This window comes from Scyliorhinus canicula, chromosome 12 (assembly GCF_902713615.1).
Source record: "Scyliorhinus canicula chromosome 12, sScyCan1.1, whole genome shotgun sequence".
NCBI lineage: Eukaryota > Metazoa > Chordata > Chondrichthyes > Carcharhiniformes > Scyliorhinidae > Scyliorhinus > Scyliorhinus canicula.
The window spans coordinates 71,517,404-71,728,382 of record NC_052157.1 but is presented as its reverse complement, the minus strand read 5'-3'; the positions used below and the strand labels follow the sequence as shown (position 1 = coordinate 71,728,382).

Below are 210,979 nucleotides of genomic sequence, written 5' to 3'. Positions count from 1 at the left end.
GGCGGGGGTGCCCAAGGCGGGGGGCCCGAGGCGGGAGGGGCCCGAGGCGGGGGGGGCCGGAGGCGGGACCGAGGCGGGGGGGGCCCGAGGCGGGGGGCCCCGAGGCGGGGGGGGCCCGAGGCGGGGGGGCCCGAGGTGGGGGGAGCCCGAGGCGGGGGGGGCCCGAGGCGGGGGGGCCCGAGGCGGTGGGGCCCTAGGCGGGGGGGGCCGAGGAGGGGGGGCCGAGGCGGGGGGGCCCGAGGCGGGGGGGCCCGAGGCGGGGGGGGGCCTGAGGCGGGCCCGAGGCGGGCGGGCCCGAGGCGGGGGGGGGCCCGAGGCCGAGTGGGGGTCCCGAGGCGGGGTGGGCGGGCCCGAGGCGGGGTGGGCGGGCCCGAGACGAGGGGGGCGGGGCCGAGGGGGGGGCCGAGGCGGGGGGGGGCCGAGGCGTGGGGGGGGGCCGAGGCGGGGGGGGGCGAGGCGGGGGGGGGGCGAGGCGGGAGGGGGGCCGAGGCGGGGGGGTGGTGGGGGGGGGGGCGAGGCGGGGGGGGCCGGAGGCGGGCCCGAGGCGGGGGCGGCCGGAGGCGGGCCCGAGGCGGGGGGGCCCGAGGCGGGTGGACCCCGAGGCGGGGGGGGCCCGAGGCGGGGGGGGGCCCGAGGCGGGAGGGGCCCGAGGCGGGGGGGGCCGGAGGCGGGCCCGAGGCGGGGTGGGTCCGAGGCGTGGGGGGGGGCCGAGGCGTGGGGGGGGCCGACGCGTGGGGGGGGGTGCCGAGGCGGGGGGGGCCGAGGCGGGGGGGGGGCCGAGGCGGGGGTGGGGCCGAGGCGGGGGGGCGGGTGGGGGTCCGAGGCGGGGGGGGGGGCGAGGCGGGGGGGGGGGCGGAGGCGGGCCCGAGGTGGGGGGGCCGGAGGCAGGCCCGAGGCGGGGGGGCCCGAGGCGGGGGGCCCCGAGGCGGGGGGGCCCGAGGCGGGGGGGGCCCAAGGCGGGGGGGCCCGAGGCGGGGGGGGGCCCGAGGCGAGGGGGCCCGAGGCGGGAGGGGCCCGAGGCGGGGTGGGACGGAGACGGGCCCGAGGCGGGGGGGGCCCGAGGCGGGGGACCCCGAGGCGGGGGGGGCCCGAGGCGGGGGGGCCCGAGGTGGGGGGGGCCCGAGGCGGGGGGGGCCCGAGGCGGGGGGGGCCCGAGGCGGTGGGGCCCGAGGCGGGGGGGCCCGAGGCGGGGGGGGCCCGAGGCGGGGGGGACCGAGGCGGGGGGGCCCGAGGCGGGCCCGAGGCGGGGGGGCCCGAGGCGGGCCCGAGGCGGGCGGGCCCGAGGCGGGGTGGGCCCGAGGCGGAGTGGGGGGGCCCGAGGCGGAGTGGGGGGGCCCGAGGCGGGGTGGGCGGGCCCGAGGCGGAGTGGGGGGGCCCGAGGCGGGGTGGGCGGGCCCGAGGCGAGGGGGGCGGGGCCGAGGGGGGGGGCAGGGCCGAGGGGGGGGGCCGAGGGGGGGGGGCGAGGGTGGGGGGCGGGGCCGAGGGGGGGCGGAGGGGGCCGCCCTGGTGGAGGGCGGCCACCGCGCATGCGCATTTGGCACCGGCCCAACTGCGCATGCGCGGGACCCGAGTCTGGCGCCCCCTAGCACATGGCGCCCCGGGCGACTGCCCGAGTTGCCGGTGCCTTGGGCCGGCCCTGCCAACTAACTTATTCCAATTTAGCATGTTTAATCCACCTACCCTGCACAACTTTGTGTTGTGGGGGCGAAACGAATGCAAACACAGGGAGAATGTGCAAACTCCACATGGATAGTGACCCAGAGCCATGGTCGAACCTGGGACCTTGGCGGCATATGACTACAGTGCTAACCACCACGCCACCGTGCCGCCCTTCTTTGAGAAATTTCTATTCAATTTGTGCCCACCAAGCTTTCATTTTGTCTTCTGATCCCAGCAACTCGTTGCCGAAAAATATTTTTTCGCATCCTGCAGTTGTGTTTTGTGACAAGTAAGTTGCATCTTTATCAAATACTATGATATTCCACAATTCCCTGGATTCTGGAAGGATTCGATTTGATTGGAAACATGCTAATTTGACGCCCCTATTCAAAAACGGAGAGGGGCAAAAAGTACGAATCTACAGACTGGTTAGCTTGGCCTCTGTAATGGGGAAGTTACTGGAATCAATCATTAAGGAGGAGATGACTGAACATTTGAAAAGGCAAAGCTCAATCCACCATTATCAGCATGATTTTATGAAGGGTACGTTATGCTTGACAAACGTACTTGAGTTCTTTGAGGTTGTAACCAGCAGGTTGGATAATGGGGAACCTGTTATGAGGTACATCGAGACTTCTGGAAGGCGATTGATAAGGTGATCCCTAAAAGACAGATCCAGAAGGTGAGATCGCAGGGGGTTGGAGGTGAGTACTAGATTGGATTGAGGATTGGCTGACTGACAGAAAGCAGAGGGTCAGGATAAATGGGTCCTTCTCTGGCTAGCGAACTATAACTTGTGGGGTGCCGCAGGGGTCTGTCCTCGGACCCGAACCCTTTATAATTTATATAAATGATCTGCAAGCAGAGTGTGACATAGAAACATTTGCAGGTGATACCAAGATTGGTTTGAAAGCAGGGGATAAAGATTTCACAGACGGATATAGATAGGCTAGGAGATTGGACCAAAATTTGGCAGATTTTAATGTATTTAAGTGTGAAGTTATCCATTTTGGCCCCAAAAAATTGAAAGACAAGTTATTATCTAAATGGAAAACCGATTCAAAATGTGTCTGTTCAGAGGGATCTGGGTGTCTTTGTTCATGAATCGCAGAAAGTCTGCAAGCAGGTACAGCATGTAATTAAAAAAGCAAATGGAATGTTAGCATTTATTGCAAAAGGACTGGAGTATAAAAGTAAAGAAGTGCTGTTGCAATTGTATAGGGTGTTGGGGAGACCACATCTGGAGTATGTGTCCAGTTTTCGTCTCCTTATTTGAGCAAGGATGTGGTGGCATTGAAGGCAGTTCAGACCAGGTTCACCAGATTGATTCCAGGGATGAAAGGGTTGACGTATGAGGAGAGATTAACGGAGATTAATGCTCGTCGAAGTTTAAAAGGATGAGAGGGAACTTATCAAGGTGTATAAAACACTAAAAGGGATTGATAAAGTAAACATAGACCAAATGTGCCCCCTTGTGGGGCAATCTCGAACAAGAAATCACAGATATAGTTTGACACGTGGTAGACTGAGAACTGAGATGAGGAGTAACTACTTCTCGCAGAGGGTGGTGACTTTCAGGAACTTATTGCTCCACAATGTGGTGGAATCTGAGTCATTAAATGGTTTCAAGAAGGAGATGGATATATTTCTGATTTAAAAAAAATGGTTTAAATGGATATGGGGAACAGGTAGTCAGGTGGATTTGAGACCAGGAAGAGATCAGCCAAGATCTGATTGAATAGCGGAGCAGGCTCGAAGGGCTGAATTGCCTACTTCTGCTCATAATTACTTTGTTCCTATGTTCTTATTTACTGAAGCTCTGTAGCTGGTAACATTTTCTCATCATTTCCCTTATCACAATATTTTGAAGCTTTGAACCTCTGTTAAATCTCCAATATGCTTCCATTTTTTAAGAAGAATAGGCCGGGAAACACTAGTTCCTCCATGGAACTGTAGTCTTATTTCTTTACTACTATCCCACTAAATCTTCAGCATACAGTTTTTTTTCAAGAATGTAACATTACCCCTAAATCAACAAACTATTCTAGATGCCAATACAGTAAGAAACTGTTTCTTCATGTTCGAAGAAATTGCAGTTTGTGTATCTCATTCTTGTTTCTGGCTTTCGACTGGATTCTATGTGTGCCAGTTTCAGGATTACTGGGCTTGTTAACTTAAATTTACAACAGGATGGAGCAGTCTTAATCAAGGAATGCAAAATGGATCAACCTGCAAATATTAAGAGTGATTCTGGCTTTGTGTGATGATGTGAAATGAGGGCTAGTGAATCGGAATCCCATTTTACATTTTTCAAGGTAAATCAGAAGTGGTACAAATGGGTTCCTGATTCACTTTTAGATTCAGACACATGTACGCAATATGTCATCATGCAACTGACTGATGTTACAAAAAGAGCATCCAATTAGTAGATAATTAAATGATTATCTTGAACAAAACCTCCATCTCAAGGTCTATACAAATCTATGAAGATTTGATCTTTCATAAGGAATGTGCAGCTCTCTGTAAAATGTGGTGATCTAATGCAATTAGGTGGAGACACATAGATTAGATTTTACAAATGTCAAGGGTTTCATTTAGATATATTTTGCATAATGGATTACTTCCTTTCATGATTCACAAATTAATGTATCATGTTCAAAACCTGTATTAAGCAGAGCATTCAGTGATACGTGCAGATGTCAACATCTTTTAAAGTAGATTTCAGCACGCTGGGCAATAATTTACATAGCACTCAACGGGAATTGTTGCATTAGGTTATCTGCATTGAAATGTCGAATTAAAGTTTAACAAATTTGCCAGATATATGCTTATTTAAATTAATTTCAAATCAGAAGCCAGAGTTGAAGCTTACATTGCTACAACAACATGGAAATACTGAAGTATTTCACTTACTGTTTACCATTGGAGGAATGTTCTTGGCATCCCGCCCTTGCGTTGAATCTTTCACCCTAAACAAATGTTGTGCAACGTGACAAAATGCAAACTATTTAAAAAAGAAAATGTATTGCCATTATGGTCTGCAACAAAAATTATGTTTGTTAATTTCTTATTATTACTGAAAATTGTTCTGCTAAATGGAAGGAGGAAATTTAATGGACAACATCCACATTTTAAAATTATTTCAAGGGACATGGGTGGCTCTGGCTGGGCCAGCATTTGTATTGCCCATCCCTAAAAGCATGAACCCTTGCAATTTATGGTGTGTGGGTACATCCAGAGTGAAGTTTGGGAGGGAGTTGCAGGACATTTAACCAGCGTCAGTGAAGTCACATCAGTCAAGACAAAATCGATTCACGTACTTTGGAACAGATAAAACACATTGGTCATAAACTGTACATATAACTTAGATTACCAGTGTAAAGCCATACATTTCTGTTTATTTTAAATTCATTATTTATATTACCACAAATAATCAAATAACAACATTTGGAGCGCATGAGGAGACAGCAAATCATTGGTGGGAAGCTAAAAGATTCACTGTATTAGAGTTGGAGTATTGGGCATGATGGCACAGTGATTAGCACTGCTGCCTCACAGCTCCAGGGTCCCGGGTTCAATTTTGGCTTTGGATGACTATCTGTGTGGAGTTTGCACTTTCTCCCCGTGTCTGTGTGGGTTTCGTCCAGGTGCTCCGGTTTTCTCCCACAGTCCAAGGATGTGCAGTTAGATGGATTGGCTCTGCTAAATTTCCCCTTAGTGTCCAGAAGGCTAGGTTGGGTTACTGGGTACGGGGATGGTGTGGAGGCGTGGGCTTAAGTAGGGCGCCCTTTCCAATGGCCGATGCAGACTCAATGGGCAGAATGGCCTCCTTCTATGAAAAATGCTATGAAGTCACTACATCAGCAACAGTATATGAATGTTATAATGCCAGTGTTCGGATCCAAGAAAGGGAGATTTCCATCAATCTAAATCATAACCCATTAATATAACCTGTGGGCACATGACTTTTAACTATACATATTTGAACAGTGATATAGAAGTATTTTGGAACAGCACTTCACACAGATTTTCTGTAATTTGATCTACTTGCCCAGGCCAAAAACTACAAAAGCTGCCTGTAGCATTTATACACAATATTTACCCGCATGCTTTCTTTTTGAGCAACCATGCACTTAATCCGCTGATTGATCCCAGAATAAGAACACCAATTACTATGCCTGCTATGGTGCCGCTGCTTAATTGGACGGGGATAGAGTTTTCTGAACATACAGTAAGAATAAATATTGAACTGATATCAAATTTCTAGAAACAATTGCACTTCAATAGCAACATTCATATATTTTAGCTTCAATTATCCTAGTGCTTTACTATTTTCAAGTTTCAATAATCCAAATAATAAAAAAAGGCCATGATTAAAATCTATACAGCTAATGGCCAGATGATTTAAATATACATCTCACTGAAACCAATGAAGTTGGGAAAATCAAACTATTGAAAAGAAAATACAAACAAACAACAGGCGAGAAACAAATTCCTGATTTTCAAGTCCAATAAATGAATGAGAGATCAAAACAGTAGACTCTTAATCAAATTTAATGCTGGAATTTTCCTAGAAAATCTACAGAATAAACAGTTATTACTTGAATTCTATACATTGAACAATATCGTATACTATATTCAAGGGAGTGATAATATGTTTGGAAGGTACATGCATTGTCATATATTCAGAGGCTATTGTACGCCAGTTTGGGTATAACTGGGAGTGAATGATGAAATGAAATAGATAAGATGAAGAAAGATTCGGGCCTATATTTTTCAGTTCAACTGTGAAGATTAACAGAGTATGTATTAGAAATTATCAAGATTTTGAAAGGAGTGTGAATGGATGAAGATGGTTACCACAGCTCAATAGTTACGGAAGGCTGCATGGACCTTAGCTTCATTACCGGAACACAAAAGGCTGGGTGATAATCTATTGTTCATACAAAGATGATTAAAATATAGAAGGTCAGTAGCTATGGATCTTCACTGAACTGCAACATCAAAGGTTGAGATTGATAAAAGTTGTCCATTCCACATATTAACTTAACAAAGGCTGTTTCAGAAAATGTCATGGGGCCAACCAGAACAGTTGATTGATGACTGAACCCTGATGAGTTTTTTCAATCTATTTAAGGATTTAATTGCTTAATACTAAGTAGGGACTAAAAGAATGAAGAGTGGATTAGTACTGTACAATTATAATAGACGTGTTTGGTAAGAAACAAAGGCCAGGATTCTCCGAGCCTCCGCAATGCAATCGCGCTCAGCGCGGGGTCGGAGAATGGGGCATCAGATCAGCGATCGGGTCCAACGTCACACTCGCGATTCTTTGGGGACCGGAGAATCGGCGCCAATTTTGTGCGCATGGTCCACGGGGCGCCGGTCGGGGGTCATTGAAACAGGCGCCCGCGGCGATTCTCCACCGACAACTGGCCGGGTTCCCGCTGGCGTGGTTCACTCATGGTTCCACCCAGCGGGAGTTCGGAGTGGCAGCTGCGGGCTCAGTCCGTGGCCTCCCAGGTGGTGGGTGGGGGATCCGTTACCGAGGGGGTCTCCAGGACTCCCAGGCTCGCGATCGGGGGCCACAGGCGAGTGTGATCTGGGGGGGGGGCCTATATTGTCAGGGCAGGCCTGTGGTGTTGGTCCGCCATGTTGCGCAGGGCCGCTGCCGCAGGTTGCCATCGCGTGCATGCGTAGACCAGCGGCCGGAAGTGCAGGGTCCCGTATCGGTAGCCAGTGCTGCCGGGAGCACTCCGGGGCCTGTTAACCCCCTGCAAAACAGAGCATCACTCTGGGCTTTCTCCAGGAAAGTCCAGAGTGATTCGTGCCTATTTTCTCGCGGCGTGGGGACATAACCCCATGATCAGCGAACTCCAGCCAAGGTTCCTAGCCAATGTAAATATGGCCCCTAGCTTACGTAATTGTTCTCAGGGGATAACTGGCTTAATCGAGAGGGACGTCATGGTGGGAAACCATGATATGCTTGTCCTGCATAATGTGGGAAATTAGCGAAGCTTCCAATGACCCTGATGGCCATTTGTGCAGAAGCTGTGTCTAATTGCAGATTCTAACTAGATGCATTTTGGAGCTGGAGCTGCCAGTGGACTCACTTTGGAGCATCCTCGATTCTCAGAAAGTTGTGGATCGCATGTTTTGTGAGTGGTCGTATCGCAGGTGATGATTGCACAGACAAAAAGGGAATGGGTGACCATCAGGGACAGTAAAACACTCGGGTAGGTAGTGCAGGAGTCCCCTATGGTCATCTCTCTCTCCAATAGATATTTCATTTTGGATACTGTTGGGTAGTGGTGGGGAGAGGGAGGTTGGCCTTTCAGTGGAAAGTATCAGCAAACATTTTCATGGCACCGTGGGTGGCTTTGTTGCTCAGAGGGGTGGGAGGAAATGAGTGGCAAGGCTATAGTGCTGGGGGATTTAATACTTGGGAGCACAGACAGATGCTTCTGTGGCCTCAAACGTGAATCAAGGATGGCATGTTGCCTCCCTGGTGCCTGGGATGTCGCAGAGCGCATGCAGGAAATTCTGGAGAAGGAAGGTGAACAGCCGCTGGTCATGGTACACATTGATACCAATGACATAACAGCACGGTAGCACAGTAATTAGTACTGTTGCTTTGCAGCTCCAAGGACCCAGGTTTAATTCCTGGCTTGGGGTACTGTCTGTGCGGAGTCTGCACATTCTCCCTGTGTCTGCGTGGGTTTCCTCCAGGTGCTCCGGTTTCCACCCACAAGTCCTGAAAGATATGCTGTTAGGTAATTTGGACATTCTGAATTCTCCATTCGTGTACCTGAACAGGCGCCGGAATGTGGCGACTCGGGGCTTTTAACAGTAATTTCATTGCAGTGTTAATGTCAGTCTACTTGTGACAATAAATATTATTATTATAGGTAACTAAGGGATGATGACCTGCAAGATGAGTACAGGAAGTTACGTGATAATTTAAAATGCAGGACCTCAAACATAGTATTCCCAGGATTACCCCCAGTTGCACGCGCTAGCGAGAGCAGAAATAAGCAGACAGACCAAATGAACATGTAGCTGGAGAGGAGGTGTAGCTGGGACGGATCCAGACTCTTGAGGCACTTGAACCTGTTCTGTGGAAGGTGGAAAATGAACAAACTGGATGGGTCGCACACAGGCAGAGCTGGGACCGATGTCCTTGGGGGGGACTTTTGCTAGTTCCTTTGGGGAGTATTGAAACTTTTGTAGCAGGGGGGCAGAATCCCAGGAGTAGCATCAATTAGGTCAGAATTAGATGGGGAAAATGGAAGAAGAACATCAACTAGTGATGTGGAAGATTTTGTGATAGACTTGGAATTACAGGAGAAGCAAGGGAAATTGACGGGGTTAAATGATTCATACTTCAATGCAAGGAGTATGGCAAACAAGGAAGATGAGTTAAGGACACAGGTAGACACGTGGCAGCAGAATCATTACTATTCTGGAAATCTGGCTAAAGATGGGGGGAAAAACTGTCAGTCCAGTATACCTGATTATAGAGTCTTTAGACATGATAGAATGGGAGATAAAAAGGAGGGGAAGTAGCACTATTGATTAAAGAATCAATTCCAGTTGTGAAAGGGGATGATATGCTGACAAACAAGGCTTTATGGAGTGGATCTGGAGGTACGAAAAGGGGCCACCACACTACTGGGAGTATACAACAGACCCCCAAATAGTGAAAGGGAGATAGGAGAACAGATAATCCAATCTAATCCAAGATATAGAGGTACATTTCACCTGTAAGAACAAAATGACAAAAGAGAAAGAAACCTTTACTATCCCAAATGATAGGATTCAAACAATATAAAGGGCGCTGGAGAAGAAAATTCATGCAGTGTCCAGGAAAATCTTTTCAACCAATTCATGACAAACATAATAAGAGCAGATTCCAGACCTAGTCCTGAGGAACAAAGAAGGGCAAGTGAGTGAACTAACTGTTGGTGACATACCGAAGATAGTGATCTCTATTCAGTTAGCGTTAGCATTGCAATGGAAAAGGACAGAGATAAAGAAGGAGGAAATATTTTGAACTGGATGAAGGAAAATTTTGCAGGAATAAGAAGGGACTTAGCTAAGATGGACTGCACAACACTGCTAGACGATAAATCAATGGAAAGCCAGTGGGAAGCATGGAATTCAAGATCCTAAATGCACAAAGTAGACATGTCCAATCCAAAACTAAGAGTGGCACTGCCAAATCTAGACCCCTTGGTTGTCTAGAGGAATATAGGGGACGATCAATCAGAAAAAGGAAGTGTATGACAGGCACGATGGCCTAAGCACTGCAGATAGCCTGGACAAGCCTAGGAAGTGCAGAGACAAAGTAAAAAATGAAATAGGCATATCAAAGAGAGGGCACAAAAGAAGTTCAGCAAGTAAAATTAAAGAAAACACAAAGATGTTTTACCAATATATTAATGTAAATGGTTAGTTGAGGAAAAAGTGTGACCTTTCAGAGATGAAGAAGGGAACTCCTGTGCAGTTGTAGAGGCCGTGGAAAGGATTTAAATGAACATTTTGTCTCCGTGCTTAAAATCGAAAGGGATAATGCAGATATAGTAGTCCAGGAGGAACACTGTGCGATATTGGATAGGATAATCATGGAGAGAGAGGAAGTACTCGAAGGGTTGGACTCCTTCTAAGCTGATAAGTCACCAGGCCTGATGGATTGTTTCTGAGGCTGCTGAAGGAGGACAGGGAGGAGATAGAAGTGGCTTTGAAGGTGATTATCCAATCCTCAGTCGATACAGGGGAGGTACCAGAGGACTGGAGAAATGAAAATGTAGTTCCATATTTTAAAGAGTGATCGAAGGAAATGCCAAACAATTATTGACCTCTTAGTCTTACATCATTAGTGGGCAAATGAGCCTCCCTATACACACAAACTGTGCAGCAAAATTTGGCTCCAACTACAACTACAAGTTTGCTGATGACACGACCGTAGTGGGTTGGATCTCCAACAACGATGAGTCAGAGTACAGAAGGAACATAGAGAACCTAGTGGAGTGGTGTAATGACAACAATCTCTCCCTCAATGTCAGTAAAACTAAAGAGCTAGTCATTGACTTCAGGAAGCAAAGTATCATACACACCCCTGTCTGCATCAATGGTGCTGTGGTGGAGATGGTTGACAGCTTCAAATTCCTAGGTGTGAACATCACCAACAATCTGTCCTGGTCCATCTACGTCGATGCTATGCCCGAAAAGCACAACAACGCTTTTACTTTCTCAAGAGACTAAGGAAATTTGGCATGTCCACATTGACTCTTACCAATCTTTACAGATGCACCGTAGAAAGCATCCTATTTGGCTGCATCATGGCCTGGTATGGCAACTGCTCAGCCCAAGACCGTAAGAAACTACAGAGAATTGTGGACACAGCCCAGTCCATCATACGAACCTGCCTCCCATCCATTGACTCTGTCTACATCTCCCGCTGCCTTGGAAAAGCGGGCAGCATGCTCAAAGGCCCCTCCCGGGGTATTCACCCTTTCAACTTCTTCCATCGGGCAAGAGATACAAAAATCTGGGAACACATATTAACAGATTCCTCCCCATTGTTCCCGGACCCCTGAATGACCCTCTTATGGACTGATCTCATCTCATCAAACATCTTCTCTCCTGAGTAATACTGCAATCCTGCATGCTTCACCTGATGCCTGTTTCTATGTATATATGTTGTGTATTTATGTATGCCCTATGTTTTTTTCATGTATGGAATGATCTGCCCGGATAGTACACAGAACAATACTTTTCACGGTACACGTGACAATAAAAAAATCCAATTCCAAATTAATAAAATCAATCCTGAGAGATAGGATTAACTGTTGCATAGAAAGGCATAGACTAGTCAGGGCTGGGCAGCATGGATTTGTTAAAGGAGCGGTCTTGACTCACAAATTTGATTCATTTTTTTGAGGAAATGATCAAGAAGGGTTGATGAAGGTAGTGCAGTGGATGTGGTGTACATGGATTTTAGTAGTGTTTGACAAAGTCCCACATGGAAAATTGGTCAAAAGAGTAAAAGCCCATGGGATACAGGGAAATGTGGCAAAGAGAATAAATCATTGGCTTGGTAACAGGAAACAAAGGGTAATGGTCGATGGATACCCTTGCGAATGGAAAGTTGTTTCAAGTGGTGTTCCACAGGTCCCGTTATTGGGATACTTATTGTTCGTTATATATTAGCAATTTGGACGTGAATCCGGGAGCACAATTGGGAAATTTGTAGATGGTACAAAGATTGGCCGAGTAGAGGATAGTGTAGAGGATAGCTATAATCTTTACAATGATTTAGAAGGTTGGTGGAGTGGGCAGTAAAGTGGCAGATGGATCTTTACCGTATAAAATTATGAAGTTATGCATTTAGGGAAGTCAGACAGTTGTTAGGCAACACACAATAAATGGGAATATACTAAGAGGGATAAGTGAAATGTGACATCTTGGTGTACAAGTACACAGGCCCCTAAAGGTAGCACTTCAGGTAGACAAGGTTCTAAAGAAGGCATGTGGAATACTCTCCTTCATTGGAAGAGATATAGAATATAACAATAAGAATGTAGTGTTAGAATTGTATAAAACACTGGTGTGGCCACTACTGTGTGCAGTTTCGCTCACCACATTACAGGAAGGATGTAATTTCTCTCTCTCTCTCTCGAGAGAGAGAGAGAGAGAGAGAGTGCAGAGGAAATTTACAAGAATGTTTCTGAGGCTAGAAAAGTGTAGTTGTGAGGAGAAACTACATTGGCATTGGTTATTTTCCATGGAACAAAGAAGGCGGAGGGGTGACTTGATTGACGTGCACAGAATTATGACGGGAAATGATAGAGTGGACAGGATAATATTGTTTCTCTTGGTGAAAAATGCTGAAATCTCGGGGTATAGATTCAAGATAAGTGGCAGAAGGTGTAGAGGGTACATGAAAAGTCTTTTACGCAGATGGTTATGGGTACCTGGAATTTGCTTTCCAAGTTGGCGGTGGAGGCAGCGCTCTAACATCTTTTAAAAAGTACATGGATCTTCACCTGAAGTGTTGTAAGCTACAGGGCTATGGGCCCGGTGCAGGTAGATGGGTTAGAAATGGCACCTGGTTGTCCTCAGTCTGGCATGGGCAATAAGAGCTGAATAGCCTGCTTCTTTGCTGTAACCATTCTATTGTTCTGTGGTTATAAGTAAGAGACTATTTGGCTTTCCACACCTTGAACAATGTGCCCTTATTGAAATCTTACTTGGAATTTTCCGATCACTAAAATCAGACTTTAAAATAAAAAAGCAACATTTTTTTATCTTTATCAGTTGTAACAAACTTTTTTGTTTCTTTTTTAAATTTAGAGTACCCAATTATTTTTTTTTCCAATTTAGGGGCAATTTATCATGGCCAATCCACCTATCCTGCACATCTTTGGATTGTGGGGGTGAAACCCACGCAAACACGGGGAGAATGTGCAAACTCCACACGGACAGTGACCCAGGGCCGGGATTCGAACCCGGGTCCTCAGTGCCATAGTCCCAGTGCTAACCACTGCGCCACATGCCTCCTTGGTTGCAACAAACTTGATTGCCGAAATAAATGAACAGATGCACATGAATGTTATATTTTACATCTTATATGTTCAATTATGAAAATCTTAATGACAATTCCTTTCTTACTAAGTACCAAAGAATACTGGTGACAAACATTTGGCAAATAAAGTGCATTAGTGTCACAAAGCTGTTTAAAATATATGGACGAAATATCTAATGAAGTATTAACTTAACTTGTACAGTTACCTTTATAGGTAGTGCTTCTGCTTTTCTCTGTTATGATGTTACTGACATGACAAGTATAATTCCCACCATGAATCGAGCTTATTGATTCGATGTTATACGTTTGTCCTGTCTTGAACAGCCTACTCCCATTGCACCATTCATATGTAGGAGCTGGCACTGAGAGAGCAGTACATTTTAATGTAAGAGTTTCCCCCAGTCCAACATGAATTGGCCCTGGCAGTCTAATATCGGCATTTTCACATTGCATCCACAAAGGAATCAAGGACATTTCTGAATGTTATATCACTAATATGTTCATCAATATTATATACAAATAAATGCTGTGTGATACCTGTGAACTTACAATTAACTTGCACTTTGGTATCCCCCGATTCACTGTTAAAATCATTGCTTGCCTTACATTTATATGATGTGGAGATCCGGCGTTGCACTCGGGTGAGCACAGTAAGAAGTCTTACAACACCAGGTTAAAGTCCAACAGATTTGTTTTGAATCACTATCTTTCGGAACACTGAGCTCCAAAACATTACATTTATATGTTCCTGAATCATATCTGTTAACACTGCTTATAGTCAGTGTAACATTATCAGGAGACGTTATTATTCTGTCATTATCCTTGATAACTCGATCATCCTTATACCGTGGGCGGGGTTCTCAGAGCCCGTGTTGGGTCGGAGAATTGGCAGGGGCGCGGGAAATTCCCGCCACGCCTCTCCGGCGACCGGAGAATCGGCGCCATTCGCACCCGCATGGTCACCGTGGTGCCAGTCGGGGGCCGCTGAAATAGGCCCCCACAGTAATTCTCCGCGTGCGACCGGCTGAACGAACTCTCGCTGAGTTCTGCCGAGTCCCGCCAGTGTGGTTCCAACCTGGTACAACCCGACGGGAGGTCGGACCCGTGGCCGCGTTGGGCGTCCTGGTGGGGGGGGGGGGATATGACTCCGGTGGAGGCCCTCCACAGGTTCCAGGCCCGTGATCGGGGACTTTCGAGCTGCGGTCTGCCGTGCTCTGGAGGGGGCCTACCCCCTTCCGCGCAGGCCTGCTGTAAAGTCCCCGACATGTTGCTCCACGCTGGTGCGGAGACGGCGACCACGCCGTTTTACGGTGCCGGAGCAGCGCACAGCACTCTGGCACCTTGCTAGCCCCCTGAAGACCGCTGAATTACTGGCCGTACACCACTCTGGTGTTTACGCAGGCGTCAACACTTGGCCAGGAGTTCAGAGAATCCCGGCCCATATCCGTGATAGTATAAAACTTGAGACATGACAAGTTCGGAAAATGGTATCCATGTTTTCCATTCGTTTTGAATTGCTGGTCAATACAGTGACATTTGAAAAGTATCTGTAAAAACAATGAAATGGGAATTTTCATTATGTTATTTCTGTACTCCACTCAGTGGTTGGTCTTCAATCCATCGCTCCTGTATAATCAATAATAGTGGCTTTCAACTCCAATTGAATCTGATATCAGTTTAAACCAGACATATTGGATCTGGTTTCTATCAAGGTAAAATCAATAGGTATTGCTGAAATCTGAAGTTATTAGTACCATACGCATTTTGGGCTAAAATCCTCTCAGGCCATTGCCGAGGTGCAGGCAGATTGGAGGACAGCTAAACTGGTGCCATTATTCAAGAAGCGAAGGAGGGAAAACAAGGCAATTAAAGGCAAGTGCACCTACAGAGGAATCCCTGCAGCCATTTGGCCCATCGAGTCTGCACTGACCCTCCAAAGGAGCAGTTTAACTTGGCTTATGCCCCCACCTTATCCTGGGCAAATTGAAGATGGCTAATCTACCTAACCTGCACATCTTTGGACTGTGGGAGGAATCCGCATAACCGCAAGGAAATGTATGCACAAACAAGGATAATGTGCAAAATCCACACAATCACCTAAGGTCGGGATCAAACCCTGATACTTGGAATTCTGAGGTGTTAATGATTCTGAGATACATATTAATCTCCACTTGGAGAGACAACAGTTAATCAAGGTTAATCAGCATGGCTTTTTTCAGGGAGTTATCATGTCAAACAAATGTGATTACATTTTTCGATGAGGTGATTAGGTGTGTGGGTGAGGGTAGTGCAAGTAACATTTTTGACAAGGTTTTAATGGGTGCTCCAGTTTGCTCCCACAGTCCCAAGATGTGCAGGTTAGGTGGATTGGCCATGCTAAATTGACCCTTAGTGTTCAGGGACGCGTAGGTTAGGTTAAGGGGTTATTGGGATAGGTTAGGGAATTGAGTTTGGGTGGAGTGCTCTCTCAGAGGGCCGGTGCAGACTCAATGGACTGAATGGCCTCCTTCTGCACTAGAGGAATTCTATGATTCTAAGGTCTTGCATGTGTGATTGATCAAGCAAGTAAGAGGCAATGTGATCCAGGGCAATTTTGCAAATTCGATCCAATTTGGCAGGAGGCAGATGATAATTGTCAAAGGTTGTTTTATGATAAGAAAACTGTGTCCATTGGTGTACCACTGTGATTGGTCTAGGTCCCTTTCTTTTTGCAGTGTACATTAATGATCAAGGTGTCAATGTGGGACACATGGCCAGTAAGTTCACAGATGACCTGAAAATTGCTGGTGTGTTAAATAGCAAAGAGGATTACAGGATAATACAGATGGTCTGGTCGAATTGGCAGAACAATGGCAACTGGAATTTAACCATGCAAAGTGCACACAGTACAGATGATATGAATACACTAGAAAGGTTGTAGAAGAGATTGACCAGGATGTTGCCTGGGCTGGAACGTTTTAGATATGAAGAGAGGCAGATTAGGCTGGTGTTCATTTTTCCTAAGAGCTGCAATTGCTGAGGTGGAACATGATGGTGCTGTACAAAATTATGAGGAACATAGATAGGATTGGTGTGAAGAAACCTTACCCATAGGGCAGCACGGTAGCATGGTGGTTAGCAGAAATGCTTCACAGCTCCAGGGTCCCAGGTTCGATTCCCGGCTGGGTCACTGTCTGCGCGGAGTCTGCACGTCCTCCCCGTGTGTGCGTGGGTTTCCTCCGGGTGCTCCGGTTTCCTCCCACAGTCCAAAGATGTGCGGGTTAGGTGGATTGGCCATGCTAAATTGCCGTAGTGTCCTAAAAAGTAAGGTTAAGAGGGGGGGGGGGGGGGGTTGTTGGGTTATGGGTATAGGGTGGATACGTGGGTTTGAGTAGGGTGATCATTGCTCGGCACAACATCGAGGGCCGAAGGGCCTGTACTGTTCTATGTTCTATGTTCTATTAGTAGAGGGGTCATAAATGGGGGTGTAGATTTTAGGTCAGGGCAGGAGACTTAGAGGGGATTTGGAGAAGAAATATTTCACTCAGAGGATGGTGGGAATCTGGAACTCACTGCCTTAAAGGGTAATAGAGGTGGGAGCCCTCACAACTTCTAAAAACTCTTTGAGATGAGCAGCTGAAATGCCGTCACATACAACACGATGGAGCAAGTATTGGAAAATGTGATTAGATTGGATAGCTGTGTGATGATGCTTCAATAGACGTTCAACACTATCCAGGACAAAGCAGCCATTGATTCCTACCCCATCCACAAATATTTATTCACTCCACCACCAAAGTACAGTGGCAGCTGTGTGTGCCATCTACAAGATGCATTGCAGCGACTCGCCAAGGTTCCTTAAGCAGTGTCTTCCAACCCAACACTACTACCATCTAGAAGGAGAGTGGGCTCAGATACCTGGGAACACCACCATCTGAGGGTTCCCCTCCAAGTCACCCACTATCATGTAAATACATAGACACAGGCATCAGGTGATGCATACTGGAGTATAATATTAATCAGATCAGTCCATAAGAGTGTCATGTGAGTGTACCTTTAAGAAATGGGTATTTATAAATGGGTGTGTATATAAATATCTAGTGAGAGTACCTTTAAGAAATGGGTGTTTATTACTGCAGTGATGTCAGAGAGTGGGTGGAGCTGGGCTGTCTGTCAGCTTTTTACTTTTGTTTTAGGCTGTTTGTTGCAGGGCGTGTTTTAGTTTTGTTTTCAGAGCTGAATAGCTGCACTCACAGCCAGAAGGTGTATGAGAAAATGGAGACCTTTACACATGCAGGCGGATGAAAAGTGGGCAGAAGTTCATCAAGTAGTATTGCCAGTCGGGTATAGAAATGAGGTGTTGCGAGTTGCACATGAGGTACCAGTGGGAGGTCATTTGGGAATAAGGAAAACTCAAGATAAAATCCAAAAAATTTTATTGGCCTGGATTACATAAAGATGTAGTTAAATTTTGTCAATCATGTCACACATGTCAAGTGATAGGGAAACCTCAAGCAATGATAAAACCAGCACCCTTAATACCCATTCCAGCATTTGAGAAACCTTTTACAAGGGTCCAAACTGATTGTGTGGGACCACTTCCGAAAACAAAAAGTGGGAATCAATATCTTTTGACTCTAACGGATGTGTCTACTAGGTTTCCGGAGGCCATTGCAGTACGTAATATTACAGCTAAAAAGATTGTGGAGGAGTTACTTAAATTCTTTACTGGATATGGTCTACCCACAGAAATACAATCAGATCAGGGATCTAATCTTACCTCAAGTAATTCAAAGAGTGTTATGGATAGCTGGGAAGAAAACAATTTAAATCAACTGCATACCATCCAAATTCGCATGGAGCATGAGAAAGGTAGCATCAGACATTAAAGACAATGTTAAGGGGTTATTGTCAAGATTATCCAGAGGATTGGGATAAAGGAATTCCGTTCATACTGTTTGCAATTAGGGATGCACCTAATGAGTCAACCAAATTTTGTCCTTTTGAATTAATTTTTGGTCATGAGGTAAGAGTACCACTTAAATTGATTAAGAAAAAATTGGTGAGTGAGAAATCGGAAATTACATTATTGAATTATGTGTCAAATTTTAGGGAACGATTAAATAGAGCAGGTGAATTGGCTAGACAACATTTAAAAGTTCCACAAAATGTGATGAAATGGGTAGCAGACAAGAAATCCAAAGTTTGTAGTTTTGCCAGTGGAGGTAAAGGTTTACTGTTGTTGCCAGTGGTAGGTGAGCCTTTAAAAGCTAGGTTTTGTGGACCGTATCAGATTGAAAGGAAATTAAATGAGGTGAATTATGTGGTAAAAACACCAGATAGAAGGAAGACTCACCGAGTGTGTCATGTGAATATGCTTAAAAGGTACTTTGAAAGGGAAGGAGAGAAAAAGGAGGAGGTTTTAATGATTCTAACTCAAAGTGACGAACCAAATCCAGATGACTGTGAATTTGACATACCTCAAATTAAATTGGAAGCGAGGATGTTCTTAAAAATTGGGATAAATTGTTGAGTTACCTTCCAGAGGAAAAACGGACTGACCTGAAAGAGTTATTGATATCACATGGGCACGTTTGTAGAGATAAACTAGGAGGTACTAAAATGGCTATACATGATGTAGATGTGGGAAATGCTGTTCCAATCAAACAATATCCATACAGACTTAACCCTTTAAAATTGACACAGGTTAACAAAGAGATTGAGTGTATGCTTAAAAATGGCATAATTGAAGTGGGTTGCAGCCAATGGAGCTCAGCCATAGTAATGGCACCAAAACCAGACGGTACCCGATGGTTGTGTGTGGACTATCGAAAGGTTACAAGAACGGACTCTTATCCTGTCCCACGTCTGGAGGATTGCATTGAGTAAGTGGGACAATCAGCTTTTATTTCCAAACTGGATTTACTTAAAGGTTACTGGCAGGTACGTTTATCCGAAAGGGCGAAGGAGATTTCAGCTTTTGTGACTCCAGATGGTATATACCAATTCAAAGTTATGCCATTTGGCATGAAAAACACCCGAGCCACATTTCAACAGTTAACTAGCATAGTCGTTTCAGGATTACCCAATTGTGTGGTACACATCGACAATCTGGTAATTTTAGCCAGACATGGAAAGAACATGTAAAACATCTGATGGAGTTGCTTGATCAACTTCAGGAGGCGGGCTTGGTAGTAAACCTAGGCAAAAGTGAATTTTGAAAAGCTTAAGTCACTTTCCTTGAGGAGTTTTCCATACCCTTGAGATGAAGGGAAATAATGCGATTTCTTGGCATGAGTGGATTTGATCGAACATTTGTGCTAAATATTTGTAGTGTGATGGCTCCATTGATGGACTTGCTGAAGAAACGTCAAAAATTTCAGCGGACAGCGGAGTTTCAACATGCATTTGACTGCCTGAAAGCTATGATAACCAATGCTCCTGTGTTGGAGAATTACAAGGGACTCTGTGATCAGATTGAACTAAAGTATGTGACTTTAATGAGAAATGCCGAGGCATAGAGAAATGGATGGATCATGCAGAGACTTTCTTGTTCAAAGAAACTGTCAATCAAGAAGGATTTCAGTTGGAGGAAGAAAGAAAATGGACTATATTATTATACCTGTTTGCGTGTGGTGTTTTTTTTAAACGATAAAGCTTTTTACTGTGTGCATTTTTTAAAGCATGGTGAAAAGGTGAAAAATGAAACTATCTTGAAGTTAATGGTTTATTTTTTTTCTTGGGGGGAGGTGTAATTTGAGAGTACCTTTAAGAAATGGGTGTTTATAAATGGGTGGAAATAAATATCTGTAGTGAGAGTGCCTTTAAGAAATGGGTGTTTATCACTGCAATGATGTCAGAGAGTGGTGGAGCTGGGCTGTCTGTCCGCTTTTTACATTTGTTTTAGGCTGTTTGCTGCAGGGTGTGTTTAAGTTTTGTTTTCAGAGCTGGATAGCTGCAGCCACAGCCAGAAGGTGTATTAGAGTCTCTCTCTGTAATCTAAAGACTGCAAATTGATCCTGGTGATTTAAAACTAATAACAGCAGTGTCTTTAACCTGATGTGTTTCTAGTAAAAGATGTTTTAAATCTTATGGATGTTAAAAGGAAAGCTTAAAGGATTACTTTGTGTTGTATTCTTTGGGGGTTGTTTTGCTTGAAAAAAAAGTTTTCCATTTCTGCTGCACCACACCTGTAAAGTGGGCCCGTGTGCTCCCCATACCACAATCTATTAAACGTTGTGGGTCAGGTGAACCCCATGATATACTTTGGGGTTCTCTAAACCCTGGCCCATAACAAGAGGGTCATTTAGGAGTCTGGCAACAGTGGGGAAGAAGCTGTTTTTGAACTTGTTAGTGCATGTTCTCAGACTTTTGCATCTCCTATCTGATGGAAGAAGTTGGAAGAGTGAGTGAGCCAGGTGGGAGGGATCTTTGATTCTGCTGCTCGATTTCCCCAGGCAGCGGGAGGTGCAGATGGAGTCAATGGATGGAAGGTGGGTTTGTGTGATGGACTGGGCAGTGTTCACGACTCTCTGTAATTTCTTACGGCCTTGGACTGAGCAGTTTCCATACCAGGCTGTGATGCAGCCAGATATGATGCTTTCTATGGTACATCTGTAAAAGTTGGTAAGAGTCAATGTCGACATGCCAAATTTCCTTTGTTTCCTGAGGAAGTATAGGTGCTGTTGTGTTTTCTTGGTTGTAACGTTGACGTGGGTGGACCAGGACAGATTTTTGGTGATGTGCGCACCTAGGAATTTGAAGCTGTCAACTATCTCATTCCTCCCACTCCTCTGCCTCTCCAGCGGCAACTGCTGCAATGCGGGCTGTGAATTTTTGTAAGCCACCTTTTTTCCAACAACAAATCATCCATGCGATCTCCTGAGCCAAGGCTGTGACACGAATGCCAAGCACCCACCCCACAAACAGGCACCCAGCCAATCCTACCCACACCACAGCAATGACACAGAATCTGAGTATTAAGAGGCTGAGAAACACACCCATTACCCCTACCAACGCTACCTCCAGTGGACACACTGCCAGCTGTGCAGCGTGGCGATATTCAGGGGCCACTCACCTCTCAACCAGGAGGTTGCCAGGAATGCCGCGCAGACCTTGGACGCATCAGATATGTGGGCAGCTAAACTGCCACAAAGCCAACAGGTTTTGAAATTCTCTGCAGCTGATTGTGTATAACTAAATTGACACCAAGACTGCAAAGTCTTTTTCGCCAGATAATCTTCCCAAGGTAATGCCCATCGTTTAGGTTTCCAGAAAGGGAAATGCTAAAAACCGGGACATTTGAACTAGTTGTTAGAAAATTGTCTGCTCAGGGGATTAAATTAACATTCAGGCGGTCACAGCAATACAAGGACTCATTTGGTCCCCCCAGACCAAAGATCAGGACAGGTCTGAGTGCACTGCCACCTCTCCTCCCCTCACACTCTTGAGTTAACTCGTAGTTAACAATTGATGAACAATATTAACCCATAGGGTGATCACAAATATTCCTTAATTGACGTGATATCCCTTGATTTGTGAAATGTCCTTTCCCTTTTTTTAATAAATGTTTTTTATTGGGTTTTTGAACAAGATATAATTACCGTTATGTACACAAGATAGGAAACATATATATATATTATACACACATATATAGAAGAGAAGGGCACACCCAAACATACCAAAGAGAGGAAAATAGTACATAGTAAAAAAAAATACAATAAAAAATGAAATAGAATAACTGGTAGCGTATTGTGCACCAGCTCGACAGCAGCAGCTCTGTACACCTGGCAAAAATTATTTACATCACGAAAGTAGGCGACTGTTTGCAGGGGGAAGGGAGGGGCGGGGATTGGGGAGGAAAATATACATTTGGGTGCCAAGGAGGTAATTACAGTGTGCGATACTTGGCTGTGTTTCGTGTTGTTGTCGCCTGCTTCTCCCAGACGGATCTTGCTGCCGTCTCGCGCTTGCCTCCGCTTCTGCTGCTCCTCCCATCCTCTGTCTTTATTTTCCTTGTCCCCCGCTCCTGGAGATGTCATGCACGTTTTGATATCCCATGCCTTCCTTCCAGCTCCCATTTCCCTGCCCCCCCCACCTCGCTGGTTCTCCTCTCTTGTCCCCCCTCCCCCCCCCCACGGTTCGCCTTCTTTCCTCAGGGTTAGCTGTCTCCCCCCCCCCCCATGGTACACCTTTCTTTCCTCAGGTTTAGCTGTTCCCCCCCCCCCCCCCCCCCCCCCTCCTCCCGGTCTATCTCTCCTTTTCATGCCTTGGCTACTTTCCCCTGAATCTTGACTACTTTCCCCTGATTTTTGGCTCCCTGGCTATTCTTTATCTTGCTCGTTGGCCACAAACAGGTCCCGGAACAGTCGCGTGAATGGCTCCCACGTTCTCTGGAAGCCGTCGTCTGACCCTCGGATGGCGAATTTGATTTTCTCCGTTTGGAGAGATTCCGAGAGGTCGGACAGCCAGTCTGCAGCTCTGGGCGGTGCTGCTGACCGCCAGCCAGACAGGATTCTACGGCGAGCGATCAGGAGGCAAAGGCAAGGGCGTCTTCCCTCCTCCCCAGGAATAGATCTGGCTGGTCCGAGACCCCGAAGACCTCCACTTTCGGGCATGGCTCCAACCTCACCCCCACCACTTTGGACATTGCCTCAAAGGCTGTCCAGTACTCCACAAGTCTGGGGCAAGACCAGAACATGTGGGCGTGGTTGGCCGGGTCTACTTGGCACCGTTCACATCTATCCTCCACCTCCGGGAAGAACCTACTCATACGGGTTCTTGTTAAGTGGGCTCTATGTACCACTTTTAGCTGCGTCAGGCTGAGCCTTGCGCACGTGGCGGTGGAGTTGACCCTATCCTATCCCCACCCTATCTCAATCCCCAGGTCATCCTCCCATTTCTTTCTTGCTGCGTCCAGTACGGTGTCGGCCCTTTCTATCAGTCGGTCATACATGCCACTACGGTTTCCCTTGTCTAGTATGCTTGCGTCCAGTAGTTCTTCCAGTAGTGTCTTTCGCGGCAGTTGTGGTTATGTCCTTGTCTCCTTTCGTAGGAAGTTTTCAAGCTGCAGGTACCTTAGCTCGTTCCCCCTGGCTAGCTGAAATTTCTCCGTCAGTTCGTCCAGTGTTGCGATCCTGCCGTCCGTGTATAGGTCCCTGACTGTCAGTGTCCCTCTGTCCTGCCTCCACCTTTTGAAGGTGGCGTCAGTCAGTGCTGGTGTGAACCTATGGTTGTTGCAGATGGGAGCTTTGTCCGACATTTTGGTCAGGCCAAATTGCTGCCGCAGTTGGTTCCAGGATTGGAGGGTGGCTATCACCACCGGGCTGCTGGAGTGTTTTTTGGGTGGGGTTGGGATTGCTGCCATGGCGAGGGCCCGGAGGGAGGTCCCCATGCAGGAGTCCTCCTCCGCACGCACCCACTCGGCTTCTGGCTCCTGGATCCATCCCCTTGTTCGCTCGGCTGTCGCTGCCCAGTGGTAGAATTGTAGGTTTGGGAGGGCTTGCCCCTCCCCTGGATTTTGTTTTTTGTAGGACCTTCTTTGGGATCCTAGCATTCCCCCCCCCCCCCCCCCCCCCCATGCGAATGCCATGCTTAGTTTGTTCAGCACTTTGAAAAAGGCCTTGGGGATGTAGATCGGAATGGATCTAAATAGGAAGAGGTACCTGGGCAGCACGTTCATTTTGATTGTCTGGACTCTCCCCGCGAGGGAGAGTGGGAGTGTGTTCCATATTTGCAGGTCCTTTTTTACTTCCTCCGTCAGACTGGTGAGGTTCCATTTGTGAATCCCTTTCCAGTCATGGGCTATCTGGATCCCCAGGTAGCAGAATTTGTGTCGGGCTTGTTTGAACGGCAGCCCCATTAGTGCTGTCCTCCCCACTTGCGGGTGTACTGGGAAGATCTCGCTTTTGCTCATGTTGAGTTTGTAGCCCGAGAAGGCTCCAAACTCTTTCAGGAGCGCAATGATTCCGTCCATGCTGCTCTGTGGGTCCGAAATGTAGAGGAGCAGGTCATCTGCATAGATTGAGACTCTGTGCTCTCTGCCTCCCCTTCAGATCAGCCTCCAGCTTTTTGCTGCTCTGAGCGCGATTGCTAGTGGTTAGATCGCTAGGGCGAACAGCAGCGGGGACAGTGGGCATCCTTGTCTGGTGCCCCTGTGCAGCTGGAAGTATTGGGAGTTGGTATTGTTGGTCCGTACACTCACCATGGGAGCGTTGTATAGGAGCTTTACCCAAGCGGTGAACTCTGTTCCAAGCCCGAACCGCTCCAGTACCTATATGAGGTATTTCCATTCGACTCTGTCGAAGGCCTTTTCTGCGTCTAGGGAGACGATCACCTCTTGTGTTCTCACCCCGGAGGGGGTCATTATCACATTCAGCAGGCGCCTGATGTTGGCGGTAAGCTGTCTACCTTTGACGAAGCCCGTCTGGTCCTCCGTGACCACCTCAGGTACACAGTCTTCTAGCCTTTTGGCTAGGATTTTGGCCAGTATTTTGGCGTCTGCGTTCAGCAGTGAGATGGGTCTGTATGACCCACATTCCGTTGGGTCCTTGTCTTTCTTAGGTATCAGCGGGATTGAGGCCTGTGCTAGCATGGGTGGCAGTGTGCCCCTAGCTAGCGGGTCTGTGAACATCTCCCGCAGGTGCGGGGCCAGCGCTATCGCAAATCCTTTGTCGAAGTCTGCCTGGAATCCGTCTGGTCCCGGCGCCTTCCCCGCCTGCATGGAGCTAATGCTCTCCATGATCTCTCCCAGTGTTAGTGGTGCTTCCAAGCCCCGTTTTCTGCCCTTCCCCACGACTGGAATGTCCAGTCCATCAAGGAACCGTTTCATCCCAGACTCGCCCCTTGGGGGCTCTGAGGTGTACAGCCTTTGGTAGAAGGCCTTGAAGGTTTTGTTAATCTTTTCTGGTTCCGTTTCTAATGTGCCTCTGGTACCCCTGATTTGTGCAATTTCTCTGGTGACTGCCTGCTTTCTCAGCTGGTGTGCCAACAGGCGGCTGGCTTTGTCTCCATGTTCGTACAGGGTCCCACGCGCCTGGCGGAGTTGGTGCACTGCTTTCCTGGTGGAGCAGGTCAAAGTTCCTTTGTAGCTCTTTCCTCTCTGCCAGGAGCTCTACGTTCGTAGCCTCGGAGTATTTACGGTCTACTTCCAGTATGGAGTCGACCAGCTGCTGCCTAGCCACCCTTTCCTCCCTATCTCTTCGCATATTGGAATATTAGATAAATGTCCCAAACCATAAGATAGAGTAGAATAGAACCTTGCCTTAACCAGGGTGACCGGTCCACCAAGGATGAATAGGGATCGATAGTGTGATCCACCAAACTTCGCATTTAGGATCATAAAGGACGGTATGTAGCCATCTAAGGTGGAAACCTGCAAAGGACCATGGGAATTATGGCCAACCCAAGACTCAGACAGATACACAGCCTATGTGTATCTAAAACACAGGTAACCAGACCTGACTGAAACCCCCGCTCGTTTACATTTTAATGGCCCATTTTCCCAGGACAATAGAACTCGAATCAAGCAACCGCTACAGCCACAGACTGATCGGCGCCACTTCCCTTACTCAGAAAGCACAACTGCCAAGGTCAATGGCCGCTAAGGACCTGTCCAGCTACCAAGGAACCCACCCCTTTATTGGCCGAAATCGAAGAGAGTGATCAGAGCCCTGTCGAACTATTGGGTCCAAGGTTAAGGACCATCCCAAAGAGAGTGAGATCCAGAGAGATACAAAAGAGCACAGCCATGTGTTCTGTCTCTTTTGGATCTGGCCTGTGCCACCCAATTGAAGCAGGAACAGCCAGCTAAGTTCAAGACCAACGATTGCTACCTGACGGATGAGCCCAGCAGAGAGACAGCCACTTACTTCGAACCAGCCAAGTGAAATCCAGAAAAAGGCCTTTATCCATTTGCACAGTGCCAGTCACCCTGAAGTTAAGTATAGGTTATTGTAGCTGATAGCTGTAGTTTAACTCGTAGTCGATATTGTGTTTGCATGTTGAGATAACTCTTGTGTATGTAAATAAACCACCTTTGAACTAATTAACTGTTTGTGTGGTCATTTGATCGATATAAGGGAAAAGGCTTGTGATTCACCGAGATAAATAAATAGAGCAACAGTGGATAAATGTGAGGTTATCTACTTTGGAAGCAAAAATAGAAATGCGGATTATTATTTGAATGGGTGTAAATTGAGAAAGGTAGATACCCAACGAGACCTTGGTGTCCTCGTGCACCAGTCACTGAAAGTAAGCATGCAGTTACAGTAGACAGTAAAGAAAGCAAATGGTGCATTGGCCTTCATTGCAACAATATTTGAGTGTAGGAATAGGGATGTTTTACTACAATTGTACAGGGCATTGGTAAGGCCACACCTGTAGCATTGTGTAAAATATTGATTGCTTGTCTGAGGAAGGATGTTCTTGCTATGGAGGGTGTGCAGAGAAGGTTTACCAGGCTGATTCTTGGGCTGGCGGGACTTTCATATGAGCAGAGTCTAAATCAGTTAGGATTACATTCATTGAAGATTAGAAGAGTGAGGAGGGATCACTTAGAAACTTATAACATTCTAACAGGATTGGACATGGTAGATTCAGGAAGAATTTTCCCGATAGTAAGGGAGTCCAGACTAGGGGTAATATTTTGAGGATAATGGGTAAACCATTTAAGACTGAGGAGAGGAGAAATTTTTTCACCCAGAGAGTGGTAGATCTGTGGAATTCACCCCCACAAAAGGTAGTTGAGGCGAAAACATTGTATAATTTTAAGAAGGAATTAGACAGCTCTTTGGGCTAAAAAGATCAAGGGATACTGAATCAGGGTATTGAACTTGATGATCAGCCATGCTCATAGTGAAGGGCCTTAGTGAAGGGCTCATAGTGAGGCTTTTTTCTGTGTACTTTGTTACAAAATTACATTCACTAGGCATGATGGAAATGAGATGAAGAATTTAAACAGGATGATGGAGGGTTCCTGGTTGGTGGTGTTGGGAACTCGGAGATGTAATGTTCAACAAACAGAAATATAATTGATGAACAAGGACACGTCATGGGCAGCACGGTAGCATGGTGGTTAGCATAAATGCTTCACAGCTCCAGGGACCCAGGTTCAGTTCCCGGCTGGGTCACTGTCTGTGCGGAGTCTGCACGTCCTCCCCGTGTGTGCGTGGGTTTCCTCCGGGTGCTCCGGTTTCCTCCCACAGTCCAAAGATGTGCGGGTTAGGTGGATTGGCCATGCTAAATTGCCCGTAGTGTCCTAAAAAGTAAGGTTAGGGGGGGGGGGGTTACGGGTATAGGGTGGATACGTGGGTTTGAGTAGGGTGATCATTGCTCGGCACAACATCGAGGGCCGAAGGGCCTGTTCTGTGCTGTACTGTTCTATGTTCTATGTGGGATAAGGCACAGGCAGCTGATTGTCATTGAGCTGAAGTTACAGAGGGTGGAGGGCATGAGGCTGTAGTGGTATAAATGGGAATGGACATGGAATTTGGCATCAAATTTTACATCCGTTCCATGAATTATTGCAACAATAGCTGCAAAAATATACATAACTGTCCACGAACGCCAAAGCAGGTGGACTTCAAGTTCATGCTGCTTCACTGGAGGAATCTCCATCAGATCCAGCATTTGTATTCAACAAGCAGGGTGATAAGACATTTGCAGTGGAGAGGTAAGAAAGGTGGCACAGAGGGAGAGACGGACTTGAGAGCGTCAATGTGGAAATGGATCTTACAACAAAGGATGTTGGTGGTGGATAGCATGTGATGAGGAAAATCCACCCAGGCATAGTTCAGTGGATTAATTGAGAGGCATCAGATGCAGCCGAGAAAAGAATCGGCATTCCTGAGATTTTTCTGCCTAAAATTGGATTGGGGCGAGTGAAATTAAGGGATAGCAGTCCCATTGTGTTCGACATTGTCCATGATGATTTTTTTGACTGTGTTGAAGAATATAGGGTGGTCGCAGAATGAGGAATGAGAACGCTCCATCTCAAGTCAAAGACACCATGCACTGCTTTTTTAAAATTCATTTACCGGTTGTGAGTGTCGCTCGACGTGGCAGAATTTATTGCCCATCCCTAATTGTTCTTGAGAAGGTGTTTTGAGTTGCCTTCCTGAACTGCTGCAGCCTATGTGGTACAGGTACACTCACAGCACTGTGAGGGAGGAAATTCCAAGATTTTGACCCAGTGACAGTGAAGGAATGGGGTTATATTTCCATGTCAGGATGGTGGGTGACTTGGAGGGGAACGTCCATTTGGTGGGGTTTGCCTTTGTCTTTCTCGAGGGTAACCATTGTGCATTTGGAAGCTGCTGCCTAAAGAGTTGGTGTAGTGCATCTTGTACATGGTACACACTGCTGCCAATGTGTGACAGTGGTGGCGGGAACTTGTGGAAGGAATGCCAATCGAGCGGGTCGCTGTGACCTCGATTGTGCGGAGCTTCTTGAAGTTTGTTGGTGCTGCAGTCGTTTGTAAAAGAGTATTCGATCACTCTCTTTTTTAAAATTTAGAGTGCCCAATTCATAATTTCCAATTAAGGGGCAATTTAGCGTGGCCAATCCACCTACGCTGCACATTTTTTGGGTTGTGGGATCGAAACTCACGCAAACATGGGGAGAATGTGCAAACTCTACACGGACAGTGACCCAGAGCCGGGATCAAACCTGGGACCTCAGCGCCGTGAGGCAGCAGTGCTAACCATTGCACCACTGTGCTGCCCGATCACACTCTTGACCTGTACATTGTAGACTGCGGACAGGTTTTGGAGAGTCAGGATGTGTTAACTGCCACCAGATTTCCAGCCTCTGCCTGCCCTTGTAGCCACAGTATGTATCTGGCTCATGATTTTCAGTTACTGGTCAATTTTAACCTCCAGGGAGTTGATAGTGGTGTATTCTGTGATAGTAATACCATTGAATATCAAGGGGTGATGGTTAGATTGTCCCTATTAGAGCTGGTCATTGGCTGACAGTTGTGCTGTGTGAAAGTTTACTTGCCACTTGTCAGCTCAAGCCTGGATCAGTAAACATCCCACTTCTGGCCTTATGAGGGATGGATTGCCATGATGAGGCATGTGAAGATGGTAAGGCCTAGGGCATTAACCTTGTGATCTCCTACAGTAATGTTCTGGAATGGAGATGCTGCAGCTACAACAACCATCTTACATAGTGCCACGTGTAACCCCAATCTGTGAATGTCTACAATAGCTAATGTGTTGCATTCAGGGGCTGGTTTAGCTCACTGAGCTAAATCGCTGGCTTTTAAAGCAGACCAAGCAGGCCAGCAGCATGGTTCGATTCCCGTACCAGCCTCCCTGAACAGGCGCCGGAATGTGGCGACTAGGGGCTTTTCACAGTAACTTCATTGAAGCCTACTCGTGACAATAAGCGATTTTCATTTCATTTCATTTCAGTGTGAAAGCTGAGGCGAAGAGACCCAAGGTGGAAGCTTGAGTGAAAGGTCAATGATGTGAGAGGTAAAATCATGCTCAATGTCGCTGGAAGGGAATGGGACTAACTATATAGGCACCTGATTGTTGGTACAATGAAGTGATATTAAAGTTTTCCTGTGGGAAGATGTTAACATCAGTTTTGAAAATTAGAATACCGAATCACAGCACCCATATGACTGACAGCCAGAATGGGGCAGACGAACAGGAAGGAAATAGAAGGTAGGCCTCATGGATATAATGACTAAGGAACAATCCAAAGTCAGACATAATCTTCAAGTAAGGATGAAGGTTAGGCATTGGGAATGTTTGGCTCCATCGGCAAAGGGAAGTGGGTGGGAAAACCGATGAGTGAAACCGAAGGACTTAAATTTGTGACCAAAATGAGCTGTCGCACTTGTAACTAAACAAAACGCGATAGCAATAATACATTGTTTTTTTCTCAGTTTCTGTGCTCTGCTGGGTTATGTTGTTGTTCCTCAATTCTGAACGAAGGAATCCTTTCTCAAACAAAGCACAGCTGATAGGTGCAGCAGGGTTAACATTCAATGAAAATTTCATCTGGCACCACCTTAACATTTTCATTTTGAAGTGGTGCTGTTGAAAACTCACCACTATTCTTAGAATTCCCCCTATACCAAAAAGGGCCGACATTTTAAATGGTAAACAGGGATTCTCAGTCCCTGACTCCGCCGAATGCAGGCTTTGGTGGGTGTAATTCAGGTCAAACTATATTTTCAAGTTATCCCCCAGTATAACCCATACCTTCACCGAAGATTTCATCTACTTACCTCTTAGTAGCCTCGATCCTGGGTCCCGCATTGCTAAGTAAGTAAAGTAGACTTGGGAATAACCACTATTTCGGGTTAAATTAAGTTATTTTATTATTATATGTTTTTCTTTTAAAAGCTGCAATCACTTTCTTTACAGAAAGGTAAAACGATCTTGCTTCTGGATCCTTCTGGTTGGTTGAAGGGACCTTCAGGCCCAACTTGACAATCGATCTTCTTTTTAAAATCTGGTCTTCTTTAGATGTATTCGCTGCTGAGCTTGGTTGCTGTGTCCTATCTTTCCCATGACCGAGCTGACTAAGCTGAATGTGCTTCTCTTGTTCTTTCTCTGCTTCTCTCCTCTCTCTGAGTTGTGGTTCTGGTTCTGGTCTCTGGGTTTATATTTTCTTTCTGACAGTTATTAAGTTTTTATTACCTTATTGTAAAGTAACTATTATTCCAGTTTGATTGTAAAAAGTATCTTTGATCTAAACATTCTAATACAACTAAGTATTCATTTTGGGCATGGCCTCAGCCCTCAGATCTGATTACATTGTCTCCTTTGTGATGGTCAAAGTTCCTTTGTGATATTCAAAAATGCTTTGATTTCAAGAGGTGTTACTTTTAATTCCTGTCATTTCTATGGTTTTATTTTCCAATTGTGTCCCCAGTTCATAATTTTGACTTTAAATTATGTTTCTCGCAGACTGATAATCTCCAGTTTTCTTTAATTTACTTGGTGTTAGCAGAATTTCACACCTAGAATTGTCACAAAATTCAACTGAACCTTTAGCTTAATACAAGAATCCTGTGTGTTTGCTAAGCCTGCCTGAGAGAAAGAATCTGCATTTTATAATCCTGCTCTTTGCAGCTGCTATTAACCCTTTGTGGGATTTTCCCTGTATCCTCTGATGTTTCTCTCAGACCAGATATTGCCAGACTTCCATGTTTCAAATGACACATCTTTCCATATTATGAATTACAGTGGATCTAAAAAGGTTAAAAAGAATGCCCATGAAATGTCCAGGTTTTCCTAATATATACAAAAATTACTTAATTTTGTTTTATTATCACCTGATTTTTATTGTTTCCATTTCTTCCTTTCATTCAGTTGGAAATTCTAATTTTCCCTAAAAAAATGTATTTTCTTAAGGGTGTTAACAATGTCGTTCATTTTCTATTTAATTTCCTTTTATTTTGTTTCACTGTTAACCCCTTCTGGACAGCTGACAGTTCCATGTTTATTCAAGCTGCATTAAAAATAAAAGCACCGCTCAGAAATTCTACTTCACTGCATGGTTACCATGCTTCCAAATTCTTCATGCTCCATTATCTCCTATTTTTCGCATACAAATGTGGTTCAGTAAAGCTCAATTTTGTTGACAATGACCTTAAAGTCTGATGTAACTCAGACGACTGGTGCAAACCACAAGCAAAATATAGGCAGCACGGTAGCATAGTAGGGGCAGCACGGTAGCATAGGTAGGGGCAGCACAGTAGCATAGCTAGGGGCAGCACTGTAGCATAGCTAGGGGCAGCACTGTAGCATGGTGGTTAGCACAATTGCTTCACAGCTCCAGGGTCCCCGGTACGATACCGGCTTGGGTCACTGTGTGGACTCTGTACGTACTCCCTGTGTGTGCATGGGTTTCCTCCCACAGTCCAAAGATGTGCAGCTTAGGTGGATTGGCCATGATAAATTGCCCCGAGTGTCCAAAATTGCCTTAGTGTTGGGTGGAGTTACAGGTTATGGGATAGGGTGGAGGTGTGAGGTTGGGTAGGGTGCTCTTTCCAAGAGCTAGTGCAGACTCGATGGGCCACATGGCCTCCTTCTGCACTGTAAATGTTATGATCTGTAAATGCTATGCTATGATCTATGATCTATAAAAAGTTTCCGGTATATTCTGAACGTTTTGTTTGATAATTTCCCTAAAAAAATGTATTTTCTTAAGGGTGGTGGGGGTACGTGGGGCAGGTGCAGAGGGCAGCGCAGATATAGGTTTTCAAATGGTACTCGGGCAGGATGCACAGTGATTACATTCGATGACAACAGTGACTTGAAAATAAATAGATGCATTTTAAGAGAGTCACCAGAATTATGGGATTATATAAAACATGGGGCAATGTGAGGCTTTTGGAAAGAACAAAGAAAGAAAAGGCAGTTTGAAGTTGCTCACAAAATTCGAGTAATATTGACAGCGTGTGCTTCAATTTCTTTCAACGTAAATTGATTCCGGATTCAGCTCAAGTATATTCCGGTGTCCAGAAATAATGACATCATCAAGCATGCTAAGCAGCCAATTACAACAAAGGATTAGCACAGACAGTAAAACAGGAAGTTAAAAGATAAATAATCTTTCACTTTGCAAGAGAGAGTGAAATTAATTAATGTCATTAATGTGAGATTAAGTGAGAAATGAAATTCATTTCCATATTTCAAAAAGATTTAATATTTTCAAAATGTCAAATGTTGTCAGAATAGAGAATTTGTACAAACAGAAATATATAATGAGTTTTGCAGAGCTCGAGAAGATATTGATCAAAATTTATATACTTATTATGCTCCTTGGAATTCACTGCCCAGCTACATATCATTCAGCAAGGCATAATGTTTCTAACTATTTTCTTATTTACAGCAAGTCAAACAGCTTGAAGGTGGAGCTTCAAAACATTTCAACTAATTTACAAAGAGGTCCTTTGTGAGGACTTCAAAAATGCGTCATGTTGAGGATTAGAGAATGTCAGACAATGTCCAAAATCTGCATTTAACACTGCATGTGGAATTTTACAATCATTGAATCTACAAAATAAAAATAAATGCAATTTTTGGGCCTGGTTCCAATAACTGTACACAGCAGTTCAAGGATGGTGTAAACCAGGATGTATGAAAGGAGAAATAAATTCAGCAATCCGACTGCACAAATCATTGAAAGGCAGGGTTGAACCATTAAAATGTCCAATGGGATGTTGGTGCTCATTAGAAGCAGCATGAAGTACAAAGAGGAGGTAACTTGGCTGTAGCACCCATTTATCAGAATTATGCCAATGAATAAATTGTTGAATGGTGGAGATAATATTGATTTTTATTGAATGAGTACCAGAAGCTAGTGTATGACCAGATTCAGATATTTATAGTATGAAGTATCCAGTTGATAGATAAAGACAGACTTTTGCTTCTGGATGGTGAATCAATAATAAGAAGATGTAATATTGATTTTGAATTCATTTTAGAGAAATGAGCCTCAGTCACAAGACCAGCATGTTTAAAGGCATTTTACCCTTTACTTGAAGAACTGTGTTGGACACAGAGGATAGGTGTTAGAGAAAGTTCAACTGTTATAGGCTGTAGGAAGGGTGAGAGAGAAAAGCCCTGTGACCAAAGTAGAAAAGAATAAAATTTGCGGATAATTTAGGGCAGTGCCATTGCTCAGTCACTGGGGAAAACTGACTTCAAACAAGGTGCTGCAGAGTGGTGGCATGTGGTGCAGTGGTTAGCACTTGGACTGCAGCACTGAGGACCTGGGTTCAAATCCCGGCCCTGGGACACAGTCCATGTACACATTCTCCCCATGTCTCCTTGGGTTTCACCCCCACAACGCAAAGATGTGCAGGTTAGGTGGATTGGCCACACTAAATTGCCTCTTAATTGGAAAAAAAATAATTGGGAACTCTAAATTTTTTTAAAAACAAGGTGCTGCAAGAAAGAACAGCACTAATGAGCGACATAAAAAAGACTGGCATGTGTCATTAATGTCCATAACGATCCCAGAACTATTTGGTATTTTTGGCATCGAAGTGTAATGCTGGATGTGGTCCACTGTGATCAGGGTAGGGATGGCTCCACCACTTGGGTGCACAAACATGTGTCCCGATTCATTACTGAAACAAAGATCAGTGTTGTTGCAAGAGGAAGAACCCAGTTGGGAAAGAGCAAAGTTGTCGCTGAGAACATGAGATTCAACCTCGGTTCAGAGGTGGAAATTGCTATCAGTAATAGAGTTTATATGAAGGGAAGTTTTACTGAGCTCAGAAGGGCATTGATAGCAGATGGGAAAAAACAATCTGTATTAAGGTGCAGGTTAAAATTATGAATATAAGGAGTCACTCATTAGAGGTTGGGAATTGATAGCTCATGGATTATTTTTAAGTCAGCAATAAGAGAATTATACAGAGGCAGAGAGCATCTCCATGAATTTGTTGTCCTTCTGTTGCACAGTGACTGAGGGTCATCAAGTAAGTTATTACCTGTGGAAGAAAAATGGAAATAACATTGATTTGAAGTACGTGCAAATAGTTTTGGTAAAATGTATAACTTTTGAGAAATAACTGCATTTCCTATTGCTTATGTGTTGCAAGAATCTATGTTTATGCAAAGATTAAGTGGATTGCTGGTGTGTAATATTGCATAAAGCTGGCAAATACAGTTGAAAACACAATGTGACATCGGCTGCTTGAAATTGGAAGCAATTAGCATTATATCTTCCGCCATGCACACTTCCAGTTCATGCCTGAAGGATGCTAAATTCAATGTTATTTTAATGTATGTGTATAAAATAATTTTTCTCCATTGGTGTTGTTCAGCTGTGGATTGATCGGCATTGTAGTGTCTTGACAGCACAAGACAGAATCTAACAATTTAATTTAGTAGTAATAATAGGACATCTGGAAAGTCGAAATGCAATCCATCAGGGTCAGCATGATTTTATGAAGGGTAAATCATGTTTGACTAATTTACGAGAGCTCTTCAGAGCTGTAACAAGCCAAGTGGATAATGGACATCCTGTTGATGTTGTATATCTGGACGTCCCGGAGGCACTTGATAAGGTGCTGCCCAAAAGGTTTACACAAACGGTAAGATCACATGGAATTAGGGGTAATTTATTAACTTGGAAGAAAGACTGGATGACCAAATTTGCAGATGGCACTAAAATAGGCAGGATAGTTAGTTGCAATGAAGAAATAAGAAATTTACAAATGGAGATAGATAGTTACATGAGTGGGACAAAATTTGGCAGATGGAGTTTAAAGTGGATCAGTGTGAGGTTATCCATTTTGGTCAGAAAATTAGAAAGGCAACTCACAATCTAAATGGAGATGAGATGAGCCATGATTGTATTGAATGGTGGAGCGGCTTGAGGGGCTGACTTGCCTACTTTTGTACCTAGTTCTTATTTTCTTAAGTTCTAATAGGCCAAAAAACAGAAACATTTTACAACAGGTTTTGCAGAGGTCAATTAGGAGCATTAACATTGAATTTTACACTCTCCGCATCTAATTCGCATGTAAGTTTGTTGGGAAATGGAAGTGCCTATATTTCATTTATTATATTTTAAATATGACAAGTGACATGTGAAATTTTCTGTCCACGAACCTCATCAGTTCACTGTAAACTGACCGATCCTGCAGTTGTAAGTCCTGTTAAAACAAGAAGATATTTGCTTTTAGTGAGTAGAAAGAGAGCAAGATAAAAGAGAACTACGGTGCAATATAGAATAATTTGTAAGTGAAAGATTTAAAGCAAAGCACAAACTTATGTCCTAACCATGTAAGTAGGGCTTTCATCAGATGGTTTTGTAGTTTCCTCCTGTACAAATGTATTTGAAAAACAAAAATATAATCAGGCACCGAAGACATCCATGTTATTATTTCAGAGCTTAAAACAATTAGCATGCCATATATCCTGCATAAAAGTCAGAACAACCTACTAAATTACCATATCAAATTTCAGGATGAATGTTCATTTTTAACGCGTGATGGAAGAGCACGGGCACTGAATATCCAATTTACATACAACCGATTATCATCCCTGTGGCAAAATTGAAAGTTCATCAAAACACTCCAGTCCGCCAGTCGCGTTTTTCTGCATGACGTGCCCTCATCGGCAGCAGGATCCTCTGTTCTGCCAGCCGGCCAATGGGATTTCCCATTGTGGTCACCGCATGTTGTCAGGATACCCGCGAGGGTGGGTGTGCTGTCGGTGGAGCGGAGGATAACACCGATGGAGAATTCCTCCATCTTTCACTGTAAAGATTTTTAATTTGTCTTAAAAACCAGCTGATCTTCTAATGGAGTAAGGCAAAGAAGACCAGAAAAGGATGAGTGCAGAAATGGCATGGAAATGTTTGGAGAGGTGTGGTCGGGTGGCTTTTCCCCCGACACTCAGGTGTGTAAGAGTGTGCGTGAACTGGCACTGAAGCCTGTGCTGCCAAAGCTGGGATGTCTGAATGTTTGACCTCAATGCATTGGAAGATGAAGTGTGCCATTCTAATATGCCGGGCAAGCTGGTTCTTGGTGGGGAGGGGGCAAGCTGGAATGATGGTTCAGGTAGAGAGATCACTGATTATATATTCTATTCTTTGCTTTCAGGAGAAGAGAGTCCATAGTGTGGCATAGTGCAGAAGACCGGGAGGTGGGGGTAACCAATCTGCATGTGCTGATCCACTGGAATTAGAATCCCACTGCAGAGCTCACTCTATGACCATGTTGAGGCAGGGGGCTTGGATGAAGGTACGACTGTACTGTACAGATACAAATTCTGTGGAGAGTGCCAAAATAATGGGGTCCTGTCATCTGCAATGAAGGTCGCGAAAAATATAAAAAAGGATAACAAAAGCTTCTATAAGTACATAAAACAGATGACAGTCGCTAAACTAAATGTTGGTTCATTGGAGGAATAAAACAGAGTTAATAGTGGGGAACACAGAAATAGTGGAGATGCTAAATCAATATTTTGCTTCAGTTTTCACTGTGGAGGACCCAAGTACCATCCCCATAGGAACGGGTAATTCAGAGGTAATAGAAAGGGTGGAACTTGGAACAATCAACATCAATCGGGAAACAGTACTCAACATTGGGATTGAAGGCAGACAAGTCCCTAGGACCCAACGACTTACATGTTAGGGTATTAAGGGATGTGGCAGCAGAGATCAATTGGTTAAAATATTATAAAATTCTCTGGATATGGGAAAGGTTCCAGTGGATTGGGAAAAATCCAAATAAAATCAAAAAGGGAGGAAGGTCGAGTATAGGAAATTACAGATAAGTGAGTTTAACATTTGTTATCGGGAAATTGTCAGAATCCATCGTTAAGGAAGTAATGTCTGGACATTTGGAAAGTAAAAATGCAATCCATCAAAGTCAGCATGGTTTTTTAAAGAGCAAATCATGTTTGATTAATTTTCTAGAGTTCTTTGAAGATGTAACAGGCCAAGTGAATATAATGGAGATTCTGTAGATGTATATCTGGACTTCCAGAAGGCGTTTGATAAGGTGCCACACAGAAGGTTAATACACAAGGTTAGATCACATGGGGTTAGGGGATAATTCATTAGATTGGATAAAAGACTGGCTGACGGACAGAAGACAGAGAGTTGGGATGAATGTGTCTTTTTCTGGATGGCAGGATGGGTGCCATAGAGTGTGGTCCTTGAGCCGCAACTATTTATATATTAACGAATTGGAAACAGGGATAGAAGGTGTTCAAGTGTTTTTTTTAAAGAATTTACAGTGCAGAAGGAGGCCATTCGGCATATTGAGTCTGCACCGGCCCTTGGAAAGAGCACCCTACCCAAGCCCACACCACCACCGTATCCCCGTAACCCCACCCAACCATTTTGGACACTATCGACAATATAGCATGGCCAATCCACCTAACCTGCACATCTTTGGACTGTGGGAGGAAACTGGAGCACCCGGAGGAAACCCACACAGACACGGGGAGAATGTGCAGACTCCGCACAATGACCCAAGCTGGGAATCTAACCTGGAGCTGTGCTAACCACTATGTTACAGTGCCGCCCGGTGGTGGGTGGCTGAAATGTGACAGATGAGTTTAACGTTGATAAGTTTGAGGTCACCCATTTTGGTTGAAAAATGAAAAGGCAACTTATTATCGAAATTGGCAGAGACTCTGGGGTGCTCAGGTGCAGAGGGATTTGCATGTCCTCGAGCATGGGTCACAGAAAGCTAGCACGCAGGTCAGCAGGAAATAAAGAAAGTAATTGGAATGTTGGCATTTACAGCTGAAGGAATAGAGAATAAAGGTAAGGAAGTGTTGTTTCAACTGTATAAGGCATTGTTGAGACTGCACCTGGAGTATTGTGCACAGTTTTGGTCCTCTTATTTGAAGAAAGACGTAGTGGTATTGGACGCAGTTCAGAGGAGGTTTACTAGACTGATTCCAGGTATTAAGGGTTTGTTTTATGAAGAGATATTGAGCAGTTTAGTCATATACTCTCTAGAGTTTATTAGAATTAGGGGAGATAAAATTGAGGTATTTAAGATGATGAAGTAGATGTGGAGTGGATGCTTCCTCTTTGATGCATTCTATAAAGAGAGGTCACAGTCTCAGGATAAAGTATAACAAATTTAAAACAGAAATGAGGAGAAACTACTTCTGCCAAAGGATCGTGGATTTGTGGCATTCGCTACTGCTAATTGTGGTGGATACTGGGATAATGAATAACTATGAGATTATACAATAATGTAGGAGCAATAGGGTGGTCGTGATGGGAGATTTTAACTTGAATGGGACTCATGTAGTGTTGGAGGCGTAGATGGAGCAGAATTTGTAAGGAGCATCCAGGAGAGTTTTTTTTAGAGCAGTATGTTAATAGTCCAACTTGGGAAGGGGCCATGCTGGACCTGGTATTGGGGAATGATCCTGGCCAGGTGGTTGAAGTTTCAGTCGGTGAATACTTTGGGAATAGCGATCACAATTCCATATGTTTTAGAATACTCAAGGCAAAGACGAGAGTGGTCCGAAAGGAAGAGGGCTAAATTGGGGAAAGGCCAAGTATAACAAAATTCGGCAGGAGCTAGGGAATGTGGATTGGGAGCAGCTGGTTAAGGGTAAATCCACATTTGAAATGTGGGAGTCTTTTAAGGAAAGGTTGATTAGAGTGCAGGACAGACATGTCCCTGTGAAAATGAGAGATAGAAATGGCAAGATTAGGGAACCATGGATGACGGAGGGAATTGTGAGACTAGCTAAGATGAAAAAGGAAGCATACATAAGATCGAGGTGACTCAATACTGATGAAGCTTTGGTGGAATGTCGGGAAAGTAGGACAAATCTCAAACGTGCATTAAGTAGGCTAAAAGGGGTCATGAAATATCTTTGGCTAACAGGGTTAAGGAAAATCCTGAAGCCTTTTATTCGTATTTCAGGAGCAATGATTGGCCCACTCAAAGACAAAAGAGGGAATTTATGCATGGAGTCAGAGGAAATGGGTGAGATTCTTAATGAGTACTTTGCATCGGTATTCACCAAGGAGAGGGACATGGCGGATGTTGAGGCTAGGGATGGATGTTTAAATACTCTAGGTCAAGTCAGCATAAGGAAGGGGGAAGTTTTGGGTATTCTAAAAGGTATTAAGGTGGACAAGTCCCCAGGTCCGGGTGGGATCTATCCCAGGTTATTGAGGGAAGCAAGGGACAAAATAGCTGGGGCCTTAACAGATGTTGCAGCATCCTTGAGCATGGGTGAGGTCAAGGAGGACTGGAGAATTGCTAATGTTGTCTCTTTGTTCATGAAGGGTAGCAGGGATAATCCAGTGAGTTATAGACCTGTGAGCTTCACGTCAGTGGTAGGCAAACTGTTGGAGAAGATACTAAGGGATAGGATCTATTCACATTTGGAGGAAAATAGACTTATCAGTGATAGGCAGCATGGTTTTGTGCAGGGAAGGCATTTTATAAAGTTTCCCATGGCAGGTTGATGGAAAAAGTAAAGTCATATGGGGTTCAGGATGTACTACCTAGATGGATAAAGAACTGGCTGGGCAACAGGAGGCAGAGTAGTGGTGGAAGGGAGTGTCTCAAAATGGAAAAAGGTGACTAGTTGAGTTCAACAAGGATCTGTGCTCCGACCACTGTGGTTTGTGATATACATAAATGATCTGGACGAAGGTATAGGTGGTCTGCTTAGCAAGTTTGCAGATGATACTAAGATTGGTGGAGTTGCAGATAGCGAAGAGGACTGTCAGAGATTACAGCAAAATATAGATAGATTGGAGAGTTGGGCAGAGAAATGGCAGATGGAATTCAATACAGGCAAATGCGAGGTGATGCATTTTGAAAGATCTAATTCAAGAGCGGACTATATGGTCAATGGAAGAGTCCTGGGGAAAATTGATGTACAGAAAGATCTGGGAGTTCAGGGGCGGTATTCTCCCATCGGGAGACAAACAGCTGAAGCAGGAGTGAAACCCGGAGTGTTTCACTCTGGCGTCGGAGGCCTCTCCTCGCCCCCTATTCTCTCCCCCCCCCCCCCCCCCCGGGGGGGGCTAGGAGCGGCGCGCTGGGAATGATGCGGCCGGCGGCGCCGAAGTGACGTCAGCAGCGCATGCACAGGTTGGCCGGTTCCAACCCGCGCATGCGCGGTTGCCGTCTTCTCCTCCGCTGCCCCGCAAGACATGGCGGCTTGATCTTGCGGGGCGGCAGAGGGAAAAGAGTGCGTCTTTTAGAGACGCCGGCCCGACGATCGGTGGGCACCGAACGCGGGCCAGACATCTGCTGAGCACGTCCATGGTGCTCGATCCTTCCTCTGCCCCCCACAGGCCCCACACTCACCGGTTGTGCGCTGTTCATGCCGGCAGCGACCAGGTGTGGTTGGCGCCGGTGTGAACTGGTCGGGTTCGGCAGGCCGCTCGGCCCATCCGGGCCAGAGAATCACCGGTCGCTGTGAGAAACGGCGAGCTGCGATTCTCCGTGCGGTTTGTCGCAAAATGATTCGCCCGGCCCTCCCGCGATTCTCCCCCCCCCCGGCGTGGGGTACGGAGAATCGCGCCCCAGGTCCATTGTACCCTGAAGGTGGCAACGCAGGTCAATAGAGTGGTCAAGAAGGCATACAGCATGCCTGCCTTCATTGGACGTGGTATTTAGTACAATAGTCTGCAGGTCACGTTACAGTTGTATAGGACTTTGATTAGGCCACGTTTGGAATACTGCGTGCAGTTCTGGTCGCCACATTACCAGAAGGATGCTTTAGAGAGAGTGCAGAGGAGGTTCACCAGGATGTTGCCTGGTATGGAGGGTGCTAGCTATAAAGAAACGTTGAGTAAATTAGGATTGTTTTCATTGGAAAGACGGAGGTTGAGGGGGGATCTGATTGAGGTCTACGAAATTATGAGAGGTATGGACAGGGTGGATAGCAACAAGCTTTTTCCAAGAGTGGGGGTGTCAATTACAAGGGGTCATGATTTCAACGTGAGAGGGGGAAAGTTTAAGGGAGATGTACGTGGAAAGTTTTTTACGCAGAGGGTGGTGGGTGCCTGGAACGCTTTGCCAGCAGAGGTAGTAGAGGTGGGCACGATAGCATCGTTTAAGATGCATCTAGACAGATATATGAATGGGCAGGGAACAGAGGAGAGTAGATCCTTGGAAAATAGGTGACAGGTTTAGATATAGGATCTGGATCGGCGCAGGCTGGGAGGGCCGAAGGGCCTGTTCCTGTGCTGTAACTTTCTTTGTTCTTTGTTCTATAAGGAGGAGCTAGACAGATTTTTAAATGGTAATGGGTAAAGGGCTGCGGAGAATTGGCAGGATGGGGAGATGAGGCCATGATTAGATCGGCCATGACCATGTTGAATGGTGGAGCAGGCACGAGAGGCTAAATTGCCTGCTCCTGCTCCTAGTTCTTATGCTCTAAAAAATAACTATTCTGTCTAATTCCACCTTCCAACTCTTCGTCTGTAGCCCTGTAGGTAACAGCACCTCAAGCACAAATTTGATGTTCTTGATGAAAAAGGGGATTTCTTGATTAATAAAGGGTCCAGGGATTATGGCGATAAAGCAGGAGAATGGAGACGAGGAACATATCAGCCATGATCAAATGATGGAGCAGACCCGATGGGCTGGATGGCCTAATTCTGCTCCCATAACTTATGGTCTTATCAAGAAAATCCATTGAACCTCCAATGCAAGTGGCAACAGGCTGCAGATCTCCATTGTCTCATCAACTTGTCCAGCATGCACAGTGACAATGCAAATACTGAATGTACTGATACGTGGACAAAACACTGAACAAGCTGCCTTTCAGTGAGGGCAAAGCACATGCAACTAGGTCTTTTCCCTCACCAGTTTAACTGAAACTGGTGTGGAAAATAACTTCAAAGCTGTCTTTCCCGATCGCATTGTAGAATAGGGCATGGTCTTGCAAACATGTCTGGTTGTGAAAGTCCTTCCTCAGTTACTGATGTCATTGAATTATTACTCAGATATAGATGGTTCAGAGTGCACATGGTGATGAAACAAGCATCTGGAGGGAAGAGTCCAACCGGGATCTGTTCTCACCTCAACCCTTTTCAATCTCTATATTACTGATCTGCCTTCCTTCAACCCTGTCTGGAAAGTTTATCTATGCTGGCAAATTCTGTTGCGCCTCTCAGGCGTGGACATTTTCTAGACCACAGCTAACAGCAGAGGCCCTGGGGCAGCCGGATTGGAGTCAACACACCAACAATAAAAAATACTTCCTCATCACAGATCCCAAAGCCCACCCACCTGACTTCAACCTACCATGCCAACAATGGTGCATTCCTCAACAGTTGAGAATATTATCCCCATCAAGATCAAATACACAAGGAAGTGTACATTGCATCTAAGGACCAACTGTGCTGCAATCCTCAAACAAATCTAGCAGAGAAGATCAAGTCCTCAAATACAGCTGGGCAGGCTTAAAATGCTACAGAAATCAAAAGGAAACCTGGCAGAACCGTGAACTAAGACAGCAGCAAACTCCTAAATACACTGAAAGTGCCTGTGTACCAGTGATCTTTGAACATACACTTGGATGCAAATGATAAAAATGTGCTGCTCATCTGCCTGTTTAGCCCATGTGAAGAACAAAAAAATGCAACCAATAATTCTTCTTAAAATACCCTAAATTTTTGGTCCATGACTATCAATAATTACAGTCACCAGTTTTCTAAGTTTAAACACATTACTGTTTATTTATAACTAGAAAAAGTATTAAATATGTAGTGAATACAGCTACTTTACATCAAGCTAATACCCAACTCCCCCTTCAACTGACCCAACCATTACCCAAACACACAGGACAGAGAAAGGCAGAGGAGTGAAAAGGGGTAAAATAATAAGGATTAAGGTCAAAAGATAAGAGTCCTTTGACAGTCCTTCAATGCACTTTTTTCATAGTATGAGCATGTTTATAAGTTCATAAGATATGGGAGCAGAATTAGACCATTCGGCCCAATTGGACTGCTCCACCATTCTATCATGGCTGACATGGTCCTCATCTGCTACCTACAATGTTACAGATCAAGAGCTGGATTGCAAAATCAACCAGAACATTTCCTCCCAAGAACGCGTGATCTAGGAGCGGGAGTAGACAATTTAGCCTCCCGAGCCTAACGTCTTCCATGTGATCATGGATGATCCCATCCTGGCCTCAACTCCACCATCCTGCCCGTTCTCCAGAACTCTTCAACCCATTACCAATTAAAAATCTGTCGGGAAGCACGGTGGCACAATGATGAGCACTGGGACTGTGGTGCTGAGGACCCAGCCCTGGGTCACTGTCCATGTGGAGTTTGCACATTTTCCCCGTGTCTGCGTGGGTTACACCCCGACAACCCAAAGATGTGCTGGTTAGATGGATTGACCACACAAAATTGCCCTTTAATTGGAAAAAAATAATTGGGTCTTCCACATGTATTAAAAAAAATTGTTTTCAAAATCTGTCACACTGCTCGGGCGGGATACTCCGACACCCCAACTGGAGAATCGCCGGGGGGGGGGGGGGGGGGGGGGGGGGGGGGGGGGGGCGTGAATCCCGCCACCCGCCGGCCTCCGAATTCTCTAACCCCCCAAAAGTCGCCGAGGTGTAAATCGTGCTGCCCACCTTGGAGAATGGCGGGGACCGGCGTGACGCAATGGACCCCGGGGCTGCCCGAATTCTCCCGGCCGGATGGGCCAAAGTCCCGCCGATGTGACCACGGGTCACGCTGGCGTAAATCGAACCATCTTATATAACGCCCGAGGAGGCCCCCTGTGTACCAGCCCCGCTCGTCGTACCAGGACCTCACGGACCAGGCATGCAGGAGGAGACTCTCGCAGACATCGGTGCACCCATGCAGTGACTGACGCCCTATATGCCATCTCACATCCCCGGCATGTTCGAGGGACGCGACCCCCCCCCCCCCCCCCCCCCCCCCCCCCCGAGCTGAGGGGCTGGTTACTGGGCTACAGGGGTTACCCGTTGCGGTCATAGCTGATGACACCTATACGGAGGCCACAGAGTGATGCGGAGAACAGCTACAACAATGCCCATACAGCGACCAGGGGTGTGATAGAGAGGTGCTTTGGGCTGCTAAAAATGCATTTCAGGTGTCTGCACCCCTCTGGAGGGGCCCCTCCAGTACCCGCTAGATAGGGTCGGCCGCATTATTGAGGTGTGGTGTGTCCTGCACAACATAGCCCAGCAGAGTGCCGCAGGCAGAGGAGGAGGAAGTGGAGGAGCAGCAGGACAATGCGCAGTCCCCCTGAATGAGGAGGATGGTGGCAATGGTCAGGACAGACGGGCTGTAGGTGTGAAATTGATTTTAATAACAAACTATCCATACACGTGCCCTAGCCCCTATAACTCGTCTGTGCCAACTCCCATGCCAACTTATTCAGTGTCTAATTGTTTGGCCTTACGGGCCCTTTGACTACGTCTAGGTGGTTCCCCAGACGGTACAGCAGAACTTGAAGTGGACTCCTGTGATTCCTGCCCTATGACACGGGATCCATTTTGCGGCCATTTCCTGGGGTGGCCCGGCCTAGAAGGGCCAGGCTCCGGCTCGGGCGACTGGGATGGTGAGCTGCCAGCCTGTCCTGCCCGTTGCCCACCAGATGCACCTGGGACGGAAGGGGACAGAGTCTGAGGTGTCGCGGTGTTTCGGGTCTCCCCTACTGGGGACCCAGAACGGGCCCCAGCACCTCCTCCTCTCTCGGGGTGCCCAATGGCTCCCGAGCCTCTACATGGGTCAGGGATGCGAACGGACCGACCATCCGACACCCCCCCCCCCCCCCCTCCTCCCCCCCCCCCAATATCTGGCGCTGCGAATCCTGGAGGCCTGTCCTGGTATTGCCAAGGGTCTGCAAGTTTGCAGACATGCAGCTCAGGAAGTTGGTCATCCCTGTCTGTGACACCGATCAGCACCCGGGCAATGGCGCCGATGCTCCCAGCAATGGCCTGCTGAGACTGTCCACTGCCTGCTGAGACTGGGCCACTGTCTGCAGAGACTGGGCCATGGCCTGCTGAGACTGGGCCACGGCATTAAGCGCCTCTGCGAACTGCCACTAGCTCTGGCTGATGGCTTCCTGTGAGAGGGCAGCCATGTCCTGGGCCACAGACACCGCCTGCACAGAACGCCCCAGACGTTGCATACTGCTCCCAATGTCTGACACCGTCGCACCCATTGCCTCCACTGCAGACGCCATCCAGGTTTCGGCCTGGGTGGCACGCATGACCAGCACCACTCACAGCTCCTGGACGCAGGTGCACTCCTCCACCTGCGTCTGCAGCCGCCGCAAGCCAGCCGTCACCCCCTTCGATTGTCCCTGGGTCCATAACTGCATCAGGGCTGTGGGTGGGGGTGGTAACTCCAGGAACCCAGGTCCCATCTGGGCGGCAGATGTTTGCCGGGGCCGGCCTGCCCTCTGACCGCTCCTACCTGCCTGCTCCTACCTCCATCTACTGTACTGGTATGGCTGTGTTGTGCGCACCAGTGAGTGTACCAGAAGCCTCATCGCTCAAGTGCCCAACCGAGGTGAGTGTCTCTGCGATGGTGTAGGGTGTTGGAGAAAGCAGTGGCGTTGTTGTGATCATTGTCCGACCCAGAGTCCATGGTCCCCTGGGGTGGCGGTTCCTGTTCACCCATCCACTGTGTGTCAGTGTCCTGTGTGTCGGTGTCATGTGTGTCGGTGTCCCGGGTAGGGCTGTCCTAGGTAGTGGTGTCCTGGGCAGGGGTGTCCTGGGTAGTGGGGTCCTGGGTAGGGCTGTCCTGCGTAGGGCTGTCCTGGGTAGGGCTTTCCTGGGTAGCGGGGTCCTGGGTAGGGCTGTCCTGCGTAGGGCTGTCCTGGGTAGGGGCGTCCTGGCTCAGCTGCGACGGGGCCATGTGGCTGCCCCCCTCATCACTGGGTGTCACACGCCTGCGTCACCGCACTCGCACGAGACGGGGGTGTCGTCTCCCTGTTGGTCCGGGCCTGTCCCTGTCTCATGGCCGCCCTGGGGCATCCTGGGGTACAGGGCCTCCCTCCAGTATCCGCGGGGACGGGTGCCTCGACGTTTGGTCCTGCAATACACAATATAGCCACATGGTTAGACACACAGGCGGTGATCGGGGATATGGGCGAAGGCGGATACAGGTGATATGGGGGAGGGGTATATGAAGGATATGGGGGAGGGGAGATAAGAGGGCTATGGGAAGGGGGATTATGGGGGAAGGGGGGTGGGGATATGGGGGGGATATGGGGGAAGGGGATGGGGATATGGGGGGGATATGGGGACATGGGGGAGGGTGAAATGGGGATATGGGGGAAGGGTGATATGGGGAAGAGGGATATGGGGAAGAGGGATATGGGGAAAGAGGGATATTGGGAAGGGATATGGGGAAAGGGGGATATGGGGGAGGGGGTTATGTGGATATGGGGGAAGAGGGATAAGGGGGAGGGGGAAGAGGAGACGGGGGATATGGGGGAAAGGGGATATCGGGGAGGGGGATATTTGGGTATGGGGAAGAGGGATAAGGGGAGGGTGAATATGGGGGAAGGGGAGACGGGGGATATGGGGGAAGGGGGATATCGGGGAGGGGGGATTTGGAGGATGGGGATATGGGGGAAGGGGGATATGGGGAAAGGGGGATATTGGGGAAAGGGGGATATGGGGAAGGTGGATTTGGGGGATGGGGATATGGGGGAAGGGGATATGGGGACGGGGGATATGGGGGAAGGGGGATATGGGGGGAAGGGGAATATGGGGGAAGGTGGATTTGGGGGATGGGGATGTGGGGGAAGGGGATATGGGGAAGGGGGATATGGGGAAGGGGGATATTGGGGGAAGGGGGATATTGGGGGAAGGGGAAGGGGGGACATGGGGGGGTCTCAATTGGTGGTGCGCCACCGACCTCTGCATCGGCAATCTCCTGGTCCTCAGGTCCACCTGCCAGTTCCAGGGCCCTCTCCTCATAAACAGTGACTGGTCTCTCATCAGTTGGGCCCCATCCAGTCCTCTCATGCTCCCGGTTGTTGTGTGCACACTTCCCCTGTGGGCGAGGGTGGGGGGGGTGGCAGGGATAAAGGGCAACAGTGTAAAGCAGAGATATACATGCAGGTCAGCGGTTGTGTGTATATTGGCAGAGGTGTGCAGCACATTAGGGTTAGGGTTTGTTGCACCTGGGGGTGTGCCGCACATCGGGGGGGGGGGGGGGGGCGGGGTACTCACCCGGCTGCCCTGACATAGTCAGTCACCTTCTTGTGGCACTGGGCACCTGTGCTTGGTGTCACAGCCACAGGGCTGATGGCCTCTGCCACCTCCCTCCACAGGTGCCAGCTGAGGTGTGGGTCAATCCTGTAGGCGTGTCCAGGGAACAGGGCCTCCCTCCTCCTTTGCTGTACTGTGTCCAGGAGTGCCTTGATGTCGCGCTCCTGGAACCTCGGTGCTGCGCGGCGGGCAGCCATTTTGTTGGGTCTCCGGGGGGGATGTGGCTCCATGTGTCCGCGGCGGGTGACACGCCGCTACTAACCCATTCTGGGCCAGAGAATTTGCGCCGTTTGGGGGTACCCGATGCTGGAGTGATCCGCATTGTTTTTAGCGCCGGGTTCCGGCGATCGCGCCGATAACAGGAGAATCCCGCGCCTCCTTAAATGTACTCCATGTCCCTGTATCCACCGCGCTCTGGGATAGCTAATTCCACAGATTCACCACCCTTTGGGAGATGTAGTTTTTCCTCAAATCTGTGTTGAATTTGCTACCTGTTATTGTAAGATTATGACCTCCTGTTTTAGAGTGCCCCACAAGAGGAAGTATCAGCTCCACATTTACTTTATCCATACCTTTTAGCTTCTTGTACACCTCAATTAGATCTAATTCTTCTAAACTCTGTAGAGTATAGGCCTAAACAGTTCAATCTCTCTTATACGACAAACTTCTCTGGAATCGATCTAGTGAACCTCCTCGGAACTGCCTCCAATGCCTCGATATCTTTCCTGAAATAAAAGGACCAAAACTGTGCACAATACTCCAGGCGCGATCTTACCAATGCCTTGTATAATTGCAGCAACACTTCTTTACCTTTATACTCTATTCCTTTTGCTATAAAAACTTCAACATTCCATTTGCTTTCCTTACCTGCTGCACCTGCGTGCTCATTTTCTCTGACTCAGGCATGAGGACACCCAGATCCCTCTGCATCAGAGCACCCGGAAGTATCTCCCCATTTAGATAATAAGTTTCCTTTCCATTTTCTCAACTAAAATGCATGACCTCACACTTATCCACGTTAAACTCCATGTGCCACATTTTCACGCACTCCCCAAATCTATCTATATCCATTTGTAAGGTTCTTATTTACTCATTGTAACTTACTGTCCCACCTATTTTTGTGTCAGCTGCAAATTTGGCTATAGATCCTTCTATCCCTGTATCCAAGTCATTAATATAGATTGTCAGTAGCTGGGGCCCAAGACCGAACCCTGTGGTATGCCACTAGTTACATCTTGCAAGCAGAAGAAGACCCATTCATCTCAACTCTCTGTCTTCTTTCCATCAGCCAGTCTTCTGTCCAAGTTAATAAATTACCTCTAATCCCATGTGATCTCACCCTGTGAATTAACCTTCTGTGCAGCACCGTATCAAACGTCTTCCGGAAGCCCAGATATACTACATCTACAGGATCCCCATTAACTACTTTGTTTGTTACATCCTCGAAGAACTCAAGCAAATTAATCAAACATGATTTGCCTTTCATAAAACATTGCTGACTCTGATGGATAACACTTTGGCGTTCCAAATGTCCTGATATTACGTCCTTGATAATTGATTCGAACAATTTTCCAACAACAGGTGTTAAATTAACTGGTCTATAATTTCCCACATTCTGCCCCCCACCCTTTTTGAATAAGGGCATTACATTAGCATTTTTCCAACCTCCTGGAACCTTTCCCGTGTCCATGGAATTTTGGAATATCATAACGAATGGACCCACTATCTCTGCTGCCACTTCCTTTGACACCCTAGGATGTAGGCCATCAGGCCCTGGGGACTTGTCTGTCCTCAATCCCAAGCGTTTATTGAGTACCATTTTCCTATTGATACAGATTGTCCCAAGTTCCATCCTTTCTATTACCTCTAAATTTCCCATTCCAGTAGAAATGGTACTCGTGTCCTCCATCGTGGAAACTGAGGCAAGGATTGATTTAGCACCTTCACCATTTCTGTATTCCCCACTATTAACTCACAAGTTTCATCTTCTTAGGGACCAACATTCACCATAGCGACTCTCTTCCCTTTTATGTACATGTGGAGGTTTTGCTAACCTTTTTGAACATTCTGTGCTAGTTTTCTTTGTAATTTACTTTAGCTTTTTAAAATTACTTTTTTTAGTGTCCCTTTGTTTATGTTTGAAAGTTTCCCAATCTTCCAATCTGCCATTGGCCTTTGCAATGTGATTTAACTTAGTTTTAGTCTTGATAATGTCTTGACCTCCTTGTTTAGCCATGGATGTTTTTACCCCTCTTCCCATCTTTGTTCCTCACTGGGATATATTTTATTTGATTGGAATTGAGCATCCTTAAACAACTGCCACTGCTCATCAGTTGTCCTGCCTTTTAGCCTCCCTGCCCAGTCTATACGGGCCAAATCTGACCTTAAGCCTATGTAATTTCCTTTGTTTAATTCCAGAACACTAGAGTGGGACTCCACTTTCTCGCCCCCAAATTGAATCTTGAATTCTACCATATTATGGTCACTGCTCCCTAGTGGATCCTAACTATGAGGTCATTAATTAATCCCTCCTCATTATAAAATGCCAAATCTAGAGTAGCCTCCTCCCTGGTTGGTTCCCCAACATACTGTTCAAGGAAACAGTCTCTAATGCATTCAATGAACTCTGCCTCCAGGTTACCCTTGCCAATTTGATTCCTCCAGTCTATGTGCATATTAAAATCACCCATTATTATTGCCGTACCTTTCTTGCAAGCCCCCAGTATTTCCTGGTTTATACTGTACCCCACTGTAGAACTACTGTTTTGGGACCAATAGATTATTCCTACCAAGGACTTCTTCCCTTTGTTATTTCTTATTTCTACCCAGACTGATTCGGCATCTTGATCTCTAGTGTTTATGTCATTTCTCATTACTCACTGATCCCTTTCCTCACCAGCAGGGCTGTGCCACCTCCTTGTCCTTTCATCCTATCTTTATCCTTGAATATACACAATTCCCAGACCTGGTCTCCCTGTAACCACGTTTCAATGATCCTCACCAAGTCATAACCTTGTTTCTATTTGCACTGTTAGTTCATTATGTTTGTTGCAAATGCTTCTTGCATTTAGATACAAAGTTTTTAAAATTTGTTTTTTACTGTGAGATTTCCCTACTTATCCATAATTCCTTGTTGCATAAAGACCTGGGTCGAGAGAATCGCCGGGGGCGGGGGGGGGGGGGGGGGGGGGTGGGGTGGCGTGAATCCCGCCTCCATCGGCTGCCGAATTCTCTTGCACCGGGGTTTTGGCAGAGGTGGGAATCACATTGTGCCGGTTGGAGGCCGCGAGCAGCGGTCCCCCCTCCCCCCGGCGATTCTCCGGCCTACGATGGGCCAAGTGGCCGCCCGTTTTCAGCCGGTCCTGCAGGCATAAATTACAGTAGGTACTTACCGGTGGGACCTGGCAGCACGGGGTCCTTTGGGGGGGGGGGGGGGGGGGGGGGGGGGAGGTGCCCCACAGTGGCCTGGCCCGTGATCGGGGCCCACTGATCCGCGGGCGGGCCTGTGCCGTGGGGGCCCTCTATTCCTCTGCGTCGGCTGAGGTGGTCCTCTGCGATGGCCAACGTGGCAATGAACCCCCCCGCACATGCGCACACTTACCTTCCCACGTTGCTTTCTAGATAACTCGCTGCAGATTACCAGTTACAAGGACAGAAGAAAGAAAACAAACCAAAAGGGAAAAATCACCTCCTCCCACTCTGCTCCAAATTACCACACTGCTCCAAATTATCAAGTTTCAAATCTCACAAGGGCTATCTCACTCAGACTGTCTGTGACTTTACGTGCACAAAGTTCAAAGTTGTTGGTTTGCAACCTATAATGATCTTTCTTGAAGTTAACAATATCTTAGTACAATTATTTCCAGGAGAAGCTCCTGGCTTCGTATCCGCTGGCTCTGCAGAGAGGGTGATCAGAATTTGGTTTCTGCTTGCATCAGCCTTTTCTACAGAGAGAATTGGTCCCCACAATTTCCTTTGGCGAGAATTAGCTGGTTATTTCTGGAGAAAACAGATGTCAAAAAAACAGCTTTTCTCCCAGTGCTGTTAAACACAAAACTGAAAGCTCTTTAGGTCCCAGAACTATTTCAGTGGGAACAGGACCTGTTACCAGGCAGAACTTCACCGTTTAGGCTCATTCATAGGTTACAAGCTGCGCCAATCAATCTGGGCCATCACTGATGTCAGTCTAAAACTGCATAGCCTTCTGGATCTTCCTCTTTGAATGAAAGATACAGGCTGCATTGCAAAAAGTTACGTGTCCAGTAAACATCCATGGATCAAAAATGTAAATGCAGATATAAAAGGGGAAATAATTGAATAAACATGTCTACAATACCTTCCTCGGACTCCTTGCAATCATGGGTGAAGCTCTGCCAAATCATTCCCAAAAGTAAGTCTACTGCTTCCACTGGGAATTCCTGAACCACTCTGACAACTACTGATGATACTAAATCACACTGCAATTGTACTTTATACAATGGAATAGGGATACAACCTCCATCTGTCCCATTCACTAAAATCACAGCTTTCATTGAGCTCTCTGGGGAGAAAGCTGAATGCTCCTCCAGTACAAGAGTTTGAATAGCACCTGCGTCCCTTAAATTAGTTATGATTTTGACTATATCAACTGAGGAAAATGGGGTGACCTTCCCCTTAGACACACACCCTGCTTATCGCTCATCCACTTAACACTACAGTCTTCCCTGTAGTGTTCTCCACTACTGTTCCCTTTTCAGAATCCTCCATCTGAACACCCACAAGTCCCATGGATTTCCCTCACAACTTCCAACACACTGAACGAACATGTCTCGCCTTGTTACAATGGTAACACCTAGGCTTTCGAGTCATATCTTCACCTTCAGTACCTTCATTCCTGGTCAGAGTAGGACATCTTGGAGCCTTCCCAGCTATCCATTCTTTACGTTGGCTACATGCCTTCCTTTCATTACCCCCTTTCTTGCTTCGGGCAGCACGGTCGCATAGTGGTTAGCATAAATGCTTCGCAGCTCCAGGGTCCCAGGTTTGAATCCTGGCTTGGGTCACTGTCTGTGTGGAGTCTGCACGTTCTCCCCGTGTGTGCATGGGTTTCCTCCGGGTGCTCCAGTTTCCTCCCACAGTCCAAAGATGTGCAGGTTAGGTGGATTGGCCAGGCTAAAATTGCCCTTGGTGTCCAAATTGCCCTTAGTGTTAGGTGGGTTTACTGGGTTATGGGGATAGGGTGGAGGTATGGGCTTGGGTAGGGTGCTCTTTCCAAGAGCCGGTGTAGACTCAATGGGCCGAATGTTCTCCTTCTAAGTGTACTTTACCTGAATGCTCGTAGTATTCGGAATAAAGTAAATGATTTGATGGCACAAATCATCGTAAATGACTATGATTTAGTGGCCATTACTGAAACATAGTTAAAGGATGGTCACGACTGGGAGTTAAATATCCGAGGTTATCAAACTATTCGGAAGGACAGAGTGGATGGTAAGGGAGGTGGTGTTGCTCTGTTATTTAAGGATGACATCCGGGCAATAGTAAGGGATAACATCGGTGCTATGGAGGATAAGGTTGAATCCATTTGGGTGGAAATCAGGAATAGTAAGGCGAAAAAGTCACTGATAGGAGTAGTCTATCGGCCACCAAATAGTAACGTTATGGTGGGGCAGGCAATAAATAAAGAAATAGCTGATGCATGTAGAAATGGTACAGCAGTTATCATGGGGGATTTTAATCTACATGTCGATTGGTTTAACCAGGTCGGTCAAGGCAACCTTGAGGAGGAGTTTATAGAATGTATCCGCGATAGTTTCCTAGAACAGTATGTAATGGAACCTACGAGGGAACAAGCGGTCCTAGATCTTGTCCTGTGTAATGAGACAGGATTGATTCATGATCTCATAGTTAGGGATCCTCTCGGAAGGAGCGATCACAATATGGTGGAATTTAAAATACAGATGGAGGGTGAGAAAGTAAAATCAAATACTAGTGTTTTGTGTTTAAACAAAGGAGATTACAAGGGGATGAGAGAAGAACTAGCTAAGGTAGACTGGGAGCAAAGAGTTTATGGTGGAACAGTTGAGGAACAGTGGAGAACCTTCCAAGCGGTTTTTCACAGTGCTCAGCAAAGGTTTATACCAACAAAAAGGAAGGACGGTAGAAAGAGGGAAAATCGACCGTGGATATCTAAGGAAATAAGGGAGAGTATCAAATTGAAGGAAAAAGCAAATAAAGTGGCAAAGATTGCTGGGAGATTAGAGGACTGGGAAATCTTTAGGGGGGCAACAGAAAGCTACTAAAAAAGCTATAAAGAAGAGTAAGATAGAGTATGAGAGTAAACTTGCTCAGAATATAAAAACAGACAATAAAAGTTTTTACAAATATATAAAACAAAAAAGAGTGGCTAAGGTAAATATTGGTCCTTTAGAGGATGAGAAGGGAGTTTTAATAATGAGAAATGAGGAAATGGCTGAGGAACTGAACAGGTTTTTTGGGTCGGTCTTCACAGTGGAAGACACAAATAACATGCCAGCGACTGATAGAAATGAGGCTATGACAGGTGAGGACCTTGAGAGGATTGTTATCACTAAGGAGGTAGTGATGGGCAAGCTAATGGGGCTAAAGGTAGACAAGTCTCCTGGCCCTGATGGAATGCATGCCAGAGTGCTAAAAGAGATGGCTAGGGAAATTGCAGATGTACTAGTGATAATTTACCGAAATTCACTAGACTCTGGTGTGGTCCCGGTGGATTGGAAATTAGCAAACGTGACACCACTGTTTAAAAAAGGAGGTAGGCAGAAAGCAGGAAATTATAGGCTAGTGAGCTTAACTTCGGTAGTAGGGAAGATGCTGGAATCTATCATCAAGGAAGAAATAGCGAGGTATCTGGATAGAAATTGTCCCATTGGGCAGACGCAGCATGGGTTCATAAAGGGCAGGTCATGCCAAACTAATTTAGTGGAATTTTTTGATGACATTACCAGTGCAGTAGATAACGGGGAGCCGATGGATGTGGTATATCTGGATTTCCAGAAAGCCTTTGACAAGGTGCCACACAAAAGGTTGCTGCATAAGATAAAGATGCATGGCATTAAGTAGCATGGATAGAGGATTGGTTAATAAATAGAAAGCAAAGAGTGGGGATAAATGGGTGTTTCTCTGGTTGGCAATCAGTAGCTAGTGGTGTCCCTCAGGGATCCATGTTGGGCCCACAATTGTTCACAATTTACATAGATGATTTGGAGTTGGGGACCAAGGGCAATGTGTCCAAGTTTGCAGATGACACGAAGATGAGTGGTAAAGCGAAAAGTGCAGAGGATACTGGAAGTCTGCAGAGGGATTTGGATAGGTTAAGTGAATGGGCTAGGGTCCGGCAGATGGAATACAATGTTGACAAATGTGAGGTTATCCATTTTGGTAGGAATAACAGCAAACGGGATTATTATTTAAACGATAAAATATTAAAGCATGCCGCTGTGCAGAGAGACTTGGGTGTGCTAGTGCATGAGTCACAGAAGGTTGGTTTACAGGTGCAACAGGTGATTAAGAAGGCAAATGGAATTTTGTCCTTCATTGCTAGAGGGATGGAGTTTAAGACTAGGGAAGTTATGTTGCAATTGTATAAGGTGTTAGTGAGGCCACACCTGGAGTATTGTGTTCAGTTTTGGTCTCCTAACTTGAGAAAGGACGTACTGACACTGGAGGGTGTGCAGAGGAGTTTCACTAGTTTAATCCCAGAGCTGAAGGGGTTGGATTATGAGGAGAGGTTGAGTAGACTGGGACTGTACTCGTTGGAATTTAGAAGGATGAGGGGGGATCTTATAGAAACATCTAAAATTATGAAGTGAATAGATAGGATAGATGTGGGCAGGTTGTTTCCACTGGCGGGTGAAAGCAGAACTAGGTGACATAGCCTCAAAATAAGGGGAAGTAGATTTAGGACTGAGTTTAGGAGGAGCTTCTTCACCCAAAGGGTTGTGAATCTATGGAATTCCTTGCCCAGTGAAGCAGTTGAGGCTCCTTCAGTACATGTTTTTAAGGTAAAGATAGATAGTTTTTTGAAGAATAAAGGGATTAAGGGGTATGGTGTTCGGGCCGGAAAGTGGAGCTGAGTCCACAAAAGATCAGACATGATCTCATTGAATGGCGGAGCAGGCTCGAGGGGCCAGATGGCCTACTCCTGCTCCTAGTTCTTATGTTCTTATGTTTATGTTCTTCTGCACTGTAAATTCTATGAAAAAATCTTTCCAAAATTATGGGATGTTAGAACAAAGATTTAAATTGATGGATTAGCTCCTAATCATCAGCCATATTTGCTGCCTGCACAGCAGTCCACCTCTGTTCTTTAACATGAGTTCTTACTATAGGAGGTAGGGTATTCTTAAATTGCTCTAACAGAATGACCTCTCTTAGAGCCTCATCGGTAGTTTCAAGTCCCAATTCTCGGATCCACCAATCAAAATTAACCTGCTTAATACTTTCAAATTCCACAGAAGTCTGACTGAGCTGTCTCCTTAAAGTCCAAAACGTTTGCCTAAATGCTTTAGGAACCATTCCATATGCATCCAGAATATGTCTTCTTACCACGTCATAATTCTTAGTTACCCGCTCAAACAGGGAAGCATAAATTTCCTGTGCCCCCCTCCAGAGTTACTCTGCATGGGTAATGTCCATTTTTCACACGGCCACTCCATTTGGGTTGCTATTTTCTCAAATGCCCTAAAAATAGTTTCTTCCTCCTATTCATTGAATTTTGGGAAGCCCTGCATAAATGCAAACACATTGCACTGGGTTCCATTCTAGGATTAAGCTCCCCTCTACATTCTGTCAGCTTCCCACTCATTTGCAGTGCCTTAAGCTTAAAGTCTCTCTCCTTTTTTCCTCCACCTCCCTTTCTTTTTCCTCCCTCTCACTTTCTTTTTCCTCCCTCTTCCTTTCTTTTTCCTCCCTCTCCCTTTCTTTTTCCTCTATCCTCATTTCCATCACAATTTCTTTTTGCTTCATCTCCATTTCTTTTGCTCTCTTTTTTGCTTCAGCTTCCTTTCTGTTTGCTGCATCTCCAATTCCTTTTGCATCAGCTCCATTTTATTCCTTTCCTTTTGCCTCAGCTCCATTTTCTTTTGCTTCAACCCCATTTATTTTCTTTTTAATTCCCTTTCATGCACTGACTGCAACTGATCCCTCTCCAGCTTAATGTCATCACCAGAAAATGTTTCTGATGCTGCACTTCCTCGTGGGCTCATCTGTGTTTCTAACATCTCTTCCAAATTTAAATGTTGAGGAATCTCTTCACTTATCTCTTCCTTCCCAACTCTAGCTGGAACCTCTATTTTTCATGCATCTACCAGTTCGACTAGCTTGTCTTTGCACAGTTCTGTTAAGTAAACCAGAGTCAAGTTGTTCACTTGAAGAAAACCCTCAGCAGCTTCCAAAGCCATCCTATTATACCACTACAAACCTGGTGTTTTTGAAAAAAATTTGTACGGAAACCAATTATTCACCATCTACCATTCCAAAAATCTAAGACCAGAATCCTTAATTTATGTTGCAATATGCTGGGCAAGTGCATGGTCACTTCCAGCCTCACTCATCCCAGAGTCACAACACAAATTAATTAACAAATAATTATTCGAGAAATACCCACAACTTTGGCTGTCCAGTAATTACAGTCACCAGGGGCGGGATTCTCCCCTAGCCGGCGGGACGGGCTGTACCGGCGCCGAGAAGTGGTGTGAACCACTCCGGCATCGTACCACCCGGAAGGTGCGGAATCGTCCACACCTTCAGGGGCTAGGCCGCACCAGCCGGCGGGGTTGGCGCCACGACAGCCGGCACAAAAGGGCCTCTGCAGGCCAGCGCGGGTTGGTGCATGCGCGGGAGCGTCAGCGTGGGGTGCTGGTGTCACCCCAGCACGTGCGCAGGGGGTTCTCCTCCATGCCGGCCATGGTGGAGGTTGACAGCAGCCGGCGCAAAGGGCAAGAGTGCCCCCACGGCACAGTCCCGCCCGTGGATCGGTGGGCACCGATCGCGGGCCAGGCCACCGTAGGGGCAGCCCCCGGACCAGATCCCCCCCCCCCCCCCCCCCCCCCGCCCCGAGGACTCTACAGGCCACCCGTAGAGCCAGGTCTCGCCGGTACGGACCTGGTTTGATTTACGCCGGCAGGACCGGCCGAAATCGGGCGGCTGCTCGGCCCATCATGCAGCGGAAATTCGCCGGAGGGGCCACTGCCAACGGCTCCCGACCGGCACGACGCGACTCCCGCCCCTGCCAGAACCCCAGCTCCGGAAAATTCATGCCGCCCCCCGGCGATTCTCTGACCCGGCGGGGGGGGTCAGAGAATCCCGCCCCAGGTTTCTAAGTTTAAACACAATTACCGTTTATTCATAACTAGAACAAATGCGATATATTCAATTAATACAGTTGCACAACGTCAGGCTTATACCCACCTTGTCCTTTAACTGCTCCACCCTTTACCCAGACACACAAGACAGACAAAAACAGAGTGTGGAAAGGGGTGAAAATAATAAGGATTAAGGTTATAGATAAAAGTCCTTGCTTCAGCTGATCAGTTCCTTAATGCACTTTGTTCACAGTATGAGCATGGTTTAAAATCTCTGGTTTGCAGCCTGTAATGATCTTCCTTGCAGTTAGCAATATCTTACATCTTTTTCAGGAGAGGCCTTTGGCTTCACATCAGCCCGCTCTGCAGAGAAGGTTATCTGGTCTGCTTGTATCAGCCTTTATTTTGAGAGACAATTGGTCCCCACAGTGACCTTTCAGTGAGAATTAGTTGGTTATTTCTGGAGAAAACAGAGTGGGAAAAGGAAAGCTTTTCTCCCTTAACTTCCAAAAGTGAAACTGAAAGCTCGTTAGGCCTCAGAACCCTTTCAGTGGGAACAGAATCTATCACCATCTGTACCGGATAGAACACCGCCTTTTGGGTCCAATTGGTCACTAGTAACATCAATAAACTCGGGTCATCAATGATGTCAGTCTAAACCTTCTGGATTTTCTGTTTGAATTAAAGGTGCAGGTGTTTTGCATTAAAATCACAGGTACATTAAACATCCATGGATCAAAACTTTTAACAGTAGAAATAATATAAAGGGAAATAAGGGAATAAACAGCAACTGAAATGACCCTTACATCCTACCAACCGTTTGATTATTTGAAATATTTTCATAGGTTCCTGCTGAATTCCCACCTATTACATCAGAAGGGTCTGTGAAAATACAAAATAATGAATCAGCCATCGTCATATCATAAAATGGCACAATAGAAGGATGTCTTTCAGTCCATCATCCCAGGAACAGAACTTTGAAAGTCATCTCCAGTTAATCCCATTCCCCATCTATTTATCCATATCCCTGTAAATAAGTGCCCCTCATGTATCAATCCAATTTCCTTGTGAAATTACTGTTCAGACTTTCATGCTATATCATCACAATAACTCAATGCCTAAAAAGAAATTAAAGCATCTCGCAGCTGCAGTTTTTGGTAATTAAATTGCACCTCGATGCAATATTAATGAATCCTCTGCGGCTGGCAACATTTTCTCATCATTTCCCCTATCACAATATCTTGCAGCTTTGAAACCAGTCAAGTCTCCCGATTAATGACACAGAGGAAGCTGATGGTAAATGTAAGATAGATTTGTTTACATGTATTTACAATAGGCTGCATAACGCAGAATCTCACTCCCAGTACAGTCTTGGCAGGGAGGTCTTATCTCACCAGGCCCTGATCTGGGCTTGCTTTTAACCTTTGCTCATAACGATCCCCAGGCGGCCTCTGCACCTTACCTGGGGAGCTCGTACTCTACGAGTCCCACGGGGAGATCAATGAAGGTTTCCCCGTGGTCCTCGTGGAGATTATGAGATGCCCGTTACCTTCCATGTTTTAAGAAGAATATGCCAAGGAACTCCAGTACCTCCATTGAACTGAAGTCCTACTTAACTGGTAGTATTCCAGTAAACCTTCAGCACACATTTTTCAAGAATGTAACATTACTCCTAAATCAGTGAACCGTTCTAGATGCCAGGAGAGTTAGAACAGCTGCTTTATATTCTAAGTAACTGCATTATTTGTATCTTACTACTGTTTCTTTTTAAAAAAAAGTTAAAGTATCAAATTCCTTTCTTTCCAATTAAGGGGCAATTTAACGTGGCCATTCCACCTAAGCTGCACATCTTTGGGTTGTGGGGGTGAGACACGGGGGAAATGTGCAAACTTCACACCAACAGTGACCGGGGAAGGGATCGATCCCGGGTCCACGGCCATGAGGCTCTCTTACCATTGATGCTAGCTTTCAAGTGGATTCTATGTCTGCTAACTTCAAGCTTATTGGTTGTTAGGTTAATTTTATGACACAATGGAGCAGTCATAATCAAGGCATGCAAAATAGATCAGCCTACCAAATACTAAGAGTGGTTCTGGCTTTGTGCAATTATGTGAAATCATAGAATAGAATCTCAATTGTGCAGATGGAGGCCATTCGGCCCATTGAGTCTGCACCGACTGAACGGGCACCCCACCTAGGCCCAATCCCCCACCCTGTCCCGTTAGCCCACCTGGGGCAATTTTGCATTTAAAAAAGTGCCAGTCCACCTAATGTGCACATCTTTGAACTGTGAGAGGAAACTGGAGAACCCGGAGGAAACCCATGCAGACATGGGAAGAATGTGTAAACTCCACACGGTCACCGGAGGTCGGAATCAAACCGGGATCCCCGGCGCTATGTGAGACAGCAGTGCTAACCAATGTGCTGCCTATGTGAAATGAGTGATTGTCATAATCCCATTTTACATTTCTCAAGATAAGTCAGGAGAGATATAAAATGGGTTCCTGATTTATTGTAATCCAGTTTTACATTCAGACACACGTCTGCACTATTGCATCATGTAGCTGACTGATGTTACAATTTGAGCACCAAATTAGTCGAAACAAAATGATTAGTTTCTGCAAAACCTCCACATCCAGGTCTATTCAAATCTATGAGATTTGGAGCTTCCATAAGAAATGCACAACTCTCAGATTAAATTACGTGTAGACAAATAGATTGAATGTGATAAATGTAATGATAGTGTAGGGAGTGGAAAGGGTTAACTATATGATGTTCATGTATCTCAACACTAGATGGTACCACAGAGTTGTCATACAAATATACTGGGCGAAATTCTCCGCCCCCCCGCGACGGGTGGGAGAATAGCGGGAGTGCCTTCCCGACACTTTTGCCGCCCTCCCGCTATTCTCCCCCCCCCCCCCCCCCCCCCCCCCGCCGAAGTCCCGACCCGAATCGCTGCCGCCGTTTTTTTACGGCCGACAGCGATTCTCAGCTGTTAGATGGGCCGAAGTCCCAGCCCTTTCCGCCGTTTTTACGAACGGCAAACACACCTGGTCTTGCCGTTCGTAAAAACGGCGTCACAAACTCGCTATTAATAACCATGGCACCGATTGGCACGGCCGTACCACGGCCGTGCCAAGGGTGCCATGGGCCCGCGATCGGTGGGCACCGATCGCGGGCAGCGGGCCCTATGCCCGCGCACTACTTGTCCTTCCGCCGCCCCGCAGTATCCATTCGCGGGGCGGCTGAGGGGCAACCCGGCCCGCGCATGCGCGGGTTTCGCGCAAAAACGCGATGACGTCACCCGCGCATGCGCGGGTTGGAGTGTTCCAAACTGCGCATGCGCGGCTGACGTCATATGACGCGTCAGCCGGCGCTAACTCCGGCAAGCGGGCTTAACGATTTTCGTTAAGCCCGTCTTGCCGGAGCCTACGGCGTCGGGCTGCTAGCCCCGACCGGGGACCAGAATCGGTCCCCGGTCGGGAAGGGGCGCGCTGCCGTAAAACCCGCCCGGGTTTTACGGCAGCTTTACGATTTCTCCCGTTTTGGGAGAATCGCGCCCACTGTGCCTCCTCGGGTTCTGGGAGAAGGTGTTGGAGAAGGGTTGAGATAGGGTGTTAGTTGTATTAGAGAAATAGTATAGATTTCTGTAGCATAGATTTAATATTGTTCTTTTCTTAGCTATTACTTAGTAAGGTGTTCGAATAATTTAAAGTAGTGTAAATAAACTAGATTTGTTTGAAAGACATAGCTTGATGTTCTTTGTCAGCACTGTGACTTTAAGCTATCTTGAGGGGCTCCACAAGGAACATCAAATGGTACCAGATAGTGCTTACTAAAGTATTGTAGCTAGAATTAGTCAGAATATTTTTAAAAAGTGCTCAGACTTCAACTGCAAGACAGTTTGCAAGCCTGTTCCATCTGCTCATCCAGACAAGTCAAGACCTCGTGGAGAAACTGCAGATTCCCAAACAGTTCCGGACTTCTGGTAATATTGATGTTAATTGGAAAACTTTCAAGTAGCACTTTGAGCTTTACCTATCTGCCTTTGACCTTGAAACAGCTGGCGATCAGTGGAAAATTGCATTATTTTTAACAATCCCAGGAGAGCAGGCAATTGAGCAATACAATACCTTCCATTTCTCCACTAATAATTAGAAAAAAAATCTAATGTGATGATTGAGAAATTCAATCTTCACTGCAAAGCCCTTCACTGCACTGCAATGAGAGATATGTGTTTAAAAAGAGGATTCAGAAAGATGGAAAGTCCATTGATTGTATTATCACTGATCGGAGACTAAAGGCGCAGACCTGCAACTTTTCAATCCTTACAGACTCTCTGCTGTGGGACCAAATCATTTTTGGCATTAAGAATGAAAAATTGAAGGGCAGCATGGTGGCACAGTGGTTAGCATTGCTGTCTACGGCGCTGAGGACCCGGGTTCGAATCCTGGCCCTGGGTCACTGTGTGGAGTTTGCACATTCTCCCCGTGTTTGCGTGGTTTCACCCCCACAACCCAAAAGATGTGCAGGATAGGTGGATTGGCTATGCTAAATTGCCCCTTAATTGGAACAAATTATTGGGTACTCTAAATTTATTTTTTTTTAAATGAAAAATTTTGAGAACGCCTAAACATGTAACACTGGAAGATGCAATTGAAATGTGTTGTGCAAGTGAACTTTCAAGAAATCAGTACTCCAATATACTGAATTGGGAAAGTGGTGCGAAAGTGCAAATCGGTGCTGACGCCTTTGGAACTGGCACAGTTGAAAAATCGGCGTGCTCCAGATGACAGCTGTTTTGCGCATGCACATAGCCATTTTGCGCATGCAGGCTTGGAAGTCAACCGTCCTGCGCATGTTCATTTTGCATATTACGCAAGCAGCGACAAGATGTGTAGACGTTGTGGACATGCCCACCCACAGAAAAAAATCCTTGGCTCTCGGAAAAACTTCTTCCAAATGCGGTAAATGGAATAATTTTGCAGTGCCGCTCAGCGACAAGAGGGCCACAGTTCAAAAATCTATTTCATTCAACAAAAATATGAATGTTTAGAGTATTAATACAAATGCAGATATAGCAAAAATGGTGACACCTGATACTGTTACAGATGGCCACTGTCTTGAAGATACATTCTTTGTTGGCATTGTTGAAAAGTATCAGAAAACTTTGAAGTGCTAATTTTCTCCACAGATATTGCATCCGATAAAATCAATCAGCTTGGAAGATGAATAGATCATTCCACTACAAGTTAATGGATCCGAGATTGTGTTTAAACTTGACACTGGTGCAAATGCTAATTTAATTAACAGCTTTTATTTATCCAAGCTACGTGGGCTTCCTAAGGTTCAAGACACTGACTGCCAGTCACGTGACTACAATGGTAACATGATTATTTTTTTGGGTTCATGCTATCTCTTGGTGACAAACAAAGACACAGTGGCGAATTGAAATTGTTGATGCTAGACGTTCGTCACTATTAGTTGTACAAGCGTGTCAATACTTAAATCTTGTGAAACAAATTCACAGCACCGACAAACTTCCTGCACCTGTGCAAGAAGATACTGAGGACATACTAGCAATGTTTCCAGCTGAGAAGCACAAAGAGCTCAATGATGAATCAAATAAAGCAAAAGGAACTGCCCTTGAGAAAACAAAGAGTAACTACAGAACAACAGAACTTGCACAAAGGTACGACTTTGAAACCAAAGAACAGCTAACTGACGCATTATCTTGTACTACTGAACCAGATGAGCAGCAGCCTGAGATAGTTCAACTTGTAAAAGTTCAAGCAAAACTTTTTGCTGAAACTCTTCCTGTCTCCAATGAAATAGCTTCAACTGATCAGAACAGAAACTGAAAACGATGCACTATTCCAACATGTAATCAGCCAAATGAAGAATGGTTGGCCAAAGGGAAGTTGTTCAAATTTCAGAAATATTAGATCTCATCTAAGTGTGACAGATGGATTTCTACTTCACCTTGATCGTATAGTAATTCCGACAAAGTTTCGACACATGATCCTGCATAAGATTCATGAAGGTCATTTAGGTGTAGAAAAATGTAAAGGTTGTGCAGCACAAGCAGTATACTGGCCTGAAATAAATGCTGACATAACCAATTTTGTGTTAGAGTGTGACACTGCCGGCGTAAGCCAATGCAGAGAAAAGAGAAATTCACAACTCACGATCTAGAAAAGATTCTTTGGTTAAAAGTTGGTATTGATCCTTTTCATTTTCATGATTGAAATTATGTATTGATCATGGACTGCTTTTCCAACTACCCAGAAGTTATGCAATTGTCTGATTCTACTTCCAAATCCGTGATTAAAGTGACTAAAGAAGTGTTTGCTCAACATGGAATACCTAGCAAAGCAAGACAGATAACGGGCCTTGCTTTGATAGTAATGATTGGACAGAATTTGCTCAAAAGTATAACTTTACTCATATCACGCCTAGTGCTCTTCATCGGCAATCCAATGGCAAGATAGAAAAAGGAGTTCACATTGGGAAACAACTTTTCAAGAAAGAACTTGACTCCTCTCACAACTGGTTTATCTCCTGCGCAATTGTTAACGTATAGTTCATTGCGTACAACCCTTCTATGTTTACAACTAGCTGATCCTGATCTTCAGCAAGTCATAGAGAAAATGCAGCATCAAACGTATCTTCAGGAGAAATACTACAACGAAAATGCAAAATTGCTGGAACCAATTGAACCAGGTGATCTAGTGAGAAGTCAGATTCCCACTGGAGGATGGTCTGACTTAGCTAAGGTCATATGTCAAGCAGCACCTCACTTGTATGTTGTTAAAATGACAGAAACAGAAGAAACAGACGTGCTCTTTTAAAAGTAAAGTCTTCGCAAACTTTATTTCCATGTATTGAGTTTTATAGTAACTTATTGAATCCTACAACCTCAATATCTGATGACAAACAAGATGACTCTCAGAAGAAATCAGAAACATCTGAATCTCAGTCGCCTGGATAGGGAAGATCATCCAGAATCAGAAAGAAACCTGAAAGACTTAATTTGTATAACTTCAACAAATTTTGACTCACTTGTTAACTTTTTGGTATACATATCAATGTACGATGTGATATCATTGCTTATACTCTAACTTTTGTTACTGTATAAACATTTTAAAGAATGGGGGATGCAATGACATGTACAATGTAGGGAGTGGAAAGAGTTAACAAGATGATGTTCATGTATCTCAACACTAGATGGCACCACAGTGTAGTCATAAAAATATACTGTGCCTCCTAGGGTTCTGGAAAAAGGTGTTGGAGAAGGCTTGAGATAGAGGGCTGGATTCTCCGTTTGCCGATGCAAAAATTATGAAACGCGTTTGGGCGGAGAATAGCTTCCAACACCGAAATCGCGGTAGACGCTGGTTTGACACCAAAGGACCACGGGCACCGACGGGGCCAGAGCGCGGGGGTGGAAGGGGCATGCGTGGGTGGGGCCCGCAGTACCAAATGGGGCCACTATGTGGCCCATGGTACCTGGTTGGGCACAAGAGTATGCGCCATGCTAACACATTGGCCTTTCACCCCCTGCAGATAATGGCATTCGGACACCAACCCGCCATGTTGGCTGCCGGGGCGATGGCCGCAGCTCTGCAAGATGCCCTGTGGCAACGTGAGCAGAGGCCGCTCAGAGAGGAGGCGGAGGCTGCAGTAGAGGAGCGGGCTGAAGAGGGGCTGGTGGCAGCCGCACGGTTGGATGGCGGGCCGCACAACAGGGCAAGGAGGAGAACGGGATGCCAAGGGTGCACTGGATAAGGCCTCGCATGTACCACAACCGCATGTCGTTTGAGGGCCTGATGGACCGGGAATGCAGACAGAGACTGCGGATGAGCAGAGAGACTGTCAGACACATCTACCAGATGATGCCACACCTGGCACCTCGGGGGTATGGGGGAGGACACCCACTCCCGGTGACCGTCAAGGTCATGATCACCCAAGGGGACAGCATGGTGGTGCAGTGGATAGCACTGCTGCCTCACGGACCCGAGGTCCCTAGTTCGATCCCGGCTCTGGGTCACTGTCTGTGTGGAGTTTGCACATTCTCCCCGTGTTTGCATGTCTTTTGCCCTCACAACCCAAAAAGATGTGCAAGGTAGGTGGATTGGCCATGCTAAAATTGCCCCTTAATTGGAAAAAAATTGGGTACTCTAAAATTTAAAAAAAAGGTCATGATTGCCCACAACGTTTATGCCACAGGGTCCTTCCAATCACTGAGTGGGGATCTGTCCGGGATTTCGCAGACATCGGTGCAAAGGTGGATCCATGCTGTTATCGTGGGCATCCTCCACAACATCGCGCAGCAGAGGGGCTATGTGCTCAAGGAGGATGTGGGGCAAGGGCAGGCCTCATCAGACGAGGAGGGGGAGGTGATGGACAATGAGCAGGACATGGGGCCTCAGCAGGCCTGGGAGGCCGCACAACACCATCACCAGAGCCAGCGAGCACGGGACGCCTTCGTCGCCCCATGTTTCACTGACTGGGGGGGGGGGGCAGGAACACCACCATCCCAGACCCACATCACCTCACCTCCCACACCACCAAACCCCCTCACCTCCCACACCACCAAACCACCCGCATGAGCTGGCCAGTCCTTCACATGGTTGCGTTGAATTCCTGGGGTGGGGGTGCCGGGGACAGTCGGGCCTGTGAGGGAGGGGGGAGGGGGGGGCAGGGACGGGCAGGGTCCACCCACGGGGCCTTCACTTGGCCCCCACCCCACCACTCCCACTAGCCATCCCTAACCGCCCCACCTCCACACCCATCAGATAGAGCACCGAGGCAGGGTTGAATGGTGTTAACAAGTGTTTGTTGTGAACAAATATATACAGTCTGTGCCGCAGCCCCAATAACTCAACTGTGCCCTGCGTCCATGTCAACTTAACTTGTACCTAACTTTCTGGCCTCACGAGCCCTAACACTATGCCGAGGTGGTTCCTCAGATGGTACAGCAGGAGTGGAGGCAGCCTGCTGCAACAAGGGTCCCCGTTGGCGTACATCTCCTGGGGCGAACCGGCCTGGATGGACCTGGCTGCTGGTCAGGCAACCTGGGTGGCATGCTGCTGCCCTGTTCTGCCTGCTGCCCACCAGATGCACCAGGGACAGGAGGGGGGGGGGTGTCCGAGGTGTTGCGGTGCTCTGGCACCTCCCCTGCGGGAGTCACTGGCGAGGGCCTCGTCACCTCCTCCTCCCTTGGTTTGCCCGATGGCGCCCAGGCTACTCCATGGGGCGAGGATGCGAGCAGAGCCACCCCTGAGGCACCGCCCCAGCCCCACCCCCCACCCCTGCCACCTAGTGCTGCCAGTCCTGGAGGCCGGCCCTGGTCTCGACAAGGGTCTGCACATTCACGGCTATGGAGCACAGGGAGGGCCATCTCCATCTGGGACTGTGCCACCCACTGAGGTCGCATGCCACATCAGCCAGTGACTGAGCCACAACCCTCTGAGTCTGGGCCACATTCCTCTGGGTCTGCACCACATCAGCCTGTGACTGGGCCACGTCCTTCTGGGTGTGTTTTACATTGGCCAGTGTCTGTGCCACGTCCCTCTGGGTGTTGGGCACCTCCTTCTGACTCTGCGCCACGCCAGCCAGCGTCTGGGCAAAGCTACCAACATCCTCAGCCATAGCCTGCTGTGACTGGGCCACGCTGAGGAGCGCCGCTGCAATGTACAGCTGGCTCTGGCACATGGCTGCCTATGAGAGGGCAGCCCTGTCCTGGGCCTTAGTCCCGCTTGCACAGAATGCCCCAGGCCTTGCACATGCTGACCCATATCCGACACCATCGCCCCCATTGCCCCCACCACAGATGCCACCTGTGCGGTGTCAGCCTGGTTGGCACGCATGACCGGCACTATCCCCTGCTACTGCACGCGGAAGGACTCCTCCACCTGCGGCTTCAGGTGTTGGAAGCCCGCCTTCATTCCATCCTGTAGACGCTGGGTCTCTGCCTGCATCTCGACTGTGGGTGGGACTGGATGTACCAGGAGCCCGGGACCCGTCTGGGCGGCAGCTGGTTCATGGGGCCGGCCTGCCCTCCAACCATCCAGCCCCTCGGCTGCTCCTACTTCCACCTGCTGCACTGGACTGACTGCGTGGTGCGCACCAGATAGTGTCCCAGGAGCCTCTTCACTAAAGTGCCCATCCGAGGTGATAGTCTCTGAGATGGTGGAGGGTGTTGCAGACAGCTGTGGCAGAACGCCCATGTTCTCCTCCGACCCGAACCCCAGGGCCTACTGAGTCTCGGTCAGAGGGCTGATGTTCATGCTGCTCCCACCGTCAGTGCTCGGCCACCTGGGGGCACCGGCCCTGGCACTGGCTGGGGGCGGGGGGCCCAGGATGGGCTGGGCCCATCTCCGACAGGTCCTGTAAGAAACAAGACAGCATGTATAGTTAGACAGCGGGATGGGGAAGGGGGGTGAGGGGGTTGTGGAATGAGGGGGTGCGTGGGGGTGAGGATGTGGGGGGTGGGGAGAGGGTTGGCCACTCATGTGTCATGGGGATGCGCAACTTGCTCACCCACTGCCAACCTCCACATCGGCGACCTCCCTTTCCTCCGGGCCACCGACCACACCCAGTGCCCTCTGCTCGGGCATGGTGAGGACCGCAGGTCTAGTGGTCTCCCTCCGGTTATCTCCCGCTCCCGGCGGGTGTGGGCGGCCTTCTCCTGGGGGGGGAGCAAACACAAACAACAACACTGTTAGGCATTCTGACACATGTAGTCCAGGGGTTGGGTAGATGATGGCGTTAGTGGCCAGGGCATCCGGCCACTGGCGCTGGTATGGTGCTGGCATGTGAGGCAGGGTTCATCCATCCCCTGTGGGCGGGGGGTTGGGTCCGGGTTACATGTGTGCGGGAGGGGGTGGGGGTTTTGGTGTCAGGGGCACAGCGTTGCCTACTCAACCTGGCCGCCCTGATGAGGTGGTGCAGTTTCTTCCTGCACTGGATGCCACTCCGGACGACATAGCCAATGGCGCTGACTGTGTCTGCCACCTGCGCCCAGGCACGCCGATGGTCATCCTTCTCTCCTCCTCGGCGTCCATGAAGGTGTCCAGCTCAGCGTCTCTGAACCATGGTGCTGCTCTCTTTCCAGCCATCTTGTTGACTGGGACGGTGTGTGTGGGGGAATGACCCACACACGAACAAGTTTGGTTGCGATGTCTGAGTCTCATGTGCGGCAATCACGAAACCGGCGAATCGGGCTCCATTTCACATGGAACCGATTGTGCTCCACGTACCGATGGTGCAAGCTCATTTAGAGTTGCTGAATCGGTGCACCTGTTGCACCGTTTTTGCTGTCGTAAAACACCACTGTTTCCACACCGATGTCAGCACTTCGTCTCAAAATCGGAGAATCCAGCCCAGGGTGTTACTTGTATTGGAGAGATATTATAGATTTCTGTGGCATAGATTTAATACTGTTCTTTTCTTAGCTATTACTCAGTAAGGTGAGCAAATAATTTGAAGTAGAGTAAATAAATCAGCTTTGTTTGAAATACATAGCTTGATGTTCTTTGTCAGCAGTACCATTTTAGCCACCTAAAGGGACTCCACAAGGAACATCACAATGCATGTTAAGGGTTTTCAGTAAGATCTACTTTGCATAAAAGATTGTTTCCTTCTACCATTCACCAGTTAGTATCTTGTTCAAAATCTGAATTAAGCAGAACATTGAGCGATACGTACTGACATCAATTTCTTCTAACGCAGGTTTCAGCTCGCTGGGCAATTATTTACAAAGCACTCAACAGGAATTGTTGCATTAGGTTGTCAACATTGAAATGCAAATATAAAGTTTCGAAAATCTGTCAGATATATGCTTAGTTAAATTAACTTCCATTCAAGAAACTCTACAGCAACATGAAATGCTGAAATATTTCACTTACTGTTTACTATTGGAGGAATGCTCGTAGCATATAGCCCTTGCGTTGGATCTTTGAACCTAAACAAATGTTGTGCAACATAACTAAATGTAATTTTTTTCAGCAGGAAACTGCATTGCCATTATTGTCTAAAACAGAAATTATGTTTATTAATGTCGTAGTATTAGTGAACCTGTTTTGCTAAATGAAAGGAAGAAATTTAACACATACTGGCAACGTGCACATTATTTTTACTATTTCATGGGATTAGGTGGCTCTGGCTGGGCCAGCATTTTTATTGCCCATCCCTAATTGCCCTGATGGTGGGAGGGCATTCCGGGACATTTATCCAGCGACAATGAAGTCACATCGGTGAAGACAACATCAATTCAGGTAAATTGGGGCAGAGCATTGGTCAAAAATAATACAATAATAATCTTTAATATTGTCACAAATCGGCTTACATATTCTTTTATAAATTTAGAGTACCCAATATTTTTCCAGTTAAGGGGCAATTTAGCTTGGCCAATCCACCTACCCTGCACATCTTTGGGTTGGGGGGTGGAACCCACGCAGACACGGGGAGAATGTGCAAACTCCACTCGGACAGTGACCCAGGGCCGGGATTCGAACCCGAGTCCTCAGAGCCGTAGTCCCAATGCTAACCACTGTACCACGTGCCGCCCCAATTGAGAAGGCAGGGCTTTCATGGATAACCTCAGCTGCTCCGAGAATTGATGATGCCCTGTTGACCTTGCTCTGAATCAAGAACCAGGTGTCCAGCCAACTGAGCTAAACCGGACCCTAGAACGCTTATATTAACACTCCAATGAAGTTACTGTGAAAAGCCCCTAGTCGCCACACTCCAGTGCTTGTTTAGGTACACTGAAGGAGAATTCAGAATGTTCAAATTACTTACGTCTTTTGGGACTTGTGGGAGGAAACCGGAGCACCCGCAGGAAACCCATACAGACATTGGGAGAATGTGCAGACTCCGCACAGACAGTGACCCATGCCAGGAATCGAATGTTGGACCCTGGAGCTGTGAAGCAACGATGCTTAACACTGTGCTAGCCACTAATCTACATGCCGCCCAAGTTGGAGATATAACGTAGATTACAAGTGCAAAGCCATACATTTCTGTTTTATTTTAATTTCATTATTTATATTATCATAAATAGTCAAATATCAAAATTTGGAGCCAAATGGGAAGCAGCGAAAAATTGGTGGTAAACTAAAGGATTCACTGTATTCGATTTGGAGTACCGGGAAATGAAATGCTAAGTCACTGCATCAGCAACAGTATAGGAATGTTATAATACCAGTGTATGGAGCTAAGAAAGGGATAGTTCCATCAATCCGAATCATAACCCATTAATTAATTGTGTCTATGTGAACATTCCTTATAACTGTATACATTTGAACAGTGATATAGAAATATTTGAAACAATATTTCACACACATTTACTGTAACTCAAAACTATGAAAGGTGCCAGTAACATTTGAATACAGTATTCACCCGCATGCTTTCTTTTTGATCAACCATGCACTTATCCCGCTGATTAATCCCAGAATAAGAAGAGCAACAATCACTATGGCAGCTATGACGCCTTTGCTTAATTTGATGGAGCTGGGTTGATCTGAAACTGCAATAAAACAAGTATTGAAACTAATCTCAAATTTCTAGGAACAACTGCACATCAGTAAAACATGTACACATCTAAGCTTCTACTATCTGATTGCTTGACTGTTACCAAGATTCAATAATCTAACGATTATTAAATGGTCATGACGGAATCCTCTCGAGCCAAAAGCAATCTCATTTAAACACTTTTTATTGAATTCAATAAAGTTGAGGAAAACTTTACTGTTATAAATACGATAAAATCAAACAACAGGGGAGTAACTAATTCCTAATTTTCCAAAAAATGAATGGAAAATTAAAAGTAAATGCAAGATTCTGAATGGAATTTAAAACTGGGATTTTCCTAGAAAATGCACAAAAGGAGCAGTTAATATTCTGATTTTATATCTTGAAAGGTATTCAATCCGAACGTCAAGACAGTGATAATAAGTTTGTAGGATCCATTCACCAGCCTATATTTAGTGCCAGTTTGGGTATAATGAGAATGTCAATGATGAAAAGATGTAGTCAAGATGAAGAAGGACTCCGACCTATATATTTTCCAGTTCACCGTGAAGATTAAGAGAGCTTGTGTTAGAAATTATTTTGATTTTGAAAGGAGTGTGAGGGGATGAAGATTGTTATTGCAGTTCAGGAAATCAGGAAAGGCTGCATGTGCCTTAGCTTCATTAGAGAAAAAGACAAGGCTGGGTGATAATATATTGTTTTTGCAATGATTACTAAAATATAGAAGATCAGTCGCTATAGCTCTTAATTCAAATGCAACATCATATGGTGAGCGAGATAAACTTCGTCCATCCCACATATTAAAATATGTAAGAGACCATTTCGCTTTCCATACCCATGGATAATGTGTCCTTATTAAAATCTTACTTGGAATTTCCTTATCACGAAAATCCTTATGAATAAGCAAAGTTTTTCTCAAAATTGATTTAACTGTTATCAGTTGCTATAGACTTGATCGTAGAAATAAATGAACATATCCATGCCTAATGTCATATTTATTGACAGTTTGAATTATGAAAATCTTAATGCCGATTGGTTTCTTATTTTGTTCCAAAGAACAGCATAGACAAAAATAGCTAAATAAAGCACATTAATGTTCGAGTTTTGTTTAAAATATATTGACGATATACTGAATCATTTACTTACCTTGTACAGTTATCTGTATGGTAGTGTTTGTGCTTTTATCGGTTATGCTGTTACTTGCGCGACAAGTATAACTCCCACCGGCATTCAAATTCATTGATTCAATGTTATAAGTTTGTTCTGTCTTTAACAGCCTACTCCCATTGTACCATTCATATGTAGCAGGTGGGACTGAGGAGGCAGCACAGCTTAATGTAAGAGTTTCTCCCTGTTCTATCTGAACTGGCCCTGGCGGTGTAATATTGATATCCTCTGGGCCATCTTCAAAGGAATCAAGAAAATGACTGAATTATATATAACCAATATATTCACCAATGTTAATTACAAAAAAATGTTTTGTGAGGTCTGTGAACTTACAATTAACTTGCAGTTTGGTGTCGCCAGATTTGTTGCTAAAATCATTGCTTGCCTTACATTTATATGTTCCTGAATCATATCTGTTAACACTGATTATAGTCAGTGTAACATTGTCAGGAGATGTTATTATTCTGTCATTATCCTTGATAACTCGATCATCCTTATACCATATCCGTGATAGTATAAAGCCTGAGGCATGGCAAGTCAGGAAAACGGTATCCATGTTTTCCATTGGTTTTGAATTGTTGGTCAATACACTGACATTTGAAACAGGTTCTGTAAAAACAACGAAATGGGAAATTGTAATTTTGTCTTCTCCAATCAGTGGTCGTTCTTAAAGCAATCAGTTTCCTCATTCATGGTTTTCAACTCCAATTCAATGTGAGGGCAGCAGAGGGCAGCAGAGCAGAGCTACTGATCAGCTGTTCTGGGGAAATTTGCATACGTGCAGTGCGGTCAGCCTAAGTTGAAGGTGAACCTGCGAAGGAGACCCAAGGAGTTTGAGTAAAGGCAAGCAACCAGCAGAGGGCAGCAGAGCAGAGCTACTGATCAGGTGTTCTGGGGAAATTTGCATACGTGCAGTGCGGTCAGCCTAAGTTGAAGGTGAACCTGCGAAGGAGACCCAAGGAGTTTGAGTAAAGGCAAGCAACCAGCAGAGGGCAGCAGAGCAGAGCTACTGATCAGCTGTTCTGGGGAAATTTGCATACGTGCAGTGCGGTCAGCCTAAGTTGAAGGTGAACCTGCGAAGGAGACCCAAGGAGTTTGAGTAAAGGCAAGCAACCAGCAGAGGGCAGCAGAGCAGAGCTACTGATCAGCTGTTCTGGGGAAATTTGCATACGTGCAGTGCGGTCAGCCTAAGTTGAAGGTGAACCTGCGAAGGAGACCCAAGGAGTTTGAGTAAAGGCAAGCAACCAGCAGAGGGCAGCAGAGCAGAGCTACTGATCAGCTGTTCTGGGGAAATTTGCATACGTGCAGTGCGGTCAGCCTAAGTTGAAGGTGAACCTGCGAAGGAGACCCAAGGAGTTTGAGTAAAGGCAAGCAACCAGCAGAGGGCAGCAGAGCAGAGCTACTGATCAGCTGTTCTGGGGAAATTTGCATACGTGCAGTGCGGTCAGCCTAAGTTGAAGGTGAACCTGCGAAGGAGACCCAAGGAGTTTGAGTAAAGGCAAGCAACCAGCAGAGGGCAGCAGAGCAGAGCTACTGATCAGCTGTTCTGGGGAAATTTGCATACGTGCAGTGCGGTCAGCCTAAGTTGAAGGTGAACCTGCGAAGGAGACCCAAGGAGTTTGAGTAAAGGCAAGCAACCAGCAGAGGGCAGCAGAGCAGAGCTACTGATCAGCTGTTCTGGGGAAATTTGCATACGTGCAGTGCGGTCAGCCTAAGTTGAAGGTGAACCTGCGAAGGAGACCCAAGGAGTTTGAGTAAAGGCAAGCAACCAGCAGAGGGCAGCAGAGCAGAGCTACTGATCAGCTGTTCTGGGGAAATTTGCATACGTGCAGTGCGGTCAGCCTAAGTTGAAGGTGAACCTGCGAAGGAGACCCAAGGAGTTTGAGTAAAGGCAAGCAACCAGCAGAGGGCAGCAGAGCAGAGCTACTGATCAGCTGTTCTGGGGAAATTTGCATACGTGCAGTGCGGTCAGCCTAAGTTGAAGGTGAACCTGCGAAGAAGACCCAAGGAGTTTGAGTAAAGGCAAGCAACCAGCAGAGGGCAGCAGAGCAGAGCTACTGATCAGCTGTTCTGGGGAAATTTGCATACGTGCAGTGCGGTCAGCCTAAGTTGAAGGTGAACCTGCGAAGGAGACCCAAGGAGTTTGAGTAAAGGCAAGCAACCAGCAGAGGGCAGCAGAGCAGAGCTACTGATCAGCTGTTCTGGGGAAATTTGCATACGTGCAGTGCGGTCAGCCTAAGTTGAAGGTGAACCTGCGAAGGAGACCCAAGGAGCTTGAGTAAAGGCAAGCAACCAGCAGAGGGCAGCAGAGCAGAGCTACTGATCAGCTGTTCTGGGGAAATTTGCATACGTGCAGTGCGGTCAGCCTAAGTTGAAGGTGAACCTGCGAAGGAGACCCAAGGAGTTTGAGTAAAGGCAAGCAACCAGCAGAGGGCAGCAGAGCAGAGCTACTGATCAGCTGTTCTGGGGAAATTTGCATACGTGCAGTGCGGTCAGCCTAAGTTGAAGGTGAACCTGCGAAGGAGACCCAAGGAGTTTGAGTAAAGGCAAGCAACCAGCAGAGGGCAGCAGAGCAGAGCTACTGATCAGCTGTTCTGGGGAAATTTGCATACGTGCAGTGCGGTCAGCCTAAGTTGAAGGTGAACCTGCGAAGGAGACCCAAGGAGTTTGAGTAAAGGCAAGCAACCAGCAGAGGGCAGCAGAGCAGAGCTACTGATCAGCTGTTCTGGGGAAATTTGCATACGTGCAGTGCGGTCAGCCTAAGTTGAAGGTGAACCTGCGAAGGAGACCCAAGGAGTTTGAGTAAAGGCAAGCAACCAGCAGAGGGCAGCAGAGCAGAGCTACTGATCAGCTGTTCTGGGGAAATTTGCATACGTGCAGTGCGGTCAGCCTAAGTTGAAGGTGAACCTGCGAAGGAGACCCAAGGAGTTTGAGTAAAGGCAAGCAACCAGCAGAGGGCAGCAGAGTAGAGCTACTGATCAGCTGTTCTGGGGAAATTTGCATACGTGCAGTGCGGTCAGCCTAAGTTGAAGGTGAACCTGCGAAGGAGACCCAAGGAGTTTGAGTAAAGGCAAGCAACCAGCAGAGGGCAGCAGAGCAGAGCTACTGATCAGCTGTTCTGGGGAAATTTGCATACGTGCAGTGCGGTCAGCCTAAGTTGAAGGTGAACCTGCGAAGGAGACCCAAGGAGTTTGAGTAAAGGCAAGCAACCAGCAGAGGGCAGCAGAGCAGAGCTACTGATCAGCTGTTCTGGGGAAATTTGCATACGTGCAGTGCGGTCAGCCTAAGTTGAAGGTGGTTTGTGGAGGGGCTGTTGGCAACTGACAGTTAAACCCGAAACACTTTGTGAGTGTTTCCCACCCTACCTCCTCCTCTAACCAACCCCCCCACCCCACGGTGGTTGGGAAGCGGGAGCAGGGGCCTGTCGTGAAGGTGAGTGAGTGCCTTTAAATTTGCTTAACTTTCAGCGGGATCAGGGTTTGAGGTAACATCAGGTAAGCTCTTCCTTTCTTTTTCTTTTTCTTGTTTTTTTTAAATCTAGAGGTGATGTCAGGGAAGGCAGTACAATGCTCCTCCTGCAGAATGTTTGAGGTGAGGGACTCCATCAGTGTCCCTGCTGATTTCATCTGTGGGAAGTGCACCCAACTCCAGCTCCTCAAAAACCGTGTTACGGACCTGGAGCTTGAGCTGGATGAACTTCGGATCATTCGGGAGGCAGAGGGGGTCATAGATAGGAGCTTCAGGGAAGTAGTTACACCAAAGACTGGAGATAGATGGGTAACTGTAAGAGGGACTGGGAAGAAGCAGTCAGTGCAGGGACCCCCTGCGGTCGTTCCCCTGAGTAACAAGTATACCGTTTTGGATACTTGTGGGGGGGGGGACTTACCAGGGGTAAGCCATGGGGTACGGGCCTCTGGCACGGAGTCTGTCCCTGTTGCTCAGAAGGGAAGGGGGGAAAGGAGTAGAACATTAGTAATTGGGGACTCAATAGTCAGGGGCACAGATAGGAGATTTTGTGGGAGCGAGAGAGACTCACGTTTGGTATGTTGCCTCCCAGGTGCAAGGGTACGTGATGTCTCGGATCGTGTTTTCCGGGTCCTTAAGGGGGAGGGGGAGCAGCCCCAAGTCATAGTCCACATTGGCACTAACGACATAGGTAGGAAAGGGGACAAGGATGTCAGGCTGGCCTTTAGGGAGCTAGGATGGAAGCTCAGAGCGAGAACAAACAGAGTTGTTATCTCTGGGTTGTTGCCCGTGCCACGTGATAGTGAGATGAGGAATAGGGAGAGAGAGCAATTAAACACGTGGCTACAGGGATGGTGCAGGCGGGAGGGATTCAGATTTCTGGATAACTGGGGCTCTTTCTGGGGAAGGTGGGACCTCTATAGACAGGATGGTCTACATCTGAACCTGAGGGGCACCAATATCCTGGGGGGGAGATTTGTTAGTACTCTTTGGGGGGGTTTAAACTAATTCAGCAGGGGCATGGGAATCTGGATTGTAGTTTTGGGGTGCGAGAGATTGAGAGTATAGAGGTCAGGAGCACAGATTTGACTTCGCAGGAGGGCGGCAGTGTTCAGGTCTGTGGTTTGAAGTGTGTCTATTTCAATGCCAGGAGTATACGAAATAAGGTAGGGGAACTGGCAGCATGGGTTGGTACCTGGGACTTCGATGTTGTGGCCATTTCAGAGACATGGATAGAGCAGGGACAGGAATGGTTGTTGCAGGTTCCGGGGTTTAGGTGCTTTAGTAAGGTCAGAGAAGGGGGCAAAAGAGGGGGAGGTGTGGCGCTGCTAGTCAAGGACAGTATTACGGTGGCAGAAAGGATACAAGATGGGGACTCTTCTTCCGAGGTAGTATGGGCTGAGGTTAGAAACAGGAAAGGAGAGGTCACACTGCTGGGAGTTTTCTATAGGCCACCTAATAGTTCTAGAGATGTAGAGGAAAGGATGGCGAAGATGATTCTGGAAAAGAGCGAAAGTAACAGGGTAGTTGTTATGGGAGACTTTAACTTTCCTAATATTGACTGGAAAAGATATAGTTCGAGTACATTGGATGGGTCGTTCTTTGTACAATGTGTGCAGGAGGGGTTTCTGACACAATATGTTGACAGGCCAACAAGAGGTGAGGCCACATTGGATTTGGTTTTGGGTAATGAACCAGGCCAGGTGTTAGATCTGGAGGTAGGTGAACACTTTGGAGACAGTGACCACAATTCGGTGACCTTTACGTTAGTAATGGAAAGGGATAATTATACCCCGCAGGGCAAGAGTTATAGCTGGGGGAAGGGCAATTATGATGTCATTAGACATGACTTAGGATGTGTTGGTTGGAGAAGTAGGCTGCAAGGGTTGGGCACACTGGATATGTGGAGCTTGTTCAAGGAACAGCTATTGCATGTTCTTGATAAGTACGTACCAGTCAGGCAGGGAGGAAGGGGTAGAGTGAGGGAACCGTGGTTTACCAAAGAAGTGGAGTCTCTTGTTAAGAGGAAGAAGGAGGCCTATGTGAAGATGAGGCATGAAGTTTCAGTTGGGGCGCTTGATAGTTACAAGGAAGCGAGGAAGGATCTAAAGAGAGAGCTGAGACGAGCAAGGAGGGGACATGAGAAGTCTTTGGCAGGTAGGATCAAGGAAAACCCAAAAGATTTCTATAGGTATGTCAGGAATAAAAGAATGACTAGGATAAGAGTAGGGCCAGTCAAGGACAGTGGTGGGAAGTTGTGTGTGCAGGCTGAGGAGATAAGCAAGATACTAAATGAATACTTTACGTCAGTATTCACTCAAGAAAAAGATAATATTGTGGAGGAGAATGCTGAGACCAGGCTATTAGAATAGATGGCATTGAGGTGCGTAGGGAAGAAGTGTTGGCAATTCTGGACAAGGTGAAAATAGATAAGTCCCCGGGGCCGGATGGGATTTATCCTAGGATTCTCTGGGAAGCCAGGGAAGAGATTGCTGAGCCTTTGGCTTTGATTTTTAGGTCATCATTGGCGACAGGAATAGTGCCAGAGGACTGGAGGATAGCAAATGTGGTCCCTTTGTTCAAGAAGGGGAGTAGAAATAACCCCGGTAACTATAGGCCGGTGAGCCTAACGTCTGTGGTGGGTAAAGTCTTGGAGAGGATTATAAAAAATACAATTTATAATCATCTAGAAAGGAATAATATGATTAGGGATAGTCAGCATGGTTTTGTGAAGGGTAGGTCATGCCTCACAAACCTTATCGAGTTCTTTGAGAAGGTGACTGAACAGGTAGACGAGGGTAGAGCAGTTGATGTGGTGTATATGGATTTCAGTAAAGCGTTTGATAAGGTTCCCCACGGTCGGCTATTGCAGAAAATACGGAGGCTGGGGATTGAGGGTGATTTAGAGATGTGGATCAGAAATTGGCTAGTTGAAAGAAGACAGAGAGTGGTAGTTGATGGGAAATGTTCAGAATGGAGTTCAGTTACGAGTGGCGTACCACAAGGATCTGTTCTGGGGCCGTTGCTGTTTGTCATTTTTATAAATGACCTAGAGGAGGGCGCAGAAGGATGGGTGAGTAAATTTGCAGACGACACTAAAGTCGGTGGAGTTGTAGACAGTGCGGAAGGATGTTGCAGGTTACAGAGGGACATAGATAAGCTGCAGAGCTGGGCTGAGAGGTGGCAAATGGAGTTTAATGTGGAGACGTGTGAGGTGATTCACTTTGGAAAGAATAACAGGAATGCGGAATATTTGGCTAATGGTAAAATTCTTGGTAGTGTGGATGAGCAGAGGGATCTCGGTGTCCATGTACATAGATCCCTGAAAGTTGCCACCCAGGTTGATAGGGTTTTTTATTTTTTATTTTATTTTTTTAAAATTTAGATTACCCAATTATTTTTTCCAATTAAGGGGCAATTTAACGTGGCCAATCCACCTACTCTGCACATTTTTGGGTTGTGGGGGCGAAACCCACGCAGACACGGGGAGAATGTGCAAACTCCACACAGACAGTGACCCAGAGCCGGGATCGAACCTGGTGACCTCAGCGCCGTGAGGCGGTTGTGCTAACCACTAGGCCACCGTGCTGCCCCAGGTTGATAGGGTTGTGAAGAAGGCCTATGGTGTGTTGGCCTTTATTGGTAGAGGGATTGAGTTCCGGAGCCATGAGGTCATGTTGCAGTTGTACAAAACTCTAGTACGGCCGCATTTGGAGTATTGCGTACAGTTCTGGTCGCCTCATTATAGGAAGGACGTGGAAGCTTTGGAACGGGTGCAGAGGAGATTTACTAGGATGTTGCCTGGTATGGAGGGAAAATCTTATGAGGAAAGGCTGATGGACTTGAGGTTGTTTTCGTTAGAGAGAAGAAGGTTAAGAGGTGACTTAATAGAGGCATACAAAATGATCAGAGGGTTAGATAGGGTGGACAGCGAGAGCCTTCTCCCGCGGATGGAGGTGGCTAGCACGAGGGGACATAGCCTTAAATTGAGGGGTAATAGATATAGGACAGAGGTCAGAGGTGGGTTTTTTACGCAAAGAGTGGTGAGGCCGTGGAATGCCCTACCTGCAACAGTAGTGAACTCGCCAACATTGAGGGCATTTAAAAATTTATTGGATAAGCATATGGATGATAAGGGCATAGTGTAGGTTAGATGGCCTTTAGTTTTTTTTTTCCATGTCGGTGCAACATCGAGGGCCGAAGGGCCTGTACTGCGCTGTATCGTTCTATGTTCTATGTTCTATACACTGGATCTGGTTTCACATCAAAGTAGAATTGAACCGAATCGATGACTTCTGTAGTTACTAGTGTCATTACTGATCCTTGGTTAGAAATAACATTAAAAAGCTCATGAAATCATGGGACAGCACCCACCTTCATTGCTCCTTGTCCATCCAATTGATGCAAAAAATGCAATGATTTCTCTTTCCAATCCTGCATCATTACGACTGTTTTTCACAAATATCTACCGTCATGTTGTACACCTACAGGCTGTCCCTTGGCAATCCCCCTTCTTTCTCATCTACATGCAGCCTCAGTCACATCAGTCGAAAATAGAGGGTGAGATTTTATAGAGCATTGGCGTCCCCACATCCACAAGTAGAGAAATCGGGACCTACATCCCCACCCTGGCACTTTGCTAGAAACAGATAATTCCCAGAGAACATCAATTTCTTTAAAGTGAAACTTTTGTCTCCTTTGGCACGGGCCTCCATGAGCATTTGCTGGCTGCCCTGCCCTCAGACCTGGTTCAGGAATCCTGCTGGCTGAGCCTTTTTTCCTCAAAAGTAAAACACAGCGGGCTGGAATCTGTGATCCTGAGGCAAAGTGTTGGCACCGTCAGAAATGCCGTTGCATTACTCAACGGGTCAACACGGCCTCAGGATCAGCAATTCTGGCCCCTACAGGGGGCCAGCACAGCACTGCAGCAGTTCACGCTACTCCAGCTGCCGATCCCAACGTCAACTGGGCGCTGCGCATGCACAGTGGCTCCCTTCAACCCGCCAGCCTGATGCAACATTGCACAGGGGCCGGCGCAGAAAAAAGGAGGCCCCCAGCCAGAGAGGCCGGCCCAGCCCACATAAACAGCCCCCCCCCCCCCCCCCCCCCCCGGGTCAGACCCCCCTTCCCCCCCACAGGTCGTCCCCCCGACCCTTCCACGTCGAGTTCCCACCGTCTGAGAGCAGGTGTGGATGGCGCCGGCGGGACTCGGGTTTTGCACGACAGCTACTCGGCCCATCCCGATCCAAAAATTGTCGGGAGAGGGGGGCCGCGTAGAGCAGCCCCCGAACGGCGCCGCGACAATAATATCTCTGCGGAGAATCGCGTGCTGGCGTCGGGGCACGATTCGCGCCAGTTGCAGGGATTCTTTGGCCTGGCCCCGGGCTGAGAGAATCCCATCCAGGATATTTTGCCGCTACATTTCTCCCTCCTCACCTCAGATTCTTTGCGTGCATGCACCTCAACGTTTGGACCAGTTTGTTATCCGGTCTAAGGGGACCCGACCAATCGGATTGGATTGGATTGGATTTGTTTATTGTCACGTGTACCGATCCACAACCAAGAGCATTATTTTGGAACACCAGGGGCGGTATTCTCCCCTACCCGGCGTGACGGGGGGTCCCGGCGTAGGGGAGTGGCGCCAACCACTCCGGGGTCGGGCCTCCCCAAAGGTGGGGAATTCTCCGCACCTTTGGGGGCTAGCTCCGCGCCGGAGGGGTTGGCAGCAGAAGACTGGTGCAAAAAACCGGCGCCAGCGGCCTTTCAGGCCCGCCGCCCGGCAGCGGGGCTGGCCGAAAGGCTTTCGCCGGTCGGCGCATGCGCCGGCGGTGACGTCAACGGCCAGCTGCCGCTGACGTCACCCCTGGCGCATGCACGATGTGGGTTTCTCTTCCGCTTCCGCCATGGCGGAGGCCGTGGCGGCGGCGGAGGAGAAAGGGTGCCCCCAGGGTACTGGCCCAGAGTCTGAGCAGGAAACCCCAATCGCGGGCCTGGCCACCGTGGGGGCACCCCCCGGGGTCCGATCGCCCCGCGCCCCCCCCCCCCCAGGACCCCGGGGGCCCGGTAGCAGCGCCGATCCCGCCGCCACCAGAGGTGGTTCAAACCTCGGCGGTGGGAGAGGCCTCCCAGCGGCGGGACTTCGGCCCATCCGGGCCGAAGAATCGCTGCAGGGGCCTCACCGATTGGAGTGGCGTGATTCCCGCCCCCTCCAATTCCCGGGTGGCGGAGAATCTCTGCCACGGCGGGGGCGGGATTTTCGGCGGCCCCAGGTGATTCTCAGACCCTGCTGGGGGTCGGAGAATTTCGCCCCAGAGGAGTGATGAAATGTTTGAGGGACAATTGACTGGCAGGAGAAGGAGGACATTGAACTGTGGAGGAGATATTAGGAGGTATTTGTTTTTCTTGTATTCTCTTTTGATGGTTATTGGAGAATAACCATCATTATTCAACCATCATTAGATCATTGAAAGGCATTGGCATTAAATTTAAGGATGTGTTTATAATATCCCAGGATTATTAGTTTAAAGTATCCAGGATTACCAGAGGTATATTACAACTGTATCACCTCACTTCTGTGTAATGTTTTTATTTATTTAAGGTGGAGCTCATTTCGATCCAGGCGCCCAGGTAAAAGGAGGAACGAGCAGAGATGGTAAGACTGGTGGACGAGATTTTGAGGGTGGACAGGAAGTACGTGGAAGTCCCCGGGCAGGATTGTTGAAGGAAAGGCAGAGGATCCAGATGGAGTTCAGGCTGGTGTTCACGGGGAAAGCAGTAGGGAAGTTGGAGAGAGCCCGAGGGACAGTGTATGAGTATATGGAGAAGGCAAGTAGGATGCTGGTCTACCAACCTAGGAGGCAAGAGGCAGAGAGGGAAATTGGAAGAGTGAAGGATGGTATGGGAAGGGAGGTACTGGAACCTGTGGGGCTGCATGGTGTATTCGAGGAGTTTTATCGGAAGTTATATGAATCGGAGCCCCATGCCGGGGGGGGGGTCTCTGCTTTTTGGACAGGTTGACGTTTCCCAGGGTGGAGGAGGACCTGGTGGAGGGGCTGGGGGGCCCCTATTGGGTTGGTGGAAGTGATGGAGAGTATGGGGGGGCATGCAGGCAGGGTAGGACCTGGGTCTGGATGGGTTCCCGGTGGAGTTTTGTGAGACGTTTGGTGGACCTGGGCCTCTGCTAGTGAAGACATATAAGGTGAGCACCCCACACCATGTCGCAGGCTTCTATTTCCCTGATACTGAAGAACGATAAAGATCCGGAACAGTGTGATTCTACCGTCCGATATCATTGCAAAATGTGGATGGCAAGTTGCTGGCGAAGGTGCTGGCTTCGCGTACTGAGGACTGTGTACCAGGGGTGATAGGTGAAGATCAGACAGGATTTGTGAAGGGGACGCAGTTGTTTGCGAATGTGAGAAGATTACTGATCTTGATTATGTTGCCCCTGGAGGGGCAGGAAGTTAAGGCGGCAGTCGAAATGGAGCAGAGAAGACTTTCTACTGGGTGGAGTGGGAGTATCTGTGAGAGGTGCTGGGATGGTTCAGGTTTGGGCAGGGGTTTGTGGATTGGGTCCGGCTGCTGTATAGGGTGGCGGTAGCAAGCGTGTGGATGAACCGGGTGCGCTCAGGGTATTTTGGGTTGCACTGTGGGACAAGGCAGGGTCTTGGGGGGGGGGGGGGGGGGGGGGGGGGGTCGAGCACAGAGTCTTGCTGTATGCAGACAACCTGTTTCTGTATATCTTGGACCCACTAGGGCATTTTGGAATCATGAGTATTTTGGCGAAATTTGGCCGGTGTTTCAGATACAAACCGTACATGGGGAAGAGCGAGGGGTGTTCCCGATTGACACCAGGGGGCAGGAGAGGTTGTTGAGAGAGCTACCGTTCACGGCAGTGGGGGCGATGTTTGGTTAGATTTGGTGGTGGGATGCTTGCGGAGCATGAAGGGTGTGTGCACCTTTTTTATGTTCCTTTGTTTGTTACATGGAGGTGTGCGCGTGGTTGAGAGGGGAATCAGCGGGGTGTCGGAGACTCAGTAGCCTTGGGCAAAGGCTCCCAGGCTAGCTGGTGGGCGACTTGAGCATCCAGGTGGCATGGGGGTAGGGGCAGCTGCATAAGCTGAATCTGGTTCGGTTGGTGGGGATTTTAAGAGGTGAGATGAGTGATTTTTAAGAAACGGCAGGAGAGGATTCTGGAACTCAGTCACCTCGACTGTACTATGGGTAGCTGAAGAACCCCTCCAGTTGCAAACAGGAGGACATTCATCCAATGGAGGCGACAGAAGAGGATTCTGGGAGAAGTCAACTCAGTCACCTCCACTGTACTGTGGTTATCTGAAGAATCCCTCCAGTGACAAACAGGAGGAAGTTCATCCAATAGAAGCAGTAGAAGCCTCCCGTACCAGCCTCTCCCAACAAGCCCCGCAAAGTGGCGACTAGGGGCTTTACACAGTAACTTCATTTGAAGCCTACTTGTGACAATAAGCGATTTTCATTTTTCATTTTCAGTTCAGAAGAGGATTCTGGGAAAAGTCATCTGAGACACGTCAACTGTAATGTGGTTAGCCAAAGAAAGCGTGTCAAGGAACGATTAAGCCCAAAATACTACATTATTATTTTCCTGCCTCCGTCCTCCTCTAAAGAAAAAGGCACTGTGAGGAGGACAGGCAAGGGTAAAGAACGTTATCACAGCCAGCAGGTAGGTGATTGGCTGGTGACTGGTAAGTAGTTATTAATTCTATTTTCTTTACTCTTATTTTCTCTTGGCGTTGTTGTAAAGTTAATTTAAGTGTTAAGTCATGGCAGAGAACTCAGACACGTGTCATGTTCCTCCTGTGCAAAGTGGGAATTCAGGGACCCTTCTGGTGTCCCTGACTCCTTCATGTGCAGGAAGTGTGTCCAACTGCAGCTCCTGTCAGACTGCTTCATAGCTCTTGAGCTGCAGATGGAATAACTTCAGAGCATCCACGATGCTGAGGAAATCGTGACCAGCACAGTCAGTAAGTTGGTCACACCACAGATCAAAATTACTGAGGGAAATAGGGAATGCGTGACCACCAAACAGAGGAAGAGTAGGAAGATCAGTGCAGGTGTCCCCTGCAGTCAGCTCCCTGCAAAACAGGTATACCGTTTTGGATACTGTTGGGGGGAGATGGCGAATCAGGGGAAGGTGGCAGCAACCAGGATCATGGTACCATGGCTGGCTGTGCTGCACAGGAGGGCAGGAAAAACTGTGACAGAGCTATAGTGATAGGGGATTCGATTATCAGGGGACTACATAGGCGTTTCTGTGGCTGCAAACGAGACTCCAGGATGGTGAGTTGCTCCCTGGTACGAAGATCAAAAATGTCTCAGAGCAGCTGCAGGGTATTCTGGAGGGGGAGGGTGAACAGCCAGCTGTCATGGTGCATATAGGTACAAAACGATATAGATAAAAACACATGATGAGGTTCTACAAGCTGAATTTAGGGAGTTAGGAGATAAACTAAAAAGTAGAATCTCAAAGGTAGTAATCTCAGGATTTCTACCTTTGCCACCTGCAGCTGGTCAGAATAGAAATGGCAGGATAGCTAAAATGAATGCGTGGCTTGGGAGATGGTGCATGAGGGAGGGATTCAACTTCCTGGGATATTGGAACCGGTTCTGAGGGAGGTGGCACCAGTAGAAACCAGACGGTCTGCACCTGGGCAAGACTGGAACCAATGTCCTAAGGGGAGTGTTTGCTAGTGCTGTGGGAGAAGGTTTAAACTAATATGGCGGGGATGGGAACCGACACGGGGAGTAAGGTGAGGACAGAAACAAAAGGCAGTAAAGGGAAAAGTGGAAGGCAGAGAAACAAAAGACAACATCAAAAAGGGCCACATTACATCATAATTCTACAAGGGCAATCAATGCAAAAAAAAAACAAGCTTGAAGTCTCTGTGTCTGAATGTGAGGGGCATTTGTAATAAGGTTGATGAATTAACTGCGCTGACAGTCATTAACGGATATGATGTACTTGGAATCATGGAGACCTGGCTCCAGGGTGACCAGGAATGGGAACTCAACATCCATGGGTATTCAATATTCAGAAAAGATAGATGGAAAGGAAAGGGAGGTGGGGTAACTTTGCTGGTTAAAGAGGAGATTAACACAATAGTAAGGAAGGACATAAACCTGGACTATGTGGAATCTGTATGGGTGGTGCTGCCAAACACTAAAGGGCAAAAAACGTCAGTGGGAGTTGTGTACAGACCACCAAACAGTGGTTGTGAGGATAAGGATGGCATCAAACAGGAAAGTAAAGATGTTTGCAGTAAGGGTACAGTTATTATGGGTGACTTCAATCTGAATATTGATAGGGCTAATCAAACTGGTAGCAATGGGATGGAGGAGAATTTCCTGGAATGATGAAGAACAAAGAACAATACAGCACAGGAACAGGCCCTTCCGCCCTCCAAGCCTGTACCGGTCATGATACCAACCTTGACCAAAACCCTCAGGACTTCTTTGTGCCGCATCCCTCTATACCTCCTATCCATGTATTTGTGAAGAAATCTTTTCAATGCCATTAATATATCTGCTTCCACAACCTCCCCTGGCAACATGTTCCAGGCACTCACCACCCTCTGCATAAAAAAAAACACGTTGAGGAACCAACTAGAGAGCAGGTCACCCTAGACTGCGTATTGTGCAATGAGAGAGGATTAATCAGCAACATTGTGGTGAGAGATCCTTTAGGGAAGAGTGACCATAATATGGTAGAATTCTTCATGAAGATGTAGAGTGACACAGTTAAGTCTGAGACTAGGGTCCTGAACTTAAAGAAAGCTAAGTCTGATGGTATGAGATGTGCATTGGCTAAAATAAGCTGGCTGTTGGATTTAACAATTATTGAGAGGGGTCCTTTAAAATATTAGCGAAAACATACTGGAAAATAAAATGATTCTTGAAGTGTATTGAAGTTGTAGAAATATGAGTAAGCTATAAAATTGGCTAATCTTTTAAACACTGTCCATGACTGTCTCACATGTTACGAATAATGTCCTGCAAGTAACTTACTGTTATGAGGTACATTCAATGAGTTTGAAACAATATTGTAACTGATTCCAGATGTGATGTAGGGAGTTTGAACATGGGACAAGAGTCGTGGAAATATAATTAATTTGGAATAATTGATTAATGTCTAATTAGCCAATCACCTGATAAGTGACTGACACTTTCCTGAACAAATCAAGGGGGCCTCAGCTGAGAATTAGAACCAATGAAACTAAGTAAGGGGCTAAACCCAGATAAGGACTCCCTTAAGAATGTGATCTGTTTGATTGATTAGAGAGAGGAATTTTAGCCGTCGGAGAATCCTTGAAGCATTCGTAAAAATTACTTTTAAGGCCTTTTGTTGAAATGGCGTTTAAGTCTTTCAAGTTAATTTTGTGGGAATGTACCAAAATGAGTTCTTAAAGAAATAAACAATGCTTTATATTAATTCAACCGGACTGAGAACTTATCCATGAGCGAAAGTAAGGGGAATCTTGCTGGCAAGCCTTCCCAAGCTGCCAAAGGATACTTAAGGGGTTTATAGTGGATAGGTAATGGCAAATATATAAAGAACACATGGATGAACTTCAATAATTGTACATCCCTGTCTGGGAGAGTAAAACAGGAAAGGGGCTCAACCATGGATAACAAGAGAAATCAGGATAGTGTTTAAGCCAAAGAGGAGGCTTATAAATTGGCCAGAAAAAGCAACAAGCCTGAGAACTGGGAGAAATTTATAATTCAGCAGAAGAGGACATAGGGTTTAATTCGGAAGGGGAAAATAGAATACGAGAGTAAGCTTGCAGAAAACATAAAAACTGACTGCAAAAGCTTCAATAGATTTGTGAATAGAAATAGACTGGTGAAGACAAAGACAGTTAGAATCAGGTGAATTCATAATGGGCAACTAAGAGATGGCAGACCAGCTGAACAATTACTTTGGTTTGTCTTCACTAAGACACAAATAATCTACCAGAAATACTTAGGGGACAGAAGGTCTAGTATGAAGGAGAAAATGAAGAAAATCCTTATTAGTCAGGAAATTGTATTGGGGAAATTGGTGGGATTAAAGCCCGATTAGTCCCCAGGGCCTGATGTTCTGCATCCCAGAGTACCTAAGGATGAGGCATTGGTGATCATTTTCAAACGTTCTATTGGCTCTGGAAGAGTTCCAATGGATTGGAGGGTAGCTAATGTAACCCCACTTTTTAAAAAAAGGAGGGAGAGAGAAAATAGGGAATTATAGACGGATTAGCCTGATATCGGTGGTGGTGAAAATTCTAGAGTCAATTATTAAGGATGATATAACTGAGCATTTAGAAAGTGGGGGCATGATTTGTTCAAGTTAGCATGGATTCATGCTTGACAAATCTCCTGTAACTTTTTGAGGATGCGATCAGTAGATTGGATGAGTGTGAACCAGTGGATGTTGTGTATCTGGACTTTCAAAAGGCTTTTGACAAGGTTCCCACACAAGAGATTAGTGAGCAAAGTTAAAGCTCATGGTTTTGGGGGCAATGTATTGATGTGGATAGAGAACTGCTTGGCAGACAGGAAGCATGGAGTGGGAATAAATGGGCCATGTTCAGAGTGGTAGGCAGTGACTAGTGGAGTACCGTAGGGTTCAGTGCTGGGTGCCCAGCTGTTCGCAATATGCATTAATGATATGGACGTGCAATATCTCCAAATTTGCAGACGACACTGAGCTGGGTGGCAGTATGTGCTGTGAGGAGGATGCAAAGAGGCTGCAGGGTGACTTGGACCGGCTGGCTGAGTGGTCAAATACTTGGCAAATGCGATATAATGTGGTTAAATGTGAGTTTATCGAGTTTGGTGGCAAAAACAGGAAGGCAAATTATTAACTTAATGGCGGCAGTTTAGGAAAAGGGGAAATGCAGCGAGACCTGGGTGTCATGATGGAACAGTCGCTGAAGGTTGGCAAGCAAGTACAGCAAAGGGGGAAGTGCAACGAAACCTGGGTGTCACGGTGGAACAGTCACTGAAGGTTGGCATGCAGGTATAGCAGGTGGTGAGGATAGCTAATAGCATGCTGGCTTTCAGAGCAAGAGGATTTGAGTATAGGAGCAGGGATGTCTTGCTGCAGTTATATAGGGCCTTGCGGAGACCACACCTTGAGTATTGTGTGCAGTTTTGGTCTCCAAGTTTGAGGAAGGATATTCTTGCTATTGACAGTGTCCAGTGAAGGTTCACCAGACTAATTCCTGTCCTGGCTGGACTGACATATGGATTCAACCTTATCCTCCATAGCACCGATGTCATCCCTTACTATTGCCCGGATGTCATCCTTAAATAACAGAGCAACACCACCTCCCCTACCATCCACTCTGTCCTTCCGAATAGTTTGATACCCTTGGATATTTAACTCCCAGTCGTGATCATCCTTTAACGATGTTTCAGTGATGGCCACAGTGATCAAGGGGTATGGAGAGAAAGCGGGAGTGGGATACTGAGTTTTCATGATCAGCCATGATCACATGGTGCAGGCTCGAAGGGACAAATGGCCTACTCCTGCACCTATTTTCAATGTTTCAATGGATCCTCATAATAATTGGGGTCTGGTCATCACACTATTGATAGGATGTGACTGCAATAGAGAGGTTGTAAATGAGATTGACCAGGATGTTGTGTAGATTGGATAGGTTCATTTGTGAAGAGACCTTGGCTAGTCTGGGGCTGTTTACATTAAAGCAGAGAAGGCTGGGGGGTAGGGGGATGCTGATCATTGGGTACACCATTATGAAGGACATGGATAGTGTTGATAGAAATGAATGTTTCCCCTTAGCAGGGGATCAATAACCAGGCGGCATGAGCTGCGGTAAGGGCAAGAGGATTTAGAGTGGATTTGGAGAGAAAGGTTTCCATCCAGAGGGTGATGGGAATCTGGAACTCACTACGTGAAAGGGTGGTAGAGGCAGGAACCCTGACAACATTTAAGAGGCATTGAGATGAGCACTTGAAACACAATAACATACAGTGCTACTGATCAAATGCTGGAAATTGTCATTAGAAAATATAAGTACTTGATTGCTGGTTTTTCTTTTTCTGCACTATAAAGCTCTGTGACTCCATGTTGGGAAGGCCTCCTATTTGGATCTGGTCCCACAGTACACTTACCTGTTCTATGTATGCCACTGTAGTTCCCTTGAGTTGACTTTATGGTATTTGATGCAGTTATTTTATGGTTTGGAACTGTGATTGGAATTTTAGTTGAAGCTGGGTTTGAGGTATTGTTTGTTTCTGTGGTCCATTTCCTGGTTACAGATGAGGTTGATGTGCTGGTTGTTGTTGGAGTTGTGTTGTTTGAAATCGGGGTGGGTGTGCTGGTTGCAATCGGTCTGGATGTTCTGGTTGCCATTGGGGTCGATGTGGTGGTTCCAATTGGTGTTGATGTGTTTGCAATTGGGGTCGATTTGCTCGTTACAATCAGGGTTGACATACTGCTTTCAATTGCTGTTGATGTGGCAATTGTTTTTGTGATCGATGTGCTGGTTGCTGCTGTGGTTGATGTCCATGGACCTACATGTCAGACAATGGGACAAACGGAGTGAGATTAATACAGGTCTTTAATTAGTTTTTGAGCAAGTACAGTGCCCGAAGGAACACAAATATAGAAATGACAAAATTATGCTTATGTAAGATATTATAAGAGGGGAGATAATTGCTGAACCTTTTAATAATTGGTTATATTTTAGTATGTTTTCATTTATGAAATAGCGAGTATGCATAGGAGCAGGGATGTCTTGCTGCAGTTATATAGGGCCTTGCGGAGGCCACACCTTGAGTATTGTGTGCAGTTTTGGTCTCCTAGTTTGAGGAAGGACATTCTTGCTATTGACAGTGTCCAGTGAAGATTCACCAGACTAATTCCTGGCCTGCTGGACTGACATATGGAGAATGACTGGATCGACTGGGCTTGTACACACTGGAGTTTAGAAGAATGAGAGGGGATCTCACAGAAACATATAAAATCCTGATGGGACTGGATAGGCGAGATGGGGAAAGAATGTTCCCGATATAGGGGATGTCCATAACTAGGGATCAGAGCCTAAGAGTAACGGGCAAACTTGTGGAATACTCTACCACAGAAAGCTGTTGGGGCCAGTTCATTGGATATATTCAAGAGGGAGATGGATATGACTGTTTTGGCTAAAGGGATCATAAGAACATAAGAACTAGGCGCAGGAGTAGGCCATATGGCCCCTCGAGCCTGCTCCGCAATTCAATGAGATCATGGCTGATCTTTTGTGGACTCAGCTCCACTTTCCGGCCTGAAATCCATAACCCTTAATCCCTTTATTCTTCAAAAAACTATCTATCTTTATCTTAAAGACATTTAATGAAGGAGCCTCAACTGCTTCACTGGGCAAGGAATTCCATAGATTCACAACCCTTTGGGTGAAGAAGTTCCTCCTAAACTCAGTCCTAAATCTACTTCTCCTTATTTTGAGGCTATGCCCCCAGTTCTGCTTTCACCCGCCAGTGGAAACAACCTGCCCGCATCTATCCTATCTATTCCCTTCATAATTTTATATGTTTCGATAAGATCCCCCCTCATCCTTCTAAATTCCAACAAGTACAGTCCCAGACTACTCAACCTCTCCTCGTAATCCAACCCCTTCAGCTCTGGGATTAATCTAGTGAATCTCCTCTGCACACCCTCCAGAACCAGTAGATCCTTTCTCATGTAAGGAGACCAAAACTAACTGAATACTCCAGGTGTGGCCTCACTAACACCTTATACAATTGTAGCATAACCTCCTTAGTCTTAAACTCCATCCCTCTAGCAATGAAGGACACAATTCCATTCGCTTTCCTAATCACCTGTTGCACCTGTAAACCAACGTTTTGCGACTCATGCACTAGCACACCCAGGTCTCTCTGCACAGCAGCATGTTTTAATATTTTATCATTTAAATAATAATCCTGTTTGCTGTTATTCCTACCAAAATGGATAACCTCACATTTGTCAACATGGTATTCCATCTGCCAGACCCCAGCCCATTCACTTAACCTATCAAAATCCCTCTGCAGACTTCCGGTATCCTCTGCACTTTGTGCTTTACCGCTCATCTTAGTGTCGTCTGCAAAGTTGGACAATTGCCCTTGGTCCCCAACTCCAAATCATCTATGTAAATTGTGAACAATTGTGGGCCCAACACTGATCCCTGAGGGACACCACTAGCTACTGATTGCCAACCACAGAAACACCCATTAATCCCCACTCTTTGCTTTCTATTAATTAACCAATCCTCTATCCATGCTACTGCTTTACCCTTAATGTCATGCATCTTTATTTTATGCAGCAACCTTTTGTGTGGCACCTTGTCAAAGGCTTTCTGGAAATCCAGATATACCACATCCATTGGCTCCCCGTTATCTACCGCTCTGGTAATGTCCTCAAACAATTCCACTAAATTTGTTCAGCACGACTTGCCTTTTATGAACCCATGCTGCGTCTGCCCAATGGGACAATTTCCATCCTGATGCCTCGCTATTTCTTCATTGATGATAGATTCCAGCATCTTCCTTACCACCGAAGTTAAGCTCACTGGCCTATAATTTCCTGCTCTCTGCCTACCTCCTTTTTTAAACAGTGGTGTCACGTTTGCTAATTTCCAATCCGCCGGGACCACACCAGAGTCTAGTGAATTTTGGTAAATTATCACTAGTGCATTTGCAATTTCCCTGGCCATCTCTTTTAGCACTCTGGGATGCAATCCATCAGGGCCAGGAGATTTGTCTACCTTTAGCCCCATTAGCTTACCCATCACTACCTCCTTAGTGATAACAATCATCTCAAGGTCCTCACCTGTCATCGCCTCATTTCTATCAGTCACTGGCATGTTATTTGTGTCTCCCACTGAGAAGACCGACCCAAAAAACCTGCTCAGTTGCTCAGCCATTTCCTCATCTCCCATTATTAAATCTCGCTTCTCATCCTCTAAAGGACCAATATTTACCTTAGCCACTCTTTTTTGTTTTATATATTTGTAGAAATGTTTAATATCTGTTTTTACATTCTGAGTAACTTTACTCTCATAATCTATCTTACTCTTCTTTATAGCTTTTTTAGTAGCTTTCTGTTGCCCCCTAAAGATTTCCCAGTCCTCTAGTCTCCCACTAATCTTTGTCCCTTTGTATGCTTTTTCCTTCAATTTGATACTCTCCCTTATTTCCTTCGATATGCATGGTCGATTTTCTTTCTTTCTACCATCCTTCCTTTTTGTTGGTATAAACCTTTGTTGAGCACTGTGAAAAATCGCTTGGAAGGTTCTCCACTGTTCCTCAACTGTTTCACCATAAAGTCTTTGCTCCCCGTCTACATTAGCTAGCTCTTCTCTCATCCCATTGGAATCCCCTTTGTTTAAGCACAAAACACTCGTGTTTGATTTTACCTTCTCACCCTCCATCTGTATTTTAAATTCCACCATATTGTGATCGCTCCTTCCGAGAGGATCCCTAACTATGAGATCATTAATAAATCCAGTCTCATTACACAGGGCCAGATCTAGGACCGCTTGTTCCCTTGTAGGTTCCATTACATACTGTTCCAGGAAACTATCGCGGATACATTCGATAAACTCCTCCTCAAGGCTGCCTTGACCGACCTGGTTAAACCAATCAACATGTAGATTAAAATCCCCCATGATAACTGCCGTACCATGTCTACATGCATCAGTTATTTCTTTGTTTCTTGCCTGCCCCACCATAATGTTACTAATTGGTGGCCTATAGACTACTCCTATCAATGACTTTTTCACCTTACTATTCCTGATTTCCACCCAAATGGATTCAACCTTATCCTCCATAGCACCGATGTCATCCCTTACTATTTCCCGGATATCATCCTTAAATAACAGAGCAACACCACCTCCCCTACCATCCACTCTGTCCTTCCGAATAGTTTGATACCCTTGGGTATTTAACTCCCAGTCGTGATCATCCGTTAACGATGTTTCAGTGATGGCCACAGTGATCAAGGGGTATGGAGAGAAAGCGGGAGTGGGATACTGAATTTTCATGATCAGCCATGATCACATGGTGCAGGCTTGAAGGGACAAATGGCCTACTCCTGCACCTATTTTCAATGTTTCAATGGATCCTCATAATAATTGGGGTCTGGTCATCACACTATTGATAGGATGTGACTGCAATAGAGAGGTTGCAAATGAGATTGACCAGGATGTTGTCTTGATTGGATAGGTTCATTTGTGAAGAGACCTTGGCAAGTCTGGGGTTGTTTACATTAAAGCAGAGAAGGCTGGGGTGTAGGGGTATGCTGATCATTGGGTACACCATTATGAAGGACATGGATAGTGTTGATAGAAATGAATGTTTCCCCTTAGCAGGGGATCAATAACCAGGAGGCATGAGCTGCGGTTAAGGGAAAGAGGATTTAGAGTGGATTTGGAGAGAAAGGTTTCCATCCAGAGGGTGATGGGAATCTGGAACTCACTATGTGAAAGGGTGGTAGAGGCAGGAACCCTGACAACATTTAAGAGGCATTGAGATGAGCACTTGAAACACAATAACATACAGTGCTACTGATCAAATGCTGGAAATTGTCATTAGAAAATATAGGTACTTGATTGCTGGTGCAAACAAACTGGGCCAAAGACATTTTCTGCACTATAAAGCTCTGTGACTCCATGTTGGGAAGGCCTCCTATTTGGATCTGGTCCCACAGTACACTTACCTGTTCTAAGTATGCCACTGTCGTTCCCTTGAGTTGACTTTATGGTATTTGCTGCAGTTATTTTATGGTTTGGAACTGTGATTGGAATTTTAGTTGAAGCTGGGTTTGAGGTATTGTTTGTTTCTGTGGTCCATTTCCTGGTTACAGATGAGGTTGATGTGCTGGTTGTTGTTGGAGTTGTGTTGTTTGAAATCGGGGTGGGTGTGCTGGTTGCAATCGGTCTGGATGTACTGGTTGCCATTGGGGTCGATGTGGTGGTTCCAATCGGTGTTGATGTGTTTGCAATTGGGGTCGATTTGCTCGTTGCAATCAGGGTCGACGTACTGCTTTCAATTGCTGTTGATGTGGCAATTGTTTTTGCGATCGATATGCTGGTTGATGCTGTGGTTGATGTCCATGGACCTACATGTCAGACAATGGGACAAACGGAGTGAGATTAATACAGGTATTTAATTAGTTTTTGAACAAGTACAGTGCCCGAAGGAACACAAATATAGAAATGACAACATTATGCTTATGTAAGATATTATGATAGGGGAGATAATTGCTGAACCTTTTAATAATTGGTTATATTTTAGTATGTTTTCATTTATGAAATAGCGAGCATGGATTTATAACAACAAAATAAACTACAAAGCTGTCAGTTTAACATTAGTTGTTGAAAATTACTGGTATCTATAATCGTGGACTGATTGCCTGAGCTCCAAAACAAATGCACACTTGATTGAAAGAGATTTTGTAAAGCAGTTCACGATGATGGAACATAGAATTATCTATGGTAGATAATAGGAACATATGAACAACAATTAGCAGGGGTAGTCCATTAGCCGCTCAAGCCTTCTCTGCCATTTAATAAGACTCTGCTTCAATGAGCGTTTCAATGAGGTCATAGAATACCTCCAGTCATAGAATCCCTCCAGTGCAGAAGGAGGCCATTAGGCCCGTCCAGTCTGCACTGACCCTCTGAAAGAGTACTTCATTCAAGCCCACTCTGTCGCCTTATCCCATTAACCCCTTATTCTTTTTTTTAAAAAATAATTTTTATTGAAAAATTTTGAATTTATACAACAACAAACCATAATAAAATACCAAAAATAACAATAATATTTAGCCATCATAAACATTCGCCCCCACCTCCATGAACAACACAGCATTTTAATAACAATGCAAATTAACACAATATTAAGTTACATAATAGAAACTACAATAACCCCCGGGTTGCTGCTGTTATGGAAATGGAAATGGCTTATTGTCACGAGTAGGCTTCAATGAAGTTACTGTGAAAAGCCCCTAGTCGCCACATTCCGGCGCCTGTCCGGGGAGGCTGGTACGGGAATCGAACCGTGCTGCTGGCCTGCTTGGTCTGCATTAAAAGCCAGCGATTTAGCTGAGTGAGCTAAACCAGCCCCTTGACCAAGATACCTATCTTTGAGCCAGGAAGTCCAGAAAAGGCTGCCATCGTCTCTAGAACCCTTGTATTGATCTTCTCAGGGCAAATTTGACCCTTTCCAATTTTATAAATCCCGCCATGTCACTGATCCAGGTCTCCACACTTGGGGGCCTCGCATCCTTCAACTGTAGCAAGATCCTTCGTCAGGCTACTAGGGACGCAAAGGCCAGGACATCGGCCTCTTTCGCCTCCTGCACTCCCGGCTCTACCGCAACTCCAAAAATCGCGATTCCCCACCCTGGTTTGACCCTGAATCCAACCACCCTTGACACCGTCCCCGCCACCCACTTCCAGAATTCTTCCAATGCCGGGCATGCCCAGAACATATGGGCGTGGTTTGCTGGACTCCCCGAACATCTGGTGCACCTGTCCTCACCCCCAAAGAACCTACTCATCCTAGTCCCGGACATGTGGGCCCGGTGCAGCACCTTAAATTGGATGAGACTAAGCCTCGCACATGAGGAGGAAGAGTTGACTCTCTCCAAGGCATCCGCCCAAGTTCCGTCCTCTATCTGCTCCCCGAGTTCCTCCTCCCATTTAGCCTTCAGCTCCTCCACTGACGATGCCTCCACCTCCTGCATTACCTTATAGATGTCAGACACGTTCCCCTCTCCGACCCACACACCCGAAAGCACTCTGCCCATCGTCCCCCGCGAGGGCAGCAAAGGGAATCCCTCTACCTGTCGCCTAGCAAACGCCTTTACCTGCAAGTATCTGAACATGTTCCCTTGGGGAAGCCCAAATTTATCTTCCAGTTCCCCCAGGCCCGCAAACCTCCCGCCGATAAACAGGTCCCTCAATTTACTGATGCCCACCCTTTGCATTAACCCCTTATTCTAACCTACACATCTTTTTAAACACTACGGGGCGATTTAGCATAGCCAGTCTATCTAACGTGCATATCTTTTGGACTGTGGGAGCACCCGGAGGAAACCCATGCAGACACAGGGAGAAACTGCAAACTCCGCACCCAAAGCTGGAATTGAACCCTAGTCCCTGGCGCTGTGAGGAAGCAGTGCTAACCACTGTGCCAGCTTGCAAATGCAGCTTCATGTGACCTCTATTTGTATTGTTGGATGTGACAGCTAAGTTCCAGTTTTAAATGAATTCATGAAGCCTGGATGGGTTTGAAGGGAGCAGACACGTGATGGGGGAATGAAGAGAAGGATATGTTGTTACAGGTGGACGAAATAGGAAGAGACGGAGATTATATGAAGAAAAAAGTATCAGCATTGTACAGTTGGGCCGAACAACCTGTTCCCCTTCATAAATTCTCTACAATTTCAGTGAACAATACAATGTATCGTGAAATTGTAGAAATACAATGAACAGTGAAAGAATAAAGGTGGTTTGTGTCACTGAGATCTCTGGAGAATCTGTCACAGGGAAGCAATGCTACCCTAGGATGAGATCTGATGGAGGACACAGATATGTGTCGAGAGTAGAGACGTTCATCTGCTCAGCTCAAGGCAGAAAATGAGATTTAGTGGAGTTGTTCAAAATCATGAATTGTTCTCACAGAATGAATAAGAAGAAACTGTCCTCACTGACAGGAGTGCATAGAATCCCTACATTGCTGAAGGAGGCTATTTGGCCCATCGTGTCTGCAACAACCTTCCGAAAGAGCATGCTAACGAAACCAACTCCTGTGCCCTATTCCTGTAACCCCACACATTGATCATGGCCAATCCACCTAACCTGCACATCTCTGGACACTGAGGGACAAATCAGCATGGCCAATCCACCTAACCTGCACATCTCTGGACTGTATGAGGAAAGCGGAGCACCTGGAGGAACCTCTTCAGAGAAGGGGAGAATGAGGTGGGCAGGAGCTGCCTGTGACACGTAGGTTGGGAATGTCAGAAAAACAACTTTATAATGGACACAGGATTCTAGTAAACAACAGGTGGCAGGATGGGGTTAAATCATGAACAGATCACAAGTCGTCATTTTGCTTAAAGTAAATTTTACTGGACAATATAAACTTGACAGCTCCAGGAGTGGGTCAAGTCCAACTGAGGTGGGCTATTGATTTTTGGGAATTTCTATAATTGGTGTGTTTATGCCAGTGTCAGACAGAGGGATTTTGGCATTTATCCATATCTCTCTCCCATGTACATGGACCAAACTTAGAATAATAAAGCCATCTTAACCAGGTTGATGTGTGTCTGTAGATCTGTGTGTTCAGATGAGCTGTAACTAAGAGGGAGGAACTCCACGTAAAAGCTAGCTCAATACTCAAGCCTTGAAAACGCTCCTACAGGAGGTTTCCAAAGGGAGCTCGATATATATTTGAAAGTGATTACTTTTGAGTGCAACAGAGATAGGGCTGGGGAATGGCACCTGCTGGGTAGCTCTTTTGAAAGCCGTTGCAGACACTATGGGTCATATGGCCATATTCTGTGCTGTAAATAACAAACAACACATAACAGTGAGATGGGAAACAACTTTGCTGAAACTCGCTTTTCCATGCTGAACATGGTCTTTGTAGGGAACAGAGTTCAGTGACTCAAGGACATTGTCTATTTCAATGTTGCCAAAACCTACAAGGGAAATAGCACTGATCTCCTCCACCGTGGCTGTGTGACCTTTACCTGTGGTAGTGCTCGCATCACCATTACACAGATCCCCCTGACAACACGTCACTTCATTCAGTATTATAGAAAAGTCGAGCAAACGTATTGGTCGGCATATGTTCTCAGAAACACATCCTCTGGTGGTAAGGTGCAGCCCAACTTTTACTAGAAAGAGAGACAAAAAATATTTAATCTCAGTGGAGTTACTCCTTATAAAGAAGTGATCCATTATCCAGATGTTGACGTTATTAAAGGACAGCGGCAAACTTGATTAAATTTGATGACAATTCAATACTTTGGTGGTCATTTTTACCACCACCAGCTTTTCATTCGTAGTTCCATTTTACTGCAATTCAAACGAGCCAGATACTCAGATTGCCTTAGTTTGGATTTGAGCTCGGTGTGGATTGGTCAACTTTTGGCTTGCTTGTAATTTACCTGGGATCATGGCCATGTCCATATTGTGATTTTGGGAAAGCAGACAGATATCAGAGACCCATCACTGCAGCCAATAATGATCAATTTCATCTGTGAGCATGAATAGGAGAGATGTAATCTATGATTGGAGGAGCTGTGAGCAACAGTGGGAATGGATGAGGGACTCGAGGAGGGGAATAACAGAGAATGAGGGGGAGAAGAATAAGGAGAAGGGAGAGATGCCAACAAGTGAACAAAGGGCAGGGTAGAGGACCAAATTCTAGAGCTGGATAAGGTCTTTGAGCTCCCGAATCTATAGAAATACAGGGGTGCTGAGTTATTTCCAAACATGAATCAGGCTTTGTCAGAAGGGGCAGAGACTAGGGAAGGTTCCCTGCTAGATGGAGTCTATGGGGGCATTGAAGGGCTCAGCTAGATCATATTGCTGAGAAGCGAGGAGTGTCTAGTTGGCTGGTTGGCAGCCCCATATTAGAGCGGGATTCAAGAGTGCTACCCAATCACCAGCTCTCAATGGTCATGGTCTTGCTTCAATAGACGCACAACAGCCCACATCAACTATAGATTATAAACACAGTGGAACAGCGAATCATGACTGGGTAAACTCTCCACTTGCCTGGGTGACTGCAGCTCCAACAACATTTTGGAAGCTCCACATCATCCAGACAAAGCAGCCAGTTTCATTTTACCATCCACAAACATTCACTCCGTCCACTAGCGACAGACAGTAGCAGCTTTGCGCAGGTGAAGGAGATACAGCCTGAGTGAGTGAGCACATCCAGAGTGGGAATTGGAACTTGGTACGAAAGGGAAAATGCTGGAAAATCTCAGCAAGTCTGGCAGCATCTGTAGGGAGAGAAAAAAGCTAACGTTTCAAGTCCGATGACTCTTTGTCAAAGCTAACAGACAGAGAGAGTGGGAAATATTTATACTGTGGAGTGAGATGAGTCACAGCCACAGAAACCCAGGGAAACTGGGTGCTAATGGCCACAGATACTAAGGATAAAGAGTGTTAATGGCAGTCCCCAGAGAGGGCAAAAGATGTGAAAGGTCAAACAGCAGGGAAACTAACATCAGAGGATGAACTGTAGGTGTGGGGGGAGGGGAAGGGGGAAGCAAAGAGGAGAAAGGTTACGGAAAGGTGGATAAGATTGGGGGGGGGGGGGGAGAATTAAATGTATATTAAGAAAGAAAGAAATGGTAAAAGACAGTTAAAATGAAATGAAAACAAATGGGTCGAGGTGGGGCTGATCATCTGAAGTTGTTGAATTCGACGTTTAGGCCGGAAGGCTGTAGCGTGCCTAACCGGAAGATGAGATGTTGTTCCTCCAGTTTGCGTTGCGCTTCACTGGAACATTGCAGCAGTCCAAGAACAGACATGTGGGCATGGGAGCAGGGTCTTTTGTCAAAATGGCAAGCAACAGGAAGGTCAGGATCCTGAATGCTGTGATTTGTTATCTGTTAAATTTGTTATCTGATAAATCTGTTAAATTTGAAAAACAAAAATTGCAAAAAAATCTAATTGATTAACTAAATAGTGGAGTAACTAAACTTGAGGGCAGAGATTGGTATTTAGCATTTAATTTTACAGTACAAATTATCCAGCGTCAGGGCCATATAGTTAATTGTAACTCAATCTAACAATAATTCAAGTGTTTACTTTTAATTAATTAATTAATGCTTAAATGTCACTCAGTGGGATGCAGTGCTCCAACTGTGAGATGTGGCAGATCTGTGACACTTCCAGCGTTCCATCGACTATATCTGCAGCAAGTGTAACCAATGGCAGCTCCTCACAGACCGCATTGTTCGGTTGGAGCAGCAATTGGATGCACTGAGGAGCATGCAGGTGGGAGAAAGCATCATAGATAGGAGTTATAGAAATGTGGTCACACTCAAGGTGCAGGCAGAGAGATTGGTGATCACCAGAAGGGGCAGGCAGCCAGTGCAGGAATACCCTGTGGTTGCCCCACTCTCGAACAGGTATACCACTTTGGATACTGTTGGGGGGAATAGCCTATCAGGGGAAAACAGCAGCAGCCAGAGCAATGGCACCACGGCTGGCTCTGATGTTCAGCAGGGAGGGTCGTAGCGCAGAAGAGCAATAGTCATAGGGGACTCTATAGTCAGGGACACAGGGGCGCTTCTGTGGACATGGAAGAGACTCCAGGATGGTATGTTGCCTTCCTGGTGCCAGGGTCCAGTTGTCTCCGAATGGGTAGTGGGCATACTGAAGGTGGAGGGCAAACAGGCAGAGGTTGTTATACATATTGGTACTAACGACAGAGGCAGCGAGAGGCATGAGGTCCTGCAGCAGGAGTTCAGGGAGCTAGGCAGAAAGTTAAAAGACAGGACCTCTAGGGCTGTAATCTCGGGATTACTCCCTGTGCCACGTGCCAGAGCAGCTAACCACAAGGCTAAACAGCTGGTGTGGGAGGGAGGGTTTCCATTATCTAGACCACTGGGAGCTCTTCCGGGGCAGGTGTGACCTGTATAAGAAGGACGGGTTGCATCTGAACTGGAGAGGCATAAATATCCTGGCCGTGAGGTTTGCTAGTGTCACACGGGAGGGTTAAAACTAGTATGGCAGGGGGATGGGTACCGGAGCAATAGGTCAGAAGGTGAAAAAATTGAGGGAGAACTAGGGAATAGGGCCAGTATGGCTCTGAGGAAGAGCAGCCAGGGAGATGTTGCTGAAAACAGTGGGACTGGTGGCCTGAAGTGCATATGTTATAATGCAAGAAGTATAACAGGTAAGGCAGATGAACTTAGAGCTTGGATTAGTACTTGGAACTATGCTGTTGTTGCCATTACAGAGACCTGGTTGAGGGAAGGACAGGATTGGCAGCTAAACGTTCAGGATTCAGATGTTTCAGGCAGGATAGAGGGAAATGTAAAATGGGTGGAGGCGTTGCGTTACTGGTTAGGGAGAATATCACAGCTGTGCTGTGGGAGGACACCTCAGAGGGCAGTGAGGCTATATGGGTAGAGATCAGGAATAAGAAGGGTGAAGTCTCAATGTTGGGGGTTTACTACAGACCTCCCAACAGCTAGCAGGAGATAGAGGAGCAGATAGGTAGGCAGATTTTGGAAAGGAGTAAAAGCAACGGGGCTGTTGTGATGGGAGACTTTAAATTCCCCAATATTGACTGGGACTCACTTAGTGCAAGGGGCTTGGACGGGGAAGGGTTTGTAAGGAGCAGCTAGGAGGGCTTCTGAAAACAATATGTCGATAGTCCAACTAGGAAAGGGGCTATACTGGACCTGGTATTGGGGAATGAGCCCAGCCAGGTGGTAGAAGTTTCAGTAGGGGAGCATTTCAGGAACAGTGACCACAATTCAGTAAGTTTTAAAGTGCTGCTGGACAAGGATAAGAGTGGTCCGAGGGTCAATGTGCTAAATTGAGGGAAGGCTAATTATAACAATATTAGACAGGAACTGGAGAACCTAGATTGGGGCGGATGTTTGAGGGTAAATCATCATCTGACATGTGGGAGGCTTTCAAATGTCAGTTGAAAGGAATTCAGGACCGCATGTTCCTGTGAGGAAGAAGGATAAATACAGCAAATTTCGGGAACCTTGGATAACAAGAGATATTGTAGGCCTCGTCAAAAAGAAAAAGGAAGCATTTGTCAGGCCTAGAATGCTGGGAACAGACGGAGCTTGTGTGAAATATAAGGAAAGTAGGAAGGAACTTAAGCAAGGAGTCAGGAGGGCTAAAAAGGGTCACGAAAAGTCATTGGCAAATAGGCTTAAGGACATTCCCAAGGCTTTTTACTCGTACATAAAAAGCAAGAGGGTAGCCAGGGAAAGAGTTGGTCCACTGAAGGACAGGCGAGGGAATCTATGTGTGGAGCCAGAGGAAATGGGCGAGCTACTAAATGAATAATTTGCATCAGTATTTACCAAAGAGAAGGAATTAGTGGATGTTGAGTCTGGAGAAGGGAATGTAGATAACCTGGGTCACATTGTGATCCAAAAAGACGAGGTGTTGGGCATCTTGAAAAATATGAAGGTAGATAAGTCCCAGGGCCTGATGGGATCTATCACAGAATACTGAAGGAGGCTCGAGAGGAAATTGCTGAGGCCTTGATGGAAATCTTTGGATCCTCACTGTCTTCAGGTGATGTCCCGGAGCATTGGAGAATAGCAAATGTTGTTCCTTTGTTTAAGAAGGGTAGCAAGGATAATCCAGGGAACTACAGGCCGGTGAGCCTAACACCAGTGATCGGGAAATTACTGGAGAGAATTCTTCGAGACAGGATCTACCTTCATTTGGAAGTAAATGGACGTATTAGCGAGAGGCAGCATGGTTTTGTGAAGGGGAGGTCATGTCTCACTAGTTTTTCGAGGAGGTCACAAAGATGATTGATGCAGGTAGGGCAGTGGATGTTGCCTATATGGACTTCAGTAAGGCCTTTCACAAGGTCCCTCATGGCAGACTGGTACAAAAGGTGAAGTCACACGGGATCAGGGGTGAGCTAGCAAGATGGATACAGAAGTGCCTAGGTCATAGAAGCCATGATGTGGAGATGCCGGCGTTGGACTGGGGTGAGCACAGTAAGAAGTCTTACAACACCAGGTTAAAGTCCAACAGGTTTGTTTCAAACACGAGCTTTCGGAGCACGGCTCCTTCTTCAGGTGAAGAAGGAGCCGTGCTCCGAAAGCTCGTGTTTGAAACAAACCTGTTGGACTTTAACCTGGTGTTGTAAGACTTCTTACTGTGCTCACCCCAGTCCAACGCCGGCATCTCCACATCATAGTAAGGGATGACATCGGTGCTATGGAGGATAAGGTTGAATCCATATGTCAGTCCAGCCAGGACAGGAATTAGTCTGGTGAACCTTCACTGGACACTGTCAATAGCAAGAATATCCTTCCTCAAACTTGGAGACCAAAACTGCACACAATACTCAAGGTGTGGTCTCCGCAAGGCCCTATATAACTGCAGCAAGACATCCCTGCTCCTATACTCAAATCCTCTTCCTCTGAAAGCCAGCATGCTATTAGCTATCCTCACCACCTGCTATACCTGCATGCCAACCTTCAGTGACACGGCCATGGTGCTCACTCCCCTCTCCGCCCCCCACAAGCCACAAACGAAGCTTTGGTGCCATGTTCACGACGGCAGCAACCAGGTGTGGTTGCCGCCGGCGTGAACAGGTCAGGAACGTCAGGCCGCTCGGCCCATCCGGGCCGGAGTATCGCCGGTCGCTGTGAAAAACGGCGAGCGGCGATTCTCCGAGCGGTGGGTGGGAGAATCACGGGGGGTGCCAGGGCGGCTTGTCGTGAGTCGGCCGGCCCTCCCGCGATTCTCCCACCCGGCGTGGGGAGCGGAGAATCGGGCCCAAGGTGATTGGGACTATTGGGATCTCTCTTCCAGATAGCCAGCATAAACACAACGGGCCGAATGGCATCCCTTGTTTTGTACGATCAATGTTTCTCTTTTTATTAAAAAAGCGCTCTTCAAACTGACGAGGTTGAGGCATGAATATCGAAGGCACTGTTAAATTGAGGATCGCAGCATTTGGGCAGCACAGTAACACAAGTGGCTAACACTGTTGCTTCAAAGCGCCAGGGTCCCAGGTTCGATTCCCTGCTGGGTCACTATCTGTGCGGAGTCTGCATGTTCTCCCCGTGTCTGCGTGGGTTTCCTCTGTGGACCCTGGTTTTCTCCCACAGTCCAAAGATGTGCAGGATGGGTGGATTGACCATGATAAGTTGCCCTTAGTGACCAAAAAGGTTAGGAGGGGTTATTGGGCTACGGGGATAGGGTGGAAGTGAGGGCTAAAGTGGGTCGGTGCAGACTCGATGAGCCGAATGGCCTCCTTCGGCACTGTATGTTCTATGTTCGATGTTCTATTCAGCGAGTATAATTAAACCTACCCAATGCCTCCTGTATTCCTGTCGCATTGAAACAGCGATTCTCTGCTCCCACACAATTCACTTTCCTCAGACTGTTAATGCAGGACTCGGAGGATGAGTTATAACATCCGAAACATTGCAATCCATTGACTGTGGTATTGGCAGGCTCTGAAATAGAAACACTCATTGGATAAAACCTTCAGAACCTCCTCAATACAATTTCACAGTAACACACCCAGGTTCATCTCGAAAGCTGGAAATCGGCCGTTTGTTTCCAACCCCGCCAGCTATTCGTTTCCAGATGACTGCAGTGCTACAGTGCAAAGTGTAAGGTGAGGATTCGGGGCTAAATCAGGCACCAACCCGCAATAGCCCATCTTTCCCGAAGGCCAAGGTTATTTGTTTTAGCCCCAACCATGTAAGGTCTCGCAATTCCTTAACCCGGGATGGGCAGGAAAAAGTGCAGGAAAACTTCACGATAGGACAATGAGACATAGGAGAAGTGGGCCATTTGACCCACCCATTCTCCTTCTTCACTGAATGAGATAATGACTGGTCTGATTTAGCGATCCTAAACTGCAGGTTCCTGCCTTATCCCTATAAACCTTGGGGCTTAAGTATGGTTCTATTTCCAAGGGCTGGTGCAGACATGATGGGCCAAATGGCCTCCTTCTGTCCTGTAAATTCTATGATTCTAAGAAATTCCTCCTGATCTCTGTCTTAAATTGGTGACCACTTACTCTGGGATTATGCCCTCTGGTCCTCGACTATCCCACAAGAGGAATCAAACTCTCAGCGGCTACCCTGTCAAGGACTCTGAGAATCGTATATGCCTCAATAAGTTCGCTTTTCATTCTTCTAAACTCCAATGAGTACAGGCCCTCCCCAGAAGAAAATCCCTCCATATTCGGGATCAATCTGGTGAACTTTCTCTGGACTGCCTCCAATGCCAATATATCTTTACTAGCCTAAACTGCTCACAGTATAACAGGTGCGGTCCAGCCAGTGTTAAAGTATAGTTTTAGCAAACTTTCCCTAATTTTGTACGCTATTCCCATATAAATAAAGGCCAATGTTCGATTTGATTTTCCTATTACGTGTTGACCTTGCATGTGAGCTTATTGTGATTTATGCATGAGGATTCCCAAATCCATCTGTATTGCAGTTTTCTGCAACCTTTCAAATTTAAGAAATATTCAGCTCCTTTATTCTTCCTACAGAAGTGTATAATTCCACATTTTATTCCATCTGTTAAGTTTTTGCCCACTCAATTTACTTGTCTATTTCCCTCTGTAGACTTTGTGGCCTCCTCACTCCTTGCCTTCACACCTATTTTTGTACGATCTGAAAATGTGGCAATAGTTCATTCACTTTCTACATCCAAGTCAGCAATATATAGTGTATCATGTTCATTACCAACTCAAAGGATTCTAAGAAATTTGTCAGGTATGATTTGTCCCTTCATGAAGCCATGATGACTGCATAATAATAATATATATTTCTAAATGCTGTGCTTTTCCACACTTTCCAATGGAATAACCAGGGTTCCATACGCATTGACCTCTTCAGAGTTTAAGGATTCTTAAAAGATAACTACCAATGCTTCTGCTATCTTTTTTAGCTACTTCCTGTACTAACCTAGGAGGCAACCCATCAGATCCAGGGAGCTTATCAGCCGTTGGCCCCATTAGTTTGCCTACTACATTTTCTCTAGTGACAGTTATTGTATTTATATTCCCTCTCTCCATTTTGTTGCTGGATTCTTAGAATTGTTGGAGTGTTACTGTTGACTTCAACTGTGAAGACTGGCACAAAATATTTTTTCAACTTCTCTGTCATTCCCAGGACCTCGATTATGAATGCTCCAGACTCATTCTCTAACAAGTCGATGTAAAGGGCCTATGTTCACCTTGGTCTCACTTTCCCTTTATATATTTAAAGAAGCTCTTACAGTCCGTGTTTGTTGTACTAGTTAGTCAAACCTCTTGTTTAACTTTTCCCTCTTTATTGTTTTCCAGAGATCCTTCAGTGTGATGTAGACAAGCTGAGCGAGTGGGCAAATTAATGGCAAATGCAGTTTAACGAGGACATCTACTTTGGCATAAAGAACAAGAAGGAACACTACTATGCGAATGACCAAAAATTAGGAGGGGAAAATGTGCAATGAGATCTGGGTGAACTTGTACACCAGTCACTGAAGGTAAGCATGCAGGTACAGCAGGCGGTAAAGAAGACAAATGGCATGCTGGCCTTCATTGCAAGAGATTCAATTACAGAAGAAATTTCTTCACCAGAGAGTGGTGAGCATGTGGAATTCGTTACCACAGGAAGGAGTTGAGGCCTAAACATTGTGTATTTCAACAAAGCTGGTACATATAGCACTTAGGGCGAAGGGAATCAAAGTGTTTGGGGGAAAAGCTGGTTTAGGTTATTTTGTTGGATTATCAGCCATGATCATATTGAATGGCTCAACAGAGGGTGGCATAGTGGCACAGTGGTTAGCACTGCTGCCTATGGCGCTGAGGACCCGGGTTCGATCCTGGCCCCGGGTCACTGTCTGTGTGAAGTTTGCGCGTTCTCCCCGTGTCTGTGTGGGTTTCACCCCACAACCCAAAGATGTGCAGGCTAGTTGGATTGGTCATGATAATTTGACCCTCAATTGGAAAAATAAAATTGGGTACTCAAGATTTATTCAAAAAATGAATGGCAGAGCAGGCTCACAGGGCCAAGTGGCCTCCTCCTGCTCCTATTTTCTGTGTTTCTATGTTTCTATATGCGTTCTGTATCTTCTGATCCAACATCATTTCTTGTGATCATACTTATTCCGTCTCTAAACTATCCAACATCCTTTCCTTCCTGACTCTCCTTATGGAAAGTCACATTCCCTGAATATTTAGTTCACAACTTTGATCTCCTCGTCAGGTTGTATCAGTAATGTAAGGCTATTCCCATTAACCTCAATCTTTGCCGTGAATTCAATTTGTGTCAAATACTCCATGCAGTTAAGCAATGCGCCAGTAATTTTGGTGTTTTGCTATTTTCCGCTTTGACCCTATATTGTGTTTTATTTGTGTGTACACTTCTTGTCACACTGTGAGTTCCATTAACTAAAGAGTTCCATTAACTAAAATGTTGCCTTGCAGTGCTCCCAAATTCTCTTTTAAGCTCATAGGTCCCCTCTCCAGAACCATCCCTCCCACCCTCCCACATTTAAGTAAAGCCCCCTCATCTTCCCTAGTTAAGTGGGTTGCAAGAACATTGGTTCAAGCACAGTTAAGACGTAAGCTGTCACAACGGTCCAGCCCTTCTTTTCCCAGTCTTGATGTCAGTGCCCCACGAACCAGTAACCACGTCTACTACCAGCAGTACAGCCACGTATTGATCTCCAATTGTGTGGACCCTGTACCAATTTATACAAGGCTCAGGGAATAATTCTAACCTCTGGTTCAGGGAAGGAGGGGTGAAAAACCTGTTGTGGGTCGGGCAGTATTGTTGGGCTGAGTTTATAATCAAATCAGCCATGGCCTTATTGAATTGCGGAGCAGTGTGGATGGGCCGAATAGCCTACTCCGGCTTCTGATTTGTATGTTCCGACATTTTGCTCAATTCTAACGTGGACCAAATGCCCTCTGTGGGGCCTGGAACAAGAATGAGTATTCGGTGGGGACTGGAGCTGAAGTCAGTGGAAGGGGGTTTTAAGAGGTGTCGCACTAACTCCCTCAGCTGGTAAATCCAGTTCATGATGTGTTGGGGCCTATGAGGACGGCCTATGAATTACAAGTTACACATAAATAAATAAAAAACAAGACCGTACATTTACTTCATGTCAGAATATTTTAAAAATATGCTAAATATTACGTTGGCGTGTTATTAAACATCAAGTAGCACCCAGCTTTCTAAGGAGACATTTGATCAAAAGCTTTGCAAAGATGTAGGTTCTTTGGGCAGTGTGCGAGTGCCAGGTGGTAATCCCCCGGTTTGATGCCAAGACAACTGATGAAAATCAACATGACACACATGCATGACACACATTCCTGAAATGTGTTCCTCAGATACCAATTGGAATATTACTCACTGTAAACTTACCTGAAACTATCTGATTATTGCAGCGGTCAGATTCACAGAAACTGTTGCTCTGGGAGATGGAAACCACTCCGCTGTTCAAAGAGAAGTCATTCGATGCAGTGAAACACTGTTGGCTAATTCGCCTGGTCGTTATTCCCTCTGGAAAGAAGCACAGACTGGAGTTGGAAGCTGACGCCGGTTATTTTCCCCAAGATTCCGGCTTTGATCAATGTGACTGTGTTGAGAGTAATTCAGCTCAGCTTATCCCAGACCATTATCAATTCCTGGTCATTGGCCAAGAAACAAACTCGACTATCTCTGCCCCGTGTCCAACTCTTGTCTCGCTCTGGGGAAATCAAAGAGCAGCGCAGGACAGAAGGAGACCATTCAGCCCATAGAGACTGTGCAGGTTCTTTCCTCCAACAATCTAGTAAATCACTGGGAGACCCAGTACTGTTCATTTTTTGTTCAAGGGAAATGGGCGTTGCTGGCTGAGCCAGCGTTTGTTGCCCATCCCTAACTGCCTTTGAGAAGGAGGTGGTGAGCTGCCTTCTTGAACCCCACAGTCCCCGTGGTGTAGGTAATCCCACCATGTTATTGGGGAGACAGTTCCAGGATTTTGATCCAGGGACAGCTGAGGTATGGCGACACATTCCCAAATCAGGATGGTGAAGGACTTGGAGGGAAACATGCATGTGGTTGTGTTCCGAATTATGAACCGCTCTTGTCCTTCAACATAATAGTGGTGGTGGGCTCAGAGGGTGTTGTCTGAAGAACTGAAGGCAGCATGCGTGCTATACACTGAAGTTAGTTGAGTGAGTGGGCAAATGAATGGCAGATGCAGTATAATTTGGAGAAATGCAAGGTTATCCACTTTGGTAGCAAAAACGAGAAGGCAGACTATTATCTGAATGGCCATAAATTAGGAGAGGGGAATCTGCAACAAGACCTGGGTGTCCTCGTACTTCGGTCACTGAAGGTAGGCATGCAGGTACAGCAGGCGGTAAAGAAGACAAATGGCCTTCACAGCAAGAGGATTCGATTACAGGAGCAGGGATGTCTTGCTACAATTATACAGGACCTTGGTGAGGCCACACCTGGAATATAGTGTGCAGTATGGTCTTCTTATCTGAGGAAGAGTGTTCTTATTGTAGAGGGAGTGCAGCAAAGGTTTGCCAGACTTATTCCTGGGATGGCGGGACTGACGCATGAGGAGAGATTGAATCGGTTAAAATTGTATTCGCTGGCATTCCGAAGAATGATGGGGGAATCTCATAGAAACCAATAAATCCGAACAGGAATAGGCAGGCTAGATGCAGGAAGGATATTCCCCATGGTGGGTGCGTCCACAATCAGAGGTCATAGTCTGAGCATACACGGTAGAGCATATTGGATAGAAAGTAGTTGAGGACAAAACATTGCATGTTTTCAAGAGGCCGTTGGTTATAGCACTTAGGGCGAAGGGGATCAAAGGATACGGGGGAAAGTGGGATTATGTTATTGAGTTGGAGGATCAGCCATGATAATAAAGAATGGCAGAGCAGACTCGAAGGGCCGAATGGCCTCCTCCTGCTTCTATTTTCTATGCTTCTATGTAAGTTATGAAGAGTGATGGCAAGGGACCCAAATCTCTTTCCATCATATAGCTGACCAATACTCCCACTGTTAGTCAAAGAATAGATAAACGCAAATTACTGTGGATGCTGTAATCTGAAACAAAAGAGAAAATGCTGGAAAATCTCAGCAGGTCTGGCAGCATCTGGGGGGAGATAGAAGAGCTAACGCTTCGAGTCCAGATGACCCGTTGTCAAAGCTAAAAGGCATCAAAACCATTTCTCTCTTAGTGTTGGAGCCCTTGGTTTCTGTGGCTATTAGCACTCTGTTTCCTTAGTTTCTGTGGCTATGACCCATCTTTCATTCTCTCACCCCACAGTATAAATATTTCCCACTTTCTATGTCTTTTTGCTTTGACAAAGGGTCATCTGGAATCGAAACGTTTGTTCTTTTCTCTCCCGACAGAAGCTGCCAGACCTGCTGAGATTTTCCAGCATTTTCTCTTTGCTCCCAATGTTAATGTCTGCCACTTCCATCTGGTGGAAGGATTTACAGGTTGTCACTCAAACCTGTTTGGTTACGTCATGCACACCCCTTCTTTGGTCATCCAATCCTGGAGCTGGACTGGAAACTAAGGGCAGTGAGGCTGCGCACTGCATCACCAGACCCCCTCAGCCCTCCCTCGAGTGACTGGAATCACCGGCCATGGGTTAGAAGCCAATGAAGAGAAACACCGCTACTGAATTCAATGTTTAAAAATGGGGATCTCCATTTTCATACAATCTGGAAAAGAATTGGATTGGAAAGAAACATTACCGATGATGCTTGTAGAGGAAACAGTCTGGCAGCTGGTGGTCCCAGCAGTGCAGGTTTCATCGTTAAAATTGCAGGTACCCGAAAATCCAGAACATTGCAAACAGGTCAGAGATCGCACTGGAAGATGAGAGATTGAGTCAAAGTCAGTGATTGGCTGAGTTTCAATGTGTGGCTCATTAATTGAGAAACATCATTCCTATTCGGGTCAGTTCTATCCTTTCTCAAACATCTGCTACTTTCATATTACAGACACGGGTGTGCTGATCACAATCTCAATTTACACATCATTCACCCTCATATCCCGGGGAGTTTGACAGATTGAATGAAGTTGACAGCGGTCTGTTTAGTTGGAGTTGTGATTGCATCTCTGTGGTGGTATGAATAGGAGCACTGCCATTGGTGCAGAGCACTGGTTTCCCATTGGCTCTGGCTGGTCATGTGCCTCTCGTCTGATTGGCTGGGACTAGTCATGTGACTGCTCATCAATTGGTCGTGAGACAAGTAGACCCCGCCTCCGAGGTGGGGTATAAGTACCCAGAATTTCCGGCGGTCGGCCTTTCACTGTAGTCGACCACCAGGCTAACATCTAGCTGATGAAAGCCTAAGTTTGGACCTTCATCGTGTCTCGCGTCCAATTGATGGTACATCAATCTCAACTGCAAACAGTCTGAATATAATGTAACATTGGGCTGAATTTATTATTGTGACTCATTTACCTGGCGAGTGGTAAATGATCAAACAAACAACAGCAGAGCCCTATTACATGGAAAATAGGACAGAGAGGCGGCCAATCGGCCGACCGTATTAATTCCAGGTTCTGATCCAGACAAGCCTCTCCCTCCCGTTATCATTTCAATCTGAGTTCACCTTTCGAGTCCATTTCCCTCAACTGTTAACCTGGGTTGCCTTTACCTGCAGCTGAAGTGGACCAATGAGGGAGGAAACTTGTGCAAAGGTCGATGAGGATCGATTTCCTCATGTTTTCCATTCAAAAACTTTGATTAAGGTTTAATCCTGCATTGTAGGACTCGATTACTAAATTGGATTAATTGACGTGGGACAGTGAGCAGCAGAGCAGGATTACCCTGAGTGTGATATTAGACAGACTGGAGAGTGAGCGGTGCAGCGGGATTACTCTGGGTGGGATATTAGACAGACTGGAGAGTGAGCGGTACAGCGGGATTACTCTGGGTGGGATATTAGACAGACTGAAGAGTGAGCGGTACAGCGGGATTACTCTGGGTGTGATATTAGACAGACTGGAGAGTGAGCGGTACAGCGGGATTACTCTGGTGGGATATTAAACAGTCTGGAGAGTGAGCGGTGCAGCGGGATTACTCTGGGTGGGATATTAGACAGACTAGAGAGTGAGCGGTGCAGCGGGATTACTCTGGGTGGGATATTAGACAGACTGGAGAGTGAGCGGTGCAGCGGGATTACTCTGGGTGGGATATTAAACAGTCTGGAGAGTGAGTGGTACAGTGGGATTACTCTGGATGGGATATTAGACAGACTGGAGGGTGAGTGGTACAGTGGGATGACTCTGGGTGGGATATTAGACAGACTGGAGAGTGAGCGGAACAGCGGGATTACTCTGGGTTGGATATCAAACAGTCTGGAGAGTGAGCGGTACAGCGGGATTACTCTGGGGTGGGACACTAAACAGTCTGGAGAGTGAGCGGTACAGCGGGATTACTCTGGGGTGGGACACTAAACAGTCTGGAGAGTGAGCAGTACAGCGGGATTACTCTGGGGTGGGACACTAAACAGTCTGGAGAGTGAGCGGTACAGCGGGATTACTCTGGGGTGGGACACTAAACAGTCTGGAGAGTGAGCGGTACAGCGGGATTACTCTGGGGTGGGACACTAAACAGTCTGGAGAGTGAGCAGTACAGCGGGATTACTCTGGGTGGGATTTTAAACAAATTGGAGAGTTAGCGGTACAGCGGGATTACTCTCGGTAGGATATTAGACTGGAGAGTGAGCGGTACAGCGGGATTACTCTGGGTGAGATATTAAACAGACTGGGGAGTGAGCGGTACAGCGGGATTAGTTTGGGTGGGATATTAGACTGGAGAGTGAGCGGTACAGCAGGATTATTCTGGGTGGGATATTAGACTGGAGAGGGAGTGGAACAGTGGGATTACTCTGAGTGGGACATGAAACAGACTGGAGAGTGAGCAGCACAGCGCGATTACTCTGGGTGGGATATTAGACTGGAGAGTGAGCGGTACAACGGGATTACTCTGGGTCGGATATTAGACTGGAGAGTGAGTGGAACAGTGGGATTAGTCTGGGTGGGATATTAAACAGACTGGAGAGTGAGCAGTACAGCGGGATTACTCTGGGTGGTATATTAAACAGACTGGAGAGTGAGCGGCACAGCGGGATTACTCTGGGTGGGATATTACACAGTCTGGAGAGTGAGCGGTACAGCGGAATTACTCTGGGTGAGATATTAAACAGACTGGAGAGTCAGCGGTACAGCGCGATTACTCTGGGTGGGATATTAAACAGACTGGAGAGTGAGCAGTACAGCGGGATTGCTCTGGGTGGGATATTAGACAGACTGGAGAGTGAGCGATACAGCGGGATTACTCTGGGTGGGATATTAGACTGTGTGTGACATTACAGTCTGGAGTGTGAGCAGGGCAGTAGGATTAGACTGTGATATTACACTCTGGTCAGTGAGCAGCACAGTAGCATTAGCCTGGGTGGGATACTAAAAAGCTAGGAGAGTGAACAGGAGAGTAGGGTTAGACTGAATGGGATATTACATTCTTGAGAGTGAGCAGGATGGTAGAGTTAGACTGTGTGTGATATTACAGTCTGGAGAGTGAGCAGGGCAAGAGAATTAAACAGTGTGTTATATTACAGTCTTGAGAGTGAGACGTACAGTAGGATAGCCCTGGATGTGATATTACAGTCTGGAGAGTGAACAGGGCAGTAGGATTAGACTGTGTCTGATATTACAGTCTGGAGAGTGAACAGGGCAGTAGGATTAGACTGTGTGTGATATTACAGTCTGGAAAGTGAGCAGGGCAAGAGAATTAAACTGTGTGTGGTATTACAGTCTGGGGAGTGAGCAGGGCAATAGGATTGGACCCGATGTGATTTTACAGTCTGAAGCGTGAGCCGGGCAGTCGGATTAGACTGTGTGGGATGTTACAGTCTGGAGAGTGAGCAGGGCAGTAGGATTAGACTGTGTGGGATATTACAGTCTGGGGAGTGAGCAGAGCAGTCGGGTTAGACTGTGTGGGATATTACAGTCTGGAGAGTGAGCAGAGCAGTCGGGTTAGACTGGATGTGATATTACAGTCTGAAGTGTGAGCCGGGCAGTTGGATTAGACTGTGTGTGATGTTACAGTCTGGGGAGTGAGCAGGGAAGTAGGATTAGACTGTGTGGGATATTACAGTCTGGGGAGTGAGCCGGGCAGTCGGATTAGACTGTGTGTGATGTTACAGTCTGGAGAGTGAGCAGGGCAGTAGGATTAGACTGTGTGGGATATTACAGTCTGGGGAGTGAGCAGGGCAATAGGATTAGACTGTGTGGGATATTACAGTCTGAAGCGTGAGCAGGGCAGTCGGATTAGACTGTGTGTGATGTTACAGTCTGGAGAGTGAGCAGAGCAGTCGGGTTAGACGGGATGTGATAATACAGTCTGGAAAGTGAGAGGTACAGTAGGATTAGACTGGATGTGATATTCAAGTCTTGAGAGTGAGCACAGCAGTAGGATTAGACTGGTTGCGATGTTACAGGCTGGAGCATGAACAGGACAGTAGGATTAGACTGTGTGTAACATTACATTTGGAGGGTGAGCAGGGCCATAGGATTAGACTCTGTGTGACATTACAGTCTGGAGAGTTAGCTGGGTAGGAGGGTTAGACTGAACCTGATATTAAACAGTATGGAGACTGAACAGGACAGTAGGTTTAGACTAGGTGGGGCATTGTATTCTGGAGAGTGAGCAGGGCAGTAGGATTAGACTGCATGTGATATTACAGTCTGGAGAGTCAGAAGTACAGCAGGATTAGACTGTATGCGAAATTGAACAGTCTGGAGAATGAGCAGGCAGTAGGATTAGATTGGGTGAGATATTACTGTCTGGAGTGTGAGCAGGGCAGTAGGTTTAGATTGGGTCGGATCATACAGTCTGGAGAGTGAGCAGCTCAATTGGACTAGAGTGGGTGGGTTTTTACAGTATGGAGCGTGAGATGGGCAGTAGGATTAAACTGGAGGTGATATTACAAACCGGAGAGTGAGCAGTGCAGTAGGATTAGACGGTGCGTGATATTACAGTCTTCAGAGTGAATAAGGAAATAGAATTAGACTGTGTAATATTACAGTCGGGAGAGTGAGCAGGGCAGTAGGATTAGATTGGGTGAGATATTACTGTCTGGAGTGTGAGCAGGGCAGTAGGTTTAGATTGGGTCGGATCATACAGTCTGGAGAGTGAGCAGCGCAATCGAACTAGACTGGGTGGGTTTTTACAGTGTGGAGAGTGAGATGGGCAGTAGGTTTAAACTGGAGGTGATATTACAAACTGGAAAGTGAGCAGTGCAGTAGGATTAGATGGTGCGTGATATTACTGTCTTCAGAGTGAACAGGGAAATAGAATTAGACTGTAATATTACAGTCGGGAGAGTGAGCAGGGCAATAGGATTAGACTAGATGTGGTATTACAGTCTGAAGCATGAGCAGGGCAGTAGGATTAGACTGAGTGGGATATTACGGTCTGGAGAGTCAGAAGGGCAGTAGGGTTAGACTGGATGCGATATTAAACAGTCTGGAGAGCGAACAGGGTAGTAGGATTAGATTGAGTGAGATATTACAGTCTGGAGATTGAGCAGGCCAATAGGATTAGATTGAGTGAGATATTACAGTCTGGAGATTGAGCAGGCCAATAGGATTAGATTGAGTGAGATATTACAGTCTGGAGATTGAGCAGGCCAATAGGATTAGATTGAGTGAGATATTACAGTCTGGAGATTGAGCAGGCCAATAGGATTAGATTGAGTGAGATATTACAGTCTGGAGATTGAGCAGGCCAATAGGATTAGACTGGGTCGGATGTTACAGTCTGTAAAATAATCAGAGCAGTAGAATTAGACTGGATGTGATATTACAATCTGGAGTGTGAGCAGGGCAGTAGGTTTAGATTGGGTGGGATATTACAGTCTGGAGAGAGAGCAGGGTAATATGATTAGACTGGGTGGGATATTACAGTCTGGAGATTGAGATAGGCAGTCGTTTTAGACTGGATGTGATATTACAATCTGGGGAGTAAGCAGTGCAGTAGGATTAGACTGGGTGGCATATTACAGTCTCGAGGGTGAGCAGGGCAGTACGATTAGACTATGTGTGATATTACAGTCTTGGGAGTGAGCAGGGCAGTAGGATTAGACTTGATATTACAGTCTGGAGAGTGTGCAGCGCAGCAGGATTAGACTTGATATTACAGTCTGGAGAGTAAGCAGGAAATTAGGATGAGATTGGGTGGGATATTACAGTCTGGAGAATGAGCCGGGCAGTAGGATTACACTGGTTGGGTATGAAACAGTCTGGAGGGAGCGCAGTGCAGTAGGATTAGATTGGGCGGGATATTAAACCGTCTGAAGAATGAGCAGGCAGCAGGATTACACTGGTTGGGTATGAACCAGTCTGGAGAGTGTGCAGTGCAGTAGGATTAGATTGGGTGGGATATTAAACAGTCTGGAGAGTGAGCGGTACAGCGGGATTACTCTGGGTGGGATATTAGACTGGAGAGTGAGCGGTACAGCGGGATTACTCTGGGTGGGATATTAGACTGGAGAGTGAGCGGTACAGTGGGATTACTCTAGATGAGATATTAAACAGACTGGAGAGTGAGCAGTACAGCGGGATTACTCTAGGTGGGATATTAAACAGTCTGGAGAGTGAGCAGTACAGCGGGATTACTCTGGGTGGGATATTAAACAGTCTGGAGAGTGTGTGGTACGGTGGGATTACTCTGGTGGGATATTAGACTGTGTGTGACATTACGGTCTGGAGTGTGAGCAGGGCAGTAGGATTAGACTGTGATATTACACTCTGGTCAGTGAGCAGCACAGTAGCATTAGCCTAGGTGGGATACTAAAAAGCTAGGAGAGTGAACAGGAGAGTAGGGTTAGACTGAATGGGATATTACGGGCAAAATTCTCCGCACCCGCGGAAAGTCGGCAAACCGTCGTAAAAATCATGACCGTTTTACGACGGTCGCGAAGGCTTCATTTCCCGACCGATTCACTTCCTGGAAATGGGCTAGCAGCGCGGCCGCGTCAATTACGTGCGTGATGACGACGGAACGCGACGACGACACGAACCCGCCCATGTGACGCCGCCCGACGCCGTAAAAAGGCGCGGGCGACCACAGAATCTGTCGGGCAGGATGTCGGAGCCTAGGCGAGCTGCTCCTCGCTTTATTGATGCAGACGTCGAGGCGCTGCTCGATGCCGTGGAGCAGAGGAGGGGCATCATCCGCCCGCGGAGAGGGCATCGCTAACCTGCCAGCACGGTACGCCAGGCCTGGCGTGACGTGGCTGCTGCCGTCAGTGCTGTGGGGCAGACCCCTCGCTCAGCAGGGCAGTGCCGAAAGAAGCTACACGACCTCACCAGGTCTGCCAGGGTAAGTGCCATGAGGGTGCCCCTAGTCACAACCATCCCTCCCCCTTAACTGCCCGGGGGGGGGGGGGGGGGGGGGGGGGGGGAGAGGGATTGGGGCAGAGTTATTTGAGGGTGGTTCACAAAGTTGTCACAGACCCAGCGCTCTGGCCCCGAGGAGAGATGCAATCATCTGATGACAACTTGCCCCCCCCAAACTGTGCCAGTATCAGAACGGACTGCTGATACCTACCGTTTTGTAATGATCTACCTATGTTTCCTCCCCCAACAGGCCAAGGCCGGTCATAACCACCGTGAGCGGCACAAGACTGGAGGGGTTCGCCCAACATGCACCCCCTCAGCACCTTTGAACAGAGGGCACTGGACCTTGTTGGGGGGTCTGCCACCCGCGATATCGCGCAATGCGAGGTTGGCGGAACTGCAGCAAGTGAGACAACCCTCCCAGACAAACACCCCCCCCCCCATCCTCTGTCCCTTCACACACCCTGCCCACTGGGACACCTCCCCCATCCTCTGTCCCTTCACACACCCTGCCCACTGGGACACCTCCCCCATCCTCTGTCCCTTCACACACCCTGCCCACTGGGACACCTCCCCATCCTCTGTCCCTTCACACACCCTGCCCACTGGGACACCTCCCCATCCTCTGTCCCTTCACACACCCTGCCCACTGGGACACCTCCCCATCCTCTGTCCCTTCACACACCCTGCCCACTGGGACCGTCCAGCGGCCTGCCGAGCAAATCGAAATAACCCGTCTCATTCTCTTCCCTAGGACGTGATGCCGAACGACCAGGGCCGTCTGGCTGCAGACGGAGACAGGAATCTGCCGCCACCTCGCCCGGGGCCTCACAACATAGGGTGCCTGATCAGCGGGCAGCCCTATCCGCCCCAACCCAATCTGCGGACCAGGACGCACAGAGGGTTCGAAGTCCACCACCACCACCAGAAATGGCCAGGGACAACCCTCCTGTCGCTGAGCAGCCCCACACCATGGACGAGGACCTAACCATTGAGAGCGTCGGGCTTGCGGCACTGCTTTCTCCCACCACATCCATCATCCCAGAGATACACACCCCGGCGGGCCTATTTAGTGATGAGTCTCCTGGGGCACAGTCTGGTTGGCACATCACAGATGAGCAGGTGCAGCAGGTGGAGGTCGGAGCAACAGAGGGCCCGGACTCGCGGAGGCCAGACCAGGCCCAGGATGCAGCTGGCTCCCAGACGTTTTCGGAGTTCCTGGAGTTTATCAACCCACCCGCACAGCCGATGCCTCAGGAAACCCAGGGAAACAATGACGGGATGAGGGCTTCCTTCCAGACTCTGCAGACGCTGTTAGAGGAGTCGAACCGCGTCCAAGAGCAGGGAGTGGTGCCGCTCATGGCAGAGACCCAGTCCGACACCGCACGGGTGGCATCCGCGGTGGAGGAAATGGGTCAGGTTATGCAAGACGTTGGGGTTAATGTGCACGCGTCATCCTCGGCCCTGGACAGGGTTGCCCTCTCACAGGCAGCAATGTGCCAGAGCCAAACCGACATTGCCGGCGCCCTGCGGGCCATGGCCGAGTCTCAGCAGGTCATTGGCCAGTCGCAGCACGCCATGGCACAGTCCCAGCAGTCGATAGCACAGTCCCAGCTGTCAGTCACGGAGACCATCAACCGCCTGACACATGTGCTGGATGGCGTCGTGCACACACAGGTTGAGATCGCACAGTCCCTGGCGGGAATGTCTAACTCCCTGGACTCCGTCTCTGCAAACCTTCGGATCCTGGTGGATACCGTTGCAGGCCTCCAGGACTGGCAGCGCCAGGTGTCGTTGGTGCGACGGGGAACCTCCCCGCTCGCACCTCTGTCCCAAAGTGAGGCCCGGGGGCCACCGGGCTCCCCGAGGGAGGAGGAGGTTTCGGGGCCCGTCCCATTAACTCCATCACGGGACGTTCCGGAATTCTCGGCCTCCCCCCGTCCCATCCCTGGTGCATCGGGTGGGCAGCAGGCAGAGCAGGGTGGCACAATGTCACCCGAGACGCCCGCAGAGCAGCCTGGCCCATCAAGGCCGGGTTGCCCCAGGAAACGCATAGCCAAGGAGAAACGAGTCGAGGGGGGCGATTCGCAGCAATCCTCCTCCACTCCTGCTGTATCATCTGGGGATTCACTTAGACGTAGTGGTAGGGCCCGTAAGGCAACTAAGATAGACACTGAGTAAGTTGGCACGGGTGAAGGGCACAGTTTAGTTGTAGGGGCTAGGGCACCTGTAAATAATTGTTAATATTAAACGCACTGTTCCACCTTACTTGTAATACCGTGTGATTGTTCCACAGCCACAGGAATCGTGTTGGTGACCGAGTGTCGCTGGGGGTGACGGGTGGTGAAACCTCGGTGCCGGGTGTGCAGTCCCTGCCCCTACCCCCCTCCCACAGCTAGCCCACGCGGGCACGTGATGGAGTGTCAGTGACGAACTCAGCGGCCACCAAGGTGGATGGTTCAGCTATTGCCATGGGTCAGACTCTCTCTAACGATTCTGAGCTCACAGCTCTTCGCAGAGCGGGCTGTCATCATTCCACATGGCACTGATCACACCCGCTGACACAGCCATCAATGTTGTGCCATTCCGTCTGTACCCAGTGATAAGCGTCATGTCGAAGTGGAGCAGTGTACACTGGGGGGGGGGGGGGGGGGGTTGTGGTGGTGGCAGTTGTGTGGTGACCCTCTGCATGACTAGCGATGCAGGTGGTGGTTTGGTGTTCATCGGGGACGTCACATGCGATGCGTGAACCGTGCTGCCACCATGGCGTCGCGTGCCCGCCGTCCTTGCCGGGTCCGTCGTGCCGCCTCCTGGACATCACCAGCACCTGGGTCGTGTCTGCGTGCTGCGCCCGCCACTCTGCCAGCGTCCTCCTCCTCCTCCTCCTCCTCCTCCTCCTCCTCCTCTGTGCTGGCACCACTGCCACTAGCTTCTCCCTCCGCCTCCTGCAACAGGTCATCTCCCCTCTGCATCGCGATGTTGTGCAGCGCACAGCAGGCCACTACAATGCGAGCGACCCTGTCGGCCTGGTACTGCAGGGCCCCTCCGGAGCAGTCCAGGCACCTGAATCTCATCTTCAGGAGGCCAAGGCAGCGCTCCACCACACCCCTGGTTGCTGCATGGGCCTCGTTGTATCGTGTTTCCGCATTGGTCTGAGGCCTCCGGATCGGCGTCATCAGCCAAGACCTCAGCGGATAACCCCTGTCACCTAGCAACCAGCCCCTCAGCCGGGGGGGACGTCCCTCAAACATCGCAGGGATGAACGACTGCGCTAGTATGTAGGAGTCATGCACACTCCCTGGGAACCTTGCACAGACGTTCATGAACCTCATGTGGGGGTCGCATACCACCTGGACATTAATGGAGTATGTCCCCCTCCTGTTTGTGAACACGTCCCTGTCCACAGCAGGCGGGCGCATGGGGACGTGAACACAGTCGATTGACCCCTGAACCCTCGGTATCCCGGCCACACTGGCAAATCCACGGGCTCGTGAGTCTTGACTTGCTCGGTCCTCGGGAAAGGTGATGTAGCGATCGGCGATGGCATAGAGGGCGTCGGTCACATCCCGGATGCACCTGTGCACCGATGACTGGGAGATCCCAGAGACGTCCCCGCTCGGAGACTGGAAGGAGCCGGTAGCATAGAAGTTCAGAGCGACCGTCACCTTGATGGCTACCGGGATCGCGTGTCCTCCCCCCGTTCCACGTGGGGCGAGGTGCGACAGGAGTTCGCAGATATGTATCACCGTCTGCCTACTCAGCCGGAGTATTCTCCTGCAGGTGATGTCCGGCATTGTTAGGAAAGAGACCCGGACACGGTACACCCTCGGCTTTGGTCGTCGCCTCTGACGCCGTGGCTGCACCCTCACTCTCGCCTCTTCCTCTTCCTCCTCCTCCTCCTCCCCCCCCCCATGCTGCTCGACGACTGGCAACTCCTCGGCCCTTCCCTCTGCTGCTGCAGCTGGCCCTGCAGCCACTGCGGGTTGTGGGTGTGGATGCTGCTGCATCTCCAAATCCAGTAGAGCGGCCCCAACCACTGCGCAGAACATAGCCGTTCTATTCCCATGCATCGTGCTAACCTACAGAAGGGTGGTAGGAGGCAGAGAAACGGGACATGTTAGACGGACGTTAGTCGACACCTCGGCAGCCGCCAGCCATGGGATACCAGTGTGTCCCGGTGGCCTGGTCGCGCTGCTGACACGCGGTCAGCCTAACCCCTGGTCACTTTCTGCATCCAACGGCCAGTAAACTATGGCCTCCTCACGGGTGCGTCAGTGGCCTGTGGCCGGAAGCCACAGGGGAACCAGCGGCCGTGTCCTCGTCACCTGCACACCATGGCATGGTGGCAGACATTTTGTTACGGGGTTGGACGGCTCACTCTCTACCTAACCCCCCCCCCTCCGTCGCCCCCCACTGCCCCCTCCGTCTCCCCCACTGCCTCCCCCGTCTCCCCCACTGCCTCCCCCGTCTCCCCCACTGCCCCCTCCGTCTCCCCCACTGTCTCCCCCACTGCCCCCTCCGTCTCCCCCACTGCCTCCCCCGTCTCCCCCACTGCCTCCCCCGTCTCCCCCACTGCCCCCTCCGTCTCCCCCACTGCCTCCCCCGTCTCCCCCACTGCCTCCCCCGTCTCCCCCACTGCCCCCTCCGTCTCCCCCACTGCCTCCCCCGTCTCCCCCACTGCCCCCTCCGTCTCCCCCACTGCCTCCCCGTCTCCCCCACTGCCTCCCCCGTCTCCCCCACTGCCCCCTCCGTCTCCCCCACTGCCTCCCCCGTCTCCCCCACTGCCTCCCCCGTCTCCTCCACTGCCCCCTCCGTCTCCCCCACTGCCTCCCCCGTCTCCCCCACTGCCTCCCCCGTCTCCCCCACTGCCCCCTCCGTCTCCCCCACTGCCTCCCCGTCTCCCCCACTGCCTCCCCGTCTCCCCCACTGCCCCCTCCGTCTCCCCCACTGTCTCCCCCGCTGCCCCCTCCGTCTCCCCCACTGCCCCCTCCGTCTCCTCCACTGCCTCCCCCGTCTCCCCCACTGCCTCCCCCGTCTCCCCCACTGCCCCCTCCGTCTCCCCCACTGCCTCCCCCGTCTCCCCCCCACTGCCCCCGTTCTGGACCCCCTCCCGTTCCCAGGGATGCCTTCCCCGTTGTGGCCAGACTCGAGCGGTGCGCTGAACGGTGCGCTGAGCGGTGCGCAGAGTGGTGCCCTGACCTCCTCCAAGCAGTCGTCAGCCAGGCCGACTGGTTGACGAATTTAAAAAGCAGGTGTGTTTCACGACGTCCAAACAGGGCGCCATGACGTCGGGACTTCGGCCCATCCGGGCCGGTGAATAGCGGGGGGGGCTCTCAGTGGCGATTCTGGTCGTGTCAGGGGCGGGAAGGAGGCGTTTGTCGGGAAACGCGACTCCGACAATTTGCGGGGTTCGGAGAATAGCGGGAGGGCGTCGGAACAGCGTCGCCGTAAAAATTTCCGACGCCCGCTATTCTCCGACCCGTCGTGAGTCCGGAGAATCGTGCCCAACATTCTTGAGAGTGAGCAGGATGGTAGAATTAGACTGTGTGTGATATTACAGTCTGGAGAGTGAGCAGGGCAAGAGAATTAAACAGTGTGTGATATTACAGTCTTGAGAGTGAGACGTACAGTAGGATAGCCCTGGATGTGATATTACAGTCTGGAGAGTGAACAGGGCAGTAGGATTAGACTGTGTGTGATATTACAGTCTGGAGAGTGAGCAGGATGGTAGAATTAGACTGTGTGTGATATTACAGTCTGGAGAGTGAGCAGGGCAAGAGAATTAAACTGTGTGTGGTATTACAGTCTGGGGAGTGAGCAGGGCAATAGGATTAGACCCGATGTGATTTTACAGTCTGAAGCGTGAGCCGGGCAGTCGGATTAGACTGTGTGGGATATTACAGTCTGGAGAGTGAGCAGAGCAGTAGGATTAGACTGTGTGGGATATTACAGTCTGGAGAGTGAGCAGAGCAGTCGGATTAGACTGTGTGGGATATTACAGTCTGGAGAGTGAGCAGGGCAGTCGGATTAGACTGGATGTGATAATACAGTCTGAAGCGTGAGCAGGGCAGTCGGATTAGACTGTGTGGGATGTTACAGTCTGGAGAGTGAGCAGAGCAGTCGGGTTAGACGGGATGTGATAATACAGTCTGAAGCGTGAGCAGGGCAGTAGGATTAGACTGTGTGGGATATTACAGTCTGGAGAGTGAGCAGGGCAGTCGGATTAGACTGTGTGTGATGTTACAGTCTGGGGAGTGAGCAGGGCAGTCGGATTAGACTGTGTGTGATGTTACAGTCTGGAGAGTGAGCCGGGCAGTTGGATTAGACTGTGTGGGATATTACAGTCTGGAGAGTGAGCAGAGCAGTCGGATTAGACTGTGTGGGATATTACAGTCTGGAGAGTGAGCAGAGCAGTCGGATTAGACTGGATGTGATAATACAGTCTGAAGCGTGAGCCGGGCAGTCGGATTAGACTGGATGTGATAATACAGTCTAGAGAGTGAGCAGGAGAGTAGGATTAGACAGGATGATATATTACAGTCTGGAGAGTGAGCAGGGAAGTAGGATTAGACTGTGTGGGATATTACAGTCTGGAGAGTGAGCAGGGCAGTCGGATTAGACTGGATGTGATATTACAGTCTGGAGAGTGAGCAGGGCAGTCGGATTAGACTGGATGTGATATTACAGTCTGGAGAGTGAGCAGAGCAGTCGGGTTAGACGGGATGTGATAATACAGTCTGGAAAGTGAGAGGTACAGTAGGATTAGACTGGATGTGATATTCAAGTCTTGAGAGTGAGCACAGCAGTAGGATTAGACTGGTTGCGATGTTACAGGCTGGAGCATGAACAGGACAGTAGGATTAGACTGTGTGTAACATTACATTTGGAGGGTGAGCAGGGCCATAGGATTAGACTCTGTGTGACATTACAGTCTGGAGAGTTAGCTGGGTAGGAGGGTTAGACTGAACCTGATATTAAACAGTATGGAGACTGAACAGGACAGTAGGTTTAGACTAGGTGGGGCATTACAGTCTGGAGAGTGAGCAGGGCAGTAGGATTAGACTGCATGTGATATTACAGTCTGGAGAGTCAGAAGTACAGCAGGATTAGACTGTATGCGAAATTGAACAGTCTGGAGAGTGGACAGGGCAGTAGGATTAGATTGGGTGAGATATTACAGTCTGGAATGTGAGCAAGTCAGTAGGTTTAGATTAGGTCGAATCATACAGTCTGGAGAGTGAGCAGCGCAATTGGACTAGAGTGGGTGGGTTTTTACAGTATGGAGAGTGAGATGGGCAGTAGGATTAAACTGGAGGTGATATTACAAACTGGTAAGCGAGCAGTGCAGTAGGATTAGACGGTGCATGATATTACAGTCTTCAGAGTGAACAGGGAAATAGAATTAGACTGTAATATTACAGTCGGGAGAGTGAGCAGGGCAATAGGATTAGACTAGATGTGGTATTACAGTCCAAAGCGTGAGCAGGGCAGTAGGATTAGACTGAGTGGGATATTACGGTCTGGAGAGTGAGCAGGGCAGAGGGATTAGACTGTGTGTGATATTAAACAGCCTGGAGAGTGAGCAGGGCAGAGGGATTAGACTGTGTGATATTAAACAGCCTGGAGAGTGAGCAGGGCAGTCTCATTAGATTGGGTGTGATATTAAACAGTCTGGAGAGTGAGCAGGGCAGTTTCATTAGACTGGGTGTGATATTAAACAGCCTGGAGAGTGAGCAGGGCAGAGGGATTAGACTGTGTGATATTAAACAGCCTGGAGAGTGAGCAGGGCAGAGGGATTAGACTGTGTGATATTAAACAGCCTGGAGAGTGAGCAGGGCAGTCTCATTAGATTGGGTGTGATATTAAACAGTCTGGAGAGTGAGCAGGGCAGTTTCATTAGATTGGGTGTGATATTAAACAGTCCGGAGAGTGAGAGGGCAGTGGCATTAGACTGGGTGTGGTATTAAACAGTCTGGAGAGTGAGAGGGCAGTCTCATTAGACTGAGTGTGATATTAAACAGTCTGGAGAGTGAGAGGGCAGTGGTATTAGACTGGGTGTGATATTAAACAGTCTGGAGAGTGAGAGGGCAGTGGTATTAGACTGGGTGTGATATTAAACAGCCTGGCGAGTGAGCAGCGCAGTCTCATTAGACTGGGTGTGATATTAAACAGCCTGGAAAGTGAGCAGAGCAGAGGGATTAGACTGGGTGTGATATTAAACAGCCTGGAGAGGGAGCAGGGCAGAGGGATTAGACTGGGTGGGATATTAAACAGCCTGGAAAGTGAGCAGGGCAGAGGGATTAGACTGGGTGTGATATTAAACAGCCTGGAAAGTGAGCAGGGCAGAGGGATTAGACTGGGTGGGATATTAAACAGCCTGCGGAGTGAGCAGGTCAGAGGGATTAGACTGGGTGTGATATTAAACAGCCTGGAGAGTGAGCAGGGCAGAGGGATTAGACTGGATGGGATATTAAACAGTCTGCGGAGTGAGCAGGGCAGAGGGATTAGAATGGGTGGGATATTAAACAGTCTGCGGAGTGAGCAGGGCAGAGGGATTAGACTGGGTGTGATATTAAACAGTCTGGAGAGTGAGAGGGCAGTGGCATTAGACTGGGTGTGATATTAAACAGCCTGGAAAGTGAGCAGAGCAGAGGGATTAGACTGGGTGGGATATTAAACAGTCTGCGGAGTGAGCAGGGCAGTCTCATTAGACTGGGTGTGATATTAAACAGCCTGGAAAGTGAGCAGAGCAGAGGGATTAGACTGGGTGTGATATTAAACAGCCTGGAGAGGGAGCAGGGCAGAGGGATTAGACTGGGTGGGATATTAAACATCCTGGAAAGTGAGCAGGGCAGAGGGATTAGACTGGGTGTGATATTAAACAGCCTGGAAAGTGAGCAGGGCAGAGGGATTAGGCTGGGTGGGATATTAAACAGTCTGCGGAGTGAGCAGGTCAGAGGGATTAGACTGGGTGTGATATTAAACAGCCTGGAGAGTGAGCAGGGCAGAGGGATTAGACTGGATGGGATATTAAACAGTCTGCGGAGTGAGCAGGGCAGAGGGATTAGACTGGGTGGGATATTAAACAGTCTGCGGAGTGAGCAGGGCAGAGGGATTAGACTGGGTGGGATTTTAAACAGTCTGCGGAGTGAGCAGGGCAGAGGGATTAGACTGGGTGGGATATTAAACAGTCTGGAGAGTGAGAGGGCAGTGGTATTAGACTGGGTGGGATATTAAACAGTCTGCGGAGTGAGCAGGGCAGAGGGATTAGACTGGGTGTGATATTAAACAGCCTGGAGAGTGAGCAGGGCAGAGGGATTAGACTGGATGGGATATTAAACAGTCTGGAGAGTGAGAGGGCAGTGGTATTAGACTGGGTGGGATATTAAACAGTCTGCGGAGTGAGCAGGGCAGAGGGATTAGACTGGGTGTGATATTAAACAGCCTGGAGAGTGAGCAGGGCAGAGGGATTAGACTGGGTGGGATATTAAACAGTCTGCGGAGTGAGCAGGGCAGAGGGATTAGACTGGGTGGGATATTAAACAGTCTGCGGAGTGAGCAGGGCAGAGGGATTAGACTGGGTGGGATATTAAACAGTCTGCGGAGTGAGCAGGTCAGAGGGATTAGACTGGGTGTGATATTAAACAGCCTGGAAAGTGAGCAGGGCAGAGGGATTAGACTGGGTGTGAAATTAAACAGCCTGGAGTGTGCCCTAGAGGCACATCAACGATGGGCTGGAATATTGAACAAACTGGAATTTGAGATGAACATTAGGATCCGACCGTGTGGGCTACTATCAGTCTGGAGAATAAACAGGACAGTTAGAAATAGTCTGAGGGATGGTGGATTTTAAACAATTTGGAATTGAGCAAGAGAGTCGGGTTAATCTACGTGTGAGATTAAATAGTCTGGCGATTGTGCAGGTCAGTGTGATTAGACGGAATGAGATAGTAATAGGTCGCAGAGTGACCAGGACAATAGAATTAGTCAAGGGCGGATACTAGTCTAGAAAGTGAGCAGGGCAGTAGGTTTAACCTGTGTGAGATATTATACAGTCTGCGGAGTGAGCAGGGCAGTAGGTTTAACCTGTGTGAGATATTATACAGTCTGCGGAGTGAGCAGGGCAGTAGGTTTAACCTGTGTGAGATATTATACAGTCTGCGGAGTGAGCAGGGCAGTAGGTTTAACCTGTGTGAGATATTATACAGTCTGCGGAGTGAGCAGGGCAGTAGGTTTAACCTGTGTGAGATATTATACAGTCTGCGGAGTGAGCAGGGCAGTAGGTTTAACCTGTGTGAGATATTATACAGTCTGCGGAGTGAGCAGGGCAGTAGGTTTAACCTGTGTGAGATATTATACAGTCTGCGGAGTGAGCAGGGCAGTAGGTTTAACCTGTGTGAGATATTATACAGTCTGCGGAGTGAGCAGGGCAGTAGGTTTAACCTGTGTGAGATATTATACAGTCTGCGGAGTGAGCAGGGCAGTAGGTTTAACCTGTGTGAGATATTATACAGTCTGCGGAGTGAGCAGGGCAGTAGGTTTAACCTGTGTGAGATATTATACAGTCTGCGGAGTGAGCAGGGCAGTAGGTTTAACCTGTGTGAGATATTATACAGTCTGCGGAGTGAACAGGGCAATAGGTTTAACCTGTGTGAGATATTATACAGTCTGCGGAGTGAGCAGGGCAGTAGGTTTAACCTGTGTGAGATATTATACAGTCTGCGGAGTGAACAGGGCAATAGGATCAGATATAATGTGATATTAAACAGTCTGGCGATTGTGCAGGACAATTCGGTTACACTAAGTGGGTTCTCAAATTATCTGGAGAGTGAACAATGGGGTTTTACTGGGTGGGGTATTAGCAGTTTGTACTGTAAAATGAACAGTACTATTAGACCGAGTATGGTAATAAAAGGTGATGTGAGTGAGTAGATGAATGCAATTAGACTGCATGCTATACCAATCACGGTGAGTAGCGAGGGGGAAGGGATTAGACGATGGCCAGTTATTACCCTATGTTTCACCACAATACAAACCTCAAAAGCTGAATCCCAAACGCTCACAATACTGATTCTGGGGAGGGAAGCTGTTGTCATTCCGGGCTCTGAGCTACGTCTAGCTCAATAGCGAGCGCTTTAATGCCTTCAGCGAAGTTCGAATTTGGCTATTAAACGCGGTTTCCCACAAATTCCCATAATGAATTAAACCATCTTACCAACAGCAATGCACAGACAGCCGTTGACAATGTTAAAAAAGAGCTTCATTGTGTGCCTTGATGTGATGGACCCTCTGTCCAGATCCGGAGCTGCTGCCTGTGTTCCGGAACTGTCCACTTTCAGTTTATTGTCAGGAGATAATATGACAACCAGCAAGGTTACCACCCACAAGCAGTCATGTACTACTGAAAATATGTTTGCATGCCCACTGGATGCCAAGGAACCGAGTCAGGTGCCTGAGGTTTCAAAACACGTCAACAATCCTGCCACGCATTTCCATGAAACTATGAGGATTAATATCCGGTTATTTAACGCTGCGTCATGTACGAAATAGGCAGGACAAATTATGGACACATTTACACACTGCCCAATATTCCCGTGGGGTGTGGGTTACTAAAGAACAGCGCATGAGAGCGGGAGCGTTACTGAAGGAGAGAGGAAATAAGCAGGAGAGTGGGAAGAGGTTTGGCTGGGACACTAAGGATTATGAGTGATGGGCCGGGGTCTGGGGTTTAAAATCGGTTGGATATTTAAGGGCACATCAAGTGTAGAGGAGGAGAGTGGGATTAGACTCGATATGAGACTAAATGACATGGGAATTGAGCTGGAGAGTGGGAGTGGGTAGGAAATTAAAGCATAAAGGGAGTGAATAGGAGAATGGGACGAGATTGGGTGAGGGAGTTAAAGTGTATGAGGAATAATCAGGACAGAGGGTTTAGACTGGGCTATTATATTGAAGTGTATGAGGACAGAGCAGGGCAGTGCGATTATATGTAATGAATATGACACGTATCACGATTATGTTGAAGCACCTCAGAGTGCAACTTGATCTATGTAGACAACTTAAATACTATTGCACTTTTGTCATGAGCATTTTGAAATGTATTGAATCAAAACAGAATGTAGCATGGTATATGTAGAAAATATGAATATTATTGCATTTTCTCTGCTGGCTATTTTGAAATATTTATAATATTCTATCATATATTTTAGGAATAGAGTATAGATTTGCAACAAAAAAACCTGGAACTGAATAGGATATTATCGGACATGAGCAGTGAACAGGGGAGAGGATGTAGACTGGATCGGATTTGAAAGTCAATAGGAAGCAAATGGGAGAGGGGGGATTATTGTGAGGCGGATACTGAAGTTTATAGAGTGGGGAGGAGAAAGAGATTCGACAATATGGAATATTATAAGGTCTGGGGAATGAGGAGGGAGATGGAATGTGTGTATCAATAAAGAAAGCAGGAACAAAGAGCTAACAGCAGTCTGAGATGGGATGCGACATATTGTGGCATTACCAGATATTTATTCTCAGTTCATGTTACAAAGGACCTTTATGGTTTGCTTGCAGTGAACAATAAACCGGTTTGTTTAGTTGCATTTCATAACCTAGTTTCATTTCATGCAAATACAACAATAACAAGAAATCGCTGACGTTGTGCGGAGGTGCTAATCACAACGACATTGTGATTAATATGTCAGAAACAGGAGTCACACCCTCTCTGTTAACATATACTACGTCAGTGTGTTTATTTTTGCTGGGGTATTGATAATATCTCAAAGATTTACAGAGGATTCATGAGAAAGGGTCATTGTTAAAGGAAAAATCCGTGGAGAGAGGGCGCATCCATTTTCCAGATTCCACTCACCAAGGTGCCTTCAAGCAACAGCACACTTTGAAAAGTCCCTCAAAATCTGAAATTTCCTCACAATTCCTCATTCTAGTTCAATTCTGAATGACAATGAATGACCAGAATTCAGAATTCAATTAAATCAACTCAAGACTCTTGTTCCTGGGTTAAGAGGAATTGAAATATGTGTGTTTGTATGTAGGTTTGTCTTTGTATTTGGGTGTTACTATGTGTATATGTGTGGCTGTATGTGAATGCGTGTTTGTGTCCACATGAATGTTTGCGGGTGTGTGGTGGTAAGTATCTCTATGTGGATGAGTGTCTTTCGTGCAGGTTTGTCTCTGGGTGTGTGAGTCTGTATATGTTTGTGTGGCTGCAGGTGTTTGTGTGTGTGTTTCTCATATGTGTTTTATTTGTTTGTGTGCATATAAGTCTGTGAATGTGCCTACATTTGTGTTTTGTGATGTTAATTCATGTGCATGGTTGTGCTGGTGTTTCATTGTGTATGTGTGTGTCGAATGCATATCTTTGTGTCTGCATATGTATTTTTGTGCGCCTGCACGGGGCCTGTGAGTCTGTTTGTGTCCACGTGTGACTGGATGCATATGCATGTATATGACTTGTAAGTGCATGTTTATATGTTGCTGTGTGTGTATGAGGCCTGTGTGAATGTGTGTACCTTCCTTTGAATCCAAAAGTTCAGTTTGTATCTCTGTTTCTGCTTCTGTGTGTGTCGCTGTATAAGGATGTATGTGGTCGTGTCTGTGTGAATTTGTGCGTGTGTGCTTATGTATGTGTTTGAGTGGATGGGCCAGGCTGTAGCTAAGTGTTTATCACTGACTCACAGTGCCAGAAAGCCGGGTTGAATTCCAGACTTGGGTGATAGTGTGGAGTTTGCACATTCTTCTCATGAATGCTTGGGTTTCCTCCGGGTGCTTCAGTTTCTCCCCAAGGTCCAAAGATGTGCATGTTAGGTGGATTGGCCATGATAAATTTTCCTTAGTGTCCAAAGATATATAAGGTAGTTTACGGGTTTATGTAGATGAGTCAAGGTGAAGTGCTCTTTCGGAGGGTTGGTGCAGATGCAGTAGGCTTCATGGCTTCCTTTTGCACTGTAGGGTTTCTATGAGGGTTTGCCAGTGTATTTGTACATTCATGTGAGTGTGTATGTGCATGTATGGGACTTTGTAGGTGTCTGATCGAAGAAAGTGTTGGGCCTCAATTCATTTAAAAGTGTTTATGTGTGACTATGTTTCTGTGTGCATCTTTCTGTGTTTGTATTTTTCCACACACTTCACTATCCGTGTGCAGTCTGCTTGTCTTTTTGTAAGGGTTTGTCTGAGTCTTTGTGACCGCATGTATGTTTTGTGTGATTATGCGTCTGTGTGGTTATGTGTTTTTGTGTGTGTGTTAGGGTGTGTGTGCGCATGTGGCCTTGTGTGTGTGTGTTTATTTATTTGTTAGTCTTTGTGTGCTAGTGTGTGTGCTTGTAAGTTTGTGCGTGTTTGTGCATCAGTGTGCATGTCTGAGTGTGTGTACTTCTGTGTCGGTATGTATATTTGTGTGTTAGTGTGTGTTAATATCTTTGTGTTGTTGTATTTGTCTGTTAATATCTTTGTGTTGGTGCTTGTGTGTGCTTTTGTGTCAGCGTTTGTGTGCACTTGTGTGTTAATGTGTATATGTTTGTGCATTATAATGTATGCGTGTGTTTATGTGCGTGTGTGTGTTTATGTGCGTGTGTGTGTTTCGGAACCCCGCTTGCTGATGATTTCATTTACTTTCCTTGTTCCGCAATACACCGTCCATAGCAAAGAGGGAGTAAGTAGCTCTGGTCTTGTCACGCATGGCGGTAGTGATTGTGCCTGGGGGGGTTCCTCTCTGTAATATTGATAGCAAAATCACAGACGCCATTGTTTCAGTGTGAAGCCTCAATTTCACTTAAATACCGAACAAAAGAAACTTGCAATGTGAGGAACGCAAGTGCAGACCTCACTCATCTACACTGCACTGTGGAAGAACGAGCTTGCATTACTGCAGCACCTTTCACCACATCAGGACCACCCAACACAAAACCTAGGGTTGAGTTGAGGTAGAGATAATCATCTGAGGTTGTTGAATTCAATGTTGCAACCGGAATTCAATGTTGCGACCGGAAGGCTAAAGCATGCCTGACTGGAAGATGAGATGCTGTTCCTCCGGTTTTGTGTTGAGCTTCAGCTGGCCAAGGACAGACAGGTGGGCTTGGGAGCAGGGTCTTGTGTTAAAATGGCAAGCAACGGGACAATCAAGGTCCTGAATGTGCACAGACTGATGGTGTTCAGCAAAGCGATCACCCAGTCTACATTTGGTCTCTTCGATATAGAGATCATCACATTGGGAGCAGCGAATGCAATAGACCAAATTGAAAGAGGTGCAAGTGAAACACTGCGAACCTGGAACAAGTGTTTTGGGCCTGGGATGTTAAGCATGGAAGATGTAAAGGAGGTGTTACACCTTCTGCGATTCCATGGGAAGGTGCCATGGGTGATGGGAGAAAAGTTGTGTATGCTGGAAGAGTGGACTAGATTATCTCTTGAGGGGACAGTCTCTGCAAAATGCTGAGAGTAAGAGTGAAGGGAAGATGCGTTTGATGGTGGCATCACGCTGGAGTTGGCAAAAATCATATAAAAGCTATGCATACAGTGGCTGGTGGGATGAAAGTTGAGAATGAAGGGTGTTGATCCTTGTTCTGGGAGGGATGTGCATGTTAGGTGGATTGGCCATGATAAATTTTCCTTAGTGTCCAAAGATATATAGGTTAGCTTACGGGTTTACATAGATAAGCTCTTACATAGCTCTTTCGGAGGGTTAGTGCAGATGCAGTAGGCTTCATGGCCTCCTTCTGCACTGTAGGGTTTTATATGAGGGTTTGCCAGTGTATTTGTACATTCATGTGAGTGTGTATGTGCACGTATGGGACTTTGTCTGTGTCTGATCGAAGAAAGTGTTGGGTCTCAATTCATTTAAAAGTGTTTATGTGTGACTATGTTTCTGTATGCATCTTTCTGTGTTTGTATTTTTCCACACACTTCACTATCCGTGTGCAGTCTGCTTGTCTTTTTGTAAGGGTTTGTCTGAGACTTTGTGACCGCATGTATGTAAGAAAGTTGATGAATTTTCACAATGTAGCAATGCGCTTGCCTTTTTAATGGGGAATGTGGAGCATTCCTTGTTCCAGGCCTACCTGGGTGCCCTCCCACAACTCCTTTACCCATACATTAATGACTATTGTGGTGCTGCTTCATGCTCTCGCCCAGACCTGGAAACATTTGCGAACTCGGCTTCCAATTTGCCCCCCTCCAATCAGATGCATCTCACAGAGGGCTTTATCAGTCAGAGAGTCAAGGGTAATGGAGGCTAAACCGGAGCTTAGAGTTGGAGATCATCCCTTCAGCTCCGTCTTGATCTGATGGAATGGTGCAGCAAACTTGATCAGCCAAATGGCCTATTTCTGCAACTACAACTTAAGGCATTACCATTGCAATCAGCACATGCATATCGGCATAAAAGTGTGCATACATATTATATGTGTGGAAGACTGCAAGTGCGTGCCTTTCAGAGTATATGTGTATGAAAATGAGCAGTCCAACTCACCAGAAAAGTTCACACGGACACAGGGTAGAACGGAAGGAGAAGAGGGAATATCCCTACCCCCATCAGTAATGGCCTCCAAGGTGTCCAGTTGAGGTGAGCCACAGACCCCCCCCGAAATAAGGCATTCGGATGAAACAGACACTACCCTCTCCTCTTTCCTCGAATGTCAGCAGCAGTAGCCCATTGAACAAGCTGAAAGCGAGGCAGGGAATTGTTCAATCTAGCCTCAGGCTGAACCCCAGGCCAGGCCTTAGCAGCAGAAAGTCCTGTCCCGTTCTCATTAGAAAAAGCTTGTAGCCGTCTCTCAAGCAATGGAATAGAGTGCTTCCACAGCCCAGGAGAGCTGAGGGAATGAAAGTGGATGTGACTTGCCAAAACTTTTGATCAAGGGATTGCTCGATTGGTTACTTTAGACACCATGAATTCTTTTTGTATTGCCCCCATCAGGAGGGTCAATTAGTATGAGAAGTGCTGAGGAGTTTAAGTGGATGAGGCATTGCCATGGAGAATGCACTAGTTGATGGTGACTGTTAATTGCAAAGCATGATTTGAAATATAAAGGCTTGTTGACTGTGATTGGACAAAGAATTGAATGAGTCAGCGATTAGCAGAGTCATATGTCTGATGGCTGCCAAGTCAACGCATGAAATCTATGTTAAAAGTAAGGAACCATGCATTACATCCAGCTTAAACAATTTAATTACCCTGGGCATTGTGCATCTGTACAAAGTTCAAACCGTGTCCTCATTTTGTACAAAAAAATTCTTGATGATCATAGATTTCTGACTATTTGGCTTGCAAGACACAATGTCAATGACATGTTCATTAACAAGTTTATTACCATGTGCATGTATTTTATTTCATACCAATCATATAAAAGGCATCTCAGCTTGCCATTATAAAAGCTGCTTCATGTGCAATACAAGACCATTAACCAATATGTGCATCATAAGACCATTGATTAGAATACTGAAATCTTTCCAAACAATATTCTCCCAAGTGGATTAATCAGGCTCACCAATAAAACTGGTGGCAAAAGCTCTTGCTGCATTGAATATAGAGCGGAGGATGCCCATGAAATCTATGATGTCCACAAGACCACCTGCCCATGTCTGCTGCTCCTGATGCTTAAGCTGTTGAATTTGCTCTTCCATAAGCTCAGCTTTCTCCTGAAAACCCTTTTCCAAAACAGCCTTCTGCTCGGCCATCAGGCTTTCCAAGGCCCGCTCCTGCTCCTTTAACATTTCCTCTCGCTCCTCCACGATTTTCACCTTCATCTGGCGAAGATTTTCCTCATTGGTTCTTCTCTCATCCTCCCTCAGTTGCTTCAGCTGGAAGAGTTCCTCTTCCCGAGCCTTGTTCACTTGTTCCATCAATGTTGCCTTATCTGCTTCACCTTGTGCGCAAGGGGAACAAACAAGAATGATCAACAATGCGAATCCCAACACCCATCGTCCCCATTTCCCAGTCCCAGGTTTGAATTGCTTCATCTCAACTATCCACATCTTCATACTACCAACCCTCCACCAGGAACTCTGCACTATAGATTATTGTGGATTCCAAATTCCATCACAGCTTCACTGGGCCTCGAGGACTGAAATTTCCTCCTTCAAAAATGTTAGCCCCTAGTCACCGGCTGGTCATTTGGCCAATTAGGGGCCAAAGAGTCAGGCAATGGTACATCATCCTTCCTCTTCCCCAATAGCATGTCAAGATGATCACAATTTATTTGTTATCTCTTCCTGTTAAAGGACCCAATAAAATCTAAGGGAGATGACATCAGCCTCTCCAGTCACACTCTGTAAGTGGTCCCGCTGTCAATCCAACCAACTTTTGCATTTTTCATGTGCACCACCTGCATTTAATTGTAAATAGAGTAGCTTACCCAGTCTATTGCCGACATATTTCCTTGCAGTAAAAAGCAACCCTTCCAATTCACTGCCTCATCAAATCCTGTACTAATCGCATTCGCTAACAATTGGTGCGGCAAATGCTCAGACCCAGGTAGTCGACTGAATTCCGACAGGGCAGAAGCCAGTCGGCCCATTGAGAGCATGGAGGGGACAGTATAGAGTAAATGGCAGAGTGCTAGCGTGCAGTGACAGGAGATCCTCAGAAAGTTAATATATACATCTTTGAAGGTTGGAGCACCAGCACGTGAACGAGGAACAACATGGACGAGTTCACAAGTCTGAATTCCGGAGTTGCACTCAAGTCGGACATTTACCAGAACCATTTCAGAGTTGGGAGATTTTAATCTAACTGAAATGGAGGTTATCCTCCACGGATCGAAGGAGATTGGCTAGATCGGCAAGATTTTCCACCTCGTCTGAGCGTCAAAGTGAAACTGCTTCTAGTAAAGGAGGCTATTCGGCTCATGAGTATGGAACGAGCTTTTCAAAGAGCACCTTAAATCAGCCTACTCCCCGCCTAACATTTTGAACACGAAGAGGCAATTTTGACATTCCACCTGCCCTACACGTGTAGGACGAAACTGACCCCCGGGAGGAAAACCAAGTTGAAAAGACAATTAGCCAAGGCCGGACTGAACTTGGGTCTCTGGCGCCATGAAGCAGCAGTGCTAACCACTGCTACCGTAACGCCCATATTACCTGCTACGACGAAGGAATAATTTTAATTGACGGGTGCGGAGAGATCAGAAGGTAGAGACTGGAAATGGACAATGATTTAGAATGCATATCAGGCATGCAAAGGTATGGGTAGTGTAGAAGTCAGGTATTTTAAATACACTTAATATAGGTAAAAAGCTGTTTAAAGCATAAATATTAATTCCCAGTTTTAAAAATGAAAGAAACATACAATTTCCAAACTCAAACTCAGTCATGAGTTTAGAAAACACAGAACCACTGATAAAAACATCACATTTTTCCAAGGACAAGGGCTGAATCCCATGGCAATGAGGTGGAAGCATTAAAGGCTCTATTGTTCTGATTTCAGGCCACTTGTGATAACAGCCTGAACCACATTCCATAACTTTTGCAAGCCGAAGCATTTTAGACTGTGTTAAAAGACAGTTTCAATTATATTTTTGGAATTATGCCATGATGAGATGACATAACGTCTCCATTGTTGCAGACAAGCAACAATTGGAAGTAATGTTACATCGTGAAGATGGACGGCTTGTTATCAAATCAAATGTGTTTTGAGTCTAACTTAAACCAATTAGGATTATATTGGGGTGTGATCGGATCGCTTAAGACAGATATGAAATAGTATATCCATGGATGATTTGGCCACCATTTTAGAGAGAGACAATTAGAAAGAGACAGAAAGAGACAAAGAGAAGAAAGAGACAGAAAGAGACAAAGAGAAGAAAGAGACGGAAAGAGAAAGAGTAGAAAGAGAATTAGAAAAGAGTTCTGTATTCATATTTCATTTTCATACTTTGACTTCAGACTTTGACTTTTAAAGTTGTGTTCAGGATATTGTCTCAGAAGATAATTCCTGTGATTCTTTGAAGAAAATCAAATTGTCTACAAACTACCTTTTAATTGATTTTCAAGTTGTAACCAAATGAACTTCAAATAAAACAATTCTTATTTGCACCTGACAAGTTTTTAACTTGAATTTCTACTGAGTTTCAGCAATGTCTCAAGAACAACCGGTAACCATAAATTGAATAAACTTCACAATCCTAAGATCCTTCAACTTGGCGTAGTCGGCAGCGGGGGAGGAGTTCTGATACGACCTTCGGAGAGGTTCGGAAAGCTTCGTAAGAAATCGGAGGAGGACCAGGCGACGACGGAAGCTTCGGGAATAATCGGAAGAGATCGGAAGACAGTCGGAATCCACGGCTAGACTGGGGTAAGAAATATCTTTTTCACCCATTAAAAGTCTTAAAGCCGCATCAATCAGTGCTTCGACCCCTGAAAAGGACATTTTTATAGACTGTGTTAAATCAATCAGGTGCCGGTTGTTGAGACTAACACAGCCTACACACAAAAAGTTAAGTGAAAGGTTGAATTTATGGCTGATCCAGATGAAAGTATAGAATTAGACCCTTTAGAAGGCAGAAATTTACTCCCTACGACGGTAAAAGGAGGAACTGGGATACCAGATGTTTCCGTTGAAGATATGTTGGGGGATTTTGGGTCTTTCTTTCGTAAACAATTTGACCTATGTGAAACCTCAAGAAAAATTGAATCAAAGTATAATATCCGCAGAGGACAGTGGTCCTTTGATAATATCAAGAGAGCATGGGGAAAATGCACACGATTGCACAGTGCAGAACGTGTTAAATGGTCCCTGGCAATTATGGGACAATTACGCAGACAGCAAGAGATAATTACTAAAAATAAAACTGATCATGAGTATAGGACCACTAAAGACCAACTAATTGCAGTTGTTGAAGAATTGCAAGATGCAAAAGCAAAACTTGAATCTGACGATGAAATTAGAACTGATTTGGAAAACAAAATCTCTGAACTCCAGCAGTTGCCTGTTCAAATAGCAGAAGTACAAAATCAAATTTTTGAAGTGGAATCAAAAAACCAACAGCTGCAATCAAAAACTGAGCAAATTGAACTTGAAAATTCCAAGTTAATTGAAGAAAAATGTGTTTTAGAAAGAGAATTGCGAGTTGCAGAATTCAGTTTTGAACAGGATGATGCCAAATTCCAACAGTTCTGTTCAATTAGCAGAATTCCAAAAACAAATTTTTGAAGTGGAATCAAAAAACCAACAGCTGCAATCAAAAACGGAGCAAATTGAACTTGAAAAGTACAAGTTAATTGAAGAAAACTGTGTTTTAGAAAGAGAATTGCGAGATGTAAAATCCAAATTTGAACAGGATGATGAACTTAGAACAGAATTGCAAAACAAAACTTCTAAACTCCAGCAGTTATCTGTTCAAATAGAGTTCCAAAATCAAATTTTTGAAGTAGAGTCAAAATACAAACAGTTGCAATTAAAAACTGATCAAACTGAACTTGAAAATTCCAAGTTAATTGAAGAAAAATGGAAATGGTTAGAATCAGGTATTCAACCGTATGATGATGAAATTTGGAGAGAAGTTCAAACTTGTAAACCAGTCGCACCACAATCACTAATGCCCTTCTTAGCTCAACAAATTCATTCATGGGGACACATATCACCTCAACAAATGAGGGATCGATTCCATAGAAGTTGGTGTGGTAAAGGATTCAAAAAACATGCACATCAATGCCTCAATTAAGAGCTCCTGCTCCTGCAGGTCCATTCCAGGACTTACAAGTGGATTACATCACTCTTCCTAAATGTCAACAGTACAATGACGTCCTTGTAATAGTGGATAAATTCTCCAGATGGGTGGAAGCTGCTCCAGCTAGAAGAGGGACAGCTGCCCATACAGCCAAAGTGCTATGCAAAGACTTTATTCCCAGATGGGGAGTACCAGCTAGCATTGACTCAGACAATGGAACCCACTTTACAGGAGCTGTTTGTAGGGAAGTCTGTAAACTACTAAACATTAACTGGAATTTACACTGTCCTTATCATCCACAATCATTTTTTTTTTTTTTTTTTTTTTAAATTTAGATTAGCCAATAATTTTTTCCAATTAAGGGGCAATTTAGCGTGGCCAATCCACCTACTCTGCACATTTTTGGGTTGTGGGGGCGAAACCCACGCAGACACGGGGAGAACGTGCAAACTCCACACGGACAGTGACCCAGAGCCGGGATCGAACCTGGGACCTCAGCGCCGTGAGGCGGTTGTGCTAACCACTAGGCCACCGTGCTGCCCTATCATCCACAATCATCAGGACAAGTGAAACGTATGAATCAAACTTTGAAAGAAAGACTGTCTAAATACAGCCAGGAAGGCATGAATTGGGTCCAAGCTTTGCCAATAGTATTATGCAGCATTAGAGCAACACCAAATAGAACAGGCCTGAGCCCTTTTGAAATCATCACAGGCAGACCAATGTCTCTGCCAGGAACTAGTGACTTGAGGAAAGCAGACTGTCATTTAATGAGTGATGCTTTGCTGTCTTACTGTCAAAATCTAACAAATGCTGTTAGCTCTGCTTCTCAACAGGTGTTAGCTGCGTGGGGTGATCCTCCGGAGGGTGGACACGACCTGGTGCCCGGTGAAGAAGTGTACGTCAAAAAGCTGCAAAAGGAACCTTTGGGATCAAAGTGGGAAGGTCCTTTCGTAATCCTTCTCACCACCCAATCCGCTGTTAAGTTAAAAGGAAAGAAAAGTTGGATTCACGCATCGCACGTGAAGCGCGCGTACAAGTAAAATGTTTGCCGCAATTTTAATTTTCAGTTATTTGATTGACTTTGTGAATGTTGTATCAGAAATGAATAAGAACAAATCCCTTTACACAGCTAAGATATATGCTGAAAACTTTAACATTTCTAATTGTTGGGTATGCATTGCAACCCCTACTAACTCAGGGGAGGGAATTCCCTTTCTAACTATTCTCTTTAATGCTTCAGAAACAGCAGAATGGTACATCTATCAAAGTGTCCCTCACTCTGTGGTGACCCGTTCTGGAGCATATACATGTGAAAATGGGAGGTACCAGGTTGACATCCAAAAATCTATTAACTTATGGAAATCTGCAGGCTATCCACTAAACACCTTTTCAGGATGGCACCAACTTCAATTTAACCCTGACAAAAAACCTCAACATCTTAACCTCCCAACTAATATTAAACAAAAAGGATCAATTTGCCTCATCAGTAAGGACCCTAAAGGGATACCAATGGGTAATAGTACTAAATATGTAGATGTTAACACAGCTTTTAAATGTACAAACGACCGCTTAGAAAGAATTATGCAGTCCTCAAAGATAACAGGCATACCTAACCTCAGAAATAATAAAACATTCGAAGACCAATGGCTCTTAGAATATATTTACTCATATTCTGCTTATAATGGAATTTATTTTATTTGTGATGATAAAGCATATCCCTGGCTCCCAAGATCCTGGTCAGGATCTTGCTATTTAGGATACATGGTACCTGCCATTCATCATGTGACTAATCTCCTGCATATTTCAGAAATGACTGTTCAAAGAAAAAAACGTTCTATCACCTTTAGAGATGCAATTTTTGCTAGAATCATTCCTTTCTATTGGGAAGGAAGGATGGAGAATGAGTTAAATAAAATAACAACCATCATACAAGATGTGGCAGATTACACTGCCACTGCCCTAGATAAAATCTCTGACGAAATGCGAACAATTCGAACCGTGGTATTGCAAACTCGAATGGCACTTGACTATATGCTAGCCGAAAAAGGTGGCACGTGCGACCTGATTGGTGCAGAATGTTGCACTTTCATTCCTGATAACTCTGAAGAAGTTAAAGATTTGGTATTACATATCCAAAAAGAAATCAAAAAACTTGATCCATCCCAAGTTCTCTCTCTCTGGGATAGAATTTGCGGGTGGTTTGGACACACAGGAATGTCCATAATGAGAATAATCCTATTCTCCTGTGCAGCTGGATTCATCATTTATATGACATACCAATGTGCTACGTGCATCAAAGAACTATTCGCTAAGCGCAGGGGACCAACTGTCAGAATGATTCACATTAACCCTACTGCACCCCCAATTGATGAATTTGAGGTGAAATACTTTTGTTGAAATGTTAACCGTAATATTATCAATCAATTATTTGTATAATCTATTAATACTGAATCTGTAGGATCAAATTTGACTAATTTATTAATTGTTATTTTGTAATAATGATTCTTTAAGAATTTTAATGATTATTGTTGAAATACTTGTTGCAATGCTAAGTTTCCATTCTATTGTTTAAATCTGCAATGACAATATGAATGAATTATTCTTTGCGCTTTTACCTATCCTATCGCTTTAATGATATCTTTTATCTTATTAGCGGTCATTTGTATGGCTCCTCTCTACAGGAGCGACCGTGGAGCTGAGCCACTGAAATACCCCCTTTGCTGTGATGACCAACGTCATATCCTCCAAATCCATCAAGAGAACATGGGGCAGCAAACACTCCAGTGACAAATCCATGCCGACTCCACTATCTCCCATTTATTCCAAGTCTCAGAACAAAAGATGCCACTTGCAGTAATTTCGAATAGTTGTCAAGTGGGAGACCAGGCGGCAGGCCTGAGGGGCCGAATGACCAGACCCCACAGGACTGTCACTTGAATTTGAACTTTTGGAAATTTCTACTGTCCGCACACACGGCAACGAACATGTCAAAATGATTCCCCTGAGACACCCATCAAGAGTGTTAGCATTCTGAACACAACTGGTTTTGTGAAGGGTAGGTCATGTCTCACAAACCTTATTGAGTTTTTTGAGAAGGTGACCAAACAGGTGGATCAGGGTAAAGCTGTTGATGTGGTGTATATGGATTTCAGTAAGGCGTTTGATAAGGTTCCCCACGGTAGGCTATTGCAGAAAATAAGGAAGTATGGAATTGAAGGTGATTTAGCGGTTTGGATCAGTAATTGGCTAGCTGAAAGAAGACAGAGGGTGGTGGTTGATGGCAAATGTTCATCCTGGAGTTCAGTTACTAGTGGTGTACCGCAAGGATCTGTTTTGGGGCCACTGCTGTTTGTCATTTTTATAAATGACCTGGAAGAGGGTGTAGAAGGATGGGTTAGTAAATTTGCAGATGACACAAAGGTCGGTGGAGTTGTGGATAGTGCTGAAGGATGTTATAGGATACAGAGGGACATAGATAAGCTGCAGAGCTGGGCTGAGAGGTGGCAGATGGAGTTTAATGCGGAAAAGTGTGAGGTGGTTCACTTTGGATGGAGTAACAGGAATGCAGAGTACTGGGCTAATGGCAAGATTCTTGGTAGTGTAGATGAACAGAGAGATCTCGGCATCCAGGTACATAAATCCTTGAAAGTTGCCACCCAGGTTAATAAGGCTGTTAAGAAGTCATATGGTGTGCTAACCTTTATAAGCAGGGGGATTGAGTTTCGGAACCACAGGGTCATGCTGCAGCTGTACATAACTCTGATGCGGCCACACCTGGAGTACTGCGTGCAGTTCTGGTCACCACATTATAGGAAGGATGTGGAAGCTTTGGAAAGGGTTCAGAGGAGATTTACTAGGATGTTGCCTGGTATGGAGGGAAGGTCTTACGAGGAAAGGCTCAGGGAATTGAGGTTGTTTTCGTTAGAGAGGAGAAGGCTGAGAGGTGACTTAATAGAGACATATAAGATAGTCAGAGGGTTAGATAGGGTGGACAGTGAGAGTCTTTTTCCTCGGATGGTGATGACCAACACGAGGGGACATAGCTTTAAATTGAGGGGTGAGAGATATAGGACAGATGTCAGAGGCAGTTTCTTTACTCAGAGAGTAGTAGGGGTGTGGAACGCCCTGCCTGCAACAGTAGTAGACTCGCCAACTTTAAGGGCATTTAAGTGGTCACTGGATAGACATATGGATGAAAATGGAATAGTGTAGGTCAGATAGGCTTCAGATGGTTTCACAGGTCGGCGCAACATCGAGGGCCGAAGGGCCCGTACTGCGCTGTAGTGTAGTGTTCTATGTTCTAACTATGTGCTAGGTAAAGGGCTAAATAGGTTTCACCTCATTGGCATGATGGAAAACGCCTCAAATAGAAAGGGTCGAACTCAAGTCAACTACCATGCAAATATCTACTGACAAGAACTGGTGGTGACAGAAAGCGAGAGTGTGTACTTTTAACACATTCCAATAGCTGGGTATAATCTGGGTCCTTACTGGCCAACAATTTCTCGGCTTCTGACAGCTTCTTCTCTGCTTGCAGTATGGTGTCCGCCTCTATTTGCTTCCTCTTCAGAAACTCTGCAAGGACCACTTCCGCCTGCAATGAAGCAAACAGATTTCAGGATGGATGCTGGAGAAAGTGGATTTGCTGTGATCCATGAAGCAAGATCCATGGTTAATATCCTGCAACATGCATTGGCCGAGAGGGGCAGCGAGTAAAATCAGGCTTCAGAAACGTTAATCACAAAAACAAAAAGTAGGGGTAAAGCTACAGATTGGAAATGTGTAGCATTGTGGCGCATGGCTCAACATGGATGTCACAGCTGGAATTAATAAATTGGGATTTAATTTGAGGGAAGAGTAGAATTCACTGGTTTGTGCAAAATTGTTCCTTGGGGTTAAAGTGAGAAATTTTCACAATTAGCACATCCTTAAAAAAAAATGGGACAGGCAACAGACCATTGTATTCAGGAGAGCACACCTATTGCTTCCTTGGAAATGTCTCAAATGGATTTCAAGTACCTCTGCACCCCCCCCCCCCCCCCCCCCCCCCCCCTCCTATACTCCCCCACACACCAGTCCTTTTGAGTAAATCTTGAGTGGAAGCCAGATGATTAATGTGGTTAAAAAAAACCGATAGGTTTATCTTGGGAAACGTGCACATTTATGGCATGGGTATGGTACGGGAGCTACAACATACATGGCTGTCAAGATTTGTTCCTCAAATCAGATAGTTAATCGCTTGGGGAGGAAATGATCGATTGGGAAGTAAATAAACTACAGTTCATGTTGTGAACAATCTCCGCTAACATTGACAAAAACGATAGCTGGTCTTTCACGGTCGCTGTTACCTGGATTCCCTTTCCAGGTGTGGAGTGGTATTCGGACACCAGCGCATTCCTGTCCGTGACGTACAGCCGATAACCACCGGGTAGAGTGTAAACCCCTTCCTGCAATTTGCGGTGCATTTCTGTAGAAAGGCTCTGAAGCAGAACTTGGCATTTCTCCACAGACAGCTGTTGATTCTTCTGGCAGACAGCTAGATACTGATGTGCGAGATCAGACTGGAGACAAACAAAATCAACTTTACAAGAAGCAAATTGGACACCTTAATAGCACCAGACAGGATGATGGGGGGGGGGGGGGGGGGAGGCAGACAAGACATAACAAGAGGTGCGAATACTTGGGCGGCACAGTTGAAGTAGTTAGCACGGCTACATCAACAGCGCCAGGAACCCGGGTTCAATTCTGGCCTGTGCCAGTTCCCCTCATGTCTGCCTGGGTTTCCTCCCACAGATCAAGACGTGCGGGTTGAATAGGTTGAATGACCATGATACATTTCCCCTTGGTGCCCAATGGTTGCAGGGATGGGGCAGGGGAGTGGGCCTAGGTAGGGTGCTGTTTCAGAGGGTCAGAGCAGGTCCTTCACTGTGGAGGGTTCGATGACTTGATGAGTGGTGGAATACAAGGCGAGGCCAGATAATTGTGAATTCAGTGACCTTTACATTTCCATCCCGCAAAAACATACAATATAGAGGTTAAAACAGACACGCGTCTAAGGAAGGTTGACAAATACGCAAAGCCAAGCCAGTAAGAAAAAAAAAACCAACCCCCACAGTGCAGGAGGCCAATCCAGTCTGCACCGACCCTCTGAAAGAGCACCCTACCAGGGTCAATGCCCCAACCTATCCTTGTAACACCATTCATCCTTTTGGACACAACGGGAAATTGATCATGGCGAACCCAACTAACCTGCACATCTTTTGACTGTGGGAAGAAATCGGAGGAAACCCACGCAGACGTCACCCAAGGCTGGAATCGAACTCAGATCCCTGGTGCTGTGAGGCAGCAGTGCTAATCACTGACATGGTGGTGAAGATAAAACTGCTAATAGCGCTCAAGTAATGGTTAGGTCACAACTAGAGTACTGTGTGCAGTTCTGGTCTCATCACATCATAGGAACAATGCCATTGCACTGGAGAGGATAGTTACCATGATTACTGAGAGAGTGGATAGGTTGGGGCTGAGGAGACAGTTTGAGAGATTTATGATAGGGTCAGATAGAGACATCAATAACCAGTGGCATAGATTTAAGTGAAGGGGTAAAAGGCTAAGAAGAGAGTCGAGAAGAAACAAAGAGAGTCTGGAGCTCAGTGCCAGAAAGCATGGTTACGTCAGAGTCTCAACATTTAATAAGTATTTAGATGTTCACTTGCGTTCCAGGGCTATGGGACAAGGGCAGGAAAATGGCATCAGTACAGCGAGGTCCTTGCTGGCCAGTGTGGACACGATAGGCCGAATGGCCTCCTGTGTTGCAAACATGTCTGTATTTATGAACTCTTACCACCACTTGTTTTTGATACTCTTGATGCTGGTCTTTGAATGAACGCTGCATGAAGACTCCGAGCGCCTCTTTCTCACAGTTGCCGTGTATGTCTGAAAGCTCCCTCGTTTCCATCGGCATGTTGACCACTTGTTGCTCCATCTGCTGCCTGTAGTGATCAGAGGCCAGTCTTACAGCGACAGCATTTTCCATCCTGGCCATCGAGGTAACGGCGTCGTCCAGGCAAGGGACTGCCCCGGTGGCGATCGCAGAGACGTAACTGCTGGCTAACATACCCAACACTGGCACAAAAGGTTTCAGAGAGATGATTTTAGAGAAGGACACGTGTTCAGTTAAAACTGAAACTTTCAACATCATGAACCAGATTATGGAAATGGCACCCAATTCAAATTCAGAGACACTGCAACTGTAACAGTCTTGTCCAGTCACTGGAGTGCAAACATGCTCCAACACGGAGGAGAATAGATTTGGGCGAGGTGCCAAAATTGAGAATGTCTCTGACATCAGTTGTGGATGATGTGGAGATGCCGGCGTTGGACTGGGGTGAGCACAGTAAGAAGTCTTACAACACCAGGTTAAAGTCCAACAGATTTGTTTCAAACACGAGCTTTCGGAGCACTGCTCCTTCCCCAGGTGAATCAGTTTTGGAAGCAGAAAGGTAGGGTTATCAGGGCCACAGCACCAGAATGGACCAACTGGTCTCCATGGAGGTGCTGGGGGTAGGTGTAATTCTAAGCGCGAAGCCAACATCTGGTGGCGAGCAAGCTCAGAGCCATAGTTGTCAGCGGGTGGTAGGTATAGCAATTCCCGTGCAGTGGGGAGGGGCCCATGATTTAGAGCCAGTTACGGAAGGACTCTGGAATGTGACCCTCTTTTGAAAGTCTCTTCGCCAGGCACAAATTCCATTTCCTAAAATTAGCCCAGGAGTGATTGTGGACCGATTCTTAACCGCATCTGATCACAGACTTATTTGGAATAGGTAGATACAAGAACAGTGGGAAATGATGCCAATTTGGATGGTACTAGCGAAGAGAGACATGGTTACTTTGAAGAGTTAAGGAACGTTTGCCTGTTTGATGCAAAAAAAAACAATCGCTCTCCATTTAACATGCAGTGTTAACCATACGTACTTCTGCCAGTAATGATATGGCCTCCCTGGAGACATTTGGGTTGCGATGTTTCATGTATGTACTTGCAGAACCTTAGAACTTAGAACTTAGAACGATACAGCGCAGTACAGGCCCTTCGGCCCTCGATGTTGCACCGACATGGAAAAAATCTAAAGCCCATCTAACCTACACTATGCCCTTATCATCCATATGCTTATCCAATAAATTTTTAAATGCCCTCAATGTTGGCATGTTCACTACTGTTGCAGGTAGGGCATTCCACGGCCTCACCACTCTTTGCGTAAAAAACCCACCTCTGACCTCTGTCCTATATCGATTACCCCTGAATTTAAGGCTATGTCCCCTCGTGCTAGCCACCTCCATCCGCGGGAGAAGGCTCTCGCTGTCCACCCTATCTAACCCTCTGATCATTTTGTATGCCTCTATTAAGTCACCTCTTAACCTTCTTCTCTCTAACGAAAACAACCTCAAGTCCATCAGCCTTTCCTCATAAGATTTTCCCTCCATACCAGGCAACATCCTGGTAAATCTCCTCTGCACCCGTTCCAAAGCTTCCACGTCCTTCCTATAATGAGGCGACCAGAACTGTACGCAATACTCCAAATGCGGCCGTACTAGAGTTTTGTACAACTGCAACATGACCTCATGGCTCCGGAACTCAATCCCTCTACCAATAAAGGCCAACACACCATAGGCCTTCTTCACAACCCTATCAACCTGGGTGGCAACTTTCAGGGATCTATGTACATGGACACCGAGATCCCTCTGCTCATCCACACTACCAAGAATTTTACCATTAGCCAAATATTCCGCATTTCTGTTATTCTTTCCAAAGTGAATCACCTCACACTTCTCCACATTAAACTCCATTTGCCACCTCTCAGCCCAGCTCTGCAGCCTATCTATGTCCCTCTGTAACCTGCAACATCCTTCCGCACTGTCTACAACTCCACCGACTTTAGTGTCGTCTGCAAATTTACTCACCCATCCTTCTGCGCCCTCCTCTAGGTCATTTATAAAAATGACAAACAGCAACGGCCCCAGAACAGATCCTTGTGGTACGCCACTCGTAACTGAACTCCATTCTGAACATTTCCCATCAACTACCACTCTCTGTCTTCTTTCAACTAGCCAATTTCTGATCCACATCTCTAAATCACCCTCAACCCCCAGCCTCCGTATTTTCTGCAATAGACGACCGTGGGGAACCTTATCAAACGCTTTACTGAAATCCATATACACCACATCAACTGCTCTACCCTCGTCTACCTGTTCAGTCACCTTCTCAAAGAACTCGATAAGGTTTGTGAGGCATGACCTACCCTTCACAAAACCATGCTGACTGTCCCTAATCATATTATTCCTATCTAGATGATTATAAATCGTATCTTTTATAATCCTCTCCAAGACTTTACCCACCACAGACGTTAGGCTCACCGGCCTATAGTTACCGGGGTTATCTCTACTCCCCTTCTTGAACAAAGGGACCACATTTGCTATCCTCCAGTCCTCTGGCACTATTCCTGTAGCCAATGATGACCTAAAAATCAAAGCCAAAGGCTCAGCAATCTCTTCCCTGGCTTCCCAGAGAATCCTAGGATAAATCCCATCCGGCCCCGGGGACTTATCTATTTTCACCTTGTCCAGAATTGCCAACACTTCTTCCCTACGCACCTCAATGCCATCTATTCTAATAGCCTGGGTCTCAGCATTCTCCTCCACAATATTATCTTTTTCTTGAGTGAATACTGACGAAAAGTATTCATTTAGTATCTCGCTTATCTCCTCAGCCTCCACACACAACTTCCCACCACTGTCCTTGACTGGCCCTACTCTTACCCTAGTAATTCTTTTATTCCTGACATACCTATAGAAAGCTTTTGGGTTTTCCTTGATCCTACCTGCCAAAGACTTCTCATGTCCCCTCCTTGCTCGTCTCAGCTCTCTCTTTAGATCCTTCCTCGCTTCCTTGTAAATATCAAGCGCCCCAACTGAAACTTCACGCCTCATCTTTACATAGGCCTCCTTCTTCCTCTTAACAAGAGATTCCACTTCTTTGGTAAACCACGGTTCCCTCGCTCGACCCCTTCCTCCCTGCCTGACTGGTACGTACTTATCAAGAACATGCAATAGCTGTTCCTTGAACAAACTCCACATATCCAGTGTGCCCAACCCTTGCAGCCTACTTCTCCAACCAACACATCCTAAGTCATGTCTAATGGCATCATAATTGCCCTTCCCCCAGCTATAACTCTTGCCCTGCGGGGTATACTTATCCCTTTCCATCACTAACGTAAAGGTCACCGAATTGTGGTCACTGTTTCCAAAGTGCTCACCTACCTCCAGATCTAACACCTGGCCTGGTTCATTACCCAAAACCAAATCCAATGTGGCCTCGCCTCTTGTTGGCCTGTCAACATATTGTGTCAGGAAACCCTCCTGCACACATTGTACAAAGAATGACCCATCTAATGTACTCGAACTATATCTTTTCCAGTCAATATTTGGAAAGTTAAAGTCTCCCATAACAACTACCCTGTTACTTTCGCTCTTTTCCAGAATCATCTTCGCCATCCTTTCCTCTACATCCCTAGAACTATTAGGTGGCCTATAGAAAACTCCCAACAGGGTGACCTCTCCTTTCCTGTTTCTAACCTCAGCCCATACTACCTCAGAAGAAGAGTCCCCATCTAGCATCCTTTCCGCCACCGTAATACTGTCCTTGACTAGCAGCGCCACACCTCCCCCTCTTTTGCCCCCTTCTCTGAACTTACTAAAACACCTAAACCCCGGAACCTGCAACAACCATTCCTGTCCCTGCTCTATCCATGTCTCTGAAATGGCCACAACATCGAAGTCCCAGGTACCAACCCATGCTGCCAGTTCCCCTACCTTATTTCGTATACTCCTGGCATTGAAGTAGACACACTTCAAACCACCTACCTGAACACTGGCACCCTCCTGCGAAGTCAAATCTGTGCTCCTGACCTCTATACTCTCAATCTCCCGTACCCTAAAACTACAATCCAGGTTCCCATGCCCCTGCTGAATTAGTTTAAACCCCCCCAAAGAGCACTAACAAATCTCCCCCCCAGGATATTGGTGCCCCTCAGGTTCAGATGTAGACCATCCTGTCTATAGAGGTCCCACCTTCCCCAGAAAGAGCCCCAGTTATCCAGAAATCTGAATCCCTCCCGCCTGCACCATCCCTGTAGCCACGTGTTTAATTGCTCTCTCTCCCTATTCCTCATCTCACTATCACGTGGCACGGGCAACAACCCAGAGATAACAACTCTGTTTGTTCTCGCTCTGAGCTTCCATCCTAGCTCCCTAAAGGCCTGCCTGACATCCTTGTCCCCTTTCCTACCTATGTCGTTAGTGCCAATGTGGACTACGACTTGGGGCTGCTCCCCCTCCCCCTTAAGGACCCGGAAAACACGATCCGAGACATCACGTACCCTTGCACCTGGGAGGCAACATACCAAACGTGAGTCTCTGTCGCTCCCACAAAATCTCCTATCTGTGCCCCTGACTATTGAGTCCCCAATTACTAATGTTCTACTCCTTTCCCCCCTTCCCTTCTGAGCAACAGGGACAGACTCCGTGCCAGAGGCCCGTACCCCATGGCTTACCCCTGGTAAGTCGTCCCCCCCACAAGTATCCAAAACGGTATACTTGTTACTCAGGGGAACGACCGCAGGGGGTCCCTGCACTGACTGCTTCTTCCCAGTCCCTCTTACAGTTACCCATCTATCTCCAGTCTCTGGTGTAACTATTTCCCTGAAGCTCCTATCTATGACCCCCTCTGCCTCCCGAATGATCCGAAGTTCATCCAGCTCAAGCTCCAGGTCCCTAACACGGTTTTTGAGGAGCTGGAGTTGGGTGCACTTCCCACAGATAAAATCAGCAGGGACACTGACGGCGTCCCTCACCTCAAACATTCTGCAGGAGGAGCATTGTACTGCCTTCCCTGACATCACCTCTAGATTTAAAAAATAACAAGAAAAAGAAAAAGAAAGGAAGAGCTTACCTGATATTACCTCAAACCCTGCTCCCGCTCAAAGGTAAGCAAATTTAAAGGCACTCACTCACCTTCACGACAGGCCCCTGCTCCCGCTTCCCAACCACCGTGGGGTGGGGGGGTTGGTTAGAGGAGGAGGTAGGGTGGGAAACACTCACGAAGTGTTTCGGGTTTAACTGTCACTTGCCAACAGCCTCTCCACAAACCACCTTCAACTTAGGCTGACCGCACTGCACGTATGCAAATTTCCCCAGAACAGCTGATCAATAGCTCTGCTCTGCTGCCCTCTGCTGGATCACGGTTTTCTGGCATTCCTGCACGAAGCTCTGGTCCAGCATCTGCTCTGGGACATGCTCCACCGTGTGCAGATCGCGGGAGACTGGACGGACGAAGACAAAGCATTTCCGCTTGGGAAAGTAGTTTCGAATGCACTGCCGGGGCAAGTTGTATTCCATAACCTTTTTGGAATTCCCTGCAATAAAACAAAGTGTCCAACAAGTGAACAGTTAAAAGACTGTGCGATATCTGAATGTTTATGGTGCAGCAAGGTACCTTGAGGAAGGGAGGAGGTACAGGCTCCAGTGAAAACCACTCCTGCTGGGCATCAAAGTGGTCTGATAATTCTGGGGGAAGTGGGGTGTGGAGGAAGAAATAGAAATCAGCCACAAGGCCAGGATCCCTGCTTTTGACATTTAATTCACCCTTTCACATCGATTGGAGCACACAGACCACGCTAACCGATTTCAATTGTAGCATTGAGGAAATGGAGAAAACTATAATTTCATATCCCAGTAATGCTTGCACACCGCTTCCTCATCTGAGCCCCACACCAAATCAAGCACTCCGGGAATGCCCTTGGAAAATGTACTTGCATTCATTACTATGGAGACTGTGGCAATCTGATAGTGCTTCCCAGGCTTCGGCAACGCAGTCAGTCTGGGGAATTCGGGCAAAGGTCCCAGAAATGGTATAAAGTTAGTGTTAATGACAGGATGACATTTCTTCTTTGGATATTGGAAATAGACCTGCGCTATAGACCACAGAGCCACACCAGTGGGGCGTCATTCCGATTTCCAGTTCCATTTTCGGGGAAGACATTTCTCACTGAGCCAGGAGCGCCACCCAGCTGAGTAACTGCTGACACACCGTCACCGCGGCAGTTTCAACAAGAAATTGTGGTGAGACTTCAGAAAGACTGGACACTGCAGGAAGCTCTAGGTTGTCAGAGGGGACCAATTGTCTATGTTTTGAAAGTGATCTTTTTCTTTATGGGGGCGTGTGTCAATGCAGAGTCCAGCTTCACTGCCCATTCTGAACACCCTAAACTGAGTGGCTTGCTAGACCATGAGAGCGAGCTCCTTCATGTGGGTCTGGAGGCACGCGAGTCAGAAAAGGCAATAATGTCAGATATCCTTTCATGATAAGTCAATAGATTCACAAACCGTCACTCCAGATTTTCTCAATTTAAATTAACCCCAAGGGCCACTTTGAACCCATCCCCAGAGTATCGGCTTCAACAATGGTAAATTGAAGAGATTGAGGAGAAGGGAGATTGCATCTCGAGAAATGCATTACCTTTCTTCAGCAGCAGAGCGTGTTCCAAATATCCATCCTGATTCACCACTTGGCCCTCGATTTTCAGCTCCAGACTGAAGTCCCGGACACACCAGACAAACGTCGGGAAAATCTTCAAATATTCGATCTCATCGTCCTCATGGAAATCAGCACTCGCTTTAACTTTGATCAGTTCAGTGAGCTCGGTGACAAAACTGGACTAGTTAAAGAATCCATATTGACAAGCTGGCCAAATGGGAGCAGATAGGGGTTCACAAGGGTAGCAGCCAATATAATTAATAGACCAATGATTCGCCAACTGAATCAAGGCACACTTAAAATCTCAAGTTGCGACAGATTGTAGCACAATAGGCATTCGAGTGTTACCATGGGTCGGATTTGGTCACAGGACTGTCACAACCCATGGGTACCCGTGAGTAATACTGGACAGCGCTGGAGAATAGCACAGCGGTGGCTCCTCTACCCACCATTTCTGTGCCAGTTTATTCCAGTCAGGTCCCCCCTCCACCCCCACCCCCATAAGTCTTCTCCTACACAAACAAAATTCCATTTACAAGCTACTGTTGCATCTGTATCCACCACCATCATTCCCAATCAGCCTAATTGTAATATTCCCAAGTCACCTCTGGTTCTTTCAATATCACCCTCTGTTCATCGACACTGGCCAAGTTGTAAACTATAAATAGAAACTGCTAAAACCCTTAAGGTTTGGTCAGCCCCCGCCCTGCTTGTGATTAGAGCAACCATTATGTTTCCAGTCTACCGGCCGCTGGAACCTACATGCTTAATAAAAGGTGAGCTCCCGGAATTGAACACCATACTCCAGTCATTGGCAAACTCGCCTTTCTCCAATTATCGTTGCTTCGTTTCCCAGGCTTCCATTGATAAGAGGAAAGTATTTCATTTATATTAATCACCTCGCCATCTTCATGAAGCCCACCATCGCCCATTTCACATTTCGAATCTTACTTATCATTGTACCATTTAATTGGGATAACATTCAGTCTTCCCCTGAACAGGAGTCACCCCACACAGTATTTCATAGGAAACAGGATCAACTCTGAAAGAATTATCACTCAAATGGGCCTCCACTGGGGCATCATTTGACAGCGGCTTTTGACAAGGTGCCACACAAAAGGTTGCTGCAGAAGATAAAGATGCATGGCGTTAAGGGTGAAGTAGTAGCATGGATAGAGGATTGGTTAATTAATAGAAAGCAAAGAGTGCGGATTAATGGGTGTTTCTCTGGTTGGCAATCAGTAGCTAGTGGTGTCCCTCAGGGATCAGTGTTGGGCCCACAATTGTTCACAATTTACATAGATGATTTGGAGTTGGGGACCAAGTGCAATGTGTCCAAGTTTGCAGACGACACTAAGATGAGTTGTAAAGCAAAAAGTGCAGAGGATACTGGACGTCTGCAGAGGGATTGAATAGTTGAAGTGAATGGGCTAGGGTCTGGCAGATGGAATATAATGTTGACAAATGAGGTTATCCATTTTGGTAGGAATAACAGCAAAAGGGATTATTTAAATGATAAAATATTAAAACATGCTGCAGTGCAAAGGGACCTGGGTGTCCTAGTGCACAGTTGCAAAAGATTGGTTTACAGGTGCAACGGGTGATTAAGACGAATGGAGTTTTGTACTTCATTGCTAGAGGGATGGAGTTTAAGAGTAGGGAGGTTATGCTGCAATTGTATAAGGCGTTAGTGAGGCCACACCTGGAGTATTGTGTTCAGTTTTGGTCTCCTTACCTGGGAAAGGATGTTCTCGGGCTGGAGGGCGTGGACAGGAGATTCACTAGGTTAATCCCAGAGCTGAAGGGGTTGGATTACAAGGACGGGTTGAATAGACTGGGACTGTACTCGTTGGAATTTAGAAGGATGCGGGATCTTATAAACACATATAAAATTATGAAGGGAATAGATAGGATAGATGCAGTGAGGTTGTTTGCACTGGCAGATGAAAGCAGAACTTGGGGGCATAGCCTCAAAATAAGGAAAAGTGGATTTAGGACTGAGCTTAGGAGGAATTTCTTCACCCAAAGGGTTGTGAACCTATGGAATTCCCTGCCCAGTGAAGCAGTTGAGGCTCCTTCATTAAATGTTTAAGATAAAGATAGACAGTTTTTTGAAGAATAAAGGAATAAAGGGTGATGGTGTTCGGGCCGGAAAGTGGAGCCGAGTCCACAAAAGATCAGCCATGTTCTCATTGAATGGCAGAGCAGGCTCGAAGGGCCAGATGGCCTACTCCTGCTCGTTCTTATGACATCAGCCATTAGCAGGTAATGCTAACCAGAGAGGACTGCCTCCTCAAACCCAAACAACTGAATGGTTTACCTAAGCCCAGATCAATGTTCAGTTAGTTGAATGGCCAGTCGTGGCAAACCATGGGCGCGATTCTCCGCTGCCCACGATGGGTCAGAGAATAGCGGGAGGGCGTCCCCGACATTTTTCACGCCCTCCCGCTATTCTTCCCCCCCCCCCCCCCCCCCCCCCCGGCACGAATCGCTGCTCGCTGTTTTTTTACAGTGAACAGAGATTCTCCCCAGACCGATGGGCCGAGTTCCCAGGCCTTTACGGCCGTTTTTACAGCAGCAAGCAGGTGTATTGTATCCTCTACCTGGTGGGAAGCCAAGATTTCTTAAAGTGTGTGTGAGGAATTGAACAAACGAATGTGATATAAAATGGAATAATTAGTTAGAATAATGTAGAGGATAGAGCCGGTCTGATGGTAGTGAGTTAGCATGGTAACGAACAAAGGAATTCAGCAAAGCATGGCCAGGAAGTGGGGAGGGGAGCCTCGTGCAGAGGATGGCAAAACGAATGCTGGGTAACAAGAGGCCCAGGGTTGAGGAATGCGAAGTGAGCCAATCAGGATATATGGCCAGGTCAGGAGGTGTATAGGATGACCTATGGGAATCTTGTATGTGAAACTTGATACCATTTGAATGATATGTATAGAAGATCTTTGTCCTCTGTCTCACATGGCTTTGGGAGTTTCAGGAGACTGTATGTGTCCTGAGTCTCTATAGAGCAGGTCAGCCTTGCAAGTCGTTTAAAAATAAATAATACCATATCTACAGATCCCTCTCGAGTTTTATTGAGACCAGACTGACAGGTAAAGAACTTAATTCGTCATGTGCATGTGGAATCTCTGGTTACACTGCTGCAATTAAACTGTCATCCAGTGATGTGCCTGAAACGTGTACCCAGATCCAGCAGAAATCTTATACATTCCTTGGCTTTTATCAACAAACCCACTTATTAATGAATCCTCTGACTGAGTAAGGTCTAAAAGGCTAGCTGCCAATTGCCTTGAACGCTCAATATTGCAATGATTTGTCGAGGAAATCCCATCAAAAAAGGATACTACAGTTTCTCCAAGGCATATTGATCGATTGTACCCATGCTGTTGTAGACAAGGGAACTGCTGAGAAGTACAGCAAGAGCAAAGATCCAGCTGTCGTTCTTCTGATTACCCTGAAGAAAGCAAGCATATTGTTCAGCAACCCACTAACATGAGGCAGTGACGATGTCATCCAGATGGTCTGTGTCTAAGAAATGTTATGATTTGTGTTTTCATAAATTCAGTGCAGGAGGTCATTCAGCCCATCGAGTCTGCACTGGCCCTTGGAAAGAGCAGCCCACTTAAGCCCACACCTCCACCCCTTCCCCGTAACCCCACCTGACCTTTCTGGACACGAAGGGCAAATTAGAATGGCCAATCCACCTAACCGGCACATCTTTGGACTGTGGGAGGAAACCCACGCAGACACAGGGAGAATGTGCAGACTCTGCACAGTCAGTGACCCAAGCCGGGAACCAAATCTGGGACACTGAAGCTGTGACGTGCTGCAGTATCTAATTCACCCAGCTTCAAAATCCATTCACAATAAACAACTGTTCCTACCATTCTGTTTACAACAACGGGAACGTAGCTCCATGAGACACTATGAAATGATGAATTGCAAGGGACAATTTCTTCCAAGTAAGAGTAGTGAATGACAAATGCAAATGTGGTGGATCAGGAGGGGACAACATTTTGGTGAGGAGATTCCCAAATTCATCAGAATTTACCCAACTGATGAGAAAAGAGAAAAAAAGCTACAAGCCTGCAGTTCACAAACTCCGAGACAAGGGGGCCCTTCTACAAACATTGGGAAAAGGCTGGCCACCTACTGGGTAAAGGATGGCAGAGGCAGACTGGTAGCAGTTCAATTTTGGCCGTGTCCATCTTGTAAATGGGGTTGGGGGGCAGGGTTACACCCTCCCTCTCTCTCTTCGCAATGTTACTTTTATCCCCCTCTCCCCCTGTACACCTCCGATGGCTGTACACCTCCAAGCCCCCTGACGGGGATGAAACAGTTCCTCAATGGACTGGATAGGCCAGTTGTGGGAGAGGACAGGCATGGGGAAGCTGGAAGCACCAATGGATCTGGGTGAAATCACGGAGAGCATCAGCTCCATGCAGGCGGGGAAGGTGCCGGGACCCGATGGGTTCCTGGCAGACTTCTAGATTTGCAGCAGCTCTGGCCCCACATCCAAGGAACATGTTCACAGACTCGCTGGCAAGGATAACCTTGCCTCCTACACTGATGCAGGCCACAATCTCATTGATACCCAAAAAGATAAAGACCCAATGGAATGTGGATCATATAGACCCATTTCACAGCTAAATGTGGACGTGAAAATATTCGCAAAGATCCTGCCCAAAAGGCTGGAGCACTCTATACCAGAGGTGGTCGTAGAAGACCAGAATGGCTTTGTCAAGGGTAGACAGCTCACTGCAAACATCAGGCGGCTGATGAATATAATAATGACCCCCCCTGGCAAGGGAACACTGGAGGTGTTCGTCTCCCCGGACACAGAAAAGGCCTTCGACAGTTGAATGGAAATACATCCTTGAGGTACTGGAACGGTTTGGGCGAGGAGCAGGATTCACCTCCTGAGCATTCATACTAACACCACCAGCTCGGAATACTTGCAGCTGCAAAGAGGCACAATGCAGGGATGCCCACTGTCCCTGCTCCTGTTTGCTCTAGCAATCGAACGCCTGGTGATAGCTCTACGGGACGTGAAAATCCGGAAGGGCATTCAACCAGGATATGGAGATCACAGGAGCTCTATGAGTTCACTCTATATGTCTCAAAGCCACAGGAAGGACTGAAAGCAATTCTGCAGATTCTGAAAGAGTTTGAAACCTTCTCAGATTACAAACTCAGCCTGGGCAAGAGTGAGGCATTCCCAGTGAACCCAAATGGGGGAGGAACAGAGCTGGAGGGGCTCCCTTTGGAAATCCAAAGAGCCAGAGACTGTTCACAGATCCAGAAGTGAAATCTGACAAACCTGGTGGAGGAAGTCAAAAAGGACCGGCAATGCTGGGACATACTCCCACTCTCCCTGGCGGGAAGAGTGCAGACAATCAAAATGAACGTACTGCCGAGGTTCCTCTTTCTATTTAGATCCATACCGATCTTCATCCCCAAGACCTTCTTCCAAAACATGGACAGCTTAATCATGCCATTTGTGTGGAGGGGTAAGAACCCAAGAGTCCCCAAAGCAACACTGCAAAAGTGGAAAATTAAGGGTGGCCTGGCACTACCAAACCTGCAGTACTACCACTGGGCAACAACAGCAGAAAAAGGGGATGGATACACAAAACTCCAACTTGTGAGTGGGTGCAGATGGAGGAGGCGTCCTGTAAAGGGATGACCATCCAGGCCCTAACACAGCAGCACTCCCGCTCCCCTCAGCAAAATACACATTCAGCCCATTGGTAGCAACCACACTGAAAATGTGGAACCAAGTAAGGGAACACTCCAGACTGACCAAGATGTCCCCCATCTGCGTAACCCACAGGTGTCATGCTAGACACCACCCATCTGCGTAACACATAGGTTTCCACCAGTCATGCCAGACACCACCTTTACAAAATGAAGGGAAAACGCTGACAGTTAGGGACTTCCACATAGGAAACAGACTAGTGACGCTGCACAAATTAACAGAGGAATGCGAACTACCGACAGGACAGGAAAAGAGACGCTTGCATACAAACAAGACGCTTGCATACAAACAAGACACTCCTCCGCAAAGAGACAGTCGGATACCCCAGGGCCCCGGAGACCACACTATTAGAGGACCTGATGAATATAGACAGTAAAGAAGAGAGACTCTCTGGGAAAATATATGGACAGCTACTGGACAGGGCCCGTGCGCCATTAGACAAGACCAGATGGAAATGGGAGGACAAACTGGGGACAGAAGTGGGTTGGGGACTCTTGTGCGAAGTACTGAGCAGGTCCAACTCCACCTCCTCCTGCACAAGGCTCAGCCTCATGCAGTTCAAAGTGATGCACAGAACACACCTGATCACAACCCAAATGATCCTCCCGGAGGTGGAGGATAAATGTGAACAGTGCCAGGGAGGCCCGGCCAACCACACTCTTGTTCTGGCCTTGTCCCAAACTTGCTGGGTTCTGGACAGCCTTCTCCGAGGCGATGTCCAAGGTTGTAGGGGGTGAGGGTGGAGCCATGACGGAATGCGGCAAACTTCGACGTATCAGAGCAGCCAGAGCTACACATAGCGAGGGAAGGGGAAGACAGCTAACACCCTAGCAGGGAAGAGGGCTAACGCCCTAGCTTCTGCTCCCTAATCACATGCCAGAGAATCCTGTTTGGCTGGCAATCAGCAGCACCACCCACAGCTGTAGACTGGCTGGCAGACCGATCGGAATTTCTCACAACCCATGGGGAGGGGGGGGGATAAAAGGAACATTGCGAAGAGAGAGGGAGGGGGTAACCCTGCCCCCCAAACCCATTTACAAGGTGGACACGGCCAAAATTAATGGGGAAAAAAAGGGGGAAGCTGAGGAGGAGGGGGAACACATCCCGAATGTGCAGGGAGGCATGGAAGTGGGAGGGCTAAGGAGGATAGCACCCGAGTCAGACAATGACAAACTAAATAGACAGACATAAGAAAAACTTTTGTACTGTACAGTAAAGAAACTCAAACTGCAATGTCTGTAAAACTGAAAATGCCAATGAAAATATTTTAAAGAAAATAATTTGCCTAACTTGTGGCCCAAGTCATTGGATGACATTCATAAGCCCACAAAATGGCATTACGTGATATAACTGAAGGTACAAGTTGCTAGGGTTGTGGGGATAGGCAATATTTTAAACCTAAAATCCATCCATAGTTATACCAATAATACAAATGGGAGGCGAGAAGAAAATAAATAGAAATACGGATGAGATCAACTTCAGTTGAGCCGAAAGACAACAATCACAGCATGGATCAGTCAGCAACGCAGGAGCAGAAGAGCAGGTTCAAAGCTGAGCAGCAGTGCAAAGCCCATTACAGCTACAGGAGCGAATTTGTAAACACGCCTAAAACAAATCCCACACACAGAATATATTAACCAACAGATGGGCCCATGATAGATCAAAGCAGAGGCTGTGGTTTTGCAGAGGCTGTGATTCTATACTTGCCTTGTTTTGCCTTTGGGACACGAGGCCAGCCTACAGAACATCAGGTACAACACCACATGTGGAAGAACATGTGGCCACACTCCCCAAGTTTCAAATTCATAATTAGTACCAAAATGTGGGATTTGGCAATGCAGAGAGAGCAAGGACTGCAACCATGATGACTGAAACCAAGACATCGGCAAAGGATGGGGGGGGGGGGGGGGTAAGAGGGGGAGAACAGGGCCAGGCGCTGAAAGTTGGAGCAAAATCAGAGATGCAACTTTAATAGTTTTGCATCACAAGTGATTTGATGGAATCATCACAGTAGCAAATCAAACAGATACACAACAAGTGCCCACGAATGGGGTGGCATTATTGATGAGAGTGGGTCTATGTCAGATGGGTTTTATAGACTAAAACAATCCAAGCCTTTCCTGGATCCATAATTGATTTCAAGTGAATTCAATGCTTCCCTGGTAGCCCGGAGACGGATACTCGTAGCTTGGAGGGACTCAAAGCCCCCGAAGTCGGAGACCTGGCTAGCTTTCTCTGTTTGGAGAAAATCAAGTTCGCCTTGAGAGGGTCACTGTTCAGGTTCACCCGGTGGTGGCAACCGTTCGTCGACTTATTTGCGGGAAATTAATCGTCAGGAGACTGGGGGCCGGGGGGGGGGGGGGGGGGGGGGCGAGGGGGGGGGGGGGGGGGGCGGGGGGGGGGGGGTGTGCGTGTAGTTTAGAGTAGGGGGTCAATAAGGGACCTGTATGAAAGGTAAATGGCTTTTCTACTATGTTTATGGTTTCATGTATGCTGTTTATTTTGTTGTTGTTACTATACTGAAAATACCTCAATAAAATGTTTATTAAAAAAAAACAATATTCCACTGTCGAAAAAGTGTAGTGCCTGCTGATGGCATTTGAACTTTTTGAAATTCATGCCACCAACAAATTATCAGGAAGAATTACTTACAACGGCCATGATCCATTGCTATTTCTCGAAATATTTAGAGACCAGAATGCTGGACCTTTCAGGTGTAATTTGCTGTGAACAACATTTAACATTTAAGCGGAATTTTGTTGTTCCCTTGCACTGCCATAACATCCAGGCTATGGGCCAAGTGTTGGAAAATGCAGACATATAGTAATGCAAAGACAACTGGGTACATACAATCATACGATGCTGCACACGATCACAAGAAATTCCAGTCACCTTAAGGCCACCACATGGGGCCTTGGCTTGTGATTTATCAAAATCTGAAATCTGATTCTTTGTTGCCAGAGTTGTCTGAAGGGACCAATCTGGAAAATGGATGCTTCCCCTGCGCAGATTTTCTTTAACAATGGCCCTTTCTGGAGAATGTCCTGTCAATCTATGAGGTTTTATCAATATCACCGCAAAAATAAAGCAGAGTGTTGTGGTACACCTAGCAGGGCCTGGATTTTAGCCCGATAATATTGGACATTTTGAATCAAACTGCAGTCAACCTCAGGCAGGGTGGTGAGAATTCAGACTTGTCAAAAGTCAACTACTCAACACATGGACAAACTGCCAGGACATGTCTGGATCTGCCCTGTCAATCACGCATCAGGAGATCATCGATTTTATTGATATGCACCGATTTTTTTGGGTTGCCCAGATCGAGCCAGGTTTTCTGGCACCCAGAGTTCCTGCCATTACTTTATATGGCATTGATTACATGCAAGAAACACCACCAGAGATGGACACCTGCGGGTGGGCCGTGGCCCTGTCAAGCTATCATCATCTAATTCACTGGATGTTGGGATCCAGCAGAGGGCAGAAGAGGGAGCTGCTGATTGGCTGTTGCGGGTAAAACTTACATCAGTGCATTGAGGTCACTGTACCCAGTAGGTGTACCTGAGCAAGAGACCCTCCGAGTTCAAGTGAAGGCAAGCATTCAAAGATCCAAAGATCCAAAGGCAAGTAAAAAGATGTGCAGTTTAGGTGGATTGGCCATGATAAATTGCCCTTAGTGTCCAAAATTGCCCTTAGTGTTGGGTGGGGTTACTGGGTTATGGGGATACGGTGGAGGTGTTGACCTTGGGTAGGGTGCTCTTTCCAAGAGCTGGTGCAGACTCGATGGGCCGAATGGCCTCCTTCTGGACTGTAAATTCTATGATCCAGCAGAGGGCAGCAGAGCGAAGCCGCTGATTGGCTGTTGTGGGGAACATTTGCATCAGTGCATTGCGGTCATTGTATCCAGAAGGTGTACCTGAGCAAGACACCTTCCATTTTCAAGTGAAGGCAAGCATCCAGCAGAGGACAGCAGAACGGAGCGGCTGATTGGCTGTTGCGGGGAAAATTTGCATTAGTGCATTGCGGTCACTGTATCCAGAAGGTGTATCTGAGCAAGACAACTTCCGTGTTCAAGTGAAGACAAGCATCCAACAGAGGGCAGTAGAGCAGAGCCGCTGATTGGCTGTTGCGGGGAAACTTTGCATTAGTGCATTGCGGTCACTGTATCCAGAAGGTGTACCTGAGCAAGACACCTTCCGTGTTCAAGTGAAGGCAAGCATCCAGCAGAGGGCAGCAGAGCGGAGCTGCTGATTGGCTGTTGCAGGGAAAATTTGCATCAGCGCATTGCGGTCATTGTATCCAGAAAGTGGTTTGTGCAGGAGCCGTTGTCAAGTGACAGTTAAACCCCAAACACTTCTTCAGTGTTTCCCTCCTTACCTCCTCCTCCAACCAAAAAATAATAATCACTCTAAGGATCCCAGCCAAGTAAAGATCAAGAGGGAGACTCGAGGGCAGGTAGAAGTAGAAAGAAGTTGAACCGTGACATCACAGCCAGCAGGTAAGTGATTGGCTGGTGACTGGTAAGTAGATTTTCTTTTCCCTGAGGTGTGTTGATAAGGTAAGGTTTTTCTATTGCTTTTTTTAATCGTGTGATTGGTAATAATTTTTGATTTTTTTTCCTTTTTAATTTATCTATTATTTGATATTATAGTTGGACTAAGTTAAGATTAAAAATGGCAGGAGATTTCAGACTCGTGTTATGCTCCTCTTGCTCAATGTGGGAGCTCAGGGACGTGGCTGATTTCCCTGGCTCCTTCGCATGCAGACGTATGTCCAGCTCTTGTTAGACCGCATGATGGCCCTGGAGCTGCGGACGGACTCACTTTGGAGCATCCGTGATGCTGAGGAGGTCGTGGATAACACGTTTAGTGAATTGGTCATACCACAGATTAGGATTGCTGAGGGAGAAAGGGAATGGGTGACCAAAAGACAGAGAAAAAGCAGGAAGGCAGTGCAGGTGTCCCCTGCGGTCATCTCCCTCCAAAACAGGGATACTGTTTTGCTTACTGTTGGGGGAGATGGCTCACCAGGGGACGGCAGTAGTAGCCAGGTTCATGGCACCGTGGCTGGCTCTGCTGTACAGAAGGGTGGGAAAAAGAGTGGAAGGGCTATAGTCATAGGGGATTCAATTGCAAGGGGAGTAGATAGGCGGTTCTGTGGTCGAAAACGAGACTCCCGAATGGTATGTTGCCTCCCAGCTGCATGGGTCAGGGATGTCTCAGATAGGCTGCAGAACATTTTGAAGGGATGGGTGAACAGCCAGTTGTCGTAGTGCATATATGCACCAATGATATAGGTAAAAAACAGGATGAGGTCCTACAAGCTGAATTTAGGGAGTTAGGAGTCAAGTTAAAAAGTCAGACCTGAGAGGTAGTAATCTCAGGATTGCTACCAGTGCCACATGGTAGTCAGAGTAGAAATGAAAGAATAGGCAGGATGAATGTGTGGCTTGAGAGATGGTGTAGGAGGGAGGGGTTCAGATTTTTGGGACATTGGGACCGGTTCTGGGGGAGGTGGGACTGCTACAAATTGGACTGTTTACACCTGGGCCGGACTGGAACCAATGTCCTTGGGGGTGCTTTTGCTAACGCTGTTGGGGAGGGTTTAAACTAATGTGGCAGGGGGATGGGAACCAAATGAGGAGGTTAGTGGACAGTAAGGAGGTAGTAACTAAAGCCTGTAAGGAACTAGATTATGAAGTCAGCGTGACTAAGGGGAAGAGTAGGCTGGGAGCAGATGATGAACGCAAAGGGACCGGTCATCTGAGGTGCATTTGTTTTAATGCAAGAAGTGTAGTAGGTAAGGCAGATGAACTTAGGGCTTGGATTAGTACCTGGGAGTATGATGTTATTGCTATTACTGAAACTTGGTTGAGGGAAGGGCATGATTGGCAACTAAATATCCCAGGATATCAATGCCTCAGGCGGGATAGAGAGGGAGGTAAAAAGGGTGGAGGAGTTACATTACTAGTCAGAGAGGATATCACAGCCCTGCTGAAGGAGGGCACTATGGAGGACTCGAGCAGTGAGGCAATATAGGCAGAGCTCAGAAATAGGAAGGGTGCGGTAACAATGTTGGGGTTGTACTACAGACCTCCCAACAGAGAATGTAAGATAGAGGTACAAATATGTAAACAGATTATGGAAAGATGTAGGAACAACAGGGTGGTGGTGGTAGGAGATTTTAATTTTCCCAACATTGACTGGGATACACTTAATGTCAGAGGTCTAGATGGAGCAGAATTTGTAAGGAGCATCCAGGAGGGCTTTCTGGAGCAGTATGTAAATAATTCAACTCGGGAAGGGGCCATACTGGACCTGGTATTGGGGAATGATCCCGGCCAGGTGGTTGAAGTTTCAGTCGGTGATTACTTTGGGAATAGTGATCACAATTCCGTAAGTTTCAGAATACTCATGGACAAAGATGAGAGTGGTCCTAAAGGAAGAGTGCTAAATTGGGTGAAGGCCAACTGTACCAAAATTTGGCAGGAGCTGGGGATTGTGGATTGGGAGCAGCTGTTTGAAGGTAAATCCACATTTGATATGTGGGAGGCTTTTAAAGAGAGGTTGATTAGAGTGCAGGACATACATGTCCCTGTGAAAATGAGGGATAGAAATGGCAAGATTAGGGAACCATGGATGACAGATGAAATTGTGAGACTAGCTAAGAGGAAAGAGGTAGCATACATAAGGTCTAGGCGACTGAAGAAAGACGAAGCTTTGGAAGAATATCGGGACCAATCTGAAACGAGGAATCAAGAGGGGTAAAAGGGGTCATGAAATATCTTTAGCAAACAGAGTTAAGGAAAATCCCAAAGCCTTTTATTCATATATAAGGAGCAAGAGGGTAACTAGAGAAAGGTGGCCCACTCAAGGACAAAGGAGGAAAGTTATGCGTGGAGTCAGAGAAAATGGGTGAGATTCTTAATGAGTACTTTTCATCGGTATTCACCGAGAGGGACATGACGGATGTTGAGGTTAGGAATGGATGTTTGATTACTCTCGGTCAAGTTGGCATAAGGAGGGAGAATATGTTGGGTATTCTAAAAGGCATTAAGGTGACAAGTCCCCAGGTCTGGATGGGATCTATCCCAGGTTACTGAAGAAAGTGAGCGAGGAAATAGCTGGGGCCTTAACAGATATATTTGAAGCATCCTTGAACACAGGTGAGGTACTGGAGGACTGGAGAATTCCTAATGTTGTCCCCTTGTTTAAGAAGGGTAGCAGGGATAATCCAGGTAATTATAGAATGGTGATCCTGACGTCAGTGGTAGGGAAGCTGCTGGAGAAGATACTAAGGGATATGATCTATTCTCATTTGGAAGAAAATGGGCTTATCAGTGATAGGCAACATGGTTTTGTGCAGGGAAGGTCATGTCTTACCAACTTAATAGAATTATTTGACGAAGTGACAAACTTGATTGATGAGGGAAGGGCTGTAGATGTCATATACATGGACTTCAGTAAGGCACTTAATAAGGTGCCCCATGGTAGGCTGCTGGAGAAAGTGAAGTCTCATGGGGTCCAGGGTGTACTAGCTGGATGGATAAAGAACTGGCTGGGCAACAGGAGACAGAGAGTAGTAGTGGAAGGGAGTTTCTCAAAATGGAGAACTGTGACCAGTGGTGTTCCACAGGGATCCGTGCTCGGACCACTGTTGTTTGTGATATAAATGATCTGGAGGAAGGTATAGGTGGTCTGATTAGCAAGTTTGCAGATGACACTAAGGTTGGTGGAGTAGCAGATAGTGAAGGGGACTGTCAGATAATACAGCAGAATATAGATTGGAGAGTTGGGCAGAGAAATGGCAGATGGAGTTCAATCCGGGCAAATGTGAGGTGATGCATTTTGGAAGATCCAATTCAAGAGCGAACTATACGGTAAATGAAAAAGCCCTGGGGATAATTGATGTCCAGAGAGATCTGGGTGTTCAGGTCCATTGTACCCTGAAGGTGGCTGCGCAGGTCAATAGAGTGGTCAAGAAGGCATACGGCATGCTTTCCTTCATCGGAAGGGGTATTGAGTACAAGAGTTGGCAGGTCATGTTACAGTTGTATAAGACTTGCTTCGGCCACATTTGGAATACTGCGTGCAGTTCTGGTCGCCACATTACAAAAAGGATGTGGATGCTTTGGAGAAGATGCAGAGGAGGTTCACCAGGATGTTGCCTGGTATGGAGGGCGCTAGCTATGAAGAGAGGTTGAGTAGATGAGGATTATTTTCATTAGAAAGACGGAGGTTGAGGGGGGACCTCATTGAGGTCTACAAAATCATAAGAGGTATAGACAGGGTGGATAGCAAGAAGCTTTTTCCCAGAGTGGGGGATTCAATTACTAGCGATCATGAGTTCAAGGTGAGAGGGGAAAAGTTTAAGAGAGATATGAATGGAAAGTTCTTTATGCAGAGGGTGGTGGGTGCCTGGAACGCATTGCCGGCGAAGGTGGTAGAGGCGGGCACGATAGCGTCATTTAAGATGTATCTAGACAGATACATGAATGGGCAGGGATACAGATCCTTAGAAAATAGCCGACAGTTTTAGATAGAGGATCTGGTTTGGCACAGGCTTGGAGGGCCGAAGGGCCTGTTCCTGTGCTGTAATTTTTCTTTGTGCTCTTTGTTCTTCCTGAGGCCTCATTGCCTGAAAGCCAGAGAAGTTTCTGGAAAGGCAAGAAGGGAGGGGATCAAGACACATCGTAGAGAAGGCTCGACATGCAGGTGACCTTGACCATCCAGAAGACTGACCAGAGAAGGAAGGAAGCAACTAATGAGACCCTCCTTCACAACAATGGACCTGAGAGTTGCAGAGAATCAGACTCACAACTTAACTGAATCCATCAATACGGGCAGTATAATGAATCTTGGAAATCTTTAGTATGGGCAGCACAGTAGCATGGTGGTTAGCATAAATGCTTCACAGCTCCAGGGTCCCAGGTTCGATTCCCGGCTGGGTCACTGTCTGTGTGGAGTCTGCATGTCCTCCCCCTGTGTGCGTGGGTTTCCTCCGGGTGCTCCGGTTTCCTCCCACAGTCCAAAGATGTGCGGGTTAGGTGGATTGGCCATGCTAAATTGCCCGTAGTGTCCTAATAAAAAAGTAAGGTTCAGGGGGGGTTGTTGGGTTACGGGTATAAGGTAGATATGTGGGTTTGAGTAGGGTAATCATGGCTCGGCACAACATTGAGGGCCGAAGGGCCTGTTCTGTGCTGTACTGTTCTATGTTCTAAATGGTTTTAGGTTAATTTAAGGGTAAATATTGTTGTTCAATAAAATTGTTCTGACTTTATACATGTATCATCCTTTGTTTTGCTCACTAATAAAGACATCTGGCTAAAACGTTTGGTCAATACACAGGTTGTAGTATCAGATTTTACTGATACAACATTGGCACCACTTTGGTGGGCATTCGATAACAAGTTACTTGTTGCTCTTAATTGGATCCTATCAACATTGTATTATCCAACACTCCTTCTGCGCCTGAATTAAGAGGGCAAATGCTCCACGTTAGGTCAGTCTTAAGCGAGTGAAGGACAATAGAGATTTCGACCAGTAAACTGGGCCAATATACCGGGGGGGATTCTCCACCTCGTGATTGTCCATTTTGCCGGCGCCTGCTGGTTTCCCGACGACGTGGGCCTGCCCCAAAATGGGAAACTCCATTGACCGGCCGGTGTAACGGAGAATCCCGCCGGCGGGGCGGGGCAGAAAAGTGGTGCGGCGGGGCGGAGAATCCAGCCCCAGATGTCTATAACACAAGGTCCACAAACTACGTATTTAGAGCTGGGATAGTCAAGGGAGTTGCGTAAACTCTGGGAATTTATTGAAAACAGGACCCCTACCCCAACACACCTGCGATGAACCTTTGAGAAAGTAAAATAGGCATAGCCAGTCGCGCCAAATGGGAAGAGACCCCCTCAGTTACCTTAATAAGAAATGGCACAAGTGGGTGAAGTGGGATGACACTCCGATATCAGATCTGGGATCCAAAGGGAAACATTATTGGAGCCATACCCATAAAGGGGCTGTTTAGCACAACGCTAAATCGCTGGCTTTGAAAGCAGGCCAAGCAGGCCAGCAGCATGGTTCGATTCCCGTAACAGCCTCTCCGAACAGGCACCGGAATGTGGCGACTATGGGCTTTTCACAGTAACTTCATTTGAAGCCTACTCGTGACAATAAGCGATTTTCATTTCAAGACATAGATAAATGGACTTCCAAGCTCAGTGAGACATTTATAATTGCCAGTTGGGGCAGTATGGTGGCACAGTGGGTTAGCCCTGCCGCCTCACGGCACCGAGGTCCCAGGTTCGATCCTGGCTCTGGGTCACTGTCCGTGTGGAGTTTGCACATTCTCCCCATGTTTGCGTGGGTTTCGCCCCCACAACCCAAAAAGATGAGCAGGCTAGGTGGATTGGCCATGCTAAATTGCCCCTTAATTGGAAAAAATGAATTGGGTTCTCTAAATTTATGGAAAAAATAAATAAATAATTACCAGTTGCCGAGAACAGCTCTGTAGAAGAGAGGTGGAGATGACACAATTAAAACAAGATTCAACATAATTAAAGCAAGATATGATTGGTGCTACAGTGCGCATCCAGAAATTAGAAATAGAGTAGGCCTAGGGGAAGAGAGGAACCACACTAACCACACATGAACCAGTTCCAAGCTCAGTGTGACAAAGCCTACCAAAAGGCACAGCACGCTGTCAGTGAGAGCAATACAGTGCTGCAACAGGTAGAAGAATTTTAAAAGAAATGCAGTGACCTGTAGGCTGCAGTGAAAGGCATGCACAAAGCAGGAAAGGACAATAGGGCCCACACAACAGACCACTCCAAAAACCTGCATGAGATTGGAAAATTAAAATTAGGATAAACATTAAAAGGGGTAATGTGCGCATTCACCACCAAATCCGGGGACAATTAATGCGGGGTAGATTGGGAGGATTTGGAGGAAGGAACATGCAAATATGTGGTGGCTGAACCTGACAACAACTGGGGAGAGCCATTCCCATTCCGAGCCACAGGACGACTACAGCCATCAAACATACCCCTCATCCCTATGAAGCCGCTCACCACAAGCCGACGGGATTGACAGAACAACATTGTTAATTAAGTAACTCCACACACGATGACACAACCCTCCGGCATTGACAAGGAAATTGGAGTGTTCGAACCCACCATGAATGCAAACTCATTCTTTGAAAGCGCAGGTCAAAAATCAAATTTTAAATGGCTTTGACGAAGTAGAGGAGTTAAAACTTATTATGTCGAAGCGCCGCAATCCGTTCCACACTTCGCGACCCCTAAGTCATGGCTGGGGGAGCCTCAATAGAAATGAAGGCAGCTAGTTTAACAGAAACGGGGTACGATAGAGAGGATCCAGTAAAAGGCTTCAATGCCAGCAGAATATTGGGGAGCATCCAATGGCATATGCAGTCGGTTTGGAACCAGGTTTTGGGTGTCCCCTGCTGGCCATGGACAGTTTGAATCCCTCCTTATATTTGCAAAGGTGAGAGATTTGCCTTGTCCTGTGTTGGGGCTGGTTTGGTAAAAACCAGTCCCAACCAGGGTTGTAAGGATTGGCGCTACGAGGAATGTCCTGGACTCACGTTCTCCCGAGTTTCATTTTCATTCAACGCTGGACGAGGCCTGAGCTGGTGCCTTAGTCAGTATTCTGGTATCCTCAAGGAGCAGGGGGTGCATTCTGTGAGGGAGCTGGTGCCTTAGTCAGTATTCTGTTATCCTCAAGGAGCAGGGGGTGCCCTCTGTGAGGGAGTTAGTGCCTTAGTCAGTATTCTGGTATCCTCAAGGAGCAGGGGGTGCACTCCCTGAGGGAGCTGGTGCCTTAGTCAGTATTCTGTTATCCTCAAGGAGCAGGGGGTGCCCTCTGTGAGGGAGTTGGTGCCTTAGTCAGTATTCTGTTATTCTCAAGGAGCAGGGGGTGCACTCCCTGATGGAGTTAGTGCCTTAGTCAGTATTCTGTTATCCTCAAGGAGCAGGGGGTGCCCTCTGTGAGGGAGTTGGTGCCTTAGTCAGTATTCTGTTATTCTCAAGGAGCAGGGGGTGCACTCTGTGAGGGAGTTAGTGCATTAGTCAGTATTCTGTTATTCTCAAGGAGCAGGGGGTGCCCTCTGTGAGGGCACCCGGGATGTGAGCCTGGAGAGACTGGGTGTGGTACCCGGGTCTTGTGATGATTTTGGCATGGATCATGTGCTGTGCTTTAATTCATCCTGTTTCCTTTCCCTGGGGGGGGGGGGGGGGGGGGGGGTGAAGTCCCTTTGCGGTTTAGATGGCTGACTCACGTCCTCATTGGAGTGCATCCGGCGGTGGCTCAAGAAATCTTGTTATCCGATTGATTAGTTCCGGTGGTTATTGCTCAACTGCTCCACCTTTTTTCATCTTTCTGAGAGACCCCAGAGGCGATATTTCCTTTGTGTCCCTCACCTTGCATTTGATTTTACCATGAAGTGCCTGAGGTGAAGTTCACTGAGGGATTCTGTGAATATGCCTGGTCTCAGTGCTGTGGTTGGTTAGGCGTCGGCCCGTTTCGTTTGTCCTCTGGTACGCCTGGCCTTTTTCTTGGGTGATCCTGGTTGTTGGGTGTTTTCCCTGGTTCTGGGGGGGGGGGGGGGGGGGTGGGCTATCTCTCCCTTCCACACTCCTCCCTCCAAGGATGCCCTGTCGGCCCCCTGTTCGGTGGGATGGAGTTCCCCTTCTCCAGCTGGGGCCGAAGGATATCCTGACTTCATCCTCAGGCCCCAATGTTAGCCTCTTGTTCCCCTTAGCTGGTGTTGTTTGCCTGATGGTCTGGTTATCTTTCCCCCCTTGGGACTTTGAATCGGTGGGTGGGGTCTGTTAGCTCGGGTCTTTATTCATTTCTTAATTTTCTATTGGAGGCTCTGGGTCTGATGTCTGAGATTTTCTTCGGCGTGTGACTGCCTGTCCCTTTTTAGCAGCTTTGTCATGTTATGATGGCTGTCTGTTCATGCTGGGCCTGAATGGGATTTGGATTGCATTGTGGGGTACAAATATAATTCCTCCTTAATTCTGCTTTTCTCCTTCTGTTATTTCCATTCAAATGATGTATCTCTCTGCTGTTGACTGTATCCTACTTTGGTGCAGAACAGGTATGTCGGTGAGAGGAACACGTTGGGAATATTGTCGCTAACTCATTGTCGCTTGTTTGCTCCTATGTTTGCAGTTCCTTATATAATAGGCTGTACCTGCTATACATTAATACCTATCGCTTTTTCTCTGATTTCTTGTTTTGTTCCGAAATTTGTAAAAACTTGAAAACGTCAATAAACATACATTTAAACAGATATTGGGGAAGTTGTAATCCCCCACTATTATTACCCTATTATTTTTACACCTATCTGCAATTTGCCATATCTGTCGGACTACCGCTGACTAAATGTTTCGGAGCCTATTGTACACTCAGGGCAAAGTTCTTCCTTTACACACCCTGACTGGCCTAAAGATTCTATCCCCCAGAATACAGAGCTGCCAGTCCTGCCACATAGCCCCACCCCACCCCACCTAACCATGTCTCTGTTGCATTAATATTATCATGCAAGCATCTGTTGGTCAATGCCCTCAATTCATTCGCCTCACAGTCAAGATTTCTTACGTTAAAATAAATACCATCCAGGCGTGTCATATTCCCTCGTGCCTTAACATGTCTTTTGTGAGTGCCACGAACAATCGATGGGCCGAATGGCCTCCTTCTGCACTGTAAATTCTATGAAAAAAGCACTAGTTTACTAGTTTGTGGAGTCAGGCAGAAAGTAACTTTGTTTCCAAGAATATGTACACAAGGCCAGTAATTTACTCCTGGTTCCCTCTCTGTCCGGTACCACACTGGCCAGCTCTATTTATACAGCTGGACTGCTAATGATTGTCCCACCCCCTCTCATTAGGGAGCTCATGTTCCTCAAGTACAATTGTCCCTCGCTAATGGGATCTGGGCAGATTATAACAATGTCCATTTTTGCTTTGCCTTCCACAATGAATAGATCTTTTATTTCATATTTGGCTGTGCACCACCCCTTACTGTATCTCTGCCCCATATCCCACTCGCTGCAAATTAGTATGACCCCGACAGGAAACAGTGGAGCAAACCCATCAGCATCTTAAATGTAGAATTCCCAGCCCCCCTGGTACGACACAGTGACACCGGCCGTATGGATGTGCCCATCCCCGCACCGCATACCCCCGCTACAGCGCATCCCCCTCAGCCCCCAACACCCCGGCCAACCGGCCGCCACCCACCGGCGGACCAGCCAGGGCCACACCCACGGCAGCTCCCAGTGAGGGCAGTGCCAGCCAATGGTAGCCCTGTCAGCAGGGAGGGGCACCAGGACCGACGGCACCAACAGTGTCGGCCACCGACGGGGCAGGGGTGAGGGAGTTGGGGAGGGACATGCGGGGCCAGAGCCCACACTGCCAACTGGGGTCAACGTGTAGACCATCAAACCCGGTTGGGGAAAGGAGTATGCGCCATGCTAACATGTTGGCCTTTCAACCCCTGCAGACAATGGCGTTTGGCATTATACCAGCAATGGTGGCGCCTTGGCGATGCTTCCAGCTCTGCAAGATTCCCTGCGGCTGCATGAATGGGAACCGGTCAGAGAGGAGGGGGAAACTGCAGCAGCGGAGCAGGCAGCAGCAAAGTGACCAGCAGAGGAATGGGCTGCAGGGGAATGGGTTGCAGAGGACCAGGCTGCAGAGGAACGGACTGCAGGGGGGCAGGTGGCAGCCACACAGGCTGGAGGGCCGGCCGCTCAAGGGGGAGCTACATGAGGCGTCGTTTGTACCAGCACCACCTTTCATTCGTGGACCTGCTGGACCGGGCATGCTGTCGGAGACTCCGGTTCAGCAGAGACACAGTGCGACACATCTGCCAGATTATGGCACACCTGGCACCGTGGGGGTATGGGGGAGCACACCTGCTCCCAGTGACCATCAAGGTGATGGTGGCCTTGAACCTCGATGCAACGGGGTCCTTCCAGTCGCTGGGTGGGGACCTGTCCGAGATCTCACAGACCTCAGAGCACAGGTGCATCCATGCCGTCACGGGGGCCCTATATGCTCAGGTGGAGCAGTATATCCATTTCCATGGGAAACGAGCCCAGCAGGACGCCCGGGCAGCGGGTTTCGCTGTCTTTGCCAGGATGCCGTGGGTCCAGGGGGTGATAAAAGGGATGCATGTCGCCCTACCGGCAACATGAGGACAACAGGCCACTCTACACAAACCGAATTGAACACCAATGAACATCCAGGTGATCTGTGACCATCAGCTGCGCATCGTACACCTCTGCACCTGATACCCGGGCAGTGTGCATGATTCCTTCATCCTGGCACACTCGGCTGTCTCTGACATGTTGGAGGGATACCTGACTGAGGGGTTGGCTCCTGGGCGACAGGGGTTACTCACTGTGGCCGTGGCTGATGACACCTGTCCGGAGGCCACAGACCGAGGCGGATACCCGCTACACCAATGCCCACACAGTGACCAGGAGTGTGATTGAGCAGTGTTTCGGCATCCTAATGATGTGCTTCAGTTGGCAGGAGGGGCCCTCCAGCACGAGGCTGAGAGGGTCACCCGCATCGTGGCGGCCTGCTGCATCCTCCCCAACATCATGCAGCAGAGGGGCAATGTGCTGGAGGAGGAGGATAAGGAGGAAGGACAGGCCTTGTCTGACGAGGAGGATGCAGGGGAAGGGGGCGATGAGCAGGCGATGGGGCCCGGGCAGGCAGGGGAGGCTGCACTACATTATCACTAGGGCCAACACGCAGCGGTTCTCTGATCACCTCCAGGTTCACCGACTAAGAGGGGGGGTGTACTGGCCAGGGGCACGGACACCACATCCCAGATCCATACCCCTCACTTCCCAGACTGCCACACCGCCCACTTGCACAGCCCTCCATTATATATACCTTTGGCGCTTCAGGATGGGGGCCTTGGATTGGCAGTAACAGCGGGTCTGGTCCATGGGATGGAGGATAATGACATTCCACTCTGCGATGAGCTCTGGTGCTCCACATCGTATGACAACGTCTGACCCCTGCCCACTGTAGCACCTTCCACCTGGGTGATCCTGGCGAGCTGGCCAGTCCATCACACGGTCACGTCGTTTCCAGGGGTGGGGGTGCTGGGGACAGTCGGAGCACGGGGAGGGGATCATAGCCCTCTCACAGTGCATCCACTGGTCCCCTGCCTCCCCCACCCCTCCCACCCCTCCCACCCCCACCCCCACCACCACCACCGCCCTCCAGCCCCCCCAGCAACCCCCCCACCCCTGACACCAATTGTAACCAGCACATTGACATCAATTGAAACCAGTACATCAACATCAATTGAAACCAGCACATCAACATCAACTGAAACCAGCACATCAACATCAACTGAAACCAACACATCAACACCAATTGTAACCAACACATCAACATCAATTGAAACCAGCACATCAACATCAATTGAAACCAGCACATCAACACTAATTGTAACCAGCACATCAACATCAATTGAAACCAGCACATCAACATCAATTGAAACTAGCACATCAACACCAATTGTAACCAGCACATCAACACCAATTGTAACCAGCACATCAACATCAACTGAAACCAGCACATCAACATCAATTGAAACCGGCACATCAACATCAATTGTAACCAGCACATCAACACCAATTGTAACCAGCACATCAACACCAATTGTAACCAGCACATCAACATCAATTGAAACCAGCACATCAACATCAATTGAAACCAGCACATCAACATCAACTGAAACCAGCACATCAACATCAATTGAAACCAGCACATCAACATCAACTGAAACCAGCACACCAACATCAATTGAAACCAGCACATCAACACCAATTGTAACCAGCACATCAACACCAATTGTAACCAGCACATCAACATCAATTGAAACCAGCACATCAACATCAATTGAAACCAGCACATCAACATCAACTGAAACCAGCACATCAACATCAATTGAAACCAGCACATCAACATCAATTGAAACCAGCACATCAACATCAATTGAAACCAGCACATCAACATCAACTGAAACCAGCACATCAATATCAATTGAAACCGGCACATCAACATCAATTGAAACCAGCACATCGACACGAATTGCAACCAGCACATCGACATCAATTGCAACAAGTAGATCGACCCCGATTATAAGCAATGCATTGACACTGATTGCAACGAGTACGTCGACACAGTAGAGCGGCATGGCAGCTCAGTGGTTAGCACTGGTGTTTCACAGCACCAGGGTCCCAGGTTCAATTCCTGACTTGAGTCACTGTCTGTGCAGAATCTGCACGTTCTCCCTGTGTCTGCATGGGTTTCCTCCAGGCGCTCCGGTTTCCTCCCAAAGGTCCCAAAATACATGCTGTTAGGTAATTTGGACATTCTGAATTCTCCCCGTGTACCCAAACAGGCACCGGCAAGAAGTACTTTGAAACCAGTTGTAATGCCTACATTACCTCTGCTTTCAACCAGTTCATTGACACCAATTGCAACCAGCACATTGACCCCAACTGCAAACAGCACATCGATATGAATCGCTACAAGTACATTGACCCAGATTGCAAGCAGCACATTAACATCAATTGCCACCAGCACATCAACCCCAATTGTGGCAAACAGATCAACACCCATTGCAACCAGCACAGCACCCCAGATTGTAACCAGCACATCGACATCAATGGCAACCATCACATCGACCCACATTGCAGCCAGCACATTGATGCCAATTGTAACCAACACATAAATCCCGATAGCATTCAGCACATAAACCCGATTGTAACCAGCATACTAACACCAATCCCAACCAGCACATTGATACAAATTGCAAACAGCACATCTACTCCATTGCAAACAGCACATCAATCCTGACTGCATTTAGCACATCGACCCCAATTGTAACCAGCACATTGACCCGATTGCCAATGGCACATCGACCCAAACTGCAACAGTTACATCTGTGTTGTTCCTCGTGTCTTAATAAAGCTCGTAGTCTCAAAGTTCAAGAAGATGCTTTATTGTGAATTTGTTCTGTCTTCAGAGTTTAACTGACGGCTACCTCAAATGCTGCCTGCCTGTGTCTGTGTCCTGCTACCAGTTCTCCCTTCCGTGAAGTGTGTCCTCACTTCTTGTCCCTGTGTATTTATAGCTCTCCCGTGCTCCCTCTAGTGCTTGCTCAGTTGTATTGCATCTACTCAGATCTACAATCACCACATTCCCCCCTTTTTTCTTTGCATATTTTCTGTACATTGTTAAAGAAAATTGTACAAAACAGTTAGATTACTTACAGTATGTGTATCTATACAAGAGATGGCGCTATTGCATATTTTACAAAGACAATTTATATTTATGAGTCCAATCGTAATAAAAACATTCATGAGTCCAAACTTGATGAATTTGTTCATTGAGTTTTTTCTTTTTCGTTGTTGACGTGGTGAATGTTGTCGGTGTTCTTGTTATTTTAAGTAACCAATACATCATCCCGAGGTGTTTGCATGGTCGAACCACTGATGTTGACTGACATGGACTTTTTTCTGTGCTTGTGGTATCGATTTAGTATGTCATCTGCCTTGAAAGCTGGTGTGCTTGCTTGTTCTGGAGCAGATGTGAGTTTGTGCGATTCGTTGTCATCCCATGGCATGTTTGTAGTCTTGTCATTGTTTTGCAGTGTGCTGTGGCATTGTCCTTCATGTGCAGAGTTGTACCATTTTGTACAAGTCGTTGTTTCATTGCTGTTGTTTCTGTCATTTCTGTCTTTGTTGTTTTCGTTGCCGTTCTTGTTGCTGTTTTTGTCTTTTCTGTCTTTGTTGTCGTCGCTGTCTTTGTTATGCTTCTTGTTGGTTTTGTTGTTCTTCTTGTAGTTTTTGTCATTGTGCTCATAGTTTTTGTTGGTGCTGTTCTTGTTTCTGCAGTGCTTCTTGCGATTTTTGTTGTTCTTATTGCGCTTCATGTTGCTTTTGTTCTTGCTGTTGTTGTTCTCATTTCTGCTGTGCGACTTGTGGCTTTTGTTTTTCTTGTTATGCTCAATGAGTGTCCCGTGTGGATAATTTGAGTAATTGTCACAGTTATTGGTGCGAGTGTCCTTTGTGGAATCTGTTACATTGAACGTTTCGTCTCGAGAATGGTGAGAATAATCTGATGTTGCATTGATGCTGGTGACATCAGTCATTTGTGGTGGATTTGATTCGTCGTCTTTGCTTTCTTGGTGCTCCTCTTCTGGAGTCAAATTCTTCACTATTTTATTTGATGCAGTCTCTCTGGACTCTTGGTACTCCTCTTCCGGAGTCAAAATCTTCATGATTTCAATTGACATGGTCTCTCTGGACCCTTTGCGCTCCTCTTCTGGAGTCAAAATCTTCATGGTTTCTGTTGATGTGGTCTCACTGGACTTTTGGGTGGCCCTACTCTGTGCTTCTGTACAGAGAAGCTGAGAACTGTCAGTCTTGCTGTGATCCTGTACCTCCTGTATGTCGAGTGTGATCACCTTGTCACTGTTTTCGCATGCAGTGGGTAGATGTACATTGTCTTCTTCTTGATTATGTGAGCTTGGTAGACTTTCATAGTCTGCTTGCCATTGCTCAGATACGGCGGGTTGACCTTCATGGTCTTGTTCATGCATGGTGTTCACCAGGGAGTGTTTGCTTGCTTCCCTTTTGGAGTCTCTCATCACTCTCACTGTGTAGACTGCCATCGCTCTCTCTGTGGAGTCTTTCTGTGCTCTCTGTGTGGCGTCGTCTTCGTCTTGGGTATTGCTGTCATCCAATGTATCGACGATCTGCCATGGCACCATGGTGTTGGATTCATGTACCATGAGTAGATTTGTGTTGAGCTTTGCGACCGTGTCACTGATGCTGTGATCAGCATATCCGAATAGCTCAACCATGTCTGAGTAGTGTTGTTCGAAAACCAAATCACTTTTTTTTTGCTTCGGATTTGGTATCGTTGTCTTCATCATCTTTTGCATATCTGAATAACTCAGCCATGTCTGAGCAGTATTGTTCGAAAAACAAATCATCTTTTTTAGTTTCGGATTTTTTTTGTTCTCTTCACTTTGGGTGGTGCAGACTGCTTTTTCCAGGGTGTTGTGAGAGTTATTTTCAACTGCTGGTTTAAGTTCAGGCATTTTTCTGTCTTCTGAGGCAAGAAAATTTGGTTTTACAGCTTTAAATATCTTGTTTTCAATTTTCGGGCATTTCCCTTTTAAGCGGGCATGGTTCAGATCCTCAGATGTCATGACGCTCGTGACGTCATTCATAGGAATCAATCGCACATGCGCAAATCGATCTTCCTTTACTGTGTTGTATTGTGTCCACTGCGCATGCGCGGCTCGCAGAACGATCCGCGACCAAAACGTTTTGAGACTGTGCATGCGCGGCTTGCGCATGTGCATAACGATCAGCAACAAGGACTTTTTTTTAGCTGCGCATGCGCGGCCTGCGCATGCGCAGAATGCAAAACGGGTGATTGTTATTGCGCATGCGCGGCTTCTGTTTCCTGCGAATGCGCAGACGCAGATTTTAGTTCTTTGTCTCCCAGGGACTGTAAAATATGCTCCGACGCCATTTTATCGCGGACTGAGGGAGTATAAGGGTTCATTTTTATTTAAAGTCAAGTATTTCTTTTATTTAGTTAATTAACTTAAAAGTTGCTGTTTGGTCCAGAAGAAGGTGAATTTTGAATCAGCTTTAAACAAGGTTCTACTTGTACTTAATTGCAGCTGGAGCTTGTTAATTAGTTAATTGGATTAGGCCAGTTTTCAGAGGCTAGAGTCACAGCATAAATAGGAGCTAGTTACAGTGCAGACTTTGTTTGCACTGGAGTACTGAGCTTGTGGCATTGAGTGCTGCAGTGAGAGTTTGGTGACTGAGGGAGTTAGGTGAGGAGGGAGAAAGGCGCTCCTTACATTTCATTTCCTATATTTATCAAAGAGCGTGAAGGGAGCCAGGAGTTTAGAGTACAGCTGACTGGAAGCAGAGTAGGATGGCGGAGGTCCAGTTGGTCCACGGGGCAGCTAATTCTGTAAAGTAAGAGGGGATGGAGGCTAGGGCAGTTGCATGCTCCTCCTGTAGGATGTGGGTGGTGAGGGAAACCACTGGTGTCCCCGCTGACTATACCTGCGGGAAATTAACAAGTGCATCCAGCTCCTCAGAGACCGTGTTAAGGTACTGGAGCTGGAGCTGGAAGAACTTCGGATCATCCGGGAGGCAGAGGGGGTTATCGAGAAGAGTTACAGGGAGGTAGCCACACCAAAGGTACTGGACAAGAGTAGCTGGGTTACAGTCAGGGGAAAGAAAACTAACAGGCAGACAGTGCAGGGATCCCTCGTGGCCGTTCCCCTTCAAAACAAGTATACCATTTTGGATGCTGTTGGGGGGGATGACCTACCGGGGGAAGGCCCCAGCGGCCAGGTCTCTGCCACTGAGTCTGGCTCAGGGGCTCAGAAGGGAAGGGGGGAGCATAGAAAAGCAATAGTAATAGGTGATTCAATGGTTAGGGGAATAGATAGGAGATTCTGTGGTCGCGAGCGAGACTCCCGAAAGGTATGTTGCCTCCCGGGTGCCAGGGCCAGGGATGTCTCGGATCGTGTCATCAGGATCCTGAAGGGGGAGGGTGAGCAGCCAGAAGTCGTGGTGCACATTGGTACCAACGACGTAGGTAGGAAAAAGGGTGTGGAGGTAATAAACAAGTTTAGGGAGTTAGACTGGAAGTTAAAGGCCAGGACAGACAGAGTTGTCATCTCTGGTTTGTTGCCGGTGCCACGTGATAGTGAGGCTAGGAATAGGGAGAGAGTGCAGTTGAACACGTGGCTGCAGGAATGGTGTAGGAGGGAGGGCTTCAGGTATTTGGATAATTGGAGCGCATTCTGGGGAAGGTGGGACCTGTACAAGCAGGACGGGTTGCATCTGAACCAGAGGGGCACCAATATCCTGGGGGGGAGGTTTTCTAGTACTCTTCGGGAGGGTTTAAACTAATTTGGCAGGGGAATGGGAACTGGATCTGTAGTCCAGCAACTAAGGAAGCTGATAGTCAGGACGCCAAAGCATGTGGTGATGCAGTGGGGAAGGTAACACTGACAAAGGAGAGTACTTGCAGGCAAGGAGATGGGTTGAAGTGTGTATATTTTAATGCAAGAAGCATCAGGAATAAGGTGGGTGAACTTAAGGCATGGATCGGTACTTGGGACTACGATGTGGTGGCCATCACGGAAACTTGGATAGAAGAGGGGCAGAAATGGTTGTTGGAGGTCCCTGGTTATAGATGTTTCAACAAGATTAGGGAGGATGGTAAAAGAGGTGGGGGGGGGGGGGGTGGCATTGTTAATTAGAGATAGTATAACAGCTGCAGAAAGGCAGTTCGAGGGGGATCTGCCTACTGAGGTAATATGGGTTGAAGTCAGAAATAGGAAAGGAGCAGTCACCTTGTTGGGAGTTTTCTATAGGCCCCCCAATAGCGGCAGAGATGTGGAGGAACAGATTGGGAAACAGATTTTGGAAAGGTGCAGAAGTCACAGGGTAGTAGTCAAGGGTGACTTCAACTTCCTAAACATTGAGTGGAAACTCTTTAGATCAAATAGTTTGGATGGGGTAGTGTTTGTGCAGTGTGCCAAGGAAGCTTTTCTAACACAGTATGTAGATTGTCCGACCAGAGGGGAGGCCATATTGGATTTAGTACTTGGTAATGAACCAGGGCAGGTGATAGCCCACCGCAGGGGCTGGTTTAGCTCACTCAGCTAAATTGCTGGCTTTTAAAGCAGACTGCTTTTAAAGCAGACTATCACGTGGCCAAGCAGGCCAGCAGCACGGTTCGATTCCCGTACCAGCCTCCCCGGACAGGCGCCGGAATGTGGCGACTAGGGGCTTTTCACAGTAACTTCATTGAAGCCTACTCGTGACAATAAGCAATTTTCATTTTCATTTTCATTTTCATTTCATTCATTAGATTTGTTAGTGGGGGAGCATTTTGGAGGTAGTGACCACAATTCTGTGACTTTCACTTTAGTTATGGAGAGGGATAGGTGCGTGCAACAGGGCAAGGTTTATAATTGGGGGAAGGGTAAATACAATGCTGTCAGACAAGAATTGAAGTGCAGAAGTTGGGAACATAGGCTGTCAGGGAAGGACACAAGTGAAATGTGGAACATGTTCAAGGAACAGGTACTGCGTGTCTTTGATATGTATGTCCCTGTCAGGCAGGGAAGAGATGGTCGAGTGAGGGAACCATGGTTGACAAGAGAGGTTGAATGTCTTGTTAAGAGGAAGAAGGAGACTTATGTAAGGCTGAAGAAACAAGGTTCAGACAGGGCGCTGGAGGGATACAAGATAGCCAGGAGGGAACTGAAGAATGGGATTAGGAGAGCTAAGAGAGGGCATGAAAAATCTTTGGCAGGTAGGATCAAGGAAAACCCCAAGGCCTTTTACACATATGTGAGAAATCTGAGAATGACTAGAGCGAGGGTAGGTCCGATCAAGGACAGTAGCGGGAGATTGTGTATTGAGTCTGAAGAGATAGGAGAGGTCTTGAACAAGTATTTTTCTTCAGTATTTACAAACGAGAGGGGCCATATTGTTGGAGAGGACAATGTGAAACAGACTGATAAGCTCGAGGAGATACTTGTCAGGAAGGAAGATGTGTTGCGCGTTTTGAAAAACTTGAGGATAGACAAGTCCCCCGGGCCTGACGGGATATATCCAAGGATTCTATGGGAAGCAAGAAATGAAATTGCAGAGCCGTTGGCAATGATCTTTTCGTCCTCGCTGTCAACAGGGGTGGTACCAGAGGATTGGAGAGTGGCGAATGTCGTGCCCCTGTTCAAAAAAGGGAATAGGGATAACCCTGGGAATTACAGGCCAGTTAGTCTTACTTCGGTGGTAGGCAAAGTAATGGAAAGGGTACTGAGGGATAGGATTTCTGAGCATCTGGAAAGGCACTGCTTGATTAGGGATAGTCAGCACGGATTTGTGAGGGGTAGGTCTTGCCTTACAAGTCTTATTGACTTCTTTGAGGAGGTGACCAAGCATGTGGGTGAAGGTAAAGCAGTGGATGTAGTGTACATGGATTTTAGTAAGGCATTTGATAAGGTTCCCCATTGTAGGCTTATGCAGAAAGTAAGGAGGCATGGGATAGTGTGAAATTTGGCCAGTTGGATAACAAACTGGCTAACCAATAGAAGACAGAGAGTGGTGGTGGATGGCAAATATTCAGCCTGGAGCCCAGTTATCAGTGGCGTACCGCAGGGATCAGTTCTGGGTCCTCTGCTGTTTGTGATTTTCATTAACGACTTGGATGAGGGAGTTGAAGGGTGGGTCTGTAATTTGCAGATGATACGAAGATTGGTGGAGTTGTGGATAGTGAGGACGGTTGTTGTCGGCTTCAAAGAGACATAGATAGAATGCAGAGCTGGGCTGAGAAGTGGCAGATGGAGTTTAACCCTGACAAGTGTGAGGTTGTCCATTTTGGAAGGACAAATATGAATGCGGAATACAGGGTTAACGGTAGGGTTCTTGGCAATGTGGAGGAGCAGAGAGATCTTGGGGTCTATGTTCATAGATCTTTGAAAGTTGCGACTCAAGTGGATAGAGCTGTGAAGAAGGCCTATGGTGTGCTAGTGTTCATTAGCAGAGGGATTGAATTTAAGAGCCGTGATGTGATGATGCAGCTGTACAAAACCTTGGTCAGGCCACATTTGGAGGACTGTGTGCAGTTCTGGTCGCCTCATTTTAGGAAGGATGTGGAAGCTTTGGAAAAGGTGCAAAGGAGATTTACCAGGATGTTGCCTGGAATGGAGAGTAGGTCATACGAGGAAAGGTTGAGGGTGCTAGGCCTTTTCTCATTAGAACGGAGAAGGATGAGGGGCGACTTGATAGAGGTTTATAAGATGATTAGGGGAATAGATAGAGTAGACAGTCAGAGACTTTTTCCCCGGGTGGAACACACCATTACAAGGGGACATAAATTTAAGATAAATGGTGGAAGATATAGAGGGGATGTCAGAGGTAGGTTCTTTACCCAGAGAGTAGTGGGGCATGGAATGCACTGCCTGTGGAAGTAGTTGAGTCGGAAATGTTAGGGACCTTCAAGCGGCTATTGGATAGGTACATGGATTAGGGTAGAATAATGGAGTGTAGGTTAACTTCTTAAGGGCAGCACGGTAGCATTGTGGATAGCACAATTGCTTCACAGCTCCAGGGTCCCAGGTTCAATTCCGGCTTGGGTCACTGTCTGTGTGGAGTCTGCACATCCTCCCCGTGTGTGCGTGGGTTTCCTCCGGGTACTCCGGTTTCCTCCCACAGTCCAAAGATGTGCAGGTTGGGTGGATTGGCCATGAAAAATTGTCCAAAATTCTATGATTAACCTAGGACAAAAGTTCGGCGCAGTTGTAAGTTACCTTTTCCTTTCGATCTGGACTGGATTTCAGCGTCTTGGCTTTGTGAAAAATTTATTCTTCCTTTTGATCTGTACTTTTCACTCGTGATTTCTTGACTGAACCCTTTCTGTTCTTTTAGTGATTGTTTGAGTTTTGCATCACTCTGTCCCTGTGCAGTTTGGCCTCTGAGCATACAGTGCAGTTCAAATTCCATACAGTACTCTTCAAATTTTTTTTAGTATTATTTGTAAGTTGTTGCTGTCTTCAGTTTTTGAGTATTTAAATCCATTATATACTTTCCTGGTGTCATGTCCTGCGATGAGCAGTGCTATTTTAATTTAGTCTGAGGCTGCTGCTAAATCATTAGCTATGATATAAAAATCGAACATTTGTTTAAATATTTTCCAGACATTTCTTACATTGCCGGTCATGTCCAGCTGAGGTGGGCGTCCAACCCACATCCTCGAATAAGTGAGGTCTTCCCAAGTCGAATGTCCAGTAGGAGTTTTTCTTGCCAGTTTGATCTTTCTGTGTCTGCAGCCGAGTTGTCTTGGAGTAAGCGCCTGAAGCCACACCTGGTACCATGTGGTGTTCCTCGTGTCTTAATAAAGCTCGTAGTCTCAAAGTTGGAGAAGATGCTTTATTGTGAATTTGTTCTGTCTTCAGAGCTTAACTTATGGCTACCTCAAATGCTGCCTGCCTGTGTCTGTGTCCTGCTACCAGTTCTCCCTTCCGTGAAGTGTATCCTCACTTCCTGTCCCTGTGTATTTATAGCTCTCCCGTGCTCCCTCTCGTGCTTGCTCAGTTGTATTGCATCTACTCAGATCTACAATCACCACAACATCAACACCAATGGCACCCAGCACACAAACCCCATTGCAAAAAACACATCGACCCCAATTGCAACCAGCTCATTGACCCGATTGCCACAAGTACATTGACACCAATTGCAACCAACACATCAATCCCGATTGCAAAAAGCACATTGACCCCCATTGCAACTAGCATATCAAACCCGATTATAACCTGTAAATCGACCCCCAACTCCAACCAATACATCGACATCGATTGTAATGAGCACAACTCTGGTTGCAAAGAGTACATCGACTCTTGTTTCAACTAACAGATCACTACAATACATCGACACTGATTCTAACCAGCACATCAACCCTGTTTGCAAAAAGGTTATCACCCCCAATTTCAACCAGTACATTGACTCCAGTTTCAAAGAGCACATCGACTCTTGTTTCAAATAGCAGATCGACACCAATTATAACCAGCAGATCAACCCCGAATGCAACCTGGATGTTGACACCAATTGCAACCAACACATCAACCCCGATTGCATTCAGCACTTAAACCCCAATTGCAATAACTACATTGACACTGATTGCCCATCAAACCCAATTGGAACCAAAGCATCAAGTCTAATTGTAACCAGCACACCAACCCCAATTTCAGCCAGTACATTGGCCCCTGTTCAAAGCAGTATCTTGACCCCACATGCAAATGACACATGGACCCCAATTGCATCCAGCTTGTCGACTCCAATTGCAACCAGCACATCAACCCCAGTTACAACTAGCGCATCAACCCCAGTTATAAGTAACCTATCAACCCTCGTTACACGGAGAACATGGACACCAAATACGAACATCACATGGACCTGAATTTCAACCAGCACATCAGCCCCAGTTAAAAGCAGCGCTTGATACCCAGTTGCAATCAGTGCCTTGAGCCCAGCTGCAACGACGACATGGAGTTTGGAAGCAAACAGCTCCTCGACCTTAGCTCCGACCAAAATTCTGATTACAGTTTCATCCAATGCAATCACCGCTGCAAATAGCATAAAATCAATTCAAATCAGCTGCAGTCAAGTGGAAAAAGAAGGTAAATGATGTGGTGCAAAAAGTTTGACCTTCCCAACAGGAAATATTGGAGCGATTCCAGCAACAGGCAGTACAAGAAATTAACTGTATAATTCCCATCCACTACCAAACTTTACCTGGGACAGCATGGTGGCACAGTTGTTAGCACTGCTGCCTCACAGCGTCAGAGACCAGGTTAATTTCCAGCCTTGAGTGATTATGTGGAGCTTGCACATTCTCCCAGTGTCTGTGTGGGTTTTCTCCAGGTGCTCCAGTTTCCTCCCACAGTGAAAAGATATGCAGGTTAGGTGGATTGACCATGCTAAATTGCCCCTTAGTGCCCAACGAAGTGGGGCTATGGGGAAATTGCAGGGAATTGGGCATAGGTAGTGTGTACTCTCAGAAGGTCGGTGCATACTCGCTGGGCCGAATGGCCAACCTTCTGTACTGTATGGATTCTATGGTACCTCAGGCCGCCAAGAAATACTCTTGAGGAAAATCAAACATAAAATAGTTACTGAAGGGCAGCATGGTGGCGTAGTGGTTAGCATTGCTGCCTCACGGTGCCGTGGTCCCAGGCTCGATCCCGGCTCTGGTCACTGTCCGCTGCAAAGCCACGGCCACAACCTCCATAAGAACAAGGACAACAGAAACACCCCATGGACGTTCCCCTTCAACCCTCACACCATCCTGACTTGTAAATATATCGCTGTCACATCACTCTTCATGGCTCAAAATACTGGAACTCCCTTCCAGCGGCACTGTGTGTGGAACAACACTACATGGACTGCAGCAGTTCAAGATGGCAGCATGCTACCACCAGTAACTTACCCATCAGCTGTCAGAAGGCATTTAGGGGCAATCACATCGCTGTGATTCAGGAGCCCCTTGTAGGCTGGTCCAAGGAAGGATTTTAATCAACGAGATAGGTTTTAACACCATTCCAGAATAATACTAAATTCCGATTTCTCTATCTGCCATAGTGTGAATAGAACCCACTTCCCATAGAATTACTTAGGGCCTCTGGATTATTAATCCATTAATAGAAACATCACACTGCCAACTCCAGGAAGAGCCCTTGCTGAACTACAGAATCAGCAGAAATGAGTCTTCCTTCCCAAGCAATTATGACTCAATGTCATAAGGATATATAAAATTCTATGCATTCACACTTTTACGAATAAGGTATTGTGTTGAACCCTTTGGCTGCCTTTTCCAGTTAAATACAGATCAAGAGAATGATGAAATACAGGCAGAGATTGTTCTGTCCATCCTTTCCATACAAGGTCTACAAGGCAAAAGCAATTCATCTTGTTCCACTCTCCAAACTATCGCTGGCAGGCAACCAGAGCAGCAAGGAATAATCCACATAATTACATTTCACGTTCCAGTAGATCTAAGTACAGTCAGATCAGCACAGCCAGTCTCCATTGAGGCACTACAAATGGCAGGAGGAAGAATATCATCCGATTTTTCTTCTCCTTTATTACTCGATCATTTTTTTGTACCCATTTATGAGATCATTCGAATGCTCTTCAGCATACCTCCCTACTCTGTACACAAGAGATTTGTACAAGTGTCACAGTTTTCACCAGTACATTGACCCCATGACACCACAAGCACATTAGAAACTTATTGGTTAGGGTGCAGATATGTGCCATTTTTGAGATAATGATACATTCTCTTTTCAAATCAGTGGCTGAATCTAGCAGCAATACATTCTCTGGCGACGGTTTCCAGCTCCTCAACACTCGATCATTTTTTTTCTGTTTGCAAATTTACCTTGCCACCAATCATCTAAAATCTCTGCTCCCTGCTTCTCCACCCTTCCACCAATGGAAGCAGCATCATAGAGTCCGTACAATGCAGGAGACCATTTGGTCTATCAAGTATGCACCGACCATCCGAAAGGACACTCTACCCAGGTCCACTCTCCCACTCTATTCCTGTAACCCTATGAACCCATAATAACACCCAACCAACAAATCTTTTGACACTAAGGGCAATATAGCCAGTCAACCTAAATGGCACATATTTGGACTGTGGGAGGAAACTGGAGCAACCGAAGGAAATCCAGGCAGACATGAAGAGAACGTGTAAACTCCAAACAGTCACCCAAGGCCGGATTCAAATCCATGTCCCTGGTGCTATGAAGCAGCAGTGCTAATCATTGAGCCACCCGGCTGCCCTATCCTCTCTGTCCACACTCCTCATGATTTTTCACATCTCTGTCAAATCTGCTCTCAACTTTCGCTTCTCCAAGTGAAACAACCTAGTTTTCCCAATCCATGGAAGTGATTGAAGTTTCTAATCTTTGAAACCCCTCTATTAAACCTTCCCTGCATCTTCTCTGACTACTTCGCCTCATTCCTGAATGGTAGCCACCAAATTGGACACAATATGTTTATGTGGGTGCGAAGTAACATTATTGATTTTACACAATATTCTCTATTTCTGCAACCCACGATCAAAATATGCAATTTTCACCACAAACCGTCCAGCCACCATAAAAATGTACGCACTCATGTCCCAACGTCTGTTGCCCTTGCACTCCCTTCAGTTCACACTTTTCTTCATTAAGTGTCATCTGCCACATTTCTGCTCATGGAAGCAGCCTGCATATCCACTCCTCCAACCTGTCCCCATTTAACTAGTAGAGTTGATGAAGGGAAGCCACTGGATGTGGTTTATTTGGGCTTTCAGAAGGCTTTCAACAAAGTCACACATAAGACATTAGTGTGTAAAATTAAAGCACATGGGATTAGGGGTATTGTATTGAGATGGATAGAAAACTGGTTGGAAGAAAACAGGAAACAAAGAGTCGGAATAACAGGTATTTTTCAACTCTGCATCCTCCTCACAGCTAACCGTCCCACACAACTTTGTATCATCTGCAAATTTAGTTCCCTCATTCAAATCATTAATGTGTAATGTGAACAGTAAAACAGTAGAAATCCACCTTAACATCTCAGTGGGGATTTCCTGAAAACCCTTAATAAGATTAGTTAAATATAGCTTGTTCCAACGCTCACCCACCCTATGCCTGGTGAGATTCCAGTAACTTCTTTGCAATTGACAGGTTTGGAGTTTCCTGTATTGTTCTCCTCCTGCTGTCCTAAAATGGAATTACATGAAAGCATATCTGATCATTGTTAAATTATTCTGCATTTCTCAGTATACTCGATACCTTAGGCATATTATTTTCTCCAATGTTGTTTTAAAATTGTCTTCATCCACTTAGTTTTCTCCTTTACCATTTGTTAGATTTTACAAAAGAAGTAGTGTCTTCCCCTCGAGTGAAAACTGATACAATTTGATGTATTCATTTAACACGTCTGTTTATATGCTTCTTGTCCAATGAAATTTAGCCACATTTCCCATACCAGAGACTGTCTCTTTGTTTTATTTACTACAGCACTTACTGTTCGTTTTGGCACATCTTCCAAATATTTATTCACCAACCCACATGCACCTCTGATTGCTTTGTTTCTTTAGTTTTCCTGGTTTATTATCTTGTCCCAATACTCTGGATCTTCATGTTTACATTGTGCAAGCTTTTCATTTCAGTTCTATTCAGCACTGCTCGGAATAATCATTTGTTGCGAGGGAGGATTCACATGTAGGAAGCACTTGAACAGGTTTCCTATAAAACTGACAGATCAATATGAATTCCGCAACACTTAATCAAGTGACACAGATAACACTGAAACACAAAATCAAATTAATTGCCTCTTTCTTTTTGCATACAAAGTACACATGTTCAGGAGGAACTCCTTCAACTGCAATTCAAATGCCTCATATTCGATGTGTTTCTACCCATCTTCGATCTATAACTCTTAGCACCCATACCTGAAAAAATCCATCAAACCTCACTGGCTTCAATGCTTGTCGAAATTCCAAGGTTAAAAATGGACTGTGCATGCACCGAATTGGTGTCATTGAAATAAAGCCATGTCATAGTTCCTGTTTGAGAGTCAGTTAGACCATAAGAACATAAGAAATATCGCTCTGATCAAGGCTTTTGACTCAGTCAAATGTGAAGTGCTTTGGAAGATCGTTTCAAAAGCTGGCTATCCAGAGAAATTCATCAGTATCTTCTGACTCCTCCATGACAAGATGTCGGCCACCACATTCCTCACCGATGGAAAAAGACAGAAACTTTAAAGCTCAAGACTGGAGTCGAGCAAGGATATGGCATCAACCCCAACCTTTTCTCCATCTTCATCTCCACCATTCTTTACCTTGCAAGAACAATCTTCCCAGTGGAGTGGAGATCACCTACAGGATGGATGAAAAACTTTTCAACCTCAACTGGTTGAAATCAAAGAAGAAAATTGCATTGACATCAATTGTGGAGCTTCAGTATGTGGATTACATTGCCATCTCCACTCTCTGAGAAAGGAGTATTAAACCCCTTTATTAACCTGTCCCAAGGCAAGGTCCGGTCTCTCCCTCTATGAAGATCAATGGAGAAACCCTCCCAAATGTGGAACATTTCCCATACCTGGAGAGTCATCTCTCTTTATACTGACATTAATTTGGAGATCCAACAATGTATCCAATCTGCAAACCCATCTTTCAGATACCTATGAATGAGAGCCTTTGATGACTGCAACATCCGTCCTGGCACCAAGGTCCTTGTGTACAAGACGGTGGTGCTCCCAACTCAACTGTATGCTCAGAAACTGGGACTATGTACATACACCACTTCAAAGCCCGGAATAGGTATCAACGCTCTCTGAGAAAGATTCTCCAGCTGGGAGGAAAGGTGTACTTACAACAGTGTCCTTGAAACAGACAAGAGCACCAACACTGAGGCCATAATGACCCAAAGCCAACTCTTCTAAGCCAGCCATGTGCTTAGCATGTCAAAGTTCCAACTGCAAAAGAAAATCTTCTTTGTTCAGCTCAACGAATACTTTCAAACATAAGGAGGACAAAGGAAACACTTCAAAGACACATTGAGAGCTTACTTCAAGAAATGCAACAACAAAATCAACGCATGGAAACCATTTGCTCAGAAGAGACATAATTGGACGAACCTCCTAATTAAAGGGGCACAATTCTTCGAGGACAGCCAACCGGCAAGAGGAGGCCTGGAAAAGGAGCAAGAGATAGGATTGCCAGCGATTTAGGATCCAAGGACCTGGCCCAGCTCCCCGAAACACCTGCCAAGTGTGCAGTCGAAGATGTACTCCAGGATCAGGCTTGTCAGTCATGCAAGAACCCACAGATCTCATGACGACTGACACTGAGTTTCTTAGGTGGATGATCATACACATTAGTGAGTAATCGCCAAAGAAGAAGAAAATAGACACCTGTGCCTAATTGGTTGCATTGAAATAAATGCACGTTATTGTTCCTGTTTGAAACTCAGGTAGAATATAAGACCATAAGAAATGGGAACAGGACCCTAGATCCTGCTCCACCATTCAATAGGATTGCAGTTTCTGCGGCATTCTTCAAATCCCTTTCCTGCCTTTCTGTATAATGCTTGATTCCCTTACTTATCAACAATCTATCTATCTCTACGTTAAGTATACACAAGGACTCTGCCTCCACAGCTCTCTGTGGCAAGGAGTTCCAAAGACACAATCCTTTCTGAGAAAAAATTCCTCCTCACCTCAGCCTTAAATTGACACCCTTTTATTCTGAGACTATGCACTCTGGTCCTAGACTCTCACATGAGGGGAAACATTTTCTCATCATTTACCATGTCAAGCAGCTTAAAAATCCCATGTTTCAGTGAGATCACACCTCATTTTTTGAAAATTCCGACGAGTAGAGTGCCGACCTGTTTAACCTTTGCTCATTAGACAATTGCTCCATGCAGGGGATCACACCTGTGAATCTTCACTGAATTGCCTCCAACAAAATGCTATTTTTCCTTAAAGAAGGGGACCAGAACTGCTCACAGTGCTCCGGGTGTGGTTTCACCAGTACCTTGTACAGAAGCAGCAAGACCTTCCTACACTTATCCTCCAACCCCCTTGAAATAACGGCCAACATTCCATTCGCCTTCCTGATTACCTGCTGCACCTGTCTGCTAGCTTTCTGTGTTTCATACACAAGTACTCCCAAGTCCCTTTGTGTTACTGCTTTCTGCAGTTTTCTTCCATTTAAATGAAACTATTCTTTTAATCTTCCTTCCAAAATGACCAACTTCACATTTTCCTATAATATACTTCATTTGCCAACTTTTTGCCCAACTACTTAACCTATCAACATCTCTGCAATCTGTTTGTATACCTCTTGCAACTTGCCTTTCTATCTATTGTGTCTATTGAGGATTTGAATATTGCCCAGGTAGAACAACCAGCAACCAGTTATGGTTACATAGATACATAGAAGATAGGAGCAGGAGGAGGCCTTTTGGCCCTTAAAGTCTGCTCTGCCATTCATCACGATCATGGCTGATCATCCAACTCAATAACCTAATCCTGCTTTCTCTCCATAGCCTTTGATCCCATTCTCCCCAAGTGCTATATCCAGCCGCCTCTTGAATATATTCAAAGTTTTAGCTTCAACTACTTCCTGTGGTAATGAACTCCACAGGCTCACCACTCTTTGGGTGAAGAAATGTCTCCTTATCTCTGTCCGAAATGGTTCACGCTGAATCCTCAGACTGTGACCCATGGTTATGGACACACCCATCATTGGTAACATCTTCCCTGCATCTACACTGTCGAGTCATGTTAGAATTTTATAAGTCTCTATGAGGTCCCCCATCTCCCGCCATCTGTCGAATCAGCCTGGTAAACCTTCGCTGCACTCCCTCAAGAGCAAGAACATCCTTACTCATAGAAGGAGACCAAAACTTCACATAATGCTCCAAGTGTGGCCTCACCAAGGCCCTGTATAATTGCAGCAACACATCCCTGCTTCTATACTCGAAACCTCTTGCAATGAAGGCCAACATACCATTTGCCTGCATCTGCATGCTGACCTTCAGCGAATGGTGCACAAGGACACCCAGGACCTGCTGCACACTCCCCTCTCCCAATTTACAACCATTCAGGTAGTAATCTGCCTTCCTGTTTTTGCTTCCAAAATGAATAACCTCACACTTATCCAAATTATACTGCATTTGCCATTGGTTTTCCCACTCACCCAGCCTGTCCAGATCATGCTGCAATGACTGTTAACCACGCTCAGAGCATGGTGTACAGTAGGTAGCTTCGATAAAAAAATGTGTAAACAGTTTCAGTATCCTTCCCTCATTCACCAACCTCCCTTTCCCCACTCCCAAATCTCCCATCCCTTATCCACAATTTCTAATCCGCAATTATGTCCTTCCCTCCCCACACACACGTTTCCCAAAACCACTCCACAACCTCCAATCTCCCATTGCCCAACCTCCCGATTGTCACTCCCCAATAGCCCATTCCCTACTCCCCAATCTCTCACCCAAACACCCCAATCATCCACATCCCGCTCCCTAACCTCCCGCTCTCCGCTCTCCAATTTCCCATCCCCCTGCTCCCCATACAATAATCATACATTCCCCATTCCACATTCACCCCTCTCCCAAACCCAATTCGCAAGTCATGTCTGCGTAGTTTTTCGTGATCACTGGAGGCTTTACAGACGCTGGAGTACATTGGAAGTGTAGGTCCTGTTGTAATGTAGAAAAACAGGATTGTATTAGGCGGCTGGCCAGGAGTATGCTGCATGGACAAGTCCAGACGTAACAAAGGGTTGGATGATGGGTTCACCAACAGATGCATCCAGTCAGGGGTGGAGCGGAAGAGGTAAAAATTGGCATCCTTGTCAATGAAATGGCTTTATGGTCTGATCTCATCTCCAGGTTATGTTACACCCAAGGTGGTGAACAAATAGTGTTCACGAGAATGAATAGTGTTGCGAGCTGTGAAACACACTATGGGACAGGTTATATAAGGCAGGCATGAGGAGGAATATATTCACTCAGAGAGTGGTGAATCTGTGGAATTCTCCACCCCAGAGGACTGTGGAAGCACAGCCATTGAGCATTCTGAAGACAGAAACAGATAGATTTCTGGATACGAATGCACCGAGGGACCGAGGAGATAATGGGAATAACAACGTTATTGGTTAGTGATCCACCATGCCCTGTTTGAATTGCGAAACGAGCTCGACAGGCCACCTGTTCCACTCAAATAGAGAGTGTGGCAGCGAAGGTGACTTTGCTCTTCTTTCATAACATGTTGAAGAAGATGTGGAAATAATAATAATAATCACTTATTGTCACAAGTAGGCTTCAATGAAGTTACTGGGAAAAGCCCCCAGTCGCCACATTCCGGCGCATGTTCGGGGAGGCGGGTACAGGAATTGAACACGCGCTGCTGGCATTGTTCGGCATTACAAGCCAGCTATGTAGCCCACTGTGCTAAAGCAGCCCCTATGCTCACAGGATACAATCTACGCGGCTAGATTCAGATGAATCTTTAAGAATTTAGTCCTCCCAACCTCATTAATAATCGGCAGTGAATGAGTTCCTTGTATAACTTTCCCAAAGATTTCTCTTCAAAAGGCTGCTGTTTCAGATTCCACTTCAGCCAATGGGCACACAGTAGGTATTCCCCTTACCCTCAATCCAGATTGAGAACCAGAATGGAATAATAACTGTTACCAACCAGTGAAAAATATGAAACTCAAAATGCCAATATCGAAAATATCAACTGAGCATGGTAAAATGGTGACGCGTTCCACACCACATTTGCTCCCAAAGACTTGAGAGGATTTGCCTCCCGAAAGGGCAATATTCTGACGCCAGCTGTAATGGTATCACTACATTTGACCTTCGGCCTAACATGAAATGTGCAGCACTGCAGGCAATGAATGGAAAGCGAGTGGGAGGCTGGGCTGCCATGACAGACCTGCTGCTTCGTCATTTAAGGGAAGCGAGCGCATCGCACGGTGATTGGAAAACTTCAAACAATAAATTGGTTCCATTGAACAAAGAACAAAGAACAAAGAAAAGTACAGCACAGGAACAGGCCCTTCGGCCCTCCAAGCCTGGGGTCCGTATCCCTCTATACCCATCCATGTATTTGTAAAGGTGCCCCTTAAATGTCACTATCGTCCCTCTACCATGGGAAAAAGCCTCTGACGATCCGCTCTGTCTATGCCCCTCATAATTTTGGAGACCTCTATCAGGTCACCCCTCAACCTCCGTTGTTCCAGTGAGAACAAACTGTGTTTATTCAACCGCTCCTCATAGCTAATGCCCTCCATACCAGGCAACATCTTGGTAAATCTCTTCTGCATCCTCTCTAAAGCCTCCACATCCTTCTGGAAGTGTGGTGACCAGAATTGAACACTATACTCCAAGTGTAGCCTAACTAAGGTTCCATTCAGCTGCAACATGACTTGCCAATTCTTATACTTAATGCCTCACCAATGAAGACAAGCATGCCGCATGCCTTCTTGACTATCTTCTCCACCTGTGTTGCCCCTTTCAGTGATCTGTGGACCTATATTGACTTCAATGCAATGGATTTCCTGGTAGGATGTACAGTTGACTGAACGAACCGCCCTTGTGCGCCCATCCAAGGAATATTTCGATCACCGAAGTTTAAATGAAGACATACTTCCCGCCATTGCTGTAACAGCAATAAAATTCCTTTGCCATAAGAAGGTGTCTGTAGATGCCTCCCGGAAGCATTTTCACACATATCCTGACAATAATCCCTCAGGCTGCATGTTTTTACAAGTGGCTACATTGGAAAATCCAGCTCTTCGGCATTGCAGAATAACCTGCTCTGTGTTTATATCTCACTACACAGCTCAGGCATGGATTTTAAGTTAATTGCATAGAAGCAAACTTGACACACCTGTTCATACTCATTGTGGTTTAATTTTTGAATTGCTGTCTTCTAAATCCACTAATCATATCTCAAGTCACTGGATCAAGGCCAATTTTAAAATTTCACCATCCACCCAGAACTGCAAATTTTATGTTTAAACATGTGTCAGATTTTCCCTTGGTATGAACTTGAATTTAGTTTGTTCAGTTTCAATATAGCTTGATTGCTATATTTTCCACAAACACTCCCTCCCTCCATCACTGACTCCCAGTGACAGTCTTGCGCACCACCTGCAAGGTCCACTGCAGGAACTAACGAATGATCTTTCGGCATCGTCTTCCAAACCACGGCAATTACCACATAGAAGGACAAGGGCAGCAGATGCCTGGGAGCCCCACCATCTGAAGATTTCCCTGCAAGCCATTAACTACCCTGCCTTGGTGAAAATCCCTCCCTAACAGCATTGTATTTGTACCTGCACCTCAACGACTGCACTGGTTTAAGAAAGCAGCTCACCACCACCTTTTCAAGGGGCAGTTAAGGACGGGAAATAAATACTTTACTCCGTTGCATCAATCGCCTCCACATTTGCAGCTTGAGCTTGTACCACCATTTGTAATTCACCTACCAACTCGTCAAGTTAGCTTTGTGTATCCCTAATAAGCAAACCAGAGTCACATCTCCACTTGGAGAAATGCTGAGTAGCTTCCGTATCCATCCTGTTATATTATTACAAACCTGGTGTTTCTTTATAATTTACACGCTAACATCGTCAAATGCTCTAGATCCTGGACGAGCCCCCAATTTATGTCAGAACACCCCGGGCTACTGCACAGTCAATTCCAGCCCCACCGGCCCCAGGGTCCCAACATAAGTGTATTAACTAATACTTTGTATGTTTTCTGGGCACAGTGGGGAGCACTGCTGCCTCACGGTGCTGAGGTACTATGTTCAATCCTGGCCCCAGGTCACTGTCCATGTGGTGTTTGCACATTCTCCCCGTGTCTGTATGGGTCTTACCTCCAAAGCCCAAAGATGTACAGGGTAAGTGGATTGGCCATGCTAAATTACACCCTAATTAAAATAAATAACAATAAAAAAAATAACATTTGTATGTTTTCCTGAGATCTTTGATGCTCGTCTGTTCCAATGACTTACAGGCACCAGATTTCTAAGTAAAATGTTAAAAAAAACAGTTTATTTCTAACAGAGAAGAGATTAACATAATGTAATGTTAATAATAGAACAATGATCTGCTATTCTAATTGTTCCTATAACCCTGTCCTATCCTCCTCCCAGACACATGCAAGACACATGGTGGGGGTCAGAAATGATCGGAAATAACAAGGAATAAAATGGATGAGATGGATCTTTGATGAAGATGGTTGACTTTGTACTGGGCAATCTTTAAATCATCAGTTGCTTTGATATTATATAATCTGCCTCCAACAAAACCTCGCGGGCTGCAGAAATTCCTCTGGAGAGTCACCTTCACGTGTACAGGCCTCCACCAGATTGACTGTCAGTCTCACTGGAATAGTACTAGAATTCTCTACCTGAGAGTTTGCAGCAAGTTCACTCTCCACTCTGCTTTCAGCTGCTTGACTGGCCTTTGTGCAGGGTTTCCAGTTGCGGTATAGGGAGGGAGAAAGGCCTGGTCTTCAAAACCTTTTTTGGGTTCTAAGGAGAAAGATATCAGCAAGGGCTTTCCCCAACCTTTCTCACAGAGTACCAAACTTATGCATGCCTGGCTGGAAAGAACGATTGTATCATTTAACTTAGGAGTTAATCCTTCAAAGGCCTGGCTGGAGAGTGTTTAAAATACACCAGTTTTAGCTGTGAGTACCTGATCTTTCTAAGGGAAATGGGGAACAAGCAGAAAGGTGAATTTGAGACCAGGAAGAGATCAGCCATGATATGATTGAATGGCAGAGCCGGCTTGAAGAGTTGAACTGCCTACGTCTCCAATTTCCTATGTTCGTAAGCTTTATGCAGTACTGGATTAAAATGGAGCTGGCTCGTCTTCTCTCCAGAAATCTCAGTAGTGCTCCACTAATCGCAATCAACAATAGAGTATGTCCAGAATCCCAGAAGAATCGATTGGCTGCTAGTCAATTCCATCAAAATGATATTATGGGTCACTACACAGCACTGCATAGAGGCCTAGGCCTTTGGCCCAGTTCATCGAGGAGCTTGGGGGTTGAAAAGTCTGTAGTTTAAACCAAATCTGCAATGTTGCAGCAGCCAATAAGGCAGTAATTAAAAGGGACACAAGGATCTAACAAGGATTTAAAAGAGGTTCCTTACAGTAGGTAGCCCTGTCAGCGGCGTTTGAAGATACAATGAGCGGCATATGGAAAAGTCACAGGTCTCTGCAGAACTAACATCTATGTGGCAGTATAGAAATTGAGTATTGTTGAAAAGGAACACCGTTTTTTGTATTGAGCTCATCACTTAAGGGGAAAATAACAATGTATGAGTTGTAAAAAGTCTCTTCCTGAGCAGTAAAAATTTTGAAACAACTTTTGGTTCAGATTAAGAATGTTCAAACATTCAATTTGAGCGAATTTTCCAAAGCTTGCTCCTAGAAGTCAGTTTTAAGGCTCAGCTGAAACGGGAGGAGAAGGAAGGAAAGTGCTGAGGTTTTTTTCCATAGAATTTACAGTGCAGAAGGAGGCCATTCGGCCCATCAAGTCTGCACAAGCTCTTGGAAAGAACACCCTATCCAAGGTCAACACCACTACCCTATCCCCATAACCCAGCAACTCCACCCAACACTAAGAGCAATTTTGGACACCAAGGGCAATTTATCATGGCCAATCCACCTAACCTGCACATCTTTGGAATGTGGGAGGAAACCGGAGCACCCGGAGGAAACCCGCGCACACACGGGGAGGATGTGCAGACTCCGCACAGACAGTGACCCAAGCCGGAATCGAACCTGGGACCCTGGAGCTATGAAGCGATTGTGCTATCCACAATGCTACCGTGCATTAGCGGGGGAATACCAGAGTTTAGGGCTACGGCAGCCGAAGGCATTGCCACCATTCAAAAATGCTTAGGAATTTAGAATTAAATGAGTGCAGATATCTCAGATGGTTGTTCCGCTGGAGGTGGTCGCGGTGATATGAAGATGGAGGGACTTAAAATACGGATGGAAATGTTAAAAATGGCAGCGCTGCATAATCAGGAGCCATTGTAATTTCACCATCAGATGGGGGATGTGTGAACAGGATTTGGCGCCAGATTATAAAGGACAGAAGTGGACGCAAAAGAAGACTGGCATTTAAGCAGAGGTTGCTCATGACTGACTTGGTGCCCCACAGAGTTTTACGTAAATGAAGCACTTTGGATGTGTAGCCACTGCTGTAACGCAGGGGATGCGGGTAGCAAGGAACGGAGTGGCTATCCGACTCTGGTCGTCTCTGCGTGGATTATCAGGTCCATGCTCTCTCCCTGGTCTTTGAGGGGAAGATGAGTGGACTCACAGCTGGCATTGTCGCGTCTTAGGTTGCGCTTCCAACTCTGGGTTCAAGCCTGCAAACATGCTGAGTATCAAGCTGCAGATCCTTCTAAACTTGGCCAACTTGAGAGTGATTCCTGGTCAGGCACCTACAGGAATACAAATGGAGCTGCATCTATAGACCAGACTGAATCGTGCATGTAAAATATGCATATTGCTCAAGTGAACCCTAACACAGCATCAGTTTTTTTTTTAAGCTCAGTTTCTTTTACCTTATATGACTATGGAACTTAAAAAAGAAAGTTTGGCTTCGGGCCGTGCTGACATGATGAATGGCGCCATACAAATTGATGCGACCATCAATTCACTCGGAGACTCGAGTCGAAGTAAACAGTGGTTTTAATCAGCTTACAACTTTGCCTGCCTGCGACTGGTACAATACTGAAGGCGGTCCCGCAGGTCAGCTGCTCTTATACTTCCTGTAAGGGGTGGAGCCATGGGTGGAACCCGTAGATGCTCCACATCTCCCCCTGTAGGTGAAGCCACACAATGGCCCATAGGTGGAGCCCACAGGGTTAATGGCATGGCATAATGCAACACAGTATACTGGTGAATTACTAGTGTTTATAATTCACCACACAAATGCAAGCTGTTTCCTCTGCAGTGTAGTCCGGAGGAGTGAGGGCGACACAGGAGTCTACCTCGATACATTTTGTCTGTTCCGTATTTAAGCGAAATCAGCGTTGACTCCGAAACAATCTGTGATTTGCCTATCTTCATTTCAGACTGATACTGTGGCTGGCACCAGGCGTGAAGAGGCCAGAGCTATCTCTCCCTCCCACCCCCTCCGTGTTTGGAAGTACCTTGCGGAACAAGAAAATAAATAACATCATCAGCAAGCAAGGATCAAAAACAGCTAGTTTATTGCCTCATGTTAATAAAATATTTCCTCACCAGTAGAACCTCAGCGCAATAACTCGGACCTTTGACCCTGACTATACAGAACGTCAGAGATTTGCGTTGTTCCTGCTCTCTGGCTGTGAGGTTGTAGCAGTCATGGCCATTCTCGCTTCCCTGTTAGTCCTGTTGGGCAGCCTGGGTGAGTTATGGCTAAGAGTGTGTTTTCAATCGCAATGAGAAGTGTCACACTGTCGAATGTTGAGATTCAGGCCTTATCATCGAATCCCTGTAGTGCGAAGGAGGCCATTCGGCCCATCGAATCTGCCTAAACCCACTCTCCCGCAATCGCCTCTAACCTGCCCATTTTAGGACTGGGCGGAAGGGAAAGTGCAAACTGCACACGGGCTGGAATCGAGCTCGGGTTCCTGACACTGTGAGGCAACCGTGGCGCCCAACTCTGGGCTTGTTTACTCTGAGTTTAAATCTGAATATTCCACACTTGGAAACGATGCAATTGATAATCCTCTTCTGTTTACTCCTTTACAGAACTGACCTCAACTCTTACTGCGCTCGAAAATATCATTGACAGCGCTCCCGGGACCACTGTGTATTTCCTGGTGGATCACACGGGCTCACGAATTTCTTCCATTTCTTGGCATGTCAATACCAGCACTTCAATCGTGCAAGCGCTGGGAGATCAGGCAGTATACTACGGGGCATATAAAGGCAGAGCAAAACTTTTCACCAACAATGCGACTTTACGGCTTGATCGTGTGACACATGAGGACTCAGGGCTGATGATGTACAAGTCACCGAAGACAACGGGGCTGCATCATGAGCTAAAATTACACTCCGAATATACAGTAAGTGCAGAAATCATTCAGCAAGTACACAGCGTGGATTAGTACTCTGGACGCTCAGCCCTGTCCCAGGGATATGATGCCATCGCAGACTTTGGTGGCCTTTTTAATCCAATGTATTATTAAATCCAGAATTGAAGGCTAGGTTCACAAATGTTGGCTGTGAAATTAACATCCATTGCCCAAAATCCCTTTAGAGATGGATATCTGCCGCCCTGACTGATGTGCGACTCCAGGCCGAGATGTTGTTGAACCTTAAAACCCTGACCCAGAAAGTCACTTAGTTGTAACAAACTGCTCGATGTCACCAAGACTGATGCAGTTCAACAGGTGGTTCCCACTCACTCAGGGGCAATTATGGATGGGCAACAAATGCTCGCCATGCCAGCAACTCCCACTACTTTTAGGAGGAGAGATAGGCCACTTGGCCTCTCGAGCCTGGCCCACCATTCAATCTTTCTTCGCCGATCACCCGCTAACATCACGATTATCTCCATTTGGAGAGATTCCGAGAGGTCGGACAGCCAGTCTGCAGCTCTGGGTGGTGTTGCTGACCGCCAGCCAAACAGGATTCTACGGCGGGCAATCAGGGAGGCAAAGGCAAGGGCGTCTGCCCTCCTCCCCAGGAATAGATCTGGCTGGTCTGAAACCCCGAAGACCGCCACTATCGGGCATGGCTCCACCCTCACCCCCACCACTTTGGACATAGCCTCGAAGAAGGCTGTCCAGTACTCCACAAGTCTGGGGCAAGGCAAGCCAAGGCCCAAAACCAAACTATAAATAAATGCCTATAAACATGTGCCTCGGCCATATTGGGGAATGTAAAATATGTATGCTGGCTAAAGGGGGCGGCCACAATTATTGTTATGATGATGCTTACCTGTAAATATTCATGTTAAATTTTTGTGTTTTCCTTTTTTTTTTTTTTCTCTCTTTCTAATAACTTGTAATTTGTCATATATAAAATATGAAAACTTAATAAAAAAAATTTATAAAAAAACATCACGATTATCCACCGAAGAAACTCTGTGTTACTGGTCATGGGTTCTGTGGGTTGCTGCATGGCTGTTGAGCCCAATCCTAGAGTCTCATCCTCGGCCACACAATTGGCTGGTGTTTCTGGGAGGTGAGATGGGTCCTTGCGCTCTAGTTCATTGGTGTTCCATTCTAAGGCTCCGTTTCTGGCCTCCTCGTGCTGTCCGCTGACCTCGAAGAATTGTGTCCCTTCAATCAAGCGGTTCCTCCAAGTAAGTCTCTTCCGAACAATGGTCCTACAGGAGTTGACGTCGATGTTGTATTTTTGATGTAAGCCTTCAACATAGCTTTCAAGTTCGTTGATTTATTCTGCTTTTGTTCAGAGCCTTCCATGAGCTAGAAAAAGAATATTTCCTTTGTCAGATGGGGCTCCGACATCCTAAGCACAGGTCCAGCCCAGCGGAGCTGATTTTGGATGATAATGGCCTCAATGCTGGTGCTCTTGACTTCTTCAATGACAGTGATGTTAGTACGCCTGTACACCCAGCTAATGCCGAGAATCCACATCAGACAGTGTTGATGGTACCTCTCGATAGCTTTCAGGTAGCATCTGTATGACGTCCACGTTTCTGAGTTGTACAGAAGAGTTTGGAGGAAAGGTGCCTTGTACAGGCAGATCTTTGTGTCAGCACAGATGTTTTAGTTGTGAGAGACTCTCATCCTTTGGCTTCCAAGGGACGTGCTAGCCGATTTGAGGTGGTGTTGGATCTCGGCCTCGATGTTAGCCTTAGAGGAGAGTTTGCTACCCAGATATGGGAAATGTTCCATGTTTGGGAAGGTTTCTCCATTGATCTTGATGGAGGGAGGGACCGGATCTTACCCTGGGGTGCACTGATAAAGGATTTGGGTCTTCCTGATGTTGAGGCTGAGACAGATTCTTGGGAATACTTCTGCGAAGATGCCAAGCATGGCGTGGAGATTCTCTTCTGAGAGAGTGCATATGGTGAAATCATCTACATACTGAAACTCTGTGAGCAATGTCAGTTTTCTTCTTGGATTTCATCAGTTGAGGTTGAAAACTTTTCTGTCCATCCTGCAGACTATCTGCACACCACTGGGAAGCTTGCTCTTGATAATGTGGAGATCATGGCTATGAAGATGGAGAAAGGTTTGGGGGTGATGACACATCGCTGCTTGACTCCAGTCTTTGCCTTGAAAATGTCAGTCTTATTTCCATCAGCAATGACTGCTGCCAAAATCGTGCTGGGGAGGAGTCAGGGTATGTTGATGAATTTTTCCGGACAGTTGGCCTTTGACAGGGTGATCCATACCAAATTCCGATTCAGTTAGTCGAAAGTGTTGGTCAGATAGATGAAGGCCATGGAATGGTTGAGTTACTCTGGCATTTCTATTGACGTTGTGAGCAGTGACAATTATTTCTGCAGTTCCATGGTTTGGTCAGAAGACTGAAAAAGGCAGCTAGTGACCACTCGTTCGATGATTTTCCTCACAATGGGGAATATGGAGATTCTTCAGTAGTTCCAACTGTCCATTTGTCTTCTTTCTTGAAGATGGTGGTGGTTATGGCATTATTGAGGAAGGCAGGAATTTCTTCTCTATACCAAATTTTCAGCAACAGCTGATGGAGATGACAGATGACCTTCTCTCCTCCAAGTTTTAAAATTTCCATTGGAATCCCATCCAGTCCTGTGGCTTTCCATTCTTCATGTGTTTAGTGGCAGCTTCAACTTCATCCATGCTTCGTGGGAGTCCAAGATCATCTTTAGACCATAAGACCATAGACATAGGAGCAGAATTAGGCCATTTGGCTCATTGAGTCTGCTCCGCCATTCGATTATGGCTGATATTTTCTCATCCCCATTCTCCTGCCTTCTTCCCGTAACCCCTGATCCCCTTATTAATCAAGAACCTATCTATTTATGTCTTAAATACACTCAGTGAATTGGCCTCCACAGCCTTCTGCGGGAAAGAGTTCCACAGATTCACCACCCTCTGGCTGAAACAATTCCTCCTCATCGTCCCTTTAGTCTGAGATTGCGTCCTCTGGTTCTAGTTTTTCCTACAAGTGGAAACATCCTCTCCACATCCACTCTATCCAGGTCTCGCAGTATCTTGTACTTTTCAATAAGATCCCCTCTTATCCTTCTAAACTCCAACGAGTACAGACCCAGAGTCCTCAAATGTTCCTCATACGACAAGTTCTTCATTCCAGGGATCTTGTGAACCTTCTCTGGACCCTTTCCAAGGCCAGCACATCCTTCCTTAGGTATGGGGCCCAGAATTGCTCACAATACTCCAAATGGGGTCTGACCAGAGACTTATACAGCCTCAGAAGTACATCCCTGGTCTTGTATTCCAGCCCCCTTGACATGAATGCTGACATTGCATTTTCCTTCTTAACTGCCGACTGAACCTGCACATTAACCCTAAGAGAAATGTGAACAAGGACTCCCTTTGTGCTTCTGCTTTCCGAAGCATTTCCCCATTTAGAAAATAGTCTATGCCTAGATTGCTCCTTCCAAAGTGCATATCCTCACACTTTTCCACATTGTATTTCATTTGTCACTTCATTGCCCACTCTCCTAGCTTGTCCAAGTCCTTCTTCAGCCCCCTTGCTTCCTCAGTATTGCCTGTCCCTCTACAGACCTTTCTATCATTTGAAAACTTAGCAACAGTGCTTTCAGTACCTTCTTCCAGATCATTAATGTATATTGTAAAAAATCGTGGTCCCAGCACAGACCCCTGAGGCACACCTAGTCACCGGCTGCCATCCTGAAAAAGACCCCTTTATCCCCACTCTTTGCCTTCTGCCAGTCAGCCAATCCTCTATCCATGCCAGGATCTTACCCTTAACACCATGGGCTTTTAACTTACTTAACAGTCTCCTATGCGGCACCTTGTCAAAGGCTTCAGGAAATCTAACTAAATCACGTCCACTGATTCTCCTTTGACTAACTTGCTTGTTACCTCCTCAAAGAACTCTAACAGATTTGTCAGACACAACCTCCCTTTGACAAAGCTGTGCTGACTCAGTCCTATTTTACCATGTACTTCCCAAGTGCTTCGCGATCTCATCTTTAATAACAGACTCTAAAATCTTACCAATGTCCGAAGTCAGGCTAACCGACCTATAATTTCCCATCTTCTACCTCCCTCCCTTCTTAAACAGTGGTGTTACATTAGCCACCTTACAGTCCTCTAGGACCCTTCCTGCCTCCAGTGATTCCTAAAAGATCATCACTAATGCCTCCATAATTTCCCCAGCTATCTCTTTTAGGACTCTGGGGTGTAGTCCATCCAGTCCAGGTGACTTATCCACCTTCAGACCTTTCAGTTTCCCCAGAACCTTCTCCTTAGTAATGGTCACTGCACTCACCTCTGCCCCCTGGTTCTCATGGAGCTCTGGCATCCCACTGGTGTCTTCCACCGTGAAGACTGATGCAAAGTAACTGTTCAGTTCACCTGCTATTTCTTTGTTTCCTATTATTTCTTCTCCTGCCACATTTTCTAGTGGTCCAATGTCTATTTTTGCCTCTCTCTTACCTTTCATATGTTGAAAAAAAATCACTTCCTATCTTCCTTTATATTACTAGCTAGCTTGCACTCGTACTTCATCTCCCCCCCCCCCCCCCCTATTGTTTATTTAGTTGTCCTCTGTTCGCTTTTAAAGGATTCCCAATCCTCTGGTTTCCCACTAATCCTCGCCATTTTGTATGCTTTTTCCTTAGCCTTTATGATGTCCTTGACATCTCTCATCAGCCATGGATGCCTTGTCCTCCCCTTAGCATGTTTCTTCCTCCTTGGGATGAATTTCTGTTGTACCTCACTAATAACTCCCAAAACTACTGCCATTGCTGTTCCACTGTCTTCCCTACTCGACTCCTTTTCCAATCAACTCTGGCCAGCTCCTCCCTCATCTTTGTAGATGCCTTTATTTAATTGCAACAGTGTTTACATCTGATTGCAGCTTCTCCCTCTCAAACTTCAGGGTAAATTCTATCATATTGTGGGCACTGCCACCGAAGGGTTCCTTCACCTTAAGTTCCCTAATCAAGTCTGCCTCATTACACATCACCAAATCCAGAATTGCCTGTTCCCGAGTTGGCTCTGTCACAAGCTGCTCCCACCTCTTAGACATTCCACAAATTTAATTTCTTGGGATCCACTACCAACCTGATTTTCCCAGTCCACCTGCATATTGATGTCACCCATGATTATTGTAATATAGCCTTTTTTGCATGTCTTTTCTATTTCCTGCTTTATTTTCTGCCCCACATCCTGACTACTGCTAGGGGCCTGTACATAACTCCCATCATGGTCTTTTTACCATTGCGATTCCTCAACTCTACCCAGAGAGTTTCTATGCCTTCTGATCATATATCGCTCCTTACTATCAATTTAACTTCATTCCTTACTAACAATGCAACCCCGCCCCCTTTGCCCATCTGCCTGTCCTTTCAATATGACATATATCCTTGGATATTTAGATCCCAGCCCTGATCCCCTTGCACCAACGTCTCTGTGATGCCCACAACATCGTACCGGCCAATTTCAATGTGCGTAACAAGTTCATTTACCTTGTTCCCATACTGCGCGCATTTAGGTGCAACACCCTCAATCCTGCATTGGCCACCTCCCTTTTCACACTCTCCTCAGTAACTGTACTGTGGCCCTTTTTGATTTTTGACTATGGCTTCTCTGCCTTACACTTTTCCCCTTACTGCTTTTTGTTTCTGGCCCCATTTTACTTCCCTCCGACTTCCTACATTTGATCCCATTCCCCTGCTACGTTAGTTTAAACACTCCCCAACAGCTCTAGCAACCCCCCCCCCCCCCCCCCTTGGACATCGGTTCCAGTCCTGCCCTGGTGAAGACCGTCCGGTTTGTACTCTCCCACCTCTCCCAGAACCGGTTCCAATGCTCCAAGAATTTGAATCCCTCCCTCTTGCACCATGTCTCGAGCCACGCATTCATCCTATCTATCCTGACATTCCTACTCTGACTAGCTCATGGCACTGGTAGCAATCCTGAGATTACTACCTTTGAGGTCCTACTTTTTAGTTTCACAACTAACACCCTGAATTGCTGTAGGACCTCGTCCTGTTTTCTCCCTATATCATTGGTTCCCATGTGTACCACAACAGCTGGCTGTTCACCCCACCTCCCCCTCTCCCCGCAGAATGTCCTGCAGCCGCTCCGAGACATCCATGACCCTTGCACCAGGGAGGCAACATACCATCCTGGAGTCTCAATTGCATCCGCAGAACTGCCTGTCTATTCCCCTTACGCTCGAGTCCCCTATCACTATAGCCCTGCCATTCTTCTTCCAGCCCTGCTGCGCAACAGAGCCAGCCACGGTGCCTTGAACCTGGCTGCTGCTGCCTTCCCCTGGTGAGCCATCTCCCTCACCAGTATCCAAAGCGGTATATCTGTTTTACAGGGAGATGACTGCAGGGGACACCTGCACTGTCTTCCTACTCTTGCTCTGTCTTTTGGTCACCCATTTTCTATCTCCCTCATTAACTTTCAGCTGCGGTGTGACCAACTCGCTAAACGTGCTATCCATGACGTCCTCAGCATCGCGGATGCTCCAAAGTGAGTCCATCCGCAGCTCCAGAGCCATCAAGCGGTCGAACAGGAACTCTAACTGGACACACTTCTTGCACGTGAAGGAGCCAGGGACAGTGGACGTGTCCCTGAGCTCCCACATCGCACACGAGGAGCATGACACGGGTCTGGGATCTCCTGCCATGTCTTAAACCTTAGATTAACTTATAAAACTACAATTTTAAAAAACGAAAGAAAAAAATATATACAAATGAAAAGACAAACTACTTAACAGTCACTTGCCAAGGATAAAAAGCACCTGTTCCGAACCCAACTTCGAATTCCCACCTAGCTTCAAACTACCAAACTCACTCTTTGCTGTGTCTCACTCTGGCTGTGTCTTCCCTGGCTCACTGGGAGAACTCACTGGGAGTGAGTTAAAGTTGCTCTTTTTTTGATGGAGAGTTGTGGGTTACCTTAATCAAATCCTCATCTATGGCTCTATAACAGTTTAGGAGTTATTTTAAGTATTCTCTCCATTGAAAGCTGATGTTTTCTCTGTTCCTTCCGAGGGTTCTGTCCTTACTCCGCATCAGTTTGAGGCCAAGGGTATTGGATTCATATATTGCCTTGGTCGCACTGAAGAAGCCTGGGGTGTAATGATTCTCAGCGTGGAGTTACAGCTCCTTAGCTTTCTCAATCTACCATTGGATCTTAATTTCTCCAATTCTTCTTTGTACCTCCACCGTGGCTAATTGATGAGCACTCTCTTCACATGACTCGTTTTGCTCAGCGTAGAGAGCTTTCCTCTTTTCCTCAATGAGGTCTTTGAAACTGTGATCATTCTCATCAAACCAGTCTCTTGGTGTTCCCTGATCTTGTAGCTGATGGTTTTTCACAACTTTAGATGATGCCTGTCTTCAGCTCTTCTCAGTTTCCCTCAACTCTATCGGAACAGAAACTTGTGGAGATTTTGGAGAAGAGATTGTTGGATGTTCACTAGCATGGGGCAGCACAGTAGCAAGGTTGCTTCACAGTGCCTTGCTACTGTGCTGCCCCATGCTAGTGAACATCCAACAATCTCTTCTCCAAAATCTCCACAAGTTTCTGTTCCGATAGAGTTGAGGGAACTGCCGGATCAGGGGGGGCAAGGCCTCTTGCTCTGCTCTGGTCTGCAGACTTCAGGTTGGTACGGGTTAAAAAGGGGTCAGGAGTGTCTATCTCTAGTAGCGATCATTGTGAGACTTACTTACTGGCGGCTGCCATCCCCAAACCTCTCCTCTCTCTCGTTCAAGATCTTTTTGGCAAAGTTGGTTGAAATGCTGGTCCAGAGAGGAGGGCTGGTCAGAAGGAGAGGAGGGCTGGACAAGAAGAACGAACTAAGTGTGGGACCTGTCTTTTATAGGTCCCAGGGATCTGCGCCCCTTTGGGCGGACCCCTTTACCAGCTCGGAATCGATTGGGTCTCTTCCCAATCGATATGTTTGAATCCCCCCAATACTGAGGCTGTTCCTTGGCTACTGGGCGGGATTTCAGGTGCTTTGTTTTCGGACCCCGCTGGTGCCGGGGTGTCTGGTATCCTATACAATGTTGCAGTTACTTCCCCATTTGTATCCATTGTCTCTGGGATCGTTCCATTACTATGTTAACTATCCCGGAGATTGCCTCATTAGTATGCGGAATGTTCGTTTCGGTGCTGTCTGCTCTCTTAGCAGACAGAATCCACATTTGCTTGGTGCAGCTGCTGGCGCTGCAAACATTGTCCATTTTAACCTGTATGCTTTGCGTTCCTCCATTTTGTATTTAGGGAATGGCCAAATTCGGTGGCTACAGGGGCCACCCTTAAACTACTCGCCAACATCATGAAACAGTCATGGAAACTGTCCAGTTGTATTATTCAATATGCCTCAGTGTAAATCAAGGGGCTGATGTGTTATCAGAAGGTTTGCAATATTGCCCAGGATGAATTTCCACCCATTTGTCTTTCTTGTAGATTTCTACTTACCTGCAATTTATTTATATTCATTAATACCATTGCTATTGTCTAACTAGATGGACCAGATTCACTCCACACAAATGTCACGACTGCGATGTGCGACAGCAACTACCCGGGAGATTATTGTGTGAAGGAAGGTGCAGAAGTGACTCTGCTGTGCCAGGCTCAGGGTTTTCCTGACTGCAACTATACATGGTGGCACAACGGAAAGACCGACAGCAGTAAACCCATCCATCTGATACAAAAAGCACATTTTAACAATACAGGAAATTATACTTGTCTTGTAAAGAACACCTATGCTAAGAAATTGAACTATTCAAACATTTCAATCCTTATATATAGTAAGTTGGTTGATTTAGACAAAGCTTCTTCCTCGATACGGTATCCATTTGTTGTGCTGGTTCTCTCACACTCTCCGCAGCACCCTCTCTAAAGTAGAAATGTGCATTTCGGCTTTTTGTTGCTTCACCGTCGGCGGCAATGCCTTCAACTCCCGAAGTCCAGGTGGAACCCTTCAAATGTCTGGGAGAGGG

General features: G+C 46.7%; 2 protein-coding genes across 5 annotated transcripts; both read right to left on the bottom strand.

Annotated features, from left to right (window-relative positions):
- Positions 1-33,671: 33,671 nt before the first annotated feature.
- LOC119974384 (uncharacterized protein PB18E9.04c-like) lies at positions 33,672-129,918 on the bottom strand. 4 transcript variants are annotated; one of them, XM_038813190.1, is made up of 15 exons: positions 129,801-129,918; positions 111,925-112,041; positions 109,576-109,713; positions 105,511-105,657; positions 99,208-99,354; positions 95,164-95,565; positions 90,582-90,983; positions 73,299-73,574; positions 72,945-73,202; positions 71,667-71,793; positions 70,172-70,227; positions 59,074-59,138; positions 35,989-36,030; positions 35,818-35,861; positions 33,672-34,691 (listed from the first exon to the last, which is right to left on the bottom strand). In XM_038813190.1, the coding sequence occupies exons 1-15, from the start codon at positions 129,847-129,849 to the stop codon at positions 34,688-34,690; spliced, it is 2,274 nt and encodes a 757-aa protein (XP_038669118.1). In that variant the 5' UTR covers positions 129,850-129,918; the 3' UTR covers positions 33,672-34,687. The 4 variants fall into 4 exon arrangements, with proteins under 4 accessions (XP_038669118.1, XP_038669122.1, XP_038669120.1 ...); XM_038813194.1 differs by lacking the exon at positions 72,945-73,202; XM_038813192.1 differs by lacking the exons at positions 70,172-70,227; positions 71,667-71,793.
- Positions 129,919-135,908: 5,990 nt separating this feature from the next.
- Positions 135,909-159,686, bottom strand: LOC119974278 (guanylate-binding protein 4-like). Its single transcript, XM_038813050.1, has 9 exons — positions 159,672-159,686; positions 157,213-157,355; positions 153,842-154,035; positions 152,543-152,738; positions 148,246-148,316; positions 147,116-147,396; positions 145,623-145,835; positions 144,766-144,868; positions 135,909-136,467 (listed from the first exon to the last, which is right to left on the bottom strand). The coding sequence occupies exons 1-9, from the start codon at positions 159,684-159,686 to the stop codon at positions 136,076-136,078; spliced, it is 1,608 nt and encodes a 535-aa protein (XP_038668978.1). The 3' UTR covers positions 135,909-136,075.
- Between the last annotated feature and the right edge of the window lie 51,293 nt (positions 159,687-210,979).

Coding starts and splice junctions, on each gene's coding strand:
- LOC119974384 (XM_038813190.1), bottom strand. CDS start 129,849: ATGAAGCTCTTTTTTAACATTGTCAACGGCTGTCTGTGCATTGCTGTT. Junction 109,714..111,924: donor TTCCTCTACAAGCATCATCG/GTAATGTTTCTT, acceptor GCTTCTTTCCAG/AGGGAATAACGACCAGGCGA. Junction 90,984..95,163: donor CAGTGGCATACTTAGAACAG/GTAAGTGTACTG, acceptor TCTGACATGTAG/GTCCATGGACATCAACCACA.
- LOC119974278 (XM_038813050.1), bottom strand. Junction 152,739..153,841: donor CGCTCTGCTGCTGAAGAAAG/GTAATGCATTTC, acceptor GTTTTATTGCAG/GGAATTCCAAAAAGGTTATG. Junction 145,836..147,115: donor AGTATCAAAAACAAGTGGTG/GTAAGAGTTCAT, acceptor GTTTGTCTCCAG/TCTGATCTCGCACATCAGTA.